At 36.8% G+C, this 271,327-nt stretch overlaps 9 protein-coding genes across 11 annotated transcripts; 5 read left to right on the top strand and 4 right to left on the bottom strand.

Annotated features, from left to right (window-relative positions):
• Positions 1-11,713: 11,713 nt before the first annotated feature.
• LOC149847888 (thylakoidal processing peptidase 1, chloroplastic-like) lies at positions 11,714-14,966 on the top strand. The gene is made up of 6 exons (XM_090007278.1): positions 11,714-12,701; positions 13,213-13,281; positions 13,378-13,446; positions 13,530-13,616; positions 14,252-14,319; positions 14,556-14,966. Exons 1-6 carry the CDS (start codon positions 12,003-12,005, stop codon positions 14,674-14,676), a joined length of 1,113 nt encoding a protein of 370 aa, XP_089863404.1. The 5' UTR covers positions 11,714-12,002; the 3' UTR covers positions 14,677-14,966.
• Positions 14,967-28,125: 13,159 nt separating this feature from the next.
• LOC149847887 (golgin) lies at positions 28,126-76,431 on the top strand. Its single transcript, XM_090007176.1, has 13 exons — positions 28,126-28,208; positions 28,274-28,336; positions 28,434-28,487; positions 37,478-37,579; positions 38,834-38,920; positions 39,005-39,592; positions 41,327-41,764; positions 62,319-62,380; positions 62,502-62,610; positions 64,954-65,033; positions 65,565-65,882; positions 74,674-74,812; positions 76,296-76,431. The coding sequence occupies exons 1-12, from the start codon at positions 28,146-28,148 to the stop codon at positions 74,732-74,734; spliced, it is 2,025 nt and encodes a 674-aa protein (XP_089863302.1). The 5' UTR covers positions 28,126-28,145; the 3' UTR covers positions 74,735-74,812; positions 76,296-76,431.
• LOC149847886 (protein DMR6-LIKE OXYGENASE 2-like) lies at positions 76,308-77,872 on the top strand. The gene is made up of 3 exons (XM_090002607.1): positions 76,308-76,611; positions 76,904-77,214; positions 77,298-77,872. The coding sequence occupies exons 1-3, from the start codon at positions 76,308-76,310 to the stop codon at positions 77,559-77,561; spliced, it is 879 nt and encodes a 292-aa protein (XP_089858733.1). The 3' UTR covers positions 77,562-77,872.
• An 18,473-nt stretch (positions 77,873-96,345) lies between these two features.
• On the top strand, positions 96,346-120,233 carry LOC149847885 (kinesin-like protein KIN-12F). Its single transcript, XM_090002594.1, has 37 exons — positions 96,346-96,981; positions 98,095-98,250; positions 98,327-98,410; positions 98,496-98,615; positions 98,706-98,819; positions 98,900-98,992; positions 99,071-99,306; positions 99,457-99,544; positions 99,654-99,712; positions 99,808-99,871; positions 99,986-100,051; positions 100,140-100,331; positions 100,435-100,539; positions 107,872-108,107; positions 108,226-108,295; positions 108,602-108,667; positions 108,812-108,871; positions 108,958-109,037; positions 109,155-109,236; positions 109,322-109,399; positions 109,534-111,612; positions 111,819-112,349; positions 112,521-115,295; positions 115,386-115,493; positions 115,630-115,790; positions 115,873-115,960; positions 117,820-117,894; positions 118,008-118,250; positions 118,362-118,460; positions 118,546-118,620; positions 118,695-118,753; positions 118,849-118,960; positions 119,060-119,170; positions 119,269-119,439; positions 119,518-119,583; positions 119,676-119,795; positions 119,896-120,233. The coding sequence occupies exons 1-37, from the start codon at positions 96,346-96,348 to the stop codon at positions 120,028-120,030; spliced, it is 9,693 nt and encodes a 3,230-aa protein (XP_089858720.1). The 3' UTR covers positions 120,031-120,233.
• Positions 120,234-136,877: 16,644 nt separating this feature from the next.
• LOC149847884 (uncharacterized) lies at positions 136,878-137,792 on the top strand. The gene has a single exon (XM_090002583.1). It carries the CDS (start codon positions 136,878-136,880, stop codon positions 137,790-137,792), a length of 915 nt encoding a protein of 304 aa, XP_089858709.1.
• Positions 137,793-145,098: 7,306 nt separating this feature from the next.
• On the bottom strand, positions 145,099-150,733 carry LOC149847883 (L-ascorbate oxidase homolog). The gene is made up of 9 exons (XM_090007078.1): positions 150,658-150,733; positions 149,144-149,325; positions 148,915-149,024; positions 147,717-147,987; positions 147,447-147,546; positions 146,324-146,669; positions 145,846-146,211; positions 145,683-145,761; positions 145,099-145,579 (listed from the first exon to the last, which is right to left on the bottom strand). Exons 2-9 carry the CDS (start codon positions 149,288-149,290, stop codon positions 145,376-145,378), a joined length of 1,623 nt encoding a protein of 540 aa, XP_089863204.1. The 5' UTR covers positions 149,291-149,325; positions 150,658-150,733; the 3' UTR covers positions 145,099-145,375.
• A 13,328-nt stretch (positions 150,734-164,061) lies between these two features.
• LOC149847882 (mitogen-activated protein kinase kinase kinase 5-like) lies at positions 164,062-178,080 on the bottom strand. Of its 3 annotated transcripts, XM_090006900.1 has the most exons (11): positions 177,424-178,080; positions 175,615-176,265; positions 175,458-175,545; positions 174,280-174,342; positions 174,019-174,182; positions 168,611-168,686; positions 168,322-168,381; positions 168,136-168,246; positions 164,886-165,098; positions 164,707-164,807; positions 164,062-164,605 (listed from the first exon to the last, which is right to left on the bottom strand). In XM_090006900.1, the coding sequence occupies exons 1-11, from the start codon at positions 177,849-177,851 to the stop codon at positions 164,464-164,466; spliced, it is 2,097 nt and encodes a 698-aa protein (XP_089863026.1). In that variant the 5' UTR covers positions 177,852-178,080; the 3' UTR covers positions 164,062-164,463. The 3 variants fall into 3 exon arrangements, with proteins under 3 accessions (XP_089863026.1, XP_089863062.1, XP_089863111.1); XM_090006936.1 differs by lacking the exon at positions 168,136-168,246 and having other exon boundaries at positions 177,424-178,014; XM_090006985.1 differs by lacking the exons at positions 168,136-168,246; positions 168,322-168,381 and having other exon boundaries at positions 177,424-178,014.
• A 12,133-nt stretch (positions 178,081-190,213) lies between these two features.
• Positions 190,214-211,695, bottom strand: LOC149847881 (uncharacterized). The gene is made up of 3 exons (XM_090009678.1): positions 211,273-211,695; positions 211,070-211,199; positions 190,214-190,759 (listed from the first exon to the last, which is right to left on the bottom strand). The coding sequence occupies exons 1-3, from the start codon at positions 211,645-211,647 to the stop codon at positions 190,557-190,559; spliced, it is 708 nt and encodes a 235-aa protein (XP_089865804.1). The 5' UTR covers positions 211,648-211,695; the 3' UTR covers positions 190,214-190,556.
• Positions 211,696-228,214: 16,519 nt separating this feature from the next.
• On the bottom strand, positions 228,215-264,171 carry LOC149847880 (uncharacterized). The gene is made up of 5 exons (XM_090002572.1): positions 263,649-264,171; positions 260,694-260,770; positions 259,883-260,027; positions 230,961-231,669; positions 228,215-228,834 (listed from the first exon to the last, which is right to left on the bottom strand). Exons 1-5 carry the CDS (start codon positions 264,169-264,171, stop codon positions 228,777-228,779), a joined length of 1,512 nt encoding a protein of 503 aa, XP_089858698.1. The 3' UTR covers positions 228,215-228,776.
• Between the last annotated feature and the right edge of the window lie 7,156 nt (positions 264,172-271,327).

Genomic DNA, 271,327 nt, shown 5'->3' with positions numbered 1-271,327 from the left:
TGTGATGAGCTTGCTGCCATTGAAAAGCCGGTGGATGATCGAATAAAGGTGTTCACCTTGCTTAACAGCCTTGGGCAGGAATATGAGGCATTTGTGACTACAATGCTCAAACCACTCATTCCCACGTTCAAACAGTTGATTCCCCTTATGCAGAACCATCAAACCATGAAAAGTTTGAAAAGGCCTGAGAACAATAGTGCAACAAATCAAAACGTTGCATTTGTCACACAACGTCAAGGGAAGACCAACTATCAGAGAGGTGGATATCAAAATCAATTCACATCTAAGGGTCATGGGTTAACCCAGGTGGGACAACAATCATCCAGGCAGAATCAATCATACGAATCTAGTGCAAATCAATATCTTAATCAGCAGGGTGCCAACTTTAAGTAGAACACTGAACAATCGAAAGATAAAGGGACAGTTTGTCAAATTCATTTTAAACCTAATCATGATCTCAAATGTTATCACAGGTTCAATCAGATGTATTAGGCAGGAGATATCCTATAGGCATTAGCAGATATGACTGTTTCTGATAATTAGGATCATGTCTGGTTTCCTGACATCGGAGCTAGTTCACATATGATAGCTGACTTAGGTAAGCTCAAAAAACTTGTTAAATATTATGGTCATAATAAATAATGGTGGAGAATGGAGAAAAGCTGAAAATAACACATATTGGTTCTACTACTTTGGATCTTGGAGAGAAAAAATTAAAATTGGATAACATTTTATTTGTTCTAAAGATCAAGCAAAATCTTATTTCCATTAGACAATTGACATCGGACCAGCCCCTAACTTTTGAGGTTTTTAATCATCATTTTGTGAAAAAGAACAGAGAGACCAAGATGGAGATATCATTAGGGCGTAGGCACGGAGATCTTTATGTTCTCAAGCCTTGGACAAAGAAAGCTTTATTTTCTGCAAGGCAAAGCATATTCAATAATGAGGTTTGACACCGGCGCTTGGGACACCCAAATATGAATATCATGAATCACTTGGTTAAAAATAAATCTATTAGCAGTAGTGGTTGTGGAAATAAAAATATTTGCTCTAGCTGTTCTATGACAAAATCATCAAAATTGCCTTTTGATAACTTGAATTCTACATGTGTCGAGCCTTTTTAAAAGATCCATTGTGATATTTGGGGACCAGCACCTGAATCATTTGTTCAGGATCTTAAATATTATGCAATTCATGTGGACGATTGCACCAGAATCATCTGGTTTTATCCTTTAAGGTACAAATCTGATTTTGAGCATTGCTTTTATGAGTTTCATAAAATTATCACAAATCGCTTCCAAAAGCACATTAAAAATTTTCAATTGGACGGTGGAGGTGAGTTCATAAGTAACTTATTTCAAAAGTACTTGAGAGAATACGACATTCATCAAAGCATTTCTTGTCCCTGAACTCCTGAGAAAAATGGTCGGCTAGAGAGAAAACATCGTAGTATAATTGAACTTGGTCTATCCATGTTTTTTCATGCTTGCATACCCAATAGGTATTGGGTTGAAGCTTTTCAAATAGTTGTTTGGTTGATTAATAGGTTGCCAAGTACGGTTCTAAACATGATTTCACCATTTGAAAAGCTCTTTGGAAAGAAACCCGAATATTCTTATCTAAGAATTTTTGTGTTAAGATGTTTTCCATGCTTGCGGGATTATGTGAAAAATAAGTTTGAACCACGAGCATTGCCATGCATTTTTATGGGATACAATGAGTGTCACAAGGGTTATAGGTGTTTGCATGTTGAATCTAGACGTGTTTATATTAGCAGACACGTAATTTTTTATGAGAATGTTCTTCCTTTTCAAGAAAATATCTAAGGGAAAATAGATAATAATGAAGCTATTTTTTTAAACTGGGTGTCGTTTCACAATGAGAAACAAGACAATAGGTCGAACCAGAATAGTACTTCAGAACCTATCTGTAAATGTGATCATCGAAATCGAACTTCTGAATAATTGGAAATGGGTGAACAACATGGGCACATTCAAGATAAACAAATTCAAGTTGAAGATGAACCTCCTCAAATAGATCAGTTGAACCAACATGAAGTCACCACTAGTAGCATCTCAAATATACATAGCATGGTCACCCGATCCAAACACGACATCATCAAGCCAAACCTGAAGTATTTTTTGGCTTAATGTGATGCCCCACTAGAACCCAAGAGTGTTAAACAAGCATTGAATCAATCTGGGTGACATAATGCTATGAAAGAATAAATGAATGCACTATACAACACCAACACATCGGAATTAGTGCCTAGGCAACCAAATGTCAACATTGTTGGGTTTTTAAGACTAAGTTGAAAGCTGATGGGACTTTAGAAAGACTCAAAGCTCGATTAGTTGCTAAGGGGTTCAATCAACTTTCTGGAGTAGATTTCATTGAAACTTTCTTCTTGTCATAAAACCCACTACCATACATATTGTGTTATCCATCGCTCTGGCAAATAAGTGGGATATCAAGCAACTGGATATTAAAAAATGTCAATCTTCATGGATTCTTAGGTGAACCAGTATTCATGGAGCAACCTCTAGGGTTCCAAGATCCAATTAAACCACACTAAGTGTGTAAGCTTACATGTATATTATATGTGCTCAAGCAGTCTGCTCAAGTCTAGTTTGACAAGTTTACCACATTCTTACTCACCATGGGGTTCTATTATAGTGTGGCAAACTCCTCTTTATTTATTTACCGAGAAAACATAAGATGTGTATTTTTGCTTTTATATGTGGATGACATCATTATTACGGAAAGCAATACCATCTTTCTTCATGAGATTATCAAAAAACTGCATCAAAAAATTTGATGAAGGGTCTTGGATCTATTCATCATTTCCTTAGCGTTCAAGTTCAATGTTTCAATGAAGGTTTATTCTTAAACAAGAGCAGATATGCTTATGATATATTGGATCGAGCAAAAATGACAGATTATCGACCTATTGCCACTCCTATGGTAGGCAAACCTCAGCCTCCCCAGAATGATAAACCATTTGAAGACATTAAATTCTATCAAAGTATTGTTGGGAGCTTGCAGTATTTAATTTTTACTAGACTAGACATGTTTTTCAACGTCAATTATGTCTGCCAATACATGCATGCCCCAACAAAGTTTCATTTCCAGCTTTTTAAGAGGATTTTGAGGTATATAAAGGGCATAATAGAGTATGAAATTTGATTATTACACAGAAATCCACTTGTTTTGTATGGATTCTTTGATGCCAACGGGGCAGGCCGCCCCATTACTCGGCGATCCATTATAGGGTATTGCATCTCATGGAGTGCAAAAAAGTAACCAACAGTAGCATGATCAAGCAGAGAGGCAGAATATCGGCCCTTGGCTTCAACTACTACAGAAATCACATGGATCACTTACATTCTACGGGATCTTGGAGTTTTTTCTACACAAGCTCCCACCATATATTGTGATAATATATCAGCCCTACACATGACCATCAAACTCATTTTTTACAATCGGTCCAAACATATTGAGATCAACTATCACTTTGTATGGTAAAAGGTGGCTCAGGGTCAGCTCATCACTCAGTTTGTTCCTTCCAATCTACAAGTAGTGGACATCTTTACCAAACCTCTCACAAAGAACAATTTTCAAATACTAAGGCCAAAACTTGGACTTTGTTTAGCACCCCAGCCAAGTTTGAAGGAGCGTATTAAAGCAGAGATCTAGACTCAGGCAAACATCCAAACTCTAGAGCCTTCCAACGATCATGGTGTGAAGCTTTCCAAAAATAACAAAGGAAAGAATAAATTTACAATAAAGAAAGCTTATCAATTAGCCAAGGATAAATCTAAGAATCATCCAATGCATCAGGTAACTTCTTCTATTGTTAAATCATATCGAAAGTTGTGAAAGAGAAAAAATATATATTAATAGGAAAAGATCATGCAGAATATCAGCAACTAAGGAAACAAATTGTATATATATACAAGGCAGCCTTGGTGAATGAAAAAAGCTAGCAAGTGATTCCATCGTGAATGTAGGCCTAGTAGTTGAACCATGTTAATATCTATGTTATTTCTTCTTTCTCTTTCTATTGTTTCATTTTACACGTCACCATGTGGTGGGATGTTGCGAGTTCAAAACTCAATGGTATGTTGTGTAATGGGTGGGGGTCTGAAAAAACAGTCACTCCTCGCCAGGTAACACCTCACTTCCATCTCCTTGTCTTTGTTGTCTGACTAGTTTTATATGGCCTTTGTCATCTTAACATGCTCCTAGCCTAAAGGCATGCTAATTTCAATCGCACAACCATGCCCTTTTTCAGTTGTTTCTCAGTGTCCCGAATACCTTTTCCCCTCCCTCTGCCCATCAAGAAAGTCTCCCCATGAATTATCGAACTCTTGACGTCCTTCAACTTGAATGCCTTGTGTAGATCCATCTAACCAGGTGCGCAACACCCTTGTGGGAATTTCTTTTTTATACCTATTCTTTTAATGTCAATAATAGGTCCAAACCCTCCTCACACTTTTCTACCAATGGTCATAAATTGTTGGTGTGTATCGGTTTGCCCTTATCATCTGGATGATAAAGCACTCTCAGTTACTGGTGTCTCATTGCAATCAATCAAATTTGATAATAATACAAGTTTTGTGGGCTGCACTTCTTTGGTGGCTATGTGTCATTTTAAATGTGGGTACTCTGTCTTTATATTGTATTTGAAAAATCTATATGCCTTTCAAATAGGGGTATCAAAGGGTCGGATTTACCCGGACCAAACCCTATAGGGTCTGGGTATGGTGACAAATAAAAAGATTCAGGTCTCTTCCCAGAGGACCGATTAATACATGGACCCGGGTATAGCTTGTGAAATTCCATACCAGGCCCAGGCCTGATGCGAGTTTCGAGTAAGACTCACAATTTTTTAATATAAAAATGATAAAAATTTTATTTTATTGGGTATGGTTCGAGTCTGGTTCATGTAGTTCTTATTGGGTCCAGGTATGACTTCTCTTATAGTAGACCTGATTAGACCTAGGTCCGAACCCAATACCATACCCAAAAATTTGGTCCAAGTCTGGTTCCACCTGAGTCCGAACCACGCCCGATCGTTCCTACTTTTAAATGCTTGCTAAGAAATGTATTGCAGTTTGTTTAAGATAAGTTGGTGGTGATTGTTTTAACATCGATATTTTCCTTTATTAGACTACTCCATGTTGGACAAGAGGTACGTGTTGGTAAGTTGAGAAAAGGACACGTATGTATGTGATGACAAATATTTTCAAGTTGGCCTTCTATTCTGTGAATTATATAATGCAGATGTGTTCGATTGGTCTGAGTTGAAAGGTGGGTGGACCAACTTTATCCACTTTGAGTGGGTTCTTTCATAGTTTTATTGGCACTCATGTATTGTTTCATAGTTTTTTTTTTTAAGAGAATAAAAAGAATTATATTAATACGATATTCATAACAATTAACATGAGAGAGGACATGATAAGATGTCTATTGGAAATTATACCTTAGTGGCTCAGGCAGTGAGCTCAAAAGCATGGTAAACGCATTGTCTTTTAAGCGATAGTTGTCTCACTTAGGATCAAGTCCTTGGTGCAATGGGTATTCATGCAACTATACTCTCAGGATATAACTAAATTTTCACCTTCTCACGAATGATCGGACCACGCCTTGCACTGGGTGAGCTTAATAACCTAGACACTGACCACTTTGAACAACCTCTTAACTATGGTTGAATCGGGTATGAATCTTAGGATTGGATCTGGATTCTAACAGTAACTTGGTCAGAAACCAAACTATAATTAGATATAGGTCTGGTCAACAATCAGATCTGGATCTTGAATAAGGATTCAAAATATAATGTATATGGATCTTGTATAGAGATTCAAACTATAACTAGATCATTTAGATCATTGATAGGGATCCAAATTATAACATATCTAGATCTTGGGATTGAATCTCGAACCAAATCTGAACCACAACAAGATCTAGATCTGAACCAGGGTTGGATCTTAGCTAAACCAGATATGGATCTCTACCTAAATTTGGGTCTAACCCAAGAGAGAAAAATTCTCAACTCGAGAGAGAGAGAGAGAGGAAAGGAGAACTCGAGATAGAGAGGAGAGAGCACTGATTTATGAGAAATAAGGAGGAGGAGTTGGGTTTATATAGGCCCCAAGGCCCCATTAAAGGGTCATAAGCCAAAACGTCTAGCCATTATGGGCCATGGCTGACCAAACTGCTAGTCATGAATACCTAAAATGGCTAGCTTAAAGAGTGAGCCAAAACTGGGTAGAAACGACCCTAAAAGATCCAAGGTCGACCTTGATTGAGTCAAAAGTCAATGATCAACGGGTCCAGGGATAAGGACGGTGGATCTTGAAACGCTTGGGTCTTAATGGCCATGCAAGTCGGTTTGGATAATATCTAAACTTATCCAAAATGGATAAATGCATAGTATTATATCTTGGTCAACGAATATATATAGACTTGGGATCCAAACCATCCAAGTGCCAAAAAGGTCAAAACCTAGCCAGACCAAACCGAACTGAGTCGAGCCATGTCCGTGTTCGTCTGTGTTTGAATTTGAAATCGTAAGCTTTAAACCCAAACCCATATCCAAATATAAATATAAATATTGTTTATGATCCAAGATCCAAAGTTTGTTCAAGCTCAAAATCTAATTCCCTTGTGGGTCATGCCCTCTAAGGCACCACCCTCTTATATAAGGAGAAAAAAAATTCTTATAACTTTCAATATAAAACTAAACTTTGTAGGGAACCCTAAACCCACATTACATAGAAGAAATTGGAAAAATATAATGTAAACTTAGGTAGTTTTGAGCCAAAATCCAATAATCTTCCACGTGGATCAGAACTATGAAAAGAGGACTCAAGAGGTTATTCACGAAGATTAATGCATAAGTAAAGGTACATTTTGGGTTTGAACTCCCACGTTAGTGTTACTTAGTCTTAGTCACTCTGGTACCTCAATAGTGTTAGTTTTGAATCGAGAATCTTAATTGACCTTCCAAATACCGCAACACACACTTTCACTTCAGGTGGTCATAGTATATCTACTAATATATAGAAGTCTTACATTAAGGGTTTTGTATTATATATGAGTTTCATGAGTGCTTTAGAGACAAAGTCTAATTCCCATAGAAGGCGACCTCCACCTTCATACTCACATAGGTAAGTTTATCAAGGATGTAAATTTGTTTGAAACACCCCAGCTATAAGCCTTATGGATCTTATTAAGAGTTCAATTTGAACTCAACCTCCTTATACAGATTTCAAGCACTTCATGACATTAAGAATGAAAAAAATATTAAGTGCTCGATCCAATCACTCAAAGACTTGTTCTTCTCATTAAACAACTCGATATGATTTGACCTTTTTCATGTGGTTGAGTTTTCATCAAAGGTGATTGCTTTTATAGACTTTAACCTCACCCCCCTCAATGTCCTAAATATGATATCTCGAGAAAGTTTCTTTGTCAACGAATATGTTAAGTTTTGACAAGATTTCACATATTCAATTGAGATTATTTCTTACTTCAGTAAAATATTTATATAATTGTGTTTTAGACTGATATGTCTAGATTTTCCACCATAAATATTACTTCTCGTTTTTTATATAGTTGTTTGACTATCGCAATGCATAGCTATCGGGGGTACTGGTTTATTTTCTAATGGTATCTCCATTGAGAGATTCTTTAGCCACTCAGTTTCTATACTAGCTAATGCTAGTGATATAAACTTTGCTTTCATTGTACAATGGGTTATCACAGTCTGCTTTTTTTTATTCTCAAATAATTACTTCAAATCTAAGGGTAAATATTCAACCACTTGTAGATAATGATTTATTGGAATAAGAATTTCAGTTTGCATCATTGTACCCTTCAAATATAATGGGTTATCTTTCATATAATATTTTATATTCTAGAGTTCTTATCAAAAGTACTTCAAGACTCGATATATTGCATCCCAATGTTTTTGTCCTAGATTACTCGTATAACGGCTCAACTTTTTTTTATTATTATTATCAAGCTGAGAGATTAAGGCACCACACCTTTACCAACAGTAGACATATCCTACTGCAGTTACATAATCAACTTAACAAACCCAACAAGGTGGTTTATCTTTCCATAGAACCAAGTCTCCAACTATTGGAATATATTTCAAAATTGAACACAAGTTAGGTTCAAGCCCCCTATACTGAAAAACACATGAGGCTGGTCAAGTCCAATTATGTCTCATGATTTACACCCTGCCTCCTTGTGCCACATTCATCCAATTCACCCAACCTTTGTTGTTTGAGTGGATCCAAATAGCAAGTTCTTCGCCTTGAAGAGTAGCAACTACTAAAATCTTGATCTCCAGCAAGAAGTGATCGTCATCCGTATGACTAGCTCCCATAGTGATATGACTTCCTATGCCAGTCGTTACATCAAATCCAATCCTAGTGTTGTACTTCAAGGTTTGAAAAGGATTTGAACATAAATGATGTTCGGGAGGGAGGCACCCAACACTAAGGGATGCGGTCAAATTTTGTCCAACATTCAATAGCCGATCTCTGTTCCTCTAACCATTTCAACTTGAAGTAATTTTCTTTACATGCATGCCAAACTGATTCTGAAACTTCAGCTACTGAAAAATGTAGAGATTCATGAACTATTTGGTTTTTTGTCTTCCAGATGTGCCATATTACCATGTGAAAGGTTAATTGCCAGCATACCTCCAACCATTTGTGTTTGAATTTAGCCTTGAACCACCAAGTCATTTCCTGCACTATTGTTTGGGATAGGCGTCTGGATCTGCCAAATCTACTCATAATGCTCTTCCATATATTATGCGATGTTGGGCATGATATAAAGGTGCTTATTGTTTTCCATGCTTTTGCAACACATAGGACATTGATTCACTATAGGGATACCCAGTTGCTAGATTCTGTCCTGCGTTAATAACCGGTTCTCACATGCCAAGTATAATGGTCCAGGCCGCTCGGGGATATGATGCTTGATCCAAATGTATTTCCTCCATTCAGCAGTATAATTAAATGACTCCTGAGTTCCTTCCAAGAGATCCTTTCGAGTGATCTTCGAGCAAGTTTTTCCTTGCCATCGAAGAGCATCCGCAAGATTGAATATAGAAGGAGGATTAAGTGGAAATCCATAAGGGAACCCAACATGGCTCATGCAAAAATCATTGAAAGAAGTGGTGATCTTGTAAAGAACATTACATACATAGGGCAATGGGACGAAAATCATTGAAAGAAGCGATATTTGTCGACTTAAGGATCATGACCAAGTGGGTTTCATTGATCTTACGCAAAATCCGACCTTTCACAAAGAAATCTTGGATTACTCGGATTATATCATCACCAACTATAACCCAGAATGATTGATAGAAGCATGTCAGGAACCCATTGGGTCCCGGAGCTTTATCCCATTTATTTTGGAAAAGAGCATTTTAAACGCTTCAGCAGATACTCGCATACAAAGAGAGATATTTTCAGTAGAGGATACCTTAGGACCAGGGGCCGGCCAGGTGAGGAAACATATCTCTGCACTGCATGCCGGATCTTTTGAAAGAAGTGCACTAATTAAGAATTCCATACCTGCTTGTTGCATATGCTCGAAATATCAAAGTGTCTCTCCTTCATAATCAATAGAGTGAACCGTATTTTGAGCCCTTCTCCCCCGAACACATGAGCGAAAAAAGAGTTGTTGGCATCTCCATGCATTAACCAAGAGACTCTGGATTTTTGCTTCCAATATGATTCCTCCTCTACCACCTCTTGACACAACTGTGGTTCCTGATCAATAATAGCTCCTAAATTTTCACCAGCCATCTCCATGATGTTTATTTCAATGCACTCCAGAATTATTAGCACTTTTTTCTCGACATTACAAGATTCTAAGCTGATTTTGAACTTTAAGAGTTTGTGCATAACCCGTTGCATAGGGCATCCTCGGGTTTTGATCTTCCAACATTTTTCAACGATGTTACGTCATTGTGGGTGCAATAACCATAATTTGAAGAACCAAAAAGGCTTCCTGCCATAGGGGTAAGAATGAAAAAAGGTGTATAGGAGTGTTGAATGATCAGAGGTGGTACAAGGCAAAATAGTCAAGGGGTGGTTTATGCCCATTTCTTCTAGCTATTCATGACTGACAAAGGGCCCAATCTAATTTGCAAACTATTTGTTCTTCTGCCTCCTTTCTATGATTGGACCAGGTATAAATATTTATGATGGAGATCGACAATTTCAATCAATTCTCCATAAGAGATGAAGTCGTTAAACTGCACACAGGAACTATGTAAGGGGGGACCTGCTGTTCTGTCATTGGGACTGCACATGGCATTTAAATCTCCAATATTTCTCATTGGTTGTTGCAGAAGATTTACATGTAAATAGCAAATGTGGTAAAGCAACTCGCCTCACATGTGGTTCTGTGGCCATGTAGACACCAAACACGCTGAGTTTTTTTGACTTTGTTCCTAAAGCACTCTGATGTTCAGAAAAAAAAAATTCTTTGACAATCTAAAGTATTTTGACTGTGTTGGGGTTCCAGAGCTCAATGCAGCGAACCTCCCCTTTCTCTTTTGGTTCATTCAGAATAAACCAATATCCATGGTAATCATGAATGAAACAAATATCCGACTTATACATATAGAGATAGTGTTGTAAATCTCACTGAAAAAGGCTTATTTGTGAGACCCTTTATATTCCAAGAAATGACCTTCATTGAATAACCATAGTAATGTTCCCCACCTCATCCTTCTCCTTAACAGAATTCAGAGTAGGGGTCTCATGTTTATTAGGAGCTCCACAAACTGCTTCTCCATTCTTAGTGCAATCAATATTGTTGGTCAAGTCCTCTATTGGTGAAAGCTTATCATTTGTGGCAATCCTTTTAATTTGATGGATGTAGAACCACACATCACAGATTTTGAGTCGGTAGAATATCCAACCCAAACCAAGACAAGAAACATCCTTATCAACGACCAACAGATAGGGATGCAAATGGGTCGGCTCCCGGATGGGGGTTTTGCAATTTTTATTTGTTTTGGATCTGATGAGATCCAAATTTCCCATGTATTTAACCGATCTGGATCGGAACCAACACAGGTGCAAATCAAATCCGGTTCGAGACAGCCAGCCCAAACCCAATTATCAGCGCTCCAAGCTGTTTGTAAATACTGAGTCTTCAAAGGGCAATTTCGTCATCCTTAGTTCTTCACCTGACACACTCAAGATGTCAAGACTAGGGCTGGTAAGCAAGGTGAACCGCTCGGGCTCGTGGTGCTGTCTAGGGCGAGACAAGCTGGTTGACTCATGCAAAAAAACCATGTATTTTAGGTAAAAGTAAAACCAATGAGAATTGAACCCTAAACCTTCGGGAGCAACCTATTTTAACCAGCTACGCCGTGCTATTTTTTATAACAAACATTAAGCTTAAAACCTACATATTTTTACTATATGAACTCACTCAAGCCAAAAGCCGTGTTGATTTAAGGTAAACGAGCAGCTCGTGGCTCGACTCGCCAGCTATTCGAACCGAGCACCAACCACTTTGGGTCGGTCCCAACCTTAGCCAAGAGTCCACACTCGGCCAACTTTTTAGTGGCATAAATGAAAATTTTTACAAAATAGGGGGCAAATTCGCTGTCCTAACTTCTTGCCGCACGATATAAACCCATCCGATGATCTCGCTTCGTTCTTGTTTCTCCTCCTCTTCCTCCTGAGCGTCTTCTCTCCGACGTCTCAGGTCGGAATTTCCCCAATTTATTCCCTCCCTTGAGCTTTGATCTCCCGTATTCCGGCGACTCTTCCCGATTTACCCTCCAAAAAATCCACAAATTCTCATCGCCTCCCCATATTCTCCATCGCCGTCTCCCCAGTTTCCGCTCTTTCTCCGGCGATGGCGCTCTGATCTCCGCCCCGTCTGCCTCTCCTCCACTCTTCGAGGCCTCGGTGTATCGGTTCTTCCGGCAGGATCAAGAATTTTCCGGTATGGCGATCAGGGTTACGGCGGCGTATTCCGGCTACATCGCGCAGTCTCTCGCCGGATTCAGGTCCAGCAACTGTAGGCTCTTCCACGACTGCTGCTGGTCGCGGGTCCTCTTCTCAAACCGTAGAGCTGATCTCGAGCCATCCTCGATTTATTCTTCCTGCGGGATCAGCCGGTATCGGGTTATGGCACACCGGAGTTACGGGCACTTCAATGGTGATCTTCTCCCCGAGAAATGTTGGAGTCCGGTTTTGGCTGGGTTGGTCTCCGCCATGAAAATCTACGGAGTTTCTTACTCGGGTTCAGCAGCAGTGGGCGTCTTTGGGGTGTCGTCGGGGTTGAAGTCGTCTTCGATCATTCCCTTCTTCCAGGGGACGAAGTGGCTTCCATGCAACGAGTTCTTTCAAGGTTCTGAGCAAAGGGTGGGCATGAAGAAGAGTAGTGCTCTGGAAGATGGTGGGCTTTTGGTGGAGACGGAGAAGGACTCGGGGAAGAAGAACATGGCTCAGGTTGAGGAGAACTCAAAGGGCCGGAGTTGGCTCCCGCAGTGGGTTAATTTCAGTTCTGATGATGTGAAGATGCTCTTCACAACAGTGACCGTGTCGCTCCTGTTCCGATCATGTATGGCGGAGCCGAGATCGATTCCTTCGCTGTCGATGTATCCCACGTTTGATGTGGGAGACCGGATATTAGCAGAGAAGGTACTTTTAGTTTTGTTTGGTCATCTTCATTGGACGAATTTAACTCATTTTTGTTAGACTTCCCCCTGTTATCGTATTGCTAGAATAGTTCAAGCATCTCTAGCTAGATCCCTAAGAATGAGAATTGTGGTTTAGAGAAGCGCCTTGATTTTTTTGTTATTTGTGCGAATGGAGATAACGAGGAGAAATTAGATTGGATTGTTGCTCCTTTTGTTTTTTTCTTTCTTATAGTTGATCATTAAAAAAAACATTTTGTGCATATTCTCTTTTTGGAAGTTTCTTATTCATAAGAAATTAGAGTTCTTGGTTCACCCTTGGTTGGTTGTCATGTTGGTTGATGCTCTATTTTTGCCGATCATCTTCTCCAAGAATGTTTAGTGCCCCAATTCATGATGGCTAATTGGGTTGACAATGAGATGTGACCCAGATTAGATTTATGAGATTAATGCTATGTTTTGGTCTTGGTAGATGCAATTTTATGGGTATTCAATCATGATTGCATATGTCTCAGGTGTCCTACTTTTTCAAGAAGCCAGAGGTTGCTGACATAGTTATTTTCAGAGCTCCCCCTGCCTTACAGGTGAAACTTACTTTTTTGAAGATTATGGAATTTTGAGGATTAATTGGTTTATTATTGTCGCGCAGCATGATAGTTGCTACCATTTTACCCTCTCAGGCAAACGGTTACAGTCCTAGAGATGAATTTGTCAAAAGAGTTGTTGCTAATGAAGGGGATACTGTGGAGGTGAGCGCTCTTCATGTTATGATTCGGCTTTTTCCATCTGTTGTAACAAAGGGTTTAGAAGCTTTTTTTCTCTCTTGCTGCAGGTACGAGATGGAAAGTTGGTGGTGAATGGCATCGTTCAAGATGAAGATTTCACCTTAGAGCCGCTTGCATATGAAATGGATGAAGTGGTATTATTTCTCTCCTAAATGTTGTTCCATTTGTAGCATTTAATGTGTACAATTGCAGCTTAATCTGAACAGCAACTTTTCTGAGTTGGCTTGGTTCCATACGCTATTGATTTGGTAGTTATGAGCTAAGTTATTCCTAAGACCTATGCTCCCTACCTCTGCAGTCATGGGAACTTATTGGTGCAGAGTCTGCAGAAAAGCCAGCTCAGGTTAGGTTAGAAAGAGATGGTTGTAATTTCCACAGGATGAGGAAAAGTACCAGTGCCTGAAAGTTGGTGTCATACTGTGAATGAATAACTCAAAAGTTCAGGGAAGAGCACTAGTGCCTAAAAGTTGGACTCATACCGTGAATGGACAACTCAGAAGTTCAGGACGAACTACCACTTTTACTGTTTTACTTTTATTCCGATTGGTGTTCTTCTTGAGGTTCACCTTTCGAAATCCATTCTTGTCACCAGCTGCCTTATGGTTGATGCATGAGGATGATTCAGCTAATAATAAACAGTTAGTGATGCAGTTAATCATACCCTCATATATGAAACTAAATCACATATTGTGTGTTGGAGATCAGCTGCTTGTGAACAATGGTCTCAATCTGAATTTCTTATGAAAATTCTGTTCTATTGTTTATGCAGCGAGTGCCTAAAGGCTATGTATTCGTGCTGGGGGACAATCGCAACAACAGTCTTGATTCCCATAATTGGTATGTGTGTTTCCTGATGTATGATATATGAATATATCTAATGACTAGTTAACTGTTGTTGTCTTGGACATCTAGTTTCTAACTGTAAGAATAGATCCGAGGAGTTGCTTGCCTCCGGTGGACTATTTTTTGTTTACACATGAATAGTTTCAAGTACCATCATGATTTTGCATTTTCCAATCCATCAATGGCATTTCTTGTGTTTGGCTAACTAGCTTTGCTGAATTTGTTTGCAGGGGCCCACTTCCTATAAAGAATATTGTGGGCAGGTCCATATTTCGTTATTGGCCTCCGTCTAGAATATCCAACACTGTTTATGAGACACGGGCCGAACAAATTGCACCTGCGCTCATCTGATCTGATAGCCAAGTTCCACTGAAGCTACAGCAAAGACTGACTTTTCATATTTATTTCGCTGGCATTTTTCCTTGTCAATTTTGTTTGCAGAATTTTCATTGGCTTCTGTAAATACTGGAATTTCCTACTGTATTTTCTACTTCACAAACGGAACTGGATTTGGCGATGCATTTCATATTCGTTGTATGGGTTTCCAATTGAAAGGAAACTCACATTTGTATATAATAGCTGAAAGTATCAGCTAACCAGGATTTAACACAGCCGTGCCATTCCCTTCTCTGGAGCTAAAACTGTGTTTGAATCTTGTTTTCCTTGTACTTTGCTTGGTTTTTTAGTCCATGAATGATGAATCTAATTGCCGAACCGATTCTGAGTTAGTCCATGCATGTGAAGCTAAGTGATAGGATCATATGTTCTTCTGGCTTTTATAACTATGCTTGGATGCCATCAAATTGTTGTGGATTTGACTGCTAGCAACAATAACGTGAGACTAATTCTTGATCTTGATCCAAGCAGCACTCTGAAGCCTAATCCATCACATAACCCAAGCGACATAATCTCATCTGCTAGCAGCAGCATTAAAGTTTGAATGCAGTATGTGGGTTTTTACTTTCGATACTATCTGGTTCATATACCAAAGCTTCCAAACCCATATCTATATGCCTGTGCATAATGCATGAAATCAGCAAAATTCTCCATGGTTTGCTAAAGTTGCAGCTAGATGGTGAGCGCCCAATCAGCTTCTTTCCTGTCATCAGATTGGCGGCTTGGCTCAGCAAGCCCACCGTGCAGGCATTGTGCTTGGGTCCAGGAGATACGCCATAAACACCATAAACATCTCTCAAGTCTTGTTGAATCTTTGCCTGCCTTTGCATAGGCAAACATGCCCCCCCCCCCCCCGCCTCTTATTTGACTTGCTGAAACTACGTAACGCTTACCCGGACCACATTGACCCGCAAAAATACAAAACGTAACTCCGCAATATTATTGGTTTGTTTGAGCTTCACGCAACATGACCAAGTTAGTAGATTTCTCAGTATTTACGACTGCTAGGAGAGATGTGGTGGTGGTAGAAGAAACGTTGGGAATTCCTGAACTTAAGTCATGTTTGCCTAATGTGTGTATGACTTGAACATATGTCACCAGAGATGCTTGAAGTGTGCAACCAGAAGTCTGAAAAATGCTTTAACGTGTGGAACAGTCAACAGTGTTTAGAAGTACAAGGGGGTGTAAGTAATAAGGGACAATGAAAATGAGTAGAAACGGATGTGAAAATAGACAAAACCTGTGTCACGGCTGATGGATGAATAGCATCGGTGGATACCCCTGACCCTATCCGCACTCATATCAACATGCTTGGCAATGAATTCACTTCTCAATCTTGAAATGGATATTAGTGGAATTCACTTCTCAATCTTGAAATGGATATTAGTGTTACAAACTGGAGCAAGCACTTCTGCTGGATCCTATTTTTGGATCATTCCCCCCCTTTTTTTTTGCTTGAATTCCAAAGAAATTAAGGATTAGTATTTCCCTTTTGCTGTCAAGATCAATGTAAATTCCTGACTTATTTTAAACATTTGAATTTAGTTTGACCCTGTGATCATTGCAAAATTTTTCTTCTTGTTCTAGCTTTTCCTTTTCTAGCCTCTATCCATTTTTTAAGGGGAATAAAAGATAGAAAAAGAAGAGAGAAGAAAAAAAGAAAGAAAGAAGAGAGAAAATCTTTTGCAAAGGTCTCACTTGACCTTAATTTTAAAAATATTTTGAAATTACTAGCCTCCGTTTTTTAAAATTTGCGAGAAAATGGAGAGACGGGATTCGCTCGTCGGTACGACGTTCGACCATTCCTGACTCCTTTACCAAGAGTAATTGAACCAAGGATCGAACTTATGTTTTTTGCTTTGCCTAAATATTGTCTCAAAATTTATTTTAAGTCTAAAATGTACAAAGAATCATGTTTGTGCAATGCAAATACAGAAATGTATGTTTTTTAGAAGAATAATTTAGAATTTTTTGGGATTTTCCAAGTGATCTTGAAATAAATTTGAGAATATGGTGAAGAAATGATTTTTGAAAGTTGAAGATTGACTTAAAAAAGTTAGATTTTGAATATAACTTAAGACTTGAAATAGACCTGGAAGATTTGAAATTCTAAGTCTTGGAATAGTCACAGATTTGAAAATAGCTCTTGGATTTGAAGAAATGAAGAGAAAAAGGAGAATTTGAAACTGAGGTAGAATTTGAAATAAGAATTTGAAGTAAGAATGAGATTTCAAAGTTAAAATAAACTTTCAATTTAAATTTGATTCTCAAAAATCGATTTTGAAAAGAGATCTTTGATCTTGAGTTTTGAATTCAGAATCTGAAATAAGAATATGAATTTTGGAAATGGAAATCAAATTGGAAAATGGGATTGGATTTGAAAATCTGAATCCAAGATGGAATCGGATTTGAAATCTGGAATTCTAGATGGGGTTGGATCCGAAATTTGGAATCCAAGATGGAATTGGGTTTTAAATATGGAATCCAATATGGATTTGAATTTGGAATCTGAAATCCAATATACAATTAGAAGATGGATCTGGATTCTGGAAACCCAGATAGAAATTTGGATTTGGATTCAAGAAATCCAGATAGAACTTGGAGATGGATTTGAATTTGAGAAATCCTGATTGAATTTGAAAGTGGATTTGAATTTAGGGAAAATCAAATTTTGATATTTAGAATCAATCTCAAAACCTTGATTTTGGATAAATGAATTGAATTGAGAATCAAGACTTAATCTTTAGATATAACTTTAGAGATTTTAAAAAATAAAGAATAAACTTGATTTTAAACTTGAAGTTTGAAATCAGGAGATGAATCTTGAGCTTTGAAATTTGAATTGAATTTGAAATGAATCCTGAAGATTAATTTGGAATTTTAAAGTTAAATTGGACTTTTGTAATTTTGTTTTGAATTGAAAATTGAATTTTGAATATAAAAATGAATTTGAAATTTCAAAGTCAAATTGGACTTTGAAATTGAACTTTGAACTCTGAAATGAGATAGAATTGAGAATAGAAAGATGAAATTTGAATAGGAATTGAAAATTGATTTGAAAAATGAAGAAGATATTTTAAGAATTATCTCAAAATCACTTGGATTTTTGAAGAAAATTTAAAATAATTTAAAAAATATGATGTAATTTTATCCTAAATGAGGAATGAATTAAAGAGTTTTAGAAATTGGATATTGAAAAGCACATTTCATACTTTAAATGAATTGAAATAAGATTGAAGATATAATACATTTCTGACTATGGTCATAAAATATATTATAAGATAATCTATATTTAAATTCAGATGAAGAATAAAACATATTTTGGTGCGTTTATAGAGTTTGAAATGAAATTAACTCTCAATATATCCTGACTATGGCCATTAATATATATTTCAAGTTAATTTTAAGTTAAACTCTGATAAAGGAAGAAAAATTCAGAAAATATGATGAATTTTTAAAGAGATCCAGTGTGGATCCAATGTTATTCCATAAAAGATGAAAACCCTAAGTTTTGTTCGCATTTTGACTATGGTCATAAATGCAAATCGTCAACTTAGGATTTAATCACCTTTTATTAGAATGGTGCACATGCCATTCGTGTTTCACTATGGTGGATTTTTTAGAATAAAACTAAAAATGACATGAAACAAGTAATTTATGTTCATATATTCTATTCTAAATCTATAAAGTAAATATTCTCATTGATATCTAACTGTTACGTTATTAAAAATTAAAATCCTAATCTAGGAAGAAAAATAGCACTTTTTCTCATATTTCCTGCAAAACAAGGTTAGCTTGAGGAAAGATACGAAGCATGAAAAGAAAATAAAGAAAGGCTAGAATGCATGTGATGGGATGGTCATATATCCGCCTTGTACTCTTGAAGGGTTTAATGCATTTGATGAAACAAATGTACATTTGAACATACACATATATGTATTCTCTCTAAGGTTGGCATGAAATATAAAGATATATATAGGTATATATGTATATATATATATGAAGACCAACTACAGCCTATTATAAATGCACGGGGTGGTTTTATAGCGATGTAGAGGGAAGGTGTTGGTATAGACTAAAGAGATGGGGATGAAGGCAAGTGCCAATGTGAAAAAGTAAAAAAAAAATGTAAGAGGTGAATATGACATAAGATATACAAGGATGCAAATGATAAGTGCAGGGGAAGATGTGTAACCAGGGGTGAGATGACAAGAAAAAGTAGGCTTTGGCTGGAAGTGGTGTGGTCCGCTGCAGGGTTGGAAAAGCTATAGCAGACTTAGGGCTGTTGTACTATTGAAGCACAAGAGGTGCCAGCAATGATGCAGAGATGTGTTGGGCCATGGAGTGTGGAGTGGGCTGGAGAGATGAAGTTCTTAGCCTCCCAATGCAGAGCAATTCTGACAGTTTTGCTGGACTGGAATGAAGATGGGGAAATAGGTGACATAGTGAACATGTTGGAGCAGTGGAGAGATGTAGGTACGATGAAGTGACTACGTAACCTGAACATATATATAATGATATATAGTAAATTAAGTATAGCTAAATTCGCCAAATGCTATTGAAAATGTGGTGGGCTGAAACAGAAATTTGATTCTAATTCAGCAAAGACAGTAGATCTAGCAGAAAATCTGGTTCTTGCATTTTGAAGGTTTTGGAACTGCCCTATTGCAAGATAACCTTGCATCGATTTCAATAACACAAATTACAGATATTGTCTACAGGTGACCACAACCTGCAGAAAATCCACATAATGAAAACATCCCCTGCAATCAACAATAATATTACCTTATATTGTTTTGTAACCCAATTACATTTAGCAACCATATCTTCATATCATACCTATTAGATGAAAATCAACACATCTAAAACATAACTGATAGAAAGCAGGATTCATTACAGACCATGATTTATCTGAGGATACAGATCAGGGAGTGGTGATGGAGATTGAAATAATAAGACACAACAAAAATATCAACCTATTGATTCATAATCGACTCAAGAAACAAGAGTACTAATATGGGACATGAAACGACGACAGGTAAAAGAACAAGTATACAGATACTAGGGGGGGGGGGGGGGGGGGTGCTAATGATGAAACAACAACTCAGAATCAACAAGGTATTATTAACAAAACGTTGAAAATAAAATGAGAATAAAAATAACTCGAAAATACATCAACTTATGGATGGCGACAATGAGCGCGAAAATGGATTTTGTAGTGAAGTATGCTGCAAATGAGACTGTAGCAATCAAAATTGAGGTGGGTAGCGATATGTTGTGAAAGTGTGGTTTTAGATGAGTGAAGGGTAGTGACTGATGAGTGTGACCAACATATGGTTGAGGTGGAAGTAATATGAGTGAATGGGTGTTGGGCAAACTATTGTGTACGTGAAGTGAGGTTATCACTCAGAATGCACATGTTACATAAATGATGATTGAAGTTGAAAATGCAGAAATGCAGAAGAAAATTAATGGAAAAGCGTCACAAATAAGAAGAATCTCAGAGAAGTGTTAAAATGGTTTTTGAAACCCAGGATTTCCATCAATGTAAAAGGATGTCAATGACCAGACCCAAGAATGTGACACAGTGCAACTCACGCAGGACATAGACTATGCAAATGTTGGGAAAGACTAATGTTGTGGAGACATAAATAAATGATGCACATCTAAAGTGCTAATTTTCAATAATGCAATGCTAATGCATAAGGCAACTAAAGAATCAATGAAGATGCAAATCAACAAAGGATTACGGTAATTATGCTAAAATTCAGGTCATTGTACTAATCAGGAAACCATATCAAGCAATGAGCCTCCTGAACAAAATGCACAAATATATAAGGGAATGAAATTTATTACTGCGGGTATCAACAAAGGAGCAATATCAGAAACAGATAATACAGGATATGCAATCGAAACTAAACTCAACTCCTACTTTGAAGACAACGTAAACACGCAGAAGATGGACCAGATCCAACATTGATAAAATAAATAAAAAAATGATGCGATATAGGGTGATAAAATAAATATCTTCAGATGAATGTATTACTGGATATCAATATGAAGCAAACAGTATACTGAAATTACATACATGATCTGGATTCAGTATGATGAAATGTCGAATCCCCATGGATCCAAAGAAGAAAAAAAATGCAATAAACAACAAGAGAAATAAGAATAGATAGGTAGAATAAAAATTACTGAAACGAAAATACAAAATATGAATCGAACCAGAAATATTGATCATAGATCATATACAGAATTTAAATCCAAGCGTTGAAATGTTGAAATAAAAATTAGGAAAAGGATATGCAATAAAGGAAACATAGATGTAGAAACAAGTTACAATTTATGTAAAACATACAAAAGAAATAGAGAAAATTCAGAGAAGAATTGTAAAGGAGAGAACAACCAATGTCAGAATATCGATATTCCATTGATATGGCACAACATATGTGGATCGGTATTTGCTATATGCAAACCGATATCACAGCGGTGCTCTAATGGGGACGATTAAGCCAAAAAATTAAAAGGGAAAACAAGGAAATCAGAAGTTACAGAAATTGAGAAATAATTAGCAAAAGAAGAAAAGAAGAAGAGAATGTTGGAACTATTATATTCCGTTGATATCGCCAGACACAGACCGATACCGTCATATGCAGATCAGTATTGTGTATGAGGCTTTTGGCTAACTAATGGAGGATGTTTCAGAGATTTATAGGACCAAGATAAAAGAGGAGAAGGTTAGATGACGACAAAGAAATAGGGAAAGAGAAAAAAGAAGAAGAAAGGTTTACTCACAGTTTGATCAATCAGGCGATGCTTCCTCCAGATTCGCTTGCTACAGGGGCTGAAGTTTTCCTCAATCCGGCCAATGGGAGAAGCGTGGCTCTGCAGAGATTATGAAGGAGGAAGGAGGACTATGAAGGAGGGAGCTGAGGTCTCTTTGATAGCTTAGGGGGGGGGGGGAAGAGATCAGAGGAGAGGGAGAAGAATGCATATGGAGGGGTGAAGAAGTGATTCTAAAGAATTCCTTCAAAAGAGGGAGATGTTCGAGAGGAGCGCACATGGAGAGGTGAAGGCGATCCTCAAAGTCGATCCCGTGCAATTATTTTTATAGGAGAAGGTCGTTAGGCTATTTTAAAAAAATGATCCTCTGATTTTAAGAATTTTCAAAAAGAGGGTTGATTCACATTTTTTCTTTAAAATGGTGTAGATGCTATTTTTTAAGCCTTTTTATATTTTTCGGGAAAATTTTAAGAATATAAGGAATTTAATAACAAAAAAAATGGGATCCAAACGAGGTTTTTTAAATATTTTTATAAAATATTCATTTTAAAATTGTAAATTTTTATGAAATAGGGTTTTTTTTATGAAATACATGATTTATTTCAGAAAATGACCCCCGAAATGGATTTGGATCCATGATTTTGAGAAAATATGGATTTTGGATCTCGAATTGAGACTGGATCCAGATAAAACACCCGATAAAATTCAAAGAATTTATTTTTTTTTTATTTTTTGAATAATAAGAGATCCGGTATCAGAATTGGATCCGGATATCCGATTTGGATCAGAATTTGGGTCAGAAATAAAATTTGAAACTGGATTTCAGTGAATCCGAGAAATGAATGGATTTTTTATCAGAAGTTGACCCGATTATTCAGAAGATGTGAGTCAGGGGAAAAAAGGGAATTTTTGGATTTTTTGGAATTTTTTGGGTGTTCACAAACTCTCATGCAAATGAGAGAATGAACCTCATTGGCATGGCTAACCAAACAACAGAAAAATGAATGGTGAGAAACGGATTCCCATTCGGCTTTGCAAATGAGCGTTGGTAACTCATTTACGTGAGAATCAAAATCACTAGGGAGCTCTGATGATTCTTATTCATAGAGTCATAGGCCCAACAAAAGAAACGTAATTTCATAAATGTGATTTTGGAATCACACGATTCAAATTCATAAGGTGGAGGATTTGATCTTGAATTATAATATTGTGTATTTTCACACTTAGTTAAATTTGAGATTTTGCAAAATTTTAGGCAAGTATAGAAGGAAAATTGTTTGATTCTCGATTTTTGGCTGATACTTTGGAATCTGGGCTTGGCCCATGACTCATTGTCAAGGCCTAAACGAGCCAATCGAAATATGAGAACAAGTTTTATTTTTGTCCTTTAAATTCAAGCAAAATTCGAGTTATATATCGATGGATGCATCTAAAAATTTTGAGTATAACTATATTTTATTTTTCTTGATTCAGGCTACAGTTGGCCTGAAAATCACATTTTTTCAAAAATTGAGTTGTTTGTTGGTTCAGATCCAGATTTAGATCAGACCGGATCTGATGGATTTTATCCAAATTAATATGGATTTAGACTCTATCTAAAACCCATATTAATCTTGATTTGATTTTGCCCAATACCCGTTTAGATTTGTTAGATGGATTTAGATCTTGGATTCAGATCCATATCCAAATCCATGCCCAACATTTTTTCCAACTTTAAATTCATTAGAAACCTTTAAATTGGAGTTAATTAATGTTAAGAAGCTTCTCAAGTTAATTTGGTAATTTTTGGAAGCTTCTAAAAATATATTTATTATTTAATATTAATTAATTAATTAATTCTGAAAATTTATTTTAATATTTGTTTAGGACTCTTGATAGAGCCCTTAAACACTTCTAGAAGGATCTAAGAAGGTTTGAGAGGCTTAGAGTCTATTTAAAATAACATTTTTAAAAGTCAACTTGAGAGTCCAAAATTTTCAGAAAACCCATGAGACAAAGGAGTCCATAAAAGAGAGGGTTCTCTCTCTCCAGTCCTTCTAGATGAGCTGAAGAAGGGGGGGTGCCCCCCCCTAGAGCCTTATATATAGTACAAAAAAAAATAAGAAGAAGAAAAGGAAAGAAAATAGAGATAGAGAAAGTGAGAAAATGAGAGGAAAAGAGAGGAAGGCTCTTCTCCGATCATCCTTTGTTTTTACCATTATTTTCTTATTCTTTTTCAATCTTTGGTAAATGTACGAGTTTCTCTATTATTTTGAATGAGAAAAAATAACATGGATTTGTATTCCATGCAATGTTTTGGTAAAAATACATGGGCAAGGAGTAAATCTAGATATTTACTCGAATAAGAGTTTGATTTCTTTTCTTTTTTTTGAAGTTTATATTAAAAAACATATACATAATGATGTTTATATTTGTGGATCTTTAAATCAAAACAGATTTGACATGTTTATAATATGCGCAAATTCAGTCCATGTTTAGTGCTTGTGTAATCTTGGTAATGGGGTGCAAGGATGAGTAGTTACATGTGCTCTTATAATTTGACTTGTTGATGGATGCATGCCTAATCTGAAAAATTCATAAAATCGTGTTTGATGGTTGTGAATCATGTATAATTGAATAAATATAGGCATACTTGTGCATACTTGATTTATGAATCAGTACAAGCTTGCAAAACTAAGTGGAATCATGTATTTATATGCAGACTTGAGTGAGAAAATTTTATATACATGCAACTTAAGTTGAACGTGTATATGCGTGCCTTATTGAATCTAAATATATGTGTTTTTGCATGCTACATATAATTTTTTTTTTCCATTTCAAATTTTTTTTATAGACATACGTATATATATAATATATAGCTATGTTGGGTGCCCTGGTGGGATGGCTATCAGGCCAGCCGAATCTGGCCTGACATGTCAGGCATAGTTGGGGTCCAGTTGGGCTGAACCAGACCCAACCTAGTGCTAGTTGTGCACCTGGCAGCCCAGCCGAGTGGCTCGGTTGCGCATGCCAGGCCCAGTCCAGCCTGCGGTTGGACTAGTGGAGGCCTGACAGCTTCTTGTCAGACCGTGCCAGGTCTGCCCAAGTCAGACCTAGTTGATTGGGTTCAACCGGGCCTGGACCAAACCCCAGCCGACCCAGTCGGCTGGGTGCAGTTGGTTCTTTTAAAATAAAATGTGTTGTGTATTTTAGATTTCTATATTTTGTTAAGTGTGTGTATTTCAATACATGTTAAAAATGAGATTTTGTTTCGCATGCTTTAATTGAGTAACATGTGCTCAAGCAATATGTCACTTCAAGTTTTATTTTCAAGTGCATGCATAACGTGGATGTGTTCAATTTTGTAAATTAAATTTTCAGATTCGTTGATTCAAATTGGGCTTGACTATTTGCATGTAAAGGAATACAAATTTTGCATACTGTCACATTAGTGTGTCATACTTAATTGAAGTGTTAATAGACAATTGCTCTTATGTGAACGTGCACTCTTGAAATCGACGTGTTTTGCATGCAAGTATTCGCATGAATGTTAAACTGGATATTTTATATTGAGTTAAAGTGTTAATATAAGGTTGTTTTCTTATGCAGGAGCATACATGAAACTTATACGTTATCACATGTAAATAATGCATGAGTATTCACATATTTTAAATAGAAATGATTCATGAATGAAACTATGCATTTGAGATGAATACATGTATTAAATGAAATCATGCATTGAACATGAATATGTGTATTGAATGAAAGCATGCATTTAACTGAGATATGTGAACTCATGCACATGTATATGTATATTATTGTTTCATGCACATCTCTAAATTTGTATACATGAATGCGCATTGAAAGACATGTAAAAAGAATGTATAGTGGCATGATATTTATGATATTTGCATATGAATACATCGATGATCAAATGGATCATCCTGAGATGTGTGAGCCTCGAGCATGTATTGCTCTTTATTTTATTTGTTCTATGCATTGCAAAAATCAAATGTGATGTTATTGTTCTTATTGCATTGTTCCTGTATGCCATGGGTTGTGGTCCCGTGAAGAGCTTTGCATGTTGATTTGCAAACTAGTGCTATTAATTATGCATGTTGAATTGCAAAATTAAAAGAGATCAATTAATAACAAGATAAAAGAAATTAAAGAATAGTGTAATCTACGTTTTCTTGATGCCTTTTTTTTAATGTGAGAATCTTGGACATTGTGGTTTTGAGAAACCATGAGGATACTAAAATTTTGTGTGCGTTGTTATTGTCCCTGAACCCGACATTAAGGTTTTTCTCTTGGCCACTGTTTTAAGGAGAATTCACCACTTTACTTGAGGGTGGTGTATATACACAATTGTTGTTTTGATATACGAAGAAAGTGACATTATAGTTGTTGATTGTCATAGTGTCCTCTCATTGGTTATTGATTTTCAATATTCTGATGAATGGTGTTAATTATTGATATCGATCGAGGGTTAAGTTTGTAACTTAGTAATAAACTACAACTTATGTGCTAAGTTACCCTAATGACCTTACTTGATCTTGAGAATTCTTACCCGTTTTGAGTATCCGCAGACAACGATAACTAAAAGAAATAACTTAAATTATGTGCATTTATTAGAGACTTGCACATGAAAAGAAAACTCTGCTAAAAGCTAATAATAATTTATTCATGCATTGTACTGAAATCATGCATAATCCTGCTATGCATTAGATCATGCATATTTACTTATTTTCTTAGTTGTTATATATTGGTGAATGCATGATGTTGTTTCCTAATGCATGTTAGATGTTGGTATTGCTTAATTTGTGATTCTTGTTGTTTGTTAAATATTTTCTCATGCTTAATAATTCTTTTTTATTGCATGAATGATTAATTGAGATATGAATTTATCATAATTGCATCCCTTTAAAATATTGCATGAATCTTATTTATATTTTTTTTACTTATTTGTTTCATTAGAGAGATTCATATACAGAATTCTTTGGATTCTGACACTTTTACTTTTATGTTTTTTGCAGCCTCAAATGCCCAATGAGGCAACTTGCTTTTGAGAGGAGCTAAAAGGAGACTACACGACTGTTTGACAGATTCTTTTGGACAACGTGACTATTTCTTTTGCTTTATTTATATTTTATTTTCTTATATCACAGACTCTGAATTTGAATTATTAAAGTCTAGTTTCGTTTGAAAGATAAGTATAAGATCCCTTGTGGAGGTGGTTGTGTTTAACTGTAAAGACCCTGGGTTTCTGAAAATATTTTTGCACTTGTTTAAAAAAAATTAAAAAATTTGTTGCTTTTTCACGAGTACGAGTTGGGGTCGCTACATGAATCACATAAAAAATGAGTAAAAATAGGTTCAAATGCAATTTCAAATCAATGCCCCAATTTTTCTTATATTTGCTTTGCATAAGAGAAACATGGTAAATGTGAATCATTCTCTAACCATTTTCCTCCTTTGGGGCCAAGTAAACGTGCCCTTTGATTACCACTTCGCAAGGAATTGTGATTCATTAGTTTGGCTATATTCACGAATTGCTAGTCTGACCTAGGAGGCATGCCAGACATAAGTGAATATGAAACTATCATTTGCCAAACCTGACATTTAGATTTGAGAGGTGGAGCCACATGCTAACGGCCCACCCTGACCTTGAAATCCCCAAGAAGGGGGTTTGGGTCAGGGTGTGCAGTGCCCCCACCCTAACCTGAATCATGTGCCTCCCCCACCCCCAAACCCCTCTCTCTCTCTCTCTCTATATATATATATATATATATATATATATAGAGAGAGAGAGAGAGAGAGAGAGAGAGAGAGAGAGAGAGAGAGAGCTGCTCACAAGTTAGGTGTGAAATAATACATGCTAAATGAGTTTTTTTTGCCTTTTGGTGTTTTTTTCGCAGTTCTATCCCCATAGATGTGTCAGCATGGTCGATTTACGATGAAGAATACCTGCATCATGTGTTTTTGATGAAAAACATGATATTTGAAGCCTAACCAATTTACAAATATTTTAGACCATTGATTTTTTGAACCTTACAAAACCCACCGGCGTGTCATAATCAATTGTTTCAAGCGCTGATCCCTATAGAATCAAGTACACAGATCACATTTGTATGACCAGAATTTAAAAATACAATGAAAAAAGCTGAAAAACCCATTTGGCAGTAAAAACCTAGCACACACGTAAAGCGTGAGCATCTACCACTCACTATATACGCACACACATAAATACATACATTTGTGCAAACCTTAATTGGGATTTCTGGCTCCTGTTTGAGATCCAAGGCATTCAAAAGCACACACATGACTTTGTTTGGATAAGAGCCCTGCTCGCTGCCATGTCCAAAGGGAAATCAGTCTCATGGAAAACCAATTCCTTGGAAATGGTTTTCCATGCGTCAAAACATTCTCCCCTGTCCTTACCCAGAACCCGAAATTCGATCCGTTTATTGCTGACTTGCTATAAAACACGGCCCAAATGAGAAGTTCTACATCAAAATTGACCGTCCGATTTGAAGGATCCGACGGTCCTTATCACAGACCGGCTCGCGGCAAAGCACTAGCGCCAGGGTCTGATGCGCCCCATAAATACTCATCCCTCCATTGTTCAAAGTTTTTCCCACGTCCTTTCGCTCCTCCTCATGGCGTCTCCCGACCTTCATTGGCTCTGCGATCTTTTCGAATCTTCTCTTGGCCGTTACACTGTGAGCTCTCTCTCTCTCTCAATCCTAGTTCGATTTCTCCTGAACCTTAGCCAATTTTGATGCAGGACAGGGACTCGGTTTCTCTGACAAAGGAGGAGGAGAGAGACCTCCTGATCTCCCTTTCTCAGGTAATCTCTTCTCATCCTATTCCGTTTCTTTCTGGACCTAGATGGATCCTGGGGTTTCCAGTTTCTGAGAAACCTTTTCCTTGTTTTCGTGCCCTAGATCTCCAGGCGCATTCGATGCGCCGCTGACGAATCTCCCTCTGGGTGCAGACAAGTAAGGAATTTGAATTCTTGCGAGTTTTTAGTTCATTTCATACCGTCGTCTGTTTCGATTTTGGCCCTTCTTTTTTCGTTCGTTTTGGATGGAATGTTGATGATAATGATTGGTTGTTCCTGGGATTGTTGAAGGTTTCTGCTAAACTGATTTGATGCTTGTGATTTCATTTCAACCGAAAACAATGTTGCCTTAACGGGGTAATGTGTACATCAATGGGTTGAATTGTGTGAAAAATGAGTGTAGCTATTTTTGAAGAAGGGCCAAAATCGATATTATACGTGTAGACGGGAAGAACAGGAGGATTCTGATGGATGATTCTGGGGTTTATGATAGTATTGGGGTAATTCATACACACTTGTATTCACTATTTGAGAGTTGTTCGAGTTTTACCAACCTAAAAAAGGGTAATCACCATATTCAAAGCACAGGTCATAGATTGATAATTAAAATCACCATATTCTTTTGTCCAACAATGTTAATAGAAATCTTCTTGGTGTTGTGTCCATGTTGGGGGATTGTTGATGATGGACCAACATGTTTGCTCGTGATATGGGAGGACTCTTGAGCATTTGGCAGGCCGATGTTCCTTTGTCTTACCACATAAGACATGGGACCACTTAGCGTCCCTCTCCTATGTTACTAAGGAAGCCCCACTTAGAGTCCCTCTCCTATGTTGCCAAAGAAACCCACAGAATTGGGGGTTTCCCTCTTTGTTTTGGAAACTAAGTGTTAGACTTCTATATAAGAGGTATAAAGGGTGGTTCCAAGGTGTGACTTTTCAAGAGGTCTTTGAGAGTTCTTATTCACAAGGGTGAAGGGCAGTTTGTTTAGATCACAACAAGGGAAGAGAAAGAAGGTGGTGCAAATTTCGGTTTCGATTTATCGGGTTGAGGTAATCTGTTCCTTCACAGAGACCTAGAGGTGAAAATCTACATGCAACAACCTGAGGGTTTCAAGGAAGTAGGCAAGAAGAGTCTTGTTTGCAGTTTAAAGAAATCACTTTATTTTATGGGTTGAAGCAACATCCTTGGCAGTGGAATACGAGTTTTGACTCTTACATGATTAAAGTTGGGTATACCCGGACTGATTATGACAATTGTGTTTACTTTCGAGTTCTTGATGATGATTCATATATTATTCTGATGTTATATATGGATGATATGTTAATTGCTGCCAAAAGCATGATTGAAGTTGACAGGTTAAAGTCTATCCTGAGTTAGGAGTTTGATATGAAGGATCTTGGTGCTGCAAAGATCTTTGGCATGGAGATTCATAGAGATAGAAAAGTTGAGAAATTATGGGTTTCACAAAAGAAGTATGTTGAAAAGGTACTTGAAAGATTTAACATGAAAAAAGTGAAACTTGTAAGTACTCCTCTTGCTATATATTTCAAGTTATATAAGCACTTGTGTCCTAGCACAAAGGAAGAAGAAGCATACATGTCTAAGGTGTCATGTGTGAATGCAGTGAGTTGTCTTATGTATGCCATGGTGTGTAGTAGACCTGATATTACACATGTTGTGGGTGTAGTTAATGAGGATTCCAGGAAAGTTGCATTGGAATGTAGTTAAATGGATTTTTCGATATTTACAGGGCACTACAGATATTGGTATCATGTTTACGCAGGGTAAGTCTTCATGCGATGTTATGGGTTATGTTGATGCTGACTTTGCAAGGAAACTTAGATAAGAGAAGATCCACTGGTGGTTATATATTTACTCTAGCAAGTGGGTCAATGAGTTGCAAGTCTATGCTTCAATCAGTGATTGCTATGTCCACGACTAAGGCAGAATATGTAGCAGCTTAGAAGCAACAAAAGAAGACATATGGCATAAGGGTCTGGTTAATGAACTTGAGATTGAGCAAAAAAAGATGCGATTGTATTGTGATAGTCAGAGTGTAATTCACTTGACAAAAAATCTGGTAAGTCGCCCAAGTCAAATCATATTGATGTGTGGTATCATAAGATTCAAAATATGATAGAAAATGGGGAGTTGGACTTGGTAAAGGTTCACACGAAGGATAATGTAGTTGGTATGTTGACTAAGCCACTTACAAGTGATAAGTTCAGACATTGCCTGAATTTGGCTAATGTTTCATGATAGAAGCATGGGCCCCAGGGAGAGGGGGCATTTAAGGTGAGAGATTTTTTTTGACATGTGTGATGACAAGCCAAAACCAAGGTGGAGATTGTTGGGGTAATATGTGATTTTGTCTTGTCACATAAGACCTGAGACCACTTAGAGTCCCTCTCCTATGTTACTGAGGAAACTCCACTTAGAGTCCCTCTTTTATGTTGCCAAGGAAACCCCAACATATTGGGGGTTTCCCTCTTTGTTTTGAAAACTAAGCGTTAGACCTCTATATAAGAGGTATAGAGGGTGGTTCCAAGGTGTGATTTTTCAAGAGAGGTCTTTGAGGGTTATTGTTCACAAGGGTGAAGGGAAACTTGTTCAGATTGCAACAAGGAAGGAAAAAGAAGGTGGTGCAAATTTCAGTTTCGTCTTGTCTGTGAAAAGAAGTCGTTATTGGGTCTTGGACCCAAGTTGGGTCTGTGCAGGACCAGACCCGACTCCTGTACTGGTTCGGGTCAAGATCCAAATGATAAAAGTGTTGTAATTAAGCTTGTTGTTAGAGGGTATTTTTATACCCTAAAACTGTGTATTAGTTATATACTCAAAACCTAATACAAATGAATACACGCTGAATTCCTTTTAACTAGTTTTCCTTGCAGCCCCTTCTCTCAATATCTTGTTCCTTCTTTCATGCACAGGTGAACGTGGAGATCTTTATTTTAACATGGTATCAAAACGGTGTTGAAGCTGGGCCTGAGATCGTCTTCCAGAAATATCGACCTTTTAGCCTTCTCGTCTGCTTGCGTCTTCTTCCTCCTTTCTTTCTATTTTTAGTTCTGGTAAGAACGATAATACCTCCTTCTTCTTATCAACATCTCCTCCTTCTCTTCCGTCAGCGTCTCGTCCTCTTCTTTTGTCTTTAGATCTGATTCTCTCGAAATCAGTCTTTTCCTTACCCAAAAGGGATTTTCGTTTGGATTTGTTGATGTGAAGAGACGCAGACCCGTTTCCTTCACTCTATCTCCGTCTGCACAATCCTTTATTTTGAGTCTTTTTATATTTCTGTTTCATGATCTTTTCATATTTCTGTTTCACGATCTTACTTAATCTGGAACCATTTCTTCATTATTATATTGTTTCATGTTTCAGTATGAATATTTTATTCTTTGAAATCAATATTGTGCTGTTTTAGTTTGCATTACTTTTATCTTGAAGCATTCATAACCCTGTTTCATGTTTTCACTGAATCTGACACTGATTCAATTTTGATATTCAGTTTTTTTTTCTGACCATACCCGAATATAATATATCTGCCACCCTAATAAAAGAAAAAGAAAAAAGAAAAAAAAAAGAAAAAGAAAAAAGGGTCAGAATATTCGAGTGACTGATTTCTTTGTCCGGTCCAGGCATTTCTCCATTTCTCTTTCTTCTTTCCATTTCACAATATTTTCAAATGGAGTCATCTTTCCCGCAGCCAGGCCTTTCCTCTAATTTTCTCAACCAATTGGTATCTGAAAAGCTGAATAATTTCAACTTCTTGACCAGGAAAAGACAGATTGTTCCTTTTATAAGGAGCCAGGATCTCTCTGGTCATCTGGATGGATCGGTCTCACACCCTCCAGAGTTCACTTCGCAGGAAAAGACGGACGATAAAGGGGCACAATCTATTGTTCTTCTCAAAAATCCAGATTATGTTGCTTGGATGAAAAGAGATCAAGTATTAGTGGTATACATCACCTCAACACTCTCACAGGAAGTTCTTGTAGCTATTCTCGATGATTGTTCAGCCAAAGACCTATGGGACAAGCTAGTTCAAACTAATTCACAAATCTCTGAAGCGAGAATCGTGTTTCTCAAACGAAAATTTCAAATGTTGAAGAAAGATTCGATGTCTATTATGGAGTATCTGAATAAAATGAAAGGCATCACAGATCAACTGACTATTGTGGGGTGTCTCGTTAGTGATAAAGACAAGGTGCAACAAATCTATCATGTTCTTGTGACATCTTTATTGTGTCTCCCAGAGCTTCCAAAATTTGAAGATCTTCGTGCAAAGCTACTGCAATATGAAATGACCCTGAAAGGGTTTTCTGAGGACGCCCATGTGCATTCAGGAACTCAAGATGTGCTGGCCACGGGCTGACTTATGGTAGAGGTAGAGGAGGAAATTCCTTTCGAGGAAGAGGAGGACAAGGGAGAAATGTTTTTGGGGGTCGTGGTCTACTTTCAACGCCCAATATACAGGGACAAAAGCCTATTCATACTTGCTTCCTATGCAATAAGAAAGGGCATATTAAAGCAAATTGTTGGTTCAACCCTCAAAATAAGGGAAAACCCCCACAAACAGAGGCTAAGAGGGACAAAGAAGTAAAGGAGTTGCTATTGGCAGGCTTGAATATGAAACAAAATGATAAGGGCATTTGGTACGTTGACTCCGGAGCAGCGACCCACGTATCGGGTGATGCGGGTAAACTCTTGAATCTTACTTCTTATGTTGGTAAAAATATCATAGTCACAAGAGATGGTTCTCATCACTCTATCTCACATATTGAAAATGCCATTATACCCATGTCCAAGTCTTTTCTTAATCTTTCAAACATTATTCATGCTCCTAATATTCAGAAGAACATTGTTTCTGTCTCAAAACTTGTTGGTGATGTTAATACATCAGTTGAATTTACTCTATCTTTTGTTTATGTCAAGGATCTTCGCACGAGGGAGACGTTCGCTGAGGAAAAGAGACGAGGCAACATGTACATCTTTCAAAAAGATCCCTCCTTCTCTGTTCATTCTGCCTATTCATCCTTGAAGCCTCATCAACATCCATCTTTTGTTTTTTTTGAATATGTGTTTACCATCTCTGAATGTAATAAGCCAACTCTTTGGCATAGTCGTTTGGGTCATTGTGGTTGTCATTTTCTTAAAAAACTTGTCTCGAATAATTTCATTTCCAAGTCCAGTCTGAGTTCACAAGTCAGTGATATAAAGTGTCCTAGTTGTCATTTATGTAAGAGTCATGTTTTGCCCTTCAATTCAATTAATAAGAGAGCTTCAAGGCTCTTCGAGGTCATATGTTCTGATGTTTGGGGTCCTGCCCCAATTGCTTCTGTTTCTGGAAGTAAATATTGCCTATTTCCGTTGATAGTTATTAATGCTATACTTGGATATTTTTCATGAAGCACAAATCATAAGTTTTTGGATTGTTTCAAAAATTGTATTCCTTTGTCCAAAATCATTTCTCTACCAACATTCTCAATTTCCAATGTGATGGAGGAGGTGAATTTTCTTCTAGTGATTTTGTTGGTTTTCTTCAACGTAATGGGATAAAGAGAAGAGTGTCTTGCCCACGTACACCTAACAAAATGGGATTGCTGAGAGGAAGCATCAACATATTGTTGAAAGTGCAATGAGCATGATGCACGAGAGTAATCTCCCTATTACCGTATGGACATAAGCTTTCCACTCCACAATCCATGTGATAAATCGATTGCCCATGACCATTTTAGAAAATAAGTCACCACTTTTCTCTCTATTTGGCATACAACCCGATTATCATGAATTACGTGTGTTTGGATCCGTTTGTTATGTTCACGTTGACAGCTCATTGAGACATAAGTTTCAAGACAAAGCCTTAAAGTGCAGGTTTGTGGGATATGCTGAAGACTACAAGGGGTATAGGTGCTATGATCCATTAAGCAAACACGTCAAAATATCGAGAAATATCGTTTTTGATGAAATGAATTTTAACAATCAGCCTGCTAACTCAAGTCTTCATGTTGCTGACTCAAGTCCCAGTGTTGAGGTGTACTATCCATGGTTAAATTCAGAACTCTTAAGGTTGTCCTATAGATTACAGTCAGAAGGAGATATGTGAGGAATCAACAAATGCATCTCCACCAGAAGAGGTTACCACACAAAACTTGGAGCCAGTAAGGTATAAGGGTGTTGTATACACCCGGCGAGAGAAAGAGCCCTCATCCATTCCTTGCACAGATACGGGTCCTTCTACTTCCGCTCCACAGATGTTGGACATCAGAAGATCCTCCCGGACCCGACATCTGCTTGACAGGTGGGTAAGTTATAAAAATTTTTCATTGGATTTTCAACTGCTCCTAATGTCCATAAATAAAGAGGATGAGCTTCTCACATTTTATCAAGCTGCAAGTTCTAGAAAATGGATCAAAGCAATGAATGAAGAAATGAAGGCCTTACATGAATGTGGTAGATGGGAGGTTATGCCTAGACCACTAAATAGAAATGTGGTTGGGTCGAAGTGGGTGTAAAAGATAAAATATAAACCAGATGGGAGCATTGAAAGGTATAAAGCTAGACTTGTAGCCAAAGGATTCACACAAGAACAAGGACAAGACTTTGATGAAACTTTTAGTCCTGTCGTTAAGACGGGGACCATTCGTATTGTGTTGAGCCTAGTCATTGAACATGGATGGACATTGAGCCAGTTAGATGTAAAAAATGCCTTTTTACATGGGGACCTAAAAAAGGAAGTCTATATGGAACAACCCACTGTGTATGCAGAACAAGATGCTAATCAGTATGTATGCAAGCTGAAAAGAACACTCTATGGATTGAAACAAGCTTCTCGGTCCCGGTTCGAGAGTTTTTCGCTAGAAATACAGAAGAACGATTTCTCTCGATCTCTTCTAGATCACTCATTATTCATCCACAAGGAACGAGAGGTCACCACTCTTCTATTGATATACATAGATGATATCATTATCACAGGGAACTGCATAAATCATATTGAGGAAGTAAAGAAGTTATTAAATCAGAGATTCAAAATGAAAGATCTAGGAGAGCTGCAATATTTTCTTGGGGTGGAAGTTGATAAGATATGTGATACACTTACTCTTACTCAACACAAATATACGATGGATATTCTTAGTAGGGCAGGCACGAAAGATTGTTAGCCATTGGCAACTCCAAGTATCATCCATCAGAAATTGAGTTCTAAAAAACAGGATTTATATGAAGATCCCACTAGGTATCGCAACATAGTTGACATGCTGCAATACCTGACCTTTACTAGACCCGGCATAGTGTATTCGGTTAATCAGATATCTCAATTTATGCATGAACCTCATACACCACACATGGAAGCAGTTAAGCGAATACTTCGTTATCTGAAGGGTACAATTGGTGATGGCTAGTGTACAGGAAAATTAAATTAAATCCAGATGGCAATGAAATCATTATTTATGCTGATGCTGATTGGGCGGGTGACCTAGACGAACGACGGTCAGTATCTGGTTATTGTAGCTTCATTGGATCAAACATGGGCTCTTGGAGTAGTAGAAAGCAAAAGACGGTTGCTAGGTCGAATACTGAGGCTGAATACAGATCGATGACTGCTACCACTGTTGAGGCTACATGGATAAGACATCTCCTAACAGAGATGAGAGAACCGATTGCTTGATCACTTCTGTTGTGTGATAATCAAAGTGCCATCAATATGTCTTTTAATCCCATCCATCATAGTCGAGCAAAGCATATTGAGATAAATTAACATTTTGTCAGAAAAAAGGTTGAAGAAAAGGAGATGGAGCCTATGTTTGTGCGAACTGAAGAGCAAGTTGCTGATATTTTTACCAAAGGGCTGACAAAGGAAAGATTTTGGTTTCTGAAAGACAAGTTGTTCATGGTTCAGGACCATGCACAACTTGAGGGAGGCTGAAAAGAAGTCGTTATTGGGTTTGTGTAGGACCAGACCCGACTCCTGTAGTGGATTGGGTCAAGATCCAAATGATAAAAGTGTTGTAATTAAGCTTATTGTTAGAGGGCATTTTTGTACCCTAAAACTGTGTATTAGTTATATACTCAAAACCTAATACAAATGAATACACACTGAATTCCTTTTAACGAGTTTTCCCTGCAGCCCCTTCTCTCAATATCTCGTTCCTTCTTTCCTGCATAGGTGAACGTGGAGATCTTCATTTTAACAGTCTGGTCGAGGTAATCTGCCTTAGCTGCACATTAGTATATTTCTTCTTGCTCTTGAGAGCCCTATAACATCGTATAATTGCTGGTTTCAATAACGATTTCTCTTGTATTCTTCTCGTAGACTTAGGCAGTTTTGCCGAACCATGTAAATTCGGTGTCTTGTGTGCTTGATTGCTTTCTTGTTCTTTCATTGCATCGTGTGTTTGCATCTTCTGTGCACACACCTCACACCTTTGAGTCCTTTAAGATTGTCTAGGATTCTACTGATCCTTAATGCAGTCAGGTGACATATATCCAGCCTACATGCTTGCGTTTGACGGCTGCTTTAAGCAAAGCCTTTTTTGTTTCAATATGATATTTCAAGTAAAGTTTTGTCTTAACTATCTGCAGTAAAAATTTGTTAGGTGTCTTAAAGTGTGATGCTATGAGTTTCCAAATTCCTAGTTTGATATTAGTTAGCCAACTTCTAGGCAACCTGAGTGGAAACTGGATGGCATGTTGCTGCGTATTCATTGCCTGGAATATTAAATAACCTAGGATAAGGTCAACTGCGAACTGCTAATGTTCAAAGACTGCTCTTCTGTTGTTCCTTGTTGGTTTCCAAAGGCTCTTGATAATTATAATTATTATTCTTACTTGGTCTTTCATTCATTTTCTTTCTACATGCATTACTTGGAAATTATCTTTTAGTTACTTGTAATATAATAACATAGAAAAACCATGTAAAAGAGTGATAATAGAGCGAGTGTAATGATGAATTTAATAATCTTTATGCTGTACCATTTGATCAATTTTGCCTATATTTGAGTTGCAGAAGTTGATGCTCAATGTTATTGAACAAGTGTTAAAAATATTGCATTCCTTTGCCTTGGTGTCTCTCTTTCTTACTTATCCATATCACATAATCTCAGATGAAAACTTCAAGATTGATGAGATATGTTTGATTTTTTGTAGGTGATTGCAGCAGAACCAATCTGCGGCCATAGTGGTGCTTGGTCCTTCAAGCTACATCCTTCAACATGTCATGGTTGTTTGAACACCATTATAGCTGCGGTGGTAAGTTTATCATTTTGAAATTTGCGTGAACATATTGTGGTGATTCTGTTTGTCAGTTCCAGAATTTCTTGCCTTTTCGGATATCTTTCTACTGGCAGTAATGCCAGCAAAAATGCAAACCTTATGGCATCATGTATTTTTTTCAATCCATCTGAAAAATTATAAAATTCCTAATTTTTAGCCTTTATACTATTAATAGGGTTCCTGCGTGAACATATTGTGGTGATTCTGTTTGCCAGTTCCAGAATTTCTTGCCTTTTCCAATATCTTTCTACTGGCAGTAATGCAAGCAAAAATGCAAACCTTATGACATCATGTATTTTTTTCAATCCATCTGAAAATTATAAAATTCCTAATTTTTGGCCTTTATACTATCAATAGGATTCCTAAAACCCTCAGGAATTTTACAAACTTTAGTAGAAATACATGCACACGAAAATTGCAGAATTCTTGTATTCTCAATCTTCCTGAGATATGAAATTCAAAAGTTCAGGAAATTCTGAGAACTTTGTTAGACATCCAATTAGGCATCTCTTTGGCGTCTATTTACAATTGTCGTTGCATCTTAGAATCAAATGATTTCTTGATTTTTGGCCTTGCTACTAGTTATAGGAACCCCAAAATCTGAAAAATTTCTGTAGTGGTAATCCATGCATAAGTTTGATTCCTTTGGCAAAAAAATCTGAGAATACCTGTTTTACTGGTCTTCCTACTTGCTATAGGAAATGTGTAAGTTTAGGACTGAATTATGGGATACATCCAAATTAGCATTTCAGCAGAATGGGTTGGTGAAAAGAATTGCATAGTAGAGAACAAACGCGAAAGAGTGGGATGTGGGAGAAGAATTGATAATGCCGACTATGTGTTCCCAGAAAACCAAGGAGAACAGAGACATTTTCTGGGCTCTATATCTGGGATGGTGAACTGCTATGGACTTCCCAGAATTCTGATTTCTGAACATACCTGAATTCATTTTGGTTCAAATTAACCTGCCCCCAGTGAAAATCAGGGTTTTGGAGCCTTGGTGACTGGTAAACCCAGTGACCATGGACAGACATTCTTGTGCGAATCTATTACGTCAGTATCATTTTTTCATGGTCAGTGAAAGTAGTACTTGATAAGTCTTACTTTTTCCTTTTCTCCCTCTAGTTTCATGCTGCAAGAAATTTCTAGTTCTGTTGATCAAAGTGTAATGACAAGTAGCTCACTGCTTTTTCTCTTTTTTTTCTTTTTTAAATTTTCATACCTTGGCAGGCTGCATCCCTTATATTTGAAAGTCAATTTGTCCGGCATTCATCTGGAAAATTTTTTTTGGCGCTCTCTAATTTTCTTCTGAAACATGTATGTATATGGAGTTAAGGACCTTCTAAAGACATCCTTTCTTTTCAGTATTTGATTTAACTCTTAGTTCTATCTGTTCTGCAGGAAAGCATATGGAAAGAATTCATACATTTGCTATGCCTCAGTTTACAGGCTGCAGTGTTGAATGTTTTCACGTCACCTTCAGCATTATCAGCTGCAAGGCCCAATGAGATGTTAAAAGATCAGTGTATTACTGAGGCATCCATTTCTTTTTTCAGATTGAGACTGGTGAATGCGAAGTGGTTCACAGTGGTTGGACTTCTTCAGATTTTACGAATCATATTTAAACATCTGAACCATAGTGAGTGTGTGAAAATTTACATGAATGTTGTAAATGCTTCTCTGTCAGTTGCAACATCCAATATACTTAGTGGGGTTGAGACTGGCAAAACTGGTGAAGTATATTCAAGTTCTTCAGGTGAAGCTGTCATTTATGCAAATGCGGAGCAAAGAGATGTTGTTTTGGGAATAATGCTCCAATTACTTTGTTCTCTAGTGAAGAAGTGTGGTCCAGAGGAAGCCAGTGAAGAGGAACGTTTGATCGCCTCACAGATCATATATCTGGTTCCGAAGATTTTTTCTTGGGGGCTCTTAAAATGCAGAAGCAGTAATCTTGATTGTATTTCTCAATTCTTGAGACATAAGATCATGGTACATGCCTGCATGTGCATCTTCTTGTTTTTGCTATTATACTTCATACATTTTGACTGTGAACAAAAACTTTGCTCTTCTTTTCTATAAAATAGCTTTGTTACGCAGATTGTAGATTGGGAATGATTCCATCTTTATTGCTTAACTGGAGAGGCTAAATAACTCTTTGCTACACGTTTCTGATGCTTTACGAGTAATATATCAACAATTTTAGAGATATGCACATATGGGGTGATGATCATTAATAGACAAAAAGAATGAAGCGCCTGGCACTCCACCCACACTTGCATGTGTGCGTGCAAGGGATTTCTATTCTTAATTTCAAAAAATAAGTTCTATTATATATTATTCCATAATATAAATACTTTTAAGGGCAAAAAGAATGGTCATGACTTCTTTCATGTATCCACTTATTGTTTCTCCTCCATGTTTATATTGGTCACTTATTTTTTTTAGTGCCTTCAGTTTATATCACCTGATCCTTTGTCAGCCTCTGGCTGTATTGCATGTCTACAGTCTCTCAAATGGCACTTTTTCACCTTATCTTTTTGCTGATGCGACTTTAAGTTACCCTATTTTATTTGCTTCTAATTATATCCCTCATTACTTCAAAAATTAATCTTAACGTGCATATTATCTTTTGGTTGCATGCTAACTTTTACCATCTGTCCAAGCTTGGGATTGATATGGATTGAGGGAAGCTCTTGGATGTGTTAGTGAGATCACTAATTGGATTATTGATAAAAAGATGTAAGCAGAACAACATTAGAGAGAGACATTGTGTAGTGCTGTCCTGAGATCAAGGTGGCTTACTATGCTCAGATATATTTTTTCCATGTAAATTCTTGGTGCCAAAGTCATGCCTTCACACTCACCTCACAAGCTAGACTCAATCCTAGCCCTAGGCCAAGGCTACCTAGGTGTTGGTACTACGCAAGCCCTTGACAGGGCTTTAGGCAAGCTTGGAATATGTACTGTGAATGTTGACCTTTTTCCATAGTAAATTTAACTAGACAGAATGTTTGCTTGCATCTCATGATTCCAAATCACAAGGTGGACAGTGTGATTTGGAATCACGAGAAGGGGGTAAAATGATCCCAAATGTGATTTTGAATATCATTGCCCCGTTTTCTCATGTTTGCATGCACGTGAGAAATGGTGCAAATAAAAATCATTCTCTCACACAACTGTGAGAGAAGGATTCTCATTTGGGGCCAAGCAAACATGCCCTAGGAGTCTATTTATGTGGAAAATTACTCTCTCTCTCTCTCTCTCTCGTGCAAAAGACAAGGGGAAGATGGCAAAGAGCAGGCTGCAAGTAAAAGGATGCTGGGGTTGGTGGCAATGATAGACAAATAATTTTCTTCATTTATTGTTATTGTATCTAACGAGAATATCTTTTGGATACGTTAGTATCTTGCGCTTATCATCTTGTATAGTATGCTGATTGCATTCTTAGATTGATCTTACAATGTGAACTAGTCATTTCATATTGTGATTTGTGAATTTTGAACTTTTCATTAGTTGTAGTGGAACATTAGAACACTCAATTTTTATATGATTCTATATCTTCTCTTGCATATGTTTTTTTTTGGTTTGATTTCTGGGTGATGCACTAGGTTTCCATGCACTGCCTAGTGTCCATAATTGCAGCATAAGATTAACATTTGAAGATGATTTGTCATTTGGCTAATGAATTTCTTGTTTGTTGATTGTGAGTGCTGTCTGCTGCAGGTTTTGATGATTAGACTTGGTGATTACATCCATCAAGAACATACCACTCTTGTTTTGTGGCTTCGACTACTTTGGAACTGTTTTGAAGACGTCCTATCCCAGCCTCTTTGTAAAACCTCTTTTGGTTATTATTCTTGTCTTGAAGGTTCCCCATTTCTTGCAACTATGGCTGATGGCAACATGTTACATAGTTTGTGTAACCTTCATTTACAAAGACAAGCTATCTTCCTTCTTTTCAAGTGCAGCTTCAATCTGATCAACCTAAATAAAGAAACTTGTGTGGATACCGAACATCGTGAAGGCTCTGAACAAGGGATTTTGGAACTTACCAAGTGGCTTCAGAGGCATATGTCAGCTGACATCTTTGTTAACCAGGAGTTTTATTTGGAAGAATGCAGAAGATTTGCATTGTCTTTCTTGAAGCTTTTTCTAGATGAGGTATGCCTATCTACATGTTCATTTTAGTCTATGAAAACATTTATATAGGTATCTTTTCCTTTGCTGATTCTTCTGTGCAAAAAATTTGTCTTGTTTTAGGTTATAGTTATCCTCATTTTGTTGGTTTCTTAGTTCCGATGGGGATTACAGAAATCTGAGAGTTCTGAATTTTTATCATTGTGAAATATATTTATTTCTATGAACTGTAAGTTGAGCTGCACAACCTGTGTAAAAAATGTAAATGGTCAGGAGACTCCAGTTCCTGATGAAGTATGGAGGCCTAATAATGGTAAAAATATCATAACTCTCCTAAACATGAAATAGATGCTGTGTTACCTGGACACTCCTAGAGGTTTGGTGTGTCTGTAATGAAATGGTATCCAAGAGAGCAACAGTCACAATGTCACTAGGGCAAAGAACACACAAACCACTCAAGTGCAATAAGCACACTCACAAAGCCATAAAGGGTGTACACAATTCAAATAAAAAATATTAATTTTATTAAGATCCACTATGTACAAAATATGCATACTTTGATTAGGGGCTTTGCCCCATTTATATACAAAGGAGAGAGAATGATATAGCCGTTAGAGAGTCCTAACAGCTAGTGTATCTAGCTGGCCGGTGGACTCTCTAACGGGTAGCTAATGCACATTGCCTACGACACAATGGAAACCTATGCAAATCCAGTACTTTGTCTATGACACAGTACAAGTTCGGCCTAGAGACAACGATAACGAGCGCCTATTATATCCTACCACCTTACCTATGAGAAAACACAAAGTAAACCTAAGGTGCATATAACCCATGATGATACAGAAGGTGTTAATACACACACTAATTTATTTTAACCTGTGTCTAGGACTGTCAACGGGTCAGATCATGGCTGAATCAGGGTCATGGTTGGGCAACTCACCGAGTCAGACCGCTTGACTCAGTCACTTGATTTGAGTTGGCACCCAACCGAGTTACTGTTTTGGATTAACTTGTTTTTTACCCAAATCCCGGCTCCATCTCGTTGTAAACCCATCTCGTTGTAAACCGGTTAATAAATTGTGAATCGGCCCAGTTAATTCAGACTGGCCGAGTTAGTCACATGTATTTAAAAGGAAACTGTAAGTGGCAACGGTTGAGCTTCCTCGTGCCTCTTTGTCTCCTATTTGTTTCCTAAAAAAACTAAATGCTAATTACTTCTTTCTCTTCCCCATGTTACGCAAGAATTAGAGCAAAGCACATTTATGACCTATGAGTGATCAGTTGCAAAACCCAAAATAGCAACATTTAGTTCTCTCAAACAATGCCTAAACAAGATTACTAATACCATCTAGATAAAATAGGATGCCATTATTTCTTTCAGGACGACAATAATGACTAGAGATCCTTAAACCATTATGTGGATTTGTACTTTTCAAAATAACATCTCTAAATTGTAATTCTGGATATGATTAGTATATGGTATTAACTATCAATTATGCTTGTTATATTTAATTTTTATTTTAATTATAACTATTCATGTTAAATATATTTCTTATTATTTGTTATACTTATATATATATATTTTAAATAGCCTTCTTATTTTATACAACAATTTACTTTTAAAATATATAAAAAATAAATAATTACCGAGCCATCGAGTTTGACTCGCTGAGTCACTATAACGACCCCAAACTAACCTTTGAAAATTTTGCTGTTTTTTTTTTAAATAATTTTTTTTTAAAACATTGCAAAAAGATATCCCGGAGACCCGGGGCATATTATAGATTTGATATACACAACTCAACGTCCATCCCACATATAGAATAAATCAAATCATGAATTTAATTAAAAGGTCCCATTTAGGGTTCAACAAGTTTTCCAAAACAATAAACTCCCAACCAGTGTTGTGAAAAGCGTTGAGGCGTAGCGAGGCGCTCCACCAAAATTTGAGGCGAGGCGTAAGCCTTAAATTTTTTTTTTTGAAAAGTTACAAAAATTTATAAAAAATATCTAAAATTATAAATAAATAAATATGCTTTATTAATGAAGCAACAACCAATAAGAAATAAAAAATCTCAAATAAATACTGAAAAAATATGAGATTAACATGTAAAAGTAACATTAATGCAACAACTTAATCTACGTAAGTATCTAAGAAATAAAATATGAGCATTCATTCAATAAAAAATTAACAACATTATATCATAATTAGAAAATGCATGTTAGCACTAACAACCAAATGTTAATATATTTGTCCAAAACTCTTCAAAATGAGAGTGTTAACATTCAACTCAAATGAAAGACTCAAAAAACATATAAATGCCCATAGCCCTATGATATGAATTAGGGCCTAGGCTCTTCTTGTGTCTTGTTATCATCAATATCTAAGTTTTCAATGTCATCATCTCTGGAATCCATATAAATATGTTCTCCTTCATCCTCATTCTCTGACTCTTCATCATCTGCACTTTCTTCCTCCTCATCCTTGGTCACTTCTTTTGCTTTTCTTTTTTTTAATAAAAAATCATGTATTAAATACATATTTTATCTAATTAAAAAAATACATTTATATTCATAGCAAGGCAAAAGAAATATAGCTTTACCTGGATCTCTTGAAGACCTGTCTTGCCTAGAACCACTTTGTGAATCATGAGGCGAAACGACTTTTTCAATAGGCACATGCTCAATGGCATTTATGTCGAAGTTCAGATCCAACCATGAATCCTCCAACCAATTGGGATCATTAGGCAACACTAGATCTTCCTTCTGCACAATCCACTCATCGTCTGAGTCTATATGATCTAAACATATAGTCTTTGGTAGCCCATATATTTTTTTCTCTTAATTTCTTATTGTATATTACAAAAGCCAATGCATTTGTCTTCTCTTATTCCTCTATTTTGTATGCACCTATAATTCCAAATTATTGATAATCAATTATAAAATAATTACACTTATACAAATGTATTTCAAAAATAAAATACAAAGTTACAAACCAATGAGAAGTACTCTAATGGCTCTCACAACCCGATGCACTGCATGTCAAACTTAGAATTCAAATTGCAAAATTTATCAATTCAGGATTTTCATGCCCAAATGAATTCCACCAATCAGCTGCATTCAAATAAAACAATAAAAAATTGATAAAAACATTAAGAATATTACAATTAACAAAAACATAAAGAAAATATTAATAAATAACAACATAATTGCAAATTTACCAGGACTTTTTAATTTTCTTGTTGTAACAGTCGCCTCTCTACCAAACAACCCCTTTGCCTTTTTAAATGCATCAATTTGTGTTGTAATTTTCAACCGAACATTTACATCAGAAGCCAATTTTTCAACACAATTATAAAAGCCACTCATAACTTCTCCATCCGGGCATTTTTGCAAAGGGGGAGCACCCCTATATATACACATCCACACAAGAGGAGCCAACATGGGGGCTCCCAAAGGAGTCGTTGGGAGCCCCCAACAATCACATTTGTGATCGTTGGGGGCCCCCAATGACTATTGGGAGGCCCCCAATGTGGTTCAAAAAATAAAAGATAAAAAATAATAAAAGAAAAAGAAAAAGAAAAGGTTAAGAAAATAATTACAAGCATAATTCTAAAGGGAATATGCGTAAAAGGGAAATTTACAGAAATACCCTTTCGAGTATTATAATAATAAAATATATATATATATATATACATATATATACATACTGTATATATATGTATCTCTCTCTCTCTCTCTCTAAATATATATATATACATATAATGAAATTTGGAGTTACATTTTAACACCCCCTTCAAACTTACGGTGTGATGATCGCAAGTTTGCCAAGATGGAAGTGAAACCTAGGCGAACAAAGAGCCTTAGTGAAGAAGTCCGTTAACTGATATTCAGACGTCACATACGAGAGATCAATGACCTTCTTCAAATATTCCTATCGGACATAGTGACCGTCTATTTTTATATGCTTTGTTTGCTCATGGAAAGTGTGATTCTTGGCAATATAAATTACACTTTTATTGTCGCAGCATAACTTTGTTGGTTCTCTAATGTGAACTCCCGTATCTTCTAGAAGATGCCGAATCCATACAATTTCCATGGTGGTGGACGCCATGACTCTATATTCTGCTTCGGTGGAGGACAAAAAGACCTTCTGTTGCTTTTTACATCTCTAAGAAATCAATGATTCTCCTAAGAAAACACAGAAACCAATGGTGGAGTGACGATTATTAGGGTCACCTCCCCAATCTGAGTCAGTATAAACAATTAACTTTAATTTAGAAGAAGACAAAAATACTCTCTTATTTACAGTTCTCTTAAGATATCTGACGATGTGAAGAACAACACTCTTGTGAACCGTTGTGGGAGCATGCTGAAACTGACTGACAATGTGGATCGCATGTGACAAATCAGGCCGAGTGATGCTAAGATACATCAACAAGCCTACCAATTGCCTGTAAGGAGTGGGGTCGGTCAGAGGAATCCTGTCATCAAACTTTATTTTTGAACCCATTGTTTCAGGAGTTTTGCAAATTTTGTCATCGAAAATTTCTGACCTGTCAATAATCTCACAAGCAAGTTTAGATTGAGATAGAAAATATGTAACGACCCCAATCAAGACCCTTTTAAAAATGAAGAATATTTTTTTTTTCTAAGAGTTGCGGAAACCTTCCCAGAGATCTGGGGTCCTCACAGTTCCACTTTCCATTGGATAGCCCATCCACCACAAACGAAGTTGCAATTATCATCCATATCAACCAACTAAAACTCTTTTATTAATGAGTAATCAAATTTCAAAGACAAGGTTTTCTTCAACTGAAAGTAAAGTAACAATTTCAGAAATTAAAAGAACTAAAAGACAAAAGATAGAGCCACTAAGTCCTCTACTGAAGCCGACAAGCCCAAGTATAACTCATCCATCCCCAGATGCATGTCCAACTTCCCTGTTCACCATTTCCTGTGAAAAACCAACAAAGTAGGGTGTCAGAACCGAAATTCTGAGCACAACTACTTCTAAAGAAACCAGGTAAGAGAAAGAACATGGATAAGATTTCATGCAGTGATTTGAGTGAGTGCAGATATAAAATTTGCAACATTTAAATATCCATAACTACCAATAATTGCATATACTCACCAGTCAAGAACAATACAGCAATGTCACATAGCAATAACTAAATAACCAAACCTTTCAGCATGATCTCACAAAGTAAAGCGTATGCTACCACCGAATGATGTCATGATATCAAGAATGATTCAAACATGCATGATCTAATGCATAACAGAAAAATGCATGATGATGTGCAATGCATAATTTCTTCTGTTATCTTTCATCTATGTTCCATCTTTCCATATGCATGCCCTATTAAATACACGCATCTTTAAGTTCCTCTTTTTAATTACCGTGACCCGCGGATACACCAAACGGGTACAAACCCCTATGTCAAGTAGGTTCCCAGGGTAGCTTAACACACAATTTGTATTTTATTAATGGGTTCCAACTTAGCCCTCGACCGATATCAGGAAACAACACCATCCATCGGAACATTAGACCTCCACATCTAATGTCGGGGACACAAGGGACACCCCACGCCCACAAGTGCCACTTCCTTGGTACCATAAACTCACAGTTGTGACTAACACACCACTTCCGAATAAAGTGGCGGGCTCTCCCTAAAACCGTGGCTAGGAGAAGAACCTCAATATCGGGTTTAAGGGCAACAACACACACAGAGTTTTTGTATCCTCACAGTCTCCCCAAGACCAGATATCCAAGATTCTCATACTCCAGATGAGATATCCCAGAATGTAAATTGCACTGTTCTTATTCATTATATTTTTATTTAATTCCATTCTTTAAGTTTGCAACACAATATGCAAAAGTAAAGTGAAAAATCCGCATCCTCCCTTGCGGGGACCCATTCGGGACTCCAGCCCGTATCCACCACTAAAACAGTGTAGTAATGTGCCAAGTGATGCATTTAGAAACATATGTTGAAAGAAACCAAACCCACGGCTCTCCAGGCCGGTGATGGTCCCATAGGCCATCGGTGCATCACATAATAAAACCAAGTAGTGTTTCATTTACAACACTTGGCCAAAATAAACCCAAACATATGCATGTCATAATTCATTCATATGCAATTACAATATGTGTGTGTTACCTACATTACATATGGATCTTAACCAATCCATGGTTTCCTTAAGTGTGTGAGTGTACATGTACCAATTCACACAATAATCAAGCGTACAAGTTCAAGAAGAATTATTAATAACTGAATCATGCTCACACCCATGAGTACCATAATCATAACAGTCAAATGAAAACATAAACCTCCACGACAAGTGTTTCCATGCAATCCAATACCCAAGCTTTGAAATAACACATGGATTCTAGCCAAAAATATAATGTTCAGCTAGGGACAACAAGGCAAGATACATTACATATAAAATTTCAGTTTTATGTGTCCTTCCTCCCTAAACAGTGTAACATGAGCAATATTATACCCAACTGAAAATTTTCAAGTTATGTTGCAATGATCCTACACTGCATCTTACAAACTTTGAGCTTAACCACACTCAAGAACCAACTTGAGCTACTTTAGAACAGATCAATTTACTTCCATTCAGCAAATTACACATTCTCAGACCAATACTCAATTCAACATAAACTTTCAGATCACAGACTGATGAAACTCAATTATGTCTATAGAACACATGCCTAAACCAAAAATTTACATAAACCAGCCCCTGTTAATACAAGTATAATATAACTTAAGAATTTGTTCTAGCCGATTTATTTCCAGCTAAATGTCTTTTCAAAAATAGCAATTCAACTATCCTGGAATTGTGGTAAACTAACTTTCTTTGCTGACAACTGTCCAATATAAAATGGAGCTAAACATAGAATCCATTCTAAAACACACTTCGGTGGAATTTAAGAGTAATATGATATTTCCTACACAAAGATTTCAGTATAAAGAAAACAGACAGTATGTTGGCAATAGTTACTTCTTCAGCCAGATTCAATTATCAGTCACCACCAAAATAAGATGAGATCTGATAACAACTCTAAATGTGACATTATTCAGGTCAACCATGAACTGAAATAATCTCTTACATACCGCTAATGGCCACTATTAAAATTAACTGCTAATAAAGTATGTAAGAGGAATAACACGGCTCTTCAGGATACATTTTTGTATCAACATGAAGTCGCCATCTCTAGCTAATCCAAACATAATAGAAGATTCAAAACCATCATGTATAGTTTTGAATGTGTCGGTTACAGTGTCAAACATTCTGCACACCCACACACCCACATGCAACTCATCAAGATACAGGGTAAACATCAATATATTAATACTACAAAAACTGCAGACTCCATTTCCATTTGTTTCAATAGAGACTCGTTTTTTTTTTTTAAATACGAGTCACAGGCCAGCACCCAGCCGACTGGGTCGGCTGGGGCCCTGCTAACACATCACCCAGCCGACTGGGTCGGCTGGGCCTGTCGCCTCCTACCAATGCACTAGTGGCCTGCAACATGAAACAACACATTTTTTTTCCAAGCATATACGATTACTGTTTTCATAAGCATATACGATTTCTGTTTTCCGATTTCAATATTTAGGGCATATTAAGAAAACCCCCAAATCAATTTGATTTGGGTATTTAGGGTTTATCAAGAAAACCCCCAAATCAACGTATGGAATCGAACCCCTGTTCGATTCCTCACCCAGGTTCGAAGAAGAACCGTACCTTTTTCGCTGGTTTTCCGGCGATCTTTCCGGTGATCGGAGGCTGGAATCGTGGCTGGCGCACCTCACTGCTGCCGTGGCCTTCGGTGGTGGCTGAGGGCCAAAGCTCCACTCACGGCTGCTATCGTGAAGAGGAGTGCTCGCTGAAGCTGCGGTGGCTGTGGGTTGCTGCAGTTTTTTTTCCGGCGACCTCTCCTTTCTCCGGTGCGCGCACGCAGACAGGGAGAGAGAGAGACGGGGAGAGAGAGATTGAGTAGAGAGAGATGGGGCTGAGTGAAGAGGGCGAGAGCCCCTCTCCACTCCCCTCCTTTATCGGCCCCTGGCCTCCCCCTTCTCTGCCGAGATGGGCGCGGGGTCGTTACGCTCTGCGTAACCCCCCCTGCCCCTGCGCCCCCCTTTCTGTTTTGGGTTAGGTTTTATCAGGCAACCCTTATCGGGTTTCCCTTTTCATTTAACAGGGCAGAAAAAATTATGGGGTGGGGCTCGGGTCCGAACCCGAGACCCGTAACCCGACCCAAGTCAAAATGGATCCACAAGTGGATCCAAATGGATCCTCGAATTAAATTAGATTTTTAAAATTTAAAAATTTTATTTATTCATTATTTATCATTAAATCAAGGTTTCAAATGAATAAATCCTAATTACCCCCTTATGGGTCCTAGATCCGTAATGTGGATCTAGGCCCAAATTGCAAAATTTGGGAAATTTTATAATCAAAATTTTCGGGTTTTACAAAATAACCACGTTGAGAGTAAGCAACCTCAATTCCAAGGAAATATGTCAGAAAACCTAAGTTTGACATTTTAAATTTTGAAGTCAAGACGAATTTAATACCTTTGACTCCTTGAACATCATCACCTCTGATTAACATATCGTCAACATAAAGTAATAATATCACAATCCTTGCATCAGATTTTCTAATGAATAATGCAGTATCAGTATAACAGTATAACAGGAAGAAAAACCATTTTTTAACATTATATTGTTAAATCTGTCATACCAGGCTTTCAGAGCCTGTTTCAAACCATAGAGGGCTTTTCGAAGGCGAAAAACTTTATCTTTAGGAATTTTCATGCCTGGTGGGGCATCCGTATAAACTTCTTCATTAAGATCACCATTTAAAAAGGCATATTTTACATCCATTTGAAAAATGTTCCATTTTTTAATAGACGCAATAGTGCTAAGACATCTGACTGTAACCATTCGGGCTACGGGAGCAAAAGTTTCTTCATAGTCAATGCCATATTCTTGGCCATACCCTTTTGCGACTAAGCGAGCCTTATATCTCTCCAGAGATCCATCACTCTTAGTTTTAACTTTAAATACCCAACAACAACCTATAGTTTTCTTTCAAACAGGTAGAGTTTGAAATTCCCATGTCTCAGTTTTCCTAAGAGCTTTAGTTCATTTTTCATAGCTTCTTGCCATTCTACACATTTTTTGGCTTCCTCGAAGTTTCTTGGTTCAAAGTAAGAATGAATGGCACTAAGACAAACCCTATATCTGGGTGAAAAAGAGTCAAAAGAGACCAATAGAGTTGGAGGTCTCCTATTTCTTTCAGATCGTCTGTGATCATAAGCAGGAACAAACTCATCATATTACTCAATATCACTTCTGAAAGTATCTCGATTTCTGCGAGAATAGGTTATTGGCTCATTTGAGATTCTATCTCCTTGATTATTGGGTGAGTTAAATCTTCAATATCATGCTTATGTCTAAGAAAATAAATCCAAGAGTACCTAGAAAAGTCATCCACAAAAATCACATAGTAGGAAAATCCTCCTTTCAAAACAATTGGTGTCGGTCCCCAAACATCGGAATGAACGATTTCAAAAGATTTAGAAGTAAACATAGATCTTTGTTCAAAAGGCATACTTATCATTTTTCCAAGAATACAATTATTACAAGAGAATGTATTTTTACAAAGATTTTTAGCAAAATGTAAATAAGATAACTTGGTGATGTTAGGATGACCAAGTCTTTTGTGCCAAATATTTATATTCTTATGTCTGACAACATTACAAAAAGAATTTTTTAGAACTTGAAGAGAGTCCATATAGTATAAGTCTCCCTTTCTAGAGCCTTCCCCAATCAATTTCTCGGACCGACGATCCTGTTTTAAATATTTATCTGAAGAAAATTTAATATCGCATCCATGATCAGAGAGTGGAGAAACAGAGAGAAGGTTGAAGTTTAATTTATGTATAAATCTAATTTTTGGAATACAAAAATCTTGAGTTTCAAAATTACCTATGCCTTTAATTTCAAGAGAAGTCCCATCCGTAGTAGAAACAAAAGATGGAGAAATATTTTTCCAATAATCGGAAAGAGAATACATGTTTGGGAATATATGAAAAGACACACCCGATTCCAAAAGCAAAGAAACTTTACCTGGAGGAGAAACGGTAGACACGGCGGCACCGGAGGTGGCTCCCTTGAGGAGAGGTTGGAGAGCTTCCACTATTTGATTTTAACGAAAGAGATCCATTTGAAGACGTTTCCTCCTTTTGCGGTATACCAGTGGTCGCCATGGCTAGAAGTTTCTTCCACTTAGGGCATATGGGTTTGATATGCCCCGGTTCTTTACAAAAATGGCAAATAATTTTGTTGTAGTCCTTCCTTCCTCCTTGTCCACTATTTCTTCCTTGATTTTGAGTTTTAAAATGAGGACAATAGGTTCTTACATTATTTTCGGGCTTAGACACCGCATTGACCCCATCATTGTCTTCATAGTTAGAGGGGACCGCATGCACATTTGACCCTTGCTTACTTATACCCATATGGGTTTCTTCACCACTTAATTTGGTGAGAACATCCTCAAGAGAAGGAGTGAAAGATGACAAAAGAGAAGACCTTATTTGCTCAAATTCGGGCCTTAGCCCATTCAAAAAATTGAAGAATCGATATTCTTCTAGTTGTTTGTGACGAAGTTCAATCGCTTCTCCACTTCATTTTGGTTCGAGTATGGCAAACTCGTCCCAAATGGAAGAAAGATCGGCGAAGTATTCTCTAACGGTCATGTCACCTCGAAGAAGAGTAAGAGCCTTCTTTTGAAGGTAGTATTTATGGGATAAATCCCTTAACGTATACATTTTTTCAAAATAATGCCAAGCTTTCGAAGCTTTCTTGAACTTAATAATATTGGCATTAATCTTAGTTTCAACTGATGAAAAAATCTAAAAAAAAATCTTGAAAATTTTCATTTCCCATTCATCGTGCTTCTTAGAATAATCCTCAAGAGCTTTGGTTCTTTCGTCTCCTTCAAGGATCTTGATTTCACCTTCCGTTATCATGGTGATTTTTGGTTTCGGTTCCGGGATTATGCCTTGCACATAACCCCAAAGACCCTTTCTTTTTATATGAGCTTCCATGTTCCCGGCCCAAACGTGATAGTTGGAGCCATTTAGTTTAAAACCGAGAGCAAAATGAGACTCTTTTTCACCCATTAGAGAGGAGAGATGGAAGAAGAAATACGTACCAAAGTAAGATTTTTAGATCTTACTTGTCGCAAAGCTCTTCTAAAATATTGGAGGAAGAGAATCCACTACTTTAATCTTCAAAACACCAAAGACACGCTTTTCGAGGTACTCAAAAAATAAAGAATCCCACGATCTTCTATCTTCAACCAAGCTCTGATACCATGTAAAGATGTTCACGAAGAGACAATCCACATCCAAGCACTAATACTTTATAAAAGATGTGCTCAAATGCACTCAAACAACACTTGAACAAATATGCATACAAGCGTAAAATAATCAAACATGCACAAAGGCATGCAATGAATGCATTAACCAAAAAGGAAATGCTTGAGACTCTCAAGTTAATTTTTAGAAAGGGGGAGCACCCCTATATATACACATCCACACAAGAGGAGCCAACATGGGGGCTCCCAAAGGAGTCGTTGGGAGCCCCCAACAGTCATATTTGTGACCGTTGGGGGCCCCCAACGACTCTATTGGGAGCCCCCCAATGTGGTTCAAAAAATAAAAGATAAAAAATATGAAAAGAAAAAGAAAAAGTTAAGAAAATAATTACAAGCATAATTCCAAAGAGAATATGCGTAAAAAGGAAAATTACAGAAATACCCTTTCATGTATTATAATAAAAAAGATATATATATATATATATACATAGAGATACATATGCATACATACATGGTATATATGTATATGTCTCTCTCTCTCTATATATATGTAATGAAATTTGGAGTTACATTTTAACAAAAGTTGTCAGCATGATGAAAGTGATGATTTAAATAATAGGTAGTTGCATGCAAAGGCTTATGAAGTTGCAAGTCCCATCGTCTATTAATGATGTCTCAAATAGGTTTATATTTTTTTTCAATAGTGTTAATGTTTGAAGCAATTTTTTTCTTTGCTCTATCCATTGCCTCTTAAAAAAATCTCATAGGAGGCTCATCTGTATCCACTAATCGCAACACTTTCTCGAGAGGCAGTGTAGCTTTAATTGATATGATATGGCAACTCAAAACTTATGATCATTAAGAACAATATAAGAAATGTTCTTAGCATCAAATTTCTTATAATAATTAGATGATTTAAAATTTGAAGACACGAACATCGATTTCAACTCTTTCTTATAACATCCAATACTATGAAACATGAGATATATTATGACAAAACGAGTGACGATTGAAAGTAGAAGTTCTTTCTTCTTTGTGAACTTTCTCATCAAATTTAATATCCATGCATGACTATAAATATATCTTATAATTTTTTTGCCTTTTCCACTATACCTTTAAAAAATAATATCTTTCCAATATCTTCTAACATCAGATCCAAGCAATGCACCACACATGGTGTCCAAAAATATGTTTTTCTTATTAACATATTCTCAGTTGCCACATAATTTGATGCATTATTTGTAATGAATTGCACCGCATTCCTTTCACCAATTTCTTTAACAATTTCTTCAAACAATTTACACAAATTTGCACTAGTTTTTTTCATGTCGTTAAATGTTGCAACCAACTTTCGACCATTCATTTTTGAACTCTTTTAAAATTTCATGAGTACAATCTACTTCATCCTTCAAAATCCATGTTCTGATCTCGTGGTAAGAAGGCGGTTTGAACTTTTGCGCATAATTTGCAATAGCTTCTACCATTGCACCAAAATATGCACTGATGCAAAGATTAAATGATAGGGCATTGGAAAAAAATCTACCAATGACACAATATCGTTTTTTCTCTCATTCCTTTTGAAAGCAGGGTTTATTGTGGTTTGTCGTGATTCTTTGTTCACAAAGAGGTCCATGGGACCACCTGTGCTTGTTTTTGCAACACTATATGATCCACTGACTTCTTTGTTCACATTATTGTATGTTGATGATCTAAAATAAACACTTCCAATTTTGAACTTGTTTTGTTTTTCCTCTTGTTTCTTTTGCTTCTGATCCTTTAGATGATTCTGAAAAAACCTTTTCACATTAGGTAAAACCGCTTCGCACATACTTACACCATGTTTCGTGTCAGCTAAGTGATGTTTCAACCTATAGATGCCTCCATTTAGTCTCTTTATGATAGTAATTGCAAATTACATGTCTTACGAGTTTGGGATCTTTAGTGGGACTTGAAACTTTAGCTCCATGATCCCATCCTACATCTCTTTCCATTGTTCAACTGCAAAAATGCATATAAAACAATATATATTAACACAAAAATTTATAAAAACTCAAAGAGTTGAATAAAACCGAGACAATGCTTTATATAATCCAATGAATTTCGATTCATATTCAATAATTATCAACATATATAACTTGGAAACTAATTAAATAACTTGAAAACTAATTATATAACTTGGAAACAAATTATATAGTTGTGAAAAAAAACTGATCATACATATTTTTTATACAAGGGCTACATAAATTCTATATAAGCCATATAGATGAACCTATACAAGCTTGTTGATGTAACATGGCTATTTAAGGGATATAACTAGCCACTTGTTTGATGTCAAAAGTTAAAAAGAAAAAGAAAAAAAATGTGAAGTGCAATAGCTATTGACAAGGCATAAGGTACAAATGATGAATTATGAAACCTAACAGTTGCTGAAGTTTTAACCACATATTACTTGGTTATTGCATATCAGAATTTTGTACCCTAATACCAGATTTAAAACTCAATCTAATTCTGTTTTCTACCATATGACATGCAAAATACAAGCAGTGGTCTTTGAGTAAAGAGGCATAAATACCATGGCTTGAAGATGAGTAACATTAAAGCCACAATTAAAATTATAATAAAATAAGGTGTCAAGCATACTTAGCAAGAAAAGAAAACAACAAAAATAATTTAGAAACAGCAGATAGTAAAAATCGACCACTAATGTTGTTCTTTACCAGTTTTAAGAATAAACATTATGACCAACAGCAAAGCGAAACTAACAACAACAACAACAACAACAACTACGCCTTCATCCCAAAACAATTGGGGTCAGCGATATGAACCAAAAAAGAAATTCATTTTGGGTCTTCCACATGAATCCTTTTCCTCCAATCATTTCTATCCAATGCCATGTCCTCGGTGAGGTTCAAAGCATTCATATCCTTTCCTATCATCTCCATCCAAGTCTTCCTAGTCCTACCCCGACCTCTTTTAACTAATATATTTTCCCATTTCTCCAACCTTCTAACTGGAGCATCATTAGGCCTTCACCGAATATGTCCAAACCACCGTAAACGATTCTCTCGCATCTTATTTTCAATGGGTGCAACACCTACCTTCTTACGTATCTCCTCGTTCCGAATCTTATCTTTTATTGTATTTCCACACATCCATCTAAGCATCCGCATCTCAGCTACACTCATTTTTTGAATATGATGTCTCTTGGCAGCCCAACATTCCGTACCATATAGTAAAGCGGGTCTAATAGTCGTCCTATAAAACTTTCCCTTCAACCGCAATGGCATTCTACGATCGCACAACACTCCAGTTGCACTTTTCCATTTCATCCACCCAACCTTTATCCTATGATTTACATCTCCATCAATTTCTCCATACTTTTGAATGATGGATCCCAAATATTTGAAATAATCATTCACCGGTATGTTATACCAAGTATTTAACATGAAATTAGTCACTTGGTATTAGTTATGTAACAAGAATTGAACAATAGACTAAGTTAACAAAGATCACACTATGGTTTAAGATCCCGGAGTGCAGTCTATAGATTTAGGCTACATTTATGGAAAAGCGATGCAAGATGAGACCAATTAACCTCAAAGAGGATCACTTTTACCTGAATCTTTATCAAGTGAACCCCTTCATCAGGTGATTGGAAAACCATAGCATCAAGGGAAAAAATATCAATCAGGACTCAGATCCGATCCAACTCAACTATAAATTTAGCCACATCTTTCTTAAGTGAGAAGCCCAAAATGCAGCAGCTAATGACACTATTTTACAAAAAAAATTGTCTGTCAAACATGCAAAGATAAAGAGAGGTGGGAGCTCATGTATACCTTTCTTCTTCTTTTTTCGAAAAGCAAGCTTGGGTTAGGTTGACCGACGAGACAAAGAGAGGTGGGAGAGACCGAGACGAGAGGTGGGAAACGAGAGAGAGCACTGTGAGTGAGAGAACAAAAAATAAAAAATTAGGGCCCCGACCCTAATTTTGGGACACCCCCCCTGATTTTCTAAACCCTAATTTTTTGTCAAATGGGGGATTTGACCCTCATTTGACCAAAAAATGAGGCGTATATGCCTTACCTTGAGGCATGCCTCGCCTCGAGGCGTACGCCTCAGGGCTTTTACGATTTATACCTGCTCCTCAAGACACAAAGGCCCTCACCTTGAGGCGAAGCACACTTTTTGCGCCTTTAGATGCGTTTTTAATAACACTACTCCCAACTCTGTCAGAACCCGAGCTACCAAATCATAACTCTCGGTCCCTCAAACAAGTCAGTCCCTCCATCAGTGTGCCTTAGTACCTTAAAAATATTTTTAAAACCGAGGTAATAACCAAAGTTTTTGTACGAGTCTCTCTTAAAATCCAACAGTAAGGAAGATAACATAAATCAAATTTAAAATAAGTTTAAGAGGGCTCAAACAAACATTACATATTCAGAACATGCTTTTAATATAAGCTGTTCAATTAAAAAAACCAACAATCTCATGTTAAATTAAACATTTTAGGTATGCATAAATCAATGTAACACTCATGAATAACTTTTTAACTTATCAGTATTGCTTTTAAATGCTTGTCCCTACTTAAATGCAACACATTTAACTTTTCACTTGTATAAAACCCACAAAAACTTAAAACGGGTAAAATTCTCAAGGTTTAAGACAGTTTCAAGTGTTTTTAACATAATTTGTATTTTATTAACTAGGTCCTACACATGTCCCTCGACCAACGTCAGGAATCAACATCTTCAATTAGAACAATAGGAATCAACACCTAATGTCGAGACAACAAGAAAATCAACATCCATTGACGTCACTTTATCGGTATACCAATAACTGCAGCTGAGTCGAACAACACCACCCCCAGGTAAAGTGGCGGGAGTTCCCTACAACCGTGGCTGGGAACATGAACCACTCATCAGGTTCTTGGAAAAAGCAACGCACACGATGTTTAGTATTCTCATGGTCTCCCATGATCGCTATCCAAGGATCCCATCTTTTCAGTAGCAACTAAGGTATAATAAATTATTATGTTGTTTGGTCTCTTTTACCATTCTTAATTCATTAAAGGCTCTTTACACGAACATTTATGCAAATCAACATGCATTAACGAATTCGGGCTTTTGCTCTATCAATTTCAACAGTGTAATTAATTTAAAAGCAATATAAAACCATTTTGCAATACATTTAAAACTTGTTATTTCATGAGCAATATATGCACCTGACCTCCAAAGGCCCATCAGTGGTTCATACATAACCACTACACAATTTAATGAAATCTAAATGGCATTGCAAAATTTCAGTGAGCACAATTACATATAGATAAACAAATTCGTGTTCACGGTACAACATCAATGCATATTCATAGCACATGAACACATGGATATTGTAACACACAATTCAAATTTACCATATTAGCAAAAATCCAAATTTTTCTAACAGACCAAATTCAACATATATAGATTTTCAGATTTGTCTAAATGTCCAAAACAAATCAGCATTGAACACTTTCTAAAGGAAATCCGATTTTTAGGCAACTTAAGAAAATTTCAGATTTCAAACCAATTTCTAAATCAGATTTTTAACATAAAATTTGTAACTTAACAGTTTTGAATCCCTCATGAAAGTTTGGATTTTTATTTCTTTAGGAATCCCGATTCCAATACACATTAACAAATTGAACTCGTGAATAGGTATACATTCCGATCCATGCAACAACTCTAGGTTTACATCAGCCGGTTCAGAATTAGCATAATGAAACCAAAATCTGATTTATCTAATCCTCTATAAAAAAATAAAAAAAACAGTTTTGATTTTCCATAAAGAGCCAAACTTTATTCAGTCAAAAGAAATCAAAATTTTAAGTTAAACATCAACTTAGATTTAGATGAAAGTTTAGCTTTGTTCAAGAGTTAAATATGAAATTAGGCAATCAATTAAATCATACTAATCTAACATTGCTCATAACCTAAATCTGGCTATGATGCAACTTTTCATGATATTAGCCATCAATGTGCAGGAAACATAATCAGGGTATGCACAACTCTGAGCATACAAAGAATTTGATTATGCGTTAATCTGGGCATGAACAACACCCAACTGATTCAGTTTTGCAAAATTGTTCCATGCTAAACAATACAAAACAAAACAAAACGCAGGAATATTTCCAGACTCCACATTTTTCTATAATACTATGCAATTAAAACGATAATCTAACTCTGCCCAAAAGACAGTTTAAATGGGATGACAAATCTGTACTGAGATACACGATTCAACGAAGAAATAACTATATTTGATCTTGCTGGAATAAAAGGGTTGTTAGATAAGGAATTTGAAAAACAAAACACCCATCGTGAATATCTAACAACCAATATTTTTCAACAACCAAAATTTCAGATTTTTCTTAAATAAAAAGCACAGATCTTTATTTTAAACCAGTCCAATAAAAAATGCAGATTTAAAATCTATAAATCCATCATGAATCCTGTTTAAGAACAGAAAACGCCGACTTATATGTATGCCCAATTTAAATAGAATTTAATCACAACAATAATCCATAAAGGAAATTAATCTTTTTAGGTTTATTAAACCCAATCAAGACAGATGGTCGAACAGTCAAGGAATCAAGATTTGGAAGATCAGAATTTGTGCATAAAAGCACATATTGGGTATTCCTATTACCCATGCATGGTTCGATTCGATCCATGCTAATCCCTCGACCATCGGAATAAGAGAAGAACTTGTACCTTCTCTTGCAGATACGCGAAGAAAGTAAGAAGGAAGTGACACTGAAGGAGGATGACACGATATCGCTGCAGCCTCTCACCTCTCTCTCTCTCTCTCGATTTCAGCCGCCTCCTCTCCTCAAAATTGATATTGGGAGAGAGGGCTCACACCTATTTTATAAAAGGACTCTTCTAAAGGGGACGTCCTCTATAGAAATAGAAAGTCTTCTATTTCCTTATAGAAATAGAAGTCTTCGCTAAACAAACTCTTAATTAAAAATATATTTATAATATATATATATAATCTTATTAATTATTATTATAATTTATTTTTAAAACCTATTTATCCTGTCACCAGTGTTATCAAAAACGCGCCTTGAGGCGCAAAAGGTGCGCCTCGCCTTGAGGTGCAATTTTTTTTTTTACAAAAAGATTTCTGAGGCATGATCAACAAGATTTTTGTAGGTTAATCTCATATATTTTCCAGTTATTTCAGTTATGTAATCAGTTTTTTAATATATTTTAACTTTTGTTGGTTAATCTCATATATTTTTCAGTTATGTAATCAATTTTTTAGTTACTTTTATATGTTAATCTCATATTTTTTGGAATAATCTCATATATTTTAACTTTTGTTGGTTAATCTCATATATTTTCCGGTTATGTAATCAGTTTTTGGTTACTTTTATATGCTAATCTCATATTTTTTAGAATAATCTCATATATTTTAACTTTTGTAGGTTAATCTCATATATTTTCCAGTTATGTAGTCAGTTTTTTTAGTTACTTTTATATGTTAATCTCATATTTTTTAGAATAATCTCATATATTTTAACTTTTGTTGGTTAATATCATATATTTTCCAGTTATGTAATTGGTTTCTTAGTATATTTTATCTTTTGTTGGTTAATCTCATATATTTTCCAGTTATGTAATCATTTTTTAGTTACTTTTATATGTTAATCTCATATTTTTTAGAATAATCTCATATATTTTAACTTTTGTAGGTTAATCTCATATATTTTCCAGTTATGTAATCAGTTTCTTAGTATATTTTAACTTTTTTTGGTTAATCTCATATATTTTCCAGTTATGTAATCAGTTTTTAGTTACTTTTATATGTTAATCTCATATTTTTTAGTACTTACTTGAGATTTTCTATTTCTTATTGGTTGTTATTTCATCAATAAAACATTTTTTTATTTATTTGTATTTTTAGATATTTTTTATAATTTTTTAAAAGTTTTTAAAAAAAATATTTGAGGCTTACGCTTTACGCCTCGAGGCTTATGCCTCGCCTTGGTTTTTGGTGGAGCGCCTCGCTATACCTCAACGCTTTTCACAACACTGCCTGTCACATATGGATCATGGATCTCGGTTAATGAGTCCAAGATCCATATCGGGATCCAAATCGCGTCAGCCCCATATATATTATATATTATATCAATCCAAATAGTGAAAATATATTTATTTAATAAAAAATAAATTTATTAAATTTAAACTTAGGCACAAATTTTGTGAGATATTACAGTCACGAGTCAGACCCTAAAAGGTTTTTGTCTGAGTCACCGTGATCAGGGTTGACCCTAATCCGCCCATATAAAGAGTTGGCTGGTTTGGATTCGGGTTCAGTATAGACTATAGAGAAACCCTAACCCAACCATATTTTTTTCTGGTAAATTCCATATGTGCATTATTCAGTCAACAGGTCGTGTGGGGAACGGGTTGGGGCTTGCTTAATTTTCCCACATATAATTTAATACAAAGACCTTTGTTGGTTCAACTAATTTAGTAAGTCCCAACCTTATCGGAGGCAATTTTGTTGGAGAGCTTCAAAATAATATATATTTTTTTGAAAAACATTCAGAAAGACCTTGGCAAAATTGGAGGGCAAATATTTGGAGAGAAAAAGGAAGATGAAAGAAAACAGAATATTGATGTCTTATCTAAGAATTTTCATAAGCATAAAAATCTTGCAAATTTTAGAAACATTAGTATGCAAAATATTTCACTTGATTGAAAAACTTTCTGATAAGACCATGGTACGTTGGGAATTTTTGATATTCTGTAATATTGAGATAGAATGCCTTTCATAAGGATTTGCTAGAATTTTATGATAATATATTATAATATTCTAAAAATACTAGAGGTATTTGTGACTATGGTTTGTGGTGCTAATCATGTTTGAATGCTGCAGTTCTTTCTAGTGTCATAGATGATCCATTTTCTTAAATTTCCAATTGATGGCTTGCGTGTTATCGACTTCCAAATTTTGATGGTCTCATTTTAAGGATTTGAGATGTGTAATAACGATTTATGCATTTACCTTGTTTAATCTGTTTGTTTTAAGGCTTGTTTCTTCACCAATCTTGGTTTAAAATTTGTTCCGCAGAATATGCATAGTTTTTCTTATTTAGCTATTCTCAAATTGATGCTTGCCATGTTTGCAGGACGATTACCTGTTTGAAATGCTCCTGCTACTCTTGGATTATTCACGTCTACTCCAGCCATTGTAAGTGAGCTATTTATTTTCATTTGTATCTTTTTTTTAGATTCTTATATTTGTTTAGAGATTCCAACACTTGTTTGTTGCACTTCATGCTGACTGTTTGAAATCACTGGAATATATGCAGAAATTGCAAGGATCATAAAAAGTTCTGTGAAGAGGTGAAAGGGGATGCACTCTTCCATTTTGCAAGCATATTCAATCCTATACATCTTTTCCATTTATTTCTAGCTGGGGTAAGTCTTCAATTTGATGAACACGTGTTCTTTACATTATCTATGTATGGATATCAAATTAAGTTGTTTTTTGCCCATAATTGCTCTCTCTCTCTCTCTCTCCCTTTTTGGTTTTATTGGTCCTTTTATGATTTTACGGTTATAAGACTTAAGATTATGTGTACTGTAATTTTTGAACTGGTCCTGATATAACTGTGTTTGTCAACACCTGAGTCATTATGAACCCTAATATCATCTTGTATAGGAAATTATAATGCATGTATTAAATGTGAGCGCTTATTGTTTTCATTGGATCCCAAAGAGATTTCTGGGGTCTGTTTACAACTTTATATTCATGCCATTTTGTGTAAGAGCTCAGCTCAGGCCTAGTTTTAACTAAGTGTTGACATGCATATGAAAGAACTGATGGAAACATGAATAAATGTCACTTGGACAATGCAATGAGGGAGAAATATGGATTAGTTTCTGATTTGTGAATTACTTTATAAATGGGTTGTACATGACCAAAGAGTTGCTGCAAATAGCTTGTATAGTTTGTGCGAGAAGGAATAAATCAAATTAAGTCAAAAAATTTCATGTATGGGAAAATTCTGAAAAAACCTGTTAAGGGTAAAAAATTATAAGCATATCTAAAATTTTAATATACCTTTTATTCTTTAAATATCTATCCACTTATATTGGGTTTATCTTTTACCTTTTCTATAGTACTTTTGCAGTTAAGAGGCATTTGGTCTTCTACTTCTCTCACCATGTAGCTTCTCATTATTGTTGATCAGTTTCATGTGCTGTTATTACATCCACAATTCTCCCATTCTCCCATTCTCTAGCTGTTCTTACATTTTATTTAGCATATTTCCATCAATTTTCCCTTCACAAATTCTGACTGCCACCAAAGACACCTTATATCATCTACATAGTCAAAGGCATCAACTAGGCACCCGGTTGGTCTAGTTGAGGCCCTACTGCCTAGGCCCAGACACCTAGGCAGTAGGGCCCTAATTTTCCTTTTTACTTCTTTTTCTTTTTTTCTCCTTTTTTTTTATTTTGCAGATACACGAACACACAATATCTCTGTTTATACATATAATATTTATTTATTTATATATATCTGTTTTATACATATTTATCTGTATATGTACAATATTATATATATATATTTCTAATATATGTATATAAATATATATATATATATATATACATTTCTAATATATGTATATAAATGTAAAATATCTGCATGTGCTTTATGATTTTAAGAATTGATTGTATTTTTATTTTTATTTATTTTTTCAGTCTTGACTAGGCCAATTGGTCCCTCCTAGGTGCCAACTAGCACCTTTGACCAATGTTACCAGTATCGTTGTGAATCAGCCGATAAGCATTGTACCGCTAGGTTTTTGATACATTGGAGGTAATTGAATCGCCCCTTTCAAAAATTGGATGATTCAGGCCGAAAGGATTCTGTACATCCGATACCAAGAATCGGTTCCTCTTGAATCGCCCCCCCTTTTTTGTTCTTTCCCTCAAATCTAAACCCTAATCGACTCACCCGGCACCCTTATGCAACTTCCAGCTACTCTTTTAGCGCTCTGCTGTTGTTCTGCCCATCGCTGTCCGTAGTCTTCGGCATCTCTACCTCCGGAACCTGTCATCGGTAACCTCTCTCTCTCTGATGCCACTCTTTCCGGCAGTTGGCAGGGCTTTACCTCACAAGTGGCAAGGTACCGTCAGTGAGCAGATGCCAGAGCCAGAGGAAGCTTTCTCTGGCTCTCTCTCTCTCTCGCTTGTATTTTTTATCTATTTTTGGAGGAAAAAACATGCCATAAATTGCTTTTTTTTTTGTATTTTTTGAGTTATTTTTTAATTTTCTGTTTTTTTTTTCTGATTTTTTAAAGTTTTTCCTATTTTTATTAAATTTTTAATTAAAAATTTCAGTTTTTAAAATAGGATGATTCCAATCGAGATAGGTCCAATTCGATATGGTCCGATTCAGGCATTTTTTGAAAAAACGATGCTGGCCTGATTTCGATTCTGACAACATTGCCTTTGACTACATAGTATATCACTGACTTAGTCGAACCTCTTCCTGCTGCTCCTTATGAGATCTTTTATTCATGCATTCAACTGGAACATCTTTCTTGTATAAACTTTTTTTTCTTTCATTTTATTTTTTATCTGGATGTCTTGCCCTTCAGATCATATGTGTTTTTATAATCTCTTTAAAGCATATTTTTAAATCTTTTTGCATGGTTAACTCCTTTTCATAAAATTGGTCATACAATTTAGGCAGCAAATTTTTTCTTTCACATTTTGTGGCCTCTAAGTGTTTATAACTTCTTTCTGCAGATACAGTATGACCACTCTACACTTCTCGATTGTCTTATTTCAAAGGATACTGGTGTTTTATGTGTACGTTATCTGTTAAGGTACATCTCTTGTTTATGATTATGGCTTATCTTTTTAACCCCTCTTTGTTCTATTTCATATAATTTCAATTTCAATGCATGAGGAATTTTTGCAAAAAATCCATATTGCTTGTGCTCTTGCTTAGGCAGATTGGTATCAATGTTCCAAACCACCCACAACATAAAGGAGAAAACAGACTGTCATCTTTTTGAGTAGATTAGGTTTCATATCTCATAAGTTCAGGATTGTAATCAAACTTTCCAACATTCTGGACTTGGTTAATGTGCAATTCTTTCATTGTACTGTGAGGGCTTTGACTTATAGTAAGTTAAATGACACGAAAGGTTTCATGTAGCCGTTGCATGTTGATTTTAGGTTCTCTGCAGGAAATCTCATTTGGCTATTTTGCATTGTTAGACTGCTTCATGCTTTCACCTATGAAGTGAAGAATTTCTGAGCATTCTGTCCTTTTGTGTTAATTATCTCAATATTTATTTTGGATTGCTTATGCTCATTATTATTGTTATCATTTTCTGTTTTTTCTGCTCTAGGTGCTTGCGCATAGTTGCCTGCTCGTGGGATTTATTTGTGGAGTTTGTAATGCCTGAGTTTGAGATAAGTCTACCATCTTGCAAAAAAAGGAAAATCTGTCTTGATCCTAATGATTCTTGCAGGAAGGCAGGATCATCTACTTCAAGTAAAACTTATTATGTCAAGAGACCTGAAACTAATAACAAAATGATCACACAGATACCTGGACAGCATGCTTTTGAGAATGCGAGAAAATGTTTGTTATCTTTGAAAAGATCTGTAGAAAATCTTCACAAGAAAAACTTATTTCCATACAATCCAACAGCACTATTGAGAAGGTGAGTTTTAAACATTCCATGTTATTGTTGTCATCATTAGGGACTACCATTGATTACTTGCTTTCAGTGTTATTTCTCTTGAAAGATGGGATTTATGGTTAGGACCTCACTTTGCCGTACTTCATGAAATGAAATGGGGATCTTCGAAACACGAGCTTTGATTAACAAGAGCAAGTGTCAAGAATGACACTAAAGCATAACCCTTAAAAAGGGTATAACTGGAAACAAAATAAAAATAAAAAATGTATTCTTTATTGATATGAAAAACCAATTGCTTAAGAAGCATTGGAGTAAAATACAAGAGGGGCTGCACCCCTTTATATACACAGCTGAAAGAGGACTCAATAGAGCTGTTGGGCACAGTCCAACAGCTCTATTTAGAGCTGTTGGAATGTGTCAGTCCAACAGCTCTATTAAGAGCTGTTGGACTGTGTCAGTCCAACAACTCTATTGCTAGTCAAGTCTGGACAGGACTTGACTAGCAACAGTCATTCTAGTTCAAACTGAACTAGATGACATAAAAACAAAAAATAAAAATAAAGGAAAAAAATACAGAAAAGAAAGAAATTAAAAATGTATTTATATATATATATATAATAATATAATATTATTATATATACATATATGTACAGTTTTACATTTTAACACTCCCCCTCAAACTTACGGTACAATGAGCGAAAGTTTGTCTAAGAGAAAGTGAAATCGGGGAGCAGCGAGAGGCTTTGTAAAGAAGTCTGCTAACTGATATTCTGAAGTGACATATGGCAGATCAATTATCCCGTGTAGATATTCCTCTCTGACGTAGTGACAATCCATTTCGATGTGTTTGGTGCGTTCGTGCAATGTTCTGTTACTGGCAATGTAGATCGCACTTTTGTTGTCACAACACATTTGTGAAGCCTTTGTTGCTTCAACTCCCATGTCAGCAAGCAGTCGTCGGAGCCAAACTACTTCCATGGTCGTGGTTGCCATGGCTCTGTATTCAGCTTCGGTGGATGAGAGAGATACCTTCTGCTGCTTTTTACACCTCCACGAGATTAATGATTCCCCTAAAAAGACACAAAAGCCAGTGGTTGAGTGTCTGTTATTGGGATCACCTCCCCAATCAGCATCAGTATATGCAATTAAATCAAGAGAAGAGGAGGAAGATAAGAAAAGTCCTCGTGAAAGAGAGGACTTGATGTATCTGATAATACGCATGACTGCTCCCATATGAACAGAAGTAGGAGCATGTTGAAATTGACTTGCTGTATGAACAGCATGTGCTATATCTGGTCTGGTAATGGATAGATAGGAAAGTGCCCCGACAAGCTGTCTGTAAGGAGTAGGGTCTGCAAGAAGTTCTCCATCATCAATCTTCATTTTAACATTAACAACTTCTGGAGTGTCAACTTTCTTATCATCAGTAATACCAGACCTGAAAACAATATCAAAAGCAAATTTAGTCTGAGATAATAAATATCCTCTAGGAGAATAAGCAACTTCAATGCCTAAAAAATATCTCAACAAGCCCAAATCAGTCATTTCAAAATGAGATTTAAGAAGTGTTTTGATTGTTGCAACTCCCTGTTTATCGCTTCCGGTGATGATCATATCATCCACATAGAGAAGAAGCACAATGATCCCTGCATCAGAATTCTTAATAAACAAAGCAGTGTCAGTTAAACAGAATTGAAAACCAATATCAATCATAACACGACTAAACCTATCATACCAAGCTTTTGGTGCTTGTTTAAGTCCATAAAGAGCTTTTTCTAAGCGAAGGACTTTACCCTTAGGAATACTTAGACCAGGAGGGGGTTCCATATATACTTCTTCAACTAGCTTTCCATTTAAAAAAAGCATTTTTGACATCCATTTGAAAAATAGACCATTTTTTGATAGAAGCTAAGGCAATTAAGGTTCGGACAGTAGTCATACGAGCCATCGGAGCAAAGGTTTCTTCATAATCAATCCCATATTCTTGGGCATAACCTTTGGCTACTAAACGGGCTTTATATCTTTCAAGAGTACCATCACTCTTGGTTTTAATTTTATAAACCCATCGACATCCTATAGTTTTCTTCCCTGGAGGAAGATCTTGAATATTCCATGTAGAAGCCTTTTCAAGTGCATCTAATTCAGCTTTCATGGCTTCTATCCATTTGATATCATTTTTTGCTTGAAAATATGTGGATGGTTCTTCATATGAGTGAATTAATGCAATAACTGCCCTATATGTGAGTGAGAAAGACTCGTATGATACAAACTTTTCTGGAGGCTTCGAGATTCGGGATGATTGTCTAGTTGGAATGTTAGAATATTTCTCAAGTGCACATGGAGTATTAGACTCTTGTCGCCTGGAATATTGAATACTAGTATCTCTATGAACTTCTTCATTTTCAACATTAAGATCAATAATTCTGTGATCATCATCAAAGTTACAATCAAGGTCATATTCATCAGATGTTGATGTTAGATCTAGCAAAAAGGAGTACTCAGTGACGTCTTTTAATTTTCTAAAATCAAAGAAGCTCTCCTTTTCAAGAAAGGAAACATTTCTAGACACATATAGTTTATTATTTTTGAAGTCAAAACATCTATAACCTTTCTGGTTTTCAGCATATCCTAAAAAGGCACAGGGAATCGCACGAGGGGAAAGTTTATCATTTTTGTCAGTAAATATGAAACATTTGCACCCAAATATTCTTAATCTAGAGTAGTCTGGAGAAATGTTCATAAGTTTTTCAATGGGAGTGATATTTTGTAACGAAGAAGATGGCATCCTATTAATGAGATAGGTGGCAGTTAAGGCAGCTTCTGCCCAAAAGTCTTTAGGGACTTGATTTGCTATTAATAAAGTTCTAGTGGTTTCTATAATATGGCGATGTTTTCGTTCTGCCAGTCCATTTTGTTGAGGTGTATAAGGACAAGATCTTTGATGTGTGATGCCATGCAATTTAAGATAATTTTGAAAATCTGTGGATAAAAACTCTCCCCCTGAATCTGTGCGAAAAATAGTAATATCATTTTGAAACTTGTTTTTAACCATATTATGAAAAGTTTGAAAGTATGAAAATACTTCAGACTTATGTTTGAGAAAGTACATCCACGTATGTCGGGAGAAATCATCGACAAAAATAACATAGTAAACAAATCCTCCTTTAGAAATTACTGGTGCAGGACCCCAAACATCCGAGTGTATTAATTCAAGTGGTCTTGAAGAGAAAAAGGTTCTGTTCTGAAATGGTAATCTTTTCATTTTGCCGAGAATACAATCTTTACAATCAAATGATTCAGAGTTACAAAATTTCCCTAGATTTGGAAAATGTTGGATTTTGGCTATATGTGGGTGACCAAGTCTCTTATGCCACAGTTCCAACTCTATTTTTTGAATATTATAACAAAAAGCTTTCTTCGGCATTTCCAAAAAATCCATGTAATAGAGCCCTCCTTCTCTATGGCCTTCCCCAATCAGCTTGCCTGACTGGCGATCCTGTACCCAACAACCATGAGAAGAAAAAGAAATATTACACCCATAATCAGAAATTTGAGATACAGATAAAAGATTTAAATTTAATTTGGGAACATGTCTAATTTCTGGAATAAAAAAATTTTTTGTTTTATAAATTTTTTCAAAATTTCCTATTCCTTCTATTTCAAGAGAAGTCCCATCAGCAGTAAAGACCTTTGACACACTTGTTTTATTTTTAACACATTTGGATAGACTTTGATTATTTGGGGTCATATGAAAAGATGCACCAGAGTCAAGAAGCCAAGAAATTTTACCTAAATCAGAAAAAGATGAGGTTGTTGCGCCGGTTGAAGCTTCAGATGAGGAAGAGGCACCTTTGATGAGAGGCTGAAGAATCTCCATTAGTTGGGCCAGGGAAACTGGTGCATCCTGATCTTTAGGCTCCGATCCAGCAATTGCAGCTCTTTTTTCTCTCAGCTCCTTAAGTTTGGGACATTGTGGCCTGTAGTGTCCCGATTCATGACAGTGATGACAAATAACTTTCTTCTTATCATAGTCACCATTTTGTCGGTTAAAGTGAGGAGGCCTATATGATCGAACATGATTCCCTGGTCTAGACACGGCTAAAACGGAATCATCTTCAATTTTTAAAGAACCTTTCCGGAGACGATTTTCTTCCATTGTTAACTCTTCAATAGTTTCAACAATAGAAGGAATTTTTTCCCGGTGAAGTAGGGCCGATTTAGTGGTTTCAAATTCCGGCCTTAATCCAGTGATAAACTGGTAAAAATGTTCAGCATCGAGTTGTTTCTGACGAAGCTCAATGTCTTCGGCACAATGCCACTTTGGTTCTAAAAGGGAAAGTTCTTCCCAAAGTTCGGACAACCCATTGTAATATTCACGAATAGTTTTGTCTCCTTGTGTCATCATTCAAACTTTTTCTTGGAGGTTGCACACGTGTGCAATATCTTTAAGGGAATACATATTCTTAAGGTATTCCCATGCCTTATCGGCATGATCAAATTTGGCAAGACTTGAGCATTTTTTAATGTCAATGCTATTGATAAGCCATGACATTATCTTCGCATGAGATATTCTCCATTCTTTCCATTTCTTCTCGTATGAGGCAATAGCCTTGATTTTCTCTTCTTCCGATAGAGGGACCTCTTTATCTCCCTCCTTTTTAGTAAGAGATAGCTTAGGTTCCAAATCGGAACCATCCACAATCCCCCATAAGCCTTTTCCCCATATATGGTGCTTCATGATTGAAGCCCATGTTACATAGTTCGTATCGCTTAGTTTCATAGGCATGATGATGACTTTATCATTGTCATCCATCGATTACAAGGAGAGAAAGAATAGGGATAGAAGAGAAACAAGAAGAAAAATGAGAAAGAAAGAAAAAAAAAACAATACAACAAGATGTGAAATCTTCTCCAATGAAGTGATAAAACACTTCTCTTCAAGTGGCGAACACTTTTGCAAACGAGCACGGAAACCGAGGCATCTTTTCCTTAAGATTTAGTACTTCCGCGGCTTTGATACCATGAAATGAAATGGGGATCTTCGAAACACGAGCTTTGATTAACAAGAGCAAGTGTCAAGAATGACACTAAAGCATAACCCTTAAAAAAGGGTATAACTGGAAACAAAATAAAAATAAAAAATGTATTCTTTATTGATATGAAAAACCAATTGCTTAAGAAGCATTGGAGTAAAATACAAGAGGGGCTGCACCCCTTTATATACACAGCTGAAAGAGGACTCAATAGAGCTGTTGGGCACAGTCCAACAGCTCTATTTAGAGCTGTTGGAATGTGTCAGTCCAACAGCTCTATTGCTAGTCAAGTCTGATTAGGACTTGACTAGCAACAGTCATTCTAGTTCAAACTGAACTAGATGACATAAAAACAAAAAATAAAAATAAAGGAAAAAAATACAGAAAAGAAAGAAATTAAAAATGTATTTATATATATATATATAATAATATAATATTATTATATATACATATATGTACAGTTTTACATTTTAACACTTCATGTGTCTCTTTTAGAAGCTCCTAAAATTTGTAGTTTCTGCTAAAGTTTGTAATCTTTCTGGAGCCTCCATTGCCATTCTTAACAGGTTAGCAAGAAGCCAAGCTTCTCACAAGAGGCTTGGGTTTACTTTGAGCTTGCTTTCTTGATAAACATGTAAGGAAATGAGTTCCTCCGAAGATGTTCACTAAATCACCAAAAGTAGACACTCAAACAAGTTCCACCAAAATACCAAAATGAACACACAAAGAACCACAAATAGGTTCACTCACAAACACCCACTAAAGGGGACAAGAACAAAAGATAAAAAATAATATTTTTATTGATCTCAACACATGCAAGAAGCATACACAAATGAAGGGGTTTCACCCCTTTATATATACAATCCAAAGGGGCTCACATTAGAGACGTTGGGAGAGGCTCAACAACTCTAAATATAACCGTTGGACCGTCCAACGTCTCTAACATTGACTAGTTGGATTTAAACCAAAAAACAAAAAATAAAAACTAACCTAGCAAAATATGTAAACAGGTATGAACCAAGATTTTCATAGTTTTTTTTTTTTGCAAATCTAACCATGTAGATGCAGTCAGCGCGGTCCATTTGCTTGGAATAGACTATTGAATCATCATAATCGGATCAAGAAATGTGATTTTTTATGCTTGCATATTTACGAAAATTATGAGTCATTGATTTTCAAGCATTAAAAGATCCTTCTTATATATCGTAATCGGATTGTCCAAGAGTCTGTTTCTATAAAGCCATGCATTTAGATCGCATCCGTACCATGAAATTCTAGAAAAAAAATAAAAAAATCTATGAAAATCTCAGTTCATACTAGTTTACATATTTGACTGATTTATATATTTTAGTTATCCTATGTACATATATATATTTACACATATAAATGTAAAAAATATATATATACATGGTATATATATTTTTAACACTCCCTAAAACTTAGGATTGAATAACGAAAGTTTGTCCAAGAGAGTGAAATTTAGGATCAACGAGAGGTTTGGTGAAGAAATCCGCCAATTGATATTCAGAAGTAACATATGGAAGATCAAGTCTCCTGTAGATACTCCTCTTCAATATAGTGATAGGCCATCTCAATATGATTGGTACGTTCATGAAAGGTTCACTTACTGACAATGTAGATGAAACTTTTGTTGTCACAACACATTTTTTATGCTTCTGTAATCTAGACTCCCATGTCAACTAAAAATCTTCTTAGTCAGATCACTTTCATAGTGGTTGTAGTCATGATTGGTATTCTGTTTCAGTTGAAGAAGAAGAGACCTTATGTTGCTTCTTACACTTTCATGAAATTAATGAGTCATCTAAAAACACCCAAAACCAGTGGTTGAGTGTCGGTTATTGGGATCATCACCCTTGTCAGCATCAATATAATCAATTAAATCTAATGATGACGAAGCATACAAGAAATGTCTTCAAAAAAATAAAAGTTTTGATATATCTAATAATACACAAAACTGTTCTCATATGTACATTGGTGGGAGCATGTTGAAACTGACTCGCTGTGTGTATTGCAAGCGCAATGTCAGGTCTCGTATCACAATTGAGAGATATGATAGTGTCGCGATAAGTTGTATGCATGGTGTTGGATTTTCAAGTGGTTCCCCATCATCAATCTTCATTTTGATATTGACAACTTCGGGAGTGTCAACCTTATCATCTAAGATGCTAGACCTTACAATAATATCTAAAACAAATTTAGATTGAGTCAGTAGATAGCCTATAAAAGAATAAACAACTTTTATATCAAAAAAATATTTTAAAAATAAATCAGTCATTTCAAAATGTGTTTGAGAAGTTTTTTAATGTGTTCAACTCCATGTTTATCACTTCCTGTGATGATCATATCGTTCACGTAGAGGAGAAGTATAATAATACTTGCATCAGAAACCTTAACCGATAAAATTGTGTCAGTCAGATAAAATTGAAATTCAACGTCAAGCATAACTTGATTAAACGTGTCATACCAAGCTTTTGGTGCTTGTTTAAGGCCATATATGGTTCTATATAGGAATGCATTAATGCAATGTAGACTTGATACTTAGGTGAAAATGACTCATAAGACATAAATTTTTCAAGGGGTTTTGATACTTTTGATAACCTTCTAGTTTGTATTTTTACATGGTTTTCATCATCGATATATTTTTCAAGAGCACATGGATGTTCAAAATTACTATGCCTAGATTATTGGATACAACCTTGATCCTTATGAGATTGTTCTTCACTCATATCATGAGATTCTTCTTCATTTCCTGTTCTTCATCAATATCATAACCACCAATCTTTGAAATTAGATCTAACAAAAAAGAATACGCAGTTATTTCTTTAGTTTTCTCACTTAAAAAAAACTTTCTTTTTCTAAAAAGATATTCCTTGAAACATATAGCCTTTTATTTTTAAAGTCAAAACATCTATAGCTGTTTTGATTATTTGCATACCCTAAAAAGACATAAAGAATAGCACGAAAAGAGAGTTTGTCATTTTTATCGATAAAAATAAAACATTTACACCCCAAAACTCTCAATCTAGACAACATCGCCGGGCATGAGATGTTCTCCTTCATGAACGGTTTCTCAGGGTACAATAAGATTAGGCTAGCCATAGCTGACCAACCTAAGACCTCATTCACTACAACCTAAGATGATAGGAATGTGGTGAGACAGCCATATGGCCAGGATGATTGGCGTTGTATCTCCTTTGATTTATTTATGAAAGTGAAAATGGATTTTTATTTTTATGATGTTATAATTTTTGTTACATAGAATCTGAATAATTGGTGAATTATCTCAATCTCCTTGGTGATGACAAATCATGTATTGACTTGGTGCCCTGCTTTACCTTTTGACTTGAGAAATCTTTACAAGACAAGTATAATATGATACAAATGAAGCTCCTCATACCCTTTTCCTGCAAGGCTATGTTGTTCACTGAAGGATAGGCAGGCCCACCCAAAAAGAACCTGCTGTTCCTTCTATTTTAGCTTCATGGCGAAAGGAAGATATATTTTTAAGTTTAGGAAGGGTTCTTAATGTAGCAGTGATACTTTCTCTGAATGGAGAGATCTTCAACAGATACTTAACTATTGCAGATGTATGTCTGATATAGGCATTGTAAAGGTTCTTCAGTTTCCTGGATTGTGTTTAAAATTCATTGACAGTTTGTTGCTTCCCACTAGCTGCATTTTTTCTTATCTTTCACATCTTCATTGTTATTGTATACTTTCTCTGGAAATACTTTCACTGTGTGATCATCATTTTGCAGTTTTACAAGATTTGAGGAGCTATGCAAAACCCAATTGAAAGAAGTAGCTGGAGAAGAATGACATGGAGATTTGGAATATTATGCTCATTCATTCTCTAAGAAGATTAATTGCTACAAATATCTGCAAGATGCAGACTAGGTGTGTAGGATTTAAATTGAGACTTGGCTGCTAGATCATTCATTCTCGAGTAAAATTGGTTGATGTCAGTATCGTGTTCTCTTTCCTCCAACAATCTGACAGTTTCCATGAACAACTTCCTCATCTTTCAGTGTGTTCATTAGTAGGACTTCTTTTGCCAATGCACATGCTCTTGGTGGTACTGAATGTTAGACTGGTTGCTATCAAGTTGAGAGCTGAATACAGGCTCCCCTTTGCTTGCTTTACCTGAGCTTGAAGTCAGAGGCATCTGAGTTTCAGAAACCTGCTTTCTTACGTTAAATAATGCCTACTGGCTGTTGGGTTTTTTATTTATCAAGCTCGTGCTGTATATGGTTTGACCTATCTTAGGTAGATCTGTACATGAGCTGTACTCAAGCCGAATTCAATCTGGGCTTCATCTTGGTTACTGTATGTCTTGGCTCAAGTTTAAGCTATCTAGAACAGCTAAGACTGAGATAAAATTAAAAGTATAATCGAACTCAACACTAATTCAAGCTAGATTTCAGCTTGGTTACTGTAAGGGTTGGCTCAAGATTGAACTTCCTAGAAGAGTCAAGATCGTTAAACAAAATCAAATCATGTGTGTGTGTGTGTACGTTCATGCGTGTCTCCATGTGTGTATAATGAAGAAAAAAGCAGAATATGTACATGTAGTGGATAACTTGACTTGTTCGCTTTGTAGCTTAACAAGCTTATTGAACTCTTGAGAAGTACTTTAAAAAGTTCAAGTCCTGTTCAAACAAACGAGCTCAAGTTTGACTCATTTGAAATGAATGAGCTTTAACCAAGCTCTTCAAACTCGAGTTGTGTCCAGCTTAGCACCCACTCGTCAATATACACCTAATTCTATAGTTTAAAGTTTAAACACTTATTTTTTGCAGGTAAAATGTTACTATAGGCATGTTTGCTAACTTCAGTTATATTTACCAAGGGGTAGTGTGCAGGGTTGTGTTGAAGGGCATGTTCATGGGAGCGTTGAAGTATTGTAAATTGAATAATTTTCATTGTGGTTCACCTGAAATTTTCCTGTGAAACTGTTTACTTTTACGACTTGTAAGAGAGTTTTATGGGTTTAGTGACCTTACGTTTTCCTTTCCTAGGTAACTAAAATATTGGTGTGTGGTCATATAAGTGTGTGCATGCGTGCGTGCAATGACGTGCTAACTGCAAATAATTTGTAAAATTCAATACAATCCTTCTGGAGTCGGGGAATTGTCAAAAGCGGTTTTAGAGGCTCTTAAAAAAAACTAGCTACAACTTCAGTTTGTAACAGAAAATCGTGGCAATTCTTTTTCAGCCCAGTTTTGTAGTCAATCATACTCCTGTATAAGTGTTTGTAATTTCTGATGAGCACTGCTATATTTGCAAGCAGAGTCCAATTCATTGAACCGATTGCTGCCTTTTTTGTGCTAAACTGTGAATATCTTATATAATATTCTGTTTCTGTGCATTTACCTGTTAGGTATTTTGAGCCATGACTTGGGATGCAGAAGCGGCATTCATGCAACCCCAAGAAGACAGGCCCAAGGCCAGAGATTCCCCTCTCTCTGCCTCTGGTGTCCCCCTCATTGACATTGCTCACTTGCCAAACTGTCTTGATCAGATTCCAAGTTCCTTGAATCCAGCAGACTTTGCTGGCCTTTTTAGTCAGATAAGAGATGGTTGTAAAAATTGGGGTTTCTTTCAAGTTATCGATAATGGTGTCCCATTCGAGCTTCTTCACAGGGTTGAAAGTGCTGCGATGAGGTTTTTGAGACAGCCGCTGTCAGAGACAGAAGGTCAGTAGAAGTGAAGATAATTCAATGGGTTACTTCGATGGTGAGCATACTAGGGACATGAGATATTCGACTTTCTTCTGGTAAGCCCCAGTGAATACCCCTGCAGAATATAGTGGGGATAAGCTGGTCCGGACTTGTGTGATGAAGAACCAATGACAGGAATACCCCCCTGAATTGAGGTAATTGGTTCAATCAACAGCTATCACATATTTGTGCATACCCTTTTTTAAATGCTTTACTCTAGTGTCTAGACCATACTTATTTGTTTGTACTGTTAGAAATGCTTGTGTAGAATATGCAAAAGCCACAGAGAAGTTGGCTGTCCGGCTGCTGGAGTTGATCACCCTGAGCTTGAGGCTGCCGGCAAACCAATTGAAGGGTTATTTCAAGGATCAGACCAGCTTTCTGCGGTTGAATTACTACCCTCCATGCCCTCGCCCCGATGTTGTCTTAGGTATTGGCAGGCACAAAGATGCTGGTGCTCCTACGGTACTTGCTCAGGATGGTGTGGGTGGTCTTGAGGTGAGGCGTAAAGACCGCGAGTGGGTTGCTGTAAAACCTGTGCCAAATTCTTATATAATCAACGTGGGAGATATCTTTCAGGTAGCTGTCATGTAATTTCTGTAATCACCTTTCATTATTTGAGGGGAACCATTTTCAAATTCGCGTTGTTGTGTTTACCCCAGGTCTGGAGCAATGACAGGTATGAAAGTGCAGAGCACAGAGTGGCAGTGAATTCCACAAGGGAGAGATTTTCAATCCCGTACTTTTACAATCCATCACATTATGAGATGATAAAGCCTTTGGAGGAGTTGATCTCAGAGGATGATCCTCCCAAGTATGCTGGATACAATTGGGGGTACCTGTTCACAAGCAGGAAGCTCCGCAACTTCAAGAAGATGACTGTCAACAACCTTCAGAACCACCACCACCTCAAGGCATCTGCGTGAGCGGTTTTTCTTTGGATGTGGTAAAGCGATTGTGTGACTGGTGTGGTAAATATTTGGTGAAAATAAACCAAGAAAAAAAGGTTGCTAGTTTACAGAAGGTACATAACGTACGTTGTAGATGTATGTAATTTGGTACACAACCCGCATCATGTGTATTGAGTGTAATGCGGGTTGTAGACCCATGTTTTCATCCTATTCTGTCTTTGGTTTCGCTTTAATTGGTATCACTTTGTATGGCAGTACCTTTAAAAATGCAGACATAAAAATGTGGTGGTGATATAAAAATAGTATGAAATGAGAACTATTTATTAAAGAATCTGTTTGTTTGTATTGGGAATGGGCAAAAGGAGCCTAGGATTGCCACCTAAGCACGTTTCTTTACGAGCTTTGAAAGTGACAGCCACCCTTTTTTGGAAAAAGAGAAAATGGATTGCCACGTAGCCTTCTCTCCTCTTGAATAAACAGATTTCGAAATGGGCAGGGGTACGATTCTGATGCCCCTCATTCAAAATTTTATTTGACGATTTTGTCTATTTAAGTCGCGATATATACACAATAGTATTGTGAGATTTTGAAAATTTCGAGATATTATCAATAGTCTCGTTTTGTGAATAAAACTCGATAGTATCATGTTTAAAAATTATGGCTATTTATGTTCTTGTTAAAATTGCAATATATTGAAAACATGAAAAACTTGTTTTTTTTGTTATTTTATCTTGAATTTGTCGTTTTGTAACTTTTAAAGCTAACATGACATTTTTAACTACCCACATCATTTCTGTAAGCTCAAAAGGTTCCCTATGGCCTTCTCCTTGAGCTTCATTCCTTATAAGTTTGGGTTATGTTGGGTCCAGATCTGATCTGACACCCTTCTGTTTCTTAAGAATACTCCCAACTCTACCACGTTTGTGCTCATTTACGTTGAGGGCATCATTGTTACTAGGAATTCAACTGCTCAAGTTCAGCGCCTCATTGATGATTTAGCTACCTTGGGATGATAAACTTTTTTTCTTGGCCTCTGCTTTCTCAAAGTAAACACACTTTTTATCTTATAAGACAGACACACATGGAAGGAGAAAAACCTATTTCAACCCCTATGGATGCCAATATTGTTCTTTTCAAGTTTAGTGCAGAAGCTCTTCTTGATCCATCACTTTATGTCAGTATAATAGGAGTTTTGCAGTGTGTCACTGTTGCTCAGCCTGATCTCAGCTATGCTATCAACAAAGCATGTCAATTTATGTACTCACCAACACAAGAACACCGGAGCGCAGTCAAGAGCTTTCATTGATATTTGAAAAATACGATTTCCTGTGAGATGGTTATAAAAAAGGAACTCTTCCCTTCATTTCCTGAGAGCCTTCTCTGATGCTGATTGGGCTGGGTGCCTTGGATATATTTTTCTTGAGTCAAACATTGTTTCCTAGAACTCACAAAGGCAAAAAAATGGTAGCTAGGACTAGCACAGAACATGTATAATGCTCTTAGAAGCTGTATTTGAGGTGGTCTGGTTAACTGCTCTTTTACACTTGATATCCAAATCTACCATGACCCACTCTATGGTGTGATAATATAGGAGACACATATCTTGTTGTCAAACTCAGTTTTTCATGCTCGGACCATGCCTATAGAGATTGACTTTCACTTTAGTTGGTTCAGTGAAAGTTCATCACAATTCAGTTTATTTCAAGCAATGACCAAGTGACCGATATATTCACCAAACTCTTACCAGCTTCAAAATTTCTGGGGTTTAGAGACAAGCTTCACGTTGTTGATAGAATGATCATCTTGCAGGGGGGTATTAGAGATAGTGGAGCAGGACAATCCAATCACCACGATCCAAACATCAATAGGCAAGATCCAAACCATAATATACACTAAATTAGAAAGATCGACCATCGTGGAAGGTGTTGTCAAGATGGTTACCAAGATTATTTGAGTACCGCGCCACAGATAGGAAAGAAAGATAATAATTCTATCATGTATTCCTATGATAAAGGAAAATATGAGAAATATCCCGGAGTAGATAGAAGAAATCATCCTCGTAACAGCTCATGTAATTCTCCCTTTAAGAAGCCTAAAGGAAAGAACCACTCATGAGATTATTGTGAGTGATCTTGAGCGTGGACGCAGGTTCTTTCGAACTGAACCACGTTACATCGTGTTACTTCTTTTCTTTTTCTCATAAAACAACTAGGAGAGACCCTTAAAAAGTTTGGTCACTCTTTAGGAGTTTAAAAATCATAGTTGCAAATGTTTGTTATTTGATTTAAATTGATAGATTTGTTTTTCATAGTTTCCTCGGTGGAAACCATTATCCATGCCTTTTATTTGAAGCCATGTGATCCAAAGTGCATTCTCTAATAAATGGACCATGCTGAAGGCATCCATGAAATTAGATTAATGAAATAAAGCCTACATTTATGAGATTTAGCCAGAGAGTAACCAATTCTCTCTCTCTTCACACACACACACACATATATATATATGCTAGAAAATAGCCCATACTTACGAATGGTTTGCATACTTTCTCACGTCCACACAGATTAAACATTATGAGGAAAAATACACAAATATAACATGAATAAATCATCTAGTAATCTCTCTCTCTCTCTCTATATATATATATATATATATATATATATATATATATATAGAGAGAGAGAGAGAGAGAGAGAGAGAGAGAGAGAGAGAGTCCCATGCAAGTAGCTTTCCTAATTTATCTCCATAACCAATTTAGTAAATGACAATAAAAGTCACAACTCACCCTGTTATTTAACATGTTGCTTGGCATGGGTAATTCTATAAAAAAAAAGACAACCCCTTTGTCAGTTTTAAAATGTCATAATACAACAATTTTTTGGCTTCCTAATGCCCCCACATTGTATATAGAAGCGTGGTAGTTGCATGATCACCTTCGAGCATGACCAAAATGAACTTTGCGCTGAGCATCAGCAAGTTTGCGCCAAGATGGATCCTAAGCGTTGCTAAAGGTCATGGGCAAAAATGGTCTTTAACAATGCTAAAAGTCAAATTTGATGCTCAGAGCAAGTTCGTTTTGATCATGCTCAAACGTGGTCATACAACTACACACTAATATATATGCTCAATCAAAAGTCATTCATGCTTAGCGTCCATCGGGCAGCGTGATGGACCCTCAACATTTTTTTTGTGCAAAAAGACTTTTACTGATGCTAAAACAACGCCAGTAAAAATCTAAAAGTGTCGGATTAAAATTTTACTAGTGCTATTTTAGCGCCAACAAGTCTTTTTGTTTAAAAAAGCTGTTGAGCGTCTATCACATCGGGCGATGGATGCTCGTGACCTTAGTTTGAACGCCTAATGAGTGAGCATATATATATATATATATATAAAAGAAAATTTTCTCAAATACCCCCGAGCACACCAAAAGTTTGAAAGTTTGCAAATTCATAACAAAGCCCAATCATGAATTAATGTTGGGTGGGTTAACACTGACTTGTGTTTTAAAATTACTATTTTACCCTTATATATAAGATAAAATTACTAAATTATGCTTATTTTAGAAGCTTGACAGTAGGACCTACAGTTCAAAATGACACTCTCGTGACCTCTACCCAAATGTTACAATTCAAAAAAAAATTTATATAACTGTGTAAATTTGAGTATGTGTTTGGTATGCATAAAGTTCAAGTTTCCAAACATAGAATGTTGTGTTACTGGTGGGTTGGGTCATTGTTATGTTAATAGGTTTTGGGGTTGTCAACGAGTCTGGTACCCGGCTCATTAAAATCAACCCAAACCTGATAAAATAATAAATTGTTGGGTTCGGGTTTTGCAAATCAAGCATCTGAATGCCGGGTCATTATTGTTCTATTGGCTTGCTGAAATTTATACATGATTATATAATTTTTTATAAAAATTGTTTACAAATAAGCATTTGATGTAACGGCTTCCATCATGTTTTATGTTAGAGGTAGGGGTGGCAATCTGGTCAGGTTGGCTGGTCGGGTTGGCGAGTCAGCATACCTCAACACGAACCCGACCCGTTTTTTAAACGGGTCGGCTGTGGCAAACACAAACCCAACCCATTTATTAAATGGGTAACCCGACATGACACGATTAACCCGTTTAATAAATGGGTTGGGTCGGGTAAACAGGTTGGCAGGTTAGCGGACGGGTTGGGTCATCTTTTTGGCGATGTTGGTGCCGTTCCTCACGCAGATCAGGAAGAAGGCCTGACCTTTGACAAGGCTGTCCCAGATCCTCCCTCAACTCCTCTGAGTAAGGAGACTGTAGTCGCCGATCGTCTTTTGGATGTCTCCGATGAAACTGTTCCTGCTGAGGTCGAGGAAAGTCAAGTTGGAGCAGTTTGACAAGGTCGAAGGGATCTCAGGGAGGAAGTTGTTGTTGCCCAGGATGAGCACTTTGAGATCCCCCAGAGTTTTGATCTTCGTCGGGATTCTGCTGGAGAGTTTCTTGCCCCACAGGTCCACAAGTTCCAAGCCACGAGACCTCGCTATCTCCGACAGGATCGTACCCGCGATCGAGTTCTCTGATATATCCAACATAGTTAGCCCGCACTCGTCGACAAATATCTTCAACGATAACTTGCTGGAAACGTTGTTCTCCACCAGGGAGAACTTCGTGAGACGGCCAAACCCCTGCCACAGCTGCTTGGTGAACCTGTTCGTGCTAAGGTTGAGGGATCGATGCTTGGCGCACCCGTCGAAGCAGTCGAGTATATCGTCAAAGAAGTGATTGGACGAGAGGTCGATGGTGATGAGGCTGCCACAACTGGGTGGAAAGCTCGACTTGATCCCCCCTTTGAGTCGGTTCATCGAGATGTCGAGCGTCTTGAGGTTCACCAGCCCGAAGACGTGGAGCTCTCCCTCGAGGATGTTGTAGGAGAGGTTCAGGTAGCAGAGGGCGGCACACTGGTCGAGATCGGCCAGAATTCGTCCGTTGAGGGCATTGTTGGAAAGGTCGAGGGAGTCAAGCGCGGTGAGCGAGGAGAAGCGCGGGTAGAGCTCGCCTCGAGACTTGGAGTAGGAGAGGTCAATCCCAATCACAGGTCCCCCTGAGCACATGACTCCCTTCCAATGGCAAGGCGACACGTCGTCCTCCTTCCACTCTTCATACTTTTTGCAGTTCACCGTGTTATTGAGACTGAGGAACCTCTTGAGGCTCTAACCCGTTTATTAAATGGGTCAGTCGGGTTGACATACCCTTAACACGAACCTGACCCGTTTAATAAACAGGTTAGGCGGGTCGACCCATTTACCACACGAACCTGTTTAAGCCAAACCCGCACCCGATAATAAGCGGGTTGGCGGGTCATGTCAGATTTTGCCACCCCTAGTTAGAGTTAATGAGTTCACTCATCATTGAGAGTAATTTAGTAATTTTTTATCACATACTATAAGGGTAAAATTGTAACTTTAAAACATGAGTTAGTCCTGACCCAAGAACAACTCAATATTAATTGGGGCAATTTTAACTCAAAGAAAAATTTTTTTGTGTGAATTTACAAACTTTCAAACTTTGGAAGCCCGGAGCCCCTGTCCGATTGAAACTTCATACGTCGCTGCTGATTTGGATCCAACTTCCCGAGTTGTCGCCAGAGCTGGTCTGAGGACGTCTTCTGCAAGATCGCAGAGGCGATAAACGGGGAGTTTGCGGGAGTCGATGCTTACACTCGTTCAGGAGAAAGGCGACATTTTGCCCGAATCTGAGTCGAGGTTCCCCTAGATTTCAAGCCGCTACCTGTAGTGGAGATTGAACTATAAAAAGCGGTTTCCTACTCCCAAGAGATTGTTTATGAGAATACCATACGCATATGTACGCGTTGTGGAGCGATTTCCCACTCCACTGAGCACTGACATCTCACACCACCACCGGAGATTAAGGAGAATAAGCATTCACAAGAGGACTGGACTCAGGTGAGAATTTCTCGCCGGTCCAGAAAGAAGAGTAATGGCCCAAATACCAGGTTGAGAAGAACACCAAACACCCACGTAAGCATCTACGGCATCTAACGGTCTCTTTTTTACATTTAAATTCTGCCCATTCAAACAGAAACGTAGCTCTAACCGGAAAAGCACCCGGGGCAACAAGCCGACTCTGTCGAAAATTTAGCAACCATCTAATGTTGAAGGGTCGGTAGAGCAATCCCAGAGAAAGCGGCGGAGGGACCGACACAAAAAGAAACTCTTGCAGGTTAGAAAATCATTTTCTCTTACCCCCCGTTCCTCAATAAGGATCTATCGCCTGGGCCGGAGATGGGCACGGCGATAGATCCTTAATACCTTGAAGAATCAGCGCATCGACGTAGCATTTCTCCTAGAGACCAAAGTGAATGCAGAAAAGCTACTCCAAACAGCTAAGGAATTCTCTGAATATTAACTGTTCAGCAATTGCGAAGCTTCAGAAAATATTGTTGTACAGAAATCCAAATTCAATTCCGCTAGAAATCTAGCGAAATTAGCAAAAGGGGGAATCCAGAAATCCTGGAAGGATCACCCCCCTGATTGGTTCTCTGGTAGGGATGATATTTGATTCTCTGTAATTTCTGTTTACTGTTAATTTAATCTGGTAGGGGTCCGCCTAACCCCAGCTTATCTTTCAAAAAAAAAAAAAACTATTTTTGTACTTCTTCAATGACATTGAAAAGGGTGGACTTGTCATATCCACATGTTCAAGAAGTTGAATAAAAAAGAATCCGCGATTCCCTGATATTTGGTTAATCTCTGCCTAAAACTTGATTAACAAGCATTAATTAGTTCCTATTTGCAAAGTGTCTTAACTTACGTCAGTCAGTGAGGGTCTGCAACTTCTCAAGTTTCTTTTGCTTTTTTTTTTTTTTGTTGCTTTATATGGGGAAACTGACATTGGATCAGGAGACCTGCAGCGCTAATGGTCACTATGTCCGATTAAGTAAAATGCGGAGGCCTCACTCCTCACTCACCAGGTAATGACAAAGCACAACTACCACACTGTGGAAAAGGATCTAGTAAATTCCTATTCTTGCTCTTATATTATGCCGACTTTTGATCAAATCTGGCCCATAAATGTGATCTACATGGTCCATTTAATTAAGACCCACATTTGAATTACCAAAATCTGACCTTCCAATAATTTTAAAAAGGGATGACTATAAAAAGACCAAAATGTGATGATATAAAAAATCTGAATTTTCTATAAAAAAATTGGATCCAAGATTTTTTTTTTCTTTTATTAAGTCAACCATCCTGAGTTCATCTATGAGTAATAAAAATTTTCTTGTAACAATGCGATCCCAAGGTAGGTATAATGGCAATGGCCAATGGCCAATGGCCATCTATGACCTGGATCGCGGTATCTCGTTCTCTGTACAGTTTCTTGAGTCTCTGTTGGGAGGAACTAGGGTTGCAAATGGGTTGGATCCAGGAAGAGGAATTTACAAAATTTGGCTGTCCCAGATCTGAACTGACCGGTCTCCCCAATGTATTTTGGAATCCCAAAACCCCGTTTGCATTCCCTAGGAAGAACGTTGGGTTTCGTCGTCCTCTTAATGCTTCACACTAAATTTAAAATTTGAATTCAATTTGGCCAAAAAAATAAGGGTGCAATTAAAACAAGAAAAGCCAAACGGTCTCCAAGGGATCTTTTTGCATCAAGAAGCAATAATATACTATAATAGCCAAAGGGCATGATTATTTTTTTCTTTTCATTAACGCTAACCTTCAGATATTCCTGCTAAGAATTAGTGACATAATCTGGGATTGGTTTGCATTTTTTTTTAGTCTGCATGTGCCGCAGGGGAGGGGGGAGGTTATTATCTCATGAGCGTTAGGGGCAGGGGTCCTAACCTTGGAGTTTTACGCGCCCTGCAGGACGACCTTCGGTATGGCAGGCTGAGTCAGCGCGATCAAAGGGTCAGGTTTGCTTCGGGTACCTGACCTTAGTTGACCCGACCTGAATGCATGAAAGGAAGCCACCCCAAGTAATATGCGAGTCTGATTTGGGTTATGATCTTTATGGCGTAAACCTGACATGGCTTAGTGCGAGTACTTTGAATGTTTTTTTAGTGAAGGTAAGCTCTTCAAGTTGTATGAATCTGGGTTGGCGATTTAATTTTCTTAACCTGACCAAACCTGAACCCAACCCGAATCAAAATGGCTCATTATTTGTGCAAGTATTTTTATCACCTGACGAACAGGGGTTCCACTTGTCTGGTAGGAGCAGCTACGTCACCTTGTGTTGGAGAGTTGCATGTTCAAATCCCAATGGTATTTGTATAACTGGTAGGGGTCTGCCTAACCCTAGCTTGACTTTAAAAAAAAAAAATTATTATTACCACCTGATGTGTCGGACCCTCCGTGACAAATATCGCAAGATTTATGAAAATTTGATGATAATATCGTGAGAAATTGCATGAAAGTTTAAAACAGCAATTTCTCACAAGATTTTCAAAATATCATGAGATTTATGAAAAAACATAAATACTGCGATTTAAACATGATATTTATGTCTTAAATGGCTATTTATTGTAAAAAAAAACCATGTATTTTTATTTTTAAATAATTTTTATTAATATTTTCTTATAAAAAATTTTAAATTTATTTTTTTATTGCCAAGATTTTATCCAAAAAACATGAGATTTATGAAAAAAATTCAAATTCTCACGAGTCTTTTAAAAACTGGATTTTCCCGTTTTTAACGTTTGTCACTATGGTCGGACCATCGAATACTCAAACCATTCATGTATCCAAAAGCCAGAAGCCATAAAAGTCTGCAGTGGCAAATTAATATTTACCATGACATTTTATTGACTACTCCCACTTACAGCATCAGTTTGCTTTTGAATATTATCTACTTGGATAGTAAACTGTTAAATTTGAATTCAAATCATTTTTCAATTTTAATAAAGTAGTTCTTTTCATTAAAAATTTGAAGATTGGAAAAGACTTCACTGCTTCCATGAGATTAATTTATTAAGAAGGGTTTCACACCTTTAAAAAGTCAAACAGCCCAAGATTCCATGTGATGAACGGCTTCAAAACACCATGGATTTACTCTCAGCCTTCCATGCCATATGATCTAGATTCTCTTCATTTAGAGCATGAATTGCTCTAAAAAAAATTTGTAACTGTCAGGGTTACCACTGACCTGAACCACTTTAATCGGGAACCTTTTTTTTTTTTGGATTTATAACCCGAAAAAACCATACCCAGTACGAAGACCTGATCACGATTGCTCAGCCTGCCATGCCTATGGTCGTCGTGCTGGAAGCATAAAACTCTGAGGCTAGTACCTATGCCCCCGGGGCATATGCTACACGTTGGCTTGTGTAGAGGAGCAACGCCCATAAAAATCGAACCTCGACTGCCCGTCTAACAGCCAAGGCCCCACCCCACTTACTCCAACCCCTTTTGGGGCTCTAATTGTCAACCTTGCTTCATGGGATGCCAACCCACTTGCATATGGTCAAATTCCCATTCTTTTATTTGATAGGCAAGTTGGAGGGTCAACCCTCATAGGATTTGAACTCGAGACCTCTCTCCTGACTATCCCAGCTATGACCCAAGTTTCTCCTTCAATCAAGCTATAAATTACCCCGATGAGATTAGAACATGAGATCCTTCAGTTAAAATAATGCAACTCTAACCAGTTCAGTTATCTTATTCGACTGCCCCAATTGTACCCTTTAGCCACTATAAAATTGAGTGAAACAGGCTTTGAGTCTAATACTGAATTAGTATTAAACCATCCTAATTGAGACTACTTGAGTCACAGTTGGGTCTACACTAGGGGGTGGCCAGCCTGTGGGCCTGCTTAACCTGACTCGACCAGGTATAAGATGGGGTGTGGGATTTTTTTTATTATCCTAGGCCAGCCCAAACCTGGCCTAAGCCTAGCGGGCCCAGCCGGGACGATAGCCTGGTTGGCCTATCTAAATTGAGGGGTGGTTCCGCTGTTGCACACCACTAATTATATAAAGTGGGTCCAGTTTTTCGGACACCGAGCCCAGTTGGGACAATGGCCAGTCTGGTTGGCAGGAGAACCTCAAGGGTTTAACCAATTGAAACTACTTGAGTCACAGTTGGGAGGTTTTGATCAATGTTGTAGGCATCCTCGCAAATCCGCTGATTCTTATCATATTGGCCAAAAATAGATGCAAAACTAAGTTATTTTGATTTATTTTTAATTATTTTTAAATATTAATTTAATATTCTTGATGACATGTCATTTGCTTGTTAAAAATTGCCCAATTTAGTTCGATTCAATTCAGAATTGGAATCAATCGATTCCCTAAACTGTTTAGGCTTGTCACAACTAGGGCTGGTAAACAAGCCGAATGAACTGAACAGAGCATGTTCAGGCTCAGCTCGTTTACCATCAGCTTGAGCTTGGGCCTCAGATTGTGCTCAAGTTTAGCGGAGTGGAACAAGAGTTGGCTTGTGTAAAAATATTTCATATTATTTATACATGAAATATATTTTTTATACATTACATTATATATATTACACTTAATAGTTCATGCATCTTCTATTTGTATATATATTTTATATAATTTTTATATATTACACTTGAAATATATATTACACAGAATATGTACATACTTTTATCTATATACGAGCTCTCCCAAGCCGAATAGCATGCCCTTTTTTGGCCCAATCACGTAAATCGTGTGTCACTTTGTGTGCTTCTCTCTCTTGTGTTTATTCTGTTTTGTAACTTTCTAGCAGTTGTGATGCCACCATGTAGATTATAACTGAAATACAAGTCTCATGTCTTTTTTTTCTTTAAAATCCAATATTTGAGCATCATGTTTAATGCCTCGTTCAAGATTGGACATAATAAATGAATATAACATACAAAATGTGAGTTCTATCTATTTTGTAAAACTGTACAAGAAGTTGTGCTCCTTGTGTTCAGCGTTTATTGTAAAACCCAAAAAAAAATTTGATTCGGGTTGGATCCGGACATGGACCCGACCCAGACCCAACCTGAGGCCACCGCCTCTCGTGCCTTCTAAAGACAACGCGACAAGGGAGGGATTTCAAAGAGAAACCCCCATTTTGCCTCTCTCTCTCTCTCTCTCTCTCTCTCGATCTCGACCGCCTCTCCCACTCTCCTCATGTTTGCCGAGTAGCCACCACCGGTGACCCCCTCCGGCAAGCTCCTCTTCGGCGAGCTCCCTCCGATGACCCCCAGGTACGCACCCTCCTCTTTCCTTTTTCTTTTCTTTCTCTTCCGTTTTTTCCTCACCTTTTTTTTCCCTCAGAGAGTCGACAAGAGGCCGGCGGCCCCCTATCGTGCTTTCCCCCTCCCTCTCTGTGTTTTCTTCATGCTAGGGAGGGGTTGAGCCCCCTCCTTGCGTTCTCTTGTTACAGGGAAGGGGCAAAGCCCTTCCCTGGGTCGAGCCCCCCTCCTTGTGCCACTATTGAGAGCGGAGGGGTCTAACCCCCCTCCCTGCTCCTTACTCTTTGTGTGGCCACGAAATGGGTCAAACCCCCTTCTTGTGCCCACTTTTAGCAGGGGAGGGGCTGAGCCCCTCCCTGCTCCCTGTATCGGCAAAGGAGGGAGTCTAGTCCTTCCCTTCTCCCTGCTCCTATTGACGGCAGAGGAGGGGGGGGGGGGGTCGAGCCCCCCTCCCTGCAATATCGTTGTTCAGGGGAGGGGTTGAGCTCCCTCCCGGCTCCCTTTTCTCTAGCATCAGACAGGGGCTTCACCCCCTGCCTGTTTGCGTGTTCGACAGGCAGGGGCCAAGCCCTTGCCTCTTTGCGTATTCGGCAGGTAGGGGCGAAGCCTCCTGTCTCCCCACTTTGTGTCTAGCGGGCAAGGGCCTTGCTCTTGCCTCTTTGCTCTTCCAACATGCAGGGCGAAGCCCCGGCCTCCCACGTTGCCTTCATCAGGCAGGGGTGCAACTCCATGCCTCCACGTGGTTGCTGACAATAGGTCAACAACTGCTTTTTTCACGTTCAGCAGGTTCGCAGGGGCACGCTGCCCCTGTCTCTGCTTCCTTCACGTCAGGTCAGCGGTAGTGCCCCTGACCTTCTATTTTTGGTGTTAGCTTGCTAAGACTGACACTTTTGTAGCTCATATGATGGATCTCGTTTGCGCTCAGTGACCCGAGCCGTTAATCGCTTATACGCATAGACGCCAATAAGCTCGCAATTCCCCAAGGTAGGAGAAGATTGCACGAAGGACTTGGACAATTGAATTGAGTTCAATTAATTAAAAAGGATATATATATATATATATGAGTACACATTTAACTCAAGAACACAGTTTTGCGATCCTTGTCTTTTACTTTCTATCAATCTTTACTTTGTCGTCGCGCTTTGCGCCCAGACTCCTGATTTTGCAAATGTTTTGTTACTGCCTTTTCATTGCAGATGACACTCAAGTTTTCGCTCATTGCATGTTTTATAAAAGGCATCCTCGTGGAGGATGCAAAGGCATTTACCGCTCTCCCTCTTGCGACAAGAGTTGAGTTGAGAGCTTAACGATACATCATCGTATAAGGAGATCGATACCTTACAAGGATCCTGACTCTTCGAGTAAACAGTCCTGCAGAGTAGACTTGAGATTTTAGAGAGTTGTGCCAAAGCATCAAAGACTGCCCAAATCGATGTATTTGAAAGGATATGATTGGCTGGTTTTGTTCATCTATTCGACATATCTCGGATAACCCCGAATTGAGGCTTGAGCAAACTTCTTAGCGGGGGGAGTTCTGTTGAAAAACTCGTATCCCGTCTATCGAGACCAGTATTGAGTCATGCGAGGCATGTAGATATCCCGATAGCGGACGAGATTCTAAAAAATTGCATGCCAAATGTTGACACAAGTTGTTGGATGTTTCAAAAGATAAATAATGTCAAAAGTAAAGTTTGAGAAACATTATATCTTTGTGAAACACTTCTGTTGAGGCTCATATTGAGGAGTTATACTCCTTTCATCCTAGAGTACTCGTAGTCGTGCACTACATGCTAGTACTGCGATGATCGGATGAGACAATCGTATGACCTCAAACAGTGCTAAATGCACAATGTTGTAAACATATAAAAATAGGATCACCTTCACAGGTAAGATGCTCATTTGGTCAAAAGACCAAAGTATATAAAATGAGTCGTTAGTTAATTTATCCCTGATGCACTCATTTGCCCTTGTGTTTCTGTCAAGGGAGATGATGGATCGGTACAAAACTCCAATGAATAGGTTATTAATAATCATCCCACGGGCAAAGATCTGACCTCCCCAGTCATTGGAGTTAGGAGAAGGGACTACCAGACATTATCCTAGGTGGTAGATCCCATGAACTTCTGCAGAAGTTGGATGCATCTGTTGCCAAGTACTTGCATTTGGGGAATCCTCTTTCGGCTAAAGTCGTTCCCTTAAGAGCAAACTCAACTAGCTATTCAGATTATTAAAAATATATCGAATAATAGACACCCGAATTGGTCTGAGTTGTTTCTACGATTTGTCTGCGTGTACCCGCAGGCCAGTAATATCAAAACATAAAGTTTGTTCACACTGGTGGATGAGTCATAAGACTTGCTAGTTGCGTGGTAGTTCACAACTTACGATCTAATGAATCGTCATGTTGTGTTTGACAGTTGCACTGCTTACTTGCTTTGAACTGGTGATCTGCTTTAAACTGCTTCTGAATTAAATGCTCTTAATTCAGTTTTCTGTAGCCTATCTTGTACACCTACTAGTTTTTTGCGAAACCAACCCATTCTATGGGTACAAATGATGATTAGGTACACCACGAGCGATGACGCGATTGTAAGATGGCTTCCAGACTTTTTTTTAGCTCTTAGCTCGCGTTGTGGATATTTTTGGGGTTTTGTCATGAATTTTCCTTTGGATATCCAAATTTTGTACTATTTGGGTACTTCTTTTAATGAAAGTGGCTTTTCCAAGTGTTTTGCAAGTAACCTGGATTATGAGTTTTGGTTCTTTTAGCTCACGTGCGCAAAGTTGTCAGCTTTCCTTTTTAAATTTAACAAAAGAATAGTCTTCCACTGATTTCATAAACAAATTCTGAAGAAAAGAGATTTTTCTAGTCTCTTGCCTGTTTTCTGAAAGGTTCTCAAGTTTGAAAATTTGGGGCATTACATTTATTTTGCGTTGTGTACGGACAATATGAACACACATGGATAATGGGTCAAATAACTTCGTTTCGGATCGTATGACTCAATCCATCCAACCATATAAGTGTTTTAACATGTTTATTATAGATTTGAGCCCCAAATATGAATAGAAAAACTAAAAAATACTTAAAATTTGAGTAATTTGAGAAAAAATAATGATTGATATTCTTTTGATATATAAATGCTTTAATCAATGTCATATTACATCTAATTATGAAAGTTTATCATAAAAATATCAAACCCTAAAATCATATTAACTATAAAAATCAAATTATCAAATCCTAGTAAATCATAAAACCTTAAAATGCAAGAAAATAAATCATAAATAAACCAAAAAATCATAAACTATAAGAAAAATAAACCATAAAATTAAATAAAAAACTAATTAAAACTCTAATAAAAGAAAATTATCTATATCCCTAATCAAATACAAGAAAAATCCTAATTAAATTAACTATAAAAACCTTAGTTGAAAATTTTGATTCAAAGCCTTAATCATAGAAAAAAAATCTAATTAAATAAAAAAACCCTAATTAAATTAACTATAAAAGCCTTAATTTAAAATTTTTGATTCAAAGCCTTAATAAAAAAATCAAAGAAACCCCTCCATCAATTTAACTACAAAAACTTTAATTTAAAAAATTTGATTTAAAGCCCTAATCAATGATTATCAAGGAGAAAAACCCTAACAACAAGAAAAGGAAGAACAAGAAAAATGAAGAACAAAGAAAAAGGAGAAGAGACAGAGACAAAGAGAAATAAAGAAGGGGAAGAGAGAAGAAAAGAAGGAGATAAGGAGAGAGCTGACCGACAGACTCACCACTGGCCTCCCAACCGTTGCTCATCATCGATGCCTCACTTGCTGGCCACACACGTTGGCTGAGAGAGAGAGAGAGAGAGAGAGAGAGAGAGAGAGAGAGAGAGAGAGAGAGAGAGAGAGAGAGAGAGAGAGAGTTGGGGTCTCCTCTCCCTGATTTTTTTAAAAAAGCGTCCCCCCACATCCCTATTCCTACCATAAAAGGAGGTGAAACAAAATTACATTGAAAAAAGGTTGCGGCGAACATGTTCTATACATCCGTCACATCCAAGGTTTGTTAGATCCATCATTCCCGGCATAATTTTTGTTCGAAATCGCACAGATGACAAGGGATCAAACAAGTCCTTAATGTCTTAGGGGGCATTTGAATACCTCAAGTCTTAGATTCAAGAACCTAATTCAACATCAAGCCCAAACTAGTCTCCCAGATTTTGGTAGCACTGGACAACAAGTTAAACAGTCCACTGGTAGCTCGCAGCACAACCCATTTGGTTTAGGCTTGGGCTTGCTTTTTGAATAGGGCTCGACCAGGGCGACGCCTAGTTCCAACTTGGATTTTGGTACGCCAGACACGGGCGAGATTGCGTGCTAGCATGGGTTGGTCGTACCTAATATATATATATATATATATATATATATATATATATATATATATATATAGAGAGAGAGAGAGAGAGAGAGAGAGAGAGAGAGAGAGAGAGAGAGAGAGAGACCATGAAACATGCTATTGGATTTTCAGTGTTTTTATTTTAAATTTTGACCTGTAGATGTGTTCAACATGATTGATTCACTAGAAATTGACATTTGGATTATGCATTTTGGATGAAAAAAATAATATTTGGACCCTCAAAAAGTTGTTAAAATTATAGATAGTTGATTTTTGAAAACTTATGAAAACCTATCCATGCATCGGAATCAAACGCTCCAAGAAATGATTTCTAGAAAAACAAGCATATAAATCACATCTATACGTTCAAAAATACCAAAAATTCAATAACATGTTTCATTTAGCATCGTGCTCATTTTATAGGTTCATTATATATACATATATATATATGTGTGTGTGTGTGTGTGTGTGTGTGTGTGCGCGCGCACACGCTAAACCCATTTGATGCTAAACCAAAACTAAAACAAGCTGACCAATATCCATCGCATGCATTGATAGACTGACCAAAAAAAATAATTGCATCATCACTACAAGAAAATTGTTAATTAGCGACGGAAATTTGCAACGGATTTTTTCCGTCGCAAATTAGCCATAGATTAGCTAGAGAAAACTTTCTTCATGAATCTGTCGCTAATTAGCGACGGATTAGCGATGAAACAACTTTCATCACTAATTCGTCGCTAATTAGCGATAGATTAACGACAACAAATTTTCGTCACTAATTCTTAATACAAGAAAACCATTTTAGCGAGGGATTTAGCGAGGAAATTTTTTCGTCGCTAATTAGCGACGGAAAAATTCCCTCGCTAAATCCCTCACTAATTTTCGATTTAAACCGAGCGCGAAATTTTCCCTCTCTCCCCGTTCGAAATTTAAATCGACCACACACGATTTAAACCGCTCTCTCCCCGTCGAAGAGCGCGCTGGAGAGCATGATGGCGACAAGGCTTTTTCACGAAGGACGTCGACGTCGACAAACGACGTCGCCGGAGGACGGCGACGACGGAGAATGGCGACGACTTCGGAGGACGCAGTTTCATGGAGGACGACGACGACGGAGGACGGTGACGCCGGAGGACGGCGATGCCGGAGAGCACCGGTTCACGGAGGATGATATAAGTCTGGCGATGAGGCAGAGCGATCGTTCTGTGCAATGCCTGTCGGGTGCGGTATAAGTCCGACTTATTGCTGCTGGAATACCGCCCGACAGGGATCAATTTTTTTTTATTTTTTTTTAAAATTTAGCGACAGATAATGTCCGTCGCTAATCTGTCGCAAATTTGCGACGGAATTAACGGCAGATAAGTTTTTCGCCAATTAGCGAGCAAAAATTCGCGATGGCCTTTATCCATCGCTAATCCGTCGCTAAACAGTTTAGCGACGGATTAGCGATGGATAGAGGCCATCGCTAATCCACAATTTTCTTGTAGTGCATAAACCGTTTTGTTGGTGCATTAAAGACCTTTTTCAAAAATGTGCTTGGCTTTATTAGCACACTAAAAGCACCATTAAAGGTCTAGGGCCTTTAGTGGTGCTTTTAGTATGCCACTAAAGGTCTTTCTCCCCATTGTTTGCATTTTTTAATGCAATTTTTTGAGTTTTTTGCACGCTGACCATCCATCAACACGCGCGATGGATAGTCAACCCGCTTTAGCTCTGATTTAGCACCAATGTGGTTTATCACGAACCCATTAGCCTCTCTCTCTCTCTCTATATATATATATATATGTATATATATATAAAAGAAAGAGAGCTTCAAAAATATCCTCATCTTTATCATATATGGGGCCTTGCTCGTTTAGGCTCATAGGTCTAATGGGCCAGGCATGGGCCTTAGCCTTATTCCCAAGCAGTTGATTGGGCAGACATGACCATGCCCAGCCTGTCAAAAAACTTGGCCCATTGTCTAGCCCTAGTTTTTAAAGCTGCAAGAATAATTCTTTGGATTCATGCATCTCTATCCTAAGGGTAGGGTAGGGACTCATGACTTTGTTCGTGTTCAGCTTATAAAGAGCTCACCTGAACTCATGAAATAGGCTCGGCACGCTGAACAAGAGTGTTTGGCTTGGCTCATGTGGTCAAGTGACAAATGCAATTTACATATATTTTATACCATAAAGTTTAGATGGTTAGAGTTAAGTGTTTGCCTTACAAGCAAAGCAATAAGCTTAGAGTCCAAATCCTATTACTTACAAGTTTGAAGCAATGCATTTATTTTGTAAATGAATTTGAGCTTGACTTTAGTAGGCTTTAAAATCTAATTTCTATTATTTGTAATATAGAAAAGTTTTTTTTTGTTGCCAGCACAAGCTTGGCTCGTATAACTCGAGCTAGCTCACCATGAGCTCAAGCTTGGCTAGGGATGGGAGTGGACCGAGGCAGAGGCGGGGGCGGTGGACAAGGTCTTCACCCTCGCCCCATCTCAAAATCCTACCCTCCATCCCCATTTCATTTCCTCCATCCTCGGTCCAAACAGGGTGAGGCGGTTCAGGGCCCCATTTCCCCTCGATCCACTGCCATCTCTTCTCTAAAGAAGGATGAGGGATGGGGCGGGGAGGAAAAGCCCTCCATCCTCGCTTCCATCCCGGTTTCATGTCCTTCATCTCCAATCCAAACGGGGCGAGGCGGGGGGGACCCCATTTCCCCTGCCATCCCTAAGCTTGGCTTTATAGTCGGAAGAACAGCTAAAAATTGTAAAACATTCACCCTGAATCCGACCCATTTGATCCATCTAGCCCACACGGGTTAACAATTTAATAGGCCCCAAAGCCGATGCTTTTCACTTTTCAAACTGAAGGCCCCATTTGTCATTGACTAAAGATCCTGAGCCCTTTCTTGTAAATCAACCACACCAAGAAGACACAATCCCGAGTGGGCCCCACTGTACCCTGCAATTCAAACGGCTATGCGCGCCGATCAATCGCACCCTGTCCGTTCAAATCTCCCAAAAGGATCTTAGCCATCCATTTTTCATCCCTCGCTTTTAAATTCGAATTACTGAAGTCCTTACTCCCTCATTTCTTCGTTATTTAAGAACCACGGAGAGAGAGAGAGAGAGAGAGGTGTTCGAAAACCCTAACCCAAAGACCACGAGGGCTTTCTCTAGTCCTCCTCCGATGGGTAGAGAACTCTGATTCGCTTTCTCTTGCTTGAATCGTGAGATTTTCGGAGTTCGATATGCTCAGAGACGTGGCTTCTTTGAAAATTTTCCGGCCAAATGCCGGAAAGAATCCGAAATCTGACGGGAGCGAGAACGTTCCGGTGATTCCGGCGGATTCGGTAGATCCCTTGTCAGAAAAAGAACCCAACCGCCCGCCTTTATGCACTATCCAGAATCCTGAACCTCTTCCGGAGCAAGAAGTGGGCAAGAAGAGGAAGCTGGAAAGGACTCCTTCGAGGAAGAAGTGCATGCCTCCTCGCACTCCGGACAAATTAGGGATCGTGAAGAACCGATTTGGACGGGGGCAGAGGATGGATGCAGATTTGGAAGACAATAGGGAAGACATCAAGGGAGATTATTGTTCCGCTCCAGGGATGAGCAGCTTGCCCCCGATTCATAAAGGTCCTGGTTGCGGATACACGACTCCTAAAGCCAATCGGGCTGCGGGAAAGGCATCATCGGCTAATTCAGAAAGCTCATTGACACAGAGCACACCAACAAAGAGTGTCTCGAAGCCACGTAGTGTGAATTTTGGGATGTCATCGAGGGGTGTTTCAGTTGCCTCTAGCCCAGCTTCAGTCGTGGATAGTGTCGAAGTGTCACATTTTGAACTTCGGGAGGATCCGTCGTTTTGGATGGAACACAATGTACAGGTACACTCATTCCTCTATCTCTGGATTTCAGTTTCTTTTCTTTTGTCTCATTTGGAACAACCTACTGTGATAATTCTCATAATATTTTTTTTTTGGTTATATCACACCACTTTTTTTGGATTGCATCCTTGCACAATCTGGTCAGCCAGAGTGTACAGTTCGGCCCAATAATGATCTGGGCAAATTTGACTTGTGTAGGCCAAGAAATGGGCAGATAATTTCGGTACAGGTTAAATTGGGAGCGGGATTTCATAATTCTTTGTTCTTTTGGTGGCACTAGATGTGTTTTGGAGTCATGCTGTGTAGCATATTGTGTATACAAAATGATTGTCTACGTTGATTATGAAGTTGAAAGGTGTTATCGATCAAATGAGACATTTTTCTGGTAATACTTAGTATCATAGAACAATCAAATTCCGCTGGAATCCAACTCAAATTGGCCGAATCTCTCCTTGTTGATCCAAATTTGTCATAAGGCATTCACAAAAATCTTACCATATTTATCTAAGATCACATTGCCCAGTAAATGCGTGTCTATTGTGTAACCTCTGCTATTCTTATTTTGAGTAGATTTTGCTTAAAATTAGAAATCACGGAAACTGCAAATTGATCAAAGTTGAACCAAACAGGAAAAGCTGGAGTACAGCTTGAATTTTAGTAGGCCTCATCTAATTTTACATCTGTATTCGATGAATCCAAGTTAGTTTTCACTGAACTAGTATAACTTGCATTCACTGGTAACATGGTTACCTTTGTTAACCTAACATCTAGTTCACACCTGGTGTTTGTAATTTGTCCGCATTTGTTGTAAAAGAAAAACTAGGCATATGATCGAATGAGAGCTGGATGTTTAGGTCACACTATCATAACCGAGGGGTCTCTGCTTTGAACCCCACGGGGGTTAAACCCCGAGCTTGCTTACCCCCCCCCCCCCCCCCCTACCAAAAAGAAGAAAACGAAAAACCATGCTTATGTGCATCTAATGTTACTAATAATTTATGCAATTATCTAAGAGCATGGATGAAAACCAAAAGCTCATTAGGCTGATGCCAGTGCCTTATTATTTGTTTTTGCACACTCATCATTTCCTGTAACTGTGTTTTATGAGTGTAGGTTTTAGTTCGAGTACGTCCACTTAACAACACGGAAAGGAGTTTGCATGGTTACAATAGATGTTTAAGGCAGGAGAGTGCTCAGAGTATTACCTGGATTGGGCAGCCTGAGACACGATTTACATTTGATCATGTAGCTTGTGAGACTATAAACCAGGTAATCTTCATGGCCTTATGCCTTAACTAAAATTCTCCAGTAATGCATAACAGGGGAATGTTTTAAATGTATACAGGCGATGCTTTTCAGAGTTGCTGGCTTACCAATGGTGGAAAACTGCATATCTGGTTATAATAGTTGTATATTTGCATATGGCCAGGTGATCTTCATTATACTTTTATATTTATAATTTATCCCTTGGTCAAGTTGCTATTTATCCTTATACATTTAGATTCTTAGTGCAGACAGGAAGTGGAAAAACGTATACCATGCTGGGTCAAATTAATGATATTGAAGTGAAATCTAGCTCAGAACAAGGGATGATGCTTCGCATTTTTGAGTTCTTGTTTGCACGGATTAGAGCTGTAATGCTCACTCTATTATGTTCTATATTCCAAGAATATATGGAGTTCTCATCTTAAAGATATTGATTGATTGCAATTTTTATTGTTCAGGAGGAAGAAAGCCGAAGGGATGAAAAGATACGGTATAGCTGCAAGTGTTCCTTCCTTGAGATTTATAATGAACAAATAACAGACCTTTTGGATCCTTCATCCACTAATCTGATGGTATTTATCATACATCATACTCTGTTATTTTTTATTTTATCTTTCTTCCCTATGTTAAACCTTTCTGTCTGTGCTTGCAGCTAAGAGAAGATGTCAGAAAAGGTGTATATGTTGAGAACCTTACTGAATATGAGGTGAACTCAGTATCTGATGTACTTAAGCTGCTTATTCAGGTACAAAGTCTTTATTTGTTACATTTCTAGTCGTCTAGTTTTAGAGGGAGTCTCACATGCTGTATGTTCTATATTAAGGGGTCTTCCAACAGGAAGGTTGCAGCAACAAACATGAATCGTGAGAGCAGTCGTTCTCATAGTGTCTTCACATGTGTTATTGAAAGTTGTTGGGAGAAAAATTCAACAACTTCCTTCCGATATGGAAGGCTTAATTTGGTAGATCTTGCTGGCTCTGAGAGGCAAAAGACTTCAGGTGCTGAAGGAGACCGTCTTAGGGAAGCTGCAAACATCAATAAGTCCTTGTCAACACTTGGGTAGTTCAATATCTTGCATACTTTAACAAGTCATGGTCTTACATTAATGATTATAATTCATCTTTGGTGTGGTAATCTCTACTTTATGATTGATTCTGTTTTCATTTATTTTACCTGTAATTTATCATGCATCGGTTTTGGCTTTTGCAGTCATGTTATCATGGTTTTAGTCGATGTTGCACATGGCAAGCAGAGGCATATCCCTTACAGAGATTCTAGGCTGACATTTCTTCTTCAGGTGCAGACTTGAAGAACCATGGATAAGAATGCTGTACTAATTGAGTTTCCTTTCTTGGATTGACCTATGGATGTTCTTAATTCTGAAATTTCTAATCTAATATGCTTAGGACTCTCTTGGTGGAAACTCAAAAACAATGATCATTGCCAATGTCAGTCCTTCTGTGTGGTACGTCTCCTGAGCTTCACTGTAGTTTTTGTCTCCTTATTGGTTTTTTATATTATTTGCTTCATATTCTAACGTGTTACTTTCTTTATTTTCAGTTGTTCGAGCGAGACACTCAGCACTCTTAAGTTTGCACAGCGTGCAAAACTTATTCAGAATAATGTACTGAACATAATTAATTATTTCATATGTTTTACGCTGGGGCTGTTTGACCAAGTCCTTTTGAAGCCAAAATCATTTTGAGCTGATCTGAGAGTTTTTTTGCTTTTCTATAAGGCTGTCGTAAATGAGGATACTTCAGGGGACGTGACTGCATTGCAGAATCAGATACGCATCTTGAAGGTGGTACAAACAACAGATATAACTTTACGGATGTCCCATTTGTTTTCTTGTGGAAAATCAAAGTCATGACAATTTGTTTGTAAAATAGGAAGAAATCACACTCCTGAAGTGTCAAAATGTTTCAAGATCACTTTCATTCCATCCAAATGTTGTTCATCCCGGTGGTGGTGAGGGCGAGAATGCTTCCATTGTAGAAAGAGCACCCAGAGTAAGACATGGAAACCTTGATGATTTTGATGGACTGGCAATTTCTGGCAGCCCCAGGATCTCAAACAAGAAGGTGAATTTTAATGCTCAAGTTCAAGACTTGACTAATAATAATTGTGATATTCCCTGGTAGAAATAGCTTGCACGCACTAATTATGTTCTTTATACCATCCCAGTTAAAGTCCCTGGAAGCTACATTGGTTGGCGCACTGAGAAGAGAAAAAATGCAAGAGTCTGTAACTAAGCAGCTTGAGGCAGAGATAGAACAGTTGAACCGCTTGGTAAGGCTATTATCTCTGGATTGGAGGGGAAATCATGCTACATTTCTTTTACAGTGTTTATTTGAAAGCAAATAAACTTTGTGCAGTTGACATGTATGCCACTAAGAAGTTAATCACGTAGACACTCAGTGTTGTTCCAAACATGTAATATATGATACATTTACTAGTTTTGTGGCCATAATAGCTATATATAGTATGTGCTCGAGTGGGGGGAAGTTGTTAGTAGCAGATGGTAATAACTTCTATTTGGATGATATTTATGTCAAGTATATCAGCAATCAATCTCCAGAGATTATTCACTTAAATGGTTTTTAGAAATTGGAAAGGCATAAATTTGACATTTTTCTAGAATAACTTGCAGTTATATATCTGCTATCCTCATTTTCATATAATTGTGCCATTTGTGATTGCTTAGAGTTTTTAGAAGTTTATTTTTTTTTGATGAATCAAAGTCTTGATCATGACCATATTATTGTAATAAAATAGGAAAAAATACAAAAACAATACTACTAAGGGATTTACAAGATCACGATCACAAAAGTGCATAATCACAAACCAATGCCACTAAAAGCTTACAAGATCACAATCACAATGTGCATAAGCACAAGTCCACTATAGGACAAGACAATAGGCAACAACACAAGCACCAAGTGCATATAAGACATTAAGAAACTAAATAAAAAAATACAAACTATAAAAATATTCATCTTTATTGAGCATAAATGCTTAAGTGAAGTATTGAGAAAAATGGGCACAAGTAGTACCATTATATACAAAAGGACCCAAGGCATAAAGCCATTGGGAGCTCCCAATGGTCATAAATGTGACCGTTGGGGCTCCCAACTATCATAAATGTGATGCTCCCAACGACTCTATGGTCTCAATTACCATAAAGCCCCTACAATGCAATAAAGAAAAAAGTTAAAATAAAATAAGAAAAACAAAAAAGCAAAACTGTCCTTACTGGATATCATCTATTATATAAAGACAAAAATACCCCTAGATGGTATTACCTATTATATAAATATAAATAACATATATATATATATATACAATATGAAACAAATATATATGTATGACAATATATATATATATATATATATACAACTTAACACTCCCCCTCAAACTTACGGTGTGATATACCGAAAGTTTGAAAATGCAATAAAGATTTAATGTGAAGGGTTCAAGTCCTCAAGTGTCTTTAAGGAAAAATTTCATCTTTATCATGTAGAGAATTTTGCAAATACAAGTCTTCAAATGTCTTTATTGGTGATCATCCCCAAATGCCTTCATCGGCTATCTCCATCTTTATAACATGATGCACCGAAGATATCCTTTATCAATCCATTGCATCTTTAAGAGCATGTAGAGAGAACAAACCAAAAGGTTCCAACTACATAAGGAAGATATCCTAGCCCAATAGTTATAAAAATTTTAAAACCAATATATTTTAAAAACAAGAATAGATTTTTCAAACAAGGTAGGAATAATTTTTAGAAACGGTAGATAATCATTAAGAAAGATAAGAGGAGTATTCCTCAAGGATTAATTTTTATGAAATCAAACCATAATCTTAAAATCAACATATTTTTCAAGAAAATATAACATTAATCATAAGAAAAAATGATCATTAAAGAACATATGAATCATCAAGAAGAGATAGACAATTATGCGTAAATAATTGAAATGAAATGAGGATCTTCAAAACACGAACTAAGATCCGTAAGAAAGTGTCTTAAAAGGTCACTTAAGCATAACCCTTAAAAGGGTATAAAAGGAAACAAAAAAAGAATAAAATATATTCTTTATTGAAGCTGGAGAACCTAATGCTTAAGAAGCATTGAAATACTTTTACAAGAGGGGCTGCACCCCTATATATATAAGTTTGAAAAAGGGAAGAAGAGGAGAGCTCTTAAGGAGCTCTCCTTGTAGCCGTTGGAATGGTCCAACAGTTAGAAATGTAACCGTTGGACCATTCCAACCGTTACCTTTCTAGTTAAGTTTCAAGTGGAACTTAACTAGATAAGGTTAGTCTAGTTCTATTAGAACTAGACACTAAAAAACACAAAAATAAATACAGAAAAAATACAGAAAAATAAAATAAAATTACAGAAAAACATAGATATAATAATAATATTTATATTATTATTATATCTATATGTTTTACATTTTACCAATAATATCCTAAGAATTTCAAATAGCATGCATATAAAATATAACAAGTGAAAAGGAGATCTCAAGAAAGGAGGAGCTAATTAAGTTCATGCATACAACAATGTGAACACGTTAATCAATATAAAGCACATATATATATCTAACATGTAATGAAACCATATTTAATACACATAAAATGCATGATTTTAAGGTAAAGAATCAAATAGCCTTCAATTACGAATAAAAGTGTCTACCAATATCAAGTGGACAATACACAAGTATTTTCATAAGGAACACACTCTCAACACCCACAAAGGGGCACTCGCAAGAAGGCTCACAATATAAAGAATAAGATTTTATTAAACATCACAAGTATGTAAAAAATGCTTGAAATTTTTATCCATAAAACATCTTCCATACAAGGAAAATAAGCAGTAAAAGTTTAAAAATTTCAAGGAGAGATTTTAAAAATCCCACCTATCAAAGAGATTTATGAACAACACTAATTTATGAAAAATATGAAGAGATTTAAATTCTCACAAATATTAAGAAGTGATATTTTGCAAATTTCAACAATAGTTTGACCACCACAAGCAATCACCTCACTAGGCCTCCAAACCTAAAAAATCGTGTGTATCAATGACTAGAACAATAACATAATTATCATGCCAATAAAAGGGCCAAAGACACAAAGGTGTGTATAAACATCTCTTGTCTAGATATAATGATACTCAAAACAAGTGTATCAACGACTAGAACAAGAGCAAAATCATAATGCCAACGATGAGCTAAAAATCACACACAAAGGTGTGAATAAATATCTCTTGTCTACATATAATGATACTAAAAAAACAAGTGTATTAACAACTAGATCAAGACTATAATCACAATGCCAACAATGGGCTAAAAACACACATGAAGATGTAAACAAACATCTCTTGTCTACATATAATGACAGTTGGATAAGAGGCATAATAGGAGAAAAAACTCGAGGTAAGAAAGCTTGTAATGGAAACAAACTAATGCCATCAATTTGTATAATTTTTCAAAGCACCATGATTTCAAAAATAGATAGCCATCACAGATAAACATAATTATGAGCATCCAAACCAATAATGACCAAATGAACAAATGAGTGATACAACACACTCATAAACAAGAGATCAAACAAACGTCAGTTAGAGCCAAACTATAAGTTGACAATATAAATAGACATAACCGAGGTGCACACAACTCACCCCCACAAACAAACTCTGGTTTAACAATAACAAGGCCAAGAGAAATGACACATTATATAAAATTCTGTGATGGGCACAACAAATGCCATAAGAAGACAATAAATACTTATGAAATTCATTTTCCAAATAAGTGAGTTCAAATATAAGAACTAATTTGAAAAAACAAAGTTTCTAATCAAATCCAATAATGGTAGATGAAAAACTTAGACTGAATATAGTGCTATTTATATGCACGACAAGATGTCAATTGTTGCAATCATATGCACTGCAATAATAAAAATTGTTAATACATGCACGCTATATAGAGATAGCTCAATCTAGATTATAAGTCTACTATAAGACAATCAATGCCACATAATATTAAAAAGGACAAAAACATATATAGAGATTCTCAAAGAATCATATAGAAAACGAAGTGCATACACAAGTACAACTAATTGTGGATACTCATAAAGAGATCAAAAGAACTCATGTATATGCAATAATCTAAATAACTTAAAGCCACATATCTTATACAAAAGACATGCATATAAACAAATTTAAGCATATATGCAAGTGATAGATTTAAGGCACTAAGGGCACAATATAAAAATTTCTATTTTTATAAATAACAAATATGCAATGAATCAAGATTCTTTAATGAAGAACACACATGTCCACCAAAGATCTAAGTGAACAAGCACGTTCCTCTATAATGGACAACTACTAAAGTGAACCATGAGGAAAATACTTATAACACCTAATAAGATAAAATACAAAGAAGTTTCTCATGATTCTCAACTTAATATTTTATTAAAAACTAAGTGTGCAACATAAATGTAATATTTAAATCCCATGCAAAACATGTAAGATAATGTTCATTAAAGAGTCACGAGACTAAAAAATTAACATAATCATAAGGACCATAAAAGAGATTTATTAAAGTGAATGACTTTCCATAAGAAATTATGCTCAACACCTTATGCACGAATAAACAATCTTATTCATCATTTAAGGCAATCATAAGTGCATAAGGATAAAAAATTAATAAAAAAAATATTATTATTTTTTTGTATAAGCTAGATCATAATTTGTAACATTTTATATGCTACTTTTAATACAACAAGAGTAAAGAGAGATTAAACACAAGTTTAAGCAAAATTTCATAAGATCATACTTATGAAATACACAAAATACCATTATTTTAAAATTTCTCAAATCATTTAAAAATATATGACAAATTTTCAAGAAAGAACAAAACAAAGTTCAATAATAGAACAAAAGCCAACAAATGCTCTAACATACAAAATCGTATACATATATATCAAATAAAGCAAGTTTTTAAAAAATTAAAATTCAAACATGATTTCAAAAAACATACATATATCCTATGTCACAGGGACTCGGCAAAACAGATGCCGCACCCGCGTCGATGCGACGCGACGCGGGTGCGGTCAACACGACCCTGGGTGCGGTCAATGCACCCAGGGTCATTTTTGTCCACTATTTGGGCGTAAATTTTTTTTTCCCCGATGAAAAGGAGGATTAGGGCAAATTTTTTTTTGCCCTAATCTCTCCTCTCTTTCCCCCTGAGCTCGATCTCTCTCCCATCGCCGCCCCAGCTCCTCCTCTCGGCTCCTCCTCTCCTTTCGCAGGTATGTCTCTCACTCTCTTCTTGGGTCGGTTGGGGAGGGGCTGAGCACCCCCCCTCTCTCGGTCTCTTGTTGGGTCGGCAGGGGTGGGGTTGAGCCCCCCCTGCTCCCTCGTTTTTCGACATAGGAGGGGCCGAGCCCCTCCCCCATCTGGCTCTTTTTTTGGGTCGACAGGGGAGGGGCCAAGCCCCTCCCCCATCTGTTTTTTTTTTTTTTTTTGGGTCGACAGGGGTGGGGCCGAGCCCTTCCCCCATCCGTTTTTTTTTTTGGGTCGACAGGGGTGCCCCTCCCCCATCTGTTTTTTTTTGGGTCGACATGGAATTGGGTAGGCATGGTATATCCTAGATGCGTACAACTAGGGAATGAGACAATCAAACTAAATCTGCACTATTGAGCCTGGAGCATTGAAGAGAAACATCACATACAAGGAATCCTCTTTGGTTCTTTTCACAGCTGAATGGAAGAACCTTTTCCAATTGCAATTGTGAGTAACCTTTTCTCAGACTGAGGCCAGGTGGGTGAATAGTACTAAAAGGCAATGATGAAATGGAACCACAAGTCAAATGCAATTGTTGCCATTTCATTTCTGTTCTCCTGAATGCCCAAATTCTCCTTTCTTCTTTCGCCCTCTTTTATTCACCCTGTCTTCTTTATTCACCCGTCCCGTTAGAGAAATGAAGGGAGATTTTGGAATACATTGAATTTATTTTTCTCTTATACCTTGATAGCCTTTTGCTGTCTAGCCTGTCTTATATGCATGTGGGATTTATTTACACGCCTTGACATTTGTTGTGATCAGATTTTTATGAATGTTCATCGGCCTTCTTTTGAAGTTGCTTTCAATAATATTGTTACTTCTTGATGTAAACATAGTTTCCTAAGTACAAGTCCTCTAAGTAACTAAGAGAGCAATCAAATATGTAATTGCTTTACTTATTTGATTGATAATTTGATATTTAGGTTGATATACTGCATGCATGATGAATCATATTATGACAATGTTAACTGTTAAATGTTAAACTGTTAAAACTTCAAAATCATATATATATATATATATATATATATATATATATATATATATATTTTACATTTTTGCCCCTGCCGCATCCCCGCACCCGGGTTTTTTGGAAGTGCCGCATCCCCGCACCCGCACCCATGTGACATAGCATATATCTAATTTCACAAGATTAAACAAATAAACCTTATAAGAACAAGTCCAACAATAAAAAAAACATTCAAAGTTTTTTTTTGTTTTAATAAAAACAAAGGCAAACACACACACACACACACGCATATATATATATATATATATGTTTAAAAATTAAAGAAAATAAGTGCTTCCTGATGCATAATGCATGAAAACACAAGAAATACTTAAAGATATGAGATACACATTGGTTCTAGTTCTTCTTTGAATCCAGGCCACACAACGATCATGAATCCTCCACAAAGCACAAACTCAAACCAAAGAATCCCAAGACCCAAAAGAGGCAAAATGCCAAGAAAAATTCTTTGCTGATACTATGTAATAAAATAGGGAAAAATACAAAAACAATACCACTAAGGGATTTACAAGATCACGATCACAAAAGTGCATAAGCACAAACCAATGTCACTAAAGGCTTACAAGATCACAATCACAATGTGCATAAGCACAAGTCCACTATAGGACAAAACAATAGCCAACATGGAGCAACAACACAAGCACCAAGTGCATATAAGACATTAAGAAACTAAATAGAAAAATAGAAAATATAAAAATATTCATCTTTATTGAGCATAAATGCTTAAGTGAAGTATTGAGAAAAATGGGCACAAGTAGTGCCATTATATACAAAAGGACGCCATTGGGAGCTCCCATAGGAGTCGTTGGGAGCCCCCAACGGTCATAAATGTGACCCGTTGGGGCTCCCAACGACTCTATGGTGCCCATGACCATAAAGCACCTACAATGCAATAAAGCGGAAAATAAAAATAAAATAAGAAAAACAAAAAAGAAAACTGTCCCTATTGGACAACATCTATTACAAAAAGACAAAAATACCCCTAGTGGGTGCTACCTATTACATCAATACAAATAACATATATATATATATATATATATATATATATATATATATATATACACACACACACACACACACACACACGTACAACTTAACAATTATGTGGGTTTTGACACCAACTCATTGTATGTTTTTTTCTCGTGCCTAAATAGCTTCCAAATTACTGTGATATGTTCAATTGTGCGTAGAAGACAGTTTTCTGTGTATGTCAATCTATGACTCACCAATTTTATCTATTTGTAGGTCCGACAAAAGGAGGAGGATACTCGAGGCATGAAGATGATGCTGCGCTTTAGGGAGGATAAAATTAAAAGAATGAAATTGCTTGTGGATGGTTTGATGCCACCAGAATTGTACTTACTACAGGAGAAAAATGCCTTAACAGAGGAGCTAGAATTGTTACAAAATCATGTAGATAAGAACCCTGAAGTTACTAGATTTGCCATGGAAAATATAAGGCTTCTTGAGCAACTTAGAAGGTTATTTTCAGTAAAGATTTTCACATGCTTCCTGTTTTTCCTTGATGCTTTCTTTTGTCTTTTATGCTTGATTATTTCTAGTAGTTTTCTTTATTTGTTAACTTTCAATGGGGTCTAGGTTTCAAGAATTCTATCAAGAGGGTGAACGAGAGATCCTATTGGGTGAAGTTTCTTCACTGCGGGATCAGGTACATTGTCAATATCAGGTCTCCTAGTGTTAACCATAGTGACTGATATCACATTTCAAAATATCATGATAATATCAGCATTTTAAAGCAAGTAAAAAATATCAGCAAAATATCACAATATTGTCAAAACATTGGCAAAATGAAAAAGCGTGACTGGTATTAACAGCAGCAACTACACAATGCAAATAATGTTAATACTTGTTTCTTTGCATTGTTATTGTTCTTATTATTACTTCTGTTGGTTGTTTTCATGTTCAATCCTTTGCTCTCTATGAGGTATCATGAACTTTGTTACTGGGTTTTCAGCTCATTCAGTTCTATGATGGAAAGTTCAAACTGGACAACATCGAAAATGTTGGACGTTCGCCTCAGGTGACTATCTATTATGCTTTTCATTTAGCTGCACTTGCGTCTTTTATTTTTCCCATTCCACCAGAAAGTCATTCCCTTGTTGCATCTGTTTTACTTTTCGGATCTTTTCTTCACTACTCTCAAACTGTTGTTCCTTGGATACAGATGAAGATTAATACTGGAATAGCTGATGAACCTAGAGAAAATGAACCTTTGACTCTGGAGGTTTTCTTCAATTCTTTAAACACTAGATGAAAAGATAGAAAACTTGTTTTGTGCCCTCAGCTGATGATATTCCTTTCCAATTTCAGATGAGGAACAACATAAAAGAATTAGAGGACTGCAGGAATAGCCTGCATTCGTGTCTGGAAGACAATGAAAAATTGACCCGGTATTTGCAATCATCACTTTTTTCCAACTGTTCTACCTGTCAAACGATTGAGATAGTTAACGTCTATGAGGCCCACTCTCATATCCTTGTGGTTGAATTTTGTCTATGTTTTCACAGAGAAATACATGATTTACAGATTCAACTAAATGCTGTGAAATCATTGTGCCGGGATCAAGAAGAAATGCTTGAAATGCTGAAGGTGTGTGTTCACTTAACAATTTCAAATTCGCATAATATAAGAATATCAAAACTTTTATGTTTACTTGCTTGCCATTGCTGTGCAGGAGCAAGTGTCTACAAGTTCTGGCAAGGCAGCTAAAACAAGTCACACTCAGATTGATGAGATGAATAGAGAGATTCAGGTTATCTTCTATATGGCTTCCTTCCCTTTATGCAATGATTAATATTTTAACGAGTGCCTAGTATTATTCTTCACAGAATTAAAATGTTTGATCCTGTTACTGATAAGTAGCAAATGTTACCTAATCTTATGCAGGAGTTTTATTCAGAAGTTCCTTTACATTCAACATATGGTCAAAAGTCTGACAGAAAATCAGTTGATGCAGTTCATAGATGGGAAGCAGACTTGAAAGATGATATTGTGTTGAAATATTCAGATGATGTCATCAATTTGCAGCTGGAGTTAGATTCAATAAAAGTCATGCTTGAAGAGGAAATATCATCTAGACTAGAGGCAGAGAAAAGCTTTGCTGATCTTAGTAATGACATTGAGAAGGAAAATAACCAGTATTCACTGACAAATGAAAAACTAAAAGACGCTGAAAATGAGTTGAAGGATGCCAGGTCAATAATTGAGGCACTTGAATCCCAACATGTTCTATTGTTAAATGAGCTGGAGGATATGAAAGTTCAAAATGATCAATATATCAACCACCTAAGCAAGAAGGAAGAGGAGATCTCATGCTTGAAGGTGCAGAATGAAAGTTATAAAAGGGGCACGCAAACAAGTGTTTCACACCCGCAGGATGAAGTTCAATCTTTAAAGCATTCCGAGAATGGCGAGTCCCACTTCCAGATAAAATTGAAAAGAATGCAATATGCTTTAGAGAAGGCCAGGAGGCTGAATGTGAGGTACCAATCTGATCAGGAATCACAGTCATCATATGAACAAGAAATGGATAAAGTTCGAAAGCAGGTTGAAGCAGAAACAGCTGAAGCAATCATCTGCCTGCAGGAAGAGCTTGCTATGGTTCAGCAGCAGGTTGATACAATTACTGCAAAAGATCTAGAAACAAACAATAAATTGATACTTTTGGCGGCAGAGTCCAGAGACTTGCAGGATACTGTGTGCTTTCTAAAAAAGGAAAACAGTAGACTTGTTGAAGTAATCCAGAAAAAAGATGAGGAGCTGAAGTCACTAACAGAGGAGTGGGAGCAGTCTGCTTGTGAGATCGCTAAAGTTCTTGTTGATGGGCATGATGCACTGGAGAATGCCTCCTATGAGGTTGATGGCATTGCTCAGTCCTTCCATCAGAGGTACTGGGTAAGTGAACAGGTAGAGAAGATGATAAAATGCATTGTTGAGAAAGATGCATTGATTGAAGACCTGAAAAAGCGCCTGATGGATGCACAGGCAGTAGGACATGATGTCGAGTGGAAATTGCAGTCCTTGAAGGGGGCAACTATTGCTATAGCTTATGCACAACAGAAGGAACTAAATGAGAAAGAAAAGATGATCGTCTTTTTGGAGTCAGATCTCAATGAAAAGGTATCCATAATTACTGATCTGGAAAATAAGATGATAAAATGCATTGTTGAGAAAGATGCATTGATTGAAGACCTGAAAAAGCACCTGATGGATGCACAGGCTGTAGGACATGATGTCGAGTGGAAATTGCAGTCCTTGAAGGGGGAAACTATTGCTATAGCTGATGCACAACAGCAGAAACTAAATGAGAAAGAAAATATGATCCTCTTTTTGGAGTCAGAGCTCAATGAAAAGGTATCCATAATTACTGATTTGGAAAATAGGATCAAACTTGCAAAAACAGAGAGATTCAGTTCTCCAGAAAGTTTAATCAAAGAGATGGAACTTCAAGTGGAGGTTGCATGGGAAAAGGCATTTATTTTCGATGCTGTCTCATGTGTACTTCTTGGTGCCATTGAGAGCTATTCATTTGACTCCTTTTCTGAGAAGGTAGTGCTTTCAGGTGCTATTGTTGATCAAAATGAAAGCCTAGTGGGAGAAGTAAACGGTATCAATAAGAATTTTGAAGAGACTAATGGGGAAACCCTTGAACTTTTGTTTCCGTCTGGAAAAGTCACCAGCTCCAGACACCCATTAAATGAAACAGACTTTACAGCTTCTGTCAATCTACCTTTTGACAGATTCTCAGCCACTCACAAGTCTGCTGCATCGGTTGATCATTTAGATGCAGAGACACTAATAGTAATTGGGAATGATTTAACCATCCTGAATTCCTTCTTGAGAGATTGCCTAGAAAGTGTTAGAGGTCCTTGCAACAGGCATTGGTGTATGCCAGCGCCAAAAGATAGTGAAAATAAGTTGATTGGAGAAAATTGTGCTGTCACATTTGTGGATGCCAACCAAGCGGTACGCACAAATAAACATCATGCGTGTGTTTCTTTTTTAATTTGACTACCGTCTATAGAATTGGAAAACCATTTTATTTTGATGGATGCTTTCTCTGGCCATATAGTCCGTGTGCTAAGCTTCTCTCAGTTTCCTTAAAAAAATGTAGCTTTTTTAGACGGTAGGTTTTAAGTTGTAACTTTACTGCATGTTTTTTTCCTTTTCAGATGGAGATTGGAGAATCACTGTCTGGCTACCCAGGAGTGGATTCTCAGGAATATAGGGTGGTACAGGAGCTTGACTTTGCATTCGAAGGTGATTCTGTAAACCAAATTCCATGCAGATCCTATCTTGATCGTGCACATGAACTCACAATTTGTGAAGGAATCCATGATCATGTTGAAGCAGAATCATTGGCCTCTAGGCCGATATTGTTGGAAGAAGGGAGAATTGATGGTAAATACAACATAGCGACCATTTCACTCTTGAGAAAGGAAGTAGAGTCTGCAGTTTCCTGTGTTAGGGAGTTACATGTCTATCTGAGCAGCTTACTTGATGAGAATGAGAAGATGAAGAAGTATGAAGAGCAGAGCAGGGTAAACTTTGAATCCCTTTCTGCTCAGGTTCTTAAATTACAGGCAGATATTGATCACAGGCAAAAATATTTTGAGCTTACATTACTGGAGATGTGTCATAGGCTGGAGTCTGTCATGGTGGCATCTCAAGAAGCTAAATCTTGTTGGTTCCAACACAAGAAGGTTTGATATGATAATACTTAAAGTGCTATTTCAATTGTTTGAACTTCTGCCATATGATTTTTGTGACAGGAAGTGTCTTTATGCATGCCTACGCTGATGTTTTTTCTGCAGACATAATTATGCCAGGTACTTTTTGCAGTTGATATTACAAAAGGTATTGATTTTGAACAGGTGTTTGCTCAAGAGTTGGAAGTTGCAAAAGCAGTTGCAGCTGAGAAAACCATTGAAGCCTTCAAGTTGGTTGAGAAATTTGAGGAGGCCCAAACAACAATGAGGGAGGCTGATGTTATGGTAAATGCATTGGTCAAAGCAAATGAATTATCAAAACTGGAGGTGGAGAGAACTAAGAAAATGGAAACCAAGTTAATCATCCAGCGGGATTCCTTGGTTGGTGAAGTCGAAAGCTTAAAGTCTTCAGCCAATTTGATGAAGCAGGAATTCAATCAACTGGAAGGAGAGTTCCTTTTGAGCATAAGTGAAACAAGGAGTCTGGTTTTTGCAGTTCAGGAGCTTTTTGCAGCTACCCAGATCTCTGTCATGGAGGACTTTAAGTCAGTTGTATGTGATGTTCACTGCTTGAAATCTCTAGTCATGGAATCAGCAGGTTTGGCAAAAAAATGTTTAGAAGAAGTATGGACTGAGATTATAGGAAAAGATTGTGCCGTATCTGTACTGCACCTGTGCCACATGGGAATCTTCTTGGAAGCCATAACTGGCTTGAATGCAGAGATTGGTTTCCTTCATCATGGACTGTCTGAATCTAATTCTATTATAGCTGATTTGAGAGAGCATAACCTCAGGACAAAAGGGGAGCTTGAAACATGCAGCATCCTAAGAGGAAAGCTACTAAATGACATCAAGAACAGTTTTGATCGCATCACAAGAAAAGAACAGGAAATAGGCAGGTTTGGAGAAAAGTTAAGTGTTTTTCAGAAGAAAATTTTTGACTTACAAGTTCAAGAAGAGCTACTGCTAACTAGGTCAAATAGCATGTGTTCTGAGCTTGGTATCCTGATGAAAGAGATGGATGACAAGAACAGAACTGCTTTAGTCGCTGTACTTGATCAAGAAAAACTCTTGAGAGAAAAAGAAGAAGTTCGCTGTAAGCTGGAGGAATCTTGTAAAATGGAAGAAAATATGCGGAGATTGAACGAGTTGGTTTTTAGACAACTCCATCTTCTAGTTGATGCTTCCCTCTTTGAATCCACTGCAAAGATGAACCTGAAGCAAGTATCACATATAAAACAAAATGAAGGCATTGAGTACTTCCAGGAACTCATGGAAAAATATGCAGAGCATATGTTGATGACATTGTCCTCCAAAGAGCTTGAGATGCTTGTCTTTGCTTCAGAGCTAGAGCAGAAATGTAGAGCCAACTCGCTTGTCTGTTATGAGCTGGGTCAAGTACGAGAGGAGAATCAGTTCATGAGTACACAGCTTGAGAAGTGCATGGGCAGGGTATCTGAATTGGAAAAGGAGCTCAAAATTGCAACTACCTTAGCTCATACTGAAGATAATCTACTCTGCATGTTTTTCAATGGATCTACAGTCCCTAAAGCAGAACATGTATCAGTGGACTTGGGGGACTGGATGAACTACTCGTCCAAGTTACTAAATGGATTAAAAGAAAGAGCTGACAGAACTAATGAGTTGGGAAAAGAAAGAGACAGTTTGGCTGCTATCCTCCAGAGACTCAAAGAAGAAATGATTCTCTTGAAAGTAGAGCAGGAACTGGGGAAGCAGTTGTTGGTTGATACAGATTTGGAGTTAGACTTTTCTATTTACTCTCACTCGATTATTGTCGATGAGCTTGATTTAAAAAGTAAACAAATGAACATTCAAAGGGCTAACATGAATGAAATGAGTAAAGAGAATGAGCTGTTGAGAAGCAAACTCATTGAAATCAATAATGACAAAGAAAAGTTGTCATGTGATTTATTGAATCTCAAGGATCAACATGCCATAGTTACTGCAGATCAACAAAGAAAGGAAGAAGAGTTGACTGTACTGCTTGAACAGAAACATTCAACAGGGCACAGTTTATCAACAATGGAAAGAGAAAAAGTAGAGCTTATGTATATGCTGCAGAAGAAAGGTAATTCACTATGTTCTGCTAGATCTCTTGCCAATCATTGTTTGGATCTGATTCAACAGCTTGATACTGATGGAAGCAGAATGTATCAGATACTAAACAAATTGCTGTCTATGATGCTTGCTGAGGTGACAAGTGAAAGGGTGCATGCTTTCTTGGATGATCTTTTTGACAACATATCTGAGTGCGAGATGAAGTTATCTAAGATTATGTCAGAGCATGAGTGTTTGGAGATTTCAGCTCAAGAATTATTGTCTGAAAATCTCATGCTTAAGTCTCAGATGGTTCGGAAGGATGAAATCTTGAGAGGCTTGTCATTTGATTTGAGTCTATTGCAGGAGTCATCATCTAAGGCAATGGACCAAGAGGATGAATTCACAGAAATGAAGACAGCAATGGAAGCATTAGAAGAAGAACTCGTAACAAAGTCAAATGAACTTGACAGTACTTTTGAGCACAACCAAATGCTTGAAGCTAAACTGAAAGAAAAATTCATTCAGATTTCTGCATTGGAATTAGAATACACAAATGTCTTCACAACATTACAGGAAGTTTCTAATGAAAATCGTGGGCTGAAACATCAAATAGATGATCTCTTAGCGAGGAAGAGCTCAGTAGAGAGTGAACTGGAGAAGAAAAACATGGTAACTGAAGAGCTGGCTAAGGAAGCTGAAGAAATGAAGTCTTCACTAGAGAGTGTGAATATTTTGCTCAAGGGCATGAAATCTGATCTGGATAAAACTATTAAAGAGAGGGATCACCTTGATGACAAGGTGAATGCATTGAAAGAGAAGGTAGCAATGACACAATTATTAGCTGAAGAAAATGAAGCAATTGCTGCTGAAGCACGAGAGGTACCTAACCATCATCAGTTTCTAGTTTTTGATTTACATATTCTTTTCTTTCTTGAGTTGTTTCATTTTTATGCGGGTGTACTCATTCAGATGGCTGAGGCGAGAAGGGCTTATGCTGAAGGCAAGGAAATGGAAGTAAAGCTTTTAGAGAGATCCATTGAAGAGCTTGAATGCACCATCAATGTCTTGGAAAATAAGGTGCATAACCATAATAGTTTCTGGCAGGCATTATCATTTACTGGTCTTATTATTATCATGTTTTCCTTGTCAATCTTTTATTTGTGAGTGTCCATGCATTGCACTCTGCAAATAGCCTGACCATTTAGGCTGTTAGGTGGAAATTATCAAGGATGAGGCGGAAAGGCAGTGTTTGCAGAGTGAAGAACTGAAAGCAGAACTCCAATCTCTGAGGCATCAGATGTTGGCATTGCAAACTGATGGTATGAACACCAAGGTGGATGGTACTACTAGAGACAGTGATGACAACTTTCAGAGGTAGTACATTTGAATATTCTACCTTTGTTTGCTGAATTTCTTTGCTATTTCAAAAATTATTTAGGTTATGACTTCTGTACAGGTGCCTAGAAGGACAAATGAGTGAGCTACTAGATGCAAAAAAGCAGATAGAGATGCTGGAGAAGGCAATTAGAGAGAAGGATTTTGAGGTGAAACCAATTGTTTACTAGAAGTTGATATTTGCTTGTTTTGATGGCCCATGTGGTCGAATACATTTTTTTTTAACTTTGTTTGCTTTTCTTCTGTTAGCATCAAAATGAATCCACCAATTAATATACAAAAAGACAAAGAGTCACAAATAAGCTAAAAGAAGGTAAAACATTTTCTTGTAATATAGTTCACTGTTACAGGGACACTTGCACGTCGGTATGCCGCGCCATGGATTTGGATGTGGGACATAGCTCGATTCGTGCAGGACACGTTGACACAACGCACAACACATATTTGACACGTTGACATGATACACATCCAACACGTAGACACGGTGTTTGAGACATCTGATATAGTGCCCGACATGGCGTCAGACATGCCCGACACGTGCCTGACACCTTTGACACAGTGCTCAACACGTTCAATATGGTGTTTGACATGCCTGACAGTGTCAGATATGCTAAATATGCTTATAAATATAATTTTTTAAAATTGAAATGGATAATATATATATATATATATATATACTATATAATATATGTATACTATATAATATATGTATGGCTGTGTTCCAGATTGAGATTCTGTAAAAGGCAATTAGAGAGAAGGATTTTGAGGTGAAACCAATTGTTTACTAGAAGTTGATATTTGCTTGTTTTGATGGCCCATGTGGTCGAATGCATTTTTTTTAACTTTGCTTTTCTTCTGTTAGCATCAAAATGAATCCACCAATTAATATACAAAAAGAGTCACAAATAAGCTAAAAGAAGGTAAAACATTTTCTTGTAATATAGTTCACTGTTACAGGGACACTTGCGCATCGGTATGCCGTGTCATGGATTTGGATGCGGGACATAGCTTGATTCATCCAAGACATGGTGAGATGATGCACGACACATATTTGACACGTTGACACGATACGCATCCAACACGTAGACACGGTGTTTGAGACATCTGATATAGTGCCCGACACGGCGTCAGACATGCCCGACACGTGTCTGACACCTTTGATACGGTGCTCAACAAGTTCAATATGGTGTTCGACATGCCTGACACAGTGTCAGATATGATAAATATGCTTATAAATATAATTTTTTAAAATTGTAATGGATAATATATATATATATATTATAATTATATACTATATAATATATGTATGGCTGTGTCCCCGAATCCTAGTTTTTGAAAATTACTGTATCGTACCAAGCGAATCTGCATTGTATCTCGTACCGGCATCTGCATCCATGTGACAGATAGTGCATGAAGGACTAACCATTGAAATATCAACTTAGTACTAAGAAATGTTGCTATGGCGTCACACTCTAGGGCGAGAATGAGTCTGTGGATGTGTTTGATGTCAAATATTCTGATCCTGGTTCAGCCAGTCTTGCATTCTTCTAGCAAATCCATCAATAATTAGGGGTTACCATCAATTATCAAATTTCATTGATAAGGTGCTATATAGCTGCTAGAACGAAAGTAAACCCTGCTCATGATGACTAATTACATTTAGTAGTCTCTGTACAACTTTTGAACTTTTCTTGCCCTTGATAGCCAAGTAGTCATCTGTGTAAGCTCTTCCTCTCCAGGAAAAGTTAAGTGATTTAGTCACAATTAGCTAGTGGTTGTCGGCTTAGTTTTGTTTTCATATGTTGATACTTCTTTTTGGTTCTATTGAATGGTCTCTGATTATGTTATTCTGTAAACATTGATGGATGTGAAGCTATTCTACATAATAAAGCTCATATTCTTTTACTGTGTGATAAGGAATCAGATATTTTATGGCTGTGTGCTATTTACTAAATGCAATCTTCGCCTGAAGCTCCTTATGAGTTTGCTTGTTTGTTATATTTCACAGATTGAAAACTGCAAAGCTCATATCTCTGAGCTTACCTTGCATGCAGAGGCACAAGCAAGTGAATACAAACAAAAGGTATAAGACTGCCAAATTAAACAAATATCAAAAGTCTGTTATTTGTTAGGGAAGATTGAATGTGTGACATATGATACACTAATGTATGTTAACGTTCTGTAATTGTAATGCAGTTTAAAGCTCTGGAAGCCATGGCACAACAAGTTAAACCTGAACCTGCTTCCTCACATGCCGTGACAGGGGGACATAATAAATCTGAAAAAGCTCCTACAAAATCCAGGGGCTCTGGTTCTCCTTTCAAATGTATAGGCCTAGGATTGACACATCAGTTAAACTCAGAGAAGAATGAAGAGTTGTCAGCAGTAAGACTTAGGATGGAAGAGCTGGAAGCATTGGCCGCAAGCAGGCAGAAGGAGGTAAGTCAAGAACCATTATAGTTTTTACTTTTCTTTTCTCTCCCTTTTCGGACAGAATTGCAGAGAACCATGTGCTTTTACTTAAAAAGTGCCCTCCATTTTTTACTTCAGATATTCATGCTGAACACAAGATTAGCAACGGCAGAGAGCATGACACATGATGTGATCAGGGACCTACTTGGCATTAAGTTAGATATGAATAACTATGCTGTAAGATATCCACTGAGTCCATTGACTAAAATCAATCCTTCATTCCTTTGTTTCTTTATGACTTGATGAATCCTTTTGATGACAGTCTTTGCTAGATAAACAAAACGTGCAAGATGTTGCAGAGAAAGTGATGTGTCTAAGTGAACAATCTCAAGAGAAGGTTTATTTTTTGAATTGGTCAAATCTCTAGGCATTTGTCAGTTTGTATTCTTAGAAAAATTATCTTCTTTGCAGGAGCTGGAAGTCCTGAAGCTACGGGAACAGCTTAGTGAGTTTATAGAGGAGAGGACTGGGTAGGTTATGTGTAACCGTTCTTCCTATTATGCTTTCTGATTAAGTTTTTCAGTGCTGATAATTTGTGTTACAATAAATCTCTTCCTTAATTAAGCTGGCTGGAAGAGATAAATAGAAGGCATGCAGAAATGGTAGCTGCACAGATTGCATGTGAAAAGCTTCGGCTACAAGGCCAGTTTCTTAATGTTGAAAATGACATGTTAAAGGTGTGACATTAAAGTAAAGAGTTCTGTCAGCAGTTTAGCTAGTTCTTGCGATTGGATTTTTGCCTTTGTTATTTGATTTATATTTCAAATTATTTCTAGATGGAAAATGCCAATCATAAGAAGAAGGTTGTGGAACTAGAAGAGGAGGTGAAGAAGCTGTCTGGACAGCAGAATCTGCAACAACGCATTCATCATCATGCAAAAATCAAGGTTGTGAAATCTTCAACTTATGTTACAATCTTGTCAGTGCTGGCACTGTTTTATTGGATGTCATGTATTTACGTGTTAGAATTCATTCAATTCAACAGGAAGAGAATAACTTATTGAAAGCCCAGAATGAGGAACTTATTACAAAAATCAGGCGTACTGAAACACTTCTTGTACGTGTGAATGATGAGCTTGCACGTTACCGTGCTTCTAATGGAAAGAAGCCTTATATTGATGTTGATGAAGAACAAAATCTGAAAAACAAACTTAAGGTTTGTAAGCTAGGAGCTGCAGCTATTCCACTGAACTTTCTTAATTGAATAATTTTGAGTAATTTCCAACATTGGCAGGAAACTGAAGTAGAGAAGATTCAATTGGCACAAAGATTATTAAGCATGTGTACAAATATTTTGAAGGTAGCATATGTTAAACAAATCATCCCCTCCACACCCCTCTCCCCCACCTTAAATTCTTCTTCCTTGGATAAAGATTTACGTTCATAATGCAGGCCGCTGGTATAACATGCCCAGTTCGTGATATAAGTCCTTCTGCAGCAGAGGAAGCACTGGTCCGGCTCAATGATCGAGTTGCTTCTGCTGAAAGAGAACTACAAGATTTGAAATTGAAGGTGGCATCCAAACCAAATCAATTTGCTTTTGGTTTTTTTTCCTCCTTGATTCTCTGTTGTGTTATTTAGCTCAATTAGCTATTACTGGTTTGTATCGCAGAACAAAATATGTGAAGAGCAGATAAGGTTGGCAGAGCTCAGGCAACAAAATTCACCATTAAAAGTGAAGAAAAGGGGGAGTTGTGGAACACCACGAAGGACATCTCACAGCCCATCTATGCCTACCATTAAATGATGCCTTTGCTCCATTTACGTGTTTTTTTTCAAGGATTGTTAGTCTTGGCTTACAATCCAGTGTATAATTTTCTGTAATTAATCTCACAAGATGAGGCCAGGCAGATGCTGAGGCCACCTTTGCTTGTTGGCTGATAAGCATCAATTCAATTCTTTCATCTGTTGTATCTTGTACCAATTCTCAATGAAATTCATTTTTTGACATCTGCAATTGCGTTCAATGCCAATTAAACATGCTCCCTTATACAAATATGTGCAGTGTTCACGTGTTGTATCTTGTACAATTGCTTGATGTTTTGTAGATACTTTCAATTTCAGATAATTTCAGTAAATCAATTTCTTTGTCTCTATTTTTCCCATACATTCCAGGATAAAATAATTTGAAGCTTCCTGTGTGTACCCATAGCATTTCCAGAAAGGTGCATAAAAATCTAATTGCACCATGAAGAGGCTGTTAGGGCTGCTTGCATAATAAGTAGTCAAGGTAACTGGCATACCTTAGACTTTAGGCCTATTTGTCCTTCAAATACAACCACCATTCCAACCTATACACCATGTGGGTCCAAGATCTGGAACACGTATATGGAAATTCTATAAGCTTCCAGTTCCATATCCATGTTTTTTCTTCTGCACGCGGGTTTTACGTATAACTTGAATTTAAATTAACTGTTTTAGAATGAGAAAGATATCTATATCAACGAATCCTATAGACCTTCCCAAAGCGAATCCATTCCAAATATCAGTGATATTTCGAAAATAAAGTGAATGTGATATTTTAGTTGCCGTTCTAAACAGCCACAATATCATTAACCGTGGTCTTTCCGTTAGACGTCTAGTAAAATGTTAACATCTAAAATTATAAGGCCAAAGAATGGCGACCATGATTCCCCAAACCCAGATAATTATCCCAAAGAAATATTAATGATTCTTAAAATATGGAATGCTTGATAGGAGATGTTTCCCATCTATCATGGGCACCATCACCTGGATGAAAGATGAACCAATCACACGTAGACGATACGGTTCTCCCTTTGTCATCGTATCGGACAGCACGGCTCACCGACGAGAAGCCCGAGAGCCCGTTAGTACAGGAAGGGGCACACGCACGCTCTCTGTCCTTCCCCGGACCCGAAGCTGTGTCCCGGGTCTGACCAGGTGGGGCCCACCTGGCGAGGACTTTGCCCTGCCATCGTTCCCGTCCTTGGGCGTCACCGTGGGATTGCTTGCGGGGAAAGGGACAGGGAGCCTCAGGATTCAGGAGTGCCGACTGACCCGGTTCGAATTTTCTTTTTCTTTGTCGTCTCCCGACGGGACGAGTCTTTTTTCTGGCTATGTAAATGTCAGGCAGGTGGCTGCCAGTCGGAGCAAAATACAATCAAACTCTTAGGCATGTCAGTTAATCGGATTTTATGTGGTATCCAACCGAATCATATTCCATTTAGTTGTATTTGGGAAGCCAAAGCTATATCTGATTATATTCAGATGCAGATATGGTTTTTGTTTTTTTTTGCTACTCAATCTGACAAATTAATATCCAAATTTATTTACATGTAAAAAGCAGATCTGACATGAACTGTTCACCAACCGAATTCAAATCTGAATTCGAATTCATTTAACTGACATCCAATTAGTCTAATATGGTATTCACCACATCTGACCCGAATTCGTACCATTTACATCCCTACAAATGCCCCATAAATCCTTCATGCTGCACTTTTTCTCGATAGCAAATCCAGTGATAAAAACAAAGTTATTTGATCCTCCAATCAATGGTAGCAGAGAACGATCCAATGCTTTATTGATTCTCGACTTGATCATCTCGATTCAACAACACAACTATATTAATCATTGTTTTTTTTTTGTAAATAATGCATTTTCTTTTAGATAAGCCAAGGAAAAATCTCAACTGTAGAAGGAGTGCAGATTGCTTGAAACCTATAGGGAAGAGGATTAGAGCATGTGGCTACAAATTAGATTAGGATGTCCTAACTCACTTAAAACTCAACAAAATTGGATCGATATTCAGGTTTTTCATAGGCTTAAAAAACCCGAGATGCAATATTTTATCCCATGAACAGATGGATATATGATCTTATCATCAAACTCCAGAACCTAAGGGTAGGTTTGATTGTGTGTTTAAGATTGGATGGGACAACAAAACATAACAAAGAAAACACGTGTTTGTTTTGTAACAAGTGTACTACGTTCAACGTTTGTTTTGACCGGACAAAGAAGTTGTGTTGCTTGTATTTGACGTTTGATTTTCACCTTGTATCGACAGCTTGAACACATATGGATAATGGGTTGAATAACTTTATTTTGGATCATACCAATCAATTTGCCGTACCATATGAGTGTTTTAACATGTTTATTATGGATTTTAGCTTTCGATATGGATCTAAAAACCAAATTGTTGAGCGAGAGAGAGGGATAAGTCTTTTGGTGCATGCACCTTTAGTTAATAAATTCTGGGTAGATGCTTTTCATATTGTTGTATATCTGATAAATCGACTTTCAAGTCCAAACCTAGGTGACATGTTCCCATACAAATTACGGTTTAACCATGTTCCTGGATATGAGCATCTCATAATCTTCAGATGAACATGTTATTCATATTTGAAACTATATGTTGACTCAAAACTGTCACCCAGATCGAAAGCATGCATCTTTATTGGATATGACTCAAATTATAAAGACTATCTATGCTATGATCTTGTTTCTAGGAAAGTGTTTATTTTCAGGTATGTTGTTTTTTATGGATCTAATTTTCTATATGTTGAGAAAAATAATAAGAGACCTATTGATAACAAGGAAATCTATACTTGGATACATGACTCTTCACCAAGTCAATTCCCTAAATCATCTTTACCTGCCATCCTGCATGCTAATTGTACCCAATCAGAGTTATCCACAAGAGTCGGAAATTGAAGTTCTTGAAAATGATCACAGTGACCCAAACTCATTAAGAGAGTCCCACAATGTGTCACCTATTGAAACTGACCCAACACCTGTCCATGAGTCACCCAATCCTATACTTATGCATGAACTGTCCAACTCAATTACTATTCATTGACATTTAATCCCTATTAGGATGCACCATATAGTTATTAGGGCCCAAGATGACATGGTGAAACTCAAGACTTTCCTGTTCATGAAATACCTTGTTCCTACGTGTCTATTAACTGAAGTATTACAAGAAAACAGATTGTGTGACCTTAGCCAAGCCATGCAGGACCCAAAATGGAAGGCAGCCATAAAGGATGGAATCCATGCCTTATATAAAAACCAAATCTAGGCCCTTGTTCCTCCCACTAATAACATCAACCTAGTAAGATTTAAATAGATATATATACAATATTAAACGTCATGTTGATGGACTAATTACTAGGTATAAAACTCGTCTAGTTGCCAAGAGGTACAATCAGTAAGAAGGTGTGAATTATTTTGAGGCATTTAGTCTTGTCATTAAACCCACGTTCATCAGAACTGTGCTTTCCATTACAGTAAGTTATGGTTAAAATTATTGATCAGCTCCATGTTAACAATGCTTTCTTACATACGTTTTTAAAGGAAAAAATATATGAGCCAACCTTCAGGTTTAAAAATAGTTAGCAACCAAAATATGTATGCAAGCTCAATCATGCCTTACATGGCCTAAAACAAGCTCCGCATGCATGGTTTTAAGGGTTCAAGGTATATTTGAAAATACTCAATTTCATAGTTTCATGTAAGCTCATCCTTGTTTATTCACTAAGAACATGGTGTGAAAATGTATATCTTAATATAAGTGGATGATATCACTGTAATTGGAAGCCCTTCCTAAGAAGTCAAAATATTATTCAAGCTTTTGGTTAAGAATTATCAAATAAAGACCTATGGCCATTACATTATCTTTTGGGTATTAAGGTCAACCAGGATGTGTGGCATAATGTTGACTAAGAGAAAAAATATATCACAAATCTTTTGATAAAGTCGGGTATGACAGAATGCAAAAGTCTGATTACTCTAACAACAATTAATATTTTCCTTTCAAAAGTGTGGTTTCTACAAAAGTGTGAGAACACTTCAGTATGCTACATTTACTTGCCTACACTACAAGAAACCTGTGGATTAGCGACGACCTAAATCCATCGCTAAACAATTTAGCGACGAATTAGCATCGGATTAGAGACGGATAACTTTTATCGCGCATTTTTCGACGCTAAGTAGTGACAGAACTTATCCATCGCTACTTTCGTTGCTAATTTGCGAGGAATTAGCGACATACATGATCCGTCGCGAGTCCTTCGCTATTTTAAACTAGCGATGAATAATATCCATCGCTAATCCATCGTTAAATTAAAAAAAAATTGCTCTCTGTCGGCGCGTTCTCCGGCAGAGAGCAATTTTTTTTGCACAAAACTGGCGCGTTCTCTGGCGCATTCTCCAGCGTGTTCTTTTGCACATAACCAACGCGTTATCCGACGTGGTCTTTTGCACAGAACTAGAGCGTTCCGACGTCGAGACACTCTTCCGCAGCGAGCCAATCACGGGGGGAGAAGGGACGCGGGCAGCCACAAGCGACCTCTCACGGCGGCCGATCGGGAGGGAGAATGACTCCCTCTAGAAGAAGACCGACAAGCTCTGCGTCGACGGTCAGAGGACCTCCGACGCCCGCTTCACAGAATAAACTGTCGGCGAAGGAGTGGACGCACGGGAGGGGGTAGAGGAGCGGTATCGATCAGCCAACTGCGACCTTTTCGGGGTCGTAGTGGAGACGGGATCCAGCGAGGGAGAGGCGGGATGGGCGGTGGAGACTGGCGAGGGGCACCACCGGGAGGAGGAGGATGGTGCGGGGGGAGAGGTAGTGGGAGTTGATCTTGCGAGTCTTTGGCATCCGGGGGCTGACGCCATTGTCGCGCTCGGAGGGTGCGAGAGGTGGCCGCTGCACGTCGTCAAAGGAAGGGTGAGGCTTTTGGCGTTCTGAGAAGCGCGTGGTGGTGGGCACCGCAGCCACCATTATCAGCAAATCATGGTCGTAGGGATCTCCATGACCAATAAAACCTGCAATTCCACTAATAAAAATGGAGGGAGGGAAAATTTTGCTCCTCAGGTGGGACGATTTAAATAAAAAATTAGCGACGAAATTAGCGAGAAAATGTTTTTGTCGCTAATCCATCACTAATTAGCAACATAAAAATTCCCTCGCTAATTCCCGTCGCTAATTAGCATTTTTTGTAGTGTTTTGGCGACGAAAAAATATTGTCGCTAATCCATTGCTAATTAGCAATGGATTTAGCGAGGGAGATATTTCTGTCGCTAATTTTGCAAATATTTTGAATGTTAGCGACAAATAGTTTTTTCTCGCTAATCCGTCGCAAATTTGCGATGAAAAAAACCGGTCATAAATTTCTGTCGCTAATTATCATTTTTCTTATAGTGCTAGACATAGCCTTTGTGGTAAATAAGGTTTGTCAGTTTATGCATGAACCTATATAGGATCATTCGACACATGTTAAATAAATCCTGCAATATCTCAAAGGAAATCTCAATTACGGATTACACGTCAGACAATCCTACAATCTTAGACTTGCCAATTTATTTTGTGTTGATTGGGATGTTGCCCAGATGATCTAAAGTCTACTGGTAGGTACCTCATGTATCTGGGACCTGACCTACTATCTTGGAGCTCTTCCAAACAACACACTAATGCAAAATACAAACAACCGATCTTGTCTTTCATGCTAGAATGAAGCACTTAGAAATCGACTTCCATTTTGTTAGAGAAAATGTGGCTTACGATGATGTTGAAGTTCAACTCATCCTGTTTGAGAATCAATTAGCAGATATTCTTACAAAAGCCTTACCTGGCCCAAAATTTTAGTATTTTAGAGACAAGCCGAATCTTAGAGAGATTAGCTTGAGGGAGCATGTTAAGGAAGATCAAAATCCAGAGTGCGTACAAGATTTGAATCCAGGTCATCCTGCATTGTGTATTCAACAATCTGATCCACACGTTGAAGCATATTTGCATGTGGATTCAAACATTGCAATCAAGAGTGCCAATCAACCCTCTCATGTGAGTGGTTGTTCCAAATAAGAATTCCTCATAATCAAGGATACAAAAATAAATAAGAAGTCTTGTAAACAAAAACCATGCAACAAAGAAGAACATGGTTGTAATTGGGTCTCCGAAAATAAGAGGAGACCCCCCAAACTTGTATATCTTGACATTGAGTGACATTGAGAATAAAAAGGGGAGATTCTCTATGAGGCATGAAAACTAGAAGCGAGAGAGGCCTTATAGTAGACGTAGGTCACGTTGACTGAACCACTCTAAAATTGTTTCTTGAGTGTGTGTGTTCTGTGAAGATCTAAAATTGTGTTGCAAGCTTTTATATATAAATGCTTTAATTAGTGTCATGTTGGATCTAATTATGAAAGTTTATCAAAAAAATTATGGATTTTAGCCTTGAATATGGATCTCAAATTTGATTTGAGTACGATTTTTTTTTAAATTTTGGGTAATTTGATAAAAAATAAGAATTCATATTTTTTTATATACAAATACAAAAATCATAAATAAATTATAAAACCCTAAAATATAAAAAAATAAATCATAAATAAATAAAAAACCTTAAACTACAAAGAAAATAAACCAAAATAAAAAAACTATAAAAATAAAAATAAAAAACCCTAATCAAAGAAAATAAAAAACCCTAATCAAATATAAGAAAATCCCTAGTCAAATTAACTATAAGAAGCATTAATTAAAGAAATTTGATTCAAATCCCTAATAAAAAAAATCAATAAAAAATCTCTAATTAAATACAAAAATCCTTAATCAAATTAAATATTAAAAAACCTAATTAAATATATTTGATTCAATGCCCTAGTCAAAGAAAATCAAAGAAAAAATCCCTAATCAAATCAAAGAATTTTTTTAATAAAATTAAATATCAAAAGCCCTAATTAAATGTATTTAAATTGAAGCTCTTATCAATCAAAGAAAAAAACCTAATAAAAAAAACTCTAATCAAATCAACAAAAAATACTAGTCAAACTAAATATAAAAACTCTAATTTAAAAAAAAATATTCAAACTCCAAATCAAATTTTTTTTATTCAAAGATCTAATCAAAACCCTAATAAGAGAAAAAGTAGAAGAACGAAGAATAAAGAAGGGAGAGAGAGAGATAGAGAAGGGGAAGAAAGAAGATCAAAGAGGGGGAGAGTGAGAGAGAGCAAGCATTTTGCTGCCCGACCGCTGCACAGGAGAGAGAGAGAGAGAGAGAGAGAGAGAGAGAGAGAGAGAGAGAGAGAGAGAGAGAGAGAGGTTAAATAATTTCACTACCTGAGGGTTTTTTTAAGTGGTGTTCCCTTGTCCCGTTCTTGGTGTAATAGGGGGTGGAATGGTGAATCATCATTCCAACAAACACAACAAATACATGGATGCTACATTCGGCATTTGTTGCATCGTGTGAGATCAAACACACCCTAAAGAGACAAGAGTACCATTGATTCAATAAAAAATCAAGTGACACTTTAGGCCCAAGAAACAAGTTTTGAGTATCTTCCAAACAAAGTTTAATTCTCCAAGTGTTAGTCCCTTTAAACTAAGGAATTTGCAAATAGACCCCACAAGCCCCCTTAATGTGAACCAAACGATTTAGCCTACGCAGACAATGGCACTTAAAAGTAACTACGGGTGTACAACAAAATAAAATGTCAAATCATGCTTGGTGTTGATGTCTAGACCCTCCCCCTACGATGCTTGGGGCAGGTTTGGTTGAACCCTAAGGGTATGTTTGATGGCGTATCTCGTGCATTGGGCGAGATAAAAAGCCTCATAATCATATGTTTTTAACGTGGGACACGACGAACATGCAAAACACTGTCTGTCGCATCCATATTTATATGATATTTTTGTTCCACCCTTCGCCTGTTACAAAAAAGAATGGGGACGAGAGGAACAAGGAACAAAGTTAAAAAAATCCCATGCCTCGACGGGCACACCCCTCTCTCTCGCCTAACTCTCTCACACACTCTCTCTCTCTCTCTCTCCTACATCTACACCACCAAGTCCATCTCCCTCCACCTGCTGTCCGCTGTCCCCCGACTCCTCAAGCCTTTCTACACCACCTTCACCCAGGTGCTCCTCAGAGACGTCGTCATCCCTGCCTGATGGTTGAGTTTGTGCACTTCCTGGCCGGCTCCAGCTTCTATTTCACCACAAAGTGGTGCCTCTTCTGCATCGTCTTCATGTTGGTGGACATTTGCAATGATCAAAAGGTGATCGGGAAGAGCAAGGGGTTGTTGAAGGGCACGATGATCAGGTGATTAGGAAGAGCAAGGGGGTTGTTGAGGACACGATAATCAGGTGATCAGGAAGAGTAGGGGGTTGTTGGTGAAATTGGTGTCATGCGGGGGAATTGGGGTTGTTTTGCGATGATTGTGGTGGGTGGGGCGGGTGGTTGGGGCTTTGGGGTTCTGCTCGTGATGGCGATTGTTTTGGTAAATTTGGTGAGGTTGCTGGTGCAGAACGTGTTCTACCATGTGTGCACGGCATACCATCATGAGGGGATTGATAAATCTTCCTTGTATGATCATCTGGATGGCTATCTTGGAGAGTCTGAGCCTCTATCTTCCACTATAAAGATGAAAAGAATCTAAGCATAGGTACCTAGATTTAGCTTTATACATGTTTTGTTTATTCTTGTATCAGTTTGTGGCAAAAATTATAGTTTTTATTTCACTAGTAGGAAGCTTAACCAACTCTCTCTCTCTCTCTCTCTCTCTCTCTCTTAAGCTAAAGCTTTTGACTTGACAAATCTGTATCCTTGTAATGATAGATTAAATAGTTGAGGTGTCTAAGGAAGGGGAAGGTGGTCTTTGATATTGTAGTTTTTTTTTTTTATTATAAGACTTAGAAGAAGGATGTTTATGCTAGTTTGAGGGGGACAACCTTTTTCACTCGTCAAACAACAAACATTTGGAACATAACATTCGAGTGCAGTCCAAACAAATGTTGGACTTGATATAGTTGTTACTGAGCGAACAAAACCAATATTTTGTTTCATCTTTTTTGTTAATTTTATCCAATCCTAGACAAACCATCAACCAACCCACATCTTGATAGGACTTGGGGCAGTTGCTAGAGTTTGCTCTAGGCAATGGTTTTGTCATGGGCATAGAATTTTTTGTAAACCCGCGACACGTCAGATTGCTTAGTCTAGCTAGCCTAACGACCAAGGGTCACACATCGACACTTTTTCATGTGTTGAATCATTTCATTGGCCTTGTGCATCACCTCATGCGCATCTTCAAATGCATATTTTATCTAGTCCATGTCACTTAGTGTATAATTGTCACATACCAGTGATCACTTCTGAAAAAAGCACAAGATTGCTTTAGCCTTGCGTGCTATAGAGCGTATTGCAATTCTATGCGCATGTTACAATAAAACCTTGCCACTGAAGAAACAAGACCTTACAACCCCCAGTTTGAAGACTAGTTAATGATTGAACACCATAGTGAAGAGCACTACCCAGACTCATTAATCGGCGTTTAGGTATTCACTTGCCTAGCTTCGAGTCACCATACTCAGTTGGAATCACCTAAGGTGGTCCCTGAGAGAATTAACCCTAACCCACATGCACCCCTGTGCATCCAAACACCATGCATGAGAAACTCCTGTAAGCTGAAAGGTCCTTAAGTAAATCTCTAAAGGCAACATCCTCTAATCTACTGTCACTGCTTAACCAAACAATGTTCCATATTTATGCCACCATACAATGATGCACTAACGATGATACCGTTCTCTATCATGTGTCGTGCTATCATCGCACATCACTGATCAAGCCAACACATACCGTGCGTTCCTACACTCGATGCATTTTTCACTCAGTAGAACTATGCACTGCACCTGCCCCATTCCAAAAGCTTGATTCGAGACATTTTCTCCCACCCAAAGCATTGTCGTCCTCGATAATGTTGGTGTAGGTAAGAACATAGTCTTAACTAATATGATAGTTTTCCTTTGTACTTATCTTTGGTCTACTTATTTTCTTCACCCTACTCAACTTGTTCTGGTTTCCATCCACCAGCATTGCAACCTTTAACACACCAAGTCTCATTCTTTAACGTGCCTCCAATCACTTAGATATCAGTCTTCTACTCTATTAATATCGAGCATTCTTTACTCGTGGGACCATAGTACAATCGCATACACAAGCGGGTCATCCTCACCCGCACAACAAACTTGTTATCTTCATGCTCATGGTTGGGGTGCTTTTCGACCCCAGCAAGCACAATTCCAATCCATTCATGGTTCTCATAAAGAAGGACGACCATCAACGTGTATCATAGGGATATCGACTCTTTTAGGGCACAAACTTGTAATTTTTCAACAGTCTAAACTAGTCCTTAAGTATGGAATACCTACTTGCATATCACCCCAAAGCGGTCCTTCTAAACATATTCTTGGGCACTTGTTCATACAAGGGGCAACACGGTCTAACGCTGTAACTCTCATTCGGAGCCAGCAAAATATTCTTCCAGGAACCAAACCGATGAGCCACGAACAAATTTTTTTCCGACACGCATAATCCATAGAGGAGCTGCCAATTCAAGGGACCAAAACAATAAGCATTCTGTTCAAGATAGGCACTCCACTAATCCACAATTTTAGAAGAGGATATAGAGGTTTAGTTGAGTCTCTCATACTCAAAGGTGAAAATCCATCCAGCCGAATTCAACGTGCATTCTCTGCATGCAAAAGGCAAATGTCATGCTCCACCTGCGAGTCTAACACACAACTGATAGAAATCTTTGCCTTATCCACGCTCTCTTAGCCAACTGAATAACAACTTTACACTTCTGCTTACCATACGTAAGATGACTCATACCACCCTGCCAATATCTTGCTTTTGTATTCGGTCAATAACACTACTTCAGCAACACAAATTTGGGTAATAAAGATAAACCATCATTGTCCTCTGCAGTGTTGCACTCAAAGAACAACAAGGTTTTAGTGAATCTTTCTACTTTGATGTCAATTTGTCACGAGCATAGAATTTTTTATAAACCCGCGACATGCCAGACTACCCAGTCTGGCCATCCTAACGGTCAAAGGCCACACACCAACACTTTTTCATATGCTGAATGATTTCATTGGCCCTGCATACTACCTCATGCACAACTGCCTAGCAAAACCTGATCAAGCACATCTTCAAATGCGTATTATATCTAGTCTATGCTACTTAGTGCATAGTTGTCTCATACTAGCTATCATTTCTAAAAAATGCATAAACTTGCTTTAGCCTTGCGTGCCATTAAGTGTATTGTGACTCCATGCGCACAATATAACAAAACCTTGTCACTGAAGGAACAAGACCTTGCGGCCTCCAGTCCAAAGACCAGTTGATAATTGAACACCATAGCGAAGATCACCACCTAGACTCATTCACCGGCGCCTAAGAATTCACTCGTCTAGCCCCGAGTCACCATACTCAGTTGAAATCACCTAAAGTGATCTCTGGGGGAATTAACCTTAACCCACACTCACTTCTATGCATCAAAACGCTATGCGTGAAAAACTCCTGCAAGCCAAAATATCGTTAACTAAATCTCTATAAGCAACATCCTATGATCCGGTGGTACTGCTTAACCAAATAATGCTTAACGTTTGTACCGCTATACAACGATGCACTAATGATGATACCATTGCCTATCATGTGCCGTGTTATCACTCTACGTCACCGATCAAGCCAACGCATACCACGTGTTCTAATACTCGATGTATTTTTCACTTAGTAGAGCTTCGCACTGCACCTACCCCATTCCGAAGGCTTAATCCGAGACAGGTTTAATCCTTAAAAAAATTGTCTTTCACCTGGACAAAGACTAGTTTTTGTAAGGCTTGTTTCCATAAGTTTGGTAGCAGGTTAGATATCTAACCCACACCTAGGTTAGGTTGGGCCTTTTAATCCAGCAATTAAACAAACCAAGCCAAACCAAACCGCGCTGTGTTGAGTTTCGAGCCGAGGACAATGAACTCTTATACTACGTACCTGTGCTTGATACCTAGCCAATTGCCCTGCCAGACAAAGGCCAACTCCTACTCTCTCTTAGTGAGCACAATCAAAATAGAGAGAAAAGGAGAGAAGTTTCACCATGAAACTAACACTTGGCATGACCCTTATTTATACTAGTAAGAAGCGTTCACAAAGACCCTCACTGCCTTAATCATTTAAGACTAACATTAAACTTTTTCTCTTAATTTTTAACAGAGCCTACAACCCAATCATTACAAAACTGAAAGCAATAAAAGTAGAAATTAATTGGTTTCACCCAGTTTAAGAGTCACTAGTGACTCTACACGCTGATCTTCCATGAAATGGAACTTTGCTGCTACTTGAAACCTATCCATTTACTAATCGTCTCGGTTTAGATATTCATCGTGCTTCAGGCGGCACAAGTTTTTTTTTCTTTATATTTACATGAAGAAACCACCCTCAGGATCAAAGACCAAATCGTGGTGGCTGTGCCTGCCCTAATTATTTGCACTGTCCTAACAACCAAAAACTCCATAAGTTTACCCCTTGCCCCAAAGGAGTTGTCTGGTTTATGCTTGCACAAGAGGTGACATCCATGAGATTTGAACCTAGACCACCTGCCCCCCAAAGGTCTAAGTCCCATCCCACTGCCCCAAACTCTTATGGGGCTTAGGCTGCACAAGGCTGCCCACACCTAGTTCGACTTGGATCGAGTCCCCTATCTACACTCTTGTCCATGTTGTTGTTATTGAAGTGATCCGAGTAAGCGTCATCTTGTTGTGGGTGTTCCCTTAATTTTCTTGTCTTTAATTTTGTACGTTTTCTGTGGTGGGTTGGTAGCTTTATTGCAGAGGAATGAGACTGGTTATTTAAATTTGTGTTTCTTGTGACCATAAGGTGATGGTCAGACACACGTATAGGTTATGTCATCCTATCTCACCTAAAAAGAATTTCATGTTTGTCAGAAATTGTCATGATGCATCCAACCTGCCAATGTCTTTCTCTTTATTTATTTATATATATATATATATATATATATATATATATATATATATATATATATATATATATATATATATATATATATATATATATATATATATATATATAAAGTCACTAGAATATAATAGAATATGAGAACTACAAATATAAGCATTTTCAACATTATTTTTTACAAATCCAACCACGTGGATGTAATTCACATGTTGATTTGTTAGGAATCAACCATTGGATTATGTATTTTTGATCAAGAAATCTGATTTTTAAATGCTTGAATATTTATGAAGATTATGAGCCATTGATTTTAAAACTTAAAAAATGCCATTCATCTTCATGCATCAAAATCCGACGATTGAAGGGCAGGTTTTTATAAAAGCAAGCATGCATATCAAATCTGCATGGTTAGATTTAAGAAGGAAAAACAAATAATCCATAAAAATTATGGTTCACACATTAGTTCTTATCTTTCCAGTTCTCATATATATATATATATATATATATATATATATATATATATATATATATATATATATATATATATATATATATATATATATATCACTGAAAATATGAGAACTAACGTGTGAATTGGATTTTTTTATGATTTTTTTATTATTTTCTCTTGAATACCGATGTGATCTACGTACAAGATTGGTTTCATAAAAACATGCTTTTAGAATCATCCGATTTTGACACAAATGAGTTTTTTTATCATCTGATTTTGACACATAAATGAGTTTTTTTAAGGCTTTAAAATCACTGGCTCATATTTTTTTCATAAATATTTAATCATTCAAAATTCATATTTTTCATCAAAAATACACTATCAAAGGTTGATTCCTCCCAATTTCATCATTCCAAGGACATCCACATGGTTGGTTTTGCAAAAAAGTGTTAGAAATGCCCATATTTTCAATTCTTATATTTTGGTTCTTATATTTCAGTTCTCATGTTCTAGTGATTATATATATATATATATATATATATATATATATATATATATATATATATATATATATATATATATATATATATATTAGCAAAATGAAATATGTTTACCAGCCAAATATGTTTCTGGGTATGAATCAATATTTTCAGTTTTTTTTTTTTTGCAAATCTAACCCTGCATATGGGTTCTGCGCGATCCATTTGCTAGGAATCAACTGTTGGGTCATTGTAATCGGGTCAAGAAATGTGATTTTTTATGCTTGAATATTTAAAAAAATTCTAAGCTATTGATTTTCCTTCTTATACATAGTAATGATCCAAGTGTCTATTTCTTTAAGACCAAGCTTCTAGATCACATTAGTACGGTGAAATTAAAAAAAAATTAAAAACCTATGAAATCTTGTTTCATACCATTAAACATATTTGGTCGGTGAACATATTTTAGTTATCCTTTATATATATTGCCTGTTAGTGGAAGACAATCGCAGCTCGTTCATTAATCTGTTCAATTTTGAGGTTTCTAGGTTAAAAAACAGGTTTTAACTGCTGGCACGTGTTCGACCCAACAGTGGATGATTTTTCGGTCCACTATTAAGGGTTATATATATATATATATATATATATATATATATATATATATATATATATATATATATATATATATATATATATATATATATATATATATATATATATATATATATATATATAAGTTTTTCTGCCATTTATCTCTCAAATTGTTCTTGACCGCTTTAAAGCATACTTGCATGATATTTTTGCTTAATCCAAACCATGTTTTATTATTATTTATTCACTAAAAACTATGCTTTGAGGCAAATCTATTTAATTAAAAAAATTTATTTTTAGTTAATCAAGTTTTTGGTATAAGATAAGTTAAAATATAACTAAACATGAAAAACGTTTAAACTGATGTATGTTTCCTAGTAAATAAAGTATAGAGATGATGTCTATGCGTTTCAGATTAAACAAAAAACACATGAAAGTGCATTGTTTAAAGAGGTCCGATCGGTTTGAGAGATAAATGGTCTGGAAGCTAAACATTACTCTATATAATAAGTCATTAGTGCACAAGTCCATATGGTATCAGTGTCATAACTTAGAGGTGTGACTTGTTTCTACTCAATCTAACACCATGAGTATGATTTATATGTGTTATTTAGTGAGCATATATCTGTTTTAAATCACTTGGTTTTAATGTATGAATAGGTTTTTTGAGCAAATAAAAAATTCAATAGCTGTCATTTTTCAATTAAAAATAAATTTTCATCACGAAACATGATCCAAAAATTAATCTTTACTAAATACGACATGTACATGGAAATGGGGATGTGGTGAGTGTGAAGGAAGTCTCAATCAAAGTACAAAGGGGTGAATGATGGTACAGTGCGTGGCCTACTGTCACTCCTATATTTTGAGCATGGTAAAACTAAATCCCATGTAAAATTTGATACTTTCTTTCCCTTTAACATCTTTCTTTCCTTTGTCTACCAAATTAGGATGGCTCTGGAGATACACGAGACTTTGTTGCCCAGTGACTAGTTTTCAATGGGTCGGATTTGAGTCATTTGACTCGAACTAGACTAATATCAAACCCTATAAAATTAGGGTTTGGTGATAAACAATGTGGTCTGATTAGAATTTCGAGTCATTCCACATCTAGTTATTATGTTAATAGGGTTGGGAGTCCTGCTTATTTCGACAGCAACAAAAAAAAATTTATTCGTAGTATATGGGTTTTTTCTACTGTTTTATTGTTAAGTATAGTTATGGTCTATTATAGGTATTAATTTTCTTATTTTTTTATTTTTTTAAAAGAATTAAGAGATACTAATGATAACCATTTTAGCTTAAGAAATTAGTAATATTATCCTCAAACAGAGAAGGAAAATTTGTGAACATTAGCATCATACTTCAAGTGGGTGACGGCATTGCTCATATTCATAGTCTTGATGAAGTAATGGCAGGTGAATTAATAGAATTTAAAGGGAATGCAATAGGTATTGTTTCGAATTTAGAATCAAATAATGTTGGGGTTGTATTAATGGGTTACACCTTGATGATACAAGAAGGCAGTTCTATAAAAACAACAGGACAAATTTCTCAAATACCAGTGAGTGATGCTTATTTGGGTCCGTTCTAAATACCCTAGTTAAACCTATTTTTGTGAGGGTGAAAGGATTTTGAGTCAGGCTCAAAGGGTCCAATTTAATATATGGAGTCGTGCATGGTTTGTAAAATTTCATAACAGACCAGAGCCTAAACAGAGTTTCGATCAAGATCCACAAATTTTTGTTGTAAAAAAGATTAAAAAAACATATTATTTTATTGACTATGACTCGGGTCTGATTCATGTAATCCTTGTAAGATTTAGATATGGTTTTTCTTATGATGGTTTGAATGAACTAGAATCCAAATCCAGTACCAGCATCTCAAATCAGATCTGAGTTTGATCCCACTCAAGTCCCAACCAAGCCGTTAACACGATGCCTAGAAGTTACCTGCCAAGCTGTGTAAAATTTTGACCAGGTGATTAATCATTCAGGTCATTTGGAGCCTATTCTGTTGATTTTAAAAGACCTTACTTGATATTTGAGAAGAGAAATATGCAAAACAATAAAAATTTGACAAAACTAGAAAGAATGGTAGAAGGCATGCAGGGAGAAATTCAATGAGACACTTACTTACAAATGGTAGCACATCACTTGGGATTCGAACTCGGGCCATCCCGCTATCAGACCAAAACCGCCTGACACAAGTGGTTTTATCCGAACCCCTCCACTTTATTTAAACTCCCCCTCCGAACCCAGTCACACCACCATCCTCTCTCTCTCTCTATCTGAAGAAAGATGATGCAAGAATTGCTCGTTGGTGGAGGGGTTGGGTGCGGAGGGGCAAGGATGATGCTAGAGAAATGCATGGTGATAGCGGAGGAGAAGAAGCCGAAGACGCCGGACGCGGCCGCCGGAGACGCCCAGCAGGCGGGCCTGAGGTGCCCACGCTGCGACTCCACCAACACCAAGTTCTGCTACTACAACAACTACAACCTTACCCAGCCCCGCCACTTCTGCAAGTCCTGCCGACGTTACTGGACTCAGGGCGGTGCCCTCCGCAACGTCCCCATCGGCGGTGGTTGCCCGAAAAACAAGACCTCCGGTGTACGCTCCGGCAAGACCAAGCCGGAAACCACCACCAATTCCAAGACATCTATCACCACCAACTCAGGCTTATCCGATCACGAGCCCACCTCCTCTTCTTCCACCGCTACTCCAACTACTACTACACCGCCCGTTCTAACGCCACAGAACCCCACCAGCATCTCCTCCTCCTTTTTCCAGAACTCCCATATCATTGATCCCGAGAGTTATCTGGGATTTCTGAGTTCTGGGAATCCCAATTCATCGATGGTTCTCCAGAGATCAGTCTCGGAGAAGCAGAGCCTGGCGGATGGGTTTTGGAGGAACGGGAACCATCAGCATCAGCAGCCACATTTCCAGCAGCAGAGCCAATTAGGCTTGGTGGGTGATCAGAGTGATGTTGGTGTTAGTATGGGTGGTTGTGGTGGTGGGATTCAAGAGTTGTATCAGAGACCGAGGGCCATGAGTAGCAGATACGGCCACGAGGAAGCGCACCGCGTTCAACCGGTGTTGGGTGGGAGCTGGGTTGTCGAGGCTACGCCGTTGGCCGCCGGAGGGTTGGGGTTATGGAGTACTTCTCTGTCGTGGTTCGATCTTTACTCTACCGCCGGTGCGTCTTTTCCTTGAAGACATCTTCTTGATCCGTTGAAGAGCAACTCTCTCTCTCTCTCTTCCAGCTTTGGATGGAAACGTTGGGATTAGTAGGACCGGTATAGTATAATTTGTTGGGTGTGGATTTTTCTGTTCTGTTCTTACTTTTTTAATTGGTCGGTGTGAGAATGTAACTGAACGAGTTTCAATAGAGAAACGAAACTGAGTTTTTATTTCGGGGTGTCTTCTAGTCTTCTTCGTATCATGAGAACGACGATCCGGTTATACGTATATCCGCCAAATCGCCATTCATTGGTGGTAGAGAAAACATGTTATTAGACTCTTTCGATCTTTGGGATAAGATTCTTTGTGTGAATCGATGAGTTTTGAGAGAGAGAGAGAGAGAGAGAGAGTTGTACGTGGATTGGCAGGCAATGGTGTCTAAAAATGTGTGAGATTGGGTGTTGGGGGAGCACAGTCGGAGGCACAAATAGGTAGGAGTGGAAAGGAAATGACAGTGAACAGTGAATCGGAGTTGGATGCATGTCCAGAAACGTTCAGTTTTTATTCTGCTGCCGTACCGAAACACAAATACGTGAAATTGCGAGGTTCTGTTCTGTCTGAGAAGGCAAGCGAAGGATTCTCTGCATGACCGCCTGCTGCCTAGCTTTCTATGAATCAAAAGCTGAGTTCCATATGGGTTATAAATATGTCCCGTAAACAAGCCGAACGAGCGCCGAGCTGTTGGGGCTCGCCTCGCTAGGGTACACCCTTCCTCGGGGTTCCGTTCGTGAGCTTGCCACGATCCGAGCTTTACAAGCAAATCCATGAGATGGCTCGTTTTCTAAAAATTGTTTTTGAAACTTTTATAATATAATATATATGCATACAATACATATAATATATCTATAGTACTTGTATAAAACACATAATATGCAATATATCTATAGTACATGTATAAAATACATAATATGCATATTTTGTATATAACATATAGGAATGTATAAATTACATAAATTTATAATATGTAAACAAGCCTGTATAACGAGCCGACCTAAACGAGCTTGCATACAGCTCGCCTCACCGAGGTCAAGAGTTAAGAGTCTAACAGCCAGCTGCTCATCATATTTCCCAACCCTAGTCATAAATCTCTCCCTCATATATATATATATAATGCATTCATGTTAAATGGGTTTTTTTAAGGTTTTTATTTTATTTTTAAATTTTGACCTTACAATGTGATCTATGTATTTGATTTCGTAGGAATCAGATCTTGAAGCATTCAATTCTATTCTGACACATGCGTTGGTTTTCATAGGTTCAAAAAATCAACAGTCCAAAATATTTATAAATTTTTGAGTCTACAAATATCATTTTTTTCACCGAAAACACATGATTCATGTTCGAATTCCTAGTAAATCCACCATGACCAACATATTTATAGGGTCAAAACAAAAAGCTGAAAAACCCATTTAGCATGTTTCATTTTTTCTTTTTTTAATATTTACAAAGAGAAATTAAACCACCTTTAAGATCAAAGACAAAATCATGCTGGCTTTGCCTGCCATGATCGCTGTCCAGCGTAAAACTCATGGTCTTATCCTTTTTCCCGAGGAGTCACCATGCTTAGGCTTGCACAATGGGTGACACCCATGCAATTTGAACCTAGACCACTGGTCTAACATCCTAGGTCCCATCTCACTACGCCAATCCCCTTTGGAGCTAGCATCTGTCATTTAGCACAGATGTATTACCTTATATATATCATTTGATAATGATGCCATGACACCATATGGCCTCAAGAAATCATAGATGCAGATTATTTTCACCCAATTTAACCTCATAGATGTGTTCAGCATGGCTCAAATGCTTAAGATCGGCTCTTGAATCATGCTGTTTTAGAAAATACAATTTTTATGAGCCAAGAAAATATCACAAATCTTATCTATAAGATATAATTGGATGATCTAAAAGCTGATTCCCACTGACCAAAGCATGTAGACCACATATGTAAGGTTATTTTAATAAAAACAATAAAAAAATAATGTTTTTTTTAAGGCAAGCCGGCAGACCCCTACTAGTTTATTCATCAAACATGTAGATCACATTTATAATGTTAGATGTGATTAAAAAAAATAAAGAATTAGTGTTTTGCTAAGTCGATTGTATTTACAATAAATTGCAGTAAATATCAATCCATATATGATATATATTTTCGACATTCGATTTAGAATCTCATGATGCAAGTTGTTTTGACTCAATCTAACCTCATACATGTGTTGAACATGCTAGATTTACCAGGGTTAGACTCTTGGATCATGTTTTTTTACCAAAAAACATGTTTCACTGAGTCATGAAAAAAAATAATACATTGATAACCATTGATTTTTGGAGTGCTGAAAAAACTAGTATGTAGGTCGGATTTCGGTGATCCAAAAACTAATTATCGCTAAATAAAACATGTGGATCACATCTATGGTGTTATATATGACCAAAGAAAACAAAAAGGAAAGTAGCTTTTTTTGCTAAGTTAATTGTATTTACAATCTATTGTAGCAAATATATATATATATATATATATATATATATATATATATATATATATATATATATATATATAGAGAGAGAGAGAGAGAGAGAGAGAGAGAGAGAGAGAGAGATGTGGGGGAGGGGAATAACACAGGCCTAATGTATCATAAATTTACATTTTATTCTTTTTTGGAAAGGCAAGCTGGGGTTAGGCAGACCCCTACCAGTTATACAACTATACCATTGGGTTTTGAACCTGCAACGTCCCGATACAAGGTGATGTGCACTAGCTGCTCCTACCAGATAAGTGGATCCCCCATTGGTCATAAATTTACATTTTGGCTACCACGTTTCAAATACTTAAATAAAAACGCATTATTTTTTCAAAAATGGCTCAATTGACTGATTTTGTTATATTTACATTTGAAAATTACTTATTTACCCTTAATTGTAGCTACAAAAATGAAGAGTTCGGTAAGAAAGTGTTATTCCATAATTTAAAGTTGCGAGCTTAAAAGTTCCATTTTAAAGAGTTAACGATATGACCCAAGGGGGTTTGGCGTAGTGGGGTGGGGGCCTTGGCTGCTAGACAGGCAGTCAAGGTTCGATTCTCATGGGCGTCACCCCTCTGAGCAAGCCAATGCGTAGCATAAGCCCCGGGCGAGGGTCCTAACCTCAGAGTTTTACGCTGCTGGCACGACAACCGTAGGTATGACAGTTTTAAGCAATTTGATGATGGTTTTTATATTGAAAGGCAAGCTGGGGCCAAGCAACGAGCCTAGCAGGACCAGTAAACAAGTTGAATGAACTGAACAGAGGGTCTTCAAGCTTCGTTCATTCTCATAGCGAGCTCAGCCGTGCTCAAGCTCATGGAGAGCCCATGTTAAATGCGCTGAGCTAAAGCTGGCTCATTTACAAACAAACAAAAAAGAAAAAACTAAAATTGAAAATACTAAAATATGGGCTCTAAACCTGTTGAGCCAAGTGTATCAAAACTGTAAGCAATAGGAATTGAACTCTGGAACTTATTGCTTGTAAGACAAACACTTCAACCATCTTTACACTGTAAAATATATTTATTACTAGTTAATCGAGCCTATATGAGTCCAGTCAAGCCAAACACTCGCGGTTTGTGTCCGTCTTGTTGAGCCTATTACATGAGTTTGACTGAGCTCTAAGAGACGAATATGAGCCAAGCCACAAGCAGCTCTTATTGTTTCTCAGTTAGACCCTGTTAGTCGGGATCCAAACAAGAGCAATTGAGCAGACTCATAAGCAACCTTTGTAACACAATCACATGGTATTGATTTGAATGGATCCACAATTCGGTCGTGATAATTTTTATATCGATTATAATTGGATCCATCAACCCAAGCTTTTTTTTTTCTAGATAAAGGAAAACGTTTTATTAAAGCTCTTCATACAAAATCATACAGAGATAGGTGTCAACAGGGAATCGATCATAAAGGAGTTGTACAGATAGGGGAAGCCATAAAGTTGATGAGGGTAATGCTGATATATATAAGCAACTTAATAACAAAAGGTGCCCGAGGAGGTTTGCATAGTAGGGTTGGGCTGTCAAGATTTCTTAAGATTTTACCAGTCAGATTTCCTTTACATTTTTCCTCAGTTATTTCCATGTTTTTACTATGCCTACATGGTAAGTTGAGATGTAGATTAGAATCAATTTGTTGTATATGTAGATAAGCAGTTGTACATGATTTCAGCTAATCTCTTATCCCTTTAACCAAGGGATCCAAACTAGTTGTATATCATCCTCTTTTGTAAAGGGAAATCAAAGAAACCGTTTCACTGTCTCTGATTTCTATACATTGTAGTAGAGCAGTGAAAGAAAGATCCTGCTCCATCATCCTATGAGAAATTTTCGGCATCACACAAGGCCTTTATCGCAGCCATTACCCAGACCCATGAGCCTAAAAATGTTCGACTGCTGCTATAAATCTATTTTGTTGTAGTGGATCCTAAGTGAAAATAAGTATCTATTCAAGCATTAGAGGCCATTGGAACTTGGATGCTTACATCTTTACCTCGACTGGGTGCAAGTGGGTGTATAAGGTCAAGTTTGGATCAGAAGGGTTTATTGAACAGTATAAGGCTCGCCTAGTGGCCGAGAGTTATACACAAGTCGAAAGGCTTGATTATAATGTGACTTTCGCATCAATTGCCAAACTTGTCATTGTTAGATGTCTTCTTGCAGTAGCTGCTATTATAATTGAGATTTATATCAACTTGATGTCAATAACTCCTTCGTTCATCATCGTAGTTTGGAAGAGGAGGTTTATATGAGTCTACCACTAGGATTCTCTAGTAAGGGGAGCAGAAAGTGTGCCATCTGAACAAGTCCATTTACGGACTCAAGTAATCCTCACGTAACTGGTTTACCAAAATTTTATCTTCTTATAAGGACATCGAATTCACCCAGTCAAAGGCTAACTACTACCTATTTTCCAAAGCGGCTTCATCAGCATGTTTATTCATTCTGATATATGTGGATGATACTATAATAGCCAGAAATGACATGACAAATTCAGAGTCTCTAAAATCAATTTTGAATAATATGCTTCATGTCAAAGATTTGGGGGTCACCAAGTATTTCCTTGGACTCGAAGCGGGGCAGTTCGAATAGATCTTTCTTTCTCAAAGAAAATATGTTTTAGGTATATCCTCACTGAAGCTGCTCTTCTTGTATTACATTGTCTCAAAGGCACCCCGGACAAGGTCTTATCCTTTCTTTCTCAATTCTAGAATTGATGGCTACGTCAATTCAAACCGGGCCTCTTACCTTATGATGCACAGATCCATTTCTGGGGTATTTTGTATTACTTGGAAACAGCCCCATATCCTCGAAAACAAAGAAGCAGACAACTGTAGCTCGGTCTTTAGTTGAACCAAAATGCAGGGCATGGCCCTAGCATTCTGCAAACTCACTTGGCTCAAAATTCTCTTAACCGATCTTAGATTGAGACATTCAACCCATTACTCTCTTCTGTGATAATATTACACATTGCTGCTAACCCATCGCACGTGCGATGGAAGCTCAGTGTAGGTGAGTTTTCATTAAGCACCTATCACTCTCTCTCTCTCTACCCCAAATGGGCTGCGTGCTGAAAGTAAGCATCTCTTAGAATGCGTATTATAAGTGACATACTACTTGAACCCACTCGACAAGTAACCCAGGCATCATTAGTTACACTCCCACTTCCCATCTACTATATGCTTGTCATGGAGATATTTGTTTCACCCCTTGGAAGAAAGAGGCCCTCTTTCATAGGAAAGAGCATGGAACAAATGCAGCGCTAAGCTTCTGCAGTATACTTTTTACAGTTATGCCACAAGGGTAGGAGAAATAAGGCACCTTTCATAGGAAAGAGCATGGAAACAAATGCAGTGCTAAGCTTTTTACAGTTATGACACATGGGTAGGGCAATATTTCTTTGTAAGTTGCTCATCTATTAGGCGACTTCATTTATTCCCTGGACAAGATGGGAATGGTTTGCGTTAGACACTGAAGTTGTCTAGTAAATCGGTTTTGGAGCTATGGGAGAAGAAGAGGCTGTACCAGCTGGGCTTTCAAGGGATGTGGGGCAGACGAAAAGGAAAAAGCAGGGCCCTTGCTTCTTCCTAGATTTTGTGCCGCTGTATCAGGGGTGTCAACCGGTCGGGTTTGGTTCGGACCTAAGTGAAACTAGACCCAAACCTCATTTGAGATTATGGTACTGAGTCCGGAGCTGAGTCTAATCAGATCCACCATAAGAGAAACTATACCCGGATCCTATAAGGATTACATGTACCGGACCCAGACCATACACAGTAAAATAATTTTTTTTACCATTTTTACATTGAAAATTTGTGAATCTTAATCTGAACTTGGGTTGAGCCCAGGTCTGGTATGAAATTTGACAAACCATACCCAGCTCCATATATTAATCGGACCCTTTGGGTCCGACCCAGATTCTAATCGGGCCTTCTTATTTATCACCAAACCCTGACCCTATAGTTTGATACGGGTCGGGTCTGGGTCAAACCCGACAAGGGTCATGCATTGCAGTCATCAATCTTATTTTAATTTTGTCGATTCGTGGTTAGTGTGAGGGCCCAGTGAAAGGAGTCCAAAAGTCATCAAATTTGCCATGGAAGTATGTAGAAGGGTCTTCCCAACCGTATTCTGTATATATGTGGTGGAATGTAATTTTTCATGAGAAAAGTGGGAAATGTGAGAAATATAGAAAAATAGTACATTCTCCTTATTTTCCTGCTTTAGATGGTTTTCCTTCTTGATCAAGGGTTTGTTTTTCTTCCTATAAGAGATTCTCATTATACCTGCGGAGATAGTGATAGGTCATGTAACTTGAAATGAGGTAGATTATTAACTGTGACTTTCATTAGTCGATTCGTCTATTAGATTGGCCTCTTTGATCCTATCTACCATGTGGGTGAATGGTTTGCCATTTGCATTGAGGCTTGCCATCAGAGAGGAGGGCCGCATCATGTGTTGTTAAAACAAGCTACCAAGAGAGTACTGCTTTCTATACGAAATCAGGTTGCTATTGATGAATTTTTAGGAAAAAAAAACATTTTCCCAAAAATTGCACAGCTGTGGACTTGCCTCAATCCACACCATTGTAAAAAAGCCAGACTCGAAAAAATGAAAAAAATAAATTTCTTGTTAGATATTTTGACAAATTTGTTTATTTCTAAAAAGTTGAGAAAATCTCAGCAAACCAAAAAAAAATATCTGAAACAAAATATTTAAATAAAAAATAAAAGCAAAAGCTATTTCAATAAAACGGAGTTGACACATTAGAAGCAGGTGATGTTCCTTCATACGAACAGAACCAAACAGTTTGATACGAAGTACACAATCCGCTCTACGATCTACCATAACACCCTATCAATTATAAAAAAACAATGACTTGTTTTGGTTCCCCATTATCAAGTAGAAAGGCAACAACAAAACAGTGTAAAACGACATACAAATCTACGTCGATAAAAATTTACAGATCCTTCCTCCACCTGTCACCCTCGCGTGACGGGAGAGTTTAAACCGTAAAATACATGAATGAATCCCTTTAAATGTGGTAGCCTCTGGCCCTTCCACAGAGGAGTGCATTTGTTGGTATGTTGTATTCGTTTTGGAAACTCCTCTCTGGCGTCCAAACCCTTATGTAGAGCTGCTGGCCAAGGTACTGCCTTCCCCAGTTTGCAGACCTGACGTTCCACATCCCTTCATTGTCAAAGGACACATAAATTGCTGTCCAGGCATTTGGGTACACCTGGGAGAAAAGAAAAAGTACACCAACTTAAGTCAAACCGACTAAATGAAATTTGGGAATTAGAATGGCCACAGTCCTTTTTCATCAAAGAGGGTCATCATACCTGAACGGTGTATCTGGTAGGAGCATCCACCAGATTATAAGTTCCTCTGCTGGCTTGTGACCACTGTCCCAAACCCATCCTGCATTAAAAGTTGGATCATAAACCAAACTATGAAGAATAAATACTGACGTGCAAAACAGAAGGATAAGGAAAAAGGGCATACCCTACAACCCAAAAATCATAACCATCGAGGTGCCATGACTGAAGGGTGTTCTCATTGTTCTGGAAAACCATTTCCACATACGCATGATAAGCAGCAGAAGTAACTGCAGTGCCCAGGTAGGCAGAATTTCCGGAAGGGAAGTCCTGAATGCTGTTGAGACTGAACACTCCAGCTATGCCGAAATGATCGGCAAGCTTCAACGGCGTGTCAGGGTTAACATAGGAGACACCATTGACCGCATAACGTTGCTTGCCGTTAATCCAAGGTGCGGAGTTTGCAAACACGATCGTTCTGGAAGGTACAATCTTGCCATAGTGGAATGACCCTTGAGGGTTAGGTCTAGCTGCGCTGGATGTCAAATTCCATCTGTTGAAGGGATCATGAAATCGATAAGTTACAAAACTTAAAATCAACAGTCACAGGCAGTATACTTTCAAGCATCTAATTATTTTGCAATCATAGAATCCAGTAACATTACCTGAATGATCTAGCCTGGTTGAGAGACCAAGCCACTTCATAGGTAGGGCCCCAAGGGATGGGTCCTGACACAGGGGCATGAGAATTTGTATAGTGCAGCACAGCGGTGGCTGTGAGAACACGGCGACTGAAACGGGTAGAGGCAACAATGTAATAGTCCTTGGGGGCCTGATCAGCTGTGACCAAAACAGCCACTGATTGTCCAACATGCACGTCCAGGGAATCATAGATGTTTTCAATTGGATGTGTGCCTTCAATTTCTACCAGCTTCAGCTTATGACCCTGAATCCTGAAGTTGAGTGATGCCTGCAAGCCCACATTGGAGATCCTAAAGATATAGGTTTTGCCTGTAAAAAAAAAAAAGTCCTCCGGATTGTCAAATGTTTATGCATTCATTTAAGTTGTTATTCTAGCAGTTGCAGAAAGAAGCAATATTTCATCTGAATATGTATGCATGCACACAACACACAAAAATGCTATATTTCATCCATCAGCAATGACTGGCATTTACGCCTGCACACCTCCACTGAACTTGCAACATGCAGGATCCGATGTGCTTGACCTGATAGCCAAGTGATGAATGGAATTCATGGGCTGCTTAGCGCAAAACCAACTTTAAGACTCAAATCGGGTATCTTCAAACCTTAATTATTCAATACTGAGGATTTCAAATGATAAAGAACACTTGGAGAGAATTTTAAGTTGTCAGGCATCAAGGAGAAGAAAAGGAACACTTTCAAGGTGGATCATCTTGTTTCAAGAAGCATTTTAATATAACAAAATATGGCATATCTAAGTCACTTGGTTCGGGCAATAGGGATCTAGGTAGAACCAATAGGGATCTAGGTCTCTGTATACTCATTCTGAACCCAAATGAGCAGTAGAATATGAGGATAAGACCTGATTAAGATAAAACTTGGTTGCCCTGATTTAGTTCCTGGAAAAAGACAGATCCAACAGAGATCTGGGTCAATCTTATCAAATCAGATCTGGTATACCTATAAACAGCAATATGACTTTCAAATCGAGCTCTAAAAATCAATTTACACTGAACTTAAAAGGAACATAACTGTATGAAGTAATGTAAGCACAGAAGCGAGAAGCACACAAGACAGTTCCATTACCTTGATCCACATTGAAGGTGGAAGAATGTGATTGACCATTTATAAGAACTCCATCAGGCAAAGGCAAAGGGTGTCCCGCATCCAGAAAATGTTGCAATGTCTACATGTCACAGGTCAAAGTATGAATCAATTGGTCCAGAACATAGGCATATAATTAACAGCTACTAGGACAAAGAAAGCATGAAAAATATTGAACATATTTTAAAATCTTTAGTAAAAATACATTGCAATAGCCTATAGGCATCTCACCAAATCCACAGGTTTACGAACCTTATGGCCAAACTTGGACCAGTCACCGATGAGCACTGTATGGTCCCCAAAAGGAGGAGGATAAGGAACAGGTATGAGAGGCCTTTTAACAACAACAATACCCCCAAACCCTCCAGCAGCTTTGTGCATGCCGGTTGAAGGAAAGTAAGAATAGGTGCCGATCTGATCTTTTGGTTGGAATTTGTATGTGTAGTTTCCTCCTGGTGGGATAGGACAATTTGTTCCAAGAACTCCATCTTGCCATGAGTTTTTCCGTTGTTTAATGCCATTCCTAGCAGTTTTTCCATAGTAACAAATATATTAAGTGATGCAATACGGCCTAAGGAGCAGAGAACAGATGCCATAGATGATAACAGTTATCATGTATAATAAACATAAGGAGAAATTGGGTAACCAAAGATTTGTTAAGCACCTGTGTTTTGAAAACAGGGGACACAATATTACAACCCAATCAATGTTTCAAACAATTAGCTGGTCCCTTTTTCTTTCTTGAATAAATCCTAGTCATTCCTTTAATTGCATTAATAGAAGCTCATTCCTTTAATTGCATTAATAGAAGCTCATTCCTTTAATTGCATAAATAGAACCGTTTTAGCAGTACATATTGACAACATCACTAACTGAAATGTGAAAAGGTTGTGAAGGATTGCTATGAGATCGTCCAAAGAAGAATACATGAAATCACTTGCAACCAGCTTACAATGTACAGGAAAATAATAGATCAGACTCTACCAAATCTGTTTAAACAGAGTCCACCCAAAACTCAATCCTATACAAAAGGTTGCAAGGCTCTGTTTAATTGAGCAATGACAAATTCAATATCAGTTGGGCTGAACCAACCATTTAAAACCATGTCAACACTGATTATATCCATCCTGGATAAGCAATTGGAGGTCTTCAAATTTACTTGAACAAGGGGTCAGATTCCGCATGAACTAGACCAGACAAATCAATTCAAGCAACCTGACAAAGTCTTGGCCTAGATCATTCTGACTTTTTCACAGCCCCAATTTATCCAGTTGGCCCCAGAGCCATGGTAGATCAATAACACATTGATTGCTTAGAAAGAGAGCAACTTGAGAATGACTGTTGTCTCTCTTCTCACTCACTACCAAGAAGATCAAATATATCCCAATTTCAAGCACATAGCCAAACAAATGAAATGCTTTTAGCTGAAAATTGGATTGGAGATACATACCAGGTGAGAAGGAAAGGCTGATCTAGCTTGTTAACGACATTAAGAATGATGTTGTCATTAGTCATGCAAACTAGGCGAGGACCAGGGAACTGCCCATTAATGAGTATGCCCTTAACAATCCAACCAACATAAGAATCAGTCAATAAACACATAAAAACATCCTGTGATGCTTAAAAGGGTACAAATGTAAATCATGTTTTTTTCAGAAAGTAGCATGATTGACTCTAACCTGCTGGCGGAAGCCAAGAGGGTAAATTGTTCCATAGGTGATCGTCCATGTTAGGATCCTATACGGGTTATCTGCTCTAACAAGGCAGAAAAGAAGGCAAGACAGAAGAACACCATAAAGGAGATGTGGGAAGCTATTTCCTCTCATGTTGTCGCAAGAAAAATGACTAGATCTTGAACTTCCTGCAAATCCACATTCACAGTGAGAAACTTCTACATTGATCAAGTTGAATCAAAGCACACAAAATACCTCCACGTCTAAAGCTTCAACAGAGACCATAATGATATGAAAATACACGTAGAAAGGCCGTAAAAAACAACAAAAGGGAAATGAAAAAGATTACATAGTGTCTTGCACTTCATTGAACATTTTAAGTTACAAAACCAACTAAAATGAAATCTCTGAAATTGGAATCCTACCAAGCCAGCATCAACAAAATTTTACAGTTTAGTGATCTTGAAGTACAAGCATGTTATCTATCTAGAAATCTACAGAATTGAATTGTGAAAATCTTTTATATTCAGATAGTGAAAGACTTCTACTTTAGAGTTTCAGCAAGGCTTCTACTGAACATTTCCAGAAACCATACATTTTGAAGTGTTGAAAAAACAGAAAGGGCAAGTTGGATGTGAAAACAGCAAGAAGCATTTTAGATGTAGAAAATGCAGCACTAGAATCTGCATTTCTCATCATTAACAAAGTGGGGGCAAAAAATCCTTTCTGCTAGAACACTTCACATCAAAATTTACAACACAGTGAGAGGCATCCACATATTTTAACAGGAAAAGACTGTTGATTGCAACTATAACTAGCAATTAGAAAGCTAAAAATCTGAATCCATTTAAACAGTATAATGCAGCTTGATTTAGGAAACTAGGGTAAGCGATCAAGCCATTTCCGCCACGATCAAACAACAATAAGTGAAAACTATGCTCTGGAAACTCTAGAGCTCAAAACCTGAAGCCTAACAGGGCCAGACAGCACAGAACAGGCGGTGTGGTGTTTCCACAAAAGCAAGTGTCATCTGAGGCATTTACCAAAGGCATTGTGAATCGAACGAAGGAAAAATAAAATCATTTCCAATATCCGAAATAGATCTACAAATCGGCGGATTCATCTCGATCCAGATGAGAGAACGATAATGGAGAATCGGCGATTTTCAAAACTGACATCACAAGAAACCTTTAAACGTCTACATTCTAAAGAAGAAGCTCAACAATGCAGATCAGAGAGATCCACGACGGATTAACTCCCTCTCTCCGAACTCTAGACATAAAAAAATTCTCAGTAAAGCCGAAGCCTCGTCAGTTACGTTCGTCCACTTTTTCCAACAAATGAACGTCCAGAGAGTCTCAGAGAAACCATAAAAAAGAAAAACTAGTTTTTAGCAGAGAAGAAGAAGCTCAAGCAAAACAAAATCCACGATCTTTTCAGAGATCAGAACATTCGATCAACGATTTTGCATCAGACAATGGAAACAAAAAGAGTTCACAAGAAAGAAAAGGAGTTCCTACCGAAAAACGTGAGAGACCAGCGAGCCCAGTTCGCTACAAGAGAGAGAGAGAGAGAGGATGCAAGCTGCAGCAAGAAGACACTACCTTTAAAAAGAGGCGAGAAGGAAGGGTGAAGCCTTCACCAGCAACTGTGGATGCCAGGCTGGCTCCTCATGTGCGACGCGGTTTGACGCGCTTTATTAATCTTGAGAGATTTACAATACCATTTTTCTTCTCTGTGCTTTAAATTTGAAGCATCGTCTTTTTGTTTCACTCGTCCACTTGCATCTAATGGCGTCATGCAGATTTCCGCCATTAACGGGGAGCGACTATTCAGCGTGATTCTGCTTTCCCCCAAGGCCCCACCTCCTCCCCCGCCCCGACTTTTTTTTTCTTTTTCTCCAGTCTCCTGCACGATCTACGGCGCAGACGGAGATCAACGAGGCAGAATCATCTCCACACGAGACGATCGGAAGAAATGAAATAAAGAAATACTGTGAACTGCAAACCGTCATGTGACTCCGCCTCAGACGGCAGTGTCCTGTGACTCTCCGCTCACGGCTCACGGGATGCTTTGCTTCCTTGATGTTCACTCATTCTGATCGGTTTAAGCCTGATCATCATTTAGACCGTCAGGTTCAGATTATTGTGGGAGTCGATAATCTTAGATTTTAACCGATGATGACTAGCGGTAAACACTAACGCAACTCCTTTTTTTTTTTTGCCTTATATCGTTTTTTTTTTTTTTTTTTGCGGTATTTTTCAACATACGGATTGTTTCTTTTACAGTATGGTATTAAAGTAGGGTAACTTTCTGATATAGACTTACCTTTTGCCTGAAATTCCATATCAGATACAACCTTTTCTCAAATTCCTGATATAGACCTATGTTTTCCTGACAATGGCCAAATAAGCACCTAGTCTAACCTACCACTAACTTCACCTAGTTAACCTAAGTTACATATTTTGACAACCCAGATGGTATCTCATGTGGTGAGTGGGGTCCTGTGTCAAGCTGAAGGCCAAGGATCGAATCCCTCTGCCACATGGGGTGACTGTTGTTCTAGTAAGGGTCCGCCTAACCCTTTAAAACAAAGTTACATATTTTGAAATATCAAATATACCCTTATACCTTTTTTTTTCTCATTCATCAATATATATATCGATCTGACCCATTAAAAAAATATGGGTTATATCCTCTTTTGAATCTTGGTTTTAGTTTTAGATCTGAATCCGGATCAAATCTCATGACTTATTATTTTTATTTTTTGATAATGGACCGAATAATTTCAAATAGCAATATGGGTGTCTTCAGACCTGATTTTGACCCAAACCTGACCTTAATGTGTATCGGATTCTAACCTTGATCTGAATAATCCTAAATATTTTTGTTAAAGATAAGGCAAATTCATATATATATATACTATCCAGTACAAAATATTGTTCAAGTCCAGTTTGAAATTACTTTTTTATGATTGGCACTAGTTTTAGGCCTGTATCCAACTTAGGTTTCATAAATCATAAGGCTTTGAATCAGGTTGGGCCTACCTTACCCGGTCTACTAAAACAGAGTTACACCTATCAATTTTCATGTGAAAAAAGGGTTCGGTTTGCCTGACTTTGATTCAAACCGGCTATAATGCTGATTTGGTACCAACCAAGATTCAAAACATAGCTATCGTGGATCTGGCCCAAATCCAGATGAGACTCAAAACTGAAAATGTGTGTAAAAATCACTGGAAGCCTAATCCGTTTTCCATCATTCGCAACTCGCAAGTCTAACGTACAAGGGTAAAATGGAAATTTTAAAGCATTTTTAAGCGTTCGAGGGTACAAGTTAGGGAAGCACATATTTTTACTAGTTAAAGGGTAAAATGAGAATTTTGATGTACTTTTAAACGTTCCTAGTTAACCAAAGGTCTTCATTTTGGCTACTGTCAGTAAGTAAAACCATGGTTAATGTCAGGAAATTCAGAAAAGGTAGTACCTGAGATGGAATTTTAGGTAAAATGCGGTTCTGTATCAGGAAATTACCCAGTAAAGCTGTATTTTGACGCTTTGTCACGACGATTCAACACCGAACCGACCGATGTGGGGCCCACATTTGTTGTTTACGGGGGGGGCACCCTTTAAAGTGGTTGCAGGTCCACCCACATCATGAATCATGATTGTTCGTGATGAGTAGGGTGTCAACGGGTCGGGTTTGGTTCAGACCCAAGTGAAATCAGACTCAAACCAGATTTGAAATGATGGTACCGGATCCGAACCCGAGTCTAATCGGACTTATCATAAGAGAAACCATACCCGGATCTTATATACATGAACCAGACTCATACCATACCCGATAAAATAATATTTTTATTATTTTTACATTGAAAATTTGTGGATTTTAATCGGAACTTGGGTCAGGCCCAGGTCTGGTATAAATTTTCACAAACCATACTCGGCTCTATGTATTAATTGGATGCTTTAGGACCGACCCGGATTCTAATCGGGACTTCTTATTTATCACCAAACCCTATAGGGTTTGGCATGGGTCTGGTATGGGTCAAACCCGACCTATTGACACCCCTAGTGATGAGTGATGGTATCAATGGGTCGGACCTTCACTGGACTCAGGTGGGTCTGGACCCAGATTAGACTATGATGTGCTGGTGTCAGGTTAAGAACTGAGTTCGATTAAACCTGCTATATTAAAAAAACCATGCCCGGGTCTTACAAGGATTACATAAATAAGACTCAGTTTGTATCTGATAAATTAATGTTTTTATGTTTTTTAATTAAAATTTGCAAATCTTAATCGTAACTTGAGTCGGGCCCAGATCTCGTATGATATTTTTTAAACCATAAATTGCTTTATATATTAATCAGGCCCTATATGTCCAATCCGAATTCTTAATTGAACCTCCTCAAATTTTTTTTTGGGAAAGACAAACTGAGGTTAGGCGGACCAGAACAACAGCCACCCCATGTGGCAGAGGGATTCGATCCTGTGCCTTCAGCTTGACACAGGACCCAGCTTACCACATGGGATACCACCTCCTCCTGTGTTACCCTATAAGTCATCATTTACTTCATTTTTGCATTTTCCATGTTTTATATAAAATTTTCTGATTTTTTTCTTACATTTTTTAGCTTTTATTTTTTGATTTTTTTTTTCCAAAAAATCCATTCGATTTGATTCAGACGGATTTTCCGAGTCTTTTTGAGAAACTATTCAGTTTAGAAACCGATTCTGGCAACATTGACAAGCTCTGTTGCCATATATGGATGGTATGTTACAAATGTAAAAAAAAAAAAAAGTAGATCCAAATTACGAAGCTGAAATGCAAAAAAGTAGATCCGAATCTGATTCAGATAAAACAGATTCAATGAGGTAGAGTTGAATCCACATCAGAAATATATGTGGTAAACAAATGCAATAGGATTGGATTTTGATATGGATGCAGATTAGATCCAATCTAAAATCCAACTGAAATCTGAAAATAACTTGATTTAGCAAATCTAAATTTGATTCAGATCCGCATTCCGATCTTACTTTAGAGATCTGAATCTGGAAATAACATGTCAGATTCGGATCAGTTATATCTTACTAAATCCGATTCATTTGGAATATGTTTTGGCGCCACATCCCTCAACCTGTAACGCTTGGTAGCTGCATTGGCCTTTGGTACAGTAGGACGATTCCTTTATTGTTGTTGCCACAAGCTTGTGTTTGGATTCAACTAAAATTTGTTTTTTTGGGTAGTTACAAATATCAACGGTATTTTCATATATTTTTCAAAATATAATTTTCAAAATATTTTCTATTTCAAAAGCAACACATTTTTATCATGATGTTAACCCAATTAAATAAATTTTTGCAAGATTATATCTTTGTATTTTAGAGAAGAGGATGGTTGTACGGTACCTAGGGGTGCACAACGAGCCAAGCTAGCTCGAACTCGTGTGGGTAAGTAAATGAGCAGAGATTGAACAAGAGCTCAGGCTCGTTGAACATAAACGAGCCCAGTTTGATCAGCCATTAAAATCCAATTAAGCTTGACTAGGCTCGGTTTGTAGTTATATAATGACAAATATTATGATATGTATAATTTTTGTTTCCTAAAAAGCACAAAAGGTTGTTAGGCTTGTGTTCACTTGTGTGTGAAAAATGCTTTTTGAAACAAATCAACTGGGCTCGAGGCTCGAGCTGAGCCAAGTTAGGCTCGAATTTGAGCCGAACCGATTTGGTATGTTGGGTGTTCAAGCTTGATTCGAGCTAAGCTTGAACACATACTTTTTTGAGCGAGCCGAGCTTTTTGAGCCTAAGCTCGGTGGTGTGCAACGTTGGATGTGTTTATCATTGTTTACTCAATAGGGACCATGTATTTTATTGTGATTTTTTTTTTAATGCTTAGATGTGTATTTTAAAGATTTAAAAAAAATCAAGGGTTGATATCATACTAAAATTGGAAGATGAAATATCTATATTTTTACGTTAAATCAATTTGAAAGAAAGCCCGATTCCTAGTAAAGAAGCAATGATAAACACATTTAACATTTCAGATCGGGTAAAAAATATTTGAAAGATAGTTTTTTAGAGATTCCTAACGGGACATAACATAAAAAAAGGTAAGGACCATGCCCTAACTTGATAAGAACTACATGAATCATACCCGGTGAAACCATATTTTTTATCATTTTTATATTGAAAATCTGTGGGCTTAATCAGAACTTGGGTTGGGCCCAGGCCTGGTATAAAATTTCACAAACTATGTTCGGGTCGGACTTTCTGGACTCGGGTCTTATTATTTATCACCATACCTGGACCTTATAGGGTTTGGTTAGGGTCAGGTCCGGGTAAACCCGGCCCATTGACACCCCTAGCTATAGGTGACCTCACGGGGGTTTATCTCCCATGGGGTGGGCCTGTTAAGTGACCCGGTTCTCCTCCAGGGTCATAGTTTGGACCTGACTTTATGGTCAAAGCAACTACTTTTATCTATATTTCATTTGAAGTTTGATAGTCGATTTATCTTATTCCTACTTGACATTTCGATCACAGCCAACGGATGTCACAGGGACACGGGGCAAGTTGGAGTATCTTTATGACATATTGGATAACCTGTTTCATTTCATCTTGAGATGCAAATGGGTCGGATCCAGGATGGTGGTTTTACAGTTTTTATCTGCTTCGATCCAATTCCGATTAGAATTCCCATGTATTTAGTTGTTCTGAATCCGAACCGTTTGCATCCTTACTTCCCATCCAATGAATAAGTATGCTTCCCTCCTTTTTCAAATCTATTGAGGGGGGTTTGAAAGAAGAGAGTGGCCAAGTGGTCAAAAGTGTCGGACTGTAAATCCATTGAAGGATTTTCATAAGTTATCTTGCCTCTCCCAATTGTTGTAGAGTACAAAAATCAAACCATGAGACTGAAGCTTTTTTTTTTTTTTTTTTTGCGTCTCAAGTAAGATGCCATGCATTATAAAAATAAGAGAAAAAAGTAGCCACCATCCTGATTAAAGATAGGCTTAATTAAATTGCTCCCTGTTAATCTGCCAATAAATTTTTTAACCTAGACAAAATAAAATATGTGCACCCCAAGAATTAAAGTAATAACTGCCAATATGTGCACCCCTGTTAATCTGTCAATAAAGAATTAACATAAGAGAAATAGAGAGAGCCGAAAGTAATTCAACGTTACCACTCATGAAGATCATCAAAATGTTGAACCCATGAACTGAACAAGAACAAAAGCCAAAACAAATAAAGAAAACACAAGAGAAAAAAACATTAGACAGATAAAATGGGCTCACGCCGGAGCCGCTTGCCCATATTGCGACAAAGGATAGGTAGCATCAGCAGGAGGAAGTGGAAGATCACTAAGATGCATACGCAAGATCGCATAAACATCTACCAAGATTTTATGCACCAGGTTTTGAATGTTAACTCGAATATGACGAAAATGAGCATTGTTTCGCGCCATCCAAACAAACCACCAAGAAGTAAGAGAGAGAGAGAGAGATGTTAGTAATGTTATGACACCAAGTGTAGTCAACCATATTCCAACTCACTACACATTATTGATTGGTTACACCAAGGCACAGAATCATCCCAGATTTCAACTTTCTCCACATGGGTCTGTTTGCAAGTTCAGATTGAAAATGATCATTTGTCAACAAGTATGGTGACTTTTAAGTGTTTTTTTTTTTTAATATTTACACGAAGAAACAGCCCCCAAGAGCAGAGATCTAGCCACGCGCGCTGGCTCTACCTGACATACTTACAGTCATTGTCCTGACAGCCTAAAACTCCTTAAGCTTTTACCCCCCTTGAACAATATAAATAAATCTCAAGATTTACCTAGTTCACGAGGCCGCTTACGCTTCTTTTTTTTTTCTCCTTATGTTTTTTTTGGCTAAAGATGTCTTTCACAAGGAAGTTGTGGGATAACAGGAAACAGTGGAGTTTAGACAGCAACATATTCTATAACATTAAGTACAGAGTAAATCACAAAATACCACTTGCCAACTTGACCACCCAAAACACTGAGTTTTTGCAGTCTTGATCCTCCTCAGATGAAGGAGATGGTATTTCATCAGCAAAGGCAAATGGGAATTTCATGTCCAACCAAGTGCCCAAAAGCAAATCAGAAAAAAAAATGAGCGGTTGAATGCGATTAATAGAAAAAGTTCTATGTAAATTGGTGCTAAGTCAAGTGGTTACTTGTGATTTATTCAGTGAAAAAGGATGCCTTTTTAGTGGAGATAGTATCATCAATAGGGGTGTACCCAAGTGGGTGTAGACCCAGATCCAGCTTGATCTTGAAGGTCTACCTATAATTTCATGTGGATGGAGTACATACTCCACGGTCTGTGGCAAAGAAAGCAGATTGAATAGTGGGCTGATAACCCTGTAAAGGTACTTGGTTCAATCACTAGATGTCCTCGTGGACCAAAGCACCGTACTTATCTTCTCTTTCCATACGTACCAGCATGCTTAAAACAGCCACTGTCACTCATTTTTTTTACTGAATGTCATTATGATATTATTAAATTCAGCTTGCCCAACGTCATTCCAAATCAGTCTTAAAGTAAATTTTTTGATAGTCAAGTTAGGCGGACCCTCAAGTTAGATGTCTCACTACTACAAGGACGAGGGTCAATAGTGGATGTTTTTGGTTACTATTGACCTATTTATCGCTGCTATAGGTCTATAACGACAATAGAAGATAATGACCTCTAATTTTTTTGCCTTAGTTGAGTAATAATGATTTATAGGTCATCGTTAATGTGTAACCCAATACCTATGACGAATCTCATCGAAACTAATAATACCACTAGTGGGAAGTAGATCAGGTCATGCTGAAAATGAGGGCTTTTGCTCATGCAGACATTGTGGCCGTCTGTTTGCATTTTGGATGAATGCCACGTGGTTTTTGTTGACTTTTGAACTTTTTAAAATGCAAATCGGATGGCCACAGTGTCAGCATGAGCAAAAACACTCATTTTCAGCATGACCTGATCTGCTTCCCCACAAGTGACGACCTGCCTTACAACGGTGACATATCTATAATAATGACATTTTTGTGTCATTGTTTTAAGCTGTAACAAAGACAATTAACTCATTGTTATTGTCGATAACGATGAGAAGTAAGTCACCATTTTAGGTTATGACAGTGATAATTACATCGCCGTTATAAGTTGTAACGACGATATAGTGTAAAGGTTTGTAATAGCGACACATAAATGTTGTTGTTATATGCCTTAAATCTGCAAAAATAAATTTTTATATTAGTTTTAGATTTTTTTTACATTACATTAAACAAAACAAGAAATATAATTCAAATATACACTTCAAACATACATACATTCAAATATAAATATACACTTCTCCAACATCCTCAAACATTCAACTTTAAACATACATTCAAATATAAATATACACTTCAAAAAACAAACACACTTCTCAAACCTCCTCAAACATTCATCCTCTCAAATCCCCCAAACATTCAACTTCAAACATACATTCAAATCTAAATATACACTTTAAAAAACAAACACAATTCTTCAACATCTTCAAACATTCATCCTCTCTAGCACCCTCAAACATTAAACTTTACATTCAAATATAAATATACACTTCAAAAAATAAATACACTTCAAAAAATCAATACACTTCTCCAACCTCCTCAAACATTCATCATTTTTAACCCTCTCAAACATTCAACTTCAAACATACATTCAAATATAAATATACACTTCAAAAAACAAACATACATCTTTATCAAACCCCTCCCTTGCATCATCTCCGGACTTACAACAAATACACTTTAAGAATGACTACAATCTAACAATTCAATTTTGACAATGTTAATGATGATGATAGCCGTATAAGACTTCATTTCGATAACTTAAAAATATTTTAAGCATATTACGATTGAGGGCTCGATAATGCTTTTGCCTCTTTCAAAACTTACATGAGAATCTAAAAAATCATAAAAATAAAATTAATAAAATATCTTTTTATATTCAAGAGGATATAAACTTCAATTCAATAAATAAATAAATATATATATAATCAGTTTCACACTAACTACAAAAAAAAAGATTTAATGCAGGCCAAAAGAAAAAGAAACTATAAACAGACACATGTCCTTAAAACATAACATGACATCAAAAACTATGAAATGTTCATTTAACAAATATACATCTGGCAATTTTATCTACAAGAAAATAAGAGAGATCTAGGATGGGAGCTTATGGATTAACCATACTGATAATAAAAAATTATTAAACATATTATTTAAAACAGTTTGATTTTTTAGTTGCCTATAAAACAAACGATTCACTTTATCATTAAAAATATCGATTTCTTTAGGGATTGTTTAGATGAACCCATTTATCGAGGAAAGTGAAAAAAACTGCAAATAATTGCATTTTCCTGTGTAATGCTCCTTAAATTTCCAACATTTCTGAAAGAAAGGATGCGTCCCAACGCACCTTCACATGTGCATTCACTTACTAAATTGAGAACGTCATCTCCTATCTTTGCCTTAGATTGTGGATGGTTGAGTAGATTGTGTTTTTTTTCTTCTCTAGTTTCTTCTCATGCTATAAATCAAAGAAGCCAGTGTCTAGGTAACCCAAGTAACCAAGTAGCTTGAGCTCAGGTTGATTTGAAAAATATATATTTATATTCACACATCTTGCAATTTCTTTAAGAGAGTAACCAAGTAAGCTTATGGATTTTCGTTTATATCTGATAATATAACATTTTGAGCCTCCTGATTGCATTGAAATTATGTAGGGCCTAATGGAAACTTGTACTGGCCCGGGTTTGATATGAAATTTCACAACCAGTTCTCGATTCCATATGCTGTTTGGACTACATATCAGACTTGTATGCTGATAGAAGTCTGTCATTATCAGCAAACCCTGACCCTGTAGGATTTGGTACTGGATAGATCTCGATCAAATCTGATCCATTGACAGTCTTATAAATATTCGAGAGTTATAATCAGTCCATGCAGATTTATATAATAGTTCAGATTTTGTTTGGCTTGGGTACAAACTGGTCGATCTCTAATTGGGTTGGGGTAAACCTCGGTAGGTCTACAAATTTTATATCATATTGTCACTATTTATTACAGATGGGAAACCAAAACCAAATGGTTTTGGGATTCTATTTATTTACTAGTTTGATCATCACCATTGACTAATTTCAATTCTTGATTATGTCTTACCCATCATTTCTTGTTGTTCATATTTGTCATATGGATTTTAACTTGCATAACAGAATTCTCAAATCGAAAATGAAAAATTATTCACTTGTACATATGGTTACTGATTTGAAATGATAGTGTAATTGATTTTGTTTGCCAATTACCAATATTGCTCTAAGCTTACCCACTTGCAACCTTGGCTGCTGGGGCTGCAAATGGATCGAATAAAATCAGACATCCAACCCGAACCTAACCTGTAACTTCTGGATTCATATTTTTAGAGTAAGATGTGAATGTGAGTGTAGTTCAGATCTAGTTCAATTCGAATAAATATATGTGCTTGTCTATGTAATCTTCCTTTTTTTTGATCTGGTACTGTCATATAAACTTTGAGCTGGATGTAATCTTAGCATGATATAGACCCGATAACGTGGCAAATTCGGGTGGCTGGTTAGACCCTGATACAAACAGTATCGAGTGCTGACCAGACCCGATAAATTGTTGTTTTCAAGGGGTTGGTCAGAACTGGATACATGTTGTATTGGGTGCTGACCAAACCCGAATATATGTTGATCGGGTTTCTCACATAATAATGTCATATTTAGTAACTATATTGTATAGTTGTATGCATACATGAAATTTTCTTGCACAAAGATGCATCTTCATAGTATTTTAGCATGTCATTTTTTTGTATATTTAGATGTATTAATCACATCATAGTTCGACTTTTGTTGGGTTACTGTGAGGTGGATCAGTGCTGCACTTTTTGGTACAACATTGCTTGATGTCCAAAACTATTTTGCTGCATGTTTATGCATGAGAAACATGCTGCCAATAGTATGCTCATGTTGTTTTAAGTACGTGGGAAACATAGCGTTGGCTCGATGGTTATGTTTTGAAACCCAAGCATACTCGTATTTTGTAAGGAGGTTCATTGGTCATGTATGCTCATGAAATTTAATATTATGTTGGCATATATATGCATGTTATGAACATGTGAATTTTGAAGTTATATTGTTGTTGCATTAACATGATCATGTGCATGTTATGCATGAGATGAATCATGAAAACAAAAATATATGTTGTAAGCATGTGTTCATATGCATATGTAAATTACTTTACATGTATATTTGTATTGTGTGTGAATAAATATGCATTTATGGACATGTTTGGATAATTGTGTGATCACATGTTCACTGTGGTTTTTGCATAAGATGCACCAGTAATCATATGTGAACCATTGTAGGTCATGTAGGCCACAAGCAGATATTGCTTTAAGTCTTATTTTATGTATTTAAAACTTATTGATTTTTGAATTAATTACACTGTTAAATTTTGTAATGGGCCAAGGTCTCGTATTGTGTTTTGCATGTTGATTTGCAAAATGAATCATGTGTAAAGAATTTGTCCTTTGATAAAAAGATAAAATAGTGTAATTAATGTTTTCTTCCTAGATGTCCCTTTCACAGTGTGAGAATCTTGGATGACAGTTTTGGAGAACCGTGAGGATACTAAAACTCTGTGTGTGATTGTGCTCATGAACCCTTTATGGTGGTTCGCCTCTCGGCCACGGTTTTAGAGATTTTTTGTCACTTTGCTTAGAGGTGGTGTATAGATACAATTGTTGTTATTGGTATACCAAGAAAGTGACATCAGTGGATGTTGATTTCTCTGAGGTCCCAATATTATATATTGATTTCTAATATTTCGATGAATGATGCTAATTCCTGATGTCAGTCGAGAGCCAAGTGTGTAACCTAGTAATAAAATATAAATTGTGTGTTAAGCTGCAACTGAGAACCTATCTTAAACTTCAAAAATTGTTGTGCCCGTTTTGAGTATCTGTAGGTTTGAATGAAAAGTGAAACTAAATCTGTGTGTATTTAATAGGAACATGCATAGAAAATAAATCCCTGATAAGAATTTAATAAGCTACTCATGCATATGCATTGATATTATGCATATTTACTGTTCTGCATTAGTTCATGCAATTTTACTTATTTATTTTCCTTTTAACTATTGCCATGATATTTAATCTTGAATGTCTAAATAGCTAATGTGTTGTGAGGTTGTTGTAGTTATGTCTCTTTAAAAATATTGTATTAATTTGATTTATGCTTTTCTTGCTTATTTAGATCTTTAGAGAAATTCATATGCATAATCTTTGATTCTGAGCCTATGCCCTTTATGTTTTTTTTTTCATAGGCCCTGAAGCTCAATGATGAAGACATCTGCTATATGGGGCTTACGAGGCTACATGACTACTTTCTAATATTTTCTTTGGGACAATGTGGCTCAATTATTATTGACATTTATTTGATTATGTTCTTAAACTTTAATTATTAATGAATAAAGTTAATTAATTGATTATTAGGTTAATGTAAGATCCATTATAGTTTGGATTGTGTTACGTTTGTAAGGCCCCAAATATCTGGGTATGATTTTCGCAATTGTTTAAAAAAAAATCACTTTTCAACGGGGATGAGTTGAGGTCGTTACAAATAGTCTGCAATTTTAAAAAATATTCAATATTTAAAAATCATTTTTTTATCAAATAAACATGATCCAAGTGTCATTTCCTAACAAATCAACCATGTCGAACACATCTGGAGGGTCAAATTTGAAAAAAAAAAAACTCAAAAACCCCTATTCACTGGTGGTAGGCTAAAAAAGTGTTACGCAACTAACACACACACACACACACACACACATATATATATATATATATATATATATATATATATATATATATATATATATATATATATATATATATATATATATGAAATCACTAGAATATGAAAACTAATGTGTGAACCATGATTTCATGGATTTTTTTTCTTTTCTCTTGAATATAATCGTATAGATGTGATCTATATGATTGGTTTTAAAAGAACCCGCTCTTGAATCGTCCGATTTTGATGCATAAACTAGAGTTTTTTAAGTCTTTAAAATCAATGGCTTATAATCTTCATAAATATTCAAGCATTCAAAAATCACATGTTTTCATCGAAAATACATGATCCAATTGTTGATTCCTAGCAAATTCACCATGCCAAGCACATCCACGGTTAGATTTGCAAAAAAAGTGTTGAAAATATCCATATTTCTAGTTCTTATATTCTAGTGACTCTCACTATATATTAATCACTAGAATATGAGAACTAATGTGTGAACCACAATTTTCATGGACTTTTTGTACTTTTCTCTTGAATCTAACCATACTGATGTGATTTGCATGCTTGGTTTTATAAGAGCCCACTCTTGAATCATCCTATTTTGATGCATAAACAAGTTTTTTTAAGGCTTTAAAATCAAAAGCTAGTTTTGTTTTGTAGGCAGATATTATTTGCCAAGGAACACAGTGATGTCTCATTCCGCAAGAATTCCTGTTTTCTGATTTATTTTCAGCCATTCAACCATCAAGGCTCACACTGAACAGAAAATGCCATAGAAGCCAAGTTCAAAACAGGGAAAAATATAGACACAAAGATCTGCATATCAATTACAAATAAAACTGGATAGAGAAAACAGGGTAACTCCTCCATAGAACATAAACAGAATAGGAAATCCAGTTTATATTTGAGCTAACAATTCTTTGCCCTTCTCTTCTTGCGATTTAAAACTGACATAATCTCCACAAGCTACATGATCCTGTTACTCACACAAACATTGGTACATGTTTCATGATGCAAAGTAGCAGCAACAGAGAATAACTAGAATAGTTTCAGTGATCAATTGCTCACAAATTTATCAGTTACAACATACAACTTTCAATCACCAAAACTAATAGCCAGCATTAAATACATCTAACTAGGGGAAGGGAAGAAAAGATGTCACTGTACACTGAAAGGAAAATTATACCAAACAAAAACATGCTAATCTCAGAGGCATATGTCATGCCATGACCCATCATGTACATCAATCAAAATACACATCATCAGCAGAGGTAGAACAAAGTTGATAGACATGACAAAATTTACAATAGGTATCAAGTCCCAAGATAGAGGACAGTGTTAATTGATCTTGTAACTTCTGGAGTTCTGCTTGCCTTGACAAAAACGCAATGAGCACACTGTCTCTAGTTGAACAGGTCTTGCCTTTCATGATTATCTCCCTAACTAAGATTTAGAGCATTAACACGGTCTATGACATTACCCACATGTTTGGAAGAAGAACTAGAAATATTCTCAAGGGTAGAACGAGGAGAATGAGATGACGTTGATTGGTTTCTGGGAGGTTGTTCAACATGGCCAGGGCTGCTCTAACAGAAAAAACAGAATTAAGGCCATAACAAAAATTAATTGAGGAAAACTGATTTTATTTTAGGAAGTAAAACTACAGAGTGCAGAACCATCACCTTTGTGATGTCTGCTTTTCCTTTGTAGGCTGTGTTCTTTGAACTGTTGCCATGGTATCAGTAGCCCGACTAGCTTTTTCCCTCGAATTATGTAATATATCCTGTCATATTTGGACAATTAGAACATCTCAAAGATAGATATAACAATAATAATTGTCCACCAAAAATGAAAAACTTACCAGTTTTTTATTGTTTAGAAGTGTCCGATGATAATTGGAGATTTCATGATAAAGCCAGCTCCCCAAAAATGAATGCTCAAGCAGCTCCATTGCCGTTGCCCTTTCTGCTGGGTTAATTTGCAAGCAGCGATGAAGAAAGTCCTTGCCAACCGAACTCAGATTGTCTGGAATAGGTGGGATTCTATTTCTCATAACATTGAACATTGCTGCAGGCTGCATAGGACAGAGAGAAAAGATTCAGAATTGAAGACAGAGAACATAATACATGAATATATAAAACCCAAATGCAAATTGATAACAAAAAGAATTCTTTAATACTCAACCTGCCACCAAGTTCGGACATAGAATATTTAAAAGAGACCTATACATTTTGTTTTGAGAATAAAAAAGACAAGCCAAAAAAGAAAAGAAGTTCAGATATCCGATCTCCTTTTAGGAAAAGAAACATCTATTGGTGGCCATGATATTCCTATCTCTATATGCATGGAGTACCTTACGCAGGTTGCAGATTTCATACTATTGTGGACAGACATGCTTCTAACACTTACCGTGGTGCTTGTGTGTGTGTGTGTGTGTGCGTGCGTGTGTGTGTGTGTGCGTGTGTGTGTGTGTGTGTGTGTGTGTGTGTGTGTGTGTGTGTGTGTGTGTGTGTGTGTGCGTGTGTGTGTGTGTGTGTGCGTGTGTGTGTGTGTGCATGTTAACCTCAGCATGTTAATGTCGTATCTGAGATTATTCTCTTTGATGATAATGGTGCAAGAGAGAGAGAGAGAGAGAGAGAGAGATTCTCTAACCAGATGAGCGGGTGGGGCATGCCCCAACCAAACTGGCACTGGGCTGGCTGGTCAGATTGGCAGCACCTTGGCCTAGCATTGACATCTGAAGCCAACATAATTAATGCGAGACTGGTAAATTTACAGTTAGACTAGGCTAAGGACTTGTTTATCTTCAGGTCAACCTCACCTCCTTTGAGGATTCTTCTAGACCATCCATATATCTGCACACTTCTAAAATATTTCACAACAAGACAAACCTAGACTCTTTTAGCTGGCCATTTTGTAATCTACTACACAAACATGTTATTAACGATAGTGAAAGACTTGAGCAACTATCCAAGTCTGTGACAAGTAACAGTGTTTCTTTGTGGTGATGGAAAATGTCTAAATGCATTGATAGGGCATGGCTTCTTCTCGTTCCATTAAAAGGATAGTTGAATGATGAGAAGTTGGCAGTGCAGATGCAACAGGTAGGAGATGAAACAACATGGCCATGTGATGAATGCTAAACCACAACAAACCTACGATTACAAAGAACTATGTTTTCAAGAGGGAACCAAGAAATGTAACTGCCAGGATGTAATAACTGCAGCAAGTAATTATCGATCACGAACAAAGGGAATTTTTGGACCTTTTTTCTTGTTGAGTGATAACTGGGAAGAGTTCAAGCATTATCAACCTGTGTCCAGTGTCACTAATATTATAATTTATTCGATGAATGAGAATATTTCAAATTATTGTCTGAACCTAAAATACAGAAACATGAGAAAGAAATGCAATCTGTCAATTTGTTATCTCTGCTATTTCAGAAGCAAAAAATATAGGACCAAAAAAAAAAACTTACCAGCTTTGAGAGGGTATAACATTAATTATTAATCATAGACATCAAAAGGGGCAATGATGCAATTATGGACATTATAGAGGAGGAGTATTGAAGAAATCACCCGATACAAATACAGCAATTAGAAGTTTGAACTGTCAAAAAGTAGTTGTGGGGACATGCATGACAAACTTACCTCTACAAATATTGTGAAGGTGCATTTGGGAATGATTTATGTATATCTCAAGACCAAGTTAAATACCTTATTTGCAATCCATAGAAATTTCAAAAGATATAAATCCAACCTCATGAAAAGCCTCAGCTATTTAACCAGTTTCCATTGCTACTGTCAAATCCTAATTGAATTACTGACTACACGCTTTGCAAGGCAAAATAAGGTTTCTGTCCACATCACTATGCCATGACAATCATAACAAGACTGTCTAGAAAAATGGTTAAAATCCCTTGATCATTAGAAAATGGGAACATTAAAATGAAAGACACTTGCATTAGAAATGAAGTCAATCAAATATGAAAGAAAGGTATTGAAGCCTGTATGCTTTCAAAAGTGTACTGATTTCTTCAGTAAATATAGCCTTTGCGAGCTCTTCGGTAGCAATGACCAACACAATGTTCCATGTACACTTCGCAGAAGCAGATGGTCTATTATCCAAACATAAAACTTGCAAACAAATGAAACGAAAATAGGGTAAATAAAAAGGATTTAAATAAATGAATCAAAATAGGGTATGTAGAGGACAGGTTTGAATCTGTACGTTCTATTGTATCACAGCATGCAGGAGAAAGTAGATATGAGAACGTGGTGTAGTAGTGACAAGTGGGTGCTGCTCCCATTAAAGGATAAACCTTTATAAGACTATATGGCACATAATATTGGCCAGAGAGAAAAAAAAACTGAAAGGAAATAAAGTGCATGTAGCCAACATGAATGCACTAAGATTAAATAAGATGGATATGACCAGACGTACAGTAACAGAAGCTTAAAAGTGATGCCAAAAAAGAAAAATATAGAAGATACTAGAAGATATTCAGAGAAAGTCCAGTGTGGTCATATGAAGATGTGGAAGGTCTATAAGGTGAAACAGTAAAATTTGATGAACTAGGACATGAAGGGATAGGTAAAGGCTTGGAGAAGATGGTAAGTGGGGACAGGTGAGATTGTGAGCAAGTCAGGACTTAACATTAGAAGGTTGAGCATTACACGAGACCGAACTGATATGGATAGGAGAACCTGATTCTGCTATTTTTTGTATACTGTAATAAAATAGTACCTTCATCCCATACCTGTATCCTGGTACAAGAAGAAACAACTCAAAGATGCACCACAAGAAAGCCAGTTCTACTCTATGTCACAGAGGGAAGAATAGATTGAAAACAAACTTCAATATGGATAGAGAAGAGTGCATGAATAATTAGTAGCTCCGAGTTATCCTCAATGCCTAGCTAAGGGCATGTGAAAGAAGATAACAGCCAAAGGAACACGATTTTATAGCAAGAATCATGATCAGAATTGTAGCACAATTATGGTGGTTTTCTCTATGATGAACTACGTCCCTCAGTTTTGACCTAATGCAAAAGATGAAATGATGTACTAGCTCCACAGAATCGTGTAAAACATACTGCTGCAAGAGCTCACCCCAGACAAATTGCTCCACGGAGGTTTCCCTGTTATCATCTCAATGATGGTACAACCCAAACTCCAAATATCAACAGCAAGGTCACATCCAGTTTCTTTCTGATGTAAGACCTGGAAGAGAGAGAACCAGTGTTGGAAAAAATCATCTATATCAGAGTTAAAAGGAGGTTGGCAGTTTTTTTTTACCTCTGGAGCCATCCAAAATGGAGATCCCTTCATTGAAAGTGGTGAAGCCTGCCCGTTCAACTGGAAAAAACAAGACAATTTAAATAAGTGATTACACATGATATAATTAAGTTCATGACTATCCCTCTAGGCTCTAATATTCTTTTCTGGCAATAAAGTTTGTACACCAGTCCTGTAGGGTGTCATCAGTTCCTCTAACAAGCAGTTAAACTAACATAACTTAAACTGTAGTTTACATGAAAACAATATATTGATAATATATCTAGAAGTACTCTGTCAAAGAATTTACATGTTTTGCCATCCCAAAGTCTGCAAGCTTAACAACACCATGATGGTTAACCAGTAGGTTTGCACACTTGATGTCCCTGCAAAGAAACGATAAAAAGAAAAATCATCTTATATGTCATCAGAATTGGCAAATCCTTGAATGAACTGAGTCCCTGATTTTAAGTGAAATCCTATCAAAAATTTCTAATACGATACATGATCATGGTTAAAAAGAAAACTACTGCATGGCATCACTAACCATCACAGGATAAAAATCAATCCACACTGTGTGTATGAATTTGATTGTTAATCATATTGTTTGTGACTATTCCACCTTAACAACAAGAACAGAGCACAATTGAAGCTAATCAAGCAGAATGTGACCAAGTAAGGCTACTTGGATTCATAAGAAATATGTAATTCATGAAAGCGAACACGTAAGACATAGCATTCAAATAGACAGGATTAACTCCAGAAATGACAGAAACAAGATACCTTGATTAAAAACATGATTAAAGCAACATCAGATCAAAATTTCTACAGGAGAGAAAGGGTAAATGTCCGGGAAAACATCAAGGCAAATAGCCTCCAAGACAGAGAAAGAAACTGAAACAGAAGCTTATGCTTCAGTAAAGGTGATAAAAAATCAAAGAGCACATTAATATGTGACAGATAAAACATGAAATAGAAGGATTTGAAATTTAAGAGCATATTGTTAAAATGTATCATTCAACCTTTGTAATACTATATATATTTTATATATATAAAGGATAATACATATTCATATATTGTATATATGCATATGTATTATCCTAATTATATATATAAAATATATATTTTTCTATTTATAGGCATAGGGGTAGTTTAGACATTTCCAGTTTTACGCATATTCCATTCGGAATATGTTTGTAATTTAATTTAATTTTTTCTTTTTTCTTTTTCTATTTTTTTGGGTTTGCGCCACCTAGGGAGGCTCCCCAAAGAGTCGTTGGGGAGCCCCCAACGGTCACAAATGTGACCGTTGGGGGCTCCCAACGACTCCTTTGGGAGCCCCCTTTGTGGCTCCTCTCTTGTGTTATAAATAGGGGTCTCCCCCTTGTATTTCTTAGAGATTTGGAGGAGCTCTTGCTCCATTGTAAGGGGTTTTTCCCCTCTTCTTCCTTTCTTTCAATAATATTCAACTTATGACTTTAAGTCATATTTTTGCCCCTTGTGTGGGTTTATGTGTTAGCACATTATGTGCTTATGTTGTTCCCTTTAATGGGTTTATTCGCACTTCATGTGCATGTATGGGTTCATTATTGAACCTAATGTATTCAAAGCCACTTTCTAACATGGTATCAAAGCCCGGTTACGATAGGATTGTCTCTTGGCGCAACGGAAAGCGTGGTGCTCAAGAAATGGTGAAGTATTCATTGTTCTTTTTTTATTAGAAGTTTTTCGGTATGTATCTCTTTTCTTAACATATTATGCATTATGAAACTATCTTTCTTGCACATTTAGTGTTTTTAGTTTAATCATTTCCTTTCACTTTTTCGCGTGTTCGTATATCTACTTTTAAATTTGGTAAACTTGTTTATTGTTCAAAAATATAATTCTTGGTTATATAGTTATCGATTTCTCATCACATATAATAGTAATTTATGTTTTGCAAAATTATTTTTTAATTATGTGAGATTTATGATTTTTCATAAGAATTTCGTGATTAACATATAAGTTAACTTTTTAAATACGATTTCTTGCTAAATTAATGATCTTTGCTTAAAAACTCTTGTGTTTGGTTTTTTTTTTGGCAAAACTTTTTGTAACTTATATAATTCTTGTATAAGTTAATGTTCTTTGCTATATTCTTTGATTTTCTCATCTAAATCTTTGTAGCTTACCTCTTTATGAATCCTAAGTAGTTCTTGTTAATGATAAGAACTCCTAAAGATGTTTCAATGATTTTGGTTTATTTAAAGGATTTTTTGTGATAAATAGGTTGTTCGAACCATTGTAAAAGATTTTTTAAAAGAATTTCTCACACTATATAGAGTGCATAGTGTGTCTATTACATCTTTTTGGTATAAAAGATTTCGTTAATTTTATTGATACAACTTTACAAACTTGTTGGTTTGTATTTTTCACATAAGATTTCAAAACCTCTTGTTTATATCTCTAAAGATGTCTATGTTGACCATCATATGGTCCTCTTTGTCCTAAATTACATTTATCAAGCATATAATTGCATAATTAAAAGTTTGAGAAATCTCAAGGATTGCTCTTTTTATAAAGTGCATACTTGCTCCCTTTTGTGTGTTTTTGTATTTTATATACATTTGTTTCTCAAATAGTTGCGCTTGTATGCATTTCCTCTTTTCTATGAAATACATGCCTTAGTGCATGTTTGTTTACACCTTGGTGTGTATTTGTTCAAATATTGTATGAGTGCCCTCGTGCACATCTTTTTGTGCTTGCATATGTATTGTCTCTTCGTAGACATTTCTTACATTATGAAGCTTTTATGCACATTTCTTTTTGTGAAAAATATAATGAATTTAGATATTGACCCTTTTTAAAATCATTATAAAACATGATAAGTACTTATAGCACTTTGTACGTTTCCGCATATCTCATCACAATCAAAGGATATTTAAAACTTGTTGTATGGGATTTTTATCCCAAATCTATAAATTTTCAAGTACTATTGAATATTCTTTCTTTGAGTTTTGAGTTAAACCTCTCTTTGTGAACCGTTACGGTTCTTGTGATTTCTTTGATTAAAAAGCTTGATTGTCTTAATTATCCCAAGATGTATTCTTCATGTCATTATGTTTGTTGCCAAGGTATTCTTTTGACTTTTAATGACACTTATTTTATCCATCACATGTCATATGGTGCATCAATTCTTTTATGGCCCTTTTGTTATATTAGAGATTTTTGAGGTGAGTTATGGGCACCTCGTGTTATATCATTCTAGATTGTCCACTTGCCATATTATAGATGGTGATTGAGGTGAGTTATGGGCACCTTAGGACTCTAGAATGATCTGATATATGATCTCTAATTATGAGTGTGACACTCATTGTTATGTCATTTTAGTTTGTCCACTTACCATATTATAGATGGTGGTTGAGGTGAGTTATGGGCCCTTGGGACTCTAGAATGATTTGGTATATGAGTGTGTCACTAGTTTAATGTTGGCCATTGATCTTATGGATGCTCTTATTTATATATAAATGTGATGGATATATAATGTTTTAAAACCTTAAATGTTTTAAGGTATATTAAAATCAAGGTTTTGGGGTTTTTTGCCCAACCTTTTATTGTTTATGAATCATATGAGTGCATTTGCACATTTATGTTTTGTGCTCTTATGCACAAGTATTCTTGGTGTGTGTATATTCACACATTTTATTTCAAAATGATATTGTTATGAGTATTCTTTTTTGAAGAATATTGTTTCAAGGTTTTATTTATATGATTGTCATTACAAGTTTTATTGCCTCAAAAGTCTTATCCTTTTATGCCCCTTATCTAAGTGTCATCATATGTAGACAAGAATTTTATTACACCTTCGTGTGTTGGTTGCCCTTTGTTGGCTTTTGCTCTCTTGGTCTAGTAGCTGAACACACTTGTTTTGAGTGTTATTTTATGTAGACAAGGCACGTTGATTCACACCATGGTGTGTGATTTTAGCCTATGTTGGCATGTGTGTCCTTGTTCTAGTCGCTGAGTTATATGCCCATGGTTGGCTTCTTTCACTCAATTCAAGTGCCATTTCATGTAAATAAGAGATGTATTGTGTTTTTAGCCCATGGTTGGCTTAATACTTTTGTTCTAGTAGCTGAACATATTTGATCTTAAGTGTATTTTTACGTAGACAAGATATCTTTTTATCCATGTTGGCATGTATTCTCTTGTTCTTGTCGTTGATACACTTATTTCAAGTATTATTATATGTAGACAAGAGGTATTTTTACACACCTTAGTGTGTGTCATTTGGCCTTTAATGGCATTATATTTATATTTTTGATCTAGTAGCTTATACACTTGATTTATGGGTTTTGGAGGACTAATGAGGTAGTGGTTTGTAATGGATGAACTATTGTTGAAATTTGCAAAATTTCATTCATGACTTGTGTTTTAAGATATTCAAGTGAATCATATTTTTGATATGCATATTTTAAAAATCAAGTTGATTTTTTGGCATATATTAAGTGCTTATGGTTCTTTGGCCACTTTTGTATGCAAAATGTGTTTTTGTCAATTGAGTGAGATTTTCCTAAATGGGTAAGATTCTCTACTCAAATAACACTCTTCGTTTTGCCTCGTAAATGAATTTAAAACCTTGTGAACTCTTGTGTTTATTTTGTCTAAAGTATGCTTGGAGACGTCGTTTCTCTTGTTTAGCACTTCATTACATGTTTGAAGCATGTTCATTAATGATTCCTTTAAGTATTAATTCATTTCATGATAATATATGCATAGGCTCTTTATGGCTTTTTAGGATCTCATTCAATAAATCATATCTAACTTATGCCTCTTCGTAGGCTTGCTATGGTGTCCCTTAGGGGACCATTGTGTTATTCCCCATTATGGGGTTATGTTTGTCCAATGTTGGACCTTATGAATGAATTATGCATTCTTGCAATTCATTTCCGCATAATTTGCTTCCGCTTACCATTTAACATGATATATGATTTTGAAATCTTGTTTTTTTTCTAAATTTTCCTCATGCTAAAGTAAGTATTTTATCATGTGATTTCTAACACATATCATTCTGGCCTAGTAACACACACACACACACAGCTTAAAATTAAATATCCAAAAACCAGCAACTGTATATTTTGTGGTTATGGTATGCGTCAGAAAGGGGTAGTACCATTGCTAATGACCCTTGGCTTGGTTTTGTCAAGTTTTGCATGCCATTTCTTGAAAAGATCCACTTTCTAGGTGGAGCTGTTTTGCAGACTATAAAATAACCTGTCTCAATTCTTCATGTCCACTTCTATGTTCTAGAGAATATCTAATCCTCAGTCTGATTCTTTCGCCTCTATACATCACCTCTATGTCTCTCATGATCGTGGACACACATATCCTAGTTTAGGATTTGTAATGTAGTATGCCATAGATTTCTTTTTGATAGACTAGTATGTCACAGATTTCAATCATTAGACCTCATGTAGTTGGGATAAGGCTTGATGATGATGATGAACTCATTTGAGTCGATTCTTTTCATCTTTCAACCTACAAGCAATCCATATATTACCAACCATATTTGTATTTGAAAAATGTTTTAATAGTTTGTCATGGACACCAATAATTTGTTTCTATTTATTTTTTTACAAATATTTTGTAAGCACTTCCTATTTATTATTTATAAATGGTTACATGCAAACAAGCAATAAAGTTCAGTTGATTTAAATTAAGAAGACTAATGAAAATCACCTGTGAACAACATTTTTGCTATGCAAGTATGCCAAGCCTGAAACTATATGGCGGGTGAAACTGCAAACAACAGCTTCAGGAAGAGCCCCACCCGACTCTTGAATAATTTTTGTGATTGAACCAGGATGCACAAACTCTAAATAGATGTAGAAGCTGTCATCAACCTATACAGAAAAAAAATGAATTCTTAATTTGTTCCTTCACATAGGATCAGACTAGTCAACATGGCAAGATAAAGAAGCAACTACATATATAACTCACCACTTTACTTCCATAGTACTGCACAATATTTGGATGTTCAAATTGGCTAAGAGCTTTTATTTCCTGCAATGAGCATGATGCCAATAGTCAGAGGAAAAGCAGATTTTTCTTTCCTAAGATGCAAGATAAAGTCAAGGCTTAAGAGAATCAAAAGCTTCTGCCTGTGAAAACACACAATCAAGTTGAAATTTGCACCAACTTTCAGTCCTTGTTCATATTCGCAAGTCTACGTGTAACCATGAAGAAAGCAAATTTATAAAGCATGGCTATTCAAGAATAGTAGAAGATCCACACAAATTTGGACTGTGTTTAATTGTTATAGGTGTCTTGAATTCTGGACCAGCTCCAATCCGTGACCTGATCCGAAAATATTTTGTGGTTTGCTTCCTTTTGATTGTGGTTTTCATAACATTAACAGATCGCAATTGAAACACAAAATTTCACTAAGTTGAAGTATCATAAAAGAAGATAGGATCTGGAACATACAAAGATGTAACATTTATGAGTGAGGCATCCCAAATGTCGATATCATAATGAACAAGAGAAAAGCCTTCAAAAAACAGATTCTGAAATTTTCGAAGTTAGCAGAAAATGCGCCTAAAACTCAAATCCATCTTTTCATTTTTTCTTTTGCAAAGTGAAATCATAAGACACAAATTCAAATAGTATCATCATCTTGGATTGAGCGCATCTGATCTGTATGGGTTTGACCTTACTTTTTAGTTCTCCTTTCTTTTCAATGCCAGATTAATCCTGAGTCACTTAGATCCCTCTAGATCCTAGTTCCACAAAAGTTCTATTGAATTAACCCCTCGGCCCTCGTAGAGAGGCATGTTGAAAACCCTTCAAATTTCGATCCTTCATTTTCTTTTTTAACAAATTTCGATATCATAACTTCAACAAATGGTCAGATCATGAAAACCAAAGGTTGGTTTCATCTTGATTAAAAAAACAATGGGTCGACTAGGTAGAATCAAGTTATCTGCAAAAATAAAACATGGTCAAAACAACTAGTAGAAAGACACAGCACTTCAGTGAAGTACAAAAACCCAGGAGATAGGATTCGAACAGTGTTTACAGCATTCACCATAAAATCATTTATTTCAAACCAAAATATGCATTAAGAAGAAGAATAATGATAAAACATTGACTACAAGCAAGCCATAATCAATCATAACCTGTTCCAACTGCTTTATGCATTCAGCGGATTTGGGATCCTCTGGAATTAGAGTTACTTCTTTCATTGCACAAGTTGCACCAGTCTGACTGTCAAACAAAAAGCATGTTGATATCCTGAGGAACATCAGACAGAAGCACATGCATATAAATGCGTACCTGTTAAAAGCACGATAAACTCTCCCATATGTACCACAACCAATAATATTTTTCTTTTGCCAGGCTCTTGTTGTTGATGAAAGCATTGGAGTTGCAGCTGGTTGTTGGGAAAATGATGATGGCCTAGATGTTGTAGCTGTTGGAGGAAGAGGTAGCGGATGGAAAAGCATGATGTTGCTAACCTCATGGGCACCTGAAGAGCTCTCTAGCGACACCTTTGGGCTCATTGCAGAAGCTAATCCATTTTGACTTTTGGATTTCAAGGCAGATAGTTTCCTTCTAGGGCTATGAAGGGGAGAGTGGTCCCAAATGGACAAAACTGTTCCTGTTAAACCTTGGGGGGAAAGACTAGTAGCAAATGGATCCTGCGGAAATGGATTATCCTGAGGATACGAACCCTGATGTTCTTCAGCATATTCCGAAGAAGACAGAATACAATCTCCAGTACTTAATCTTCGCGGACTTTGTTTAGGGCTTGACAAGACACTACTAGGAGCACTTTTTGCAATGTCATCTGGCCTGTCAATATGGTGCACCTTGTGAACGGAGTGTTGAACATGAAATACCTGCCTAGTGTGCTCCAAAGAAGGTCCATAAGATAAGGCCTGAACATGCACTGTTCTGTTTTGGATGGTCTGGAAACCCAGTGAACTGTGAGACAGATCATCTGATCAGAAATTTTCGTTTTATGATGAAAACTTTGAGAAGCCTTGACATTCATGGAATAACACATCCATGTGATTATCCTTTTCAGCAAATGAAAAGAGAGATGGAAAATATATAGAAATGAAGAGCTTTATAAAATAAAACAATGTCCAACGCCACTCCTCTCACAAAGCTAGAGCAGAAAACAATCTCACAGTTTGTGAGCTATGTGTTTCACAAAGGACGTGAATTGTAGGTTCAGACTTGGTTCACATCACTAGTGCTGTTGGCAGGAAGATCAAAAAGCAGGAGACAAGTGAAAAGGAAAATGAAACATAGGCAGTTGAGGAAAATACAAAAATAAAATAGAAAAATGAAGAAAGAAGCTATGAAATAAAACGTTAACATAAAAATTTTTTACTCTAAAAAAGTTCCTAGGTTCATAAATGAGAGTCATGACCTTAATTAAATGTTCTGGATCATTAAAAAATGACAGAATGAAATGTATCTTCTTCCCCTATAAATTCTATAATTATACAAAAGACTTTCTTATGGGCAATTTAGTGTCCAATTATTCTCTTTTACACTTCAAAGTTCAAACTATGTTGCAAGGAGAAACACTTGGAGCGAAACATGCAAACTGTATGTTAACAGATGTAAGTTGCCCATAACCATCGCAGTATACATCATGTATAAACAATCAACATAAGATAAGATGGGCAGTGTTTCTCCTTGCTTTCTTTAAAGACTAAATCCATCAGCAAAAGAAAAGCCTAAAAAGGTACATCATACATCATCCTTACCATCAGTGATCACCAACCCACGACAGAAAGCAGAAAACCAAAAAAAAAAAAACCTTGAGAGGAAGATGTGCACTGCGAAAAATAGCCATTGATGCTTGACAAGAGGTCTGTCAAACTCATGGTTGTTCCGTCTACAAGTTTAGTACTTCCATTTCGAAAAAGTTTTCTTTTCTGTTACGCATCTTTTAAGAGATCCAGCTCGATTCAGTGTCTCAATGAACCGTCTTAATGGAAATCACTTCCCTAATGTATTTCTCATAGTAGAAGGATCGAAAGATGAACTAACAAACGGGAATCGACTACAGAAAGGGATATTTGAAGAACTAGAAACAGATTAACCAAAATCGGACGAAAAATTCACCTGCCAATTGCAGAATCGAAGTCACGATGGATGATTCTTTTTACTTCCCATGGAGAAGGGAGAGGGCAGTAACTTGAAGTCGTTGGCGAAGCACCATCAGAGACCTTCCGGGAGAACCCACCGGATTCCGGCAACGGAAGGGCTGCATCTGGCGAAGGCAGCTCGAACATTGTTTGCAATTGGGAGTCGGAAGCCGGCGAAACGAGTCCGACTTCGTCATCGTTGAGGTACCGGAGCTTCCGTTGCCTGGTCAGCCTTCTTACCGGTGGGTTGGATTCTCGGTCGATTTTGAAGATCCCCTGGTTCTTGGAGCTCCGTTTTTGGCTTGGCGAGAAAGGAGAGGAATCAGAGGAAGATGAACAAGAGGGAGACGGTATAGAATGTGAGGAAGAAGAGTGAGTCCTCCCGTTGGGTCTCCACCAAGACATTTTGGAAGGCTGGCAATCATGGTCTGCTAGAGAGAGAAAATCGAATTTCCCTCACCCATCAAACGCACCTCTCTCTCTCTCTCTCTCAAGTGGAACCGTGTGAGAGCGGGAGGGCAGAGAAGGGGATGATCAAGAAATTTTGGTTGCATTATAATGGCTGTCCAATCTCTCCCTGTAACCATCGTTTTCTTTTACCTGACTTTCGTAGTCCCGCCTCCAACCCTTCACCTTCGTCAGGTCAATGTCCCTCACCCTTCGCTTTTCACCACCCCCCTTCCCTCAACGTTTACTTTTCTTTATCGTTTCATTTGTCATCTTTACTACTACAGAAACAATACTACTGTAGTCAATGCAGAAGCAGCTTACCCCTCAACATGAAGCTTCTCCCCCACCACCATACCACTGACAAGCTACACCTAACCCAATTGGGTACGTTCGGGTGTCCTACCATTTAGAATCTATGGGTGACAAAGATGCTTTCCATTTTCATCTGAATTTGTTTATACAGGCACACATTTTTATTTCAAATTCCATATCAGGTAAGACGTTTTCTGAAATTCCTCATGCAGCCCTGTGCTTCTACTACTGTAAGGACTTGTTCCAATCGTACTTTTACCTCCACATAGCCAACGAGGGTTAATCATTTTAAAATACCAAAAATACCCGAGTTGGTGGGTGGATGTCTATATTACAAGGACACCCATTCTGGGTGCATGTCCCCGGCGACACCACCGGACACACTTGGACTCACCGACACAACACCAATACGTACAGACATTACTTTAATGCTTTTTAATATTTTCAATAGAATTATATTTTACTATTAAAATATTAAAATTTTGGTATTTATTCTTTAAAAAACATTTCATGTCCCCCATCTCCTATCCCCCGGAGAAATTTGGAACGATCTTATCTTTGTGAGGTAGGTAGAGATAAGTTCATAACATAACATAACATGTAAAAAGGGCATTAATGCATTTTTAGTGAGTAAAAGTTAAAATAAATTTTTTTAACACACTTTAAAACGTATTTCACCATTGTATACGGAGGTTAACTCAAGGTTTTCATTTGACCATTGCCAGAAAACCTTAATACTGTATCAGAAATTTCAGAAAAGGTGGTGATTGAGATGGAATTTCAAGTATAAATGAATCTGTATCAGAAAATCACGCAAAAATCTAACCATACGTTCGTTAGTCGTTTGTTTTGGAACTTGACAACAGGTTTAGATCCAATAAACCTTTTCACAGATTCTGTGCTTTTCTGGGACCGAAAAAAAAAGACATTGATATCTGCTTTCTACTTAAAAGAATAGGCAAGTCATGACACTAGTAGCTCCTAACTATTGCTGCTACTGCTGTTGCAATAATAGCAATAGCAGCAAAATGCTGAAAGTGGTCATGATACAAAGAAGCATAAACAATTTTTTTTTCTTTTTTTCTTTTGGGAAGTGTGAGGGCGTCATGTATTTTTTTCTACAGAAAAAGCTTGGGTTATGCAGACTCCTACCGGTTATACAACCATAACATTTGGGGTTCGAACTTGCAAGGTCCTAACACAAGGTGACCTTCACTAACTGCTCCTGTCAGACAAGCAGAGCATGTATTTGGCATAACATTTCCTTGGGGCAGGGGGTGCACCACCGGTTTAGTCCATCAGAAACATAGTTGGGAAACTCCGCCGAGTCAACTCGTGACTCGGCCGAGTTGCCTCGTATCCTCACCAAGTCAGAATAAAAATGGCATAACTCGGTTTGAATTAAACTCGACCAAGTCAATAATTGAACTTGGCCCAGTCTAGTGAATTTTATCTGTGACTGGACTGAGTTTCTTTTTTAGTAGGTTATGACTGTTCTTTAACCCAATCAAATGTGCTTCTTTAATTACTTTACTTTTTCCCCTGCATGGGAATCACGATTTTTCAATTTTATTTCCTTTCTAATTAGGTTTGGACCATTCTTCACTATGCACTGTCCCTTACGACCAATTAAGTGAACCTTCTTTAATGAATTTACTTTTATGGCTACATGCAATCACTGTTGCTTTGAATGAGTTTACAATCTCCACACCATCCTTGACACCCAATTAAGCATGGTGTATGCCTTCTTTAAATGTGCCTGTGCAAACTAAATTTGATATACTTTACATTCAAACCAAATTTCATTCTAAAAAAACAATTCAAACCAAATTTGCCCCCACCCCCCTCTACACACACACACACACACACACACACACATATATATATATATATATTGCTTATTTATATGAAAGATTCATATTTTAAATGAATACTCTTTTCATATATATCTATGAAATACATATTTATTATTTATTTTTAATAAATAAATTTTAAAACCTTGACTCGTCCGAGTCATTGAGTCAAGTGTGGCCAATCCGTGATGAGTCTTAAAAACACCAACCATGGATGGAAAGCGACTGTAAATACAACAAGGTTAGCCAGCACAACTAGGTCTCTAATCCCAAGGGTGGTTTCCCCTAGCTTCATGGAAAAAACCATGTGTCTGAGAACGGGAATGTGCATGTATAGGCTAAAAAACAAGACAAGTTGCTCATGGCTTGGTTCATAAAGAGCTCATTCTAACTCGTGAAATAGGCTTGATGAGCACAAATGGGTGTTCAGGATATATTTTATGTGTTTTTTATATGATAAAGAGCGTTGATGGTTGAAGTGCCCCCATATCCTCTGCTCAATTATATATATTGGTTAATATTTGCTACTAATGAGTATTATAAATTATTCTTTTCTTAATTTTTTTTTTTTTTTTTTGTAGATCAAATGTTAAGAATGTGATCTACATGGTTTTTTTAGCAGGAAACTTATTTTGAATCATGCCATTATGACAAGTAATTAGGTTTTAAAAGGGGTTCAAAAATCAACGGCCAACAATGTGCCAAAATTCATAACTCAAAAGATCACATTTTTACATCAGAAAAAGACAATCCAAGGCTTGATCCTTAGCAAACAAACCATGCCGAAGACATCTATGTGGTTATATTGAGTTGATACAACTTTGGCATATGATTTCTAGCTCAATAGTTCAGTACCTTCAATAGTAGCCAATATTTACCTTATATATATATAAATATATATTCTTGGAAATTAGAGATATAATATTTAGATAGTAAAAATTAAAATAGTTCAACTAGTTGAATTCTTGACACTCAATTGCCTACACTTGTACGTTTTACTTCCATTTTTATTTCTTGGTCCTTACCCTTATTATTTTATGTGGTCATTAGTACAAGGTAACCAGTTTCATAAAGTCAAGTTGTATTTTGACGTTTATAGTAAGGAAAGTTTAAATCCAACAGGGCACATGAGGATTTCTACCAACACGACAAATGCGCTAGTTGTCCCACACTTGGCATTCTTTATTCTGTTTTTTCTTTTTCTGGAGATGAAAAAATTTGGACCATATCTAGGTTTGTGCGCATTTTCTTCTTTCAATAATATAGTGTGGGCCATCTTCATTTTTTATTTTAAAGTTAAGATTGATAGTATTAACAAAAATACTAATCAAATATTTTTGCAGTCAAAATATCTTTTTTTATGAGCCTACACTTGACATTTATTAATCATTTCTTTCAATATTGTATTGCATGGCATCTTCATCTTTAAGTGAAGATCGACAATATTAAAAAGTAACAACTGAAATATGTAAACTAGTATGAACTGAGATTTTTATAGGTTCTTTGCACAATCTAACCCTGCAGATGCATTCAACGGGATCCATTTACTTGGAATCAGCTATTAGATCATAGTAATGGGATCAAGAAATGTGATTTTGTATGCTTGAATATTTACAAAAATTATGAGTCATTGATTTTCAAGCCTTAAAAGATCCATCTTATGCATCATTATGATCTAAGAATCTGGTTTTATAAAACCAAGCATCTATATCGCATACTGTAAAATTTATATGAAAATTTTGGTGCATACCATTTTACATTCCAGAAACCCTAGTCGTAGACTTTTCAAAGAAGCTTTTTTTATGAGTCCCACACCTGTCATTTATTAATCATTTCTTTCAGTATTAATGTTGCAGGGCATCTTCATTTTCAAGCGAATATTCTTAATATTAAAAATAATATTTGTTAAATGTCGATTGATTCCTTGAAAAGGATTAGGATTCATCTAAGGGTAGACCATGACAATGGGTTTGGACTTTGAATTGTACGGGTTCGACCAGGAATCTTGGATCCAAATACAATAATCCTAGTTTGAACTTTGAAGAAGACCATGGATACTGGCATTGCCTTTCAACTGTCAGGTCAAACCAGACCTGAACTAGCTTTGCTGTAATGTTATCAGTATCCATGCGAATTGGCCCGAATCAGACGATTCACATTGAATCAGCCCAAAATCGGTTCTATAAGAGGACCGATTCGCCCGTAAAGAATCGGGTGACTCATCTCCAATTCAGCCTGACTCAGCCTATTTGGGCTGAATCAGAATCGAATCAGCTTTTCCTGCCCTTTGTATATTTTTTTAGTATTTAATTTTTAAAGAACTTTTTAAATTAAAAAGTAAATTGACTGATTCAGCTCTATTCAGTTCGAGTCTGAATCGGCAGATTCTATGGATCAATTTGAAAATTGTCAATGTCATTTCGGACCTGAATCTATTTTTTCGGACCAAAATTGATTTCTGGTCCAAAACCGATGACATTGCTTTGCTCTGAATGGATCTGGACCCATAAGATGGATCTTTTTAGCAAATCAGCTCGATCTAGGTTTGGCTCAAAACGAAGCCAGCCTTTATCTCTTTGTATGTGCATCCAACAGGGTCCGGATCCAGGCCACACTATGGGCTACGATCAATTGGAATCCTACATGTTTGGAACCGGCTATATATCTAGTGACTGACAACTGCCATAGTTAGCAAAACATGAAACGGCAAAATTTAATTAATTATAGAATTAATGCATGATTAAAAAAGGTTTTGCATTCAAAATGATGGATAAAAAAAATATTCAAATATTCATTAATTATAGAATTAATGCATGATTAGAAAGGTTTTGCATTCAAAATGATGGATGAAAAAAATATCACAAAATTTTGAGTTAAGAAAAACAGCAAATAACATATAGGGTTTAATTTGGATTTAATTTTATAAAGCAAGGTCAAGAAACAGTCATATATATATATATATGAGATTTTTCTGTAAAAATCAAGTAAATGTATAAACATTATAGAATCTACTAGAACCAAAACTCATGATTTGAACAAAAAAGCTGATTTAATTGGACCCATATTAGAGTTTTTCTAATTATTTTTTAAATATAATTGTTTGTGTTCTAAACTTTTCTTTCAAAAGACCGCAAATTTTAGCAATATTTTGTAAAAACAGAGTTTTGTTTTACGGAAAATAAAATGGACAGACATTGACTCGTCCAATTGTCCTACTTTCAACTCAACTCATTCATAGGATAGATTTGGTCATAACTCAAGATCCATGATTGAATTCCAACAAAAAAGAAAGTCATTCCCCTCTTCCAGTCTCAAGTAGGCTAGGCTCGAACTTGATATGAACTTTCACCATGGTCCATCCGGCAGGGTTGACCCGAACTGGATCGACCCTTAATGAAGAAAATGTGAAGGCTTATTCAAAGTGAAAGCGATTCAAATATTGTATGGGTGGATTCAACCAAGTCTTATTCATGGTAAAGATAAAGAAAGTAATGGAAGTGTGTGTATGGGGGCCCAACGTCAATCCTGTTGACCATCGGTTGTAATAAATGTTCTTTGCAACCGTAACAACACGCACAAACACGCGCATTGATTCAAGAAAAGTAAGATTCTCGTTAGCCTGAAAAATTAAATATCATACAAGAATGAGTGGTCCAACGCCAGCCAGGCAATCTAAGGTCAATCTTTCTTTGATATTTTTGTGAACCACCTCCTAGGGATTGGGGAAACGGCCCCGCCCCATCCTGCTTCGTCCTGTTTGGATGGGGGATGGAGGACATGAAACGGCAATGGAGGTTAAAATCAAAACCCATGCGGCAATGAACTTACACTTACCCCCGCCCCGTCTTGCCCTGCCCCATCCCCGACCTCCCTCAGTAAATCTTCCTCTCCTTTTTTAGGAATGATAGTGGACCGAGGGAAACAAGGTGTCGCCTTGTTTGGACAGGGGATGAAGGTTAAAATCAAAACCCATGCGAAGATGAAAGCAGGGATGGAGGGCAGAATTTTGAGACGGGGCAGGGGTGGAGACCTTGTGCCCCACCCCGGTCGACTGCCATCCCTACCTCCTCTCTCTCTCTCTCTCTCTCTCTCTCTCTCTCTCTATATATATATATATATATATATATATATATATATATATATATATATATATATATATATATATATATATTTGGGTCTGCCGTTACAAGTGAAACGCTTCTCTTCCGCTGCTTGGGCTCCAACTATTCAAAAAGTGAAAAGCAAGCTTCTTTCGTGGCAGGCTTCTTATCTCTCCATTGCTGGTCGTCTGACCTTAATCAGACATGTTCTTTCTTCTATCCCGGAATTCTTCATGTCAATGTTCGTGATGCCTGTGGGCGTGGAGAAGCAAATTTGTCGTTTAATGTCAGATTTTCTTTGGTCTGGGTGTCACCTTAAGAGTAAGCGCAATTTGGTTGGTTGGCGAACGGTGGTGTTACCGAGGCGTATGGCTGGCTTAGGTGTTTTTGCTTCAAGACAGAGGAGTATTGCTCTTGTAGCCAAGCAATGTTGGATGGCTCATCAACCAGGCTCTCCATGTGCTCGCTTGCTCCATGCTAAATATGGTGCTCCTGATTTATCTCTTTTTCGCCATGGAACCCGGGGTCTGGCGATCTCGCACTTGCGAAGCATGTGGCTGAGAGCCTTATCGTCCTTCAGAGATCAAACTGGGGATGCTGGAAATTATGATCAGTTGTTGCAATGGGCGATTACTCCAAATGGAGCGTTCCACACCCACAAAGTGTATAGATCGTTGCTCCCCCAAAGGGCAGATTGGTTCCCTGAGTGTGCGTTATGGGGTAAGGGCCCTTCTCCAAGATCTCGGTTCTTGGCTTGGTTAATTTTACATGATAGGGTTTAGACTCACAGTTATTTAAAAAAGTTGGGCTTTCAGTTTCCAAGTTGGTGTGTGTTGTGTCAAGCTGCTGAAGAAACTACTTTTCATTTATTTTGGCCCTGCCCAATCTTTGTGGCCCTATTTAATAGGACGTGGAGATCTCCGAACGTAATTGTCAAAGAAGAGTCTTTTGCGCTTGATCTTCTCCTGGGACCTATTGAAATTAGACGATGCAAGCGGTGGAGACTGATCTGGAAGACATGGTTGCTTACTACTTGGTGGTTTGTTTGGATGGCACGCAATGATGCTACTTTCCGTCAAATTCCGGTCATCTTTAATCATCTTGCCCATAAAATCCTCGTTGATGTATATGCAATATTACGTATGCATCTTAGAGACCTCTCCTCTCATCTGAACGACGTTCACTCAGCGGTGGTTTCTTCTAATCCTGCGGATCCTGGTTGAGTAGGCTTTGTTGTTTTGTTGCTAGCTGTCTGTAGTTTCTTTTCTTTAGCTTTGTTTTTTCTATATTTTAGCTTTGTTTCTTCTGTGTTCGGTTCATGGGTTCAACATTTTGTTGATCTTCATGAGTATTAATGTTGATCTTCTTTCGGCTCTCTCTCTCTCTCTCTCTATATATATATATATATATATATATATATATATATAAGAAAAGTGGTAGCTGCCTACCATCAGCCTACTACATGTAAATAGGTAATTTTGAGTTGTTTTCGCAAATCTGACGTTGCATATGTGTTAACATTGTCAATTTCTTAAGAAATGATACTTGGATCATGTTTTTGGATAAAAACATGGCTTTTAAGCATTGAATTTTTTTTAGAATTGTACATCCTTGGTTTTTAAATCTTATAAAATCCTACCTGTGTCATAATCTGGTTATCCAAGAGTCAATTCGTATAAATTGAAGCATGTAAATCACATATCTACAATTAGATTTTAGAAAAAAATGAAAAAACCTTCCAAAGCATGTAAATCACATATCTATAATTAAATCACATATCTATCATGATAGGCTGGTGGTAAACTAAAAAAGTGATAGGCAGCTACCACATAATATATATATATATATATATATATATAGAGAGAGAGAGAGAGAGAGAGATTTCATAGTTTTTGTTCTTAAACTTCACCATAAGAATAGGGCCTTAGTTTCAAAAGAACTTCAATGAAATTTATCTAATAGAGTCAAATCTGATATTGTTATAATTATATGTACTTTGTCTTTTCTAGTAAGCACCACGTGATTTTTGAGAGCCTGTATGTTTTTTATTGAAATATTCTCAAACTGCATTTTTATCAAATTTTTCTCCATCATAACTAAAATAAGCGCTTAAATGGTTTTAGCATGGTTGGCATTCTAGGGACTTCGTATCGGACTCTTGCAACTCGGTGACTTGGACGAGTCAACTCGGTGACTTGGATGAGTCAACTCGGTGACTACGGATGAGTCAAGTTTTTTTATTTAATTTATTAAAAATGTATAATATATAATTTTATAGTACACGAAAAATTAAATTAATATATGAGTGTGATTTATTACATATAATAATACATGTAACTTAAAAAAATTTGGTGACAAATATTGGAAATATTTTCAGAATATCACAAAAAAATAAAATATGTTAGTTCGTTATTTTAAATTGTACAATGACATAATATTTGCCAAATATCATGATATATTTGGCAAAATATAAATTTATTTAAGATATTTATGTTCTACATATAAATTTTCAAAGAACGTAGATAGTTAATTGCATGAGAGTTATTTAAGATGCATTAAAATAATATTATTTTCATTAAGATTTCTCTTTATTATCATTTAATTCTCTCTCTCTATCCATTGAATGGTAATAAAGTTATTTTCATCCACTGATTACCAAAACCTAGAATAGAAAATATTTTTAAGAAAACCTTGCTTTGAAAAGTGTTAGAGTAGAAAAAAGCTTTTCAAAATCAGCTTTGGAAAATTTAAAAGCTTTATTAGTTAGTAGTTTAAAGTAACAAAATTTGAATAGAAATGCATCTCATGAAAAAGTAAGCAAGACTAGGTCGAGTCAATGGTAAACTCTGGCAATTCTTGGCTGACTCAGCCAAGTTCGGTCCTAACCAAGTCATGCGGTTTCTCTAACTCAGTTAGGGGCCGATCCGAGCCAACTCGGGCGAGTCACAAGTTGACTCAGCGAGTTTGCCACATTGAAAAGGGGGACAAAGGGAAAAAGAAATGTTTTGACTTAGGTAGTGTTTAACTTTAAAAAGATAAACCATTCGAAAAAGAGAGTGCCACCAATGTCTTTTTCGTTTCATTTATAAGATGAAATTAATTTTTAGCACAATATCATAAATGACTGAACTAGAAAATATAACAAACATGGCCAATTTGCTGTTTTCTTAACAGTTTTGCTCTTAGGCTGAAATCATAACGTTTGGTTTTTTTAGGCAACAACTTACATGGTGCTTGATTTTTTATTGCAACTTACAGAGGCAACAATTTAAGTAGATGGACCAAGGTACCCAATTTTTCAAGTGACGAAAGGGTAATACCATCAAGAAAAAAAAATCAATTGACCAGATTTATCATATTTTGAGCCGTGAATTGACCATGTTTGTCATATTTTTTTGGTCTAATCCAAAACACAAAAGGGTGATCTATGACTTTGTCACTTTATTAAATGCAATTGCATTTAAGCCGCTTAGAGTCAAGTCAAGATACTGGAACGAAAGCAAACAATCAAGTCCAAGCAGCTCACTAATGCACCGAGAGAGTTCTAACTGTTGCCAACGAGTCCATGAATATAAATGAAGGATGGATCTGACAAGCCTAGTGGGCTTGTTTGACAGGGGTAGTGGGCCTCAACATGTTTAGACAGAGACAAGATTATGCCAATGAGCATCACCACCATGATAAGAAGAATCTACATTAAGAAACAATTAGGAAACAGAGGGAGTTTATGCATTTAGAAGAGCAGAGCCCACGTATCCCTAGCCCATCAAAGAGTACGCTCAGATTTAGTCTCACGGCAAATGACACACACCGTGGCTTTCGAACTTGTGATGTCTAGCTACTTGTCAAGTTGGTGATGCTCACAAGTTGCCCCAGTTAGACGAGCAGAACCCTTGTGGGCCTTTTTTTTTTAGAATTACTCTCCTATACGTTTATGATCTTTGCAGCTAAAATCCTTGTACCCTAGGTTCCCAAAATACTAAAGTATTTCTGTATGTTTTCTATCAACAAACCAAGAATTTGGAACCAATATATGCCCCAGGCGCAGAGACCTAGCTGCGCTGGCTCAGCCAGTCATACTTACGGTTTCTGTCCATGTCGGCGTAAAACTCCGAGGGCTTACCCCCTCAACCCCAGGGAGTTGCCAAGCTTCGGCTTACACAGGGGGGTGACGCCCATGAGATTTGAACCTAGACTGCCCGTCAAACGGTCTAGGCCCCCATCCCACTAAGCCAAACCCCTTGGGTCTATGGGAAGGATAGTTGGCACTACCTGAACAAGGGGGTTAAAAAAATCAGACCAAAAAATAAGGGGAAATATAAACCGCCCTCTTCCTCTTGAGGCATCAATGATGATGATGGAAAGTGGTCTAAAAAATAATAATGTTTGATAAAAGGTACTCTCAAGAATATATGCTTTGACATAAGGTTACAAGGTATGTGACGATAGTTTTTAATCAAAATAAAACTTTTTTGATATTTTAATACATAAAAAATGTACTTTACTGAAATATCATTTAAAATAATTAAAAGACTAAACTAATATTTGTACTTGTGAGTGTTCATGCCTTCGTGTCCGAGTGTGTCCAGTCATGTCGAGAGGGCCCTGTGATTTTAGGTTAAAAGCTGTCTTAGTAGGTCTCTCTTAATAAGACCACCTATTAGACCATAGAAATTCAAATTCCTGAGAAAAAAAGATCAAAGTGAGACCAGAGTACACCTTGACAAGAAGACTTGGCAATTCTTGCGCTCTAGAAGATAAGCCATCCTGCCACTGAGAGACTTGAAAAAGCTTTCAAGGTCTCCTTGCTTGGGTGAATCACTTGAGCTCTGATACATTTTCAGTGCCATGCAACATGGAAGGCATAGCTCCAGGCCGGTGAATAGGAGACTAAATGCTTTCAACGAATGCATGTTCGCCTTTCCTACTGTTCCAATACACTCAAATAGTAGTAACTCAAACGTTACAATTGACTGTTGAATCATATTGAAATAATTTCCAGCAAATATCCATGATTTTCTGCAATTGGGAGCAGGAGCTGATGCATACCTTTGGTTATATAGCTAACTCCGAGTGAAGTAGGATTCTTTGGGAGTTGGCAGTCAGGGATAAGAGTTGAGTTTTGAGTTGAGCTTTGTTAAACTAATTTAGTGGGGATTGTTTGAGAGAATGGCATTGAGAAAGCAGTTTATGAAAAAGTGGAAGAAGGTGAGATGCCCTCTCATTTGTATTTGCACTGGAAACAGGAATTGGTAACTACTGAATCCTACAAGTGATAACTGACAATTCCAAGAACTAATGGCTAAAACTTTCCAAATCCACTAATTCTCTCCATCTCCCAGCTAGCAAACACAGCCTTATTGTGGCCAAAATTGTTAACGAAGTTTCATGGAATGAAAGGGTTATATCAGAGCAGAAGCTCGTAACCATGATGGGCTTGTTCCTGGCTACGATGATCTTGAAAGCTAGGCGAGCTACCCTTGACCAATGTGGATATCGATAGGGAATCAAACATCCCCTACAAGATTTCAATCAGACTAATTGGTTAAATAGACAAAATTCATTAGTTGAACAGGAAAATAAAAAAAGCCAACGTCAGCAGTTAGCTTTTTAGTTGGGGCTATAGTGTCAACCAATGTTGTCAGGATCCTATTGGACCCTGAATTGATTTTCAAAACGATTCAGAGAATCAGCCGATCCAGACCCAGAACCAAATCGAGCTGAATCGGCCCTTTTTTAATAAACTCTTGGCTGATTCGTGCATTCAGGCCAATTCACAACGATTCTTACAACAATGGTGCCAACAGTCCAGCGGATGGGCTTGAGCAATGCCATACCTCACCTTTGTGGCAAGTTGATCCAAGCTCGAACTCAATGATTAGTTCGATCTAAACAAGCTGATTTGCTCATGAAAAAGTATATTGTTTCAAAGCTGAAAGTAATAGGATTTGATCTTTAGACCAAAGAGCCAGCCCAAATTGACTTGTTTACAGAAAAAAATCATTATTTCAAAGCTGGAAGCCAAATGATTTGAAGTTTCGACCTATTGTTTGCAAGCCAATAATTTTGACTATTTATCGTACACTACATTACATGATATAAAATATATCCATTACTACTTAACAAGCTTGTATAAGCTGAACCAAGTCAAACGCTTGTTGTTCCATGTCCAGCTTGATGAGACTATTTTAGGAATTTGAATTTAGCTCTCTATAAGCCAGCATGAGCTGAGCCATGAGGGATGTGTCTCATTTTCCAATCCCACTCCAGACTCGCCAAAAAAAGAAAAGGAAAAAGAAGATCCAACACCAAAATGGTTTTTCAGACATGGTCCCAAAACCCTGTCTCAGGCTGAAATTGTAAAACAATGTCTGCGATTAGTTCCTAACCAATTCCTACAATTTAGTAGAGACAATCTTACATATAGGCACTGTGTCGTTTCTGCTCAAAAGCTTCAAAGAAGGGTCAACTTCAATATCCCGAATAAAGATTCTATCTCCAATGTCGAGATTGCTCAAATCAACATCAATCTTGGGCAGAATATTATCGGCAGGGCAAAGGTACTTCAGACTGGTTCTGATCTTATTCAACGTGCCTCCTGTACCAAATAAAGCATTTTGATTAATTTAGGAAAATTCATCACTGCAGATCATGCAAATCCAATGAAGAAGTCTCGGATTAGTCTCAATATAATAGAACCTCAACAATTACATTACTCATCACAATTAGCCATCTGTAGTCATCAGGACTAGAACAAGTGAACTAAACAAACAAATAATCTTCATGGTTATTTTACTGGCTCATACAAGCTTGGTTGTAGAGTTCAGCTAACCTGATCTCCAAGATTGGATGCCAAAGGGGCAAAACTCAGGCTACACTAGGTTTGGCTAAGTTAGTTTTGGTACTTGGCTGATATCATTTTCCTTTTTTAGTATTTTTTTGGAAAGATAACGTTCCCCTTCCACCCCGTGCTACTACCCAAGAGGAAAGTTGTTAAGTGCCATAGCTGGACCTGAAGAGACTATTTTCCAACAGATCTGAGGTTTTCACCTCACCAGGGGCAACCTCACCGCTTGATTTATAAAGGAAAGACTGGCAAACCATCCTTCTAAATAGTACCAAAACAAGACTTTTGAAGTTCAAAAACGGTAGTTTTATTTCAAAAATTCAAAGCAATGGATAATAAAATTCATTTGTTGGTATAAATTTACAACAATTTCAACCAGAGAAAGGAATGTAAAATTAGAGGGTGGAAAAGAAGCATATTAGTTATACATGAATAGTTTGACGAGTATTAGTGTATCAGCATACATAAGCATTTGAGTATTCTGGGAATACAAACCAGTGTCCTAAAAGTCCTAATATATCGTAAGATCATTATTGTATAACATGTAAATACTGCATGATGGATATGATCAGGGATATGACCGAGTGCAATTTCGGACACCTTTTTCCCTCTTTTTCTCTCTTGTTTTCTATAATTCCAATAATATTTGGCCAGGCTTTTGGATCTAATAGGGTAATTTTCACGTCACAGGGATTCGGCTAGCAGGGTGCCGCACTCGCATCGACGCAGGTGCGGGTGTGGTCAACCCGACCCTGGGTGTGTTGACCGCACCCAGGGTCATTTCGGTCCATTTTTTTATTTAAAAAAAATTGCCCTATGAAATGGGCTGTGGAATTTAAAAAAAAAATCTTGGGGGGGGGCTGCCCCCTATAACCCCCCGCCAGGGGCGCCCCCCCCTGGACCCCCCCTTATATCTATCTATCTATATATATATATATATATATATACATTTTTGCCCCTGCTGCACCCCCGCACCCGCACCCATGTGACATAGTTATAAACCCTCATCTTCACTTCTATAAGAGTTTTCTAAGGTTTTCAAGAACTAAGAATGAGGATTTTGGGCATATTTGTTTCCAACTCTGAGAATAGGTTTGCCATTAAAAGAGGGCATTGTGCCCAACATTTTAGTTAAAGAAGGTTTTTTCTCTAGCTAGTCTTTGTCCTTCTCCTTTCTACACTAAGTACTTTTCTTTTTTAGCTTAGATCCTTCAAGTCTTTACCATGAATATGATCTCCAATGATTTGACATGTCAATGTAAAAGGCAAGTTAAGCAAGGAGACCGATTACAAGTATAACACAAGTTTCAGGGAAGGGTTCTGCAATGGAGTGCCTATACTAAATCATCATTTAGTTGGGACAAGGAACAGAAATGCCCCTTGCACTTCAAAAGACCTTTCTAAAGTTGTGAAATGACAATTACAATGATTAATGATTTGAAATAGAGAAAAAAAGACAATAACAAATGTCAAGATTGGTATAGACAATTAGGATACAATGATATTGTAGAGATCAACGATGACAATAATGATGATGTTGCATATCCTAATCCCATGCTTCCTAATGTTAATTAGAAGTTGCCAGTTTTAAAGCCAAGGACAAAAGAATAGCTATGAAAAATTATACAACGAGCCAAAAAATAAGAGGTGGCTTAGGAGGAGCTAATAGAAACCATGAGGCACACCCTGCCTCTACTTCATAACCTAAAATTTACTCCAAGATATATAGTTGAACAAGTGAACATTGTGGTAGATGGCTTTGTGATGTTTGCATTCTAAGCTTGTTTTATTTTCAAGGAATGATAGATGTCATTGTTAAAACATATGTAATAATACCATAATACCCGATAGGGGTATTATGGTCATTTCACAAAGTACCCCATAGGGGTACTTATTTTGTTTCTCGTATTTCACTATTTTTTATTTTTCTTTTTATTTTTATTTTTGTATTTTTTGGATACCGAAAAGGGGCCCCACAATGGAGTCGTTGGGGCCCCCAACGGTCACATATGTGACCGTTGGGGGCTCCCAACGACTCTATTGGGAGCCCCTTTGGTCTCCTCTTCTTATAAATAGGGGGAACCCCCCATGTATGTTGTATTGCTCTTGAGAGCTCCTCTTCAATAATAGTGATATTATTTTTCATGTGTGTAGCCTTTTTATAAGGCCCTTTGTATATCCCTTAGTGGATTTTCTCTCTTGTGCTTGTTGCATTTGTCCGTGTGGGACATAGTGAATGCTTTAGCATTCTTGGTTTCTTCCGCTTATTTTATTACATGGTATCAGAGCCATAAGATCTTCTAAAGGTAAAATCTTGTCTCTCTCTACTTCCTTTCTTTCTCACATCTTCCTTGTGTAGCAATGGAAGTCAAGATCGATCTATCATTCAAACTCAATGAAAAAAATTACATGATGTGGGCATCCGCAATGGAGAATAATCTCAAAGGCAAGAAGCTTTGGGGTTATGTAATGGGAACCGTTCCGGAACCCCAACTTAAGCTCACAAAGATGGAAGGAGATCAAGAGAAAGCACTTGAAGGCGATGCTCGTCTCAAGGCCATTGAAGATTATAATCATCAAATGGAAGATTGGGAGAGCAACCATGCAAAAATCCTTGCATGGTTTATGAATAATGTCGAACTTAAGGTATGTGCAAATATTGCAAAATTCCGCCGGGCAAATGAAGCTTGGTTTTTTATGAAGGGTATGTTTACCCAAAAGGATCTTGCAAGAGCTTATTTCTTGCAAGAAAAAGTAAGAACCACAAAACAAGGCGACATGAGCATACAAGATTACTATAGTGCTCTAAATCCTTTGTGGGATGAATTGGCTCTTTTGGAGCCTAAATGGGTATCTATGGAGGATGTGGTTCTAAGACAAAAACAAATGGAACAAGATAGATTGTTTCAATTTTTATTTGGGCTTCGTCCCGAATTTGAACAAGTGAGATCCTCACTTCTCCATAGATCCACGTTTCCTCCCTTAGAAGAAGCTATTGCCGAGATTACTCAAGAAGAGACTAGGCATAGCATGGGTAAAAGCATAGAGGAAGTTCTTGCCGTATCTAAACCCGGCAATCATGTTAAAACATACAAACCACCTCATTTTGGTAAGCAAGGGAGTGGTGGAAGAAAAATGATTATATGTCACCATTGTTATGAGCCGGGACATATTAAACCCGTTTGCCCAAAGCTAAATGGGGCATTCAAGCCAAAGGTGGCTTCCGTTGAAGAATCCACCACCAAAGAAGATGACGGCAAGAACGGGGATCTCAAAGACACTCTTGGACAAATCTCCTTGGCTCTTCAACAAATCTTAAAGGTCACTTCTTCCACCTCCGGTGCCGCCATTGCCTCATCATCACCTCCCGGTACGTACTCTTGGATTTTAGATTCCGGAGCTTCTTTTCACATGACCCCTCATGAAAATGCATTAACCAATGTGCACACCAATTCAAAAATGTCTTGTGTCTCTACCGCAGATGGAACTTTTCTCAAAATAAATGGTGTTGGAACTCTTGATTCTAAAAATGTTCAAAATTTCCTTGTTCCAAAAGTTAGAATAGTTCCAAAATTAAATCTTAACCTCTTTTCCGTTTCTCAAATAGCCGACCATGGATGTGAAATATCTTTCTCATCCCAAGGGTGCTTTGTGCAGGATCTCCGGTCCGGGAAGCGGATTGGGCAAGGCCATAGGAAGGGAGACCTTTATTTTATGGATAATTTAATGCTTCCAAATACCTCATTTTGTACTTATGTCCAAGACAAAAATATTGAAACTTGGCATAAAAGGCTTGGACATCCAAGTTACTCTAAAATGTATCTTTTTCCTTTTGGACACAAGTTTTGTAAAGAAAAAGATATCAATTGCAAAGATTGCATTTTTGGCAAAATGAAGTCTACTCCTTTTCCTATTAGATCCTTTGTGACAACAAGACCTTTTGAATTGGTGCATTCCGATGTTTGGGGGCCATCTCCGGTTCTATCTAAAGGTGGTTATTCATATTATGTTACTTTTATTGATGATTATACTAGATATGTATGGATTTATTTTCTTAACTTTAAATCGGAAGTTTTTAACTTCTTTAAAGAATTCCATGCAAAAATTCAAAATCAATTTCAAAGCCAAATATCCATTCTTAGATCCGATTCGGGTGGAGAATACTTATCAAATGATTTTCAAGCATATCTAAAACAACATGGCATTTGTCATCAAAAATCTTGCCCAAGAACTCCTCAACAAAACGGTCTAGCGGAAAGAAAACATAGGCATATTTTGGAAACCACTAGATCCTTACTCATTTCTAAAAATATTCCTAAAAATTTTTGGGCCGAAGCCGTGTTAACCTCCACCTATTTAATCAATAGGATGCCATCTTCAAAATTGAATAATATCTCTCCTTATGAAAAACTTTTTAATATGACACCCGACTACAATCGTCTTCGGATTTTTGGGTGTAAATGCTTTGTTCTTTTACATAAAAGAGATAAATTGTCACCTAAAGCAATAGAATGTGTATTTTTAGGATATGGTGAAAATCAAAAAGGCTATAGATGCTTTGATCATAAAAACAATAAGTTATTTGTCTCCAAAGATGTAACCTTTTTAGAAGATGAAAATGGATTTGACATATTGGAAAAATCAAATGAAATTGATTATATGTTTATCAATGATCTTTTAGAAGATTCAAATGATGACTCTTTGAGTCATCCGGAAATTTTAGAAAATACTCATGATTCTCATGATGATGATGCATCACCAACTAATGGTGACAATCTCCAAGTATACACTCGGCGTGAGGAAGCCCAACCTATTAGTGCTTTAGAAAAATTCTTGCGGCTTAATGAACCCCTAGAAGAAACCTCCCTTAGGCGTTCTTCTAGAGAATCAATTCCACCTAATAGGTTTGTCTCATATGAAACTCTTTCACCTAAATATAGAGCTTGTCTAATAGCCTTGCATTCTTACTATGAACCCTCCCATTATAATCAAGCAAAAAGTATACCTCATTGGGTTGAAGCAATGAAAGTTGAACTAGATGCTTTAAATAAAGCTAAAACTTGGGAAATAGTTCACCTTCCTCCAAATAAGAAAGCTATAGGATGTCGATGGGTCTACAAAGTCAAAACAAAAAGTGATGGTTCCCTAGAGCGCTATAAAGCTAGATTAGTTGCTAAGGGATACTCACAAGAATATGGCATCGATTATGAGGAGACTTTTGCTCCCGTGGCTCGCATGACAAGCGTTAGAACTTTAATTGCGGTAGCATCATCTAAGAAATGACCTATATTCCAATTAGATGTTAAAAATGCCTTTCTTAATGGTCAGTTGAATGAAGAAGTATATATGGATCCTCCGCCGGGAATCAGTGTTAACCAAGGTCAAACCCTTCGGTTATTAAAAGCCTTATATGGTCTTAAACAAGCCCCTAAGGCTTGGTATGATAGATTTAGTGCTATCATGTTACAATTGGGATTTCGCTCATGTTATACTGACACTGCTCTTTTTGTTAAAAATGCAGGTAATAGTATCATCATCCTTCTGCTTTATGTTGATGATATGATCATCACTGGCAATGATGAAAGCGGTATTCTTAAAGTTAAAAATATGTTAAAACATAATTTTGATATGTCTGATCTGGGTTTTCTCAGGTACTTTCTTGGCATAGAAGTTGCATACTCTCCTCGAGGGTATATACTGTCACAGATGAAGCTTGCTGCAGACATATGCTCCAAATCTGGGATTTCAGATGATAAAAAGGTGGAGACTCCCGAGGTTATCAATGCTAAACTACGACTGGAGGATGGAGTTCTGCTGGACGATCCTACGCCCTACAGGCAACTCATAGGCTCCCTCACCTATCTGACTATCACCAGGCCCGATATTGCTCATGCTGTGCACTCTGCAAGCCAATTTCAGCATGCTCCTACATCTGTACATATGAGTGCTGTGCTCCGGATCATTCGATATATTAAAAATACTTTGACTAAAGGGCTATTCCTATCCTCAATCTCTTCCTTAGATTTACTAGCTTATACTGATGCTGACTGGGGAGGAAACCCAAATGATCGAATCTCAACTACTGGCTTTTGTGTATTCCTAGGAGATTCGCTAATTGCTTGGAGGTGCAAGAAACAGCAGAAAGTCTCATTGTCTTCTACTGAAGCAGAATACAGGGCTATGACAACCACTACAATGGAGCTGGTGTGGCTTCGAAGTCTTCTTCAAGATATGGGAGTCGAAATTACCGGGGCTTCGAAGCTTTGTTGCGACAACAAAAGTGCTATCTACATTGCCAGCAACCACACTTTCCATGAGAGGACGAAACATATTGAAATGGATTGTCATTATGTACGTGATGAATATCTTCGTGGGACAGTAACACTGCCATATGTCACTTCAGAATATCAACTTGCTGATTTCTTCACCAAAGCCCTGCCTGCTCCTCGCTTCTTGTTCCTCCTTGGCAAACTTTCGGTCATTCCCCCGTAAAGTTTGAGGGGGGGTGTTAAAACATATGTAATAATACCATAATACCTGATAGGGGTATTATGGTCATTTCACAAAGTACCCCATAGGGGTACTTATTTTGTTTCTCGTATTTCACTATTTTTTATTTTTCTTTTTATTTTTATTTTTGTATTTTTTGGATACCGAAAAGGGGCCCCACAATGGAGTCGTTGGGGCCCCCAACGGTCACATATGTGACCGTTGGGGGCTCCCAACGACTCTATTGGGAGCCCCTTTGGTCTCCTCTTCTTATAAATAGGGGGAACCCCCCATGTATGTTGTATTGCTCTTGAGAGCTCCTCTTCAATAATAGTGATATTATTTTTCATGTGTGTAGCCTTTTTATAAGGCCCTTTGTATATCCCTTAGTGGATTTTCTCTCTTGTGCTTGTTGCATTTGTCCGTGTGGGACATAGTGAATGCTTTAGCATTCTTGGTTTCTTCCGCTTATTTTATTACAGTCATAACTAGTATTTAACCAGACAATAACATGCTCCCATATCATGATTTGGGGGAAAAACTTATTGATACAAATGTGAAGTTGAGAATTATTGTGATGAAAATAAACAGTCTTAGAAACATACATGTTGTGACCTAAGGATGTGTTGTGACCTAAGGACGGATGGTTCTATGGATAACAGGACAAGGACCATATAAATTTTCTTATATACTATAAAAGGAACAATGCCTTTAATGTCAATCAATCTACTAGATGTGACAAAAATATTCAATCTTTTAAGTGCAGTTTTTTATATTGTTGTCAAGGAAATTGGACCTTCATGTCCAATTTATTATTGATAATGCAACAACAATAGGTCAATAAGGAAGAAACTTTAACATAGAAATGGGACTTTTTTGGGATTTCATGTGCTGCTCATTGCATAGACCTTATTCTTGAAGCGATTGGTCAAATTGAATAAATGAATGTAACGGTTGAGTGTTGTAAGCCTATAAAATTTATTTATAATCATGCATGAGTGTTGAATTTGTTGAAAAGCATACACAAGGGGTAGTGTTGATTCATCCTACAATTCCAAGATTTATTACCAATTATTTGACAACACCAAGCTAGTAAAAAATAGAACTCCAAGTCTTCTCTTCAGTAATCAAGTGTCTCATCATGAATGCTATATTTTACATGTCTCACCACCATGTTTTCTTTCTAATATTTTATATTTATGAAATGCTTGCATATGTATGCTGGCATGCTTGTTCATGTACATCAATAGTTTATCGATTTGCATTACATACACAACTGCTTGCATCAAGGTTATAAAATATGTATATTAATTAGCACCCTAGCATCCAAATTTGGCATTGTAATACTCAGAACTGCTTGTTTGAAGGTTGCCAAATATGTACCCTAACTAGTATTGTAAATCCCAAGATTGGACATTGTATTGTATAAATGATCGCAAAACAAATTAAAAATTAAAAAACAAAAATAAAAAACTTTGTGATATGAGTGGAACAAAATAAGTGTTTAAAATGGCATTCTATACTAGGTCATACTGTAATAATTAAGTGCACATACTAAATCTACAAAGTCAATGTGCACCCGGTTTTCCACGTTTCTAGGTTTAAGCCTTACCGTGGAGATCCTCCTCAAGAGGAACTAGCCATGCCAGACATGTGAACTAAGAGACTTTGTTCGGGTCATATGTGTTAAGATTAATGTTATATATATAGGGATCTTCTTCTACTTCTTCTCTATAAATGGGTGTGGGTGTGTGCTTTGTAAAGTGAGAGAGTGAAGGGTAATATTAGGCTTATGTGAGTTTCGAGTGTATTGTAGTGAAATTTGAATGTAATTTTCTTTTTGTATTTTTAATGTTCATTATTAATGAAAGTTATTCATTCACATTTTCATGTGTGTCTTTTTAGTTAAGTTTGTGTCCAAATGTATAATGTTTTGATTCTTGGAGTTCGTTATGGAGTGCATTGGAATACGTACCATTTCGTGACATGGTATTAAAGCGAGGCATCAAGATCTTGGAAAAGATTTGTATTAATGAATGGTATGGATTCAAGAATTTTGCATTCCGATATGTATCTTTGGCTTTTCTATTTTCATATGTACGGTAAGTGTTTTTAAAAGGGTTATGTTAAAAATAAATCTTTTTTTAAATATGTAGAAATTGTTGTGTTTTGATATATGAAATATATGTCTTAGATTATAAATATGGGTAGTGAAAAATTATATTTTGCAAAGATATGTGGTTTCTTAAAATCCTATATGTGCTCATGTTTTGCAAATTATTAAACTTCATGTTTGAATGCCCCTTATCGTATGTGTATATATGGAATATCTTTGGGATTGTTAATATATTGTGATGTCTCTTTAGGTTATTTTTAATTACGTGACCAAGCATGAATTTTTAATGATATATTGTGTGAACTATTTTAATATAGATGTTTTTCTATGCTCTCATAAAGGTCTTTCTATCATCATATGAATGTGTTGTTCCATGAATGTTTGAGTGATATTGCTTTATAACTTAATAAGTAAGATTATCTTCAAATTAGTGCTTGTGTTGAATTAAGGAATTCTTGGTATATGCCTCGAAGTAGTCCTTATGATTATTATTGAATGACATAAGCATGACTTGTCATCATGTACTCGAATGCATATGTCAATAATAATAATTTTGTTTTTCTATTATGTGTAGTATCTTTCTCTTAGTAGATCCTTGTGTTTATGCTTTCTCTTGAGCATTGTTAAAACTTATTTTTTGAAAGATTCTTGTATGCTTGTCGTTTAGTCCTTAGTGGATTTATGTGCTTTTGTACATTGGTGATTTATTGATTTGGGTATGTGTGCACTCTTGCAACTCCTAGTGGTTTCTTTCTTAAGAATTGATATTTTATATCATGCTTCTTAGAAATTTTACATTTGTTGCATTGTAATAAAATTTCTTGTATAACATGTGGGTTCATGATTAGAGACAATTATGTATGTTATTAAACTTCTATATGTAGATCTTTATGAATCTCTACATGTTTGCCTTCAAGTGTCTCATAGTAGACTTATGATTTATATTTAGCTTCTTAAAAGCTATGTCACATGGGTGCGGGTGCGGGTGCGGGTGAGGGGATGCGGCACTTTAAAAAAACTTGGGTGCAGGAAGGCAAAAATATAAAAAAAAAATTTATATATATATATATATATATGTATAAACAATATAATGTTTATATTACATTGTTTTTACATGTAAAAACTATGTAATAGATATATTTTTAAGAAAGAGAGCCAGCCGAAATGTGTTTTCCCTAAAATGGGTAACTTTTTTTTTCAAAAATGGGCTTGTTTAGCCGAGATTGAGGTACGCAGTAAGGGGGAAAAGATTGACTACAGAAATAGAGGCACGCAGTATGAAAATGGGGAAAAAATAGAGAGAGAGAGAGGTAGCTGAGATATTGAGACGAGTGGAGAAAGAGACTGAGAGAGATAGATACATTGAAGGACAGAACAAGAGAGAATAATGTACCTTGAAGATGGAAAATGAATTCGCGGTCATCGAACGATAGCAAGCGTCGGGGTGTCACAACTCAGCAGTGTCGAAACTCGAAAGACAAGAAAGAGGGCAAAACAATTTGCCCTAATCCTTAGGCTCAAGCACATTTCATTGGGCGATATATATTCTTTTTAAGTCTAAAATTTGGATGAATATGATCCTGGGTGGGTTGACCGCACCGGGTGCCGCATGCGCACCCACGTTGCGTCGATGCAAGTGCGGCACATGGTTGGCCGAATCCCTGTGACATAGCTTAAAAGGCTATTATTCTTGTCTCTTTATTGATTTCTATTGGATCTTTGTGCTTTGGTGCACGTGTTTCTTGATTGATGGATTTGTGATTATATTATCTCTTAAAAGGCACTCCAAAAATTTAATCTCCTCTATGTTGATTGATTAATTTGGGCATGATCCTTGTTTAACATTTGCTTGTTCAAATTTGTGAAAAATAGTAATGAGACATCATGTATTGCATATAATTGCATCAATTGACATATTGTTGTGCATATGATTGCACTATATTCATTCTAAGTTTTCATCTACCTTTATTTGAGTTGATTTGAAAGTGTCCTTTGAAATCGATTATTTGATATGAACTCACTTATTTGAAAATTGATTTCCGTAATTGCCTTCTTATGGCATTGTTTTTGCCTATTACAAAATTTTATATGATGCATCATTTCTCTTGGCCATGTTATTATTGAATAAGAGATGTTTGTTAGGGTGAGTTGTGTGCACCTCATTTCATGTCAGTTTAGATTGCCAACTTATAGTTTAGCTCGAACGGGCGGTTGTTTGATCTTTGATTCTGTGAATGTGTTGTATCACTCATTTGATTTTGGCCATTGTCTTTATTATGAATACCTATAATTATGTTTATCTGTAATGGCTATGTTTGAAACTATGGTGTTTCGAAAGATTATAAAAATTAATATTCTTATTGGTGACATTAGTTTGTTTCCATTACAAGCTCTCTTATCTCGAGTGTTTTCTTTTTTTATGCCTCTTATCTAAGTGTCATTATATGTAGACAAGAGATGTTTTTTTCAATGTGATGAGTTATGTGCACCCATTGGTTATACTCTTGATCTAGTCGTTGATACACTTGTATTGAGTGTCATTATATGTAAACAAAAATGTTTATTTACACCTTCGTGTGTGGTTTTAGCCCATTAGTGACATTGTGATTATGCGCTTGTTCTAGTCGCCGATACACTTATTTTTAGTGTCATTATATGTAGACAAGAGATGTTTATTTACACCTTCGCGTGTGTTTTTAGCCCATTAGTAACATTATGATTATGCTTTTGTTTTAATCACTGATACACTTTATTTTGAGGATTGAAGGATTAGTGAGGTGATTGCTTGTGGTGGTCAAATTGATGTTAAGATTTGAAAATATCATTCATTGTATTATATGGGATTTTTAAATCTCTTCGTAATTTTTCTAAACTCATTTGTTCTTGTATGGGAAATGGTTATTAAAACATTTTCATGAATTTTGCATTGAATATGCTATAATTGCATGATTAAGGATTCTTCAAACTTGTTTCATGATTGGCAGCCTTGCGTGTTTTGCATATGTATTGATATTTGAGAAATATCATTTCCTGATATTTGTGGGAGTTTAAATCTCGTCACATTTCTTGTAAGATGTTATCAATGGAAAGTTTTTCTATTATTGGTCAACAAATGACTTTTTCATTCATTTTAAACAATTGTATGCTTCATTCGTATATGCATTAGTTGTATGGTTCATATTGTTTCTAAAATGTAATAGTTAATTGATCCATGCTTATTTCTTCTTAAATCCTTATTGAATGAATTGAATCATTTCTTATATTTTCCGCTGTGTAAAAAATGACTTGCTATTAAAGGAAAAAACTATCTTTGAGTAGTTTACTCCCTTTTATAGGATTTTGTGTTTAAAACACTTTTTGTGGGTTATGTCTTAATGGAATTGATGTTTTAAAAATCCATGACTTTTTATGCATTAATGTGCCTTTTGTGATATATATATATATATATATATATATATATATATATATATATATATTGATTTTAAAGTGACTTTAATACATGTGATTTAAAATTCTTCTTACTTTAAATGATTTTGAAAATGATAAAGTATCTTATTAAATATTTTCTATATATATTGTATTATTGGCATGCTTGACCATACTCTCTCCATTATATATATATATATATATATACAAGTATGGTTATTTCTAGTTGAATTGCAATTTTGCTCTATTTAAGGGTTCTCAAAGTAGTGGCGCTATTGATGATTCTAGAGACCAATCGAGCATATCAAAGAAGATCTAAAAGCCCCTTCAAAAAATTGTATTATGGAAGAACATGATATTTTATGTAATGGGTTATTTGTTTGTATTTGCAAACTTACAATAAGTCAGTGTAAGTTTGAGGGGAAGTGTTAAAATTAATGTTTTGCATATATATATATATATATATATATAGAGAGAGAGAGAGAGAGAGAGACTAAGTCAAACAAGTTAACTTAGTCCCAACGGCTAGAATTCTAGCCGTTGGGAGGTCCCTCCCTTGGTTCTTGAGAGGACTTGTTTCCTCTCTTCCATTTCTTCCTCTCCTCTATAAATGGGTGTGGGTGGGTGTTTTGTAAAGTGAGAGAGTGATGAGTAGTATTAAGTTTGTGTGAGTTTTGAGTATATTGTAGTGAGTTTTGAATGCAATTTCTTTTTTGTATTGTTAAGGTTCATTATTAATAAAAGTCATTCATTCACATTTTCATGTGTGTCTTTCTAGTTCTTAAGTTTGTGTCCAAGTGTATAATATTTTCATTCTTAGAGTTCATTATGGAGGGCATTGGAATCCGTACCATTTTGTGACAATATGTGAGTGTCTTGAGGTATGATTTGAAGATTGAAGTGATCTCAACCAATGCTAAAACTTCAAAAAGTTTATAAAGTAGCTAAAATGGTTGAAGAGAAAAGGAAGCAACTTGGGGCTATTAAAAGACCACACCGTTTACCTGATGTCAAAAAGAAAGGCAAATTCATTAGTTCCCATGCAAATTTGGCAAACCGACTAAGAGTAGGTCTAGGATTGAGTTTATAACTCGTGCAACATGAAGAGAGAATGAGGAAAAGGGAGAAAAGAAAGAAGTCTTTTTTTTTATTACCTTCCTCGTGTATGTACAAGACCGAATCTATTCGATTTCTAAAAAAGGGGCAGAGCCTCCTTAACTTTTAGAGGAATCCTTCATCAGTGGTTGTGAATGATTGACTTTTTCCATCTTTTCGACATTGGGAAATACAGGTGCCAGAGCACAAAGGTGCTCTACAGATTTGAGATCAATAGGAAGAAGATAGAAAAAGAGGAGAGAGATTGAGGGAGATTCAATTCAAATTCATTGCATAAGAAATTGGTGTCAAACATGGGTATTTATAAGCATCCGCCATAGACCATGGATCCAGGTTCTACACGTAACATATGTAGGCTTTCGTACAGACGTAACAGGAAAGCAAAGCACTTGTAGGCTTGCTATGAAGAAGAGTCTACACTCTAAGCTCGTAGGCCTCCCCATCAACAACTGGCTGCTAGGGGAAAACCGAAATAGACATGGAGAGGAAGAGGGAAGGTCTCCTCTCTCCTCTCCAGTTGTTCACGAACCACCCACCCCTTCCTTCCCCTTCCCGAAAATGACTTCCCTTTTGCTACGATAACAGACGCTTGAATCAAGCCAACTATAGGCTCCTTGATTGGTCTGACTTGCCTGTCTTACCTGGCTAACTTCCCAAAAAAGAGATTTCTTTCAATACCAATTATAGGTGTTCCTAGATTGACTTTAAGGGAAATTGTCCTATTTTTTATTTTCGTTTTGGGAAAATCAGAATTCCTTATCAATTACGTTTAGGGGGAAATTATCCAATTCTCGATATAGTTTTTCTTTTGTCTCGCTCATTCACCTTTCCACTAACGAATGGTGCCAAGCTAGAGTTAAGAATCAATCACAATCCTTTGCCCGAAAAAGTGAATGTATTCCCCATTTCCTTTCTTTGCCATTTAGCCTTAGGTTAAGTTCTTGCTTAAGTTTCTAACTTTCTTGCTTTAGGTTTAGGGCTCAAGCAAGTCTTGTCTGAAAGTTTAAGAAAGTTGAAAGCAAAGCACGAAAGAATTGGAAACCATTGATTGTTAAAGCAAGTCTTTAGAAATGCAATTAGTTGCTATCCTACTTATCCTAGCTCTAAAGGCAATTGTTGGCTCGATAGCTCAACTTGAGTAAAATGTGATTCTTCTTGTTCCACTATGAATGGTATCGTTATAGTATGAAGTAGTTTTCCTGACTTCCGTACCTTCTTCTTAGTCTTCGGCTTTCACTGGATTCACTACTCTTAAGTGAAGGAACCCAAGAGGAAGAATTCGATCTTTGAAGGATTGAAGGAATAAAATAAGCGATGTCATCGATTTAGCTGTTGGAGTACAGGTCCTCGATCAATATGGGATCAAACAATAGGGGGCCGGATCAAAGATTGTATTGTTCCCTATTGATACAATGGACACTCTAAACGGATCCTCCACTCTTGGGATCGTCAAATTCACCGATGTGACCTCTGTTTTTGTTTCGGTATTAGGTGCCAACATGACCCCCATCTCGCAGGAATCCTAAAAAAAACAGGATTTAGTATTCAATTCCAACAAGACCCCCCATCTTGCAGGAATCCTCTAAAAAAAGAGGATTTGGTATTTGATTCCAACAAGTCATAGGTTCGTAGGTCTTCTCACATTTCCACTCAGCCTATTTGTTTCGTTGAAACTCACTTGTTCGCTCCTCATCATCGTGCCTTTTTAGCAGTTGTTCACTCTTTCTATGAGCCTTAATAAACTAAGGGCAGGTTGTCGCTATCCCATGTTGGCAATAGGCAATGCCTGAAGAACTTATTGTCCTTCAGAAGAATGGCACTTGTTTGTTCCTATTTCGTCTGGTAAAGTTGTTATTGGTTGTCGTTGGGTTTATAAAGTTCACGCAATCTGATGGCTATGTTAAGACATACAAAGCTAGGCCGGTCGTCGGGAAGCTACATGGGATTCCAAAGTCTATAGTGAATGATAGGGATCCTACCTTCATAAGTAGGTTTTGGCAAGAGTATTTTATTATGTTAAATGGACACTTCACCTAAGTTGAAGTGCCAACGTGACACTTCCCGACACAGACACTCCTGAAAATGGCATTGACAACAAGGAAGTATCAATTAATCTAAGGTGTGGAAGATATTTACCTGGGAAGTATCCATCACGCATTGACACTCCCATTAGTCTTGATGATTTTTTTTTGACTTTTTGTACTTACAATCTTACATGTTCATAAAACTATAAATTATCAAGGATCAAATTACAAATGAGAAGAAAATGTATATTTTATATTTTATGGTTTTCTTTGCATAAAACATGCGTCCAAGTATTTAGTTTTTTAAGACCCGCCATGTCTGACACTTCTTCCTTGCCCACTATGTTGGGGACCAAGCTCAAGTTTAGTTCTGTCAATCATCCCCAAACCGATGGACGAAGTGAGGTATGAACAAAGGTGTGAAGACCTTCTTGAGATGCTTTGCCGGTGAGAGACCTAAGAAGTGAACAAAGTACCTTTCATGGGCTGAATGGTGTTATAACACTAGGTTTCACCACTCCATTGGCATGACTCTATTTGAGGCTTTAATAACAAGATAGATAGCATACATGTTGGCATACTATTAGAACCCGGCCGTAGGGAGGGACAAATTCTACAAAGGGGCCTTGAGAGGGCACATCTTAAACACGAATAGGTAAAGAAAAGGGAGAACAAAAAAGGAAAATATTTCACTAATTTCATTTAGAATTAATCAAGAATAATAACACTTATTTATAGAGTTTATCAAAAAAGTCCTAAAAAGAAGTAAAAGGCCACTTAAGAGTCCTAAAAGAAGTAAAAGACAAAAAATACAAATCCAAATAGGAAAGAGGGTCCTCCAATTCCTGTCAGACTGGGTCTCTTGGGCGGATCTTGATCCAGAACGGCTTTTGGGGGTCGGATCTGGGACGGTTCGTAACACATACATGTGCACAGAAGAATGCAAGATGTGTGTACAAACCTATTATATACTTTAACACTTCAAAACTTAGGCATAAAAAACTTATGCTAGTATACGTGTGCAACAAATTCATACACAAAAATATATAAACAAGAGAGATAGACTACAAGTAGTGATACATAAACATTTTGGTATAATATGGAGGGTTTTGGCTACATGAGAAGAGGACAGCATTCTAGGCATAGAGCAAACATACACACGGATGCTTGCAAATGTATTAAAATTACAACCGTACACAAAAAGGTGTTCATGTATACCCCAAAAAATAAGGTCAACGACTCAATATGCATGCTCAAGATTTCAACAGTATTTAAACAAGAATTTTCATGTCTTAAAAGAATCTCAGCAAAATTGTATAGCAAAAAGGGAAATAAAAACACATTTGGAAAGACACCTTGATCTATGAAGGGGAAACCAGCATAATGCTGATCTAAGTCTTTCACCATATTTATCATCTTTGAACTGGAAACTCTTTGTCATTTTATTATTGTTATACAGAAACTGATAACCTGAATCTCACAAGTGAGAATTGTAAAATTTACAGGATATATGATAAGGGATTCCATAGTTACTGTCTGGGAACTAAGAAAATTCTGTTTTCTAGGCGATATTCTCAGCGCTGTGCAAATAAAAGTGAGACATCAAAAAGAAAGTTGACAAGCAGAATGTTAACTGTGAGGAAAGCATATAAAAAAATTAAAGATGATGGTTGTCACGCACGAGCCAACACAGACCACAATAACAATAATAATAACAATAAAAACAAATCCAAAATGAAGTAAAAAGATCAGGACAACAAAATCATCATTTAAGAGAAGGATCACATAAGAAGCCCCCTTCATAGAGCACCAAATATTCCTTAAGGAGATTATGAAGGAGAATTGTCAGGTTAGCTACATGACGGCTAAGAGGACTGCTTGGTGGGATTGAAACCTTGAAGAAGAACTGCATGCCTCATAGCTAATTTCTGGGCAATTGAGCCAAGCCAAAAGGATATATATGACATTGAAATAGGATGACAATGAAATAAATAAATAAATAAATATATAAGAGAACAATGTTGAGGCTTGAGTTGGTTGACAATTATTTTATCAGATACAAGGCAAGTATGTTACACGCATGGTGTTCTGAGGCCATGTGATGCGCTATCCACTCTTTGAGTCAGCTTGAGATGAAAAACCAAGCATTAATCCAATCCATGATCAGGCCAATTCACAGCCTACTCGTAAATTCTTTTTCTCAACAGCTAAACACTTATCAATAACTAACAAATATATGTATGTATCTAGAATGACCGGAAAAGTAGAAACGAGACCGGATATAATTTTATCATTCTGAACAAAGATGGAATGGAAGAAGAGAGGAGATTCTCGAACAAGGAAAAGGATCCAATTCCTTCGAAAGAATTGAATGAGGAGCCGTATGAGGTGAAAATCTCTCCTCCTGTAGCCAAACGGCATCGCTTATGGCAGTGAAGATAGGATGTTTATTGACAGCTATGTCACAGGGATTCGGCTAGCAGGGTGCCGCACCCGCGTCGGCGCGACTCGACACGGGTGCGGGTGCGGCACTGGGTGCGGTCGACCCGATCCTGGGTGTGTTGACCGCACCCAGGGTCATTTCGGTCCATTTTTTTGGATTTTTTTTTTTAAAAAAAAATTGCCCTATAAAATGAGCTGCGGAATTTAAAAAAAAAAATCTGATGACAGTTGCTTGCTGTTGCTGCTCTTGTTTTATAAAGGGGCACTTGTGTCCACAACATCTGACGAGCTTTGTTGGCATCCCATGCTATTCTTGCCTCCAAACAATTAATTCGCAACATTGAAAAACATACTGTTAACTTGGAAATGATGATCCATCTTCCTCAAAAATTAAAACCAAAATTCAAGAGCCTTTTGAAGTCTTTATCCTTCAACCATCCAGATCCTTCTTCGTCAAGGATTTTCTCTCTCCATAATAAATGATAATGGTGGTGGTAGCCTTGGTGGCTATTAGTATTCACTTTTCTCCTGACGAGATGGGTGCTCTAGTCGTAGCCTTGTGTAGACCTCTCTTTTCCACATGTCAAATCCAATAAATTTCTTTTAGCTGTCATCTGTGTGCAACTGTATATAAAATGAAATTTGAAGAACCCTAGGGAGTGGTGTGGCAGTGGAGCTGTAGGCCTCGTGAAGACTCTCTCCAACAAACCACATCAAACCTTTCGCTTATATTTTTTTTCGTGAAGACCAGGGAGTTTCAGACATGATTGAATCATGACAGTCAGCAGAACGCAGCAGGCTGGGTCGATCAGATTGCCAATCCTTTCGGTTCATCATTTTTTTCCTGTTGTGCCAAAGTACACAACAAGCAGAACGTGGGTAACAAGTCTTCAAACAAACACACCAGCAAAAAAAAACTGGACCCGCGCTGGGGGAACCCCCGGACCCCCTTATATATATATATATATATAAATTTGCCCCTGCCGCACCCCCGCACCCATGTGACATAGATTGACAGTAATTCTAGAATATCTATTGCTAAATAATCCTAATGTCCTATTTAATAACTAATTCAAACATAATTGAGTTCAAGTTAATAGATCCTTGTGATGCACTGAACCATGAACCAATCATTGATGAAAACATGCAAAAATCAACTGCATATCTGGAATTTTGTGAACGCGTTCACCTAGATGACTTTGGGGTACAAACATTTCAATAGCATAATAAATCACACTAATCTTTTAATTTATCCCACACGTACTTCAGAGTCCAGTCAGTGTCATATATAAAATCATCAATTTCAATTAACACTTGAAACATGTGCAGTTTCACTTGTAGATGTGGTAAAGCCGTAAAGGTGGTTCTAATGATTTACGGCCAAGTTCCTTCAGCAAATTGACAAACAATCTCCTTGTATCTAATTTTTTAGTGCGGAAGAAATTTAGTGAAGAAAAAGTAATTAAATCTACATATTGATTTTGAGAGCTAAGAAGAACAAAGAGTAGTTTTTGGGTGCCATGACTACAGCATTAATACCAAACTCAGCAGAACAGATAACTTCATTTGACAATCACTAGTTGATATTATTCAGAGAATCGATACAGAGTGCTTATAAAACCAGAATCATTCTTCTACTGCCTGGGAGCAGCCGTTATTGAATTAAAAAGAGGCCTTAAAGAGAAATCAAAGTGTCCTGGAGATGCAGCCAAAGTTGCAGATGAACAGATTTCAATGTGAATTAAGAAAACGTCCCTATCCTTAGTCATTTGTAGCAGCAGGGAAAGCAGCATCGAAGCATGTACATTCTCAGATTTCAATCATGTAACATTTAACTCTTCAATCTGGGATATCCCAGCTTCTTATCGAAAAAAAAAGGAACTCTTTGGTCTGGTCATCATCACAAGATGGCACCTGCAAGTTCAACTTCAACCATTGTCTCACGAATTTATCAAACTCGACTCCCTTTGATAAGCAATAGCATGCGACGATTGATCCGGTATTTTCATTGCTAAACTTCAGAAACTACTAAAACACAAAAATATGGGCCACCAAAAAGACAACACCAATACATTATTCTCGACAAAATGAAAAATAGGTGATACAGAGTCCACTAACAAGGTTCGTTCTCCAATTAACCGTCATCATTAACTCACCCTTCACCTTCTATGCGTAATTCTCGATTCTCGATCTTTATGCGCCATTCTCCCCAAGAATCCCCACGAATAACACATAAAACCCAAACATGCTCCTCGCACAACGTAACACATACTTTACGCTCCTAACTCAATAATCTCAAGCGTTCCAACAGTAACTCAACCGAAGAAAAAACAGAGAGAGAGAGAGAGAGAAAAATCATTCAGAAACAAATACCAAAACCAATTACGAACAATCTCAACGATCCAAAAACAGCATTTTGCTACAAAATCTTCGCATTAAAGGGCTCACCTTTCTTAATCCCAGGGCAATCGCCTGCACGGTTGAAAACGATCGGCACGTCGACCTCCAGCTCAGAACCATCCATCGCCCAAACGAGCACCAAATTCAGGATTTCTCTTGTCTCCAAATGGCGGTGAACCTGAAAACATCAAGTTCTAAGAACCCGAAAAAAAAATGGAAACAACCAACAAGTGCCAGAATCAGGAGTGCACCTTGATGGGCAAGACGGTGCCGGACTCGAGTACATGGGATGATCCGGGGCCGGCGCGAATCTGAAGTCCGAAGGTGCGGGAGTAGAAGAAGGGCTCCTCCACGGATCTGAGGAGAGAGGTGATCTGGCCACGCTCGGCAGTGATGAGGCGCTTGCGGGAGACTGGGAACCCGCCAGCGCCATCGCGCTCGAAGACCACCGCCGGGATCCTTCCCTGAGCCCTCTCCCGCGCAGCGAGCCTGCTTCCAGTGTGCTCCCTCGGCACCGCCTCGATCGTCTGCTGCGACGATGAGGCGGAGGAGGAGAGGAACCTCGACAATGGTGGTGGCCGCGCCCTACGAACTACTGCAGTAGCAGCGACGCGCCATCTCTGCATCCTTCCTTCTCTCTCGCTCTTTTCTTTCTTGCTTTTCTCTCTGGGTTTAGGGGTCACTTTTTATGCTCATATCCAATTTGGATTTGGATCCAGTTGGATACTTGACACTTGACATAGATCAACCCAATAAATATCAGACCCAGTTTAAGCTCAGTTTTTATCAGGTTCAGGCCAGAAAACCTAACAGCAGACTTGACCTGAATCAGACTGGCCCAGTGTCTGCGGCCTGACAGAACCACCCCTAGTCAAAAGTGGGCCTAAAGCCAAAATACACAACTCAAATCCAGTACATCGTTTTTGGATATGGATATTAAGATGGAAGCCAACTGTGTTTCCAAATGGAACAGACTTATGTGGTCGGATTATTCAGATTTGGTCTTGAATCCAAATCAACCTACTTTACTAAATCCGATTGAACCATATAAACATCAGGTTTAGATTCAAATATACTTCATCATTCTTTTTTCGGATTAGAAGTTACTACTTGAAAATCAGGTTCAGATTCCACGCAACCATGAACTGGCCCGCACCCTGATCCATTTGCACTCACACAGGGCCCAATAAATGTCGTTTGGATCAATACTCGATCCAATCCATTCTTAATTTGGTGCTTACGAATATTAAGTTTCTTTAAGGCCTGTTTGGGAGGTGGTATTTAGGAGGAATTCATGGAAATGGCTAGGAGGTGATCCCAACGAAACGAATATGGAAGGAATTAGGAGGAATCATTAGTTTGTAATGCCCAATATCATAAGTTGATCCTTGCTGTCCAACCGATTGAATCTGGATGATTAAGATTAGTCCACGTGTGATGTTGTGTATCAAATTTTGATCGTCCCCATCCAACCAAATGCATTTAGATGATTAAGATTAGTCCGTATTCTCACCTGTTCATATGTATGAGATTCTAGCCGTTCAGATGCATTTGATTGGATGGCTAGAATGCTCCAGCACCATCATATGTCATATGATACAATCCCTTTTTCACCCTTAGGTGGAGCTTTCAGAAAGGAATCGGAGTCTATCATGGAGAAGGATTTGGCAATTATCTACTCCGATTCCCTCTCGTTCTGCTATGGTTCCTGCTAGACATGTTCTTTAACAATTATAAGGACAGAAAAAAACTAGTTGGAGCCAAACTTAGTCCTAAAGTTAGGCCTATAATAAGAAACTCAGGATTACTATAACAAAAATAAAGGTGGAGTCCGATGCAAGACCCGGTTCCATAAGGATTTATTTAGATCTAATTTATATTTTGCATTTTTATCATTTAGATCTTTGGATCATTTTAATATTTGATTTATTTATAATAAATATTGGACTATGTATTGAATCCAATATTCAGGTTTCATAGATTGGGATAAGTTTTATATTTTAAAGGGTTATCAGATTAAGGAGTTTATTAGGATTAAAATTCTTTCTTTATAAATATAAGGAAGGCCTCGGAGATTAAACAAAAATACAATTGATAATTGATCTGAGAATTCCTATTACTTTCTTATTTAAATTTTCAGTTATTTCAATTTCATGTTATTTTCTTCCTTTTCATTGTTTCCTTAAATTTCTCATATTTACTCGCTTTTCTAAAATTCCTAAGAATAAGAGTAGCTTAGCGTAAATTTTATTGTAAATCGAGCCCTCTCGATTTACATGAGAGTCTCATTCAACATGTCAAGGATAATAACAATGCAATATGTTTCTGGTAGGAGCACTTTAACATTGTGAGGGTTTGAGTCTCTCTATCCCTAATAAATGCCTAGTTTACAACCTAAGCATTTTTCCTCTTTTCCTATCGGCTGTTTCATATATTAGATATATGGGTATTTTTGCGAGAAAAACGGTAAACTCACATTTTATTAATATGAAAAAGGGTTGGATTAGGGCGATGAGATATCGACCCTCATCCTAGCCAAAACAATCGGACGAGCCAGGAAGATAGGCTAGGTTCAAGAGACATCCGTCCTAGGCCATTTCAGTATGATCATATGCAATATATCATTGAGAATGTGCATTAACAAAGTTGATGCCGGGGTTGAGCATGCCTCAAAAGTTATATGATTTCTCTCTTTTCAAACCACCCACCATGCAGTGAACAACCAACACCTTCAAATATAGTACAACCTGCTGCATATAGGTGAAACTGTGGGGTAGATAAACAAGTCCCTCATGAAAGACTCTACCTGGACAAGAAGGCGCAAGTGCTGCCAGGTTGCTTCAAACATAGACTGAAAGTAATTGTAGAACCAGAGTAAATGTGACGAAGACTCTACATTAGATCCACATAAGCAACATACACTGACCATTTGGAAGCCCCTTCTTGACAAGTTGTTATGTGTTAACGTAACACCTCAAATTTTAAATCTCGAAAATCATAAAAAAAAAATTTGTATACTTTTATAAAATTACAGCGAAAATATCAATCGAAGCCAAAACTTGGTGTGTTACTTTTTTGTTTACATTCACATTCACACATACATTTGAATTTAAGAATTAGATATTTATATATGAAAGAATTACTCATACATGTCTATTATTAATAATAAAAATCCAATAAACAAATCAAATCAATATCAAAGTTTTTTAGCAAACTAAATGCTCTTATTCCAGAACTTCAGAGGTTTGAAAAAGGTATGACTCAGTCTCTGTCACAACCTTACACCATCGCATGTGAGTTCACTCACTTCCTAAAAAATATTGAAAATTCATAAAGTCAGATAAAACTTGTCTCAATAGGGTAGAGTTATACTAAACATGTAATCTAGAATTCATAAGCAAGAATTGCTTCAGATTCTCATGCATTTAACAAATCAATTACGATAAAGTTCATCAAGTATTGCAAATATCATTCATCAAGTATTGCAAATATCTCAAGTAAGCATGCAATTGCAAAAGTTAACATTTATCCATCATTCATTCAACTTAAACAAGTAAAAATGCATGAACAGTTAAAAATACATGTACTTACCAATGCAGAAGTTTTTTATATGCATGAACTGATTCTTATCTTTAATTATCTTTTCTTTTTTATATGATGCAGGTCATGCTTTTCTAATGCATACATACTTAGGTTTCTCTTCTTAGCTTCATGGGTATAAACACATGCATATACCTGGATCAAAGCCGTGATGCATGCAGTATTTTCATACATAGGTGGCTTTAGCTTGGTCATGCACCTTTCATCAGTACCGAGTAAGGGATGACAAGTACGAGAGAAGCTCCCAACACCACCATTCCGATGCATCAGACTTTCACTCATGAGTTTTTTTTTCCTATGTTGCAGTCTATTGCAGAGAGTTTCCCTTATCTTCGTGGTTTGGGAGGAGCAATTTTTCATGCTCAAAGACATATTCTCACGAAACCATTTGTATTGTTTGCCCTCACTTTGTAAGCCCTTACTTTAGTGTTATATGTTTTACTTATTTACATTAAATGACTTACATGCAACACCATATCAAAATTCATCAAAGATGATCCAGCCACTTCGAGACCAATGGATGCGAGTTTAGAATATTGTATTTGATAACATGCTTATATTTCTTACTTTGCAAACATGTTCACATATACATAAACAATATGATAAACTTTCATAACTTTGTATGCATAACATCAAACACAATTAAGCATCCCCACATAGGGATGACAAAACCTGACACAACCCGCCAACCCGCCTCTTAGGCGGGTTTGGGTTTGGCTTAAACGGGTTCATGTCATAAATGGATCAACCCACCTAACCCGTTTATTAAACGGGTCAGGTTCGTGTTAGGGGTATGCCAACCCGCCAACCCGACTGACCCGTTTAATAAATGGGTTAGGCGGGCAGGTCAACAACTCGTTTACCCGACCTCGACCTGACAACCCGTTTACCTGACCCAGCCCATTTATTAAACGGGTTAATCGGGTCGTGTCGGGTTACTTGTTTAATAAATGGGTCGGGTTCGTGTTTGCCATAGCCGACCCGTTTAATAAATGGGTTTGGTTCATGTTGAGGTATGTTGACCCGCCAACCTGCCGACACGACCTGCCAACCCGACCCGATTGCCACCCCTATCCACACATGTCATATTATGCAAACTCAAATCTCTGTTAACCTATTTTTGGAAAACCTATTGAAAATTACAGAAACTGAATTACACTCTCTCAATTTTATTGTGAATGCTGCTATGTCTTAAAAAAATAATCCAAGAAACATAACTAAAAACTTTGTTATAATAAAATCAAGAAAATTCTGATTCTAAACCCTATTCAAAAAAATATAAGACAGATCCTATCATCTGCAGAAATTTATCCTCGTTTAGAAATATTCTCTAGGCCTATAGAGAATTGTTTTCACAAATCCCTTTTTACTGGATCATCTTATAGAGGTTAGCTTTCATCTAGATTTTTTCTAATTTATTTTGATCAGTCTTAGTAGGGTCGTTAGAACCATAAAAAATATGGGTCGAAACAGTCCTGTAGACATGACAGAAAACCTGTGTTCTATTGCAATGAATGTTTTGACTTTAATACTAATTCAAACGAAGCGAAACAAGATTCTAAATTCAAGACCTTAATGTGTAGAACAATCTAGTATTTTTTGTTTTAATTTATTACTTTAGTTTTCATAGAGATATTGATTTTTTTATGAAACAGATTAGAATAAAAAATGATGACAGAAAAGCCAAGATTCAAACTCATACAAGATCCATAAAACAAGAATATGATTCAAGGTAAAAATCCATACAATCATAATTTTTTATACTCTAAATATTATTACATCATCATATAATGCATATTTAATCAGATTGATGCTAATCTTGCTAAAATAATAGCATACATCATCCAAGAATCACAAAATCTTCAAAAATAACTCAAATATGATTTCATCTATGCAAGAATCATAAAAAACCCTAAACAATCATAAAAAATATAGATTCATTATGCAATAACATGTTGTTTAATCATGCTAAACATGAAATAATCCATCATACATGCTCAAATTAACTTTCTTTATCAAAAACATCAAAACCCTAAAAACATTTTTTGCCAAAACCTTCTTTTAAATGATTTTTCGCATACAAGAACATGGATTCATGCATATAACAAATTTTCAGAACATATAAAACCTATATTTCATCAATAAAACCCAATATTAACCTATTAAACATGCTGAAACAAATAAGATTGAACAAATAACAAGAAAAACATTTCTCTAAATTTGTGAAAAGTCCAACTTTATTCGACTGTGTCAAAAGCTGCAATTTTTTTTTATTTAGTGATCATAGCTAAATTTTTCACAGATTGTAAAAAATTTTGTCAACTTTTTGATGCCACAAACTGTTCATAAAAATTCATTCGTATGAAGGAGTTACAAATATTTTGGTGTAGACCTACACTTTTTTGTTCCAACTATCACAGATCCGTACTCAATCCATAAACAAAGTTTAAAATATTATAGTAAATGCAAATTTTTGTTAGCTTTCTAACACAATAAACCGCTCATTAAAACTCCCCCAAACAATGGACATACAAGTGATTTACCGGTCGGGTATCAAGCCAGAAATACGCAATTACCATTTTTTTTAGAAACCTGGTAATACAAAACATGTATTTTCTTATGAAAACGACAATAAAAATTATTTCAATTTTTATAGCACGTTAGTATGAACATAATCTACTAATTCAAATCAAAATATACAGAAAAACAATTAGGTAACATGCGTATTTTGTAATTTTTACGGTTTTATTTTATGAGGAATCGATTTTGAGAGAAAATAATTTTTATAGGGGGTTTCTTTCAAAAATTCATTTCTATCACATGCATAGTCAGCCCTACGCCAAACCCACGTGTGTGAGGCATGGTTTAGGGTATGTACTTATGCAAAATTGAAGGAATTCATACCCACAAATTTTGTTTTACATGTAGAGTATAGAACTCTCTACCTTAATCCGGTTCTCAAATATAAATCGACATTCGTCTCTCATCTTCAAACCTTAGAGGAACTTCAATGGCTACTGAAAATTTTCCAAGAAGGAAGAAAAAAAGAAGTGAAAGAAGAAGAAGATAGAGAATTCTAATAAGAATAGGAGAGGGAGAGAGAACTAAAATTGTTAATCCTCCTTATGAGGGTTTCTATTTACATATGAGCTTAGATAAGAGTCTCATCTCCAATATAAGAGGTTAATATCTATTAATATATTTTATTAATAAAATAACTAAACAAATTATAGGTCCTAACTTATTAAATTTTGAAATTAACCAAGTCAGAGAAGAAAAGTAGGAACTTTTTATACTGCTTGAGCTCTAGTGACATGATAACCTTACAAAAAGCCTACATACCCAAAGACTTATCAGAATTTAATGTTTAAATAGTCAATTCGATAGCCCTCGAAATGTAGATCGTCGTGGTGTTCTTAGATTTAATCATACATGCATGGATCGGTAAAAAAATTTAGTCAATGTTAAAGAATATTAATTTTTGACCTACAATTAAGTATGAACTTCAGTCGATGATAAAATATTCAAATCAATACCAATTTAGGTATATAAATAATTGATTTTGATGCCCTCTAAATGAGAAACGTCAAGGTCGACTCTAATTTAATAGATAAGCCACTTATCAACCAAAATTTTTGTTGAAACAATAATAACAATTTTCGGAGTGTCTGACCTATGGGTCTAATTCAATGATATATGATTCAAAATATCCTGAGTTATATCCAATATAATCTATTCATAAATTGATCTAAATGTTATGAATTATATTAAACTTAATTGGGTTTTATCCAAATATCATTAGTTAAATCCGCTACCTAATTTAAGGTCCAAATCCATATAAATTTTTTTATTTATGATTAAATTCTAATTTTATGCCTAATTAAATTAAAATTCAATTCTTTATAAATTCAAATATAAATTTAGATAAAATGACATTAAATGACTCTGAATTATGCTTAAATGCAAATAGATTTTATCTAAAAATTTTGAGTTTTCATGTATTTAAATTATTTATTTTAAATATTTCTTAAGAGGTTAATTCAAGTTTTTCAAAAATAATTTTTGAAAAATTAAAACTCAATAGGGTCGATGAGACCTTTGAGCATATAGGGATGTTTCTTACACTTAAATTTTTTTGTCTAAGTCGTACATACTCTATACTCAACACAAATTATCATTATCTTGAATGTTTAATTTATTTTCTAAAAATGCTATTTTCTCAAAAATGAATTTCGAAAGTGATCTCTACCAGGGTCGGTAGGACCCAATATCATTTTGAGTGTTTTATTTTATTTTTTATAGATTAGATTTCAAACTCATGAAACTAAATTCAAATTTATTGAATTTACATTACATACATATTGAGTTATCATAAATTGGTCTGAAATCATATTCAACTTTATTTTGGTGAAATTTACCAATTATTTTATTAAATTCTGATCTTTTTCATAAATTCAATTCTGAAAATGAATTTTATAAAAATCAACATGAATCAACTTTAAGTTTTCATACGATATTTCTTATAATTCCTCATAGGCTAATTTATATTTTTATACTTTTTTTATAAAAATTATTATTTATTTATTAAAAATATCCTAAAGAATTACATGTATTACTTATAAATTAAATTTAAAATCATAGATTCAATTTCAATAAAAGTATAATTTATTGTAATTTTCAAGCTTAAATTAATATTCAATTAAGTCTTAATTTAGACTTGAATCAAACTCAAATCTAATTATAATATTTGAGACATATTTATTAAATTCGAATTCAAATTCAAACCCGATTAAAAATAAAAACCCTGATTCAGAATAAATTATCCACAGAAAATTTATTCTGAATCCTAATAAATGTTTGAATTATAAATTAATTCTTATCTTAATTTTAAATAATATTTTTAGCCTTAATTCAATGTTATTTTTCATTAAATATCAAAAATTTGAGGGCTTTACAATTAATATCTCTGCCTCGATGACCAACCAGCCAAAATGTCTTGCTCTAGGAGAAGGCCCACTCGCTCATACTACATTTTCTCGACTCTTTGACAAATGGATCCTAGCATTTTTTCTCTTGAAAAATAAATGAAGTACATAGTCTATCAACAAACATAAAGTATATATGTATATTATGTTCATTCAACAAACATAAAGTAAATAAAGATTTTACGTGGTTTGATAAAAAACTGTCTACTTTTATTGATTGAAATACACAATACAAAATCTTTAAATAGGAGAAGTCAAAGAATTTTATATGGAGTCTACTAATGTTGCTAGATATAATGAGTTTAGAATAAAATTATAGAACTACCCTTAAAAAAATTGTCTATGGGGATACCACCTTAGATCCCCACCTTAAGGGCTGGGGGAAGACACCCCTCCAACCCCCCACCAACTTATCAAGAAAGTTGAATCCCTAAAAAATATAGATTTATATTCAGATAGAAAACAGGCTCCAAACTCCTCTACACATTTCAGCTGCAACGATGCTAAACATTTTCCCATGCGGAAAGGGTTCCACTTATCCCAAATTCCCAATCTTTATACCCTAATGCAATAGGCCTTGTGGGATCTCTTTGTCGCAGGTTGCTTTCACTAAATCAAACACCACAAATGTGATCTCTGTAATCCATCTAGTAAAGATTGGCATTTAATTGCAGAAATCCACCACGGACACACAACTAAAATGGCTTGTCCCTGTATCCTTGAGAGAGCTTATAGAGTTGCCAAGGTCATAACTCAAAGACGGTTATTTGTGCTTAGTTGTGGACAAACTCAACTGTTAATATGACATCAAATGTATTTGTAATTGTATTATATGGTACTTGTTGATGCAACATTTCAGCTGCAATGGTACTAAAACATTTATTTACTCATGTGGAATGGAATCCACTCATCTCTATCTTCACAACCCTAATGTTATACGCCTTGTGGGATCTCATTGTCACAGGCTGTTTTCATTAAATCAAACTCCATACTCCATTTAGTAAACTTTGGCATTTTAATTGTTTAAATCCACCAATGGCACGCCGCTAAAATGGTGACATAGCATATAAGTTGTCAAGGTCATAAATTAATGAAGTTTTTTTTTAATGATCAAGCTGGGGGATTAAGGCTTCCCTCACAAGCCCTACTGGTGCATACAAGTTTACATTTTTTTGCTAGTTTATTCTAGTTTCTTTGTGTGTATATATATATATATATAGAGAGAGAGAGAGAGAGAGAGAGAGAGAATCTCCTACCAAAGGAAGGTCCAAAATTTACAACCGATGATAATCGGTGGCATTCTTATATAATGATCTTAGTGTGCTGCCGCTGCACCTGCTCCGCCCTCCATCTTTAGGAGGGTCTCACAGCTGACATGTTGTAATGGAGGGCGCAACAATTATGCTATATTCAATCTCTCCTGCACGTCTTCCTTAAAAATTGTGCATCGATCTCCTCTGAAGGACGGATCCCATCATCTGACATGTGATGGGATGCATCTACATTCAATCTTAGCAAAAAAAATCATTACCGATGGGGCTTCACAGACGAATATAACGTCGCCGGTGCCGGCGGGTTTAGTTGTCAGTAGAGGCAAAACCACTGATCACAAACTTAAAGCGGGAGATTTCCCACGCTCTCCCTAAAAGCAAAAAAAAAAGAAAGGTTAATTTGTATTTTATTCTTTTTTGCCATCGTCGTGCCAGCAAAGTAAAACTCTTAGGCTAAAAACCCTTATTTTAGGGCTTATGTTATGCATTGACTTGTGCAGAGGAGCAATGAGAATTGAATCTTGACTGTCCGTCTAGCAGTAAGCCTCACTCATAATGTTAGGTGTGTCTACTTTAAATATTTAAAACCCGAGGGGCCTAAGGATGAATTTGCCATACTGCTGGGTACCTCAGAATAAAAACCATTAGTTGAAATCCTCATTGCTACAGTGACTTGTCAAATAGAATTAGCATCGAACATTGTGCCATGTACCAGGAATTAGCTCCAGCCTTGGCCGGAAAATATAAAAAATTATTCCAAATTCATTCACTCATCAAATCAAATAAATGACATTTAAAGAACCATGATCACGTCCACATCAAGGAATACTAACCTTAAATCGGGCTCAGCGTATGAGCCGTTAACCTGGAAATTCTATGGCCTTGATTTATCACCTTTTTCTTCTTTCTTTATTGGCCATGCTCATACATTAGAATGTACGCCCCACCATAAACATGGGACGCTATGACATATTTTCAAGGATGATAGATGAACTCTTCCAAGCAAAACAGATCGTTTCTAGACAATAAAAAAGAGATTGGGATCAGGTCCGAGTGCGGTCCTCCGGGTGCCGTTGATCTCAAAATGAACGGCATTCGAACCTGTACGAATAGATGCCCATCACTTGGATGGCCTCACTTTCTTTCACGACGCCGTTTGTGTTTCGGATGGATGAACGGCATCTCAATGGTTTAAAATGAATGTCTCACCAAGGTTGTTAAATGCGATGAGGCGAAGCGAGGCGTTGAGCATGTTATGAAGCGAGGCGTAAGCCTCGAGGCATTGAAGCGTAAGCTTCATGATCGGAATAATAAAATATATAATATTAATAAAATTATAAAAAATTTAAATAAGAACTACTAATTTGCTTTTAGTTATTTTAGTACAAAATCATAAGAAAATAAAATAAAGATTCATCACCGATCTCTACACCCGCCATTAACTGAACACACCAGATCCATATCCAAATCTGACTTTTATGTACAAGATCCCAACCCAAATCCATATCTAAAATTTGATAAAGGTAGAGTTTAATATGGATCCAGCAAGAGGATTTTGCATTGATAGCCAAACTAAGTGCACACCATAGTCACAAATACCGGCCATTTTTTTTTAAATATCGTGATTTTATTGTGAGATTTTAAAAAACTGACACAATCTCGAGAAAAATGTGATATTTCAAAATATCGGCAATTTTGAAAATATCACATTTTTTATCACAATATTTTCTTGTTATAATGTGATCTTGGCATTTTCATTTTTTTTGCCTATATTTTTCTACATAGTTTATCTAATATATATTAAAATTTTAAATATACCAATATTTTTTAAGATTTTCCTAAGAAAAATACATTTTACAGATTATCATGACATTTTCCTTTGTCAAGATTATCGCTAATTAGATTTATGACTATGGAATACACACGCATCTAGACTGGTGCATGCTAGCATATCGGTAATCAAGTACACTTTGTTCTTTTTATTATATCTCTGGTGATGTCACATAGATACGTAAATAAACATGGATGTGATATATGGATTCGAGACATGAGTACATGATTTTTATGCAAGGTCAAACACAGTGATGATATATAATTATATATTTCTTAAATTTAATATATAATTTTTGATCTTTTTTATTATGAAAATCTACTAAAATATTATACATAGTGTCTCTGTAGGCCTTGACATGTCTTCGTCCTTGTGACATAAAATTCTCAAAGTATTAGGAGGTCATAAAAGTCATCTTATAAACAAATGAAATATAAAAAGGCTAAAAGAAATATCAACGCTTCAAGTACTGAGGCCTATGCCTCTCACAACACTGCGGCTCACAGTAAGCCTTGTTCACTGTTTGATGAGTGCCGTTCATTTTTAAGATGAACGTCATCCAAGTGCCTTTGGCAGTGTCACGGTGAGAGGTGCCTCTGACCTAATCCTCTCTCACTAAAAAGGGTACTTATGATTTTTGTTAGATTTAGTGACGAGAAAGCATCTTCATCATCTTAATTTAAAGAAGTGAACATGCAGCTCCACTACTGCTGATTGTCTCAGCATTTTTCAATATGGACACCACACTCATCTCAAGAAATGTCAAGATGAATGGATGTCAGGCTGGTGGCTGCATGCATGGCATGCAGCGGTGCTGCATATAATGTGAAGTCTTTATTTAGTTAGATTATTCATATATTTACGGGGCAATTCAGCTGGAGGTGCTTTCCCCACAAGCAATTCCAATCCAAAACCCTCCCTTGCAGCGACATAAAAGATGCACTACTCTTAATTTGTGTCACAAAGACACGACCAAATGGACACGAGACACACCAATTTGGTGCAAGGGAATAGCATATAAGAAGACACGGCATAAGATCGTGAATTGGAGTATCCCATTGTGGTATGTACACCGAAAGTTGATTATTGTGCACCAGGTATGGAGTAAACTTTTTCATCATGTACATGGCTTGTGTAGCAAAATACTGCATGTAGGCTCTTCATCGTGTGATCGAGCTGTGTAGGAAGGGTTTCTAAAGTTTAAAAAATAATCGCTCAACAATATACAGAAAATTTACGGCTCAAAATTGTAAATTTACTGTCAGAAAATAATAAAAGTTTTTGTTAAAATCCCGTATATCACCCTGGTCCAAAATCAGTGTCACCAATCTGAGATGCAGCAGATCTTGTTTCCCAAACACAACACAACATGTTCGATCGGTGTCAGTATTTCATACTGAGCTAATTACTCTTAATTTTTGAAACAGAAGTTACCGCTATTTCCCATCTAATATCTCAGATAAAATATGAAATTGAATAGAGGGCTCCTTCCGTCACCGATTGGTTACTTTCAAAAAGTGTCATCTCGTCAGTCCATTTTGGGCACTGCAATGACGAGGAGAAACCTGCAGCAAGGGCTCACAAGTGTGTCCTCCCTCCAGCTAAATGTCCTCTTAGTTACATTCAGTGGGTTGTCATTGTTCTGAGTTCCACCAAAGTTCAATCACAAGGCTTGGCCCAGACCGAACTAGAAGTTCAAATACTTCTTGGGTGGTTAGATCTAAAGTTCACTTGTGCTCATGGAAGCAAGATCTTTGCAGGATAGAGAAAGCTGGGACCAGTGTTGTGAAAAGCGTTGAGGCGTAGCGAGGCGCTCCACCAAAATCTGAGGTGAGGCGTAAGCCTCGAGGCGTAAAGCGTAAGCCTCAAAGTTTTTTTTTAAAAAAACTTAAAAAAAACTTAAAAAAAACTATAAAAAATATCTAAAATTATAAAAAAATCTTTATTGATGAAGCAACAACCAATATGAAATAAAAAGCCTCAAATAAATACTGAAAAAATATGAGATTAATTTGTAAAAGTAACATTAATGCAACAACTTGATCTATATAAGTATCTAAAAAATAAAGCATGGGCATTCATTAAATTTAAAAAATAACATTAACAACGAAATGCATCTTAGCATTAACAATACAATGTCATAATTAGAAAATGCATGTTAGCATTAACAACCAAATGTTAATATAATTGCGACACCATACAGATAGCAAGCACAAGAAGGAAGACTAACACAAATTAACCATGAGATGATGAGATAATAAAATTACTAAACTGCATAGTAAAAATATACAGAACAATTTTTTTTAAACAAAAGTTTAAAAGTGATATTTTGTATGGATTTTAACCATTAATTAATTTCAGCTTTCTGTTTGACAGCTCCAGTGGAAAGTTGTCTTGAAATGTGTTTTCAAAACCTTAGTCGTTTTTTGCTGCATTCTCAGAAATCAGGAGATCCTCAGAGATTACACTTTGAAAAGGACACTCACCATCTTAGGAAATTTGCGACTTCAGCACTTGTAGCTTGCTGATACAAACTAACGCATTTGATTTTGACCTGTCTGCATTTCTTGTTCACCCAACTGAACCAACAACCAGACACTCAAGCAACTCGGCCTACAGTCCAACCCATCAGATGGGTTTCAAGCACCAAGAACTAATAGTTCATAACCAGAGGGTCTCGATGAGTTAGTAGCCAAGAATCCTCTTCCTCTCCGTCTGCACCACCGCACCCCTCGAGGAAGTAGCCAAGAATCCTCTCCACGCAATCGATGTCGTAGAGGGTCTCAATGAGGTAGGAGTAGCTCGGCAACAGCAGATCTTCCAACATTGCCTGGTCCAGCTGCCCGACGATCTTCCTCTCCAGCGTTGTCTGGCATGACTCTGACGCGCTCAGGATGTTCGTCGTCAAGAGCAGCCCAAACAGAAGCCTCGTCGTCGTGGTCGAGCTGCTGCTCTTCCTCACCAGCATATGGCTCACCACCGTCTCCAGCAACTCCCTCTGATCGTCCTCCGTCGTGACGGAGTGCGAGGACGACACCCTGTTCCGTCGTGACAGGCCTGGAATGAACTTCTTGGCATAGCACACCAGCGACCCCTCGATGCTCTCGACGCACAAGTCGCGAGCTTTCATGGTGGAGATGACCCTCTTGTAGAAGGGTAGCCCCAGAAAGGTGAGCTCATTGTACCACCAGTCGAACCTCACCGGATCCCAGTGCCGAAGGCCTGTCTCGATCTCGTTCCAGAGGATGCTGTCGCCGGGGCTCGCCATCAGATCGCCGGCGACGATGGTCCTGTTGTCGTGCACGAAAACTAGAGGGAGGGAGATAGGTGGGAAAAAAAATAAAAACGGGTTGGTTGGGCTTTGTTTAAGCCCTATTTTTTAGGTCGAATGAGGGTTTTGACCCTCATTTGACCAAATAAATGGAGTGTGTGCGCCTCAGCCCGAGGCGCGCCTCGCCTCAAGGCCTACGAGGCGCACACCTCAAGGGTATTGCGCCTTAGGTCTGCGCCTCAAGGCACAAAGCCCCTCGCCTTGAGGCGAGGCACGCTTTTTGCGCCTTGTGGCACGTTTTTAATAACACTGGCTGGGACGCTCCAGATATAGGGATACACCAAATATCGGTCTTGCACAGGTGGATATGGATCCAATCTCAAGGATCTGGTCAAATCTGAATGAAATGATTATGTCAGCCCTGTAGTGAGATCCCATTCTGCAGCCATCTGGGTTGGATGATATCCTAATATAAGAAGATTTCACATTCTTTGCAGCATTACTGTACCACGGTGGACATGCAGCGACCTGCGACAACCATCCATCTTGGCATTTCTCGATATGGTGTGTAGTCCGTCTTGAGAAATGTTGAGATGGAGAGCTAAGCATGCAGCGCCTCCGCTTAAAAAATGGCCTCTGGCATCAACAAATTTGTGACACCCCCTTTTTACAAAATCACGGCAACTGTGTCTCCATGTAAAGGATTTCTAAGATGCCTTTGGGTTTCTCGTTTGAGCTTTTATAATGATTGAATTGCCATTTAAGAAAGTCGTTGTGAAGAAAATCAGGTCTTCTAAAGATTTTATAATGACACGTTATATATCAGACCAATGACTTTCATTCAATGTTGGGTGGATAGGACCTTGAATCAATGCACCCACCAATTCACTAAGATTTTTGGTTCGTTTGAACAGAAAACAAATTAGAAAAACGCTGAAAAATAGATTACGGATGTTGGGAGCTCATTTTATGCAGTGGATGTGTCTTTATCTGTTTTTTTTGTGCCTGCAACATTACCGGTGATCTCAAATAGTAATCATTGAAAAGTTGAAGATTACCATACTTATGGTTGCCTGATCATGGCACAGGGGTTCCGATCTGACCTGAACATTATTTCTGGTGCTCAAACGCTACGTACTAGTGCTGTTGGACTTCACTTGAGGGAACCTAATTTTACAAAAATGTCACATGCACGAGACTACTGTCTTCTAATAGTTAACAGTTATTTGGCCATAACTTTCTAATTGAGTCCAATTTGAGGTCCTTATTTTGTTTTGTAATTCTGATAGCTTAATCATTCCAACGATATTTTTAGTGCCCATGTATTGCATCTTGTGCATGAACAGAGTCAATTCTTACTAAAACTTTAGTTCAATGTTTGATTAACTTGTTTCTTTCGAAAGAAAAAAAATGTTGATTACCTTGGAATGACCAATGCATAACTTGTCAACTCTATATACGATTTGCGTCTTGTGAACACAAGAGTTTCTGTTGTTATAGTGGTTTGAGTTGATGTCAAGGCCATCCAGCAGCAGATTGTCATAAAGATATGATTATCTTTTGGTGAAAGAGTTCATAGTCAAGGCATCTCTTCTAATGAATTAATCCTTCTTTGTTTGATCTACTTAAATAAAGTTCAATCTTAGATCGTTCTTATAAAGGACGTCGTTGTTAGTCATTTACCTGCATGCTGTGCAGAAGATCGATCGATTGGACGGATCTAAATTTGGGCTGTAATGTGAAACTGACTTAAATAGAGATTATTTAGGCCAGAAGCATAAATAGGTTGTGCAAGAAATTGCTATTAATTTATATGGGGAAAGTGTCTCACTCAACGTTTGTGGTATGTATGGTTGGAAGAAACACAGCATTATTTGCGGGTAAAAGTTCAAATACTCGTCTCCTTCACATCTGTCTACAGCTAGACATCAGATTAAGCATGAAGTTGAATGGCTGAGGTCGGATCTCATGTAGATAGGAGAGCAAATGATTAAATGCAATGGTTGATCCTCGTTTTCTTTATCTATTTTTTTTTTTTTTTGAGAATAAAAGAAGCCATGGCATATGCACTGATTCTCTTTTTTCAACAAAAAAGATATTCCACAAGCATTTAAGTAAGTGAAAGCTTAAAATGAAGTACTTTATTTCTGCCATTTTCGCTTTTGCAAAAACATGCTTTTGTTCTAGTTCCTTATTCCCTTGCTGCATTTTGAAGTTTTTCACTACACATTGTGACCGGAGAAAGAATAGTACTTTTCTAAATAACTTCATCTTACATGTCGTTTATCAAAAAAAAACTTCATCTTACATGTCATACGTTTACCACAACCATGATTGGCATATGAACAATCATTCAAGTATTCTTGGGTAATAACAAAGACATCACTTTTCCTGGGGATGCTTCAAAGAAATGATATCTTCCTTCTGTGGCATCTACTAACAGCACTTAAAAATGACCAATTTTTTTACAAATAGATAATTGGAGAAGGCTTCAATTGCAAGGCTTCTATGCAAGTTTCTAGCTGAAAAAGGCTTCACCATTGAGAGAGAGAGAGAGAGAGAAATGGTTCTCATTTGAATAGAAAAATTCCATAGTGTTTCATGTAAATAAATAATAACCTAAGGATGGTAATTAATAATTCCCATTAACAGATTCAGAAACCACAGAGAAACAGCAAACACTTGATGAGCAACTCATTGAGACCATTAGTTCTCCAGGTAAGAAGCTGAAACTCAAAGGATAAAAACGATGCAACTCACCTAAAATGTTCCTTGAATCCTTAGTTTATAGAGGCACCTACAAACTGAAGAACCTCGCTTGATTAACTCCGGCACCATGGTCGGAGGAGAGATTGCTGCAGTTGACAGAAACAGTGAGAGAAAGGAACAATTGCATATGAAGCATTCAAAAGAGAAACAAATCTTCTAATTTTAACTAAGTTCTACTAAAACCTCATGTACAGAGGCCTAATTTACGGACCCCACGTAAAAAAAATTCTAAATGGTTGTTTATTGATAAGCTTATAAGAAACTTATATTGTTTAAAAGAGTTTGAAAGTGACAGCATCAAGTATAATTCCATTCAAAGTGCATGATAATTCACAGTGGTTTCTCGAGGGTCGCATACTTATGGTATTCAACAAAGAGGGACTTACTCTCATTTCATTGCCATGTATGAAGAAAGCAACATTACGGTCCTGCTGAAGAAAAAGAGAGGAGCGGTCAGCAAGAATTGGGACATTAATGCGGGCATCATCACAGGTTCTGAGAGATCATTAATGGGGAAAATATGGAAATGGAAAAAAATGAATAGATTGTGTTCCCAAAGAATGAAGATACTGCTATTACTACCTTCTCCGGCGTAGGCGGTATCGGTGGTATCAGGAGATCTTACATGGAAATGTCAAGCATATCAGAAAATCCACACGCAAAGAGAGAGAGAGAGAGAGAGAGAGAGAGAGAGAGAGAGAGCTGCGGAATCGTAACGAAAAGAGGGAGGCAGAAAGACTGATTTAGAAAATTGAAAAAGTTGATAATGCGAATTTAGCGCATCTACCAAGGAATGTCATCAGACAAAATATATTGAGATAACGTAAGAAAGTAAAGCTTGGATCTTTTGACTTCTTCCCCACTTCTTCCCTTTGTCTTCTTGCATCTTGGCGAAAGGGGTGACCAAGCTGGATGAGACTGCAAAGAGATGAGAGGACCATAATGTGTGTGAGAGAGGCGGATATGCAAAGGTTTTCACTGAAATGCTTCCAGTAATATGAGACAAAGGCCTTGTTTCCACATCTGACTAGCTGAAGACAAATCCAATAATCTGACCAAAATTGAATGCCATTTTCTTGTTAAAAGCAGCCAAGGCATTGCCACTACGTTTTCAAAATCAAAAGTTAGTGAGGTTTGGTCTCAACATCTGTTATATTCATATGAAACTTTCTGCATCCAAAGAAGGGAAGACTACCAGTTAGACAGAAAAAACAATTTTCAATTATAAATTGTTCATCCGAGTATTGGGTTTTGCAAATATGAAACCATTAAGGTGATGCTGTTGGCTACTTGTTCCCTGCTTCCAGAGGGGGTGAGCACCTTGGAAAATGGATAATATGCAAAATGTTTTAACCAAAAAACTTTTGCAGTAAAAGGAGCAGAATGGCCATTGTTTTCCGCATTCGACTATCTGAACGCGGATAAAGCAATCGCGGCAAAGAACATTTTCAATTAAATCATTTTTCTATAAATGAGTTTTGGTGTCTGAAGATGAAACTGTTCGAGTAGTGAGTTTTGCAGACCTAAAGCCATAATGGTCATGCCATTAACTACTGTCGAAAAAGGAACGCGTTCTTGCTTCTGGTGGGGACAATCACTCTGAATACAGAATCCATATTCAATGAATGTTACGCGCAAACGTTTGGTACAAATTGGTCATGTTAGAGAAGTAAAACAAGATAGGTAACCAGACCTGGAAAAAGGAATATTCACAAGGGATTGAAGTCTTATGCGGATGGACACACTAAGCATCCGGCTACTGTGATTAACTGAAGGCAATATTTGTGCAACTTCCTCAACCTCCTTTTCATAAAACCACCTTGAAGATGAAGATGTTTTTCATATCATGCCCTCACAGCGTAATAAGGAAGAATTGGAATTGTTGAGTTATTACTAAAGTAAATTCCGAATAATGTACTCAGAGAAAATGTCAATTTTAAAAAAACTCGGGAAAAAGGCTAAACGGTACGTTTCTAATCTCTCAAGAAAGAGTGTCGGGATCGAGGGAAGAATTCCTCGGGTTAGTTTCTTATCGTGGAAGGATGGAAATGGCGACCCATGAGGCCATTACGGTGGCACTCGTTGAAGTCGATTGCGGCAGGGTTCATGTGAAAGCGACTTCTGTGTTTACGCCACCTAGGGTTTTGTACTTTCTTTCTACCTCTCCCCACCTCCCGTTCTCTGCTGATGAGCTTGAAATTGGTTCACATACCCGGCTGACGATGATGGAGACAAGGCCAAGTGGTTAAACGCTATTCCCTCACCATCTCCCCCTCCACCAACTCCTTGCTCGAACCCAGGGCTTCTGAACCGTGCAAGACCGCTATGTTCATAGTTCCTCATCATCTCTTGTTGCTCTCTAGCGGTCACCACAGCCGCAGCAGCGGCCATCTGTTCGGACTCCACAATCTGCTGTTGCTCCGTATACAATTGTTCCCTCGACGAGGGAACGAAACTCACCCCGATCCGAAGAGATCTGGAAGGCGCCGCATTCTGTTGGTAGTATTGCTGCTGCTGGTGTGCCGCGATGGCGGCAGCTTGAAGGAAGGAGGCTGGAAGGGGGCCTGTCATGCCTGAGGCAGCCATGTACCGGGAGAGCTCCGATCTGGCTGCAGCGAGGTCAGTTTGGAGCTGCTTAAGCTGGTGCTGCAGTAGCGAGATGATCCCGACGCACCCATAGACGGGGTCGCTGAGCCGAGCTTCGGCCTCGTAGGCAAGGGAGTTCACGGCGTCCTCCCGCTGGCGTGGGTGGAGCTCGTTGAGCAGCTTACTCACGTTGCTCGCGCCGAAGACCTTGTGGACATTGGCGAACTTCTGGGGGGTATCCGGCGGGAAGTAGGGAGCGAAGATGCACTCCGGCGTGCATTTACGCCTCAAGAACTTGCAGGCCGCGCAGGGGGAATTCGAAGACGACGATATTGCTGGCAGTATATTAAGAAAAAAAAATGAGAAGGAGAAATGAGTCAAATCACGAAGCGACGTTCGAGTCATAGCCCTTTCTCTTCTTTCTGTTATCAAGTGCTGAAAAAGCGACTGCTCCTTTCTGATTTTGGAAAAGGGCACGATCAGATCGTGAATGACAGATTTCCGTTTTACAGAAGTCGATTACGGTGTCAAATCCTGAACTTACGAAATTCATTTTCTCCTGAAAATTTCCTCCTCTTTTCTCTTTTCACGAAAATAGAGTGGACCAGAAGGAGAAAAGGAGAGAAAACAAGGACAGAAGATTTAAAAAGAAGAAGAAAGAGAATAGAGAAAGGCAAAACGACGAAAGGAAATCAAGAACAGCGAGAGCGTACCGTGCATGGAAAGAAGAAATACCGGATTCTCTCCTCGAACTTCCAAAAATTTTCCGATTCGATCCGCTATCTCACTCGCAAAACCGGATCTTGACCGAAAACTCTCGAGCAAAAAGATCGGCAGTAGTCACAGTAAATTGATTGGCTTGCTCGTGCAACTGACCGGCAAAGCAACTCCTGGTGGCTAAATTGATTGGAAAAACGCAGGATTCCCGATTTTCGTCCGACTTCGCTGCAAAATAACTCTTATTTTCTAAGATCTTACATGGGAGGAAACGTAATGACTCTCCTAAACTGGCCGCTAAGTCCAAATTTCTCTCTCCCTCTTCGGTAATCGGCCTCCGATCGTCCGAATCTGGACTTCGTTATCTTCTTTTCTCACGCTCCCGCTACTTGGTCGATCAGAGAAACTCCTACTCTTCGGTTTCGCCGATTGTACCGCTTCCGAAGTGTTTCGGCTCGTTTTTGCCTTCCGGGAATCGCGTCTTTAGCTGTTCTTCGGTCCTCTAGATCCGGTTCTCGCGTCGATTCCTCGATTGCCTAACCGTCTTTATCCAGGAAGCCAAAACCGTAGTCTATAAAGAAATAAACCACCATTAATCGTCTCTTCTACCGAAATTCCATCGAGAACATCGCAGAGATAAAAACAAAAAGACGATCAATTCTAAAACTAAAGGCAAAAAAAAGCTAACTTTATTACGCGATCAGAAGAGAGTGTGCTCGACGAAAAGCACGTTCTTTAGATCTCTCGTTTCGTCAGCGAGTGAGAGAAGGTCGACGAAACACTCTATGATTCGTTCCTACTTCTCAGTATAGCGATTCACGGTTTTTCTTCTCCTCTCTCGATTTAGGGTTCTCCTTCTTCTTCTCTTCTCTTTCTCTCTCGTCACATCCGCCCAGTTTGTATTGCAAGAGCAGAGTCCGGTTGCTCGGATCGGTATTTATAGCACGCCATGGAATGGATCTCCGAATTGGACCGTCCATTTCAAGGCCATTCCGGGTCCCTCCGTGAGCCGACCACTTCCCCCGGCGGTGTCCACAGAAATATTAGCATTGATATGGCCTTTTTCGTCAATTCTCCATGGTGCCGGATTTGCCGTGCGAAACATGAAGGCCATTTTTCTACCCTGACGTCAGGAAGGCCGGGTTTATCGCTGCCCACTTTTACGGCACCTTGTCCCCCAGATTCTCCGAAATGACGAACGCACCCCCTTCTAAAGTATTGGCCGTCATTGACCTGTGATTGTGCGGTGTCAGTTTCCAATACGCGGTCTGGTCATGCCAATGGATCGGATCTACAAATTGGTTCGTGAAGATTAATTTGCATTTGGTTCGCTTCAGTATCCGGAGCCTCCTATATTAGTTAACCCAATCTTGTCAGATTCCGCATTGGGCCTGAACCAATTTTCAAAACGATTTGGACTCTGAATCGAATCCAGCTTAATCAGCCAATCTTTAACCAGCAGATGACACGTGCAAGTGAAATATTAAAAAATATTTTAAACTTCCTTTAAAAAAAGATTATAAACCCTTTTTGAATTGATTTTTTCCCATTCCATATGGATTGAGTGATTGAAGCCAATTCGCACCGATTCTTACAACAATGGTTTGGATATATGGTTGTGCAGAACCCGATTTGAACTCGAGAGATCCGGATCAGATAAGGAAACTTTAACTGGTCCATCTACCTTGGCTTGGCTTACAAAAGAACAATTGAAGGGACGAGGGGGTATTTTGGTCAATTGATTGAAAAAGCGCAGTCGATCCTCCCAAGGGGGACACTGACCTGCTGTTCCCGGTCGCAGGTGTACCTGGGGCGTTCGAAGAGGCGGGAATTCTCAGGGTTTTCAGCGGTGACAAAACAACGTGGGTTTGCTCGCTTCCGATTTGTCCACGTCCTGTCCGTTCTTCCCTCTCTCTCTCTCTCCCACACCTCCCTGCTTCAAACTCTGTGGGAAGTGACTAAACCTTAAGTTCTTTTGCCCGAAGCTGTCAGCGGTCAGGCTCCGTCTGCCCTTTGCCCGATAGCGGCTCCGTCATCATCATCATTGTGACTTCCTCCCCGACTCCCTTCTCGATCGGCGTCCCCCCTTGCCGATCTTTTCAGTGCGCCAGGGACGGATTCTTGTGGGGCTTCTCTGTCTCGAGATAGTTCACTTGCGGTGGTCAAAGCACAAGTTACACGTAGTACATCAAAGTAAGAGCGGATAGCCGAATTGGAAGTTCCGGTACCTTTAGGTCTTTGAAATTTTATATTTTCAGGTTTTAACTGGGGGTGAAAAAACAGACAATTGAGAGATGTCAACAGAATGAATTCACATTATGGTTACCATAAGATCACGTTTGGGAGCAAGAAAAACTCATAGGAAAACAAATTACCTATGAGAAGTTTTGATATGATATTTTTTTTTAAATAAAAAGTTTTTACTTGTTTGGGTAAAATAAAAAAAGTAAAATAAAAAACCTTAAAAAAATGAGAGAGGAAGAGAAGACTGTGGTGGAACTTATTTAGCATAGTTTTTTGGGAGGTGGTGATGGTAAGATGAACAATAGTGAAAAAATCATCGTGAGGGCAGGTTGTAGTGTAACTTCTTCAGCACCATTTTTCAAGAGGAGAGTGATGGTGACGGGTGATAGATGGTGGGGAGGGCAGTTTTTGGAAAGGTGGGTGACGGTGGTGGTAAGATGGATGGTGGTGATGATGTTAGTGAACAATGATTGTGAGGGTGGTAGAGCTTCTCCGGTGCTGTTTTCTAAGAGGTGGGTGATAGTGATGGTGGTAATAAATGGTAAATAATAGTGGAGAGGGTGGTTTTTTCGAGAGGTAGGTAGTGATAGTGAGATGAATGGTGGGAAGTAGAAATCACCATTTTCTCTTTGTAGAAAACATTTCTCCACCTCTTTATAGAGAAATGTTTTCTATAGAAAAAAGTATACTTTTGAGAAAAAAATTCCCATAAAAAAAGTCTCTCTTGTTTGGATGCATTTATTTTCCATTTTTGGTATCACTTTTCATATATCTTTCCCACTACAAAATGTGCCCTAATAATAAGAAAGTGCAAAAGTTGATGCCAAGCCCTAAACATTTGGTGTGAGAGCAGAGTGCAAATAGCTTTTCGTTCAAAAACCTTTTATTTAGAAAAACTGTATATTCAATCAAAAAATCGAGGAGCTAATCTTTCTGAAGTGCTGACATAGGTGAAGTGTAAAGCATTTAGAAAGCATAAGAGGAAGCACCAACGGGGCTCAGCTTGTTTGGCAGTTAGTACAAGTCACCTTGTGTTGGGGGCGTTGCATCTTCAAATCCAAATGGTATGGTTGTATAACTGGTAGGGGTGCTTTCTCTGTAAAAAAAAAACATGAGAGGAAGCAAATAAAAGGCAATAATAAAGAAAAAGTAAGCAGTGATATGAAATTTAGTTAAAACTTGGGTTTTTGTTTAAAACAGATTTTATCTATGGAGAATATTCATAGACATGTAGATTTATAATTAAAAAAATGCAAATGTAAAAAAAAAAAAGTATAATCCTTCACAAAGGACTCCACACACCTAGTTAGGCGGCTTAGCTTAAGGCATTCAAGTTAAATAAAGAGAGTTTGGTACCATGGGTGTGTGTCCAAGGTCAAATCCCATTTCATGCTTTTGAAGGGAGCTTATGCTGTTTCAAGAAGCTTTGGTAACTATGGTACAAATATTTGGTCCATTGACCATAGTTTAGTCAAATTTAGCAAAAGATTTTGGATTAACAAAAAGAGCTGGATTTAACTCTAGAGTTTATCATTTAAATTCGAATTCAAATTCAAATCCAAATACATCCTAAGTGTAACCAATTACACTAATTGGAACAAGATCAATAATAGCTTTTACCCACTGCATCTGAATCCAACTCTCAAGATGATAATACCAGATACAATTATGTCATAATTCACAATGCTTACATCCAAACCTAATACAAACCATTTACATCCCTTGAGGAAGAGTGGAGAGTGAGGGCTTGATGTAAATCAGTTGCTCGATTTACGAGAAAACTATCAAACTACGACTACTTTGACCATTAATTTAAAAATAGCAAAAACTAAAAGAAAAATTCAAGAAATAAACTAAAAAAAGAAATGAATTGAAATAAACTGAAAATTAAGAATATTGGATTTCAAACTCAACTATGATCTTCATTATTTGCCCTTGTCATCTATATATAGATGAGATATTACAATCCCATATGACTCAGGTTTCCTGCATCAATTAGCACCTAACTAGGAAAGCAAATCCTAATCTTACTAAATTGTTAAAAATAGGATATTGATCAATTTCTTGGATCCAATATTCATTATAATGACCCAAAATAAGAAAATATTCAAATTTTATAAAATATGGATCTCAAATGTTCAAATGAATCATATGGACTCAAATATGTGTCATTCTGCTACTGCATCATTCTTCTTGATTTAGAGAAGACTTACCCTCAAGTCTGGTTTGTGTTTCTTCCAATTTCATTCCACCTTGCAGGTTATGAGCGCATAATATAGAACCGGATCACTTCAGTGTTCCAAAAATTGAATGGCACAAACAGGATCCATTACAAAGTCTATAAGGAAATCTGAAGTATGCTTCTCAAACCAGCCATAATCATGTGGACTTCTATACTGATTTGGATCAAATAGATTGAATATATCCAATACAGCTATACTCCAAAATATCCATCTGTCCATGCTCCACATGTTGTTGTTAAAGGTCTCTAATCAAAACCGCCACTTAAACTAGGTCTGGGTTGGGGAAATCAGATATGAGGGACTTTTGCATCCGAAAACAAGGTTTGGTTTAAGAGGATTCACTAGAAGGTATACCCAATGGGTTCTGGGTATTAAGACATGGGAAGATTTATTTTGATTTGGATATAACTTATCTGGGTTTAGGTCTATATTGGGTTTATTTATAAATTCAGTAATGGATTCATCAGGAGATTTTGGATCCAAATCTAGAATAACTGGATCTAGGCATTGAAAGGGTTTGGAACAAGTTCTACATAGAGTTCATTTGGGCTAGGTTCTATAATAAGGTATCATCTAACTTGGTTTGGGTATGTTTTCGATCAAAAGTAAAAAGTAGTCTCTGTAAACCTGACCTGCATCAATTGTTTTATCTTGACCCAGTCTGACATTCCTTTTAGACCTTTGCATCCACCAGTGACTTGCACGTCCATCCACCATCATTCAATTATCTCGTAAAATGAAATAGTGGCTAGGAGAACTTTTCGATTCTTCAGGATTTGATGTTGCTCAAAGATCTGCTTTATTACTTGAATCCAATTAAAGAATGCATTTGGACCGTGTTGGCCTATGAACTTAAGAATATCTAACTTGTCACCATATTCAATACAGATCCAATATTCTAATAATTGCTTTGTAGATCTTGATGAATGTTTAGATCCTAGAACTTGTGAGTCATTTTTTGTTTGGGATAAGGTTGGGACATGTGGATTTGGACCTGCTCAGTCAACTTTATGATGGAGTTGGACCTTCGTAAGAATGGATCTTGGGGATTGTGGATTTTTTTTGGGTTTCAGATTGGGTTGAGGTTTGTAGATTTAGGATCAAGACGGTGCTTGGACAAGTAAGAGGATGAGTTTGCATAGGATCCAATTGGTTTAAATTGGGATTTGGATCATAGTGAATTGGCTTAGATTGGTTTCAGAGTCGGTTTAGGTCCAAAATAGAGCTTAAGGTCAGATTTGGGTCCAACCTAGCTAAAGGTTAAAGGGTAAAAAGGGTTTGAGAACCAAGTTCCTATACGATTAAGAGAGCTAGGAATCGATGGGTCGAACCGATTTTAGAGATAACTGGTTGAAGGACCGCCAACTCAGTTTGTTGACTGCCACAGGTGGTGGCTGGCAGTGGGTTGAAGCTCACCACATAGCACCGAATATTGGGCTAAAGGTCGACTGTCCTTCCCAGCCTCGTTGATATCTGCCAACATGCACTCTGACCAATTGGAATTGGAAAGGAGAGGAGGTGGGGAAGTATCCGGCAGACGGTTTGGATGTTTGCTGATCTTAATGCGATGATGATGGTGCACTGACCAACCTCTAGCCAAAGGATGGAGTGGATTCAACTTACTCTTGCAGGTGGTACAACGGAATGGAAGATCCACTGGTAATGGCATTTCTGATGATGGCAGCTATGTGTTAACATTGTGAAAGATAATATGGCCATGTGTTACCAAAAAATTTATCAGCAAGTTGCCTCGATTGTTGCAGATCTGAAAAATCCATTGGGGAGTCTTATATTAACCTTGCTTCGGTCCCATGTAGGGATGGAAGTGGACCGGGAGAAAGCGGGCCCCTGCCCCGCCTCTCCCCGGGGATGAAGGGTATGAAACGGGGATGGAGGCGGGGACGAAAGTTAATTAAAATCCATCCCCGTTCGGGGATGGAGGCGGGGATGGACATACACTTTTCCCCGCCCCGCCCCATCCCGTCCCGTCCCCGCTACTTTTCCCCGCAATAGGCCTGCCCCACCCCGCCCCATCCCCGTTTGAACCGGTGATGGAGGACATGAAACGGGGATGGAGGTTAAAATCCATCCCGGTGCGGGGATGGAGGTTCTAATCTTGAGGCGGGGCGGGGGTGGAGGCCTTGTCCTCCGCCCCGCCCCACTGCCATCCCTAGTCCCATGTGTGATGCCACTCTCAAGTTTATCCATGGGTGATTGAATGCCTTGAATAGAATCGAGGTGATGATCCCATGCTCTGATGATGTAAATCAGTTGATCGATTTATGAGAAAACTATCTAGCTACAACTACTCTTCCGATTAACCTAAGAAAATCTAAAAATAGCAAGAAATAAATAAAAATTAAAAGAAATTAACTAAAGCACGAAATGAATTGAAATAAATTAAAAATTAAAAGCATTGGATTTCCACTAGTCAACTCTGATCTTCTTTTCCCTCACGTCTATATATATAGATGAGATATAACAATCCCAGATAACTCAGGTTTCTTATCTAAATAAGCACCTAACCAAGAAAGCAAATCCTAATCCTACTAAATCATTAAAATAGGATATGAATCAATTTCTTAAATTCAATATCCATTACAATGACCCAAAATAACAAAACATCCAAACTAAAAAAAATGGACCTCAAATGATATAATAGACCATGTGAAACAGGATATGTGTCGTTTTGCTCCTGCATTAGGACTAAATTGCTATTTCACTTAAATCGGGGATAAGAAATTCATTAAGTTTCCAAGGGTCTTTGTTCACCTTATATTACAATTTAGGCTCTACTTGGGAGCCTAGAATAGGAGGTTTGTTGCAGTTTTCCCCAGTGCTCTTATGCTATGCACTATTTGTGGGCAGTGGTGTTGCCAAAACACTGCACTGGAGTTAGCAACCCCAAGGTCACGCTTCAATACCAAAAGCATTTAGGGTGTTAGTAAGGAATCGCTGGTTCACGTCTTAGGGTCTTAGGGTCACGTTTGGAAGAGAGAAAAACTCTGATAGAAAAAAAAAATTGGCTATGAGAGGTTTTTATATGAGAAATTTTTGAAAAGAAAGTTTTTCACTTGTTTGTGTAGCATGAGAAAAACAAAGTAGAAAAAATGTGAAAAAATGAAAGAGAGGAGGGTGGTTATGATGGTAGTGGGTGGCGGTGGTGGTGGGTAGTGTATAAATAAAATTTCTCTTATTAGGAAACATTCCTCCACCCCCTCCCTCCTCATGGAAGAACGTTTCCTATCAAAAAGTATACTTTTTAGAAAAACTCTCTCAGCTAAAAAGTCTCTCTGGTTTGAAAGGGTCAGAAAATCTGTACGATTTCTCTATTTTGCATCATTTTTCTTACATCTTTTTGGATTCCAAATGTGTCCTAAGAGCGACCACTTTTTTTCAAAATGCAGAAGGTTGGGATCATCTCTAGTCCACCCCTTCTCAGCACCTTGGAATACAAAATAGTACACTTAATCTCCATCCACCTGAAATTTCCTCAAGCCCTTGTGCATAAGAAAATTTGGATCTCAAATATGATTAGTGTCTCACTCCATTTTGTGTCTTGTATTTATTTGTTTTTTTTTTATAGAGAAAGCTGAGATTAGGCAGACCCCTACTCAGTTATACAACCTTACATTTGGGGTACGAACTTGCAACCTCCCAACACAATGTGACTTGCACCAACTGCTCCCGCCACACAAGCAGAGCCCCTGTTGGTTTAATTTCTTTTGTTTATTACACAAGAAAACCAACCATTAAAATAGTCCTACGGTCCATATGCTCTAATTAATGGCATAAAATCCTGAAGCTGCCACTCTCATCTCTCAGAAGCCTGCTGTTTTGTTTTGTAACAAGGGACGCACAGTCTAGGTATCGAACTCTCCTGTTATCCAACTTGAATGTCTTTTTTTTCTTCTAAAAGGCAAGATGGGGTTAGCCAGACCCCCCACCAGTTATTATTCAACGTACCAGTGGAGTTTGAACCTGCAACGTCTCGCCACAAAGCGACTGCACTGACAGTTCCTACCAACCACGTGGAGCTCCCATTGAAAAAAAACTTTGAGGGCTTACCCCTCAATCCCAGAGAGTCGCCAAGTGTGCAGAGCTCTTTTTTTTATTATTACTCAAAGAAACCACATCAAAAACCTGATCGTGCTGGTTTAGCCTGCCATACATTTATGGTCGTTATCATAAAGATGTAAAACTCTGTAGTTAGAACCCCTCACTTCCAAGACTTATTCTGGGTGTCGGCTTGCATAGGGAGTGACACCCGCAGGGTTTCACAAGAACCGAACCCTGATTGTCCATCTGCCAGCTTAAGGCTCAACCCGCGAAGCAGGTTATATGTTCTCTCCAAAACACGCAGGTGCGTGTTCTCGGGTCGGAATGAGCGCCATGTATGTAAGCATGTGAGGCTCATTTCTCCGTGTGTGTCGGCATCACTTAGCATCGAAGTCTCGTGTGTTTGCAAAGACTTAAGTACCCTTTCCCGCCATTAGCGTCATGAAACAATGTTTTGAGTAAAGGATAAAAATGTCCTCTCGCCAGAGTTTGCAAATACTTAAGTACCCTTTCCCGACATTAGCACCATAAAACGATGTTTCGAGTAAAGGACAAAATGTCCTCCCTCCAAAAAGGGTTAAAATCATCATCGTTTTCACCCTAAGGAGTAAACTTATCTGCTTTAACAGGAGCTCCTCGCAATATGTCATCCTAAACGTTTCGGATCACCCTTTGAAGACACACCATCTGCTGTAACAGGAGTTCCCTTTGACAACTCAGCCTTTGCCGTCGTCTGCTGCCGCCAGAGCACCCTTTGTCGTCGTATGCTGCCGTTGGAGCATAGTCGGAGCATCGTTGCCACCATCGACTGCATCTACTTTTTAGGTGTTTCTCCTCCACTGTCGGATTAGCAAAACTTGTGTCCTAGAAGGTGAGTTTTGTGTAAGTTTTCGTTATGTAAACAAATCGATTTGTAAATCTGAATGTAAAATCTTACAAGTGCTTATATTATACATGCTAAATAACACCTATTTTCATACTGAAACAAGAGTCGTGAAAGGCAACGATATGTACTTATGAAAGCTAAATTTCTACAACGACTTATAAGTTTGAAATTAACAAAGAGTTATACATTTAATACAGTAGTGATTTGTTCGATGCAACAACGATTTATACATTTGAAGCAGTAGCGAATCTAGCGATTTATGATTTATGATTTATGATTTATGATTTATACATTTAAAGCAACAACGATTTATACATTTAATGCAGTAGCAATTTATAATTTACAACGATATGTACTTATGAATGGTTCGATTTCTACAACGATTTGTACATTTGAAGGAGCGCTTTGTACGTTCGATGCAGCAACGATTTATACATTTGAAGAAGTAGTCATGTGTATTTATGATTTATGAAGTTACCACAATTTGTACTTAAGTTTGCTAAATCATACTACGATGTTTACTTAGGAAGCCAAAATGTGACAACGATATCTATTTATAAAGGTTGTGATTTGTACAACGATTTATACGTTTGAAGCAGCAACGATTTATACGTTTGATGTAGTAGCAATGTGCAATTATGAAGTTACCTCGATTTGTACTTAATTTTGCTAAATCGTACTACGATGTTTATATATGAAACTAAATATTACGATAGCTTATAATGTTAATGATTGTTTAACAAATGTGATAATTTGTAATAATATATACTTGGGAAAGCAGTTGTAACATACAATGATGCGGTTAAATTTATGTGTTGTGCAAGTCAGCAATGACTACAATTCGTAAGACAAGAAAATCTTCTCCGTTTGAGGGCATGACTCTTGAAGAAATCATCCGCCAATCCGATATATGTGAGGGTTATGTAAAGAACATTGAGAATGAAAAAGACAGGAACAAATTGTTGGATATTTATTATGCGGAGCCTGATCCTTTAGATATTGAAGATGAGAAAGATGAGGAAGAACTAAAGATGAAGAAGAAGAATAAGAAGGATGACGAAGAGAAGTAAGCAAAGGAAGAAGGCGGAGGAGAATGAAAACTATGCGCACTTATGAGGCAAAAGGATTTCTTCTTGCCGATCATACAAAATTAAATCTAGATGCACATCATTCTTCATGTTATCTGTCATGATTATCAGTTGCATCATACTATACTATGCATCGAGTTGTTATTTATCGTGACAATAAAAGAAACGACTTATTGTATATGTGTGTTGACAATAGCAATTCAACAGACAATGATTTAATGACATCTACGATGTTGCAAAGCGATTTCAATTTTAATTGCTAAATGAATAATGATTTGAATATGCACATCGCCACCGCAATCATGCAACAATGTAAATAGTGTGTTAAATACAAATATCATACAAATCGATACTAGAAAACACATAGTATGTTACAAATCGATATACATATCGTATAATATATTACAAATCAATATTAACAAATAAAACAATATCTCGCAAATCGATAGTATGTTACTACAACTGCGATTTACATCATACTATTCCAATATTTTTTATACAAAGGCAAATCATTGTTGCTTACATAGACGTCATTGTTTAAATCACAAACATTACAATCAGAATCCAGGTCTCACAAGGCATAGCGATTTTTGACAATGAGCGGGATATGAAACTACGTTTCTTTTACAAATGAATGACACATATTTTTGTAACAAAGGAAAATCATTGTGGCGATTTATGATTTATACATTTAATGTAGTAGAGATTTATGATTTATAAAGTTACCAAGATTTGTAATCAAGTTTGCTAAATCGTACAACGATGTTTAATGTAGAAGTCCAAATGTTACAACTATATGTACTTATAAACGGTGTGATATCTACATCGATTTGTACGTTTGAAGCAGCGATTTGTACATTTAAAGCAGGAACCCTAAAACCGTTAATGCCTAAACCCTAACCCTAAAACCTAACCCTAAACCCTAAACCCTAAACCCGAAACCCTAAAACCCGAAATCCTAAACCTAAATCTAAACCCTTAATATCTTACTAAACCCTAAAATCCGAAATCCTAAACCTAAACCCTTAATATCTTACTAAACCCTAACCCTAAACCCTAAACCCTTAATATCTTACTAAACTGTAATGCTAAACCATAAACCCTTAATATATTACTAAACCTTAAACCCTTAATATATTACTAAACCCTAAACCCTAAACCCTAAACCCTTAATATATTACTAAACCCTAAACCCTTAATATCTTACTAAACCCTAACCCTAAACCCTTAATATCTTGCTAAACCGTAATACTAAACCATAAACCCTTAATATATTACTAAACCCTAAACCCTAACCCTAAACCCTTAATATCTTACTAAACCGTAATGCTAAACCATAAACCCTTAATATATTTGTAAACCCTAAACCCTAACCCTAAAACCTATAAACTAAACCCTCGATTATGAAGATGATTCGGTATATCGATTTATAAGCTATAAACAAAAATTTTCATATTGATTTGTATGATATTTGATAATCAATTTGCGTTATACTATGACAATATTTTTATAACAAAGGCAAATCGACTAAGCATTACAACGATTTATAAGATATCAATAGGATTTGCCATATAGATTTAAGAAAATGTTTTGATTCTTAATATCAATTTAAGATATTGTTTTTATTCTTAATATCAATTTAAGATATTGTTTGATTCTTAATATCAATTTTTAAGATATCAAAACGAATTTGCAAACCGATTTAAGATATTATTCTGAATTTTAATATTGATTTCTGTGCTGATTCTTGATATCGATTTAAGTTATTGTTTTGATTCTTAATATTGATTTATATGTTATTGTCATGATTCTAAATATCGAGTTATATGTTGATTCTGTATATCGATTTATAAGCTATCAACAGGAATTTCCATATCGACTTGTATGATGCTATGATAATATTTTCGTAACAAAGGCAAATGGACTAAACTATTGTCACTGAACAAATCATTGTAATGATCGCTGGTCATGTATATTAACAAATACATATTTGTTGTAAACAAACTATACATGATTTCATCATGTATATTCAAAGTAAGGGATTATCCATGCCGGTATGCATCGTCACCCCTTTTTATAGTATATTGGTTATCTTATATGTTCATTTTATTTTTTGATTTACTAATGTACCTGCATGTTTTAAACTTACTAATATTATTGTTTCGTTCGAAAGAGTATCGTCCGCTGAATGCCATACGCGGCTGTATTTTTAGATGGACTACAATACTGGGGTGACGATGACCAAATGGCAGACTTCTCATCAAGTGAAAAGGTTTATGACCATATCGATTTGCAATCAATAAGCTATCAATAGGAATTTACATATCCATTTAAGATGTTGTTTTGATTCTTAATATCGATTTATATGTTGGATCCTAATATCAATTTAAGATATTGTTTTGATTATTAATATTGATTTATATGTTGATTCTTAATATCTATTTTAAGCTATCAATAGGAATTTACATATCAATTTAAGATATTTTTCTGATTCTTTATATCGATTTATATGTTGAATCCTAATATCGATTTAACATATTGTTTTGATTCTTAATAGCGATTTCTATGCTGATTTTTAACATCGATTTTCAGATATTGATTCCTACATTATGGCAATCGAAAAAGCATTTGGTCTTATACGTATTGGATGTATGAAAAAAAATTATGGTTATACAACTCCTTGGACTATAACATTGGTGTAGACAGTGACATTGTGCATTTGGTAATTTTCTATCTATAAGATTACTGTATCTTCTACCGTGGCCTGAAATTTACTTGCTTTTGCATAAACCACAAGTTGGATATTTCAGAGACATGTTGGGTGTCGACATTGGCCCGTGGAGGATTCACGTCATCGAGGATGCTTCTTTACAAAATAATGGTGTCGATTATGGCATCTTTGTAATGAAGTATATTGAAGCAATATACTATAGACGAATACCAGAATTCATTGTTGTATGTTGTACACTTAAATATGTTTTATTATCCAATATTATTGCTGACTACATTTCTATATTTGTCAGACTCGATTTTCATTTTTTCAGGATGATATTCCTGGATTTTGCATGAAACTATGTGAAAAACTGATGGATTTTCTAATTGCGATGGATACAAAACCCCAGACTACAGGAATACCTAGAAAGCAATGAAGAACGTGAGGCCCCCAGGAGTAAGAGGAAGTCAATTTAAACGTCTACCTGTTCTCAAGGATAATGTGAAGAGGGTTACGTTCTACTATTGAGAGAGAGAGAGAGAGCAATTTTTGGTTCAACATTCAATTTCCCGAACATGAGAATTTTTTTGTGTACAGACATTTGTAATAGATTTTGTAGACTGTGTATACAAATTTTATAAGTCTGTTCAAATTTCATATTGATCCATTAACCAATATTACGCACTGGCACATGTGTGTTGAATACGCAAATCGCCACTTCAAGCATGCAAATCACAACAATGTCAATTGCACAGGCACACATTTCAAAATCATAATAAAAATATCTTAAAAATAGAAACATCTTACAAAATTACGCAACTGGCACTTGTTAATATCGATTAGTAAGCTATTATGTTGATTTGTGAGATATTGTTTTGTTTGTTAATATCGATTAGTAAGCTATTATGGTGAATTGCTGTATATCGATTTGTAAGATATTATGTGTTTTCTAGTGTCAATTTGTGAGATATTTTTCTGTTTGTTAATATCGATTTGTAAGCTATTACGCTGAATTGCGGTATATCGATTTGTAAGATATTATGTGTTTTTGAATATCGATTTGGTGATATTGTTTTGTTTGTTAATATCAATTTGTAATATATTATGTTGATTTGTCGTACATCAATTTGGAAGATATTATGCTGAATTGTTGTAAATCGATTTAAAGATATGAAGCCAAAGAGAAGTGAAAATTCTTACGAGCTTTCTTAGAAATAGTCACTTTTAGGTCATTAATTGATGAAATAGGGAAAGATTCATCAGCGGGTTCAATCTTTGGCTTTTTAATGTCAGTCTGTTTACTATTTTTGTCATCACACCCTCTCTTTTCTTGAGGAAATTAATGAGGCAAAACCGCATCCACAACCCGCCTTTTTGAGAATGAAGCTTCCCGATATAGTGTCAATCTGTGAGATATTGTTTTGTTTGTTAATATCGATTTGTAAGCTATTACTGGTGAATTGCCGTATATCTATTTGTAAGATATGTGTTTTCTAGTGTTGATTTGTGAGATATTGTTTTGTTTGTTAATATCGATTAGTAAGCGATTATAGTGAATTATCATATATCGATTTATAAGCTATTATATGTTTTCTAGTGTCAATTTGTGAGATATTGTTTTGTTTGTTAATATCAATTTGTAAGTTATTACGCTGAATTACGGTATATCGATTTGTAAGATATTATGTGTTTTTTAATGTCGATTTGGTGATATTGTTTTGTTTGTGAATATCGATTTGAAATATATTATGTTGATTTGTTGTATATCGATTTAGAAGATATTATGTTGAATTGTCATAAATCGATTTGTAAGATATCAAGCCAAAGAGAATTACGAGCTTTCTTAGAAATGGTCAATTTTAGGTCATTAATTGATGAAATAGGGAAAGGTTCATCAGCGGGTTCAATCTTTGGCTTCTTAATGTCAGTCTGATTACTGTTTTTGTCAACACACCCTCTCTTCTCTCGAGAAAATTAATGAGGCGAAACCGCATCCGCAATACGCCTTTTTTAGAATGAAGATTCCCCATATAGTGTCGATTTGTTGATATTGTTTTGTTTATTAATATTGATTTGTAATATTATGTTGAATTATCGTATATCAATTTATAAGATGTTATGTGTTTTCTAGTGTTGATTGTTGAGATATTGTTTTGTTTGTTAATATCGATTAGTAGGCTATTATGCTGAATTACCGTATATCAATTTGTAAGATATTATGCACAATTGTTGTATAACGATTTATCAAATATTATGTGTTTTCTAGGGACGAGTTTTATGATATTTGTAGTATGATTTCTATTGTAGAATTACAACAAAGAATTATAATATTACAATAAAGAATTATAGAATTACAAGAATTATCGATTTACAACAAAGAATTATAGAATTACAACAAAGAATTACAGAATGCTAAACATTGCAATGATTCACACTAATGAAAGTTAAATGCTATAAGTATTTTGTAGCTGAAGAATCCATACGCGATTCTTATGTTGTGTTGCTTACTTTTGAATTGAACTAAGCATGTCATTAAACAAAACAATATCCGACACTATAATAAGTTCAACAAGAAATGCGAACATCATCCCAAAATTGTTACATACCAAAAGACTTGTCAAACTCATGTTATCGTTCCACTGAAACAGGTCGAGGGGATTGCAGGTTCCAACGTTGTATTGCGCATCTGTAGGGTATTACTGCATGTTGAAAATTACACAAATTAGATATTGATAAGTTACACATAATACAATTTACATGGGAAGCAATATACTGTATTACATACCTTTTCATGTGAAGGGCTTGGTTGCTTAAGGGTTGGTTGTTTCTTACACATTTTCTTGCAAACCAATTCTAGTGAACCCTTTGTCTTTCAACGACTGCGATCAGAGGCAGATTTCCTTTTAATACCCTTTGCTAGGTGAATATTTCTATCATAATCTACAAGGTTTACTTCTGACTTGCCGGAGCAACTTGTCATAAGAGTCAGAGGAAATATGAATTTCACCTACGCTGTTTGATCCCATTTTCTTAGATTGGTCTTCATGAGCTGCAACAAACTCATGGTGAATTAACTGCACTTTTTCAAGTAATTTTCTTGATACTTTTCTCATACATACATAGGCTTCTTCGCTTTTCGATGCCAATTCTGCAACATACATAAGTGACCTACATAGTTGTTGGTAATGGGAGGTTATGTGGCACTTCTCATCAACACCAGATGAACTGACATTATTTCTATCCGGCAGTTCAATCTTTGCTTATCTCGTCCATCTTCGCATTATATATGACTCATGTATTTCTTGTATCTTTTCTTGATTAAGTGTCTTTAATGCATGAGAACATAAAATACCTTTGAATTTAAACATTTTGCACGTACATTCAACTATTCTGTTGTCAACATTGTATGTAACATGTGCTTCTTTCCTTTTTAGTTGCTCTTCGCCCTCCCATACAACATAGTATTTATGCATATTCTCATATCACACACGTCCTTCTATGTTGCAATTCATGACTTGTATAATCTTCTTCTTAGTCCATTCAAATACAGTTAGTGTATACTGATCTGCAGGTAGTGTCAATATTTTCATGCCCAAAGTTACAGGGCGGGTATTGAAGCATTTCACATCTTGTTCAAGCTCATTTTGTCTAAGACCGTCTATAAATAATTCATATTGTTTCATGAAGCGAAACATTGTTAAATATGAATATAAGTTTTTTTTTTTTCAGTGTGGCATGCATAGATTCAGCTCTTTGTGTGCTTATCATACCTGCACAAAAGTATTGTCTTCCATATGTCAATGCCCACTTCTCTTTGTCTGCATACAAATTTTGTAATCGAACACAGTCTTCAAGGTCGTACATCTGAATCATTTGCTCTCAGTCAAACAGAAAAGTGACCTCGTTCATACTGTCAAGTACACACTTTCTAAACATTTTATCAAACCCTATTTTCTGATTAAAAATGTGTCTTATGTTCTTTGTTGCATTTTAAAAGATATGCTATAAACATAGGCGATGATGTGTATATGGCCATATATGAGACACTGTAGCCGCAATTGCATGATCACCATCTCTAAGTACAACTCCAGAGTGCTTCCCATTTATTGCCTGTGCAAATACTCTAAACAACTACTCAAAGGTTTCCTTGGAGTAGTCATACAAAAAAGCACCGCCTAATATGCAACTCCGTGAGTGATGGTTCACTCCGACAAACTGCACAAATGACCATTGTTTCGTATTGATCTTTACTGTCGTATAAAAAACAAGTACATCATTGAAGCATTCATAATCTACTATTGACTTTGAATTTGCCCAAAACATATTCACAGCATACCCATCTTCATTCAGTTGTATTGTACTAAAAAAAACAGGGTCATTGCTTGAATTCTTCTGTAGGTAATCAACCAAAGAACATATTCTTCCATTCTTCATGTTATCTGACCTCTTCCTTCTCAAATGGTTTCTTAGATCCATAGGTGTGAATGATACATTCTCGTGACCACCATCTATGCATGCACATAAATTGTATGTCTTTCTTGGTGCAATGTCGGCACTATCAGCTATTTCAACAACTACAACATGCACTTCAGTTACTTTATGATGTGACCTTAATATAGGAGTCATAAAAGAAGAAGCTAATTCATGGTTATGATCATTGATTAAAGTACGAACTACATATTTCTCATTCAAAAGTCTTCTTAACACTATTCTCGATGGACAATCACATCTTAAATCTCGCTTGCTCATTGTTGAATTTTCACTTGACTTCTTCCAACCTTACTTGGAACAAACATATGCCTTTCTCACCACAACACTCTGTGCATTTTTTGCCCAAGAATACCTTCTAACATTGAATTCAAGTTTTAAGGCATAATCATTGTAAAATTTGTATGCAGCTTCCTCATTATTAAACTGCATTTCCTCTACGAGAACAAAGTCAAGTGTAATATCATATAGACTTGAGGTGCTTGCACCTTTGTCAAGTGCACTGTCATGATCGTTTACCTCATTATCGAATTACATTCCGTCTGATAGAATATCATTATCGAATTGCATTTCGTCTGCTAGAATATTCAAGTCTAGAGTGAATTCAATGCCTGCACCTTATTATCATGTGCATCAATAGTGCACATCATAGGTGGAGCGGGGGGGGCAGAACTGGGTTGTAGCCCAGTCCTGCCTCCCAGTCCAGTTAGATTTTTTTTTTAAAGCCTAGTCTTAACCCAACCCTGATTTCATATAAAATAGTTTTTTATCCATTTTTGTAGCCCAGTCCTAGCCCAACCCTGACTGCAGCAAATAGTTTGATTTGTCCATATGAAATAGATTTTATTAATAATTGTAGCCATTTTTTATTTTATCTCAAAAAAAAATTCAGGGGCACTGCCCCCAAACCCCAGACTATCACACCATTTTTTTTCTACACCCCTGTTTACCCCCCCCCCCCCCTGAATCCTAGCTACGCCACTGGTGCACGTATTCACTTCTTCTGGTACATCGATAGTACGGATGTTCATTGCTCCATGACTTTCTAGTGATTGAGACACATCATCTTCATTGCAACAGTTGATATGCTCAACACTGTTATGAGCAAAACATCAATTTGTGGTAGCCAGCGCATACGTTTACAATAATTCAGCAAAATATATTACAAATTGATAACAACAATAAAAAAAATATCTCAAAAATCGACACTGAAAAACAAATAACATCTTACAAATCGATTTACAAATCGAGATTAATAAACAAAATAATATATCACAAATCGACACTAGAAAACACATAATATCTTATAGATCGATATACGACAATTCAACATAATATATTATAAATCGATATTAACAAACAAAACAATATCTCATAAATCGACACTAGAAAATGCATAACATCTTACAAATCGATATACGAAAATTTAACAAAATATATTACAAATCAAGATTTTCAACCAAAAAATATCTCATAAATGAATCTAGAAAATACATAATATCTTACAAATCCATATACGACAATTGAGCATAATATATTACAAATCGATATTATCAAGCAAAACAATATCTCACAAATTGATACTAGAAAACACATAATATATTATAAATTGATATACGATATTTCAACATAATATATTATAAATTGATATACGATATTTCAACATAATATATTATAAATTGATATTAATAAAAAAATCTCACAAATCGATATGCGTGTTACTACAACCATGATTTGCGTTACATTGAATATACTGAGTGAATGAACGATACCAGATGGGGTAGAGGCCCTTGCTCACATTTGTAACCAAGCATTCTTGTCAACGGGTCCCAGCGTCTTACAAATGTCTTCAAGTTTCTAACTGTTGAAACGATAAAATCTACCTGCAATAACAAAACAATGCCTTAATGACACTCACGACGACATACGTTCTTCAACAATAGCATGATGACATGAAAAGATACTCACGATGTGACCTTAATGACACTTGTTGGAATGTTTGTGCGTTATTGTTTTTTTTCATACTGCCTAACAAAAACAAAGAAGAAGATAAGTATGTAAAAAGAGATGGCCGACAAATCCCCCCATGACGCCCACCAATGATCTAGTCAGTCGTTCAATTTATAGTTATCCCCACGAGGTAGGAATGAACCCCAAAAAAATTCTATCTAACACAAGGCAGGAACGAGAAGGCGGTCATGTGTTGTAACACAAGCTAAAAACAAAGGCGGAACATGCAAATCTATTTACTGAGAGTGGGAAGACATTTTCGTCCAATGCATATCTATCTTACAAGAGGATATTTTCGTCAAAAGCATATCTATTTTTTTTATATGTTATTTTATTATAAAGTCATCATGGGCAACATTGGCATATGAATTATCGCGGATCCCAAAATATTCCTCTGTACACATCGTAACACGCAATTTGTGTTCAACACCCTCTCCTCAACCCTACTATGCCAATGAGCAGGGATACAAGGATCACTTAAGTGCCTGCTTGCGTAAACCCGGGCAAATCACATGACAGTGAGCAGGGCCTGCATTAATATGTTGCTGTGGGGCTCATACAATGCTGCCATGTGATTGGCTTAGGCACTTGGGAGGTGTTTGCATGTCATGAAATGGGGGTACCGCCATACCTCCTTCAGTTGATTCATCTGCCATCAAAATGAAATTTGATGCCCTCATGAGAACCGTTTCTGCAGAAAACCCACATCCAGTAAGTAAAATGGCACGTCCATCGAAGTTTTTTTTTGCGAAAAAAATGGCACTTTTCCACCGTTGTGCTTGTGCCCCGCAAAAAATGCATAACCGTCTACGTGTTTCTGCCGAAACAACCCACTTTTTGCGACACACAAAAGCGAGTTTAAGCAAGCCCAAGAGCTCGTTCACAATGCTAACCGTCTTGGGGCTAAGCGAGAAGGGCCCTCGTGAGCTTGATCATGATTTATTTATAAATTTACGTGGTTGAAAATTTCCCCTTTATAACGTGCCTGGTTGGAAATGAAATAGGCACCGAAATTCACGTACTCGACACGACAGAACCACATTTTCTCCACCGACTCTGAATTCTACGGAGCCAAACATGTCATTAAATTGCTGCATGTTGTGGGTTGTCGTTTTCTCAAGGCAATTCGTCACTTTCCCCCTGTTTTTGAAAAGGTGGGAAATTCGAGATGTCCCCGATTTCAGCAACACCAGAAGCCCGGCTCCAAACCGAGTGACGGAGACAGAGAGACTTATCGTCATAATCTGGAAATGTTTTGGGCTTTACGGTAATTTAACTGGAGTAGTAGTAGCAAGGTGCATTTTTTTTTTCCTTTGTTTTTTTTATTGATAGTGACGTCATGATGATCTTCATTTGCTTTTTTCTAGAGTTGTTCGTGCACGTGATGACACGCATGCACCAAAAGTGTGCAATCACATTGCACCTGATCTCCTGGGCAAATACTTGCAGTTTTTTTTTTATATAGAAAAAACTTAGGTTTGGCAAACCCCTTCCAGTTATACAATCATACCATTGGGATTCGAACTTGCAACGTCCCAACACAAGGTGACATGCTGCAGCTCCTGCCAGACAAGCTGAGCCCCCCATTGGCACACTAATTGTAGAGTTTTACACCCAAATATTCATGTTTAACATGGCACCTCTCCTCCAGCAATGAGACATTCTTACTATAATGGTGGTTTCTTCTCTATCATCCAAAAATATTTAACTCATGAAGTCTGTTTTATGCGATTATCATACCTAATTGGACCGCCATTAGAATATGAGAACTAGAGTGTAAACTACATATTTTTTTTTATACTTTTTTTATATTTTGCAAATCTAATCATGCAGATTGTTCAGCATGATCCATTAATTTGTTGGATCATGCTTTTCGACAAAAAAAATATGATTTTTAGATGCTTGAATATTTATCAAAATTCTTAGACATCAATTTTATAGCCTTAACAAATCCTATGCACCACAATCAGATGAATCAAGAGCTGGTTCATTTAAAACCAAACTTGTAGACCACGTCTGCACAATGAGATTGAAGAAATTAAAACACAAAACAAACCACCAAAATCTCGGTTCATGCTTTAGTCTTCATAATATATATATATATATATATATATATATATATATATATATATATATATATATATAAGGGAGAGAGAGAGAGAGAGATGCATAGTGTACAGACCATTTTTCACCTTTGTTTAATTTTTCTTAAAATTTTGCTTATACAAATGTGTTCTACATGGTTGAGATCATTCAATTCCAACAAGCATTTTTTAAATGTTGAAAAATCAAAGGTCTACAAATTTTAAAATTTTATAAATTGCACTTTTTCATAAAAACACGAAAGATTTGGTTTCTAACCAATGGAATATGCCAAACACATCAGCACTGTTGGATGATTGAAAAACAGTCGCTATTACCAATGAACTCAGGGTGTGCACAACCATGATCTCTCTCTCTCTCTCTCTCTCTCTCTATATATATATATATATATATATATATATATATATATATATATGACCTGTTTAGTTCAAAATCGTGGGGTGTATATACCCAATCTAACCTCATCAATTTGGTTGAACAGCTTGCTTTGTTTGTTAGATATTGTGTCTAAAATCATGTTTTTATTGTAAAAATATGACATTCTTTTAGTCATGAATTTTTGATATATACATTATAGACTATCGATTTTTTAAGTTTTTGAATAGCCTTCTTACAGACGATGTAAGCCAATATTATTCTTGGGTGCACTCGTAATGAGTTTCACGTGATCACCTGCAAAAATTATAAAATTTGTAAAAATCTAATAATTATGAAGTATTATGAAATTTCTTTTTCGTGCGAAAAATTCATACAGACATAGTATAACAACAAATGTAGGGTTTCACAGAATCTAGGGTTTTTGTGGTCTCCAACCAAAAAAAACCTATAAATATTTTTTAAGGTCAAGCATCGACGGTAAGAACATCGGCAATGCTTCATCGACAAAAAATCATTGACGAGGAGTTTTTCTGGCAAGAGCATCTTATGGTATGGGTAGCATTGAAAATGAAATCCACAATCTATTTTCATCATAGAGAACGAGAACGATGATGGGAGCCTCCGCTCCAACGACCAGTGATAGCTGGATAAATGTGTTTTCTTTCATAACACAAATTTGACGTATCTCACAATCATCATTCAATCACATGATATGAGTGAGATAGAAAAAATTAGAAGAACAACAAAGAGTGTGGTATTTTTTCTCCATCAAAGATGCAGTGATATACAACATTCTTAAGGCCCTAGAGATGAAAGTACCTCTGCACACACTCTATTTTCTTTCTATTAAAGAGGCAGTGAAAAATATCATTTTTATAAAAGAATTAAATGAATGCAATGTATGAATGACTTCATTTTGTGAAAGAATGAAATAGATGCAATGTATGAGCGACTTCGCTTTGTGAAAGAATGAAATGAATGCAATTCAATCACCTATTATATAAACAATTCATTCTACTCAAAAAACAAGAATCAAACTTTATTCTCTATTATATACACAATTCATTTTCCTTGAAAACAAGAATCAAATAACTTCATTTCATGTTATATATATAATTTATTCATAAACAAATGCATATACGTGACAAGACACTTCATCAGCTTTTATTGCCGCAAGTTCAGCCTCATTTTCTTGTTCACTTAATCCCAAATATTGCATATACAAAAGAACATATATTTTTACAATCATACCTGTAACATTCTTATACCAAGTGAACAAACATGTATAAAATCTCTAAAGATCATAAACCTTAAACGATAAATGAGAAAAAAAAAGATACTACAACCTTAATATCTAACTAGAGAAGTGGAGGAAAAGGATACTGCAACCTTTCATGAGGTGGAGCAAACAACTTTCACAAGAATCACATGAAGGTTTGAGGTTCTAGAGGGAGGATAATTGGAGTTAGCGCTCTTTCAAGATACAAATGAGAAAAAAAACTAAATGTGCATTTATATGGGACAAAATTTCACAAGATAAAGGAATTTCACAATATAGGTGCTATGCGAATAAGAAATTTCTCAAAATCTGACTTTCATAAGAAAAAAAAATTCACAATACTTCATGCGATACTCATCTACAATTTTACATTATCGAACTTCTGCAAGTTTTATGATTTTTGCAGGCGATCGTGCGAAACTCGTAATGAGTTTTATAAATTGTTTGAAATTTGGTGATCTTTTTTTAAAAATCACAACCTCGAATGTGATTTTGTTGATGAGTTTCGTGAGTGTATTATTTTAGTGTCATAACGTGCAAAAATCAGAAATCCATACCTACAAGGGATAAAAGTGTAAAAAAAAAAATAGAAACCTACGATATTGTTCATTCGGTGAATTTGATAAATTGCGAGGTATTTTTTAAAACACGATATTTTTTCATACAACACAGTCATTTTTCACATTTTTTATGTGTTTTTTACTAAAATATGTTGTTATGTATTACAATATTAAAATATTTTTATTGATAAAAAATTAGAAAAAAATATATCTTCATCTTTTTTCTTCAAAAAAAAAAAACTTTCATGACATACCGGCTAGTGCCACGGGTCGTACCCGTATATTTGTGACATAGATAGATGGCATGAAAAGTTATATAGAAGTTACTTGATTAACAGCTTATATTTTCTTGGACTGTGTCACAATCTTGAGTTTTTTTAAAAATATAGGTACATGTTTAGAAAAAAAACCAACAAGATATCTTGAGTTTTTTTAAATTGTAGGTATATATTTAGAAAAATACCATCAAGATTTCATTCTTCATAAATTTCTATTAGACTACCGAAACAAAAGAGAGAAAACATGCCATAAAAAACACCTTGTTGATTTTTTTTTACAGTTCAAGGGAAAAAACCTCATCGGTGACCGCACATTGGCTGGCCTTTGGTTCAAAAAGCTATTATTTTGATCGTATTGCAATTCCATAAGAAAATGTTATCATTTGGTAAAATTTTCACTGTAAAATCAGAAAAATTCAAAACATTGGTGATATATGTCACACTCAAGTTGGAGGACTTTTCTTACGTGCCCGTTCAATAGCCAGAGTGTGCGTCGTTTATCAAAAGGCCAAAGCAATGGGGGAGACTTTTCCAGTAGGCGAGTTTTACACCTCAAACACCTAAACATAATGATCAACGTAGCATTTTCGGCTGGTAATCGAGATGTCTGAAACATAATGATGTTTAATTAATAAAAAATAGAAAAAAAAAGACAGCTTTTAACCATTTTTTTAAAAACTGTCTTTAAAAAAAAACAGCTTTTAACCATGTACTCGCCGTAAGCAGGGGTCTTAGCCTCAGAGTTTTTATGCTGCCGGCAGGACGACCGGAGGTAAAGCTGAACTAGCTCAATCTTGGCTCGAGCTTGACTTGTTTAAACCTGACTCGTAATCGTTTGAGTAATTAAACTAGCCGAGCTTGATTAGGAGTTCAAGCTTGATTAAGCTCGATTGATCTCGGCTAATAGAGATATATGGGGATTAATTTTAGGATATGTATTGTTTTTGTTAGCTAATAATTGATAAGTGAGCTTTTAGCTAAGCGGGTAATGTGTTTTCCATGAACCTATGTGGTCATGAGTTCAAATCTCGACCTTTACAGATTTAAGTTCGGCTCGAGCCAAGCTTGTACACATCCTTTCAAACTTGGCTAGAGCCCGACTTGTGTGCGTAGGTATAGTAGGCTAAGCCAGCGTGACCAGGTCTTTATGCCAGGGTTGGTTTCTTTGGATGTTAAATCCAAAAACCATCTACTTGCATCAAATTGATCACAATTCACAATTATGCTTGGACTTAAATGATCCCCATAGGGCCCAATGATGTCATTACCAAATCTATCACATGTATGCAGGTGCCTTTCACTGGTGGGCTTGGGTGTCGAACAGGAGATTACCTGGTTTGATAAGGAACTTCGTTATTAAAAAAAAAATGATAAGGTTAAGCTAGGGTTTTGCTTAATAGGAAAAAAAATATCTATCTCACTACCCCAGCCATAGCATGCCTGTTGATCTTCTATCACTTATCTGCAGAAGGAAACATCAAAATAATGGCCAAGACAGTGGGTGGGTCACAGCCCCCATAACCCTCCCACCTTCCCACTCACCCAAAAGGGAGGACAGAAAGGGGGGACAGGCACACCCTGCCTCCCTCCCCTACCGTACAAGCGTTCACCTATTGGGCATTGTGGGTCATCTTTTTAATCTCAATTGTACCTCATAGGGCCCCTTGCAGATCCTTGCAATCCCCATGATAACCCCAACTTGGAGCCTTTGGGGGTACAACTTCTTCCACTTGGGTGCACAGAAAAATGCATTTGGGTGTTGACAATCTTGTCCTACTTGTTCATAATTAGGCACTCCCTGTTATCTTTTGGTGTTTAATAAGTCTGCCAATTGGACGGTTGGACCAAGATTATATGTGTTAGGTCTGTCTTTGATTTGCTGCCTACCACACTGTTAGAAGGGATGCAGAACATACATTTAGAATGTAATTTACTCCAAGACAGTGAGTTGGGCTGTTAATAGTGTAAATTACTAAAAGAAGCCAAACATATGAGAAATTCTCAGAAAGCAACCCAATGTTTTGAATATTATAATTGACTACCAGCTTTATTTGAATGCATTTCACATATCCGTTTGAAGAGCTAAATGATTTTTCTGTCTTTTTTCTTGAACAATTAACTCGACTGGTGCACTTTCATTAAGAATAAATAATGAAGGCATTATAGCCATTTGATTTGACTAAACAAAGGTGAACTTAATTATTGAAACAGTGGGAAGCTTCTCGTAAATAGCCGATAATTAGGTATTTTTTTGTAAATAGCTGATAACCTAATCAACATCATCATCATCATTACCAGTAACAACTGCACTAATACGTATTGCTATCTCAGCACTGGGACTAAACACAATGAGTCAATGGCCACAAGGTTCAGAAAATTAACATGAATATGTAAATTTCAACCCACAACTTTAGGACCAAGATATAAAAATTTATGAGATGGATACATGATACTAACCGCAATCACAGTGTGAAATTTCGGGGAGAGAAAGTTAACAGTCAGTAATTTCTATGATAATTTCAGTCTGAATTCTTTAAAAGATGCAACAATTAATTTTAAAAATCATGATCTTTTTTTTAAAATGTAAACACCTTTTTTAGCTTTTTATGTAATTTCTATTTATACTTTTCAACATTTAATTTCTATATTTGATGTTAAAAACAAAGACTCAAGGGGTTTGGCATAGTGGGAGGGGGCCTTGGCTAGCTGCTATGCGGGTGGTCAGGGTTCCATTCTCACGGATATCAGCCCCTTGCATATAAAAAGGGGCAAGGGCATTATGTCCCTTGCTTATCTCGAAGCAAGGTGACTCCCTTGCAGCAAGGGGTGCACCACATGTTTACACCATCAGGAAAGGGTCCGTAAGTATGGCAGGCTTAGCAATCACGACTAGGTCTCCGATCCCGGACCGGGGTGGTTTACTCATTCCTCATGGAAAAAAAGTTTTTCTTAAAAAACAAGTTCTTATAATTTATCATGAGAACTTACCCACATTTCTTCTCAAAAAAAAAAAAAAACTTTCCCACGTTGAAAAATCTCAATAATAGATGTTTGTGCATTGTTTTCAAAGCAAAAATTTAAGGCAATTAATTTCACGAAAACTGCTCTTTGCTAATTCACTTATTCTGGTTTCATAAATCTCATAGAGAATCTGTTTTAGCTAATTGTAACTGACAACAATGCTGCCATAGCATCTATCACAACCATTACTAAGCAATTTATCTTTCTCCAATGATTTCATGCTACACAATCACAAACTTTTCCAAAAATCTAAAACAATATTGAATCCTAAACCATACCAGTGGAAGCAGTTATGATAGAAGGGTACTACTCCGAGTCCCTGACTGAAAAGATCAGGTGAAATCACATTGCACATTTCAAATGTGCTGCTGCACTTAAACACCCACCATCTGCTGTTGGGTCTCACAGCTGACAGACTAAAGGGAAAAGATGGAGGTGGTCAGGTACAGCAGTACATCAAAAATGTGCAATGTCATTGCACCTGATCCAAGCTTATCCCTAACCTTGAAAAGGAGGATCGGCCTCTCCGGACGGGAGCAGCAGCTTGGGATCATTACTGATGGTGTTGATTTGATGGTTGCAATGAACCGTGGCACATTATTGAACCCAAACAGCAACAAGCAGACCTAACCAAAAGACATTGTCATTAATAATTCTACAAAGGTCGCTAGGCTTGTCCTTATACATATAGCTCTATCATTTTTCTCTCTTGCCCTTTTTCTTTCACCCATTTGTTTTTTCTACAATTTTCGAATAAGTATATACGTGAAATATCCACATAATTACCAAAGTAAGAAGTGGGTGTTAGAAAAAAAACCAAAAGTGAATGTTTGTGAGATGTCTTATGCGTTAAGCTGAAGCCAAGTAAGAAAGCAACATAAAACAAGTAATAAGACTATGTTTAACTTTAAATGCATCTTTTAAGCTTCTTTTTACCAAGAGCACTCTTCATAGGTGCAACTTAATAATAAAAATATACTTTTTAAAAAAATATATATAATTCTTCTCGCATGAAAAGTAATTTCCTACATCAAGTAAGTTTAATTAGTTTCATGTTCCCAATAGAAACAAGTGGTCTTATGCTTCCAAAGCTGGCTTTTGAGTTTTTAAAAACTTTTGGTAGCAATAAGTTAACCAAATAATGTAGCCAATGAAAGGATGAAATGATTCCACCGCAATTCCCATTAAGAATTTCTCAGTGGTTTGTTTTTTGCCTTTTTTATGACAAGGAACTTTCCTAGGGACGTGGGTAAAATTTATGTTTATTCAAATGTCTAGTTTACCAAACCTACCTGTTGAGTGTTTATGTCCACCCCTGAAAGCCAGCAACCAAAGCCAAGATGTGAATGATACCAACCAACAACCATTTCTGGCATGCCCAAGCAAAAAAAAAGAAAGAATGAAAAGAGATATTTTTTCACCCAAAGTGAATTGTCATCAGAAAGTAATTTAGCTGAAATTACAACCATACATCAAATATACTGATCTACACACATGCACACACATTGGGGCCTTCAGAGTGGAGATATTCAATTCCCCTTGCAGCTCCGTGGGCAATTCGAGACCTTGTCTCCCAATTTAGTGTTGTTCTGGCTGCTCCTCTGTTTCCTGTTCACATAGATGTTCTATCAGAAGAAAGAAAGAAAAGAAAGGATACAAAACACGAAGAGACTTATCTAATTAATGTCACCAAGAAAATCCTTCACAATTCAGTATGATATGAATAAAAAACATAGAGAAGGAAAAGATCTAAATGCTATCAACATTAATCACAAAATGCCAAGACCAAAATCACCAACCAAATTTGCTTGTCAAAATTTGACAAGAAAAGCTGGAGTAGAGAATGAAACTACCAAATCAGCTAAAAGAAGAAATAGATGAATTAAAGAAGGCCATCAATATTAACAATGGTACCAAGAGTGCATGAAAACACAGTGAATCAATCAAGTTACTGATACTAACAAAGAACCAAGCAAACAACTCAATAGGAAAACAAGTCCCACCAACCCAACCCAATCAATTCAATGATAAAAGATGAAAACTACCACCAATAACAACTACATGAATAGAACAAGCTTAACCGCATTAGAAAGCATCAGATTAATTGAAAGCATCAAGCAAAAGCATGTGATACCAAGACAAAGATCCACCAAATATAATCAGAAAACAATCGAAGGGGGGTGGGGGTCTGCCTACTCTTGGTACACAAGATCGATGAAATGATTGGTCTGCAATAAGGACATGGAAAAAGCATTAAGTGTTGAAAAAATTTGCTTAACTTAGTGAGTCATGCAACTGAACCAGGTAAGCTCGGAGGTATGCATATACACACACTACCTTTCAAGTGATAGTTTCCCCACTTAGGATCAAGTCTTTGGTGCAATGGGTACTCGTGCAACTATGCTCTTAGGATACAACCAAAGCTTTTGCCTACTTGCAAAAAATTGGTTCACACCCTGCACTTACTGATAATCTCAACATGAAGCACCTTGAACCTCTTGACTAGAATAGGAGGATTTAGGCTTGAATTGGGTATAAATCTTGGGTTCAAATATAGGTATGGATCTAGACTGCAAGGGTATGGCTAGCTAAACGACCTTGAAAAGATCAAGATCGATCAAGACGTCAATAGTCAAAAGTCAAACTAGTCAAGGATAAGGGGCAATTTTTGGACCGTTTGAATCTTTAATACCCATTCAATAACATTGAGCAAGGTTAAAAAAGATCTGGGTTTTAGACTTGAGGATTAAATATGTCTCAAGTGCTAAAAAGAAAGTTCAAGCCCAAGCCCAAGATCAAAATTAAGGTCCAAGAATAAAGAGATGCACACGCCCTTGCCTTTTAAGGTATTATCCCTCTATATAAAGACAAGGTTTATCAAAATCCTTTGATATGAGACTAAACTTTTATAGAGAACACAACACCCACAAACTTAGGAAAAAAATAGAATAATATAAGAAAACTTAAAGATAGTTTTGAGCCAAGATCCAACAATCACCACATAGATCAAAACTATAAAAAAAGACTACATAGGTTGTTCACTAAGATTTAATGCATAAGTGAAGATACATTTTGGGTTTAAACCTCCACGTTAGTGTTACTTAGTCTGGGACTTCAATAGCGTTAGCTTTGAATTGAGAATCTTAATTGACCTTTCAGACACTGTAACATATACCTTTACTTCAGTGATCATAGTGTGTCTACCAATATATAGAAGTAGCACATTAAGGGACATGCATTGTGTCTCAGTTTCATCAGTGGTTTAAAGACTAAATCTAAGTCCCATAGAAGGTGACCCCACCTTCACACTCACATACGTAAGTTCATCAAAGGTGTAAACTTATTTAAAACACCCCAGTTGTAAGGCCTGTGGATCTTATTAAGAGTTCAATTCGAAATCAACCTTCTTATATAGGTTTTGAGCACTTGACATCGAGAATAAGAAAAATATTAAGTACTCTATCCAATCACTCAGAGACATTTTTTCTCATTGAACCACTAGACATGGTTTGACCCTTATCATTTATTTGGGTTTTCATCAACGATGATTGATTTTATAGACATTAACATCATTTTCCTTAATGTCTTAAAAATGATATATCGAGAAAGTCTATTTGCCAATGGATCCACTTAGTTTTGACAAGATTTCACATATTCAATTGAGATTACTACTTACCTGAGTAAATTATTTATGTAATTATGTTTTAGACTGATATGTCTAGATTTTTCACCATATATAGTTGCTAGACTATTGCAACACATATCTATCAGGGGTACTGGTTTATCTCCTAATAGTATCTCTATTAAGAAATTCTTTAGCCACTCAACTTTCATATTAGTTGATGTTAGTACTATCAATTTTGCCTCCATTGTTGAATGAGTTATCACAGTTTACACTACAAGAAAAATGTGGATTAGCGACGGATGCTATCCGTCGCTATTTTGTATCTAATTCGTCGCTAAAAAGTTTAGCAATGGATTGACGATGGATAACGTCCATCGCATAATCTTGGTCGTTAATTAGCGATAGAACTTATTCGTTGCAACTTTCGGCGCTAATTTGCGACAGATTAACGACAGACATGATTCATCGTGTGTACATCATTATTTTAAATTAGCGACAGATAATATCCATCGCGAGTTCATCGCTATTTTAAATTAGAGATGGATAATATCCATGGCTAAATTTAAAAAAAAAATTGCTCCCTGTCGAGCGGTATTCCGACATCAATAGGTTGAACTTGTACCGCACCACATATACGTTGCACCCGAGCGACCCGGCCCGTCACTGCTCGGTCTTTTGCAAAGAACATGCATGCTCTCCGGCGTGCTCTCCGACGCGCTCTCCGACGCACTCTCCGACGTTGCGAACGATGACTTCAGCCCTCTCACCATGAGCAGGCTCACCCCCTTCCCTTGGATCAGCCAAGACCGCCTCAAGATGTCAAAGATCTCTCCCCACTTTCGTCGCTCGAGACTCAGAAAATCGAGCGAGAAGTGAAGCCAAATGTCACTTTCGGTGTCGTAGATGTGGAGGGACTCCGACGAGGCATGACAGGACTTTCGGCAGTGCGAGGGGTGGACGACGAACCAACTGAGGGTGGTGCGGAAAGCGACCCGCTGGAGGAAGAAGGGGCAAGTCAGGGTCTGCTGGAACAACTGGCACACAACGTGGTAGGCAAAGATCTCCCAGAGGGAGAGGTGCGAGAAGATCTTCTCAAGTGGGTCGGTCGGCAATTGATGTATGGTGGTTTGGCTCATCGGCTCCATTGGACGCCAAAAAATCTACTCCACCTGGTCCTCCAGTGCCGGTGGGTGACTCTGACTCTCCTTCTTCCTCGCGTTCCTCCACCATAAAAACGTCATCGTTCGAAAAGTCCTCGGTTTAAATTTCGAACGAGGAGAGAGAAAAAATTGTGTGCCTCAGTTCAGACGGTTTAAATAAAAAAGTAGCGACGAACTTTTTCCCTCGCTAATTCTGTCGCTAATTAGCGAGGGAATTTTTCCCTCGCTAATTAGCGACAGATTAGCTACAGAATAATTCCCTCACTAAGTCCGTCACCAATTAGCATTTTTTCTTGTAGTGTTTGGTGACGAAAAAATGTCATCGCTAATCCGTCACTCATTAGCGATGGAATTACGAGGGAGATATTTTTGTCGCTAATTTTGCAAATATTTTGAATGTTAGCAATGTATAGTTTTCTCTCGCTAATCCGTCGCAAATTTGCAACAAAAAAAATCCATCGCAAATGTCCGTCACTAATCCACGTTTTTCTTGTAGTGTTACTTCTTTGATTCTCAAGCAATTGCTTCAAATCTAAGGGTAAATATTCAATCACTTGTAGATAATAATTCATTGGAATCAAAATTTTAGTTTTCATCATTGTACTCTTCAAGTATAGCAGGTTTTCTTCTATAAAATATTTTATATTCTAGAGTTTCTTTTCAGTACTTTAGGACTCGATATATTACATCATAATGCTCTTGCCTTAGATTATTAGTATATCGGCTCAACTTGCACATGCTGAAAGTTATGTCTGGTCTAATTTCATTCATAACATATATAAAACTACCAATAATACTTGCATACTCCAATTGAGATATACTTCTTCCAGTGTTAATCGATAGCTTAACACTAGAATCAATCGAAGTAGCAACATGCTTATAATCATAATTAAGGGTGTCAACGAGCCGGGTTTGGTTTGGACCCTGGTGGAACCAAACTTGGACTAGATTTTTGGGTATGGTATCAGGTCCAGAACCAAGTTTAATCGGGTCTGCTATAAGAGAAACCATACCTAAACCCAATAAGAGCTACATGAACCAGACCCGGACCATACCTGGTAAAATAATATTTTTTATTATTTTTACATTAAAAAATTATAGGTCTTAATCAGAACTCGAGTCAGGTCTAGTATAAAATTTCACAAACTATACCCAGGTCCATGTAATAATCGGACCTTTAAGTCCAGACCCAGGTCTTAATCGGGTCCTCTAATTTGTCACCATACCTAGACCCTATAGGGTTTGGTCTGGGTCGGGTCCGAGTAAACCTGACCCGTTAACACCCTTAATCATAATAATTATATTTTCTTAATGTAGTGAAATTGAGTTACTGCATTTTCATTATCATGTCTAATCAATTTAATACCAAGTTTAACATTCATTAAACATATATCTTTCATGTCAAATTTAGATGAAAGAAAACTTTTGATATTATTTATGCATTCTACATTATTACTCATGATTGGCATATCATCCACATAGACAAATAATTATAACATAATTATTTTTTACTTTGCTATATATACATTTATCAAAGTCATGAATTTTAAAATTATATAAAATGATTACTTTATCAAATTTTTCATGTCATTGTTTAGGTGATTATTTTAAACCATATAATGACCTTAACAATATGCAAACTTTCTTTTCTAAGCCTGATGTGATATAACCTTCAAATTGTTCCATATAAATTTATTTTTCTAAGACATCATTCAAAAAAAATAGTTTTAACATTAATTTGATAAATTTTAAAATTATAAATTGATGCCAAAGCAACAATGGTTCTAATAAATGCAATCCTACTTACAAGAGAATGGGTGTCAAAATAATCAAGTTTAAGTTTTTGTTTGAAACCTTTAGTTACAAGTCTAGCTTTAAATTTTTCAATGGAACCATCAATTCAAAGTTTTTTTTTTTTAAATTCATTTGCATTTCAAGGTTTAAAACCAGGAGGTAAATCAACCAAAATTCAAGTTTTATTTTCTGTAATAGAATCTAATTCACTCGCTACAACTTCTTTCTAAGAAGGAGAATTAGGAGAGCTCATAGCTTCTGAAAAATAAACAAGGTCTCTCTATCTATCATGTAGGGGTGAAAATAAGAACCAAAATCTTTTGATTTTCTTGATCTTTTACTTTTTTGAATTTCAGGATTTTCATACTCACAAATTCTTTTTCTTATATTATTTTCAATAACTTTTAAAGATTTAAGTGATTTTAAAGTTCAATCTTCTCTACATTCAGCGTGAATAGATTTTAAAATTACTTTGGTTTCAATATGCATAAATCTATGTGTCTTACTATTTTAAGAATATTCAATAAAGACACATGTTTAGATTTTTAGACCAAGTTTGGTTAATTTTTGTTTAGTAACCTTTGCATAAGCAATATTACCCTATACTTTTAAATAATTTAAATTTAGTTTTCTACCTTTTTAAAGTTCATATGGTGTAGTGTTTGACTTGAAATATGACTCTATTTCAAATATGGCACAAACTAAGCAATGCATCACCCCATAGATTATAATCTATACCAAAACTAATAAGCATTGAATTAACCATGTTAATGAGAGTCATATTTTTACATTCACCTACACCATTATGTTTAGGAGTATATGGACCAATATTTTGTGATTCTTCAACAGTATAATTCTGTTGGATTCTATTACAACTTTGAAACCATGAGTTGTAAGCAGATAAATAGATACAAGATTTTTTATGAAGGTAGGTACATGATATACATTTTAGAGAGTTATGCATTTTTTGGAGGTGAAATAAAGTTTCACACTCTCTTTTTCATGAACCTTAGCTTCATGTTTATCTCTCATATAAATCATATGGTCTTCTCTCATGGTTTTATATGTTTTAAACATACTTCTATTATTTCATGAATGGATCGTTAATCCAAAATTTATATACCAATTAATCATATATTTCACTAACTGTAGTCACCAGGTTATCATCAGGTTTATTAGCTTTATTGTCTTGAAATTTCTTCCTATATCGACATTCTCTTGCACAGTGACCCAGTTTTCCATAAGTATAGTATGAAAATAATTGTTCTTCTTAGCAATGAACTTAAATTTCTTATGCTTGTTTCTAAGTATGGGTTTGAACATTTGTTTGCATTCAATCCTATTTACCTTAGCACGAACTTCTTTTACTTCATTTTTCTTATCTCGAGATCAAGCTTCCTCCTCGATTTTAAGATGTTGAAGAAGTTGTTTTAAGATAAACTCTTTATTCTTATGTTTTAATTCATTTTGATAATCTTTCTAAAATGAAGGTAATCTACTAGTGATTGAAACTACCTAAAATGATTCTTCAAGGTTCATACCCTTAGACTTGATCTGATTAACCAATATATGCATCTCATGGACTTGAGGAAGGAGTGCCTTATCATCGAAGAATTTGAAATCCATATACTTATTAACCGAAAACTTACGATTTTATGTATCATTCATGTTATACTTTCTTTCAAGGGTTTTCCATGGCTACTTTGCAGTGCTGACTTCTAAGTAGAGGTCGAATAGAGTGTCAGAGAGTGTATTAATATGTGTCACAACACACGAAGTCATCCTGCATCTACTTTCATCTCTTGCGATTTTCAACAATGGTTTCATCCTCATATTCTTCAGGATAGTCCTCTGTGAATATGTACACCACATTTGCAATCATGAGGAAGATGAGCACATTGTGTTGCCATCGTTTGAAATTGGTGCCATCGAACTGAAATAACTTGGACAACTCTTGATTTCCAACATTCACAGTTGTCATATATAGAACTATCACATAAAAATTTTGCTTAACTTAGTGGGTTAGGCAACTGAGCTTAAACCAGGTATGCTCGGAGGCACGCGTATACACGTTCTATCTTTCAAGTGATAGTTGCTCTACTTAGGATCAACTCCTCAGTACAATGAGTACGCATGCAACTATACTCCGAGGATACAACTGAGATTTTGCCTACTCATGAAAAATAGGTTAGCGTCATGCACTGGGTAAGACCAATAACCTCGACATGAACTGCCTTGAACAACCTCTTGACTAGAATAGGGGGATTTAGGCTCGAATTGGGTATGGATCTATACCATAAATGAGTATGGATCAGAACTACAATTGAATCTGGATCTCATGATTGAATCTGGATTACAATCGGATCTGGATATCAAGAATGAATTTGAACTACAACAAGATCTAGATTTCATAATTAGATCTGAACTGCAATAGGATCTAGATCCAAACTACAACTCTAAAAGAGGAGAGAGAGCATAGCTCATGGGAGAAGAGGAGAGAGGAGAGCTCGAGGGAGAGGAGAGAGGAGAGAGTTGAGGATGAGATGAGAGAAATAGGAGAGGGGTTGGGGTATATATAAGCCCCAACTACCATAAAGGCCTTTAATAGACCCAAATGGCCAGGAATAAAAGGGTATGGCTGGCCAAATGGTTGTAAAGACATGAGCATCCATTTTGGGTCCAAAATGACCCTGGAAGGGTCAAGATTGACCAAGATTGGGTCAACACTCAAATCAATCAAGGATAAGGGGGGTGGTTTTTGGACCGTTTAGACCTTTAATGCCCTTGCAATAACGTTGGGCAAGGTTCAAATGGATTTGGATAAGATCTAGAATAATCTGAAGATGATTTAAGGTTGGGTCAAAGCCCATTAATAGGATGGTCAAATGTCAGTTTTAGACTTGAGGATTAAATCTGTCTAAAGTACTAAAAAGAAGCCAAGGTCCAAGAATAATGAGATGAACAAGCCCAAGATCTAATGGGCTTGAGGGTATTTCCCTTTAAGGTACCACCCCTTTATATATGGACAAGAGGTTTTCCAAAGTCCTTCAATATGGGACTAAACTTAGAGAAGAATGGAATAATATAGGAAAACTTAAGGATAGTTTTGAGCCAAAATCCAACATTAAGTCCTGATTCACCAATTCATTAGCATAGTAACAATTATACGTAGGACAAAGGACTATTTACATACAAAAATAACAATCAGTAAGAGGAAGGAGTCCACAAAGTGTAAACAAAATTACAACCTAACAAAATGTATAACTATTACATGTAACAATAGCCTTCAAAAGGTCCCAACAATATACCCAATAGCGATTGCCTGAGCCTGACCAAACAGCCCTTCCTTATGAGCTTTGACAAAAACAGCGTGAGAACTTTCGTACCCACATTTGTTTCTTTGGAAAATGAAAAAAGTTATTGAATTGAGAATTAACATCTACATGCAATACAAACATCAAATTTCAGGCCATGAGAAAAACTATAGGCGAAAGATTTAAAGTCCATTGTATATAGCCCTCATCAGACACGAGCTGTCTTTTTCCATTAAACCATTAAATCTAACTAACGAGGATACAATATTTGGAATTTGACAACTACTAGCAGAAATACCCCTTTGAAACCAAATTTATCAAATTTCATCAGAGATTCAATCACTAGCACAAGAAAAAGAGTAACAAAAATACTTTCAGCTTGAAAAATTTGTCCACCTTTGATTGTTTGGATCTTCACATAATGACCTTAGAGATTCTTGCACTTCTCTACAAAAGCCACAATAAGTTAATACCTATAAGGTAAAATTACACTTAAAATGTTATGCCATGTCAAACCTTATTTCTTCAAGTCCCATCTCCTCAACATAAAGATTAGCAACTTCAGTCTGCCAACACAATTTTGACTACGTCAAACAATTTGCAGAGCTCCTAAACTGATGCAACAGTTCAGTGACATGAACAAATAGACACCATCTGAGAATCATTTTAGTTGCAATAGAACAGACTATCATCTTCGAATCATTTTACTTTCAACAAAAAAATTATCAAGACCTACAAAGATAGTTCTTATTTCATCAAGACTTAACAAAGTAAGCTACAGATACTTTGACATTATTTAGAAGAAAAAGACTTGAATACTGCAACCATGTCGCCAATGATGTTGTCATGCAGCTGAAACTAGGTTGTAAACAAGTGCAAGCACAAAAAACTTTGAAAATATGAAGAAGCCAAGAATACCTTAGAGGTCTTCAGGTTAAACATCATCACGGAGAAGACTAAATCATAGACCAAGTGGAGAATGACCAGCCATGCACTATAAAAATGAATAACAATAACTATTTCTTGAAATCCCAAGAAGATACCATTTTCTTGTTCAAGGATACTATTAGTAGTTGAAGGAATATAGTATAAAAAAGAATATTGAGAAAAACAGTGTCTTTTGTGTAATGAGAAAAAGCTAACCTGTAGTTGGTATGAGCACCAGCACCACTACAATCACCTTGTTTTTCATCAAAGGGAGAATTTTAACACAATTGTAACAACAAATTAATGCAAAGAAAGTTTAAAGTCAAAATCAATCAAATCAGTTTAAATTCAAAGTCAAGAGAGTCTCAGTAAACAAAGTCTTCACAAGATTAAAAGACAACCATAACCATGGATTCCCAAGATGAAGGAATTAGAATACAAGAAACAGTATATACCTGAACATTATGAATTTCAAATTCCCTGCACTTATTCTTTAGTACTGTCAAGTCCACATTCAATTCCTTGGATGCAACAGAGAGAAAAAAAAAGATGAACCCACACACATATAAAACACAACTTGACACATGCACGGTTATGTACTATACTGCAAGTAATTTTGAGCAGGAGGCTAGATCCCCGGTCAAATTTAATAATAGTTAGAGATGCTTATTTATGCTAAATATAAGTTCACATAAAAAACACATAAAAAAGAATAATAGACTGAACAAATAAAATAATTATCTTAAACTATAGTATATCTACTTAAGGAAAGAGCAATGTGTGAATGTGGCTTAATTAGCATGTGCAAGCATAAAAACAAAACCATGTTTTTTTGTATCATCAACAATAATGATCCAGTCAAAAGAAATATATGCACAAAAAGTCCCCAGCAACTGCATGTGAGTACTGCCCTATGAATGCCCTTGCTACCCGTGTGTTGTAGCCCATCACTCCAATCCACTTATCCGTTCTTCTAACATGGCGTTGTGTTGCATAAGCACTCTATTACTTGCTTCTGTACATACATGGCCCCAGGATGTGCACCCAATCCATAGGTGTGAACATGCCCGTGGTGATCTTGACCTGCAACTTGGCCATTGCTAGCC

This window comes from Nuphar pumila, chromosome 1 (genome assembly GCF_984573655.1).
Source record: "Nuphar pumila chromosome 1, dmNupPumi1.hap1.1, whole genome shotgun sequence".
NCBI classification, from domain to species: domain Eukaryota; kingdom Viridiplantae; phylum Streptophyta; class Magnoliopsida; order Nymphaeales; family Nymphaeaceae; genus Nuphar; species Nuphar pumila.
The sequence above is the reverse complement of the archived record's forward strand: the minus strand, read 5'-3'. Positions and strand labels throughout refer to the sequence as shown.

What these genes read in the sequence shown, in the direction of transcription:
- LOC149847888 (XM_090007278.1), top strand. Translation starts at nt 12,003, where the DNA reads ATGGCGATCAGGGTTACGGCGGCGTATTCCGGCTACATCGCGCAGTCT. An exon ending in GAGCTCCCCCTGCCTTACAG is followed by an intron (nt 13,282 to 13,377) that starts GTGAAACTTACT and finishes TTACCCTCTCAG; the next exon opens with GCAAACGGTTACAGTCCTAG. An exon ending in ATGAAGGGGATACTGTGGAG is followed by an intron (nt 13,447 to 13,529) that starts GTGAGCGCTCTT and finishes CTCTTGCTGCAG; the next exon opens with GTACGAGATGGAAAGTTGGT.
- LOC149847884 (XM_090002583.1), top strand. Translation starts at nt 136,878, where the DNA reads ATGATGCAAGAATTGCTCGTTGGTGGAGGGGTTGGGTGCGGAGGGGCA.
- LOC149847881 (XM_090009678.1), bottom strand. Translation starts at nt 211,647, where the DNA reads ATGCAGAGATGGCGCGTCGCTGCTACTGCAGTAGTTCGTAGGGCGCGG. An exon ending in GCACCGTCTTGCCCATCAAG is followed by an intron (nt 211,200 to 211,272) that starts GTGCACTCCTGA and finishes TGATGTTTTCAG; the next exon opens with GTTCACCGCCATTTGGAGAC. An exon ending in TTGCCCTGGGATTAAGAAAG is followed by an intron (nt 190,760 to 211,069) that starts GTGAGCCCTTTA and finishes TATTTGGTACAG; the next exon opens with GAGGCACGTTGAATAAGATC.
- LOC149847880 (XM_090002572.1), bottom strand. Translation starts at nt 264,171, where the DNA reads ATGGAGCCGATGAGCCAAACCACCATACATCAATTGCCGACCGACCCA. An exon ending in TGCAACGTATATGTGGTGCG is followed by an intron (nt 260,771 to 263,648) that starts GTACAAGTTCAA and finishes TGGGCATGCCAG; the next exon opens with AAATGGTTGTTGGTTGGTAT. An exon ending in TCTCCATCATCGTCAGCCGG is followed by an intron (nt 228,835 to 230,960) that starts GTATGTGAACCA and finishes TGTCAACTGCAG; the next exon opens with CAATCTCTCCTCCGACCATG.
- LOC149847883 (XM_090007078.1), bottom strand. Translation starts at nt 149,290, where the DNA reads ATGAGAGGAAATAGCTTCCCACATCTCCTTTATGGTGTTCTTCTGTCT. An exon ending in CAGCCTTTCCTTCTCACCTG is followed by an intron (nt 147,988 to 148,914) that starts GTATGTATCTCC and finishes AAAAACTGCTAG; the next exon opens with GAATGGCATTAAACAACGGA. An exon ending in TATGATTTTTGGGTTGTAGG is followed by an intron (nt 145,762 to 145,845) that starts GTATGCCCTTTT and finishes CTTTTAATGCAG; the next exon opens with GATGGGTTTGGGACAGTGGT.
- LOC149847887 (XM_090007176.1), top strand. Translation starts at nt 28,146, where the DNA reads ATGGCGTCTCCCGACCTTCATTGGCTCTGCGATCTTTTCGAATCTTCT. An exon ending in CTCCCTCTGGGTGCAGACAA is followed by an intron (nt 28,488 to 37,477) that starts GTAAGGAATTTG and finishes GATTTTTTGTAG; the next exon opens with GTGATTGCAGCAGAACCAAT. An exon ending in CCAACAGCACTATTGAGAAG is followed by an intron (nt 65,883 to 74,673) that starts GTGAGTTTTAAA and finishes ATCATTTTGCAG; the next exon opens with TTTTACAAGATTTGAGGAGC.
- LOC149847885 (XM_090002594.1), top strand. Translation starts at nt 96,346, where the DNA reads ATGCTCAGAGACGTGGCTTCTTTGAAAATTTTCCGGCCAAATGCCGGA. An exon ending in GTATATTTGCATATGGCCAG is followed by an intron (nt 98,411 to 98,495) that starts GTGATCTTCATT and finishes TTCTTAGTGCAG; the next exon opens with ACAGGAAGTGGAAAAACGTA. An exon ending in CAAGTGAATACAAACAAAAG is followed by an intron (nt 117,895 to 118,007) that starts GTATAAGACTGC and finishes ATTGTAATGCAG; the next exon opens with TTTAAAGCTCTGGAAGCCAT.
- LOC149847882 (XM_090006900.1), bottom strand. Translation starts at nt 177,851, where the DNA reads ATGTCTTGGTGGAGACCCAACGGGAGGACTCACTCTTCTTCCTCACAT. An exon ending in TTCGATTCTGCAATTGGCAG is followed by an intron (nt 176,266 to 177,423) that starts GTGAATTTTTCG and finishes TCTGTCTCACAG; the next exon opens with TTCACTGGGTTTCCAGACCA. An exon ending in CATTTTGGATGGCTCCAGAG is followed by an intron (nt 168,247 to 168,321) that starts GTAAAAAAAAAC and finishes TCTCTCTTCCAG; the next exon opens with GTCTTACATCAGAAAGAAAC.
- LOC149847886 (XM_090002607.1), top strand. Translation starts at nt 76,308, where the DNA reads ATGACTTGGGATGCAGAAGCGGCATTCATGCAACCCCAAGAAGACAGG. An exon ending in GCCGCTGTCAGAGACAGAAG is followed by an intron (nt 76,612 to 76,903) that starts GTCAGTAGAAGT and finishes ATGCTTGTGTAG; the next exon opens with AATATGCAAAAGCCACAGAG. An exon ending in ACGTGGGAGATATCTTTCAG is followed by an intron (nt 77,215 to 77,297) that starts GTAGCTGTCATG and finishes TGTTTACCCCAG; the next exon opens with GTCTGGAGCAATGACAGGTA.